The sequence below is a fragment of the Microtus oregoni genome, unplaced genomic scaffold, assembly GCF_018167655.1.
Source record: "Microtus oregoni isolate MIOR12 unplaced genomic scaffold, Mior012 000069F_ref0000032, whole genome shotgun sequence".
NCBI lineage: Eukaryota > Metazoa > Chordata > Mammalia > Rodentia > Cricetidae > Microtus > Microtus oregoni.
Genome location: NW_024543976.1, coordinates 7,893,033 through 8,181,390, shown reverse-complemented (window position 1 = coordinate 8,181,390; position 288,358 = coordinate 7,893,033). Strand labels below are relative to the sequence as shown.

Genomic DNA, 288,358 nt, shown 5'->3' with positions numbered 1-288,358 from the left:
TGCCCAAATGCAAGATAAAACCATGATGAGGCAGCTTCTTCCTCATCAGATTGATAAAAATCAAAACCATTAGTCGCTCGGGGCCTTGGAAGAGGTAATCTCATTTTCTAGCTTCTATGGAGAGCAATTTGGCAGCATCTGTCATCATCATTATTATTGTTTTGGGCTCTGGAAATTGAACCCAGGGCCTAGCCTGCATTCTAAGCACACTCCACCCCCAGCCTGTCTATTATTATAATACTACACACACTCTTTGATCAAGCAATTCAACTTCTAGGTATGCACTCTGGAGATGTAATCACATATGTCTGAAGAGGCAAATACACGCAGAACGCTGTTTATCGCATCGTAGTATATAATACCAAGGATGGAAACAGCTTATGTATATATACAATAATAACAGAGCGATGGGTAGATAAAGCACCATATAACCACTGTAAGCATCCATTAAAAATAATAAGACAGCTTTGCAAGCTATATTATTAAGAGATAAATGTATGACTCAAAGGGGGAAGAAAAGCAAAATGCAGAATGATTATTATTATTATTATTATTATTATTATTATTATTATTATTATTATTTGGTTTTTCGAGATAGGGTTTCTCTGTAGCTTTGGTGCCCGTCCCAGAACTAGCTCTTGTAGACCAGGCTGGCCTCGAACTCCAAGAGATCCGCCTGCCTCTGCCTCCCAAGTGCTGGGATTAAAGGCATGCGCCACCACCGCCCAGCTTGCAGAATGATTTGTAAGCTATCATTTGTGTAAAAACTAAGAGAGATGGGCTATGTGCATCTCTTTATACCTGTGTGGTGAGGGTGGATCACAGGCTGGTGACTGTGACTGACAAGGAAGAAACCAGGGGTGGAGACACTAGAGAAGAGATGTGGGAGGAGCCTTGGTTTTGATTTTTTTTTCTTTTTAACCAAAAATTTCAGAGGAAAATTGTCGAAAGGCAGCTCCGAGACAAAAACTGAGAGCAGAAGGTTTATTGACAAGTGACCTCAGGAGACATGCCAAAAGAAGGTTTATTGACAAGTGACCTCAGGAGACATGCCTACAGAAGGGAGAGGTACCTTGGCATGGAGGGAAGCTGACCTATGATGGCATTGCAACTGAGACTTCAGCCTGTTCTACAGTCCCGTGGTGTGTTCTCAAGTTAGGTAGTCTTTCGGCATTGCCCCTGACTGAGTCAAGGAAACAGAACTTGGCATCCCAATTCCTGCAGGTACCAGCCATCAGCCTGGGGCTACCTCTGGGCAGGCTGTAGCTCCCAGCAGATGACAATTCTCACTACCCTGCCCCCCCCCATCATCAGGATTTGTTCCTGAGCCCTCAACAAGATCTGGGCAGGCACCTTTAAATTTGTTGAAAAATAACAAAATAGATTAACTTTGGTAGAGTGGGTAAGGAGCTGGGATTCTCCTCTGGAATCATAGAAGGCAGACCTGAGAGCTCCCCTCACTTTAGAAACTGTCCTTGGGGGAATAGTGCTCTTCTAGGATCATCTGCTCTGGCTGCTCTGAACTCTTTGCCCTCCCGTCTCATCTCAAAGATCCTTCAATTTCCTCAGCACCCCTCTGCCCCACCCTGACAGGGGGGAAAGAGAATAAATAAATGTAGCCGCTGTCCTTAAACGAGTAACTCAGCATTGTATTTTTAAAAGCTCTGCTTTATCTAATTTTAGCTGTATATCCTTAGCTACATTTAATTTGAGTTCATTTCATTTTAAAATTAGGTTGAGGGATGATGATGTAGCTCAGCTGGTAGAGTGATGGCATGGGATGCAGGAGGACCTGTGTGCCATCCCTGGGAGGCAGGGTGGTGGATGCCTGTCATCCTAGCACGATGGAGGCAAAGGCAGAAAGAGCAAAGGTTCAAGGTCACCCTCAGTTCCAAGCCAGGGCTACAGAAGACCCAAAAAAAGGAAAGGGGAAGGAAAGAGGAAACGAAGGAAGGAAGGAAGGAAGGAAGGAAAGGAGGGAGGGAGGGAGGGAGGGAAGGAAGGATGGAAGGAAGGAAGGAAGGAAGGAAGGGTGGGTAACTGGAGGTTTCTCTCCTATCTGCCAGTTCCCAATAACCACTCTAAGGCTAATATTAATTACAAATTGTTTGGCCTATTAGCTCAGGATTATTATTAACTAGCTCTTACAACTTAAATTAGCCCATTTCTATTATTCTGTATTTTACCACACAATTGGTGGTTTGTTACCTCACATCTTGCTTCCTCAGCCATTGCATGCATCTCCCAGACTACACCTTCATTTTTCCTTTATCTTTGCTTGGCTTTCCTGCCTGGTTCTTTCTGCCTGGCTATTGGCCAAATTGGTTTCTTTATTAACCAATGGTATAAAACATATTCACAGCACATGGAAGAGCATCCCACATCATCTTCCCTTTTTTGTCTAATTAAAAAGAAAGGTTTTTTTAACTTTAACATAGTAAAATTACATATAACAAAATGACTATTAAGCAAGATTAACAGTTACAATATTTAGTCTATTTGTATTTGAAACATTTAAAGAAAATACTCTATAATCATACCTATCTTTGTGAGTCTAAAGTTTTACATCTAAGTTTATCATGACTAAGAAAAACTATAATTATAACTATCTAATTTTCAACTCCATTAAAGATCCCAGAAGGATATAATATTACCTAAGTAAACATTAAGTGCATTGTAAGCAATTCCCAAAGTTCTAGAAATGACAGAGATATCTGGTTGCCTGGACAGTCAACCAAAGTTCTTCTGTAACATTGGTGCATCCATCTTTAGCCTAGTCCTAGAGTGTCTGACAGACTTCTCATTGAAGCAGGAAATCTGAAATTCTTCCATCTATATTTACAGTTTATTAATCCTTTTCTTCTGTGTTCAGAATATCTGGTAGACTCTTCCATGAAATAGGAACCCTTAAGGACCGTCTCATCTTGTTTTGGCAAATTCAGCACTCACTTTTCTGTGGGTCTTGCATGCTCAGTTTATACAGCATATTCTCAATCAGTCCAGGTAAGAACAGCTTCTTGCTCAAATGGCTAGTCTCGCCACATTGGAAACAAACTCCATAAGGAGCTTCTTCGATGCCCATCATCCTCTTGAGGTAATTAGTGCTGCCAGGAGCAGATGTGTCTCACTGTTGAGAAAAGTCTAAGTTCTTAAAACATTTAAAATGCCATATTCTGTTAGTCTTTGAAGTGTTTGAAAATTATCTATCCATATATCTGAAATATATATTTAGATATATCTGAAATGTATTTCTGCATATCTAGAAAAACTAACATGACTGTAAGTTTGACAATTATAGATGACAATTAATTTTTATTTCTTAACTATACATTACATTTTTAAAGGCGCTGCATAAACATAATACCTTAACAAGAGTAGAAATACATATACATATAGTATAACAAAATTAACCTTAAATTTGTATCAGTAAACTAAAAGCTATACCAATATAAAGTATTTTGAGATAAACAGTTTTTAGATTAAAGTATATTCAGTAATCTACCTTTTTATCATTTCTATATTATATCCCCTTTTTTCTTTAGAAAGAGATTGACTATGACCATTAACCATCTATAATCAACCCCATTTAAGTGAAAACAAACATTTATAAATACTACTTTGGTATTTGGGCATAGTTTTCTATACTATTTCACGTTGATTAGGAGTGCTTGTAATTTTATGGAGATCCTGAGGAAATTTAGAATTATGATTAATTCTTGGCTGTGGTAATCTGTGAGACTGCATAGTCTCAGCCAGTTGTCTTGAAGCTGTTCTGGATGTTGGATCACCTGAGCCATTGTTCCCATGGAGACCTCTCATGGAGTCTTACTTGATCAAACTACATTAGTCTGGAAGGAATCTACAGCTTCTCATCTTCTGTGGAAACAAAAACAGAACCTCTTTTCCAAAGCGACACATCCTTAGACCCAAATTTTGAAGTCAAGACACCTTTCTGTTGCTTTAGCTTAGCAGCCCCCACAATCAAATGTCTCTCTGCAGTTACCTCATTAACAGACAAAGAATTCAAAGAAAACACAATAGTATACATAATCTAGACTCTCTATGTATTTTTTATCTTTACATGGCTTTTTTCTTTTATATGCTTTTTACTGTCTCTTTAAAGACTTTATGTTTTAGAACTATTTCTTTCTTTCTATAACTGCCTAAAACCATTTTCTCTCTTTCTTTCTTAAGCCTACTTACATTTTTTAAACACATTGTGACTCATTTAGAGGTGTCCCCTCCCCCCCGAATCTGTCTTTAATCATTTTTTTGATCACTGTTTTAAACTGGTAAGCGGGCATAGCTAGGAACCAAGTGGCCAGTTTGGCTGTTGGTTCTGTCCCACTCAGCTTTTCAACATGGTGGAGGTGGCAACGGGAGTCATGCTTACCCTGCCAATGCTGCCGTCAGGTAGTGTGCAGCTGGCCTGTAAACTTTTTTGTCTGTATGAGCAAATGCTAAATCCACCATACAGTGCACGGCTGATTAACCTCTCTGTACTGCGATGTGTGTGACTGTGAAAATGAAAACTGCCACACCACTTAGCTCATGGTGACCAGCACCCATCTCCATCTTGTAGACAGCTGCTGGGAGATGTGTCTCTGATGTGGGAGTGATTTCTTATTAATAAAGAAACTGCCTAGACCCATTTGATAGGCCAACCCTTAGGTAGGCGGAGTAAACAGAACAGAATGCTGGGAAAAAGAAGCTGAGTCAGGGAGTCGCCATGGTTCTCCCACTCCAGGCAGATGCAAGTTAAGATCATTCCTGGTAAGCCAGCTCATGGGCTACAGCAGATTATTAGAAATGGGTTAGTCCAGGTGCGAGAGCTAGCCTAGAAGAGGCTAGATAGAAATGGGCCAAGCGGTGTTTAAAAGAATACAGTTTCGGGCTGGAGTGATGGCTCAGTGGTTAAGAGCATTGCCTACTCTTCCAAAGGTCCTGAGTTCAATTCCCAGCAACCACATGGTGGCTCACAACCATCTGTAAAGAGGTCTGGCGCCCTCTTCTGGCCTTCAGGCTTACACACATTCAGAATATTGTATACATAATAAATAAATAAATAAATAAATAATACAGTTTCTGTGTAATTATTTCGGGGCATAAGCTAAAGCTAGCCATGTGGGCGGCCGGGTGCCGGGGATGCAGCCCCACCGCTCCTACTACATGTCTCTGAGCTGCTGCTGACATAAGACTGTGAAACTAGGAAGTCAACACAGATATATATATATATATATATATGTATGTATATATATATATATGGAGATAGATAGATAGATAGATAGATAGATAGATAGAGATATAGATATAGATCCTTTTTAAAGCTTTTTCAGGTCTTATGTGGATCCACACCTGATGGTGGATGTCATTTGTAACTGAAGGTCCTGCCCCCCCACCCAGTTCCCGAATAACCACTCTATGGCTAATATTAATTACAAACTGTTTGACCTGTTAGCTTAGGATTATTATTAACTAGCTCTTACAGCTTAAACTGGCCCATTTCTATTATTCTATATTTTACTACAAGGCTGGTGGTTTGTTACCTCACATCTTGCTTCCCCAGCAGTTGCTGGCATCTCTCAGACTGTACCTTCCTCTTTCCTTTATTTTTACTTGAATTTACTGGCTGGCTCTATTCTGCCTGGCTATTGGCCAAATTAGCTTCTTTATTAACCAATGGTAATAAAACATAGTCACAGCATACAGAAGGGTATCCCACATCAAGGAAGGAAGGGAGGGAGGGAGGGAGGGAGGGAGGGAGGGAGGGAGGGAAGAAATTGGTTTCATGTCATCTTTTCTTTGTACTTTTTTATTATATTTTATTTTATTTATTTATTTATTTATTTTTGGTTTTCTGAGACAGGGTTTCTCTGTAACTTTGGTGCCTGTCCTGGAACTAGCTCTTGTAGACCAGGCTGGCCTCGAACTCCCAGAGATCCTCCTGCCTCTGCCTCCCAAGTGCTGGGATTAAAGGCATGCACCACCACCACCCAGCTATTTTAGTTTTTTTTTAATATTTATTTATTATGTATACAATATTCTGTCTGTGTGTCTGCCTGCAGGCCAGAGAGGGCATCAGACCTCATTATAGATGGTTGTGAGCCTCCATGTGGTTGCTGGGAATTGAACTCAGGGCCTTTGGAAGAACAGGCAATGCTCTTAACCACTGAGCCATCTCTCCAGCCCCCTTTGTACTTTTTTTAGACAATGTCTCAATATGTAGCTCTGATTGTCCTGGAACTCAAAGAGACCAATCTCCCTCTGCCTCCCAAGTGCTTCTTTTCTTTCCTAATTATCAGATTTAGAAGAAGGGATAAGGAAGGACTGAAGGCAGGAAATGGACAAGAGTTATGGAAGACACAGGGATATATAAGTAGGTGTTTTTCTAGTCTGAATCTGCCATGAATATTTTTATTTCTAGATAGCAAATAGCACATAAAAATACATCCAACGGTGAAAGTGTAAAATCCAATGTGAAGCTCCACAGCGTCAGAATGGCTATTCTAAATGTATAAGTTCATTGAGATGCATAGACTCTGGGTCTCGTTCACTTTGTATCTGATTTTTGAAAGTTTTTTAAATAATAAAGTTTATAAAAGTAATAAAATACAATAATTCACATACTACTTGATCCTTCAGGAATTAAGTGAGATCAAAAGAGATATAAAAGGCCTGAGACTGTAGTAGTCCTGGCTACTCAGGAAGCTGAGGTGGGGTAATCAGGAATTCAAGGCTAACCTGGGCAACAGAGGAAGTCCCCATTTCAAAAATAATGAAATAGATTTAAGAGACAGGGGGAATTGTTGTAACATATTTGAAATCTGAGTCAAAAAGAAAAAGATTAAAAATGTGTATTTTTTTTTCAGTTGGGTGGTTGTGGTGCATGTCTATAATCCCAGTACTCAGGAGGCAGAGGCAGGCAGATCTTAGTGAGTTCAAGGCCAGCCTGGTCTACAAAGTGAGTTCCAGGACAGCTTGGGCTACACATAGAAACCCTGTCTTGAAAAAAAACAAGCAAAAATGTGCACTTTTCAGTCAATCAACTGAAATTTGACATGGACTTGAGTTTTAGATGATAATGCTATATGGAAACTATAAAATGCAGGGCTGGGACAATGTTTTAGGTTATTGGAGGTTTGTCCTTAACGGACCCTGTAGAATGTTGTTGGTTGCCTTTTACTCTTACTACCCTTTGCTCTTTATGTCTTTTGGGGGGACCACCACCCAGCTTCCAAATAAATCACTCACGGTGACTTATTATTACTCATAAATGCTTGGCTTTAGCTTGGCTTATTACTAGCCAGCTTTCCTTAAATTACCCCAACTACTTTTTGCCTCTGGGCTTTCTCCTTTTCTTACTTCTGTGTATCTTCCTTTCACTGTTACTCTGTGGCTGGGTGGCTGGGTGGGTGGCTGGGTGGCTGGCTGGGTGGCTGAGTGGCTGGGTGGCTGGGTGGCTGGGTGGCTGGGTGGGTGGCTGGGTGGCTGGGTGGGTGGGTGGGTGGGTGGCTGGGTGGCTGGCTGGCTGGGTGGGTGGCCGGGTGGCCGGGTGGCCGGGTGGCCGGGTGGCCGGGTGGCTGGGTGGCTGGGTGGGTGGCTGAGTGGCTGAGTGGCTGGGTGGCTGGGTGGCTGGGTGGGTGGCTGAGTGGCTGAGTGGCTGGGTGGCTGGGTGGGTGGCTGAGTGGCTGAGTGGCTGGGTGGGTGGGTGGCTGGGTGGGTGGCTGGGTGGCTGGGTGGGTGGCTGGGTGGGTGGCTGGGTGGCTGGCTGGGTGGGTGGCTGGCTGGGTGGCTGGGTGGCTGGGTGGGTGGCTGGGTGGCTGGGTGGGTGGCTGGGTGGGTGGCTGGGTGGCTGGGTGGGTGGGTGGCTGGGTGGGTGGGTGGGTGGCTGGGTGGGTGGCTGGGTGGGTGGGTGGGTGGCTGGCTGGGTGGGTGGCTGGGTGGGTGGCTGGGTGGCTGGGTGGTTGGCTGGGTGGGTGGCTGGGTGGCTGACTGGCTGGGTGGCTGGCTGGCTGGCTGGCTGGGTGGGTGGGTGGGTGGCTGGCTGGGTGGCTGGGTAGCTGGGTGGGTGGGTGGCTGGCTGGCTGGGTGGCTGGCTGGGTGGCTGGGTGGGTGGGTGGCTGGCTGGGTGGCTGGCTGGGTAGCCCATGATGCAGTCCCCCTTCTCCTGTCTTGCTCTTTCTCTTTCGCCTCATGTCTCTTTCTATTTATTCTCTCTACCTACCAGCCAGTCTATCCTTGTTCCTGCCTCACTCTTGGCCATTCATCTCTTTATTAGGACCATCAGGTGTTTCAGACAGGTAAAGTAACACAGCTTCAGAGTTAAACAAATGCATCACACCTTAAAATAATATTCCCTAACAATGGAATGCTAGTCTCTTTCTCTTTCATGGCCACCATGAAGTAAGAGTTTACTGCTTACTCCCTAACTTGATAGGCTGGCTCAACAGAGGCCCAATTAAGTGTGGACGGAAGCCTTCAAAGTGGAAAGTGAAATAATTTTGTTCTCAGGGCTCGAGAGAGGACTCAACAGTTAAAAACACCTGGTGCACTTCCAAAGGACCCAAGTTCACTTCCCAGCAGCCGAATCTGGTAGCTCACAACCACCTGTAACTCCATCTCTAGGTACTCCAGTGCCTTTTACAAACACACACACACACACACACACACACACACACACACACACACACACTATCTACGCGTGAATAAAAATAGGGTTTTTTTTTCCTGCCTCACTGTGGTGGCACGTGGCTTTAATCCCAGCACTCAGGAGGCAAAGGCAAGCAAACCTCTGTGAGTTCAAGATCAGCCTGGTCCACAGAGCAAGTTCCAGGACAGCCATGGCTACACACAGAAAAACCCTGTCTCAAAAAACCAAATATATGTACGCATGCACATATATATTTAAATATTAATCTTTTGACATGTCTATATTTTGTTTTATATGTATTATGATTGTTTTGCCTCCAGGTATGTCTGGGTACCATGTGCATGAGACCAGAAAAAAGGGTATTATATCCCCTTATTATATACAATTTTAAAGTCTGTATCTATCTGCAACTCATATTAAAATATTTACCAGTGAAATAAGAAGTTGGGAATTTGTTTAAAACCCCAGCTAAGCTAGGCACAGTGGTGTGTACACATGGTCCCAAACACTCAGGATGCAGAGGCATGAGAACAGCTCGATTCGCCCATCTATAAGAACTGCTAAGCCATCTCACTGAATCCTAAACCTTATACTTTGTTTAAAAAGCAAGGGGCTGGAGAGATAGTAGCTTGTCAGTCAAGATTGCATACTGCTCTATCAGAGGGCCTGAGTTCAAAGCCCAGCACCCGAATCATGCTGCTCACAAACGCTTGTAACTTTAGCAACAAGGGATCCCTCCCTCTCCCTCTCCCTCCCTCTCCCTCCCTCTCCCTCCCTCTCCCTCCCTCTCCCTCCCTCTTCCTCCCTCTCCCTGCTTCTCTCTCTCTCTCTCTCTCTCTCTCTCTCTCTCTCTCTCTCACACACACACACACACACTTATAAGAAATCTTGAAAAAAAACCTAAAGAAATAAAACCAACATCTACCTCCATATTTATATAATTGGTGGGAACACCAGGCCTCAACTTTCTTATGTTTTATTGGCTACATTATTATTACATCAGTTGATACTTCTACCTTGTAATTTTGCCCATACATAGCATTTCATAGATGACAGACTAGACCATTACTGCAGCTATGAAAAAGAAAGCCCAGTGCAACTTGGTATGTTTCAGAGTGAGGACATGGCACATTCTTTTTACTTTTGGTAGCAGAGTCTCGTTTATTGTCATATAAACTTAGCCCCAATGAATAATCCTATAATTAACTGAGCATCGGCTCAGTTAGGGATGGAGAAATGGGCTCTCATTATTTGTGTCTTCTACGATCAAAACAAACCCATGCCCGACACTCATTTCTAAATTACTTCTAGAAATAATCAGGTTCACATACGGGCCCTCCACACCTCCTGAGTTCAGAGATTGCACTAGTAGATCTTGATTTGTATTTTAATAAATAAAGCTTGCCTGAAGATCAGAGAGTAAAACAGCCCACTGATCAGCCTTACAGACCAGGCAATGATAGCACACACTTTTACTCCTAGTGACCACATTAGTTTGTAATAGAAACCAGGCAGTGCATGCCTTTAACCCCAGCCCTAGAGAGGATTATATGATGGGAGGAGACAGCTCGCAGACACAGTCTCATTTTGAGATTCCTGGAGGCAGGATTGCCATGTCAGACTGAGGTAGTGGTAAGAGCCAGTGACTGTTTTGCTTTCCTGACCTTCAGGTTGAACCTCAATATCTGTCTCTGAGTTTTTATTAATTGTGCTTCAGTTCAAACTCTGGAACCCACATGGTAAAGAAGAGTACTAACTTCCAAAAGTTATCCCCTAATCTCCACATGGGCACCATACATGCAAAGGCATACACACACACACACACACACACACACACACACACACACACTGAAGAATAAATATAATTATTTTTTGAAAATACTCCCATGTATTGGCATTCACAGTTTCCTGAATTTAATCACTGGCACCAAAATAAATAGAAGTAGGATGAGGAAGGGGAAGAGAAAGAAGAAAAGGAGGAGGAAGAAGAAAGGAAAGGGAGGGGCTTGAGAGATCTCAGTAGTTAGCAACAATTGTTACTTCTGCACAGGACCTGGGTTGGTTCCATCACCCACATCAGACACCCCAGAACCACTTGTAACTACTGTTCCATGAGCTCCAATGCCCTCTTCTGGCCTTCACAGGGTCCTGTATACATGTCACACATCCAAAAATGGTGGTCACACATACATACACATAAATTAAAACTAAAACTAAAAATGTCAAGATAGGATTTTTCTGTGTAGCCCTGGCTATCCTGGAACTCACTCTACAGATCAGGCTGGCCTCAAACTCAGAGATTCACCTACCTCTCTACCTCCAGAGTGTTGGGATGAAAGGCGTGTGCCACCACTGCCTGGCTAACATAAAAAATAAAAAATAAATAAAGAGAAAAGGAAAGTAGGGTTGGGGGATAAGCCTAGGAAGTTACTGTTAGAATTTTTTTAATTATTTTTTGATATTACTAATTCATCTAGATTTTTTAATGTGAAGATCAAATTCATTGCCTTGGAAAAATAAGCGAGATTTGACCAAATTCTTAATGAGTGTAGATTGCACATTTGTTAGGCCTGATACGTATCCTATAACTTTGTACGGTGTTGTAGGAAAGGAAGTACCCAAAACCATGCTCCAGCAATCATTTTCTGTTTTTTTTTTTTTTTTCTTAACACATCAGAGACCCTCCCGATCCTCTCCTCTGGTCAACCAGCTGTTCTTTGAGCAAATGGTCCCCTGTAGTTGGATGTCGTAGCATGAAAAACTCTCTGATCTCCCTTACAAAACGCTCCAAAACCCTTCAGCTAAGGTGGCAGTTAATACAGTTTCTTCAGGTTGACTGTTTGGAGGAGAAACCCCAAGAGACCCAAGCGTGTGTGTGTGTGTGTGTGTGTGTGTGTGTGTGTGTGTGTGGAACAGGGACATGGGGTACAGGAGCCTTTGTGTCTCCAGTGTGTGAAGGGAGGCCTTTGCAGGCTTGCTCAGGATGCAGCTGCCCGAGGCCTTTGGGATAAATGTCAAGGGAGTGCGCGGCAAACTTGCGAATGTAAAGGCATTTGGACACGGCATTAAGTTTTAGGATCCGAGATTACAGCAGTTCAGTTGGTGACGTATCTTAGCCTAACGTGTGTGGTCAGAAACATGTAGGCTCATAGTATGTCTCTCACAGTGATGATGAGGAGCATTTAATGGATGGAGGTGGGGCTGCCAGACCCCCTGCAAAGTGGAGAGGTACCTTCAAGGAAGAACTGGTCTCAGTCAGGCGGTGGCAGCGCAGGCCTTTAATCCCAGCATTCAGGAGGCAGAGGCAGGTGGATCTCTGTGAGTTCGAGGCCAGACTGATCTACAAAAGCTAGTTCCAGAACAGGGCCGAAAGCTACAGAGTAACCCTGTCTCAAAAAACAAACAAACAAAAAATAAAATAAATTTCCAGGCCTTTGCCATAATAAACTCACTTCAAATGCAAGTCAGTGTTCCCTTGGTAGATTTTACTTATTTATTATATTTTATTTATCTGTTGTGTGTTTGTGTCACACAGATGCAACCAATGTGTGTGTGCGTGTGTTGCATGCATGGTGCTGAGGGTATGTGGACATCAGAGGACAACTTATACAAGTTGGTTCTTCCACCCATTTACTTCGTGCATCCCAAGGATTGATCCTCAGCCTGAGATTCTAAGCCACAAGTTTCCTCTTTTGCATTTTAAAATACATGGTGAATATTTATAATCACTTTTGGCCGGTTGACAATATTAACAGGTTTTATTGCTTGTTCTGCCTATGTGCAGTTTAACTGCTTTTGAAATTGTGGTTGAGAAGATGACACTATGCTTTGGCACTGAAAGTAGAAGCTATTACCCACATAGAAAGCAAAGCAGAAAGATATAAAATAGATGTTTGCAAAGCAAAGGTTATTGCTCTAAGGATTACAGTTCTACACAGTCTTGTGAAGAACACCGAAGACTTCGTAGCACCTATAAAATCAAGACTCTGAGCCAGACGAGTTAGCACACACCTGTAAGCCCAGCACTCAGGAGACTGAGACAGGGCATCCATGAGTTCAAACCAGGGTGGGTTATAGCAAAGGCTTGCCTTACAGGTGAATAGAACATAGTGCCAGGCATGGTGGCATACTCTTTTAATCCCAACACTCAGGCAAATCTGAGTTCCAGGACAGGCTGGCATACAGAGCAAGTTCCAGGACATCCAGAGGTACACAGAGAAACCCTGTCTTGAATAGATAATAAATATAAACAAGACATGTATATATAATTGGTGTAGGAGGTCCTTCTGTATTTGTGTTACTTTCATTGGTTATTAAAGAAACTGCCTTGTAGGGCAGAACTCAGGTAGGCGGGGAAGACAGAACAGAATTCTGGGAGGAAGAAAGCAGAGTCAGAGAAAGCTGCCATGAAGACGCTGGTTAGAATCTTTCCCGGTAAGCCACGACCTTGTGGTGATATACAGATTGTTAGAAATGGGTTAGATCAAGATGTAAGAGTTGGCCAAGAAGAGGCTAGATATAATGGGCCAGGCAGTGTTTAAATGAATACAGTTTCTGTGTGATTATATCGGGTATAAGCTAGCTGGGCGGCCGGAACAAAGGGGCCCTGCTTCTCACTACATATAATATATAATATAAATTATATATTAACTATAATATAAAGTATATAATATAATTAATAGAAATTAAGATTGTCTTCAAAGAATAGCTACAAGAAGATGAAAAGAGCAATAGCTACAGAGAAAGAAGTGACATTGTACTGGGGCTGGAGAGATGGCTCAGAGGTTAAGAGTACTGACTGCTCTTCCAAAGGTCCTAAGTTCAATTCCCAGCAACCACATGGTGGCTCACAACCATCTGTAATAAGGTCTGGCGCCCTCTTCTGGCCTGCAGGCATACAAACAGAACATTGTATACATAATAAATAAATAAATAAATAAATATTTTTTTAAAGGTTGTACTACACACTAAATAAAACAACTGGCTTTAGGAGAAATTGGCAAGTCCCTCAGAATAATTAATGCATTTTATAACAAACAGAGGAGAATGAACCATTGTTATGCATTTTGCAGGGATATAGCTAAGTAAGGCATTACGCCAATTTCATAGGCTCTATTTTCCTAGTGCCATGTCTAAAATGGTCTAGTTCAGCTGTAGGAATCTTACATCAAGGAGACATGAAACATCACCTAGTTTCACCTACATTATCTACACTCCCCTATACCCTTCCTATGTCACAATCCTTGTTTTACTTTTCATTTTTGTTTACTTAATCTGACTTGGACCCAGACATACAAATGAATTTTGTATGGGTTTCTACTTCTTTATCTGCTGTCATTTCTGATCTTGGACCACTTTGCTATGTATAATATACATATAAGTATCTATAGGCCTTATACCATTATTGCAAATCATAGAGCTTAATATTATTAGTACCTGTCCTGGCTGGGTTTCTTGTTTTGTTTTGTTTTTTGAGACAGGGTTTCTCTGTGTAACAGCCCTAGCTGTTCTGGAACTAGCTCTCTAGACCAGGCTGGCCTCTAACTCACAGTGATCCACCTGCCTCTGCCTCCCAAGAACTGGGACTAAAGGCGTGTACCACGACTGCCCAGCTCCTGGTTGGGTTTCTAAAGTTGTAATAAAGATCATGACAAAAGACAGCCTGGGAAAGAAAAGGTTTGTTTGTTTTACACATCCCAATCACATTCTATCGCTGAGGGAAGCCAGGGCAGGGACTCAAGAGGGAACCTGGAGGCAGGAACTGAAGCAGAGACCACGGAGGAGAGGTGTTTACTGGCTTGCTTTCTGTGGCTTGCTCAGCCTGTCTCCTTACATGACCAAGGACCTCTGCCTGTGGATGGCACTGCCTGCAATGAGCTGGGCCTCTCTACACCAGTCATTAATCAAACAAACAAACAAATAAAACGCCCCACAGGCCAACCTGAGGGAGGCATTTCTCAACAGGGGTTTCTTTTCCCAGATAACCCTAGCTTGTGACAAGCTGACAAAGACTGAGAAGGGCCATCCTTGTCCTTGGTCTTGCTTCATGCTTTTTCCCCATGAATCATTTTTGCCTGATACTAAGATGTCTCCTGTCCATCTTTTATTTTCATCCTTTGTGACCCAAAGTGTTTTCCTTTCATACACATTACAGTTTGAACTGTTGCTTTGTGATCCATTCTGGGGATCACTTTGTTTCCAGATGGGACTTCAAGCACACTTCCATTTTTCTCACATGACAGTCACATCTGGTCTTGTTTCTATTAATTCCTTTTTATTTCCTGTCTTTATAATTTTTTTCAGTGTAATTTGTTTTCTTTGTTCTTTTGGTAACTCTAATATTTGTGGAAGTTGGCATTTTTATAAATTTTATGATTAAGGATGGTTTTCTGGAATTTGAGGTATAGCTCAGAGGCAGGCACTACTTAGCATACGCAAGGTCCTGCATTCAATTCCAGCGGTTTCTTTCTGTCCTGGCTTTGTTTTGTTTTTCAAACTCTCCTGTATCCCATGTGGCCCTTGAACTCATTTTGCAGCTGATCCTCGTGCCTCCACCTCTAAGTGTTGGGATTACAGATGTACGCCACCACACCTGTTCTATGTAGTATTGGGGATCAAATGCAAAGCTTCATGCATATCGGGCATGAATTCTACATACCAAGCTACACCCTAGCCAACCCCCTCAATGGTTTCTCTATAAAATTAACTATAAGCTATCAGTTCCATTCTCTCTAAGGACATTTAGTCAAAAAAAAAAAGTGTCAAAGGACAAATGTGTGATCTTCATGCCTTTTGCCCACACCACGCTTCCTGAATATCTTCCTTGTACCTCGAAAGCCTCACCCAGTGAGCTACATCTGAGTCATTCCTGGCTTTAGGCCAAGCATTCCATTTTCTGCACACTTGGAGTTGCAAAGCCGCTGGTGTAGGTAAAGATGAAAATTCACGTAAGCATTTATAGTAAGTACCCTATGACCACCCCCAGACCAAATTAAGAAATCACTAGAGGGTCCGGAGAGATGGCTCAGCAGTTAAGAGCACTGGCTGCTCTTTCAGAGGACCTGAGTTTGATCCCTAGCACTTATGTGACAGCTCATAATAGTGGTAACTTCAGTTGCAGGGATCTGGGGTACTCTCCTGGCTTCCTCAGGCATTGTATGCACACTGAGCATATCACTTCATGCAAGCACACACGTGTGCATAAAATAAACAAACAAACAAAACCATCTTTAAAAAAGAGAGTCTGCCAGAGCATAGGAAGAAAAGAGGAAACATCATACCCAGGCACTGAGGAAGAGGCTCGGCGTTGGACTGGGCCATGGAAGCCAGTGTCAGCAATAACTAGAGGCCGTTCAGTATGGGAGGTAGATTGTGGTCTGCCGGGTCACCTTGCTAACTGTCCTGGAGGTCTGGTGATGGTCAGTCTTGTTCAATCAGGCACCCAGAATGGTCCATATACCAGACACTTCTTCCATGAGGAATGCAAGCCGTTTTCTCAACAAAGCCTGGGTGTGGGATTCTCGTCTTTATGCTGTGAATATATTTTATTACCATTGGTTAATAAAGAAGCTGCTTTGGCCTATGGCAGGGCAGAATATAGCAAGGGGGGGAAATCCAAGCAGAGATAGTAGTTGTCAAAGGAAAAAAAATTGCCAGAACCTTACCGGTAAGCCGCAGCCTCATGGTGATTACACAGATTAATAGAAATGGGTCAATGTAAGGTGTAAGAACTAGCTAGAAATATGCCTGAGCCACTGGCCAAATAATTAGTATAGTTTCTGAATGATTATTCGGGTCTGGGCACCGGGAACCAAAGTACAAAGTCCATTTACAAAGCCTTGTCCACCACAACTATTCTCAGCCCAGATGCTCAGCTGGCCTTGCCCTTGGCTCTCTCACCTGAGAAGAACTATATTCGATAGAAGCGGGTGTGACCCTCCATGGAGTGGCACAGGAGACAGCACCTTCCTTACATTCCTACCTGATCTTAGGCCCAAGCAATAGGTAGAAGAGTTGGACAGATGGAGGAGAATACCTCGGAGCTCACATTTCACACAACACTGCTTTCTCTGCCAACTCTGCCTGTAGGAAAAATTCCCACCCACGAATGGGCCTCCCCGTAAGTAGAGGAAGGGCTAGTCTTAAGTGGAGTCATGTCCGTGGACACACTGAGGAGTGTAGGGGAATTAATACCAGTGGGTTTGGGCTATTCTTCAGTATTTGTTTAAAAAAAAAGAAAAGCAACTCTTTTCATTGCTTTACTTCCAGAGAGTGAGATATCAGCCCGCCTTGGTGGTGCAGCCCTGTAGTTCCCATAGGAAAAGTCAAGAATTTCATGTCCTGAGACTGGCAGGCTGCACTGCTCACAATCCCCACCCCCAGCTGTGTGTGCTGGGTAAAGTTACAACAGCAGAAGTCCAGATGTGATTGAAAATACTGTCATTGACATCAAGAACTATGAAGTCATTTATTTGGGTCTATTGAGTTAACCACAGCTGAGTTTTTATGAGGCTTTTTAAGTAACCCAAATATGAAACTTTTTTTTTTATTTTAGAAAAGAGTCTTTGACTGATTCATTATAGGTTTGCTGGTTTAATCCTCAAACCAAAAGTGCGGTGGGGAGGGAACGCCCATGAACCTGGGAGTTCGTAATCCTAAGAATCTGACAGATTCCTTGTTCTCTGCCAAGTATCTAAGATCTGCGTTTCTAAGCTCTATAAACTCGGCCCTGATACTTGCCTTGTGTAATGCCCACTTCAGAGGTTCCAAGCACCCCACAAAGTCGAACCAAGACAAAAGGGAAACAGCCAGGTACTTTGCAAAGTCCTATGCTAATTTCCTAACAATCACTTATTTTAATTCTTTTCTCTCTCAAATGTTTGGAGGTTAGAAGGTGAATAACACACATGCATGCATGCACACACATCACACCACACACACACACACACACACACACATACACACACACACACATCACACCACACACACACACATACACACACACACACACACACACACACACACACTAACTAGCCTGGAGCTCCTGATCCTTCTGTGCCCACCTCCCAAATGGTAGGATGACGGGCAGGCACCACCACTGCTGGCTCCCAGGAGTGGACCTAGGCTTTGTGGTGACAAATACGGTTATTTCAGGTACAAGTCTTTCCAAACGAGGCTTTAAAAAGCTCCACAAACTATTCTACAGGGCCTGGGATATGACTCAGTAAAGGATTCAATATGATTAACACACATGAAGCCCTTGGTTCGAGTCTCCACGCACTCTCATGGAGCACTCTACTGCTGTTGCTTTTGGGTTTCCCCCAAGAATCTGCAGTATTCATTTTTTCAGAACTAGAATAGTAAAGATATTGCGAAGTTGAATGCTGAAAATCCAAACATGCTCATAATCCTTGGGCTGCTCTTTTATCAAAACAGCAATAGGAATTTGCTAAATCTGGCATCTTCACTGCTGTTTACGGGATACCTAGTCACGCCCGGAGTAGTGGTGGTACCTTTAGTCCTAGTCCTCAGTAGGCAGGCGGATCTCTGAGATTGAGGCCAGCCTAGTCTACAGAGCGAGTTCCAGAACAGCCAGAGCTTCATAATGAGACCCTGTCCAGAAAAACCAAGGAGAGGAAAAAGGAAAAAAAAAAAAAAGATAGATGATCACTCGTTTAGGAACAGCCACACCTGTAGCTGAACGCCTGGAACGCACAGGATTGCCTGGAATCTGGAAGCCTGCAGCAGTCCTTCCTAGGTTGCTGGGCCGTGACCCCTAGGGACTAAAGAGTTTCTCAAGCAGCCCAATAGTTGCCTGGAGGGAAACAAAAGCAATACCTCACATGAAAATGACCAGGGGAAGGCAGCCAGCACTTGCACCAGCCACACCCACTTTGAAGTTTCTCCACCTCCCACACAAAAAGCCCTCCAAGACAACAGTATGGTCCCGGCCTGTTTAAATAAAAAGCATAGGGACCTGCCACTCTTTCTTCCCAGGAGCCACGCAGACCATTCTTACTAGGAAAAAACAGAATCCCTTTGAGTTTTCCCGGAGAGAAAGCTGGAGACTTAGACCCCTAAAGCTCCAGCAGGTTTGACTTGGAAAACAGAAGGTCCCAGGTTGCCTGAGGGTTATTTGTGGTCGCGGTTAAACTCAGATTACATTGTCTTAGACAAAAGGACAAATTTCAGCTTAATTTGTCTGTTTGTGTTGTTTGTTTTCTCAGTCTGTAACCCAGGCTGAATTTACAACATAATTCACAGGGACGCTGAAATAGCAGTAACATCCATGCCTCAGCCTCCCTAGTGCCTGAGCTTACAAGCCTGAGCCACTATTGCCCAGCTTTTAGGTTCAGTGTTCAAAATAACATGTTCTTGATGTGTTCTGAACATAGGATGAAGAGGACCCAGAATCCTGGGTTCTGTCCTGATCCGGCTCAAAACCGTGGAAGGTACTCAGCAACAAGATCTGAACATGGGGTGTGTGTTTCCTAAGATGAAATTTAAAGTTGCTCCCATGTCCAATGTGAGAACTCTAGAATTTCACAGCAATCGTGCAGGAGCTGGAGAGATGGCTCAGTGGTTGCTGCTCTTGCGGAGGACCTGAGGTTGGTTGGCAGAAACCACATCAAGAGGCTCACTATGGCTTGTAACTTCAGCTCCCAGGGATCTGACGTCCCCTTCTGATTTCCTTGGGCGACCACAAGCGTTTGCATTGCACAAGGATATAGACTCGTAATAAATAAATAAACAAAAGCAATAGTGTAAATTCTCTTCAAAGTGTAACAGTGCTGGGTGGGGTTGTAACTCGGTGGTGGAACACGGGCCTAGTATGCACGAGACTCAGGGTTTAATTCCCAGCTTTGAAAAAAAACAAAAGCCTGATGTTGAAGCCAGGCATGGGGGATGTTGTTGGAGCTACTTAGAAGCCAAGGCGGGTCATTCATTGTGTGCCTGCAAATTGTGGAGCCACCTAGACAGCGAGAATACCTCAGAAAGACCTAAGGCATTCCGAATTATAATCTCGGCACAGAGCTGCCTCCCACTCACAGACCCTCAGTCAGATTGTCAGTATGCTCAGAACCTGGTCTCTGAGTCCTCCTTTCCTAGTATATTATGAATCCCCTAACATACTCACTTCAATGCTTGCTGAGTCTCACCCCTGGTACCAAATACAGATGCCCGTCCTGTATACCTGGCACCCCCGTCTCAGAGACATTCCCATCTGAAGATGGCTGTTTTAACGCAGAAGATGCCACCATGCCACCATGCTGCAGACAAAGGAGGCCTGATATCACAGCTGAGACAAAGTCTGTCGTGAGCCGGGCGGTGGTGGCACATGCCTTTAATCCCAGCACTCGGGAGGCAGAGGCAGGCGGATCTCTGTGAGTTCGAGACCAGCCTGGTCTACAGAGCTAGTTCCAGGACAGGCTCCAAAACCACAGAGAAACCCTGTCTCGGAAAAAAAAAAAAAAAAAAAAAGTCTGTCGTGAGTGCTTGATCTTGCTTGTCATGTCCGAAGCAAAATGGCCGAAACCTCATTTCTCCTGCATAGAGACCTTGATCTTGTCAATCATACGGCATGGACTTGTAGTTGGACAGCCTTTAGATCTATTAAAAGGAAAAATTTATTAGATAGATGATAGATAGATATAGATGATATAGATGATAGATAGATGATACACAAATGACAAATTGTGTGTATGTGTGTGTGTTTGTCTGTGCATGTGTGTGTGAGAGACTGTCAGGGTATACAGGTGTGGAACTCACTCTGGAGTCCAGGTTGGCCTTGAACTCATAGATATCCCCCTGCCTCTGCCTCCCAAGTGCTGGGCTTAAAAGCGTGCAACACTACATTCCAGCCCACTCAGCCTGCTTTCTTATAGAAGCCCAGGGATGGCACCACCCGCAGTGAGCTGGACCCTTGCACAGGCCAGTCTGATGGGGGTATTTTCCCAATTGAGCTTCCTTCTTCTCAATGACTCTAGCTTGTATCAAGCTAACAAAAAATAAAAAAATAAAATAACCAGGACAACAGATAAAGGTGTTTGTGACCTGAATTCTATCCCCTGGATCCTTAGGGTGGAAGAAGAGAACCAGCTTCTTCCCACAGGTTAGCTTCCGACGGCCACACACACATGTCTCCACGCATGTGTGCAAACGCAAAATAAATAAATGTAATGTAATAATACTTCATTTTTAAGGGAAGAAAGGGCTCTAAGTGTCTGGAATTTCGGGACTTTCTGAAGGCAGCTGTGTTTGTGTCCTACTAAGCAGACATATCTGAAGGTCCCAGATCCCATTGCCTTCTTGGTTACTTTTCTTTAGTGCTGTGAAAAATCCTTGTTTTTCAAAGCCCCAATCTGTCCCACAGTTGTGAGAACCGGACTCCTGAAAGGTGGTGAGATTCAAGTTCTCCTCGGCTCCAGGTCCATCCCACAGACACGAGGTCCCGAGGGCAGCTCTGTGTCCCCCTCTGTCCTTCACGGACTCAAGCTGTGTTTTCTGGGCCGTGGGTCTTCACTGGCACTCTCTGCAAAGTAGAATTTAATCACGGGCAGAAAAAGAAATCAGAGACATGGCTGACCTTCCAGTTCGCTAAGCCTTCTCCACCACAGGGAGCATAAGCTCTTGGCTCCTACCATGATATGGTACCCATGAGATGGGTCCAACTCCTCAGCTTGAGATACGCCCTCATCACAACACACACACACCCTGCACATATCAAGAACCTCCCTCCATTTGGGGCTTCAAAGCCCAACCATAAAAACTCATTAATCAGAAGTATGTGCATTATCTTTTCCCAATGTATCAGTTTAGACATGCCGGAAAATGCTCTCTCTCTTATTTCTTTGGCTGTCTGTCTCTCTGTGTGTCCCTCCCTCCCTTCTTCCACTCCTCTCTCAAAACAGGGTTCACACTGCAGTACATGCTGGCCTGGAACTGTGTAGCCTAAGCTAGCCTCAAACTTGCGGCCAGTCCTCCTGTCTTAGCTTCCCGAGCACTGGAATTACAGGCTTGAGTCACGGACCCAGCTCCTATCTGTGAGAGACAAAAAAACGATGAAAATTAAAGAGAGAAAAAGTAAAGGGGAGGAGGAAGAAGAGAAAAAGGGGAGGGCAAAGAAAAAGAAAGCAGATTCTTTCTTTTAAAAACAGGGGGCTGGGCTGATAAGTGGACTCAGCTGGTAAAAGGTGCTTGCCACTAAGTCCAAAGAACAGAGTTCAACTCCTAGGACCCATGTGGTAGAAGAAGAGAATGGGGCTCTGAAAGTTGTCTTCTAAAAATCCTCACATGTATACACACACACACATACATACACAGACACTAAGTAGAAGCATAATAATAATGCATTTTAAAGATTAACTTAAGACAAAGAGAAGAGAACAGGGAGAAAGAAAAAAGCCATTTCTTCCTTCATAACGAGGCTGCTTGTCATCGGTGGAGGCCAGGTGCAGTTTTTCTTCACTGCACACACACATCTTTGTTCTCAGCCTTGATTATTTTCTTAGTCTGGATCCCACTGAGCCAAAATCATAGACATCTGTTAAGCCTCACCGGACATATCGCTAGGTTCTCCTTTGGCTTGCTTGGCCTGTGGAAAGCTCCCCCGCCCCTACCCCCTATTTACTGGGACATTTTAATTCACCTTGCCTATAGTGTGCTTATAAGGTTTGGATGAATCAAAGTTGCCCCTTTCTGTGGACTTCCTAAAAGTCAAAATGACAGCAAAATCCCCAGAGATGGCCATGGAACATCTGTATCTTTTGCTGTCATTAATGGGATTTTTTTATTTCTTGTTTTCACCGATACATAAACAGTCCGGAGCTGGGAGGTGTGGTGGAAGCACTTGCTGTTCAAGCATGTGAACCTGAGTTTTGATCCTCAGTACCCAAAAGAAAAACAAAAATCCAAGGGTGGTGGGCCACACCTTTGATCCCAGCCCTCCGGAGGCTGAGGCAGGCTGTTTGTTGTCTGTGAGTTCAAAGTCAGCCTGGTCTACATCGTGAAAACTAGTCGTGACCACACACATCTACAGCCCTGGTGCTAGAGATGGGCAGGGTAGAGAGCAGGCAGGGACTGGAGGATTGCTGGGACTTGCTTGGCCTTAACTGACAAATGAAAACCTCTGTCTCGAGAGAATAAGGGGAGAGAGATAGAGAAGACCTAACAGCCTCTTCGGCCTCTATACATAGACACATCCCCACACGTATACACTATTGCATCCATACACACACAGACCACACACACCTGTGTGCTTGCGTGTGCATGCGTGTGCACACTCACACACAAAAATACACCTCCGTGAGAAAGAAAAGAGAGAGAACAGGAGTGAACCCCTTGCTGTGCTTCTTTTTTTTTTTTAATATTTATTTATTATTATGTTTACAATATTCTGTCTGTGTATATGTCTGCAGGCCAGAAGAGGACATCTGACGTCATTACAGATGGTTGTGAGCCACCATGTGGTTGCTGGGAATTGAACTCAGGACCTTTGGAAGAGCAGGCAATGCTCTTAACCACTGAGCCATCTCTCCAGCCCCTTGCTGTGCTTCTTAACTGAGGCACACCTCACCCTCAGGCGGGACTTTCTGACCCGATGAAACGGCCCTTAAACTGTTGGCCAAAGTACACCCTTCCTCCCTAATTGCTCCCGTCAGGTGTCTAGTTACAGCTGCGACAAAGGTGACCAGCACAGCTGTGCAGCTGTAGTTTAATGCTGAGCTGGATTCCATTTGCTAACGTTTAGGATTTTTCACGGCTAACTCATCCTCATCGGTAAAGTACATAATCTTCAAAATCTAATATAATCACATAATTTCTTTCCTTTATAGCCACGGGGATGATTTTCTCCTTTGACTATTTCTGAAGCAGCTTAAATGCATTCGAATGTCAGCATGTTGTGCACCATAGACTGGGAACTTTGCTAGGTGTGTTATGCATAACTCCCTTAGTTTCTGCCATGGACATTTGGAGTCAGCACAGTGATTCCTGGTTTATACAAGAAAGAAACTGCTTCTGTGGTTAAAAAACTTGTCCAAAAGGTCGAAGTTAATCAGTGTGAGAGTTCCACATGTTCCCAAAAGATGCGAGCACATTTGCCTGTAGGTAGCTGGGATGCTACTCATTTGAAAAAGAGGATCTCAAGCAGAAAGAAGGTCACCAAGACGCTGGACCAGCAGCAACTGTGACCTTAAGTCAGAACTTCAGGCTGGAGCCTAGAGAGATGGCTCAGCAGTTAAGAGCACTGGCTGTTCTTCCTAGAGGTCATGAGTTCAATTCCCAGCAACCACATGATGGCTCACAGCCATCTGTAATGAGATCTGGTACCCTTTTCTGGCCTGCAGGCATATGTGCAGACAGAACACTGTATGCATAACAAATAAATAAATCTTTTAAAAATTTAAAAAAGAAAAGAACTCTGAGCTGCATCCCAGCTATTTCTGCATGGACGACAGAAGAAGATCCTAGAAGTGCAGCCATGTTACTCGATAATTCAGCGGACCCTGGCTCAAACAAAAGGGAAGGGCAGGTTTAAGATTTGGAATGGAATCTTCTGTTGTGTCTTTTGTTTTCCTAGGCTGATCTCTTTTTCCTTTGGGGAATCTGTCCTCCACAGCAACACAGTTTTGCAATTCTAGGGCGGACAAGTAAACAGGAATCCTGTTCACGAGTGGGCCCCTGATGCTTCAGGCTTTTCTAACATCTTTCCAGCTTTCCTAATCATTCCAGGCCAGGGTATGTATGTAAACTGGACAGTTAGAGTCCCTGGGGAGAAACTGCTTTCCCTTCTGTTCCTTGGGAGGAGGAACAGACATAATCTAAAGCATGTCCCCCCCCATCCCCCCCACACCCACCTCCACCTCTGCTGCCCCTCCCCCTCCCACATGTGTTACTGCTCTGAGGGAAAGTCTTCCCCAATGGAAGCATTGCAGCTCTGAAGGGAAAGGTATTCTGACTGTCAGGAGCCAAGGAATACCACAAAGTCACACTGTACAATAAACCTCACACAAGAGATTTATCAGGAAGAGACTCAAGAGGGTGGCTTCCTCTGCTTGGGCAAGTAGAACCGCTTCTTGGGATTAAAGATATGCACCACCCATTGTTTGTTAGTTTTAGAATATGGTTTCACTAAGTACCTGGAGTGGGCTTTGAACCACAGTGCCTCAGCCTTGGAGTGCTGGGCTGTTGAGCAGCACAAAGCAGATAATTGAGGTGGTGATGGTGGCTGTTGTTTGCCGGGGTCCCAGTGTTCTACAGCCGGTCTCTTCTCCACAGTTGGACTTTCCCCACAGAGCTGGGGTGTAGGGTAGAAGGTCGGAGTCTACTTCCAGGTTTGAAAACTCACCAAAGCCCACCAGTCCTTAGCAAATCCACCAATACCTAAGCTTGCCTTGAAATCCCATAAGCCCTAACCCTGCAAATCTCCACCCTGGAAAACCCCATCCCCAAGAAGATCTCTGTGAGTTCAAGGCCAATCTGGTCTAGACAGTGAGCTCCAGGACAGACTCAAAAAGCTACAGCGAAACCCTGTCTCGAAAAAACAACAATAACAACAACAAAATCTCACGAACAACCACCACAAACTTAAACTGAGAGAAAAATCTTACAAACCCATCAGAGACATTAACTCTCATCTTGAAACCAGCCCCACCTTGCACACACCAATGACACAAACCGATAAACTGTCTCACGCTGTTTTGAGTTGGGTTTCTGTCCCTTGTGAAGGAAAATGTGCCGGCTATTGCAGAAGCCAGGACTACACAGAGGGTGTTAATCAACTTAACAAGCATAATATTTTAATTCTCAAATCTATTAGTATTGTGGCAACATGGAAATGCTTCATGTCAATTAGATTTTTATCCTACTCCGGAGCTTAGACGTGTGTCATTACAGAAACTTGACTTTTCTCTCCTGTTGGTCCAGACACTTGGCTTTCTTCAGTTTTTAACCCAAGCTGTCACTTCCATCTGTCATCGGTAAGCTACGACACTTTTGCTCCCCTACAGCTGGGAACTGCCACAGAATGCGACTCTAAACCAGGACTCCTTGGGGAATTAGTTGACTCAGAAAACAGAGCAAGGCCAGTGTGAGCATCTGTGTTTTATTTGGCTCAACCATAGGGAAGACCCTGCCACAGGAGGCACTCAATAAATCTTTATTGAGAGAGTGAAATGAAAACCCAGTAGAGATGTAAAATTATGGGTTTTTTTTAAAAAAAGCAAATAGAAAAACCGTTGAGGATTTTGTTTCAGCAACCATGCATGAATTTAGGAAATTTATTCTCTTTGGCAAATGTTTAGTGCCAGGGGAGCACCAGTTGCGGAGGCTAGATCATGGCATCCGTAAAGCTCGGGCAAGCACTGTGGGCACACCTGTCGCTCACAGCTCGTGCCTGGAGCTTGTCAGGTGGTAGATGGACTTGGAACGTTCAGCCACTGCTTATCTCTGACCCAGCTTTCCCTTCTCAGCTGTCTGGGTGGATTATTGAATTATCTTGGCTCCTGGCCAAGGCTGGCTTAGGCGTGTGTTTCTGAAATGTTTGTGGTGGGGGAGAATCCTGTCCGCATGTGCTAAGAGCTTCAGTCTGTGGTATGGTTTCCTGTGAGATAGAGATCCCAGTATGAAGTCAGCTCCCAGGCCTCCTGCATCCTATTGGTGGAGCAGCAGATTCCCTCCAAACAGCATTTTGGTTTTCTGTGTTTCTAACATTTTCGAAGACTGACTTTCCTAACGAATAAAACAAGTAGGTTTCCTTAGAGTCTTCATGTTGTCCCTTAGGCAATTCATGTAACGTGCAAATTTAAGTTTTTTTTCAGCTGAACCTAAGAAGTATAAACTGGGGGGGCTGGAGAGATGGCTCAGTGGTTAAGAGCATTGCCTGCTCTTCCAAAGGTCCTGAGTTCAATTCCCAGCAACCACATGGTGGCTCACAACCATCTGTAAAGAGGTCTGGCGCCCTCTTCTGGCTTTCAGGCATATAGACAGAATATTGTATACATAATAAATAAATAAATTAAAAAAAAAAAAAAAAAAAAAAGAAGTATAAACTGGGGGCAACTGTGATGGCACAGGGCTTTAATCCCAGCCGGGACAGAGGTAGGTGAATCTCTGGGATTTCGAGGCCAGCCTGGATTACAAAATGAGTTCCAGGACAGCCAGGACTACACAGATGGGGAAGAAAAAGGCTAAATTTTAATATTCAAACTTGTTGCAGAAGATATGACAGCGTTACCTGCATGCAGTCCAGCGGCTGGCTCAGCCTTTCTGGGCATTCCTGGCATTCCTAGAACAGAAAGCAAGATTTCTTGAGTTTTTTTTTTTTTTCTTCGTGGTGGTGGGGTTCAAAACCAAGGTCCTGGCTCCTTTTCTGTTGCTGTGATAAACACCGTTACCCAAAGTAACCTGGGGAGGAGAGTGAAAAAAGGAACTGTTGTGCCCAGTCCATGGGGTCCCCAAAAGACCACCAGGGAGACCGACTCGCTGAAATGCAAAAAAGCAAGGTTTATTATCGTGCAAGTAATTGCAAGCCAGCCTGGACCTCATCAGCGCAGTAGCAAGAGGAGGCACCCCACCCTTCTAGAGAGCACTATTTAAGGAACTAAAGAGGAAAGGAGAGAATGTGGCTGTTCCTAGGTATGGTGGAGACCTGTGGGAGAACACAGTCAGAGGCAGGGACATCTGGGAGAGTCCAGAGTGGACAGGACCAGACTGAGCTGGGCCATGTGCAGTGGGGAGGGGAAGAGACAGGGGAAAGAGGGGAACCAGGTATGGCAGCCAGCAGGCCAAAGGTTCAAAAAAGGGGCACATTATATAGGAAAAGTCTCTGGAGGAAGGGCAGCTCAGCCGCTGGGCTGGGGAGTTCAAGATAGAGGACCAGCTATGACAGCCATACCCTGCAAAAGGTAGGGGCTGAGGGATGCTGGGAGAACCTGGAGCCCCCCGCCCCCTCAGCCCCTTGCCCAAGACAGGGTTTCTCTGTGTAATAGTCCTGGCTGTCCTAGAACTCACTCTGTAGGTCAGAATGGCTTCAAACTCAAGAGATACACCTGCCTCTGCCTCCCGAGTGCTGGGATTAAAGTCATAACCACCACAGCTGGCCAGAGTGTTGTCTTATACCACCTAGGAACATCTGCCTAGGGGGAGCACCACCTAGAGTGAACTGCATCCTCCCACATCAACCTTTAATCAAGAAAATGCCCTGAAGACTTCCCCACAAACCAAACTGTTGGAGACATTGTTTCAACTGAGGTTCCCTCCTTCTAGACGGCCCTAGCATGTATCAAATTGACAAAAGCAAAACAAAACAAAACAAAAAAAACCTCAGACCAACAAAATGCAGCAGTACAGTAAGAAAGCGTCATTGCTCAACCGCACCTCAGATCTTCACGTTTGTAACCAGTCATCTATTTGTGAGGCATTTTGATAAATGGTATTTCTACTAAATAGCTTGTTCTTGTTTCTGTTCTCCTCTGTCCTCTATCCTTTATCTAAAACCTTTGATTTAGTTTACTATGATTACAATTACGACAACTATTACTATTGTTATTATTGTTGTGTGTAGGCATGTGCATGTTGTCATGTGCTAACATGAACGTCAGAGAGTAACTTTCGGGAGTCCTTTCTGTTCTTCCATGGTGGGTTCCGGGTTGGGTTGTCCGGTTTATGTGGCAAGCACTTTCAGCTGTTGAGCCATCTTGTTGCCTCCCAACCTTCAGCTGTCACAGGGAACTATTATTATGTGGATGTGGATTTGGTCAAGTAACTAAAAGGAGCATTTAGCTGGGTGAGACCTACCCAGTGCAAGCACTATCCTTGCAATGGTCCAGATGACAGGCCTTTGATGTTCACACAACTGGTTCCACCTCTTCATAAAAAGCTGGATGTAGGCGAGTTGGCTCAGAGGGATCTTTGAGGCCATGAGTTCAGGGCTAGCCTAGGCAAGGATGATTATATAAGCAGATAACACAAGTGGATATATTTACGAGATTTTTCTGTAAGTGCCATCCCAGCATAAGCACACAGATACAGTCTTCTGATGATGCCTGTGTGTGTGTGTGTGTGTGTCTGTGTGTGTATACTTCTGAAGAAAAGATAATCCTTTTAACAGATTGGGGTTTTGTGGAGTTTGGGAGATCATTTCAATTCCCTTTATGTGGTTGCAAAATAATCAGTCATATTGTTTGTTATGGAAATGTTACAAGCTCCCATTTGCCAAGGTAAAGTGTCAAAGCAATCAGAAGTGAGGCACACCTGGGAGGTCCTGGCAAGCGGGGATGTGGTTCCTTTGTTCTCCTTCCTTCTCTCTTTACAGTCTGCCAGGTGAAGGTGAGTACCTTTTGAATGGTTTAAGAGGCACTCCCACCAGGGGGAATGTAAACCAAGACAACAAAAAAGACAATTCTTCCCACAGAAGATTTTTGCAGAGATGTGTATGGCTTTACAAAAGGGGAATTTGCTTGTTTTAAATATTTAAGAATATTACATTATGAGACAGGTGTGGAGGCACACACTTTTAATCCCAGCATTCAGGAGGCAGAGGCAGGTGGATCTCTGTGAGTTTCAGATCAATCTGATCTACAGAGCACGTTCCAGGACAGGCTTCAAAGCTACAGAGAAGGGGCTGGAGAGATGTCTCAGAGGTTAAGAGAATTGCCTGCTCTACCAAAGGTCCTGAGTTCAATTCCCGGCAACCACATGGTGGCTCACAACCATCTGTAATGGGGTCCGGTGCCCTCTTCTGGCCTGCAGACATACATACAGACAGAATATTGTATACATAATAAATAAATAGATAAATATTTTTTAAAAAAAGCTACAGAGAAATCCTGTCTTTAAACCCCTCCCCCCCCCAAAGAATATCACATTATAAGAACATGTCTTAGTTTGGGTTTCTGTTACTGTGAAGAGGCACCATGACCATAGCAACTCTTACAAAGGAAAACGTTTAACTGGGGCTGGCTTGCAGTCCGGAAGTTTAGTTCATTATCATCATGGCAGGAAGCATGGTGGCTTGCAGGCAGACATGGTGCTGGAAAAGGAGTCAAGAGTTCTACATCCAGGTCTACAGAACGCAGGAAGCGAAAGTCACTGGGCCTGGCTTGAGCTTCTGAAATCTCAAAGTGCACCCACAAGAAACTTCCTCCAGCAAGTCCACACCTCCTAAGAGTGTCACTCCCTATGAGCCTATGGAGATGTTTTCATTCTAACCAAAACAAAGGTTGATCTTTTAAAAAAAAGTTAAAAGTATTGGGTGGATCATCATAAAACCATAAGAGTATGTAAAGCCCTGAGTCTGATATCTGGATCCGACTGTAGAAGGAGACAAATAACTCCTGGAAGCTGGCCTCTGACCTCCACACACCCGGCTACCGTGTCAAATTAAATAACGAACATTTCTTATACAAACAAAATTATTAAGACATGATTGCTTGCTGCTCTTCCGGAGAACCTGAGCTTCGTTCCAGGACCCATGTCAGCAAGCTCACAAACGCCTCCAATTCCTGTAACAACCCCTTCTTCGGCTCCCTTGAGCACTAGTGCACGCACAGCAGCCACTTGTCCAGATATACACATACATGAAGCATTTTTTAAAAACTTTTTAAAGAGGTAGCTGTGGTGGCACACAACTTTAATCCCAGCATTTGGGAGGCAGAGACAGGTAGATCTCTGAGTTCGAGGCCAGCCTGGTCTACACAGCAAGTTCTAGGACAGTCAAGGCTGTTACACAGAGAAACCCTGTCTTGAAAACACAAGACAACAAAGTAACAACAAGAGACTGTGTTGTGTCCCACGCTTTCAATCCCAACACTTGTGAGGCAGAGGCAGGCAGAGCTCTGGTGAGTTCCAGGAGAGCCCCAAAGTGGTCTACAATAGTGAATTCCAGGACATCCAGGGCTACATAGAAAGACTCTTGTTTCAAAAACAAATATTTTGAAAAGAACACAAATATTATATTATTTATCCTTATTTTAGTTTCTTGAGACAAGGCCTTATGCATCCCAGCTGGACCTTAAATTATCTGAGCCTGGCTTTGAACCCCTGGTCCTCCTGCCTCCTGCCTGAACCTCCAGAGGGCTGGGACTACAGGCTAGGACATTTAGCTTTTTGCTTTTCTGAGACAGGGCCAGCCCAGGGTAGCCTCTCACCTGTGAGTCTCTTTTCTAAGTCTCCTAAGCACGGTGATTACAGGTGTGTGCCACGGGCAGGTTACACTGAAGGACGAGGATTTAGACTCCCGGGTAGGCAGACAGTGAGAGGAGCCCTGGCTCAGTAATCAAGGTGGCTAACGTCTAAGGGGGTGCTTCCCCCACCCCCTTCCCCCGACCTGAGACAAAAGGTAGACGCCATAAAACAGGGCCTCCCGGGCTTTTTTCTTCTACCAGGAAGCCCCCCGGCTGATGGACCGGCTCAACAGGTTCCAATCGGGCCAGTTGTGCGCCAAGTCACCAGCCCGCCTATCTTCAAAATGACCAACCCGTAATTAGGGAAGGAAAGACCCTGCAGCAACTTAAAGAAAAACCCAGTCTTTAAGAAGTGGCCGGGTTCTGTGTGTCTGCTGTTTGAGTGTGTGACTTCTCAACCCCCATTAAAAAAACTGCTCATTTCTGGGTGCCGTGTTGAAGATTTCTCTGCCCGCCACCTGTTGAGCCAGAGATTTTCCTGCCTTTTAACTCTTTAACTGGTGAAGAACGCGAACCTAAATCGAGGCCCCTAGAAGGTTACAATCCACTGCTTTGACCAGCAAACAGGTAGAAATGGAGAGTTTTACGTTGTATAAACATCGACTTCTAAAACTCAGTGGTTCGGTCAGCTCTCCCAGATACCGGAACTTAAACTGATCTCGTTCCCAGCTATGGACTTTCTTCTTCCCACCTGTGGGTCCACTGTGAAATATTCTGAAATCAGTAGACTATAAAACTTAGCGTCACGTGATGATCGTGCCTCTAAAACCGACTCCGGCACCTTTCTCTCCATCGTAGGGGACATTCTTTCCCCTCTACCCCTAGTGCTGGGGACAGAATCCAGATCCTCTTGAACACTGAGCAAAAGTTCTACCCCTGAGCCTTCGAGCCCCACACCCCCGACATTCCTTACTCTTATCTGCCGGGCAGCTGGACTCCCCTGGCTCTGCGCTATCTCCCAACACGACCTGAGGCTACTTAACTGGTGGTTTGGGGCACACCTCTCTGGCGGCAGCTTTTGCCGGCTTGTGTCTACCCGCAGTTAGCCTCGGGAGAACCTCCAGTTCCTCAGCGAGTCCCTCCCCCACCACAGGGGTTATCCAGAGGCCTCCGGTTCTCCACTACTCAATCTGGAGGGTGGAGCCATACTGCTTCAGCTGTTCTTAATTAGACCCTTTGGGCTCTCAGGAGAAATGACTCAGATTTTATACCCCACCCCACTCCCGGTGTGTGTGTGTGTGTGTGTGTGTGTGTGTGTGTGTGTGTGCACGCACGTGCGTGGTGTATATTTGAGACAGACTTGTATGGAATTCATTGTATAGTCCCAACAAGCTGGCCTCAAACTCCCTGCAATTCTAATCAGCCTCCCAAGTGGTGGAACTACGGAGATGAGCCACCATGCCCTTCCCAGACTGTATTTTTTCTTTTAAGAGGGAATATATCGGCCACATGTGATGGCTAATTTTGGTTTTGTCCACTTGACTACACCTGGAATCAACTATAACGCAAGAATCTGGGTATACCTGTGAAGGATTTTTTGATTGAATCATTTAAGTTGGAAAGACCCACAGTAAATCTAGGTGACACCTTCTGGTGGCAGCCCAAACAGAAAGATATAGAAGAAGAAAGCTTTTGCTTTTTGCCTGCTGTTTTAGTTAGGGTTTCTATTGCTGTGAAGAGACACCATGACCAAGGCAGCTCTTACAAAGGAAAACATTTAATTGGGGCTGGCTTACAGTTTCAGAGGTTTCAGAGTCTATGGGAGCCATACCTACTTAGACCACCACACCTGCTCGCCCCCCCCCCCCCCATTCTTGCTGGAAAGTTCTTCCATACTGTAGTTGAAGCATCCCTTCTCTGGTACTAGAACCTATGTCTTCAGAATTTCAGTGCAGACTGAAGACCAGTAGTCCTCTGGGAATCCCCAGAGTTGCCATCGCCAGGTTGGGATGGTTGAGACATGCAGTCTACGGGACTGAACGACTACACAAGTCTTGGCCCTCCTGTTAGGAGACAGCCATTGGTGAATGACCCAGACAGCTTGTCAGTCATCCTAATGAAGCACTCACATACATGATGGATAGGATACACTCGTTCTAACCGTGCTGCTATTTTTTTTAAAGATTTATTAATTTATTGTGTATACAGTATTCTGCCTACATTCATGCTTGCAGGCCAGAAGAGAGGGCACCAGATCTCATTACAGATGGTTGTGAGCCACCATGTGGTTGCTGGGAATTGAACTCAGGACCTTTAGACAAGCAGGCAATGCTCTTAACCACTGAGCCATCTCCCCAGCCCTCTGCTATTCTTTTATTTTTTTTATTTTTTTTGGTTTTTCGAGACAGGGTTTCTCTGTGGTTTTGGAGCCTGTCCTGGAACTAGCTCTTGTAGACCAGGCTGGTCTCAAACTCACAGAGATCCACCTGCCTCTGCCTCCCAAGTGCTGGGATTAAAGGCGTGCGCTACCACTGCCCGGGCTTCTGCTATTCTTTTAGATAACCCCAACTAACATACTACACTTACACGACAAGACAGTCTTCTTGAAAGTGATTTTTATTTTGTGCAAAAAGAGATGTTACTCTAAAAAGCTTTTAAGGTGCTAGTTGGACATGGAGACAAACATCTGTAACCCCAGCAATTGGGAGGGGGAGGCAGGAGAGTCAAGAGTTCAAGGCCAACCTTTGCTACAAAAAGAATTTAAGGCCTGCTGGACCTACATGAGACATTGTCTCACACATAAAAAGATTTAATTAAAAGCTTTAAATATGTTTAGATGAAACTTTTTGTTTTGTTTTTCAAGACAGAGTTTCTCTGTATAGCCTTGGCTGTCTTGGAATTTACTCTGTAGGCCACGCTGGCCTCAAACTCAGAGATCACCTGCCTCTGCCTCCCAAGTGCTGGGATTAAAGGTGTGCACCACCATAACCCAGCTTAGATGAAACTTTTAACTGTTTATAGCTTCTAAATTTTAAACATCACTGCAACCCCACCCTCACCCCCCAAAACTTATAGGCTATTGCTGTTGCCCTTCGTTGTCTCCTATAGGCTGAAGGTAATACCCTGTTGCTCTAGACAGCATGGACTTTGGACACAGGACTTGAGGAATCAGAGCTGGAGCTGACCTGAAAGGCCTCCTCCCTGAGGAATAGCTGTCTTAAAAGATGGTATGCAAGTTGCTGAAGGAAGGAACCAACCAATAGTCTACCCTGCTGAGATACTGTTGTAAAACTGGCATGAGTGGACCCTGGCAGGTGGTCCCATGACAGGTGAGGGACAAACATGGCCAGGCAGATAGAACTTGAGTGCAGAGTTTATTGAGATAAGGATAAAGGGGAGAGGAGGGGGACAGGGAGAGAGAAACACAACACACACACACACACACACACACAGAGAGAGAGAGAGAGAGAGAGAGAGAGAGAGGCAAAAACCCACTTGCCTCTTCGGAAGAGCACTGGGAAGAGAGTGGGAGAAGGTGGGACTTGTGTCTTAAAGGGAACTTTGTACCTGCATAGAGACTAGGACCTGGGCTAGCCAGGGTACTGTCTGGGTACATCCTGCCAGATGACGGGGCAGGCCAGCATAATGCCCGAATCCACCTGGGGTCCACAATAATGATCTGCATGGTAAGGTATTTGTACGCATGCAAAGTGGCACGCATACCTTGGTAGTAACCACCGGTCATTTAATTAGACTTAGGACCTGCTGCCCAAGAAGGATACTGTGCCTAGTGCTGGAATCCTAGCCAACTACTCTCAGCTAGAGAGGTCCTGGATCTTAGAGGGGAGGCTACTGCCTCTTGACTAAACTGTCATAATCCCTAACTGCACTCTACATACTTATCCTTAATCCCCAACTGCACTCTACACACTTATCCTTGTACACATAGATAGGTGTAGGTCTTGCTCCTCATCAAAGAAACTGAAAATTACAACTGGTCTGAAGGCAGAGAAGTGATCATGGGTTGCCCTGCTGAATATAAACATCTCCTGTACCTAAGGCTCAGAGAACACTGTGGAGGAGGGGAGCAGCAAGCTTATAAGTGCTAGTGGAGCAGGAAAACTGGTGTGAGATTGTGTCTCCTGGAAACGACAGCGAAGCTTCACCAACGATACCTCAACAACATGGCTGCCTAAACAAGACCTGAACAAGGACAACACCCCTAGACAGACCACCATGGAAGGGGAGAATCTCATGAGGCCTCACCCATGACAAAGAACTACGGTCAATTAAGGAGAGCATGAGAAAAAGTCCCTGAAGTCCTGTACATAAAGCTAACACTAAATGAACAGAGCAGGTCGTATTTCTATATTCATGCATATATGTGTAACAGTGACAATTAAAGAAAAAGAGGCCATGGATTTGAGAGGTAACAAGTCGGGGAATGTGAAAGACTGGAGGGAGGAAAGGGAAGGAGGAAATGGTATGATTATATTTTAACTTAAGAAATTTGAAAAAAAATAAATACATAAATAATAAATTAAAAGCCGAGTACAGTGAAGCACTTCCCAGGAACAGATAGACGCCAGTGTACATATGATGGACAGGGCAAAGTCTGCTTGGCATGCTCAGGGTTTGTGGGCGATAAGAGTAGTAGTTATTCAGTAGATCTTTAGTTTACAGAGAAAACTCCTTCCAGGCTCAAGGAGTCCAACCTGAACTACAGACTGAGCTCAAGGCCAGAGCTGGAGCAGGAAGACACCAGGGAAGGCACCTAAGGCTTAGGTAGCAGACGTGACAGACGTGATGCAGGAGAGGGTCAGTAGAAGTGAAAGGATAGATATTTATTATTTGGTTTTCAGGTATGGTTCCTGAATTAATCCCCAGTCCCCCCACCTCCCAAGCCCCACACCCAAGTCAGGTTATAAAAACCAGAAGTGATAGAAAACACTAACCTTCCCTGTCTGTAAAAAAGGCAACCACAGAATCAGGTGTTAAACTTGAAAACAGTGAGGAGAAAGACCAAATCCACAACTGTCCAATTAAAATAAACTTTATTTTTTATTTTTATTTTTTTTATTTTTTCGAGACAGGGTTTCTCTGTAGCTTTGGAGCCTGTCCTGGCACTAGCTCTTGTAGACCAGGCTGGCCTCGAACTCACAGAGATCCGCCTGCTTCTGCCTCCCGAGTGCTGGGATTAAAGGCATGCGCCACCACCGCCTGGTTTAAAATAAGCTTTTTTAATACTGGCCAGGATTATGGATTCCCAGAGAACTGTGGTGAATTATAGTAGTCAGGGGCTCATAAAGGTGGAACTCACAAGGCTATGGTACTTCCTGCCTTTGTCCAATCAGGGCAAACATACATCCTGATGGACTTCCTACCTACATACCTCCCGCCTCTGTGTGATCAAGCACTTCCTGTGTATTTGGGACACCGACTTTATCTACAAAAGTGAAAACACAGGGCTTGCTATCTTACTCGAACAACACCCACCAGCAGTCGAGGAAGGTATCTGTCCTTGGGCAAGTGGAACTTATAAATTAACTTTAGCTTTTTTGGCGTCATAAAAAATCCTAAACACAAATCAGAAAGTTGTCCTTGTAGCTCAGGCTGGCTTCACACCCACTCTACAGCTGAGAATAGCCTTGAATTTCTGATCTTCTTGCCTCTCCCTGGAGAGCTAGGATTACAGATACGCATTCCATACCAGATTGATGGACCACTAGAAATCAATCTAAGAACTTCGTGCATGCTAAGCACTCCAGCAACTGAACTACATTTTGTTTTTCTTTTTTTATATATATATTTATTTATTATGTATACAATATTCTGTTGGCGTGTATGCCTGAAGGCCAGAAGAGGGCACCAGACCTCATTACAGACGGTTGTGAGCCACCATGTGGTTGCTGGGAATTGAACTCAGGACCTTTGGAAGAGCAGGCAATGCTCTTAACCGCTGAGTCATCTCTCCAGCCCCTACATTTTGTTTTTCTGAAGTACTGTTTTGCTCTGAAGTTTATGTTAGTAGCCAGGTGCTCCCCCAACCTTCCTTCAGTGACGTCATCACCAACCGCCAAATGGGACGCGGGTACCCTTTAAAGGTCCCTGCCATCACAGCCCACTTGCTTGTTCTGTCTGTCTCTCTCACTCTCTATCCCTGTCTCTCTTGTCCCTTCTCTGAGGTGGCCTTTGATCCTCTCCACCCCAAGCCCCCAGTAAATCTCTTGTGTTATCTGTTGTGTGGTGTGATCTCTGTGGCATTCCTTGACCAAGGTACCGTTCCTCAGCTAAGCCATAATAGCTCAGGCTGCCTGAAACTCATGACAGTTCTCCAGCCCCAACTTCCCTAACGATAGGAATACAGGCATAAGGCATTATACATGGCCAATCTTATTTTTGTATTCAGGTATTTTTTCTGTTATCTGAATAATGTCTTTTACAGCAAAAGAAAAGCCTAGGTAATATATTATACAATGTGTTCAGTGTGGTATCTCTTTATCTGCCTTTAATTAGAGGTAATTAAAAAAGTATCTTCACCATTTTAAGATTTTTGAAGAGTCCAGGTTGTTTATGATATAACTCCTCAATTGAAGTGTGCCTGTGGTTTCCTGGCAACTGAAAGCAAATGGCAGACATTTCCACAGAAGTCCTACACATTCTGTCAGAAAGACTGTACCAAGATAACACGTCGTTCTCTGAGCAGACTCTCAGACGGTGCATCTTCCATTAGCCAGTCAGCTTTCTCTTCATGTCTCCAGGGCCAAACCCGAGTTCCTTGCTAGTTATTCGCTTCTTTGCTGTGACAAAACCCAAGGAAGCAAGGGGTTGTCTGGCTCCAGGTTCTCAGTTATGGTCTGTTGTGGTGAGCAAGACTTGGCCGCAGTCATAAGGCGACTCTTCAGGGGACAGTGGCAAGAAAAGCCCGGTAAGAGAAAACATGCCTTTTGTTAAAGTTTCCTTTATGGTAAGCTGGTGCTGCCTTCCAATGCATGAGTATCTAGGCAGCAGTTGAAGTCATTCTGCACAGAAGATGAGATGCATGTAAGACTTTCATGTTGATGGTAAGTTGGAGTTTTTAATATGACTTTTGCATGTGGGTCGTTTACATTTGCAAGAGAACTTGGTGACCAGATATGAAGACTTTCTGCACCCTGATCAGCCTTTTCGCCATGTGGCAATCCAAATCAGAACAAATCAAACCAAAGTAGAAAAAGCCCAGGTTTAATAGGTAAAATACTCCTGGATAATTTCCCCCACTCCCCGCCCCGTGCCCCAGAGAGGGAAGAGAGATTGGAAAAGCCACCAGTCTGTTTTCTGGGGACCAGTTTAAACACCCTGTGGGAGTGGTCTTGAACATCTTTGGGGGTGTAGTCGTGTTTGGTGGGCTTTCTGGGATGAGACAGAATCTGAGGGGAGGGGGAGGGGGAGAGAGGTGGAGCTTCCACCAGAACAAGATATTACTGTCCAGCCAGGTGGTGGTGGCAGCACATGTCCTTAATCCCAGCACTCAGGAAGGTAGAAGCAGGCAGATCTTTGTGAGTTCGAGGCCAGCCTGATCTACAGAGTGAGTTCCAGGACAGCCAGAAATACACAGAGAAACCCAGTCTCAAATAACCAAAAAGAAAAAAAAAAGGATATTACTGTCCCACTATTTTATAAAATATATGAGAGATTGGGGTGTCCCAGAGGCTCAGAGTTATGTGTTCCAGCTGTAAGAACTGGATGGATAAAAAGGTTGAAGAATCCCAAGGTGGGCCAGTGAGATGGCTCAGGGGGTGGGGGACTTGGAGTACTTGATGACTGAACCCAAGGGGTGGAGGAAAGAAGCAACTTCTGAAAGTTGTCCCCTGACCTCCACACACATGGCCGTGGTGTGTGTTGCTTCCTTTCCCCAAACAAGAGGATGAATGAATAAACAAAAACACGCAAAAAAAGAATTAAAATTATAATAATCTCAAGATGCAGCAGAGTGGAGACCGAAACCCAGACTTCGTGTTCACAGTTTCTTTGCAGTGCTGGGTTCTCTAGTCTTTGTCCAGTTCCATTTCCTCACAAACACAAAGCAATGTGGACATAATTTATGACTGTGGTATGATTTCCAGAGATCGCAACTCGCTTGCCAAGTTTTCGTCTGTTTGTGTAAAATTATCATAATATAAAATAAATCATTAGTCATTTTAAAATGTACATTTCAGCTAGTGGTGGTGGGGCACACCTTAAATCCAGCAGCCAGGAGGCAGAGGTAGGTGAATCTCTATCGGTTCGAGGCCAGCCTGGTCTATATAGTGAGTTACAGATCAGCTTGGTCCACAGAGTGTACTATAGGCCAGATTGGTCTATATAGTGAGCCCTAGGCCAGTCTGGTCTACATAGTGAGGCCCTGTCTTAAAAGCTAAAACCAAATTAAAAGGGTGTGGGAAATGGCTCAGTGGTTGAGGGCACTTGGTGTGCTCGCAGAAGACCGAAGTTCTGTTTCGGCATGGGGCAGTTTACAATGGCCTACAGCTCCCGTTCCAGGGGATCTGACAAGCTTTCTGTTCTCTTTGGGCATCTGTATACATGTGCATGCACATACACATACACTCACGCATACACATACGAGCACATGTGCACACACAACACACACACACATATAATATAAACGAGTCTTCAAAAACAAAACCAAAAGCAAATATTTCAAGCAGTGGTCCGAAACTGTAATCCCAGCACTTGGGAGATGGATGAGAAGTCCCAGAAATTCACTGCTATCCTCCTCTGCATAAACTGCCTTGAAACACCAGTGAATAAAATGAAACCAAAGCATCATTAAAGCATACGTTTCAGCGGGTTTCCATATTAGAGTCACGAAACTCTTGCTGACATGTGAAATTCCATTGGTCCCTTTCCCTCTTTAGCCCCAGATAAAGAGTTGGCTTTCAGAGTATGATGTGTAGAAGTTTCTTCGACTCAGGAATGTGCGCAGGATAGTCGGGGTGGGCGGGAGGTGGGGCACTGAGTTAACCCCTTGGTGAACACTCCCAATGACATCCCGGAAACCACTCTTCCAGGCACATTATTTCACGACCGGACTTCTGTTGTTTTATTCTTCCTGTTGACTGCCAGCCGGGTCTTCTGGGATCTACAGATTTATAGACTGGCAGAGATGAGGCTGCCGGTTTGCAGCCCAAGGCTGAGCTCAGTTCTCAGCACCAGAGCAAAAGGGAGAAGAGCAGGGGGAGATGAGGGTGTCGGGACAAAAGCCTCCTCTTTAATTGACGCTTGCTGTGGTTTAAGTGCTACGCTCTCACCCCACCTCATCCTTCAACCCTCTCAGGTCTTCTGGGAGGTTAATTGATATGATACCTGTGTCATCTCAAGAGAGTACTCATTGGGCTCGGCGGCCCATGCTGTTAGTACCAGCATTCAAGAGTGTCAGGTTCCAAAGAAACCCGGACATCTTGCTCAGTACCTGTGGCTCCTCCCAGTTCTTCCTGCTCCACCTCCTACCCCAAACCTCAAGCTTCCCTTACCCCCCAGCTTCCAAACTCTATATAAGTCAGCCATTTTAGCTATGTGCCCTCTTGGACCTCTTGGCCACCTCTCTTCTCTCTCTTCCTCTTTTGTGTAAGTGCCCCGCCCCCAGCCTCCATCCTGTGCCCCTTATCCATCCATTCCACCGGCTGCATGGCCCAGTTCAGACTGGACCCTTCCAGATGCCTTTGGCTGTTCTTTACCGCATAACTGCAATACAAACCTTCTTCTCAATCATACCTAGGAACGTCCTCATTTTCATTCAACCCCTACCCCCAGTTTTTGTGTGGAATCTTAAATCCTTAGTGCTCCAGGACTGGGGGGTTGGGTTGCAGCCGGTGGTGTTTGTGTGGTGGCAGAAAGCCCTTCAGAATGGATACAGATCTTTCTAGCAGGAATGGTATGCTGTAGCAGGAGTTCCTCCTCCTTTGCTGTCCCACTTTCTGTCATGAGTTGGAGCAGCACAAAGCCCTCGCCCCATGCTGCTGCCATTTTCTTGGCCCTCCCAGACTCTAGACCCATGGGCCAAAATGAACATTTTCTTTTATAAATGCCGTTCTCAGGCATTCCGTTAAAACAATAGAAAAGGGACTAGGACAACATTAGTGTTTTAGGTGCCTATGGGCGCAAGAGAACTAGAAACAGAGTTGATTAGACCTAGGAGTTTATGCATCATTTTACCAAAAGGAAAAGAGTTTGGGGGTGGTTATATAGGGAGGTGATTAAAGAATGCATAGTCAGGTGCTGGTGGCGCACACCTTTAATCCGAGCGCACTCGGGAGGTAGAGGCAGGCTGATCTCTGAGTTCAAAGCCAGCCGGGCGGTGGTGGCGTGGTGGCGCATGCCTTTAATCCCAGCACTTGGGAGGCAGAGGCAGGCGGATCTCTGTAGGTTTGAGACCAGCCTGGTCTACAAGAACTAGTTCCAGGACAGGCTCCAAAACCACAGAGAAACCCTGTCTCGAAAAACCAAAAAAAAAAAAAAAAAAAAAAAAAAAAAAGAAAGAAAGAAAAGAAAAGAAAAAGGGGAAACCCTGGTAGCCTACATGACAGTTTTGGTTTGACTCATCAGCCAACTGAAAAGAATTAAGTGACTAAGAACCTTGTTGGTGACAGTCCTCAAGATCAGAGGGTCCCATCCTCAGACCAAAGGGTACCATCCTCACAGTCAGTAACGGGGTTCAATTAAGGACTCCAGGATGAGCTAAAGGGGGCTAAAAATCTGAGGATAAAGACCTGAGAGGTAAGAAATCTACTCACAACAGGAACTGTCTGTTCATATTTCTTTATTCTTCTCTCTTTCATCCACCATTTCTCATTGTTCCTTCTTGTTCTCCCTTGTTCTCCTTTGTTCTACCTGTTACAAATGTTCCCTGTCATACATATCCTTAAAACCAGCAATTCCTCAGCCCTAGCGGGGTCCAGGGCTAGAATTCTTAAATCAGATAAGACTCTCTCTCTCTCTCTCTCTCTCTCTCTCTCTCTCTCTCTCTCTCTCACACACACACACACACACACACACACACACACAGAGATCCATGGGAGTGGACAGTACACGTCTGGTAATAATGGAGAAAGTTAGTTAAGAAAGGAATTAAACCATCATCAGGAGATTCCAGAGGAGAAGGTTAGTGCACTACGCTACAGTTTTAGGTGGTAGATAAAAGATTAAAAGGTTTGTTTTCAGTAAAATTATGAATAGGGCATGAATTGTTTAAGTCAGCGTGCCGCTTCTCTTCTCCCAGTATGCACAGAGGCTCCCAAGTAACCAGGTAACCTATGTAAACAGGGAGAAGCTGGTGCCTCTTGATCAGATAGCACATACTCCAGACACTGCTGTTTCTATGGGCCGAGTCTGGAGAGACCCAGGCATCTAAATTATCAGTTCTGGTGTACGCTGTTATCAGCTGTTCTGGTCTTGGGGGTAAAACCAGAACAGCAGCTTGGGCAAGTAGTAATTCTTTGTTCTTGGAGATCTGTGACTATCTTAGATGGGATGCTCTATGCCTGGACCCTAAGCACTGATCAAATGCCTCTGGTCAGATAATTGCAGATCTCTGAGAGGAATGAAAGTCTGGCAGTGGGAAATTGTTTTCACAAAACAATTCTGAACTGGGGAATTAATCCCCAAATATGTAGCAGAAGGAAAGTCAGCTACAGTAAAAAAACTACAGCAAAGGACAGCCACTTTATTCACAAAGCAATAACACTGAAAAGTCTTGCCTTTTGGTTTAGCCTTTACCAAATCCCTTGGTTCTGTTAAGTCGCTCGTGAAAAGATGACTCAGCAATTTCTGTATAATTTTGTGGCTTATAGTAAGTCAGAGGGTCTCATCCTCAGGTCAGAGGGTCTCATCCTCAGGTCAGAGGGTCTCATCCTCAGGTCAGAGAGTCTCATCCTCAGGTCAGAGGGTCCCATCCTCAGGTCAGAGGGTCTCATCCTCACAGTCAGAGGGTCTCATCCTCAGGTCAGAGGGTCCCATCCTCAGGTCAGAGGGTCCCATCCTCAGGTCAGAGGGTCCCATCCTCAGGTCAGAGGGTCTCATCCTCACAGTCAGAGGGTCTCATCCTCAGGTCAGAGGGTCCCATCCTCAGGTCAGAGGGTCCCATCCTCAGGTCAGAGGGTCTCATCCTCACAGTCAGAGGGTCTCATCCTCAGGTCAGAGGGTCCCATCCTCAGGTCAGAGGGTCCCATCCTCAGGTCAGAGGGTCTCATCCTCACAGTCAGAGGGTCTCATCCTCAGGTCAGAGGGTCTCATCCTCAGGTCAGAGGGTCCCATCCTCAGGTCAGAGGGTCTCATCCTCACAGTCAGAGGGTCCCATCCTCAGGTCAGAGGGTCTCATCCTCAGGTCAGAGAGTCTCATCCTCAGGTCAGAGGGTCCCATCCTCAGGTCAGAGAGTCTCATCCTCAGGTCAGAGGGTCCCATCCTCAGGTCAGAGGGTCTCATCCTCAGGTCAGAGAGTCTCATCCTCAGGTCAGAGGGTCCCATCCTCAGGTCAGAGGGTCCCATCCTCACAGTCAGAGGGTCCCATCCTCACAGTCAGAGGGTCCCATCCTCAGGTCAGAGGGTCTCATCCTCGGGTCAGAGGGTTCCATTCTCACTGATTTTCCCTAAAACACCGCTTACCAGTATTTACCTCTTGTTGGGCCGCATATCTGATTGGAAGCCTAAAGCCGTGTTGCTTTTTGCTTGGATTTTACTTGCTTTGCTCGTCTGGTCTTCACAATTTAACCAAAGGATTTTTGTTTCTGCTTTTTGCTTTGTTTTATTTTCTAAGACAGATTTCTCTTTGTAGCCCTGGCTGTCAGGGAACTCTGCAGACCAGGCTGGCCTTGAACTCACAGAGATCCACCAGCCTCTGCCTCTCAAGTGCTGGGATTAAAGGCCCACACCACTACTGCCTGGTTTTGACTCTCTTAACAGCAGGCTTGATACCAGGTGTGAGAGATGTAAAGATTGCACAAAGCTCTGACTCTCAAGGACTCAACAGATAGTACAGTTGGGATTGCCCATTTCAATGGATAGTAAGACACTGAGATTAACTAAAAGATCACAAAGTAATGTCTAAAATTCTCATTTAGAACAAGTAGAGTGTGGCCTTATATCTTACACAAGGTGTTGGGGAGGTGGTTCAGTTGGCAGAGTGCTTGGCTAACATGCACAAAACCCTGGGTTCGATCCTCAGCACCGAATAAATCAGATGGAGAGTTCAAATCTCAGTGCTCAGAGATGGTTCAAAGTTAACTAGGCTGTTAGCACACGCTTTAATTCTAGCACTCGGGAGGCAGAGTCAGGCATCTCTATGGGTTCAAGGGTAGCCCGGTCTACAGAGTGAGTTCCAGGACAGCCAGGATTACACAGAGAAATCCTGTCTCAGAAGACAAAAACACCACAAAACAAACAAGCAAAAAACAATGAATTAGTGGGAGTGTGGAATTCAGTGACAGGATACTGTAATTTGCTCTCCACTGGAACTCCCATCCAGATCTCAGTGTACCCGACCTGCCCTCAGTTTTAGGTCATTTCTTTGGGGACCAAGGAGATAACGTGGATGATGCTCAGTGGTGTCCTGCATGCAGACTTTCAGGTACCAAGGACGAGCTTTGCTGCTCTCTCGCAGTGGGCTGGGGGAGGGTAGCAACAGCCCCCTGAAGACTTAAATGGTGCAGCTGCGGGCTCCACACTGAGCAGGACACATCCAGCTCCTCCTGCTCGAGCCTATGAGACAGTAACATAGACTGTGGCAAGACGGGGCCCTGCCTGGTTTTGCTCCATTTCCTCCTATTGAAGCTTTGTTTGTTTTTTTTTTTTTAAACTTTACTGGTGTATAGTGACTTAGGACTCTTGCTTCCTGTGTCTGTAGACAAGAACGTTCATGTCTGATGACTAAACTCAAGAAGAGCCATCTGGGTAGGAGAAGAAGATGGGGCTGGAGAGTTGGCTCAGTAATTAAGAGTGGAGGACCCTGGTTTGAGTCCAAGAACCCCCATGGTGGTTTACAACTCCAATGGCAGGGGATCTGACCTCCCTCTACTGACCTCCGAGGTCACCAGGCACACATGTGAGACACATATATACAGGCAGGCAAACACTCATATACATAAAATAATAAAATAAATCTGAAAAAAAAAAGTTGAAAGATCTGTGTGACACCGAAATTCTGAAAAAGTATATGGATTTTCCTCAACCTTAATCACTAACAGAAAGAAACCTTTACGTTAACAGGTCTAATGTTTTTCTGCATATACCTTAGCTTCCTGTTTTCCTTTATTTCTGGTTTGTTGGTTGGTTTGTTTTGAGACAGAGTCTAACTTTGGAGACCAGGATGGTCTGGAACTTATTGCATAGCCCAGGCTGGTCCTTTTTTTTTTTCTCTAAGTGTATACCCATGTGCCGTTGTCCATGTATGGAGGTCAGAGGAACTTTCAGGAATCATCGGACAGACTGAAAATTCTCTTCGAGGGACCCAGAAGGGATTAACACACCTGCTGTGTTAGCAGTTTCCTGAAGCATTAGCAGGAAGATGGCTTCCAGCCCAGCCCTACCCAGCCCTGCCCAGCCCTGCCCAGCCCATCCCATCCATCTTGGTTTCTAAAGTTCACTGAAGCTTGATAGTCAGGCCAGGAGGGCAGAGGTGAACCTCCAGCCTACTTGGCAACATTTCTTTATTCCCAGAGAACATAGAAAGCAATTTCTCCTTCTTTAAGGCCTTTAAAGTTTGTGAGAGTCCTAGAACTCTTTACTCCAGACTGAAAAAAAAAAAAGATCAATATATATTAATTGTACAAAATAATGGGTTTCTTTGCACAAAGTGCACAGCTGAGTGGCACTTTGCGGTGTGTATTTTCTTTGTCCATTCATCGGTTGGTGGGTACCAAGCAGCTGCCTTTGGCTATGGTGAACAGTGCCATGATAAAGAAAGCGGGACGGTATCACTAATGTTCACAGACTCAGATTCCTTCAGCTTGTACCCAGGAGTGGCAGAGCTGGGGCATGTGATGGTTCTGTATTTAATCTATTGAGGAATCAGCATACTGGCCTCACAGTGGCTACCCTAACCTGCATTCCCACCCGCCATGACAGACTCCCTCCCTCACTCTCTCCAGTTGATGCTGTTGCTTGGTGATGGCCATTGTGACCAGGGTGGGATCTCAATGTAGATTACTTTCCTTTGATGGCTAAAGAACATTTTTCTGTTTTTCTTTTTGCCTTATTCTGATTTCTTTCCGGTGCTTAATTTCTTGAGTTGCTTATGGATTCTGGATATTAATCCCCTGTCTGACTAATAGTTGAAAAGGTTTTCTCCTATCCTATAAATCGCCTCTCCACCCAGCAGCCTTTTAATTTACCAATTTTATTTCTTGGCCTTGTAAGACAGGGATACGGTCTCACCACGCAGCCCAGGCTGACCTGGAACTAGGTAAATTAAACTAGGTAGATCATCCAGGTCGGCCTTGAACTCCTATGGATCTTCCTGTCTCAGCCTCCAGGGTGCTGTAATTACATGCATTTTAGCAAGACCAGTGCACTTTTCAATTTAAAAATTATTTTACATACATCAGTGTTTTTTACACGCATGTAGGTACACCACAGCATACTTGGTGACAGAAGAGGAAGTCAGATTCCCTGCGACTTGAGTTACAGATTGTTGTGAACTGTCATGTGGGTGCAGGGACTCGAACTTGTGTCTTCTGGAAGAGCAGGCAGTACTCTTAACCCAAATCTTTCCAATGCCCTCACCTTTGTTTTTCTTTTCTTCCTTTCTTTTTTCTCTCTCTCTTTTGTGTGTGTGTGTGTGTGTGTGTGTGTGTGTGTATCTGAGACAGGGTTTCTCTGGGTAGCCATGACTGTCCTGGAATTCACTCTGTAAGCCTGGCCTCTACCTCTCTAAAGCTGGGACGAAAGGTGTGCACCGCCACTCCAGGCTTGTGTGGTGGCGTGAATAAAATTGGCCCTTAATGGCCCGTTAGGGAGTAACATTATAAGGAGGTGTGGCCTTGTTGGAGGAAGTGTGTCCCTGGGGGTGGGCTTTGAGGTTTGAGAAGCTCAAGCTAGGTCCCACGTCCTCTCTCTTCCTGCTGCCTGCCAATTCTCTGCTACCTCTCTAATACCTTGTCTGCCTGTGCTGTCATGATGACGGACTAAACCCCTGAAACCGCAAGTCAGCCCCAGTTAAATGTTTTCCTTTATAAGAGTTGCCAAGGTCGCCAGGCAGTGGTGGTGCACACCTTTAATCTCAATGCAGGCAGAGGCGGTTGGAGCTCTGTAAATTCAAGGTCAGCCTGATCTACAGAAAGAGTTCCTGGACAGCCAGTGCTACACAGAGAAACTCTGTCTTGAAAAAACAGAAACAAAAGCAAACAAACAAACCAAAAACAAAAGCCCCCCCTCCCCCCAAAAGAGAGAGAGAGAGAGAGAGAGAGAGAGAGAGTTGCTGTGGTCATGGTGTCTCTTCACAGCAATAGAACACTAAGACACCATGTTTTTATTTTTGAAACAGTCTCACTATGTATCCCCGGTTGACCTAGAACTCACTATATAGACCAAATTGGCCTCTAACTCACAGAGATCCTCCAGTCTCAACCTTCTAAGGGCTGAAATTGCAGATATTAAGCCACCATGCCCAAGCCCACTTATCATTTCTTGCTATTATTTCCTAAGGTAGCAGAGTCCTAATTAGACAGTAAGCACCGATGTCGGTATCTTGAAGGCTTTCCTTATGGTTGCCTTTTGTTACCATTATTTGTGTGTGTGTTTAAGTGTGTGTGTGCTGATGCATGTGTCAGGACACGTATGTGGAGGTCAGAGGACAACGTATGGTAGTCAGTTCTCTCCTTTTACTACATGCATGTTGGGAATCTGACTTAGGTGGCCAGGCCAGGCAGCAAGCGCCTTTGCCTGCTGAGACCTCTCAGTGGTCCCTCTCTAGCAGTTTTAAAGATTCGGGTGCTGTAGTCAGGTCTTTGATCCGTCTTAAGTTGACTTTTGCACAGGGGTCAGGCTTCAACCTTCCACATCAGGGTATCTGGCTTTTCCAGTGCAAAAATGTATTAAAGAGTTAAAAAAAAAAAGACATGATCTCATGAACTATTCTCTCCTTATCATTTGATCAATTGTGATTTTTCAAAGTAGCTTTAAAAATCAACTCTTGGCCAGGTGTGGTGGTGCACGCCTTTAATCCCAACACTCAAGAGACAGAGGCAGACAGCCTGGTCTACAAAGGACAGCCAGGGCTATACAGAACATAGAAAAACCAAAAAACCAAAACCCGAAAAACAAACAAACAAATCACCAAAACAAAACAAAAATCCTTGCACAACTTTTTTTTTTTGTTTTTTTTGGTTTTTCGAGACAGGGTTTCTCTGTGATTTTGGAGCCTGTCCTGGAACTAGCTCTTGTAGACCAGGCTGGTCTCGAACTCACAGTGATCTGCCTGCCTCTGCCTCCCGAGTGCTGGGATTAAAGGCGTGCGCCACCACCGCCCGGCTCTCGCACAACTTTATTATTGAGAATTGTATTTATTTTAGTTTCTCTGTTAGTTTCGGTCCAAAGACCATGTCAGCACATTGGTCACTCAATAAACACCTCCAAGGGAAAACAAACAATAAAACAGAAAAAGGAAAGAAAAGGAGTGAGGAAGAGGAGAGGGAAAGGGAAAGAAGGGAGGGAGGGAGAGAGGAAGGAAAGACACACCCTTCCTGGTCAGGCTGGTTAGACGCCGCCAGGAGATAAAGGCAGGAGAATCAGAAATCAGAGATCAGAGTTCAATGTCCATCCTTAGCTACAGGGCGATTTCACAACTAACCTTGGTGATGTGAGACCTTGTCTTACAAAAAAGTTTAAAAAAAAAATAACAAAACAAAATTGCTTACCGGATTTTTCCAAATAAAGCTAATGAGTTTTCATTTCCCCTGTCAGAAGGAATCCCAGAAACCTGGGCGCAATGCTCTCATCAGAGCCCGGGGAGGGCCCATTCCACTGGTACCACACTCCCAGGTTATCCAAGGAAGCAAAGGTCACTTCTTTTATGGGAGCGTTTTCAGCTGATTGTTCTGGCGAGGTCTTCCAGGATGGCATACAGGGAATGCATGGCTTGCTGTCAAGCGCTGGCTTCCAGTTTCGTTCTCATGTGGCAGGTCATGTTTCAGGAATAGGCGAGGCTGGCCCTGTACCTGGCACAGGGGCTGAGCACAGTACTGCAGGGGTAATGATTACCCGGTGTTCTGTCTCGGAGGGACACCTTCCTCCCTGTGGGGAATGGACATTACACAAAGTGCCATCCAAGAAATTTAACTGTAGGTCTCCTCCATTTCACAGAACCCCAGCACTTCGTTATTTGTTTTTTAATTTATGATTTTTATTTTTGAGACAGGTTTCCCTTTGTGATCCAGGCTGGTCTTGAATTTAACACCGATCCTCATGTTTTACCCTTCTTAACGTGGGATTACAGGTGTAAACCACCACACCTGGCTTTTATTTTTTCACTTTGTGTTTTTGTGGTGCTGGGGGGGGGGATTATGCCTCCGGCTTTGCACTTGGCATTCAAGCGCATTATAATTGAGATACCCGGGCAGTTTTTTTTTTTTTAATTTACTTATTATTTCTCTCTGTCTCTCTATATCTGTTGGTCTGTCTGTCTGCCACTCACCCCCAACCCCATCCCGTGTGCGTGTGTGTGAGTGTGTGTGTTAGGGTTATGGCGTGCGTGCCAGGGTCAGAGGACAACTTGCCACACTCAGTTCTCTCCTTCCACTCTGTGTGTTCCGGGGACTGAACTCAGGTCAGGCTTGGTGAAAAGAATCTTTACCAGCTGAGTCATCTCCCCGGTCTCCCAGCACTTGTTTTTAAAGAAGAGAGTAGAGGTGGGCAGGGCTTCTGATTCTGGCTCTTCTGTTTGCATTGCGAAACAGCAAGATGCCTTGAAATGAAAAGGGAAACCTTATCCACAGCTTTTCATGCCGGTCTAGGTAATCAAGACAACGGACAGGCCTTGTGAATGTCTGTGTACCTGGGATACTACTACTCTGCCACATAGGGGAGGTGGTTAGGGGTTCATCACAGTAGGGCATGTGGAATCCTAGGGTTGGTACAGTCCAGGGCTCACTATTTCAGATAGGTAAGCTAGACATGGGAGATGTCCACCATCAAGTCCTGTGCAACTAGACTAGATGCCTACACAGTGATGGAGTGGATCTCAAGGTCACGCTGAGGGAATGTGGCAAGAGACAGAATCAGATCTCCAGTCCAATATCTTTTTCTAAATGAAAAGGCATAAGCACAAAACAACTTTATTAATTTTGCAAAAAATGTAAGTATATATATATATATATGCTTACATATAATATTGTATTATATATACTTATATATAATACATACACAAAAAGTATACATATACTTTATATACTATACATTTCTATGTTATATAAAGTATATATATACTTTTTGTGTGTGTATGCACGTCACAAATAGATCCAGGTGTGGTGGCATATGCCTGTACTTCTAGCACCTAGGATGTGGAGCCAGAGGAGGACCAGGAATTTGAGGCTAGGGGCTAGAGAAACAACTCAGCAGTAGAAAGCACTGTTTGTTTCCTCTCCCAGAGTCCAGGTTCCCTTCCCAGCACTCGCATGGCACTCAACCTTCTGTAGCTCCAGTCCCAAGGGATCTGTTGCCTCTTTCTGGCCTCTGAGGGCACCAGGCATACATACGGTGCAGATGGGCATGGGGGCAAACATTCATACACAAAAATAAATGTTAAAAAAAAAAGAGAGAGAGAAGAAATTTGAGACTAACCTGGGTTGTATATTGGGAAGTACCCCAAAAACAAAACAACTAGCAACAACAAAGATGATTGCTCCGTGGGTAAAATGCTTGCCTCACAAGCATGAAGAGAGGACTTGAGTTCAGGTGCGCAGCATCCATGAAAAAGGCACACACCTTTAATCCCAGCAGCTCAGGAGGCAGAGGCAGGAGGATCTCTGTGAGTTTGAGGACAACCTGGTCTACAAGAACTAGTTCCAGGGCAGGCAACAAGACGACACAGAGAAACCCTATTATTATCACCTGACTAGAATTGCAGTATAAATATAAATATTTAGACAGCATGTTGGGTTCATGCTAGTTTAACTACACTACAGTAGTGAAGTCACCCTTCCCCCTACCTCAGGGCCTCAAAGCTTCTCAACCATGAGTTTTAGACCAGGTTTAAAGTAATGTACACAGGTTCCCTCCTATAGTGCAGGCCTCAAATCCAATCAGAACACAGGTGGTTGCTCCCATAACAATTGTGCCACTATTGCCACATCTTGTCTGGTAGGTTGGTTAAGATGATTGATGCTTTTTCTCTCCTATTGGCCTGAACAACAGTTTCTGGGATTAGGAAAGCTAGCCAATAAGAAGGAAGCTCCCATTCTGATTCTAACTAGATTTATGGTTACGGGTCTGTGCGACCGGCTAGACAAACACTCTACCAACTGAACTGTATCCCCAGCAACCACATTAGCATTTCTGAGCTCCTCCATCACTGCCCTTCCTGGTTGAAAACATCTAGGTGCTGTGTCCGCAAACATTGTTTTGAAATCAGTTGACTTGTATTGAAGGAAGCACCCCAGCTCGGGCAAGAGAAAGGGGAAGGAAGCATTTTTACTGAACCCCAGAAGCTTGCAGGGTCCGGATGTGTGCTGATAAGTAGAAAGGCCATTCCTGGAATAGAGAACAGCTAGAGTAATTACATGGAAATGGGCTCGTCCAGGGCAGGTGCTCATCCAGAAGTGAGGAATCGGTGCAGGATGGATCTGCAGAATTTGGTAGGTGTGTTCTGTGGGGCAGCTCAGACCTTTAGTCAAAGCTGAATCTGCTGAGAGCTTCCAAGCACGTTATCTTATGAGTGAGTCTACAGCCATCCGCTTTTTATGTGAACGTCATAGATTTTTCTGAAGTCATCTTTTGCTAAGTACAATGTTCATTTTCATTTCCCAGTTCTTAACTCCTCTCTGGCCAGGTTGTCACATTCTAGATAAGGATTTTGTGTCGCTTAGCATTTTGTCTGAGACAAACCGTTTGGGGAGGAAGGTTTGGCCTGGCTCATGGCTTTGCAGTTGTCGGTCCTTGGTCACTTGGTTCTGTTATTCCTGGGCTGGTGTCTTGTGAGACAGAAGGCTAATGTGACCAAGAGCACAGTGTGGCTCACTTCATGACAGACAGGAGGAGGGCTGGGGAGGGGAGAGCATAAGGGACTAGAGACATGCTCTTCCAAGGACTTATATCCCAGTGACCCACTTCCTCTAACTAGGCCCCACCTCCCAATATCCCATATATCTATTGTCTTAAAGTTGAGTTTATTGCTATAAAGAGATACCACGGCCATGGGAACTCATAAAAGAAAGCATTTAACTGGGGCTGGCTTACGGTTTCAGAGGTCTGGTCCTTATCACCATGGTGGGAATTATGGCAGCATGCAAGCAGATACAGGGCTGGAGAAACCGCTGAGGGTTTTACATCCAGATCCACAGGCAGGAGGAAGAGAGCAGACTCTTGGTGTGAGCTTGGAATGGGCTTTTTGAAACCTCAAAGCCCACCCCCAGTGACATACTTCCTCCAACAAGACCCTACCTCCTGATCCCTTCAAATAATGGCACTCCCTGGTGACCAAGTATTTAAATCTGTAAGCCTATGAGTCTATCTCTTCCAAACCACCACAGCTACAAACTCCTCAATGAAATTAGTGCTCTCATGACCCAGTTATCTTTCAATATGCCACTGGATAGATGTCAATATTAAAAGCTCAGTTGGAAGCTCTGCTTTAGTATCATCCCCCCATTCCAAACCCAGTCCTTCTCAGAAATCCAGCCAAGTGGAGGCTCCTCCCCCAGAACTCTTCAAGACCTCACCTACAGGGTATTTAAACTGCCTCCTAAAGAGCAGTCACGTGGTTTGTTTTTTTTTTTCCCAGTCTCCTCTCCCAGTCTTTTCTCTGGGGGTTGGGAAAATCATTCAGAAATGTTTTGCCCAATAAACTTGGTCTCTTATTCTTCTTTTTCCGTTATCCGAGGCAGGGTTCTCTGTGTATCTTTGGCTGTCCTGGAACTCACTCTGTAGACCAGGCTGACCTCAAACTCAAACTCACAGAGATCCACCTGCCCCTTCCTCCAGAGTGCTGGAGTTAAAGGCGGGTGCCACCACTGCCCTACAGTCTTTGATTCTTAATTTGGCTTGATTTGGCTTACTGTGTCGGAGAGGAGACTTTTTTTTTTTTAGATTTATTTATTTATTATGTATACAACATTTCTTCCATGTGTACCTGCAGGCCAGAAAAGGGCACCAGATCTCATTATAGATGGCTGTGAGCCGCAATGTGAGCTGGGAATTGAACTCAGGAACTCTGGAAGAACAGCCAGTGCTCTTAACCACTGAGCCATCTCTCCAGCCCCCTCGGAGAAGAGACTTAATATCACAGTATGGAAACCTTTCATTAATCACCTTCATTATGTCCAAATGTGTAACACCCAATTACGCGCCACTGTACTGTAAGCGAGTTGGGCAAGGGCCTGGTGATTGAAAGAACACCAAGAGACCTGGGTCATTCCAAAGGAGATCAGCTGAATGCCGTTTATTCAACCTTGGGGAAATCCTTATATAGCTCGCAGGTGGGAAATAGCCACCCCCAAGATGGAGTAAACAATGTCCTACAGCTAATCACCAGGCGGGGCAGAGGGAGCACAGGAACAAATAGAATATTTTAGCTGGCTGACCAGAAACTTTCCTCAAGATGAACCCCAAGAACAAGGGTAGACCTGGGCCCTACACAAATGATAACAGACATTTGTCTCCCCCAGTTTGTTTTTGCTTTGGTTTTTTTGAGACAAGGCCTCGTACAGCTGTGGCTGCCCTTGAACTTGCTTTGTAACTGGTGATCTTGAACCGATTCTACTGCCTCCTTTTTCTGAGGTATGTAGCATTACGTGTGGCTTGGTTTTATGGAGTTCAGGGTATTGAACCCAGGGCTTTGTGCATGTTCAGCAAGCTCTCCGTCAACTGAACTACATCCTTGGACCCACTTTTCCTTCCCATTAAGTCTCTGATGTATTATTTCCAACCTTGAGGCATGAGTGATTCTATTATCCCCGATTATCCACAGCTAAAGTCTATTAGACAACACTAACAATTTCCCAGCTCCTCAAAAGAGGAACTGCTTAGCACCAAATACCAAATATTTAGAAAATAATTTGGGGGAAGGCAGAGGCAAGGGATTTCTGTGAGTTTGAATCTGGCCTGGTCTACACAGAAAGTTCCAGGACAGCCAGGGCTACATAGACAGACTCTGTCTCAGAAACCAGAACAATTAAATAAATGAAATGTGTGTTGTTTTGGGTTTTGTTTGTTTGTTGTTTTGTTTTTTGAGACAAGGTTTCTCTGTGTAGCTTTGGAGCCTGTCCTAGAATTCACTCTGCAGACCAGGCTGGCCTTGAACTCACAGATTGGCCTCCTTGAATTGGTACTGTAGACCAAGCTGGCCTTGAACTCACAGGGACAGGCCTGCCTCTGCCTCCAGAGTGCGAGGTTTAAAGGTGTGCGCCACCACCACCTAGCTATGTGTTAAGTATTTATAAAACAAAATTTGCTAGCTTCATATTCTTCTTAAATTTGTCTATGGCCATACCACCCTGAACATGCCCCATCTCGTCTGATATTCTTCTTAGATTTTACATTGATTTGCTTGTGTGTGTGTGTGTGTGTGAATATGTGTGATACAGAACACACATGGAGACAGGACAGCTTATGGGAGCCAGTAATCCCCTTCTACCATGTGAGTCCCGGAAACCTAACACAGGTGTTGAGCTTGACAGCAAGTGCCTCTACCCAATGAGTCATCTTATCAGCCCTTTATCATTCTTAACCACAACTCAGTGACGTTAAATACGCTCATAGTATGGTGTAATCATCATCATTATCTCCTCCAGAGTTTTTTCATCACCTCAATGAAAATGTAGAAGATGCTGCTCTACTGTCTGTGCTGACTGCTCCTTGTTGTCAATTCGACTACACTGGGAGTCAACTGAAAGCCACAAGGCACTCCTGTAGGGGATTTTCTTAATCAGATTATTTGGAGCAGGAAGACCCATCCTGTATCTGGGCCACACCTTCTGCTGGTGGCCCAGATACACAGGACACAGAAAAAGGAACCTTTGTGTCTGGCCTGCTTGCCCTCGCTCTTGCTGGCCAGTGGATGTACTGTTGTTCTGCCTAGTGCTGAACCCAGCTGCTTCAGGATTCCAGCCTGGACTGAAGACCAGCAGCTCTCCAGAGTCTTCAGCTCCAGATTAGGACTGCAGAGGATTCAGCCTTGTGGACCGAGCAACTGCAAGACTTCTGTTGCGAGACAGTCACTGTTGGGCTACCTTACCTGAACCACATCCTGTAAGCTGGTCTGATAAATCCCCCTTTCCTGTCAGGCTGTGGTGGTGTATGACTTTAGTCCCAGCACTCAGGAGGCCAAAGGCAAGTAGATCTCTGGGAGTTTAAGGTCAGCTGATTTACTTAGTGAGTTCCAGGACGTGCAGGGCTGTGTAACAGACCTTGTCTCCATAAAACAAACAAACAAACAAACCTCCCTGTTTAAATGTATATATTCATCGTATTGGTTCTGTTCCTTTAGAGACACCTAACTCGTACACAATCTGATCAAACTTGGACTGGAAGTGTTTGGGCTTTAAAGGGGGTGGGAGGAGAGACAAAGAGTCAGACATCCATCTCTGCCCCTGGCTTTCCACCAGAGTGCCCATCTAACCCCAGCTGCCTGTTGGAATCTGAGCGGGGAGCTACAGATTCCGAAACATCTGCCTTTACCTCTGGGATCTATCTGCTTTGCTCTTCTCCAAGCCCCAAGGCTAGAGTTTCTTTTCAGGAGACCTGAGCAAAAAGGAAATGGCAGACCAGAGATCTTCAGATACTAGTCCTGCATTTTGCCTAAGTTTTGGGACCCAGACCTTGACAAAGACAAAGTTTCTCTTCACTGCTTTCAAATATCAGTAAAAGCCCCTTTCCCTTGATAGAAGCAAAATACACACATGTTTACATGTTGCCCTTAACTCATGTCTTTGTGAGTAGAATATAGTTTTTAAGAGATCCTATACCCCCTTTTCTCAATTCTGCAACAGGTCCCCAGATATTGGCACAACTGACTCCATGATGAAAGAACCATTCAGACCATAAAACTCAGCACATAGACAGCACCACCTGCCAGAATGAAAACAAAGACCTAACCTAACCCATCAAAGTCCGTAATTATTGGGGAAGTGTAAATGGGCTAAGCTTGCCTTTTGGCCTCTGTAGTTCTGCTTCTGGCTAACTGCTCTTGTCAACCCAGGATGTGATTTTTGTGCTTAAAAGCTTCCCTTGATAAAAGCTCAGGACTGCACTGGGGTCCTGATCACCCAGTGTAGCTAGCTACAGGTCGGCTAATGAAGACTTTCTATTGGCTTGAATCCATGTCCACGCCGTCTTCTCTGGTGAGGCCCCACAACAATTCTTAGAATTTTTAAATTTTTTCCCTTTCTCTTTCCCTCCTTCTTTCCCTCACTTCCAAAAAAATTGTGTGTGTGGGTGGGGTGGGGAAGTGCTGCGGGTGTTACAGAGAGCATGTGTGGAGATCTGACTGACAACCTCAGGTACCAGTCCTCACCTTCCACCTTATTTGAGACCAGGTCTCCTTGTCTCTCACCGTTGTGTCAGGCTAGAAGGCTCTCGAGCTTCTGAGGATTCTCCTGTCGCTGCCCTATCCCTCTGTAGGAACACTGGGACATTCATTATTGCACCAAGCCTTTTCATGGTTCTGGTGATTCAAACTCAGCTCCTCACAAGTGCCTGACAAGGGATTTACCCTCTGAGCCATCTTCCCATCCCTTCCTTTCTGTTTTTTTTTTTTTTTTTTTTTTGAGACAGGGTCTCTTGTGCATTGGCTTTGAAAGTGCTGTGTGGCTGAGTATGATCCTGAACCTCTGATTCTCAAGCTTAAGATCAAACCTAGGGCTTCAGGCATGCTGGGCAAACACTCTACCAACTGACCTACAGCCCCTGCCTATAATCCTTTCTAAGTCGCTATTGGAGGCTACTTCTCCTAGGGCTCTTTGTTATATAGAAAGTGACCTTAGCATAAGCAGAGGAGGGAAGTACTGAAAACTCATAGTTTTCAGACTCCTGGGAAGGCTAGAGGTTCAAGGTCGAAGAAGGCTATGTGCAGGAGCCCTAGACTTTTTCTGGTTAGATTGTTCTTGCTTCCCAACAAGCGTGGTCTGTACAGCTGCCGTCCCACAAAGACTGCACTTAGAGGGCGTTCATGTCCCCACTGCCACCAAGAACTGGATGTGGTTACTGAAATGGACTCACCACTCTTATTTCTTTGGGTCACTGAGTTATGGGTCAGAATGTGGAGCTGGTTCATCTAAGTGATGATTTCCTAAAGTTGCCAAAAAAATGGGTAATTGGAGGTTTAGCATCAAGGATGGGAGGTGGTTTTAATCAAAGATTAGAACTGCCTTCTAGGCCTGGCGGTGGTGGCACACGCCTTTAATCCCAGCACTTGGGAGGCAGAGGCAGGCGGATCTCTGTGAGTTCGAGACCAGCCTGGTCTACAAGAGCTAGTTCCAGGACAGGCTCCAAACCACAGAGAAACCCTGTCTCGAAAAACCAAAAAAAAAAAAAAATTAAATAAATAGGATTGCCTTCTATTATTCCTTCCCTTAAGACTTAATCCTACTGAAGATGGGCAGTGGTTGAGCACGCCTTTATCCCAGCACTTGGGAGGCAGAGGCAGGCGGATCTCTGTGAGTTCGAGGTACCCTGGCCTACAAAGTGAGTTCCAGGACAGCCAGGACTCTTGTTTACACAGAGAATCCCTGTCTTGAAAGACAAACAAAAAGAGACAAGAATTAACCCTACTGAGTCTGTCAGTAACCTAGAGACCACCCTGCAGAAAAGCTGACTCACAAGAAGACATTCGAAGAAGTCAGGAGGAGCAATTATCTTCTTAATGAGATGCTATGCTTAGCCATCCCTGGAGCTGCCATCCCTGGAGCCGCTCCCCAGTTCAGAGCTTCCAACAGCAACACTGCTGGGCCCAGGCTTGTCTGCTTTTCTGAGTTCAAATGCAGAAAATAATAACTTTTCCTTTCTACCTTTCCATATCTTCTTTGGATACTGGTCAAAGGCCCGAGCATACTCTGGGACTTCTCACTTTTCTTCTGGAGACCATTCCTTCCCTCCCTCCCTCCCTCCCTCCCTCCCTCCCTCCCTTCCTCCCTCCCTCTCTCCCTTCCTTCCTGTGTGTGTAGGGGGCTGTTTTGAGACAACAAGGTTTCTCTGTGTGGCCCACACTGCCCTGGAACCCGCTCTGTAGACCAGGCTGGTCTTGAACTTAGAGATCCGCCTGCCTCTGTCTCCTGAGTGCTGGGATGAAAGGTGTACCTCACCACTGCCCAGCCTCTAAACTGCTGTCTTAGAGCCAGCTCTAAAGTCACTTCATCTGTCCTGCTCTTCTCAGCCTCCTCCTTCAGAGGCTGTCCAGCTTTACATCTTGTCTTCCTTGTTGTTCCTTTCAAAGTCTAACAAAATGGTCCTTGTACTTATAAAAGTAAAAAGAAGAAGAGTGGGTGGGAGGTGGCCCCTGTGGCTTGCTAAATTTCGGTGGTGAGGAATTCCCCAGACATTGGAAACAGTAGAGTGGGCGAGCAGCTGAAAAAGATAGAGTCTCCCACAGGTAGGAACATTTGGGAATCTGTATGGATCTGGGTCCTGGGTTCATTTCATCTAATTTAGAAAAATATCCTACACAGAGTTTCTTGGCCTGTTATTATAATAAAAAGAACACACAGGCATTTCCCTGGATAATTGACTTCATTCAGTGTCGAAAACCTGAGGTTCTTTCTTTCTCCAGGTCTACGCTGCTGGGTCTGCAATATAATCAGAGTGAGGGTTTTCATCCCAGGCTAACTACAGCCCCTTAATAACATCCTAACCGGATTCTGATCTGAGTCAGTGAGAGGGCTCTGAGTTTTCAAGACTGTTGCCTGCTGGACAGACAAAGGGTAGTTTTAAAGGTGCAGCCGCCAGCTTGCCCTGGCTCCCAGGGAGGCTAGACATGCTGACTGGCACCCTTATATATTATATGTGACATATATGCAAAGTCTATGATGGCAGTACAAGATAGGGAAAAAAAGGCATGGCTAGCCACAATAGCCCAGGCAGAGGAAGGTCGATCTCTGTGAGTTTGAGGTCAGTCTGGTCTACATAGTGAGTTCTAGGACAGGCAGAGCTAAAGAGTGAGAGCCTGTCTCGAGAAAAAGAAACAAAACCCAAACAAATAAAAAACCAAAACCAACTCAGAACAAGAAAGTACATAAGTATGTATGTACGTGTGTGTGTGTATAAAGCAGGATTTTGTTAAATCTAAAGAAAAACAGTGGTACAAACATCAGCTTATCCAGATCAGTCAATCCTCAGACAGATGCGGTCATATTTCTTCTGTTATTAGCTACTGGTGCTTACTTATGGAAGGCTCAAAACCTCCAGAATCTTAGTCTGCCTCACTGGTGGTCTATTTCTGCTGAGTCTGCCTAAGGATTGGTGCCATTTGCACAGTTACTGCCTCAGAAGTATACCTCTCACCGTTTCCTGTGGCTTCATAGCAAGAGGCATGATATTTACTGCACAGTTTTGAATCCCATTTATGTCTCTGTCTCAGTCACACTGCTGGGAGAGAATCTCTGCAGGAACTGGGCTCTTGGCGATCATCAAACAACTGTCAGTAACAAAGCACACTAGATCCCACACTTACCAGCTTTCCTAGACAAAGAAGAGAGGATGCTTTAGGTGAGATGACAGGGGCTAGTGAAGGGCAGTGTATAGTTGTGGGGACACAGAAGATAATCTGTGTAATTTCTTTTGAAATTTTACAACTCATGCCCGAAAGTTCTGAACCCTGGTTTTGTCTTTCTAGGAGGGTGAACATCTATGGTTTGCTCCAGCCAAAGGAAGCTGGAAGGAACTGATGTGGGCAGACAGGATCACCCAGCCAGATGGTGGAGGCATGATAGTAAGAGTGTGGAGGTGGGGTAAGGGTGCCAATTAGCATGTCTAGCCTCCCCAGGAGCCAAGGCGAGCAGATGGCTGCACCTTTCATGGTACCTTCCTCTGTCCAGCAGGCAGCAGGGGTTGGTCTTGTTGTGCAGAAAGTGCACACTGACTGTTCTTTTCAGAATGTGGAAGTGGTGGACATGCAGCAGAACGATTTAAATATCATGTCGAAGAGAAGTAGGTCTTATCTCCTTCAGCCTCTTGCAATAGCTTGGTGCCTGTCAGAGGCTGACACCACAGGAAAGTGATTGGTCGTCACTCAGCAGCCAGAGCAGCTTGTGCTTGGAGAGAGGCTGGCTTCCAGGTAGTTGTGAGAGCACAAGTCAGAAAGTCCACCATGGCCTTCCCCGAGCACTCCAGTGGGATGGAGACTGCCTTTATCATTTCCTCTCTCTCTGGAGCTGGCTGCAATTGTATTCACTAAAAGTTTGTTAAATCCAGCCTTAATCCCAGCACTCAGGAGGCAGAGGCGGCTGGATCTCTGGTCTATGGGTTGACTTCCAGGATAGTCAGGGCTATGGCAGAGAAACAGTCTTGAAAACAAAAACAAAACAAAAACAGATGGCAAAAAAGAAAGTGTGTAAAATTGAATCAAACTGTGACAATTCAGTTACTGCGTGCACGACTCAGCATTTTCTAAATATGAATGCTACACCAGGATAAATGGTCACATGACAAAATACAATGGCCAACCCTGGAAAGGCTTTCCTTTTCATTTCAAACCAAATAATCACTTTCAAAAGTGTGAAGCAGCCTTTCCCAGCACTGGGAGGAAGAGACTGGAGGATCCTGAGGTCAAGACCATCTTTGGGTACATAGCAAGTTTAGGCTAGCCTGGGCTACATAAATCCTCCCTCAGTACCTACCCCAGCCATGCATATGTGCATGTATCTGCATGGATGTATGTTTTAGGTAAGTGGTTGACTTTCTCCATTTTTCATCAATAACTGAGACCAGTTTTGCGGGCCACATTTTACATGAAATGTATAAATATGAAACCAAAATCGGGCAATGCCATTAGAGAGTCTCCATGTTTTTACTGTTTTCAGTGCCTTCTTAATAACACTAGATATATAGTATGTAGTCACTAAAAACCATTACAGATCAGATTATTACTTTCAGACAGGAACAGGGAACAGGAAGTCAGGCACACATCTTGTGTAATTCTTACAGAGAATCGCTTTAAAACATTTCAAAAGTAAGATTCCTGTCTGTTAGCAGTTTGCGCGGAGGGAGGTCAGTTGACTTCCACGTGGGTGTGCTGTTGCATGTACCACTGCACACCTCTCTCGCTCACACACACAGACACACACACACTCACACACACCAGAGTCTTTTGCTCAAAGGAAATACAACCAGATATCTCTGCTACTTTAATACCTTGAGAGAAAGGGGAGGAAGGGCCTGGCAAAGGCCAGGGCACTGAGACCACCCTTTGTTTGACACTGTCTACTGGCACATGGGTAGGGGACACAGAGGTGACGGTATAGCATCATGGCAGTGTCCCTAAAAGTCATGCTGAATTCTAAATGAGAAGGTGCCTGGTGTGGCAGAATGGCACGCTAGTTATTTCTGTAGCAGATGGTTATCCACTTGACTTGTATTATTTTATATTTCATTTTTCCAAAATTTATTCATTTTATTTTATGTGTGAGTGTTTTGCTGCATCATGGATGTGCACCCCGTGCATGTCTGGTGCCCATGGAGGTCAGAAGAAGCTATCAGATCCTCAGTATCTGGAATTACGGATGGCTTGTGAAACTACCATGTGGGTGCTGGGATTCGAACCTGGGTCTTCTGCAAGAGAAACAATTCTCTTAACTGCTGAGCCATCTCTCCAGCCCCCTACTTTTATTTTTAGTTTAAAAATGTACATTTATTTATTTGTGCATGAATGCATGCAAACCACAGCACTCATGTGGAAGCCAGAGGCCAGTACCTTGTCGCAGTCTGTTCTCTCCGTCTACCACGTGGGTCTGAGGGACTGAACGCATGACATCAGTCTCAGCTGCAATCACCTTCAGCTCATGAAGGGTCTTGCTGGCCCTCACTTTATTTTTAGCAGTAAAAATGTTGCCCAATTAATACATCTACAACACAGCTCCTGAACCTAAGACTCAGGGATCATTGCGGAAGAAAGGCAGAAAGAATGTAAGAGCCAGGGGAATAGGACATTTGCTATGAGATTGTGTCTTCTAGAAATGTCAGATCTACACCATGAAATTTTACCAACATGGATGCCTAAAGAAGACTTGAATCAGCCTGATGCCAGTAAACATGATAACATGAAAGGGCCTTAACCCTAGACAAAGAACTATGGGCAACTGGGGAATACTGAATGGGAGAAATGGTCCTCCCGGAGGAAGAGACCTCCCAATTGGTTATCCAACAGTAAGTCGTCAGTCCTGAGATTATATATGTAGAGGTGACATTATATGAACTGAGCAGGTTGTGTTCATGTCATATGTGTGTGTGTGTAGATATATGTGTATATGTTTAATAATGAAATAAAAAGAGGCCATGAATTTGCGAGCAAGGGAGGAGTGGTGTGTGGGAGAGGCTGGAAGAAGGAAAAGGGGTAAATGATGATGTAATTATAATTCCAAAGAACAAAAACATTTTAAAAAAAGAAATAGAAATGTTGGACTCCTGTAATTTGGTGACTTCCCTTTTTCCTATGACAATTGAGATTTCATTTCTCCATCCTTCATTTTACCACCAACCAACTGAAATCCCTTAAAGGAAGTATAGTAAATGAAGGAAACAAAGTGTTAGATTAGAGAAGTTCAACCTATTTCTTACAAGTGACTACACACTTCTGGACCACTGTGCAGGGGTTAACACAGGGAGGGGCTTTTCCCCAGCTCCGGGCCTCTGTGCAGGGGTTAACACAGGGAGGGGCTTTTCCCCAGCTCCGGACCTCTGTGCAGGGGTTAACACATGGAGGGGCTTTTCCCCAGCTCCGGACCTCTGTGCAGGGGCTAACACGGGGTGGGGTGCTTTTCCCCATCTCTGGACTTCTGTACAGGAGTTAACAGAGGGAGGGGCTTTTCCCCAGCAAATGTGGAGGTGATGGGATGTTTCTGAAGTCCTAGCTGTCATGGTACCTCGTCTGATCATTTTATTCCTGATCCAATCCTTGACAGTTCTGTATGCAACTCAGGATCCTAGTGAGCCGAGGCTCAGCACTTAGTCTCACACCCCTGTGTTCTCCACAGCTGTGTCTCATCCGTGTTCTCCATATGTGTCTCATCTGTGTTAAAGACAACTGTGAGCTGCCATGTGGTTACTAGAAATTGAACCCAGGTCCTCTGGAAGAGCAGCCAGTTCTCTTAAAGGCTGAGCCGTCTCTCCAGCCCTCCCCTCTCTCTTTTAAGATTTCTTTTCTTTTTTTGTTTTTTGAGACAGGGTTTTTCTGTGTAGCTTTTGGAGCCTGTCCTGGAACTCACTCTGTTTTGTTTTTGTTTTTTTTTTTTTTTTTTTTTTGAGACAGGGTTTCTCTGTGGCTTTGGAGCCTGTCCTGGAACTCGCTCTGTAGACCAGGCTGGTCTCGAACTCACAGAGATCCGCCTGCCTCTGCCTCCCGAGTGCTGGGATTAAAGGCGTGCGCCACCATCGCCCGGCCTGGAACTCACTCTGTAGACCAGGTTGGCCTCAAAACTCACAGAGATCTGCCTGCCTCTGCCTCCCGAGTGTTGGGATTGAAGGTGTGCACCGCCGCCACCACCAGCACCAGCACCACCACCACCGGCTTCTCTCTCCTTCCTTCCTTTCTTTTTTAATTTATTTATGCATTGGGTTTTATGTGAGTACTCTACATGTTTCTCTGCTTGCCAGAAGAGGACATCGGATCCCAATACAGATGGTTGTGAGCCGTCATGTGGTTACAGGGAATTGAACTCAGAACCTCTGGAAGAGCAGCCAGTGCCCTCAACCATTGTGCCATCTCTCCAGCTCCCAAGATTTCTATCTATCTATCTATCTATCTATCTATCTATCTATCTATCTATCTGAGAAAGGGTTTCTCTGTGGCTTTGGAGCCTGTCCTGGAACTAGCTCTTGTAGACCAGGCTGGCCTCAAACTCACAGAGATCCGCCTGCCTCTGCCTCCCAAGTGCTGGGATTAAAGGCGTGCGCCACCACCGCCCAGCTGATTTATTTCTTTTTATATGAGTATTTTGCCTGCGTGTATGTAAGCACACCATTCCAGTGTTTGTAAAGTATTCACGAAGGCCAGAAGACAGTGTCAGACCTAGAACTGCAGTTACAGAAAGTTAGATCATTGCTGGGGATAGAACCTGGATCCTCTGCAAGAGCATAAAGTGCTCTCAACTGTTGAATCATCTCTTCAGTCCTTATAAATGTCTTTTCAAATATACAGAGCAGTGTTGTACACACAGTAGGTACGCAAGAACATTTCCCGCTTAATTTCCTATTTTGTTTTAGACAAGACATTACTATTATGTTTGTGCTATATTAACCAACTTACTTGTTTTAATAATAATTTCCTCAATTTTCCATTCTTTTTTTTTTGGATTTTTCGAGACAGGGTTTCTCCGTAGCTTTTGGTTCCTGTCCTGGAACTAGCTCTTGTAGACCAGGCTGGCCTCGAACTCACAGAGATCCACCTGCCTCTGCCTCCCGAGTGCTGGGATTAAAGGCGTGCGCCACCACCGCCCGGCTCAATTTTCCATTCTTATTGACTGGCAAAGGCCAGCCCAGTGACTGAAACATACATCCCTCACCACTTCCTGAAGTACTCCCATGTGGCATGGTTTAAAACAAAAAGCACAACATATGAAGATTAGGGGTGCCACATGAGAGTTCCCCCAATTTCCCCTGGAGGCTGTGGGTTGTCATTTTCATGCCCCTACAAGGTAGAATCCATTTGCCAGTCCCTAGAGGGTGACATTCTTAGAAGCCAGCTCATAGATGTCTTTTGTGCTTCCTCCTCCCACACAGAGCCCTGCCCAGCCCTACAATGTGTCCTACGTTACTTTGTGCATGGCTCTTTAGTTCCTGGCACTTGGAGGCCTAGATGATTTACATGAGAGCTTCGAAGTGGGGATCACCTACCCCAGTGTTTCCTGGCTGGTATGTAGATTACCATAGTGTACACAGAGTGTTATACCACCACGTGCACACGTTCAACAGATGTCCAAACCTTTCCTCTCTCAACCCCTCACTTCAAGCTGCAGGCTTTCTTAGCTCCTTCACACCCTTTGGAAAGGTAAAGGAAGGTGCATTAGTCCAGTTTCCCTAAAAGTCTCCCAGACAGACAGGAGGTATATTTATATACGGCAGATGTATTTTCAGGAATCTGCTCAAGACCGGCAAGCATAGGTGGAAAGCTGGAGAGCAGGAGAGCTGATGGTCAGGCTGGAAGTTGGCTCGCAATCTCTTTCCTTCCTCAGAGGAGAGTCCTGCTCTAGTTTAGCCTCCCAGTTTCTGAACGAGACCCATGCACTCAAAGACTACTGAATGAAATTAAATGTCACCCGGACACCTTCCAGAAGCATCTAGAATAAGTTTGACTATTAAGGTATCTTAGCCCGGCCCAACTAACCACAGGTTACTGTGCTGTTACTCTTACCTTTTGTTGCTTGCTGCCTTGGGGTGTTGTGCTGGGGATGAGCAACAGGAAAGTGTTCTGCTAGCTAGCCGCAGGCTCAGCTAATGTGCTCACGCTCATGCTGCGTGAATGCTGCCTCTGCTGTCTTTTGGATGCTGCTGACCACCAGAGTTCCAGCAAGGCTGCTGTTGGAGTCTGATCTGCTGCTCTGACATGGAGGGAACGGGGACTCTTCTGGAAGCCACAAATCACCATTACTGACTGTTTGTGTCTCAAACCCTACCTCCGCCTCAGCCCGCAAGTATAACTAGGGTCTCACAGGATATACATATATAGCTGGGGTCTCTCAGGATGCCTGGCTTCCAGTTGTCCTTTACCCAGCTGGAGTGGAAGGATTCTGGTGGAGGGGACTGCTTCAGCCAGACTCTTTCTGGAAACCATAGCCCCGTCTGCAATCTCGGGAAGGAGGACAAAGTAAAGATGAGACAGAAGCCGGGCGGTGGTGGCGCACGCCTTTAATCCCAGCACTCGGGAGGCAGAGGCAGGCGGATCTCTGTGAGTTCGAGGCCAGCCTGGTCTACAAGAGCTAGTTCCAGGACAGGAACCAAAAGCTACGGAGAAACCCTGACTCGAAAAATCAAAAAAAAAAAAAAAAAGATGAGACAGAAGAGTGGGACTCATTGCTCTCCGGCTGAAACATCATCCTTTTATTTTACCATGCATTTCCCCCTTTGCTTTCCTGAACTCAGTTGCAGGACTGGAAAGGAGGCTGCCTATCTTTTCAGATTGCTCTCAAACGCGGAGCCTTCAGGAATTGTGAGCAGGTCAAACTGTGGGAAGGTGTATTAGGAAGTCTTTATAACTCCTTGACAATTATATTGATGTGTATGTGTGTGTGTGTGTGTGTGTGTGTGTGTGTGTGGTGTGTATGGATGTGGTCAGGGGACAACTTGAGGGGTCTGTTCTCCCTTTCACCAGCTGAGTCTCGAGTCGTCAGTTGTATCAACAAATGCTTTTCCTGCTGACTAATCTCACTGGTCCATCCTTATGATAACAGACATGTATATATTTGATGACTTTCATCCTCATTACCTCTATAACCACCTCCCACTCCTTCTGAACTGTTTCGTTTTTCTAACAAGTCTCCCTCCTCTTTTTATTTTGAGACCAGGACTTTCCGTGTAGCCCTGGCTGTACTGGATCTCACTGTGTGGGCCAGGCAGGCCTCACACAACCTGCTTCTGCCCCCAGAGCTGGCATCGAAGGCTGTGACACCATACCCGACATCACTCTTATTTTCACATCTTTTCTTCCTTTCTTTTTGGTGACCCACTGAGTTTATTTAATAAGGGTTGCTGTCATGAGTATGTGTCTGTGTGTTGGGTGTTACTTAGTGGAGCATAGGCAATTTATCAGTGCCCATTGAAGAAAAGTGACTCCTCCCTCTCCAGTAACCATTAGTTGGCCACAGTGCTCCAGGGAGAAGAGTCTCATTTCCGTAGTAGAAGAATTAAGCTAATAAACTTAGCAGCTGCTGGGTAAGCCATACGTACACCTCAAGGTAAAAGGAGTGACCTACCTAAGGTTGATCCTGAAGAAGGAAAGCTCTTAAGGCTTTGAGCTGGGCCAGTTCCAATCAGATTAGAAGCAGCCAAATTATCTGCAAACCTCACACTCCCGACACCAATAACCAATAAAACACTGCTATTTTTAAGTCACGCCCAAGGCTGAGATGCACAGTGGAGGGGCAACCGTTTTAAGATTAAACAAACATTTAAAGAACAGGTACATAAACATTGATTTAAAAATGTTTTAAAATGTTTACAATGATTCCACTGTTAGAACATTATGATCAGTTTGTCATGTGACTCATGGCTGAGTAAGAGGCAAATCACTAAAAGGAAAAAACCCTAAGCAAGCCAGTAGTAAAATAAAACTATAAGTTGGGCGGTGTGAGTGACACTGCTTTAATATCAGTACTTGGGAGGCAGAGGGAGGCAGATCTCTTGAGTGTGGTGCCAGCTTGGTCTATAGAGTGAGATCCAGGACAGCCAGGGCCACCCACGGAAAGCCTGTCTTGCAAATAACCAAAGAAAATCAAACCAACCAAATGAAAAAGATGAAGCTAGAGTCAAAGGAAACTAACTCCATTAATCCTATTGCCAAATGTAGAGATTTAACAAGTGGATGTGGAAAGCAACTGGAGTATTACATAAACTAGCAGAGGCTGTGCCACGAGGACAATCCTAGTCAAAGATGGTCAGTGTACTGTGCTTTATATCTTCTGGACCTTTTTTTAACATACAAAAATCATAATCAGAATTGGAAGAGATCCTGCATCTCAACCTCTTGAAACACAATTTATTCTTATACTTTTACAACTGGAAAAAGTATTTTGCAAAGCAAATATGAAGCAACTGAGCTCTACAGAAGACCATGTGTTCAATTATTTCTACGTTTATCCACTCAGTAAGCACATATTGAAGAGTAGCCTTTAGCAATTCCTTTTTCTCCTTCCTCAGTTTTATGCCTCTGTCTGAGCTATCCTATTTGCACAGACTGTACGCTCAGCTATCTGCCAGATGCCACTCTCCTCTCCTGGGACAAAAGTGGGTGTGCTAGTATCCCCCTCTCCCCACTTCCTCTACCTTGCCATCCCATCTCAGTCTGGTCCCCTTCTTCCCAGATCTCTTGGGTATCCTACAGTTTCCATCCCAGATCCAAATGATACACAGGAAGTTGGGCAGAACCATGTAAGCTCTCTCTATAAGTAGTAGTAAGTTGTAGTGGCCATTCCAGTTGAACTATAGAAGAGGAAAACAAAGGCATGGCATGCTGGAACTTGGTGGGGTATATATAAAACAACCAATAATTAGATGTGTGCCCTGACAAGTTTTATAGGATAAACAACGCACTATATTTGAATATTCAACATAGAAGTATTCTCATCACACTTAAAGCAATTTTTAGTTCTAAAACTCTGGAGGTGATGGGATTTCAGAAATCATTTGGATGAGGAGGACAGGAAAGAACCAGGGTAGGACACACAACCAGTAGTTTGGTGTGGGAAAAGTAAAGCAAGTGTACATTTAGCAAAAATATGTGGCCCAAAATGGGCGACTATCTAAATCTAAACTAATTTTTCTCATTGCTTTGATTGCAGAAATTGAATAACAATTAGCATGAGCTACTATCTGTGATACAGTGTTTCAACACATTTCATATAATTTATTTAATCTTTACACATCTTCTCTGGAAACTTGGAATCCTTTCATTTTCCCAAGAGGAAATAGTGGTATAATAGCCTCATAATGACACACCTTTCTGGGGTGGGCAGGACGGATCAGCTGGTAAAGGTATTTGTTGCTATGCCTTAGTTCCCTTCCATCCCGGGAATCCACCGTGGAAAGACATGGTGTGTCTGGTCTCCTTTGACGCCTTTGAACTCACACACAAAATACAACGTATCTACTGCAGACCTGCAGTCTGAGTCTGAGAGATTCTGTCCATAGAGGCACAGGTTGTCCAAAGCAGTGCAAGGTTGCTATCACTTTCCACAGGAGGTCTGAAAAAACTTCGAAAATGACTTCAGGGTGGTAGCTCTTACCAGTAAACCCAGCACTCAGGAGGCCAGATTGCCACAAATCCTAGATTAGCCACCGGGACATGGTCCCAAAATCAAAACCAATCTAGCGGCCAATTCTGTTATGGAGTAACTTTTTAAAACAAAACAAGTTATCTCAATTTTCACAAGCCCAGACTTTTTATTAATCTTAATTTAATGAACCACGACAACAGCTTATCCTATTAGTCGTGTTAAGACGATCATTCGTGGGCTGTTTCTGATTTGACAAAACCGTACACCAAGAAACGGATCCAGGGCCGCCAATCATTGCTAGCAAATGCTGATTTCAGAAGCAATGTCGCTTTATCCCGTGATAAACAAGCTGTCGGCTTCAGCACAGCTAGGTGCTGCCGCGAACCATTTCCCATCCAAGAGAGGCTGGCACTGGGGACCGTCAAGCCGAGCGGGGGCCCGCAGGCACCCTTTTAGGTCAGGCCTCCGGGTGGAGGTCGCGGCGCCCGCGGCCGGACTCGTTTACATTTGAATTTCCCTGAACGGTCAGCAGCAGGAGGCGGCGCGGACCCGCCCCGGAAACCTCGGGCTCTTTCCCGCCATTTGCAGGCCCGGCCCTTCCAGGGGTCCCCAGGGGGAGAGCACGAGCTCCCGCGGGCTCTGGGCTCCCGGCTGAGGAACGAGCAGTTCGGGGCGCCCCTCCCCGCCACGCCCAAGCCCGAGAGCGAGGCCGACGGTTGCCCCGGGGTCAGATTTTGAATTTCCAGGCCGAGCCCCCTCCGCGAGTCGCAGGGGCGCGCCGCCCGCTCGCCATTGGCCGGCGGCGGTCACGTGGGGGGCCCCGCCATGTTGCGGAGCGCGGCCCGTGCCACCTCCGCCCCCCGCGCCTCGCCTCCTGCCCGCCTCTCGCCGCCCTCCTCCCAGGCCCGCCCGCCGCTCGGAGAAGCTCGAGAGGAAACAAAGTGCAGCGGGCGGGAGCCTCGCGTCCGCGGCGTGCACCCTCTCGGCCTCCGGGCTGCCCCGGCCTCTTCCCGCGCGCGTCGGCGAGTGTGCGTGTGCGCTTACAAAGAGCGTCTAGCCGGCGATCGCCCTCTCCGCGGCCCTCCCGCTTCGCTCTTTGTGCGGTAGCCGCCGCCGCCGCCGCCATCCCAGCTGCCCTCGGTCCCCGGCCTGCGGTTTGTACCTTCGATCCCGCCGCCCCGCCATGGCGACCGCGACCCCCGCGCAGCAGCGGGCGGGCAGCCGCGTCAGCGCCCCCTCCACGCCGCTCAGCCCCACGCGCATGTCGCGGCTGCAGGAGAAAGAGGAGCTGCGCGAGCTCAACGACCGACTGGCGGTATACATCGACAAGGTGCGCAGCCTGGAGACGGAGAACAGCGCGCTGCAGCTGCAGGTGACCGAGCGCGAGGAGGTGCGCGGCCGGGAGCTCACCGGGCTCAAGGCTCTCTACGAGACGGAGCTGGCCGACGCGCGCCGCGCCCTCGACGACACGGCCCGAGAGCGCGCCAAGCTCCAGATCGAGCTGGGCAAGTTCAAGGCCGAGCACGACCAGCTGCTGCTCAAGTGAGTACGGACTCGATCGTCAACTTCGCTTGGCTCTCGGGACGCCATCGGGAGCCGGGCTCCGGGGAAGCGACAGCACAGGCCGGGTGCCTCGTCCTTCCGAAAGGGACAGGGCCCTCGTGTCTTGAAAGCAGAGGAGAGGGATCTAGTGATTTAGAGTTGAACGGGGGTGTCATGGAGAGGTACTCGAGTTGTGGAGACGGTGGGGTTGTAGCGATAATTTCTAGGTGGTTGGGTTCAATGCGGGGCCTGGGACTTGACCCCGGGACCCCATATCCTCCCCCATCTGCAGGCCCCGGGTGCGGGGAGCTGATGCCACTGCGCGCGCTCGAGTGCGCGCCCCGGTTTCCGGCGGGTGGGAGACAAAGCATCTGGTGGGTTTGCTGGACTAGGGCGGCTGGGCCGGGTGGACTCGCCAATCGCCAGAAGAATGAATGAGTTCTAGGCGGGCGGAGGAAGGGGAGGGACGGGCCCCGAGCGTCCGCGGCTCCCGGGGGTGGGTCTTGCTTTGGCGCGCTCAGTCTCGGCCCTGTGACATTTTGCCAGCTATCTGCGCCCTGCCTTCACGACGCGGGAAGGGCGGGGACTGAGCTGCACGCCTTTGGCCTAGGGCTAGCTGGGTTTCCAAGCTGGAGAGTTTGCTTTGCGGTAGGATGTCCTCTGGTGGCGCCCGGGTCCTGGGTACTCTGCGCCCCAGATTCCTTTAACTGGGCTTTCCGTAGGCCACGACCGTCAAGCCTCTGACTCGCGAATCGCCCATCCCGCCCCGGTAGCGCTGTCTTCCCTGCTTCAGTCCTCCGGTAGAATAATGCTTTTCCTAGAGACGGTACTGCGGACCCACACCGCGCATACCTGCCGCCTGTGGTGCTGTCACTGTGCCACGGAAAATGTGTTTGAGTGAGGAAGAGCTTGTAATCCCGATGGGGACTGAGTTTTCAGACCCGGGTACATCTTTGTTGTCCTGTCCTTGATTTTCTGATGGGTAAAATGTGTGACTCAGTTGTATGCAACAAGTGCTGGCGTCACGTTACAGATTTGCTGCATTTCAGTCTGGAATTTACGATCCTTTTGCCACCGCCAACTGATATGTTTGGGAGGTGTCTGATTCAGACTTTGACCACTTGCCCCGGGATATCTTTGTGTACGTATCTCTCATTTCCCTGACTCGTTACTTTTCTTTGGGAGTGTGCACCTTATCAGATATTTAAAAATGACTTGTAAAAGCGTGAGTGGTAACAATAAAACAGTGTATAGGCTGGTTTAAAATGAACATTTACATTTTTCCGATACAAGACGGTTCTCTGTTCTCCAGGCTAGCCTGCAGCTCTTGGGCTTGCCCATCTATTACAGCATGTCTTTCCTGCCTCTCTCATTAATTTAAGTGTATGGTTGTTTTGCCCTCGTGTGTCTGCACCGCGTGTATTCCTGGTAGAGGCCAGAAGAGGGTGTTGGATCCTTTGGAACTAGAGTAACTGACTTAAATAAGCCACCACGTGGGTGCCGGGAATGGAACTTGAGTCCACCGGAAGGGCATCCACCCTTCCTAGAAGTTAGCTGCTTCTAACCGCTGAGCCATCTCTCCAGCCCTGATTGTTTTTTTGACACTGAATCTCAGTGTGTAGCACTGGATGGCCTGGAGTTCCCTGTAGACCAGGCTGGTCATCAAATCATAGTGTTCCACCTGCCTCTGCCTTCTAGCTGCAATTAAAGGCGTGCCTACTATGCCCAGAGCTCTTTTGTACCCCCCCACCCATTTCCCACCTCTTTTTTGAGACCGGTTTTCAGTTGCTGAAACTGGTCTTCTACTCTTGAACTTAAGCAGTTCCACCTTGCCCTTCTTCAGTGTTGGTGCTAAGGCCCAATGCCTGTCCTGGCAGCCACAACCTTTAATTTCTGTGTCTTGGATTTACCAACACTTGGGGTCATCTTTTGAAATAATCATTCATTCACTGATACTGTTTTCTCTTTATCTTCCTCTTTTTTTTTTTTTTTTTAAAGACAGGACCTCAACTATGTAGTCCTGGCTAGCCTTCCCTTGCCTTAGTGCTGGGATTAAAGGTGCTCCTCACCTTCTTCTGATATTTTTTTACCGCATTTCTTCAAAGTTTAGATGTCAGTGCTTGTAGAACTTGGCGACTGTGGGGCTGGAGAGATGGTTGGAGCACTGACTACTCTTCCAGAGGACCTGGGTTCCCAGCCCCCACATGGCAGCTCACAGCTGTCTGTAAGTCCAGTTCCTGGGGAATCCCACACCCTCAGATAGACATACATGCAGGCAAAGCACCAGTGCACATTGCAAAGAAAACAAAAACTTGGCGATTATTAGTGCATCACTAGAAAGAAAAACAAAATCAGGGCCAGCCCGTGTCTTGGACCCATTCTCAATTTCAGAGATAGTAAAGTGTTACATAGATCAAACATCTGGTATGTACCAGTTACTGTTTTGTGTATTGAGGTCACGGATTAAAAAAAAAACAATTTTCTAATTTTAGGGTGCAGTGGGAGAGACCACACAGCAAATAAACAAAAATTGTCTTGTGTGGTCTGAGGCATTTTGATGCTGGGGCTCTGATAATCTTTCCAGAGGATACCATTGGAGGTTTGCTACACAGTAGTAATACTGCCACCTGGTGGACTGTAGTTGTAAATGTTATGGACCAGTCACATGTTGGCTTCAGCAGGATGAAAAAATGAAAACAGCATAGGATTATTTCTGTATCTTAGAACATATGGTATAATTTAGGTGATAAACAATGAAAGGAGAATAAAGTTGAGCAGCAAAGAATTGTCTAAAGATGACAATTGGAAATGATCTTTCGTGGTGTCTTGGGTATATGTCCTTTAGATTTGTGTCACAGCACATAGACTTCAAAGGTCAGGACCAGGTGCATCTCTGACATCACAGTTCTCCACTCCAACACTCCAGTGGTAGTGTCCTTTTATTTGGACTTTGTCGTGTCCTGTGTAGCTCAATAATGGCATTAATTTTATTTTGTTTTGTTTTTGAGATAGGATCTCTCTCACTATATACCCTTGGCTGGCTGGGAACTCACTGTGTAGAACAGTCTGACTGACTGAACTTACAGAGATCTATATACCTCTGCTTCCCAAATGCTGGGATCAAAAGGTTTGCACGATCACACGCATCCTGATTATTATTTTTAATTTGTGGGTAGGGATTGTGGGTGTGCATCCTAGGGCTAGTGTAAGGGGGTCAGAGGACAATTCTGTGGGCCCCAGTACCCCGTCTACTTTTCCATGGAGTTTTGAAGATCCACTCTGGGCAGCCAGGCTTCCTAACAAGCTCCTGCATCCGTCTGAGCCATCCCACCAGCCCACGGTTTTCCCTTTGAGATCAGGCCTCACTGTGTCACCTTGGCTGACCTGGAACTCTATGTAGAAGGGACTGGCCTCAGACTGACTGGCCTTAGCCTTCCAAACGCTGAGATTAAAGGCTTGTGCCACCATGCCCAGTACAGGCTGTCTTTATTGGTGTCCAGTGAGAGGGATAATATTAGCAGAGTAACCCATCATCCTTTAAATGAGTTACCTTCGAACAATAAAGGAAGTGTAATTTGGAAGATGAAAAGGAAGGATTGTTTTATTGTTGGTTTGAGTCCGTTTGGTTCTTGAACTTGTTTAAAAATAATAAGTGAACTTTTTTTTTTTTGGTTTTTTTAAGACAGGGTTTCTCTGTAGCTTTTGGAGCCTGTCCTGGAACTAGCTCTTGTAGACCAGGCTGGCCTCGAACTCACAGAGATCTGCCTGCCTTTGCTGGGATTAAGGGTGTGTGCCACCACCGCCCAGATTTTTTTTTTTAAGGATTTATTTATTATGGATACAACATGTCTGCCTGTATGCCAGAAGAGGGCACCATATCTCATTATAGATGGCTGTGAGCTATAATATGGTTGCTGGGAATTGAACTCAGGACCTCTGGAAGAGCAGTCAGTGCTCTTCACCTGTCTGAGCCATCTCCAGCCCATATGTACACTTTTATTTTGAGCCAGTGTTTATGGAGTAATTACCATTTAGGCAAACATATATTAAGGAAGCAGTTGTAGTGTGGTCTCAAAAAAAATCACCTTTTGGTTCCTTAATGTATAGCAATGCCTTACTCAAGAGTTGGGTCCAGGTGTTGTGGGCACCTGACTTGGCTGCCCTTGGAAGGCTGAGACTGGAAGGGTGCAAGAGTGACGTCAGCCTGAGTTACTGACAGAGACTTGTTTCAAAAAGTCTCTCAAATCAAAAACCTGAACACCCTCTTGCCAAACCAAACCAAATTCCAGAAGCATTCATGAAAATTCTTGGTGCTCTTGGAATCTGGTAACTGCTTCTCTACCCACAGCCTCAGGCAAGCTAGTCTAGGCATACAGCCATTACTTCAGTACACCTGGGACAGGCCTTTAACACGCGGGCTTTGATGGCTAAACCTTTCAAAAGGATGTGAAAGTCCAGGGAACAGCCCTAAGAAATTAGGCTGTCCAAACCTTTCTTTCCTTTGTTTGCAAAGAAAGATAGAAAGATACCTGTTGGAATTGTTGGTATAATTTAGGTTATAATGCAATCTTTTGGAGTACTCGGTTTCAAGGAAGTAAACATAGGATGGAAGATGAAGCACAATTTACTATGTTGTCCTTTTCCTCTTTGAAGTCACTGGTTTGGTGTGCTCTTTCATTTGCCTAGATATTACCTCTGATATGTCCTGTAACTCCCTACAATACCCGAGTTAAAGGTCTACCGTGCACACACGGTAAGAATGAGCCCAGTTATTAGCTGGTGACAGGTGTCTATTTCTAGGCTCCAAAGATGGCCACCAACCAGTGTACCCCTCTCTTTTAGTATTCTATGATAAAGAGACTATGCTTTGGCTATTATCTTTGGGGACTTAAAAATGTTTTCAGGGTTGACTAGAGGGCTCAAAAAGTAAAAGGGGTTGCTGCCAAAGTCTGACCTTAGTTCCATCCACGGCAGGAGAGGACCGGCCCTTGAGCTGGCTTCTGGCCTCCACTGATAGGCAATGGTACACGAGCATCTGTGAGCATACACACATACAGTAATAAAATTAAAAACGATACAAGAGAAATGAAAAAACAGATGAACACCAAGCAGGAAATTTAAACCAGCCATCTGTCTCCTAGAATTAAGTCTGAGAACCCAGTGATTCATATTTGTGATCCTTGTACTTAGGCCGAGAGGCAGGAGGATCACTTGAGTTCAAGGAAGGGTTGTGTTGCAGAGTGAGAGCTTGTACCAGGATAACAAACCGCGGCCAGTGACGTGGCTCAGCAGGTAAAGGCACTTAGTTCTTCCTGAGTTTGCTCCGCAGAAAACAGACTCAAGTTGTTCTCTGATTTACCCCTGACCCCCACCTCAATAAAGCATATTAAGAGATGGAGAAGAGTTGTGAATAATTGTGTGTGACAGAAAAGAAGTTTATGATATAGGCAAGTAATTTTTTTATTATCCATTTTATTTTTTTATTTTTTTTACATTTATTTATTTATTAAAGATTTCTGCCTCCTCCCCACTACCGCCTCCCATTTGCCTCCCCCTCCCCCGGCAAGTAATTTTTTTATTTAAGTTTATTTAATTGATTTTATTGAACTCCACATTTTTCTCTGTTCCCCTCCCTTCCTCTCCCCTTCTCTTCAACCCTCTCCCATGGTCCCCATGCTCCCGATTTACTCAGGAGATCTTGTCTTTTGTCTTTTTCTACTTCCCATGTAGATTAGATATATGTATGTCTCTCTTAGGGTCCTCACTGTTGGCTAGGTTCTCTGGGATTGTGATTTGTGGGCTGGTTTTCTTTCTTTCTTTCTTTTTTTTTTTTTTCTTTTTTTTTTTGGTTTTTCGAGACAGGGTTTCTCTGTGGCTTTGGAGCCTGTCCTGGAACTAGCTCTGTAGACCAGGCTGGTCTTGAACTCACAGAGATCCGCCTGCCTCTGCCTCCCGAGTGCTGGAATTAAAGACGTGTGCCACCATCGCCCGGCTTGTGGGCTGGTTTTCTTTGCTTTATGTTTAAAACCCACTTATGAGTGAGTACATGTGATAACTGTTTCTGTGTCTGGGTTACCTCACTCAAAATGATGTTTTCTAGCTCCATCCACTTGCCTGAAAATTTCAAGATGTCATTTTTTTCTGCTGTGTAGTACTCCATTGTGTAAATGTACCACATTTTCCTTATCCATTCTTCGATTGAGGAGCATTTAAGTTGTTTCCAGGTTCTGGCTAAGACAAACAATGCTGCTATAAACATAGTTGAGCACATGTCCTTGTGGTATGATTGAGCATCCTTTGGATATATACCCAAAAGTGGTATTACTGGGTCTTGAGGAAGGTTGTTTCCTAATTTTCTGAGAAATTGCCACACTGACATCCAAAGTGGCTGCACCAGCTTGCACTCCCACCAGCAATTCAGAAGTGTTCCTTTTTCCCCAAAACCTCTCCAGCATAAGTTGTCATCAGTGTTTTTGATCTTGGCCATTCTTACACACGTAAGATGGAATCTCAGAGTTGTTTTGATTTGCATTTCTCCGATGACTAAAGATGTTGAACATGTCCTTTAGTGTCTTTCAGCCATTTTAGATTCCTGTGTTGAGAGTTCTCTGTTTAGGTCTGTACTCCATTTTTTTTATTGGATTATTTATTCTTTTGATGACCAGTTTCTTGAGTTTTTTGTATATTTTGAGTTCTTTGTATATCTGTCTGATGTGGGGTTGGTGAAGATCTTTTCCCATTCTGTAGGCTGACATTTTGTCTTGTTGACTGTGTCCTTTGCATTACAGAAGCTTCTCAGTTTCAGGAGGTCCCATTTATTAATTGTTTCTCTCAGTGGCTGTGCTGCTGGGGTTATATTTAGGAAGTGGTTCCCTGTGCCAATGCGTTCAAGTGTTACTTCCCACTTTCTCTTCTATGAGGTTCAGTGTGGCTGACTTTTATGTTGAGGTCTTTGATCCATTTGGAGGCTAGTAATGTTTTATTACACTTTTCCGGTGCACTTTTTACATGGCGGTCAATGTGTTCAGTGCCATGAGTAAGCATATTTTAAAGGTGTGACAGGATAACTTGTACCGGCCCTGTCGTTTGCTATGACCAAAGAGAGAAACTTTGTACTGACTGAAGCCAGCCAATATCTCAGGCCAGACTGCCATGTCCATCCAGGAGCCTTCTGGCAGTGTCAGGTTACTGGTGGTTACATGTTGCCTAATTTGCTGGTTAAGTATTAGCCACTGGGTAAAGGCATGGCAGTTTTACTAACATTTGGTCCTAGGAGCAGTGGCTAAGTTTCTGGAAGTTGATTCTAATTCTTGGCATTTTATGTTTATGATGCTAACAGCAAAATTTTCTGTCTACCCTGGAATTAAGTTTGAATTAATGTCATTTGTGCTAGGCTTTGGCTAACCCGCTTGCTTGGTCTTTTAAAAATGTCCTGTTCTGATGCTTTCACTTCATTTAGATCTGTTGCTGTAGATCGAGTCAGGGAACTTTGGCTGCTGATGGAGCAGCTGCTCTAATCAGCTGGTTCTGTAGGCAGAGGACAGACTGGAGGGCTAGTTAGCGTCTCTGGTAACGCTGGACAAAAGGCTCACTTCCCTTTGGTTCTGCGGTCAGACTGGACTGGAAGCTTTTCCACAGATCCCGTGGTGTAAGCTCTGCGATCACCCTGCTGGTGTAGGAAATGGGGCTCTGAGGTCGTTTTGTCTGGGGTTCTAGAGATGAATGGTTGGAGGTGCAGTGATGACTGCTCCGCTGTCGGACAGCCTGCTCTGGGCTCTGCACACTCTCATTTCATCGCACTGGTGTGGTCTCTATGACTCCGCTGGTTTCCTGACAGGAAGCAGTCTCCCAGAGCACTGACATCTGACATTTGGACGAGAAATCTTACAGGACAACTGGCTTCTAGGGCCCACAGGTTGCTGCTTTTGGCAGTGGTACCTACCAGCTGTGTGGTTTTCATGGTGCTGGTAGTTTGGGATTTGTCAAGAGGGTACAGTGATTTAAATGCTCTTTGAAATACTGAAGGTGTCCTTTGCTTATAAGTAGGTGAAGATGGTGCTGGAGAGGTGGCTCCGTGGTTAAGTGACTTATTGCTCCTCCAGAGACTCAGCTCTACCCCTACCCACCTCAGGTGCCTTACAAGCACCTGTGACTCCCGCTCTTGGGAATCTGACACCTGCTTCCTAGGCACCCTCACTTCTGTGCTCATACTCAGACACATACATCTTTTAAAGAACTTAAAACTTAAAATGCTTTTATGTGTATGGGTATTTTGCCTGCACATATGTCTTTGCACCACATGCCTTTTTGTTGCCTGTGGAGGCCAGAAGAGGGCGTTGTATCTCCAGGACCTAGGAGTATAGATTGCTGTGAACTGCTCTGTGGGTGTTGGTGGGAACCCTGGCCTGAGCTCTGAGCAGCCAGTGCTCTTAACCACTAAGTCATTGCTCCATTCCCAAATAAAATAAATATTTTTTTTTCTAAGAAATGGGTGAAAGTAAATTAGTAAGCTTTCTTTTCTCCTTTGTACAAAGCTGCTGTCCTATTTTACTTGATGCCTTAATAATTTAAGAGAAATTAATGCCTCTCTAAATCTTTAATCCCTGTAACAGAAATGTGGCTCCATTTTGTACTGAGCACCCACTGGAACAGATCCGTGTGCTAAGTCTTTGCAGCAGGTGGTGGGAACAGAGCAGGACACTGTCCCCATTATCACGTTGCATACGGTCTAGAGTGGGATCCAAAAGCCAGCATTGCAGTACTGTGGTACCGTGAAGTGCACTAGTGTAGGCAATAAGCGCTACGACACCTGGTGCTCTAGAGAAACGTGGCTGCTGCCTAAGGCTCAGTAGGAGTCAGGGGAGGAGGTGATGTCTAAGTATTGAGTTCCTTTTTCAATAGAAAAAAATAAGGTGCAGTTGCCCTGAGTACCAGAAATTCATATAACTAAGGTAATGGGGAGGATTGCATCTTAGTTCTGAGGGACCTCTTACAAGAGTGACATGGATCTGGCTGTGTTAGCACAATAAAAAGACAAGGGCTCATGGGACACTTGGAAGTAAGGAAAGTAGCCCTTGGACCTGAGGTTGTCAGGCACGAGAGAAAGTGGATCTAAGAGATTCGGGTGGGCATAGGGTTTAGGAAGGAGTCTAGGGTGACCACTGCATAGGGTCGTGTCAACCAGGGATGACAGGTTGCTAGTGAAGGAACTGTTCTGAAGGGTCCTGCCTGGGTAGTGACAAGTTAGTGGTGCTTGTTTGGCTTTGAGGTGGAGATGTCAGCTGGCATTTAGAGTTCTGAGGTACTGGAGGTGAGGTAGAGGGTGGGGGAGACTCAGTGGAGATGCTTTGTAATATCAGAGAAAAAGAGTTGTCATTGAACTAGATGGGGTGGGGAGTGGTTAAGGCCTAAAGCCTGTCTATTGTCTTTGGTGCCTGAGAGATGGCTTTTGTTGTGGGGGAAGCCTGGTGTCGGTTGAATGTAGGGGAACAAAGGCAGCTGAGAGGGCACAGACCATGGTTTAACCCACAAGAACCTCGGCAGCGAAGGGAAGAGGACTTTAAGTTTGCTGCTGTGTTGGTGCTTGAACCAGAGCCTTGTACTCGGCGGGGCAGCCGGGCAAGTGCTGTGTGGGAGATATCTGTGTGTGTGCACGTTCCTTATATGATGTGTGTGTAGGTTCCCACCCTGCCCCCTCCCCCAGTAGTCCTGGCTGTCCTGGAACTCGCTCTGTAGATCAGGTTGGACTTGAACTCGCAGAGATCCGCCTGTCTCTGCCCTCAAGTGCTGGAATTAAAGGCGTGTGCCACCACTGCACCCCAGGCGTATGTGGGTACTCTTGTCTGTGCATGCACTGGCAGAGACCAAAGGGAAAGTTCTAAGGCTTGAGGCATCCTGCTCTGTTCCTTCTTACTCCTTTTGAGACTCTCTTTGACTCAACCTGGAGCTATGCTGGTGGCTAGCAAGTCCCAGTGACCCCTCATCCTGTGTGCCCCACCTCCACGGGTACTGATACAGGTGTGTGCAGCTGTCAGTGTGCTGGAATCTGAACTCTGCACACCAAGCACTCCTTCCTACTTACTGAGTCATCTTTCCAACCCTCAGGAGAGATTCTTCTTTCATAATTATTTATTAAAATTTGTTATTTTAATAATTATTTATTAAAATTTTGCCTATATGTATGTCTGTGGAGGGCGCCAAAGCCTGGAGTTACAGACAGTTGTGAGCTGCCATGTTGGTGCTGGGAATTGAATCCAGGTCTTCTGGAAGAACAGTCAGTGTTCCTAACTGCTGAGCTATCTCTCCAGCCCCTCTTTTATTTTTTATTTATTGTGTGAATGTTTTGTTTGCATATGTGTCTGGGCACTACATTAGTGCCTGGTGCCTTTAGAGACCAGAAGAGGGTGTTGTGTCCCTTGGGTGTAGATGATTGTGAGCTGCCTTGTGTATGGTGCTGGCATTGAACCCGGGTCCTCTCGAAGAGGACAGCAAGCACACATGAAGTGGTCTTGAGCAAATTGGGACTTGTTGCTCTACCTAAGTAAGGCTCTTCCCTTGGTGGACTGGCTCCCTGCTGTGTGTCTCCTCCACAGTGTGTGTTTCATCCGATTGACGCATATCTGACTTGATGTCTACTAACGTGAAAGCCAGTCTGAAACCTTTCCTTTACCAGGTTCCCACTCACTGGGCTCACCGCCGATTTAGTCAGGGAACTCTTCCCCTGACTTCTGATTCAGACTTGTGATGCGTACCTTGAAAACAAGAAAACAAGCCACAATGACCATCCGAGGTGTGCCATGTGTGTATGCTTGTCCATGTATGTGAGTGTAATTTAAGATTACCTTCCTTGGCCGGGCGATGGTGGCGCATGCCTTTAATCCCAGCACTCGGGAGGCAGAGGCAGGCGGATCTCTGTAGGTTCGAGACCAGCCTGGTCTACAGAGCTAGTTCCAGGACAGGCTCCAAAGCCACAGAAAAATCCTGTCTCGAAAAACCAAAAAAAAAAAAAAAAAAAAAAAGAAAAGAAAAGATTACCTTCCTTTTCACTTCTGGTCTTTACATCCATGTGTGAATTGCATTATTGACTGGGTGCTATGTAGTGGCGTTGATCTCTTCCATTCTGCTTTGCCAGCATATCTTCCGTAGTCTAGAATTTGGTAGGACCACTTAGATCATCACCTTTGAAGTATTCCTCATGCTCTCTTGGAAATGCTTCTGTGCTGTTGGCTCATGTGACTAGTAGATAGAGAAATGATTTTATATAATTAGTACATAGTTAGCTCTCTACATCGAGGTTCAACTGGAAGTAAAACTCGCATCCATATAAATGTGTAAGGACTCTTGCCCTTATTCACCAAATATAGTAGAGCAGTGGTTCTCAGCCTTCCTAATGCTATGACCCTTTAATACAGTTCCTCCTGTTGTGACCCCAACCATAAAGTTATTTTCTTTCTGCTTCATATGAAGCTGTAATCTTGCTGCTGTTATGAATTGTAATGTAAATATCTGTGTTTTCTGATGGTCTTAGGAGACCTCAAAGGGGTCACAACCCACAGATTGAAAAACCACTATAGTAGAACTTTTTCATGGTATTCATATAGCCTTAAGTGTTATAGGTAATCTAGAATGCTTTAAAGTATGGAGGAGAATATTTGTAGATTTTATATATATATATATATGTATAATATCACAAATTATATCATGTACTACTTTAGAAGAGGACGTTACTGGCTTTAGATACTTGTGTAAGGAACAGTATCTTAACTGATACTGATGAGAAATGTTCCGTAGTTCAGTTCCAGTCTCATTTATTCTTTTCCTATTTTGATTTGTTTGAATTGCTTTGCTTCTTACTGGATTCTGCGCATTTGTCAATAATGGTTTATTCTACTATTAGTGATCCTAGCAGCTCGTAGCGTGCATAACGCGTTGTACTCTTTGCCTGTGCCAGAGGAGACCCTTGCTGGTGGGAATTGTTCTTACAGGATTATTGGGTATTTTGTGTAGTATACTTACTTTAATTGCAGGGAAGTTCGTTAGGTTTCCTGATGAGAAATATTGTGGCTCATGTCCTTTCCCCCTTCACACAGTTTTGAAAATGGTCAGTAACGGTGGAGTAAACTCATGTTATCATGAAACTTGAGCCTATTAGGAAATAGGACTATTTGGTTTTAGGAAAGCAGATTTGTTTATTTTGGTAACTTGGTCTTTGTCTCTAGTTGGCCTTGACCTTGAGCAGTCCTGCTTCAGCCTCCTGAGTGTAGGATTGTTGGCCTGACTGGCAATGAAGACTATTATAGGCATAAATTTCTTCTCTCTCTCTCTCTCTCTCTCTCTCTCTCTCTCTCTCTCTCTCTGTCGTAAAGTCTGGACTGTGTGGATTCTGAGCTCTGATATTATTTGTTGTGTGAGTGAATGGGCCAGTGTTTGGAGTGCAGCTGCCCTCTACGGCTGTTCCGAAGAGCCCTCTGGGAATTAGAACAGGAACAGCCTAGAGTGCAGGGCCACTGTGACTTGGTTTCCAGCCATTTAAACATTCTCTTTTTTATGTGCTGCTGCACCTGGTGGTGTGCACCTTTAATCCCAGCACTGGGGATGGGGGAGGGGGACACAGACAGGCAGTTTCTGAGTTCAAGGCCAGCCTGGTCTACAAAGGGAATTCCAGGACAGCCAAGACTATACAGAGAAACCCTGCAAAACAACAAAAAGTCTTGTTTTGTGATAATTAGAAATAATAACTTTTTATAGAATAATTTAGATTACAGCTACAAGCGAAAAGTTATGTGTCCCCTTTATGCTCCAGAATTGTAGAGTGAGAATAGTCCTGTAATTTTCTCACTTAGCAAGCATCTTTCATCCTGTCCACATTTGTGCATATATGGCCTTGTGAAAGTCTTAGGAAGATTCCATGTACATTTAGTCTTTAGAAATGACCTTTTTCTCAGACAGTAGCTATTCTGCCAACCCAGACACCCGTGGTTTAGGTCTCATTGTTCACTCTTTTGTCGTTGGTTTTGAGTTGAGGTTTCCAGATGGAACTGTAGCAGGTCCTGAGCTTGCTCTGCACCGTAGGATGACCTTTTTAACCCGGGGAAGGTTAAAAATCTGTCAAAGCGCCGGGATTTCCTTCCTCCACACACTGGAGATCAATGATAGCTGGTCTTGATCTTGCCACCCACCTCCCCTGCCTCAGGCTCTTGAATATTAATGTTAGGGCGTGTATTTACTTGCCTGTGGAAGCCGGAGGCTATCCTCCTGTGTCCTAACTCAGGAGCTGTTGCTGGGTCTCACTGTTATCTGAGGCTTGCCGAGTAGTAGGCCAGGCTAGCTGACTAGTGAGCTCCAAGGATCTGTCCCCAGCACTGGCATTAGAAGTAACTCACTAGCCCCTTAATGTAACTTTTACACATGTCCTATAGTATGTGAAAAATCGTATAACAACGACAGATGTGCTTGAGAAAATAAAAATTGTAACACTCGTGTAAAAGGATCCCAATTTAGGCATTTTTCTCTGTCTTGACCTAAAGGTGCATAGATTCCTCCTCACCCATAGCTACACTGAATGGTTTAGAAATTGTTCATTCTTTGTAGTGTGTGACTGGTCAAACTAGAAATTTCACTTGGGTGAGCATTTATTTCTGTCAGGTGTAATACTAGAAGGGTAATCATTTCCTGACACCTAACTAAAGCTATTCTGTAATGAGCTTCTAATTACGTTCATTTAAGTGGGGGTACAAAGGAATTCCCTGTGTATAGTTGAGGCTGGCTTTGAACTCTGCATGTCCCACCCTTAGTGCTCCGTAGATGAGTGTCACTCACTACACCTTGCTTGTTATGATTTAAGTATTTGTTCCTAGAATTTGGCCTGATGATTTTTTTTGCTTTATACAAAACCTTGGTTCTCCTTTTAATTAGTCTATCTTAATTTTTTTCAAATGTTTATGGTGCGCAGCTAAGCATACCTGTGATCCCAGCATTTAGAGATGGAGGCAGGAGGATCAGGAGTTCAGTGCCAGACCTTTTCCTATATATAATGTTAAAGGCTAGCCTGACTATACTCATACTATGAAACGTCAAAAATGCCTTTGATCCTAGCACTTGGGAGGCAGAGGCAGCCACAAAGAAACCCTGTCTCAAAAAAAAAACAAAAAATAAAGGAGAAAAAAAGAAACTAATATATTAATATATAGGAAGAAAATACTGATATGGTTTAGGAAGAAAATTCTGATATGATGGACTTACTAGTTCATTTTTAAGTGGCCATTGTTATCAATATAGGCCTTGAATAATTTTCTGAACATCTATTGAGGTGTGTGTGTGTGTGTGTGTGTGTGTGTGTATGTGTGTGTGTGTGCGCGCATGCGTGACTTTGTAGCCTGGCTGGCCTGGAATTCATTTGCTGTATAGATTAGGCTGGTTCTGTCTCGCGAATGCTAGGATTGAAGATGTGTGCCCAGCTCCATTGAGCATTGTTTCCAGTAGTGCTGAAATTGTTTTAGTTGGAAAGACTGGTGTAGACAGAGTAGAGTATTCCTGGAAATGTAGGACACAGACAGGTGGTGATGGTCAGACACACAGTTCCAGAGCCCAATGTATCTGATGCTGAAGCCTGGGTTTCCATGATGATCTGAAAACAAGTCAAGGCTAAATAAAAACAACTCATTAAAACACCCTAAATACCCGCACATTCAGAGGTGGCAGTGCTGAGGAGCCCTGTGTGAGCACAGAACAAGGAAGCGCGTTGTCCTGTTGGTGCAGTTAGGGGCAGTTTCAGTTTAGTTCCCGGAGAGTGGGGCGTGTCCCCGGCTGCTATCTCTGTTGGGAAAGTACAGCTCCCGCAGGCGGCTGTTGGGCTCTCACATTTTAATGTGAGTGGACAATTGCCAGCTGATTGTTTCTTTAATGATGAGCTTAGACCTAGTTAATTGCTTACTGTTCCTGGTGAACTTGAAGTTCACTTGAAAGGAAAACTAACTCTGGATGGAAATTCTTCATCAGGATAGAGTACTAACTACAGTGGATAAAACAGCTTAGCTCTTGGATGCGGCTGGCTTTGGTTCCTGTGTGAAGTGTCTGAAGGAATGTTTTATGACTTGTTTTCAGTGGTGTGCATATTTATAGCATTAGATTCACGTGTTGAATTTAATTGAAAACTCTGATCTCTCTGAAGGTAGAAATGGTTTACTTAGGTTGGTCGGTAGCGCTGAACAGATCTGCAGTCAGGAGGATGTTTTGCAGCGCCGTCATTGCTACTGTCAAGTAACTTTGGGTTCCTGTCTAAGCTGACCCTGACAGTGTCAGGTGTCACACAACAGGTGATACTGTTGTTTTAGGATGCCAGCCGGCAGCTTCCGTGCTGCCCTGTGTGCTGATGCAGTTGGACTCTCCGCGCCATGTTTAGTGAATGAAAACTAAGAAAGCAGTTAGAAACCTGTGGGGAGAGGATGTCAGATGGCTAACTCACTGACTGGCCTCCACGTGCCCTTGGCATTGGCCACTCAGCTGACATAAAACTTCCTGACTGGCCCTCATCTGGAGATGGTTATAATCTTGAGAATGTTTTTATGAATCATAGGCATTGGCAGGGTGAGAGGGAGGGCAGTTAGGAAAGTGAATATCAGAGATGTAGAAATAGTGCCTTTTTTTTCTTAAAAGACATTTTATGTAGGGTGAAAGTCTTGGGAAGGTGTTATTTTGGTACTATAATTGCACTCTGGGCTTTGTGTATGACAGGCATGTACTGTCTTACTGAAATCTCCATGGCCTCAGAATCATTTAACATTTAACAAGACCATTGTTATCTACAGGATTTCTGTATAGGACATTCAGGAATGTCTCTACAGAGGCCTTGCCTTTCTTTGAGTCTTCAGTCTTGAGGGAGCTAAGTTTCCCACAGTACTGGGTCTGTGTCTCAGTGTTACATCAGTGTGCCTCATGTCCAGAGGTCCAGTGGGCTCCCCTCCCTTCATACGGGGGCTGGAGGCACCCGCATTTCCCTGTTGATGTTGGGGGTTGCAGGAGAAGAGGAGAACGATGCATGAACACAGCATTAGTTTGGGGGTGAAAGGTGCTTGGGTGCTATGGGATATTTTGATCACACCCTGAGACTTGCTAATAGAGTTACACCTTGAATTGGGAGGGGGTGGGGCCAGTGACTAGCCGACTGAATTGGCCATAGAGAAGCCAGCAATTTGGAAAGAGAAGACACTCAGGAAAGAAAGGTCAGGGACTTGAGTTTGGCACTTCCTTTTTGGTTCTGAGACAGGGAAGAGAGTCTCTTGTAGTGTCTCTGGCCATAAATATAAAGCAGGGTCAGCTAGTTGAAACTCAATCACTTTGGGCTAGCAGGTTTTCACCCTAGCCTTTGACTTCATCTTATTGATAAATAGAATAATAGAGACTTAATTTAAGCCTATATATATTGTGGCTGTGGGAGAGCCGGGGCTGCAGGATCCCCACCAGGCCATGGCCTGAATGGCTAGCAGTGTGCTGACTACAGGGTGCTGACTGCAGAGCTGTGGGGGCCATAGATGATAATCAAACTATCAGTAGATTTGTGTGTACCTGCTAAGCCAACAGAAAAACATCACTTGGGATATAAGAGCAGCTGCAGGGAATGTCTGCCACCAGTATCCATAGCAGGCACACCCACAAGTCCATCTCATTCTTTCACTAAAGCACCAGACTGCTACATTCATAAGCAAAATCCACTCTACCTAACTTGCCTAACTTGCTGTTTTAGGTAGCCTATACTAAATCCTCAGTAATGTTTGCTCAGTTAAATAGGTTTCCAAGTTCAGGAACTCGACTGAGCCTTCTGTTTCTAACTCTTATGTACCTGTGTGTAAGTGGCTGATGCAGGAGCCCTCCTTGAGGTCTGGTACGATACCTGTTTTCTTACTTCAGGGAAGATTATGGTGGCTTGCAGGGCAGATCTTGATTGAGTTGGTCTCAGAGTAAACGTGGTTCCTGTAACCAGAGGGCCATCACTTCACACTGATACTTTTGAGATTTATTTTATGTGTATGAGTGTGCCTGCATGTGTGTCAGTTCACCACATGGATGCCTGGGGCCCCCAGAGGTCAGAAGAGGGCCAGATTCCCAGAAACTGCAGTTACATAGTTAGGGAGTCACTCTGGGTACATGGAGGTGCTGGGAATAGAATCTGGGTTCTTTGCAAGAAGAACAAGTGCTCTTGACTCCTGAAAAATCTCGCAACTTCTAAAAATGTTGTTTTCATTTTCTTTTTTCTTTTTTTAAAAGGGGGGGGGGATATAACTTGTTTGGTAGAGTGCTTGCCTAATATATATGAAAGCTTGAGTTCTGTTCCCAGCATGCAGTAAACTGGTTGTGACTGTGTCTGTAATCTTAGCACTTTGAGGTGTAGGCAGGATGATCTAATTTCAGGGTTGTCCTTGGCTGTGTAGTGAGTTCTGGACTGATAACAGGCTACATGAAACTTGTCTCCAAAGAGTGATTTTCCCTTAGATCCTAGGTAGCATGATACATATTCAGCACTAGCCATTTTATGGTGGGATAAAATTGTGGCTTTTTCACAGGTCTCTACACGGGATTCCTGTGGGGACCCAGGGCTTGAATGAGCTCGTTTGGCTGTAATTCTCCAAGGTTGAATCCTTTTTAGAAAAGAGGTGTGTGACTGTCTGTCTATGTGCTCTTGAATGCAGAAGAGGGTGTAGCCCCTTGCAGCTGGGGTTCAGAGTCTGGAGCTCCTGATAGAGCAGCAAGTGAGCTTAACCGTCTCTCCAGCCCAAACAGGAGATTATTATTTGTTTTGTTTTAATTCAAATTTCAAACGGTTGCTTTGCCCCTTCTAGACTAGTTTCAGCTAAAGTCTGCCATCTTGTGGCCTTAAAGCATACAGGACTTGACAAAAAAAAAAAAGGTTCTGTTGGGGCTATATTTGTCATACCCCAATAATTCTCCTTGAATTATGCTTTCTTATTATTGAGTCAATTTATTTTTTGTTTTATTTTAATATTAGCAGTACTCCACTTTTAATTAAGAGCAAATATTTAGAATCTTGATATAGTGAAGGCTTTCCTGTGTAATTAATGGTAAATATTTATTTAATTGCAAACATTATGTCTTTTAAAATGTAATTGTTCACAATTATTCCCTGGGTTTGGTGGCACATACCTTTTATTTACTCTCCTAGCACTCAGAGGCAGAGAAAGGCCGATCTCTATGATTTTGACACCAACCTGATCTACATAGAGAGTTCCAGGTTAGTCAGGACTATACAGTGTGACTCCCTCCACCCCCATGGAATATCTATAAAGAACATTGCTTTCCAACATAGAACTCCATGTAATTAGGGAAATTTCAGATCACCTTATTAGAAGTAGAAGGTGCTTGCAATCCTTTTGGCATCAACAAGCAGTTGTTACTATCAAAGATTCTATGTAAGCTGGGCAATGGTGGCGCACGCTTTTAATCCCAGCACTCGGGAGGCAGAGGCTGGCGGATCTCTGGGAGTTCAAGGCCAGCCTGGTCTACAAGAGCTAGTTCCGGGACAGGCACTAAAGCTACAGAGAAACCCTGTCTTGAAAAGAAAAGAAAAGATTCTATGTGAATGAGTGTGTGCTGCATGATGTCTCTGCTGCATTTGTACCTAGAGCCGGTGGAAGCTGGGAGAGGGTGTCTGAGCTTTGGAACTGGACTTAACAGATAACAGATAATCATGTGGGTGCTGGGACCTGAACGTGTGTTTTCAGTAAGACCAGCAAATACTCTTTTCTTTGTTTTATTTTGCTTTTGTTTTTAGAGACAGGGTTTCTCTGTGTAACAGCCCTGGCTGGCCTGGAACTTACTCTGTAGACCAGGGTCGCCTCAAATGAACAGAGATCCTCCTGCCTCTGCCTTCCGAGTGCTGGGATTAAAGGTGTGTGTGTGTGTGTGTGTGTGTGTGTGCGTGTGTGTTGACAAGTGCTCTTAACTCTGAGCCATCTCTTTAGTCCCCAGAGACTGGGTCTTATGGGTTTCTTCTTCCCACAGTCATTGGTTAACATGTGATGTGGGAAACTGTTGTTCACCCAGAAGTCTCTGATCTGATGCTCCTGGGTAAGCTTCCGTGGCTTCAGTAAATTCAGGCGGCCAGTGTTAAATTGCCTTGATTTCTTCCTTAGGCAGGCAAGAGAAGGTTCCAAGGCAGGGCTTTGATGTTGTCTGTGCTTTTCTGCTATTACAGTTATGCTAAAAAGGAATCCGATCTTAATGGAGCCCAGATCAAGCTTCGAGAGTATGAGGCAGCCCTGAATTCTAAGGACGCGGCACTGGCTACTGCCCTTGGTGACAAAAAGAGTTTAGAAGGAGATCTGGAGGATCTGAAGGATCAGATTGCCCAGGTAAGATTCTGCCGCTGACCAGTGTTTGCCTGAGTGGTTGGCAGTCTTAAGCATGGACTGCGGATTTATTTCTTTAAATTTAAATTTTATTTTTTTTAAATGAACCCTCATTATGTTCTTTGGGGAAGCTACCATGGTAGCTTCTCATCACTTCTGGTCTGGCTTCTGCAGATCTTGCTGTTCTCTTGGGTACACCATCCTCTTCGCATTCAAAGCTTGCTTCATTATTGTACTAGAACATTGATGCGAGAAGGATTGCCCTCTGCCTCTCTGCTGAGGACTCGTCTGATAGGTGATCTGAGGTGACGTCCTGCGGTAGAGCCAGCAAATAACGGAGTTAAGATGAGATGACATGCTAGTAAACACTTGCAGGCGCTAATGCTTGCTGTTTCTTATCTGAAGTCAGTACCAGATTGCCTTAGAGTCTTTATCACTTTTCCCTATCACAGCTGGAAGCATCCTTGTCCGCCGCCAAAAAGCAGTTAGCAGATGAAACTTTACTGAAAGTGGATTTGGAGAATCGTTGTCAGAGCCTCACCGAGGACTTGGAGTTTCGTAAAAATATGTACGAAGAGGTAACTTACATATAAAGTTTTCTTTTTGAAGGAAACGAGGCTGGGCGTGGTCGCTCATCTGTAATCCTAGCACAAGAGAGTTAGTTTGAGGGTAGCCTGAACAAACAAGGGCAGGTGAGGTGTCTTTTGCTGCCCTCCCCAACAACCTGAGTTTGATCTCTAGAACCCACATTGTGGAAGGAGAAGCTGCTCCTGCAGACTGTCCCCTGGCCTCTGTGCGGTACAGTCACTTCTGTGTGACAGCCCCCCACTAAGTAAAGATAACAGCAAAGTATTATTTCTTTCCTATAAGGAAAAGATAGCTGATAAAGAGATGGTAGGTTTGGGGGATAGGAGACACTTTGCGGGTACCAGTGCTAAAAGCACTAAAAACTGAAGCCGCTGGATGCACAGCGCTAGGTCACCTCTGACAGGCTTTGTCACAGCTGGACCGTCAGAGATGCTTAAGCGACTGGGTCAGCTATGGCTGCCCAGCAGAATTCTTCAATTAGCAATTTAGAACCACAGTCTTTGATCATCTCACTGTTTAAAGATACGGAACCTGGAAGCTGGGCTCATGAGTCTGTTGTCAAGCTTTAGCGGTGCTGGAAGAAGCACCTCTGAGCTCACTGATGGCTGTTGGCTGGAGGCTGGAGGCATCAGTCCCTTGCCACTTGTCCTTTACACACGGTTTCTTAGGATGTGCTTTCTTCAGAGAGAGTGAACAGAACAAGGGAGAAGCCACATTCTCCTTTATTGACCTAACTGATGAAGTAATAGACCATTACTTCTGGTGCATTGTGGAGAAAGGGACTACATTAAGTCTGAACACCAGAGGATGAAATTATTAGTGGCTTTATTGAAATCTGGATACTCGCAATATTTATAGGTGTTTATATAAAACATGAGTAGCATTGACCATCCTTGCAGTGGTTGAAGGGTCAGCAATACAGCTGTGACCAGAAAGCTGTGTTTCCAGAGGGTTGAGGCAGATAGGCATGAATTAAGGAGGAAGGTAAGCCATTAAGGAGTCCAGTGTCTTTCAGAGGAGTGTGGTTGTGGGAATTTTTGCTAGCAGTGACTCTAAAGTTACTGTAGGAATTAGAAACAAGTTTGTTTTATTTAAATTAGAGAAAATAACAAGAATTGGTTCATCTTTGTAAGAACAATATTTAAGATTGGTATTGTTGGGACTGGAGACCTGACTCCATGCTTAAGAGTACCAGCTGCTCTTCCAGAGGTCCCAGGCTCAAGTCCCAGCATCCGTATGGTGGTTCTTAGTCATTCTTAACTCCAATTTCAGGGGCTTCATCTCCCTTTCTGACCCTCTTGAGCACAAGACTTGAAAGTAGTATATACAGGGGGCTGGAGAGATGGCTCAGTGGTTAAGAGCATTGCCTGCTCTTCCAAAGGTCCTGAGTTCAATTCCCAGCAACCACATGGTGGCTCACAACCATCTGTAAAGAGGTCTGGCGCCCTCTTCTGGCCTTCAGGCATACAGACAGAATATTGTATACATAATAAATAAATTTAAAAAAAAAAGAAAGTAGTATATACATGCATGAAAGCAAAATATTCATGTACATAAAATTAAAAAAAAACCAAAGATATTGCTGTTGCCAAGTGAACTAGAAAAGCAGTCAGATCTTGGGGACAAATTGAGTCAGTTTCTTATTTAAAATTGAATATTGGCTGGGGAAATGGCTCAGTAGATAAAAACACTAGCCATGCAATTTTGAGGACCCCAGCAAACATGTGACAAAACTAAACAGGCAGGCTATAGAGATGGCTCAGTGGTACTGGCTGCTCTTCCAAAGGACCGGGGTTTAATCCCAGCACCCACGTGGTAGCTTACAACTGTAACTCCAACCTAGGGATCCGGCAGTCTGCTGGTCTCCATTAGTGCTAGGCATGTATGCAGACAAAACACTCATACACATAAACATAAATTTAAAAAAAGGAATGAGCTCTACTGTGCCTCATAATAATTAAAAAACGCCAAAACTCCCAGCACTTTAGAGACAGATACAGGAGATCCTAGGATAAGCTGGCTGCTGGACTACTGAGATTGTGAGCTGTCCTCAGGGGGCCTTGTGCCCACACATGCATGTGAAGAACAAAGAAAACACTGGCCCTACTTCTCCACGTAAGGAGCGGAAAGAATCAAAATGAATACTGCATATAAAAGTTCCTTGTAATGTGTAGCCAGCCTGTTCTCTAAATTGTTAATAAGCATTGAATTATCTAAGTGGATTTATATTTTTGTTTTGCTTTGTTATGGCTGTGCCTGCTCTGCCATTTGTCTTAGTGTTATTGGTGAAGAAACTAGAAATGTTTCTTGTACATAAGATAATAATTGAGAAAAGGCAACAGCAGCATAATTTAGTATTTTTTATAGCAGGAAGTATGTTTGAGTATTTGGTGTCTTATCTTTTTTTAGAATGATCTTGAAATACTACTTAATTCTCCTAGTCATTTCCAACACTGAGGACTCTGCCCAATAAAAACATTTAATCTTTTTATTGCAAACAGTTAAGGAGGAAGGAGAAAAAGACCCAGGGAGGTTGACAAGGATATCTGCTGGTAGCTAGGGCTCAGTTTTTCTCTAGCCTTGTTCCTTAAAGAGCCCTTAGCTCCAGGAGGTCGGGAACAGAGCTGTGATTTCAAGCCTGGGTTTCTGATTTTTTTCCACCAAATATATTTTCGTTTTTAATGGTTAAGAGAACCACAAAGAAATATGAAGGAAGCCGGGCAGTGGTGGCTCACGCCTTTAATCCCAGCACTTGGGAGGCAGAGGCAGGTGGATCTCTGTGAGTTTGAGGCCAGCCTGGTCTACAAGAGCTAGCTCCGGGACAGGCTCCAAAGCCACAGAGAAACCCTGTCTCGGGGGGAAAAAAAGAAATATGAAGGAAAATACGTTTAGGAGTAGGCATTAGGTAGGTGATACAATATGCACCTAACCTGTGAGCTCTTGGGGTCAATCCTTAGCGCCATACAAATTTATACAATCAACTCTAATGGGTTATAGTGCCCCCTGTGACTTCTGTAATTATTCCCACTCGGGAACACATGTTCATAATGAGAAGCTAAAACAGGCAATTTTTATTCTGTACCTAGCTACATTCCCTATTCCAGGTTATTTGGGCAGTTTCTGGTTTTTTTTTTTTTTTTTTTTTTTTTTAGACAGGGTTTCTCTGTAGCTTTGGTGCCTGTCCTGGAGCTTTTGTAGACCATGCTGTCCTCGAACTAGCAGAAATCCACCTGCCTCTGCCTTCCAAGTGCTGGGATTAAAGGTGTGCGCCACCACCGCCCGACTTTGGACAGTTTCTTTAAACAGTGAAGGGTCACAAGTGCTCCATGAACTACTTTAGTGGATTGGGTTAGTCAAGGGCTAGCACTGTGAATAAGACCTACTACACTGTTACTAGTGGTGGAACAGCAGATTCTAAGGAGTCACGTGCCCGAGGCTGTGCTCTCAGATCTGACCTTCCGTGTCTTTTCGAGGCATCTGAAGGATTGCCAGTAGAGCATCTTAGAAACACAAACCCATTCAGTGTGTGTGTCTAGGTCCCTACAGTTATGTAGCGCTTTAGTAAACAATCAGACCATTTCTTGCCATCAGTGAAGTGAAGTAGCTGTTCCCCTGAAAGGAGCTGGGAGGTTCCTAGGGCATAGTTAGGCCATTAGTTATGCCCAGAGATGTTCTACCTGAAAACGGAGGCCCCAGGGACCGCGGGCCTGTTCGGAGGTTAGTATATGAAGTATCAGATCTGGGGTTTCCCCTTGTAAGCAACTTGGTTTCACGTTACCTCTCCCTGCAGGAGATCAACGAGACAAGACGGAAGCATGAAACACGTTTGGTGGAGGTGGACTCTGGGCGCCAGATTGAATATGAGTACAAGCTGGCCCAGGCTCTGCAGGAGATGAGGGAGCAGCATGATGCCCAAGTGAGGCTGTACAAGGAGGAGCTGGAGCAGACCTACCACGCCAAGGTGAGCGCTGCGGCTCCGTTTGCACCTCAGGCGTCCTCAAGAAGGCGATTAAGTTTTATTTATCTATTTTATGTGTATAGGTGTTTTGTTTGTACATCTGCATACCAGAAGAAGGCATTGGATCCCATGGAATTATAGAAGGTTGTGAGCTACCATGTGTGTGCTGGAAATTGAACCTGGGTCCTCGGTGAGCAGCCAGAACTCTTAACTGCTGAGCTCTCTTCATCCACAGTGATCCTTTTTAGAAACCAGAACGAGGGTCTGGAGAGATGGCTCAGTGGTTAGGCGCTCGGGCTGCTTGCTCTTCTGGGGCATGAATTCAATTCCCAGCACCCACATGGCAGCTCGTAACTGTCTATAACTGTAGTCCCACGGGATACAGTACTCTCCCTTTGCATTCAGTGTGGCGTACAAGTATACACGCAAACAAAATACCCATACACATAAAATAATGAAAGAAAAAGTTTAAAGAAACTTTAATTAGAAAAAAAGAAGGAGCTGGAGAGATGACTCAGAGGTTAAGAGCACTGACTGCTCTTCCAAAGGTCCTGAGTTCAGTTCCCAGCAACCACATGGTGGCTCACAACCATCTGTAATGAGGTCTGGCGCCCTCTTCTGGCAGGTATGCTTGCAGGCAGAATACTGTATAGCACTGTGTACATAATAATTCTTAAAAAAAATAGAAGAAATGATTCTCTTATTGAGGAATAAACATAATGAATATATTTTTAGTGTGCCTTCATATAGACTAAGTGCTACTAAGATGTAGATGGAAATGGGTTATTCCAGTATTACTAGAAGTAAAAGGTTATGTTTGTGTCGGCGACCACTCACGTCACATCAGAGCAGTTAAGCCTGAAGCATCTTAAATACCGTGCAGTCCCAAGTACTTCTGGAGCCTTTCTGCATCCACATTGCCAAGTGTATGTAGATGTGTTGCTCCTTTGGGTGCCTGTTCTGTTTTATAGAAAGGACAGTGGGAACTCAGACAGTGTTCATTTTAGAAGTGTGCAGACAGCCCACATTCATGAACACATCACATGACACGTCTTGGTTTTGTTTGCAAATGATTTTTCTCTTATGTTAAATGTTAGGTGACTAAATGAAAAATATTAGTTTGAGGCAGAGTTAGACAATCAACGCAGTCATTTAGAATAATTTCCACTGCTCTGCCTCACACTGATCATGTTAGTGCTGGCCCTCTAATGAAGCGAGTTGAAGCCACCCCGCACTTGCTGAGTGCTGGCATTGAGCTAGACAGTTGAAGAGCGGAAGAGCCCCGCAGACTGGATTAGGGAAGAAACATTGAAACACCTTCCCATCTCTAGTTCTCATTCCTTTCTCTAACACATATAGATGGTTTGCTTTACAAACATCACTACAGCCAAGTTTTTATTGTCGTTTGTTAGTGCTACCCTAGACAGTAAGTGTTCAGTGGAATACTGAACTAGATTCATTGAAGTTGTTTAAATCCATAGCTTTAGAAGCCAGTGAGAAAAGACAGTTGTCTGGTGATGGCGTCAGCGGACCAGTCACGATTTTCCTGTTTCATCAGCCAGTTACCGTCAGGGCTTAGGTTGGAAGTGCCTTGGTGAGTCCTGCTTCCTCATTTGTTGATTAAGACTGAAGGCTTCCTGCTCTTACAGCTGGAGAACGCCAGGCTGTCCTCAGAGATGAACACTTCCACGGTCAACAGTGCCAGGGAGGAGCTGATGGAGAGCCGCATGAGGATCGAGAGCCTCTCCTCACAGCTCTCTAACCTGCAGAAAGAGGTGAGTAGGCCTCTGTCTGGGGCAGAGTGGGAAGTTCACTGGAAGGCTGGCCACCTGTCATCACATAAATATCCTGTAGCTTGGTGCACACCATCAGTCCCGGCACCTGAGAGACAGGTACAAGGACTGCAAATTCAAGGCCAGCCTGGATTAGATAGTGAATGCATGGCCAGCCTGGGCTATGTAATGAGATCTGTCTCAAAATCCCCCCTCCTTCCCAAAACACCTGAACAGCACCTTATTCCTAATTATTTAGGGGGTTATGTGGCGACCTGGATCCCACTCTGCACACATACACCATTGGTGTGCTGAGACAGTGCTCAGTCTCACCTCTGCGGCCCTGCTCCCACTCTGGACACACACACCCATGGTGTGTCACGATGATAGTGCTCAGTCTCACCTCTGCGGCCCTGCTCCCACTCTGGACACACACACCCATGGTGTGCCACGATAGTGCTCTGTCTCACCTCTGCGGCCCTGCTCCCATTCTCTTCTTCTCTTCACACTTTGAAAACAAAATGAAAGAAAACAAAATTGTGGGTGAAATGCCTTTTCCCCCCCTTGCAATTGAAATTACTTAATGGTTATGAATCTCTGCATCCATTAGTAAGCCACTGGCCTCAACTTACCCATAAAGCTCAGTGACAGGTGACTGCATTTCTGTTTGTTGATGGGAAGCTGCCGTGGCGGCATGGCTCCAGGTGAAGTGAATGTAGGCCTGGATGTGGCTCTGAGTCAGTTTCACACAGAGCGATGCTGGGTAAATAAAGCTGACACGTGGAATCACGTGGATTCAACAAACATTGCCGCTCTCTTTAGTTATGTGGGAAGTAATTCCAACTTTTGTTTTCTTTCCTTTCCTGAGCAGAGAAACTTGTTTAAACTTTATGCTATTTATTGAGCAAACTTTTCTGTTTCTTTTCTCTTTCTTTCTTTTTTTTTTCTTTCTTTCTTCCTTTCTTTCTACCAAAATCTTCTTAGAGGTATAAAAGCATTTATTGTGAGCTTTGGAAAGTGAAACAGAAAGCAGTCACCTGAAATAGGGCAATAAATAGCCAAAACGGATTTTTATGTGGCTGCCTGTGCTCTTTATTACTCGTGTCATAAAGCTTTCCATTATCTCAGAATTAGTCTGGAGTTTGTCCTGCTAGGAGTTTGAACTTTTCATCTAGCAATGATCAAGCCACAGACCATGGCGAGTTTAATGACTTGCCCAGAGGCGTCAGGATACCAAAGGGTTTTTCTCTTCCTTCCCAGGATTCTTTCATACCCAACTCTTGTTGAAAATGTTCTTTGAGGAATTTGTTCTCTGTTGCACCTTCTGCCTCAGTCCTCTTGGGCTGCCCAACAAAATGTTATAAACTGTGCACACATGTGTGCACACATGCCCCCCCCCCCCAATCTTGGGTCTTCATGGTTGCTTGTCGAGCACGTCACTCACTGAGCTAGTTGCATAGGCCCTGGTTCAGGATTGGGAAGGCTAAGACCAGGGAGGACTGAATGGTGAGACTATTTCCATTTCCTTAGATCAGACTGTATCATGTCTTCTCGTGGTTGGAAGGCAAATACACATACTACTGAGAGCCTGTTTTATGAAAGTACTAACTCTCGTTGGGAGGAATCAACAGAAAGATCGTCTCTCTTAGTTCTGCCATCTTGGAGAGTAGGATTTTCAACATGTGACTTTGGGGCAACATTAACTGGTAGCTTCTGGAAATGGACCATTGTGCTCCTTCCATGAGTTGATCAATACCAGCCACTCACCACTCCTCATCAGATGGTGCTTGCATTTGGCTTCACTTTTCTTGAGGCTGATCTTTGTTTTATAGCCTAGGAGGCAGAGACTGACTGTGGTTAAATAGTGGTAGGTCTGGGGACTTGAATCAGGTCTAGGTCCTGACCCAGTTTCAATCTTTTCCTTGTTTCTCTGCTGTTTTTACTCCTTCCCTATAAGTGCCTTCAGGTTGGTGGATTTTAAGCTGCCATCCTTGGGGTTTCTAGGAGTCTACTGCCCTAGTAAACAAGCTCCAGCTAGGTTCTACTTTATCAGGGCAGAGGGAATCTTTTCTTCTAGGCAGTACTGATAGCTTTTATGTGGAGGAATAAATGAAGACATTCACACATACATGTACGTGTAGTGTAGTCCTCAAACTTGCTGGGTACATGGGCAGGCTTCAGACTTGCCCAGTCTTCCTGCCTTATACTCCAAGTACTGGGATTGCAGGTATGTGCCACTGTATCCAGCTTGATAAGAGGTTTTGGTGATTGTTTTCCATCTTAGAAAAGAGAACAACAACAAAATACCTGCTTAGTGCTCTTCTGTTGTGTGTCTCAGTGTGTTGAGTCATGGTAGTTTCATCATGCTGCTGTTGGGACATAAGGCTTTCCTCCGGCCAATGTGACCCATCACTTATGACGTTCTTACATTTCAGATTGAAGCAACCTTCAAGAAATACTTTTAGAAGATAGGTTTAAGTGTATAGCGATATTGTTTTGGCACTAGGAATTTTGTACTTATGTTTGATCTGAGTCTGCCTGCCTTACAAGAGTCTACAGTGGCCACCAGAGACAAGTGGCTCTGGTTTTCTAACACCCAGCTCTGGGAACTATTACTGCATCTGCATCATAAATGAATCAGACCACTGTGTTATGAATTTTAAGTAAGACTGGGAGCTAGCACAAGGACTCAGTAGTGGTTAAGTGACTTAGTGTTCTCTTTGAAGATCCGGGTTTGGTTCCCAGAACCCAAAGTACAATTCAAAGCCATCTGAGTCCAGGCTCAGGGAATCTGTCACTCCTTTCTGACCTTTGTTGTCACCGGGCACTCATCTCATGGTCTATATACATGATTGCAGACAAAACACCCAGATCCATAAAAATAAATGAAGCTTAAATATAAATCTGAGATCATCGATGTCTGGCATAAAGTTGTAAAGTTGAGGCAGGATCTGGAGGTAAGCTTGTTCCATCCCTTTGTTGTATAGTGTGGGTGCTGGCTTAGGCTAGCCACAGCTGTCCAGGAATGAATGGCAGATCTAGGGGCATTTGGGTCTGACCTTTTTTTACGTGTCTACAAAGGTGTAACCAGATAGTTAATGTAAAACTTAAACATTTCCATTTAAAATAATGAAACAACTCATAGTGGTTTAAGAAGGTTTTATACCTAGGTTGATTTTTCACTCTTAATTCTGCATTGTCAAAAGCACTGTGCGGTAGAGACATTTGGTTTCGATGCATTGTCTCGGTGCTAACTTGTTGAATTTCTTCCCATTTATTTATTGTATGTGCATGTATGTGTGCTTGTGTACCATGGCACACATGTGGAGGGGAGAGGATGATGTGTGTGGGAGCTGAGTCTATCTCCTCCTTCCATGGGGATTCTGGGGATTGAACCTCAGAGGACAAGTACCTTCTGCCCTCTGAGGCATTGCACAGGCCCGGCCCTCCATTCAGGGTTTGTTTTGTGGCTCACTGTGTCCTCTGCATCCCACATGTGAAATAAAGTGAAGAGATTCAGGACTGGGCATTTTGAATTTTGCTTGTTTAGAAAGGAACTAGAGGCCAAGTGGACCCCTTCCAGCATGGTTCCTCAGTGCAGTTCAGTGGAGGATCCGAGGCAGCCGTATGGTCTCCCTCTCTTTGGCTGTACCCTCAGTAGCTGATTTGTGTGGAGGTCAGAGGCTGCTTTCTGGAGTTGGTTCCTCCCCCTTTCACCCTGTGGGTTCCAGGCATGGAACTCTGGTTGTCAGGCCTGGTGGCAAGTGCCTTTACTGGCTGTATTGGCCAAATTTTAGATTCAGAGTAACGTAGAAACAGGACAGTCCTGTTGTTTGCTTGCGTTAGCATCTTGAGTTACCACAGGACATTGGTCAAATGCAGAAACTGGCAGCTGTGTATTGCTGTTGACTAGACTGTAGACTACATGGGTTCTGCCAATTTTTCTCTTGTTGCCTTCTTTCTGTTCCAGGGAACCACATACTTCCTACTTTCCTGGTCTACAGTCTTGTAGGATATGCCTGTTTTTTTCTTTTTCTTTTTTTTTTGTTTTTTCATGGCTTTGAGTTTCAAGGAGAATGGGCCTGGTGTTCCTCTAGCTACTCTTGAGTCTGGGTTTGCCTAGTGCTTGTCACATGATTGGCCAGGCTGTGGGTTTCAGGTGACCATCACTGGGGATGTGTGACTGGTGGCGGTTACCAGCTGTCTTTTACTGTCGATAGTCAGTGGTCTTTATTTTCTGCTGTCTGGCCCACCAAGACAAAAATTAATAAGTTCCATGTCCTAGTTATAAAACTGCTCTATCAAAGCCACCGAGCCACCTCTCTAGCTCGACCACTCTTGGAGGTTTTGTTTTCCTGTGTTGCTGGGGATTGAACCCAGGACCTTGTGCATTTTATGCAGGGACTCCACTGAGCCACAACTCTAGGATCATCTATTTCCTGGTTTTAAAATATACTTTCTGTTTACCATAAATTTTCTGTGTCCCAGCCATAGAATCAAATATTTCTCCAAGAAGTTTTCTTTACCGGATAATGGTTTGTGAGATCTGGACACGAGAGTGCTATTCCTGTGTCTGCTTCTGGGTCCTCATAGGACAGAGTTAGCGCTGGCCCCCAACACCCACACCTGTGTATCTGAGCATTTTCATGGAGCAGGTTATACACTCCCCAACACACATTTGGACCCCCATAGAGCAGGATACCCCCCCCCCTGGGCCTTGTAGAACAGGCTGTTTACCCCCCCCCCCCCCCACACACATCTGGGCCTTCTCCTAGAATGGACATGAGGTGCAGGTGTGCATGCCTGAGCAAACACACAGTATGCTTTTGGTGTTGGTAACTGCTTCCTGGCCATCTTATGAAATAGATTGTGCACGCACATGCCTTCTCATAGAACAGGTTATATACCCCTTGTGCACACATGCACATGCTAATTTAGCATAGCCATAATCTGTAATTGTTTTTCTGTCTAGTCATATGTACTTATATTAAGTTTTTGTTTTAATTTTTTGAGACCAGATTTCTCTGAAGCTTTGGAGCTTGTCCTGGAACTTGCTCTATAGACCAGGCTGGCCTTGAACTCACAAAGATCCGCTTGTCTCTGCCTTCAAGTGCTAGGATTAAAGGCGTGCACCACCACTACACAGTGTATTTATATTAATATTAAGTTAAGCAGAAATTCATGCACTTGTCTCATAATACTGCAGGGTTATTTTTTTTGGCTTCTCACCTGTTTGTAACCTCTGTCTGGGAAATTTTGTTTTTATCATCTAGTTACTTGTTGAGCCCCAATATGTGCTTAAAATTTTGAGCCAGTACTTATTCAAGGAATAAATTCTAATAGTGCAGTATTTAGTACAGTGTCTTTAAATTTAACTTTGTTCACAGTAAGTCCCTGTCTCTGCCACTGGTGTGGATACTTGGGATTCTGAGGGCCTTGGCTTCCATCATTCTTTTTGAGCTGATTACCCCTGTCATTTCCTGAGGCTACTGAGAGGAATTCTGTCATGGAGAATGATTACCCAGTGAGCTACAAGGTTTTGAGGATGAATTTCATGGTGTAGAATGTGATTTTTTTTTTTTTAACTCTGTAGGCCAGATACAGCTTCTGTATTTCTGGTAACGTTTTTATACATATCACCATGTAGCACAGGGCATGGTGGGACTACCCTAAAGAGACTGGCACATTCAATACGGTAGCCAGACCGTTTTCTTTGGTTTTTAGAAGGTGCCCTAGCAGTGTGTCAAAGCTTGCTCTCACATAGCCAGCACTGTTCCCTTTGGCGTGAGGACCCTGCAGGAAAGTCAGACTCGGGCTCCACAGCTGTAGGGGAAATGTTCATTTGGCCAGTACTGACAACTTACCCATACATTTCCAAACTTTAATTTGAGAAATAGTTCTTTTTAGGCTTTTGTTACCCAAAGCTTTTATAAGAGCTGTGTTTTATATTTTAAGGAGTTGGGATTTAATTTCTCACAGTCAGGATCTTTTGAGCTCTGAGTTGGAGCTCCTGCAAGGCTGTGTTTGCTCAGTTCAGGAGATGGTTTGAAATAGCTGCCTTGTACTCGTGTTGGAATGGTCCTGGAAAGTGAATGTGCTCCTTTGACTCTGAAGTCTAGAGCGTGTTTGGAAAGGATTCAAGAACTGGAAGACATGCTTGCTAAAGAGAAAGACAACTCTCGCCGCATGCTGTCTGACAAAGAGAGAGAGATGGCGGAGATAAGGGACCAGATGCAGCAGCAGCTGAATGATTATGAGCAGCTGCTTGACGTGAAGCTGGCCCTGGACATGGAGATCAGCGCCTACCGGAAACTCTTAGAAGGCGAGGAGGAGCGGTAAGGTTCTTTGGCATCCCCAGGCCCACAAGCTGGGTTTGGCGCTCTCTCTCTCTCTCTCTCTCTCTCTGTATTTTACAACTGCCTTAATTCAAAGCCTGTCTTCTGTCTCATTAAGACATTTATCATTTGTCTTAATGAACAAAACAGCCCATCTAGGATTTACTATCCATGCAAGGAACTCAAGCATTCCATCCAGTGCTCAGGAGATCTCTGAGTTCAAGACTAGCCAGGGCTACATAGAGAAACCCTATCTTGAAAAACAAAACAAAAATAAAACCTAGTATATTCTCCAACATGAATAACACAACTATTCTAAGTGGTTTACATGTCTTTCGGTACATATTTCCAAATGTATTACACGGAATGAAATTGCATTATTAAATGCTCTCACTTGTAAGGAAAAGAAAACATTTCTTTTAAAAAGGAAAAAAGTGACTTTGAAATTTTCCGTTATCAGTTTTAAATAGAAATAGACATTTTCTTTAAAGATTCATTTATTATGAATAGTGTTCTGCCTGCATGTATGCTTGCACACCAGAGAGGCCATTAGATCTCATTACAGGTGGTTGTGAGCCACCATGTGGTTGCTGGGAATTGAACTTGGGACCTCTAGAAGAGCAGCCAGTGCTCTTAACCTCTGAACCATCTCTCCAGACCCTAGAAATAGACCTTCATTTATTGTTATTACTTTAAATATCAAGTGGGCTCTTTAATTGGAGATCTCAATTGCTTTAGTAATGTGATATGAATATCCCAGCATGACTGGATGTTGCTTTAGGTAAGACATTTATTGGTCTTGTCTAACATGGTGAGGGATTCCTTGCTTTAGAAATGCCCGTGGAGACCAAAGCCTAAGTGAGGCAGAACTTTTCTTCTCTGTGCAGGTTAAAGCTCTCTCCAAGTCCTTCTTCCCGGGTGACCGTGTCCAGAGCGTCGTCCAGTCGCAGCGTCCGCACCACTCGAGGAAAGCGGAAGAGGGTCGACGTGGAAGAGTCAGAGGCGAGCAGTAGTGTTAGCATTTCCCACTCAGCTTCCGCCACCGGGAATGTGTGCATTGAAGAGATAGATGTTGATGGCAAGTTTATCCGCTTGAAGAACACTTCTGAACAGGTAAAGGATGGACCTATCTCCCCGGGTCTGGTTTGCAAACTGCTGTGGAGAGCAATGCTATTCACCGTGTGTGCTTCCGTCTTAAAGACTTTCGTGGCATAAAGGTTTTCTTTGTTCTTTTTTGTTTGGTTTTGGTTTTCTGAGACTTGGCTATCCTGGAACTCACTCTGTAGCCCAAGCTGGCCTCAATCTTACAGAGATCTCTCTGCCTCTGTTTCCTGAGTGAAGGGGTTAAACGCATATGCCAGATTTTCTTTGTTCTTTTTATGTTTATTTATTATGGTGTAGGGTTGGTGTCCATGTGCTGGGTATGGAGGTCAGAGGAGTCGCCTCTCCTTCCACCGTGTGAGGTTCTGGAATTGAACTCAGATTACCAGCCTTGATGGCAACTACTGTTACCCATTAAATCACCTTCCCAGCCTAAGATTTTCTTTGTGAATCTGGTTTATAAAGCTGCTTGACCTCTTGCCTAGACTTGGCCCTTTCATGATGGCCTTCCCAAAGATGAAGCAGAAGTTTTCTGCAGCCAGATTGGCATAGTCACAGTTATTAATAAAAGCTTTGTAGAAGGATGTGGATGCAGGCAGGTATGTTGAAGGAGCTTTTTCCTCGCAAAGTTAATGAACAAATGCTCTTTATCTGATTCATATAAACATAGTAATAACATGAATCCACTAGAGGGATTTCTGAGGTTTAGAACCGGGACTCTAGGCTCTCTGGTTCTCATGACGAAACTGAAGATGTAGGTGGTGCTGGAGTTCAGCACAGGGAAGGCAGTGTCACTTGAAGCAAATGTTCAGGGTCCGCTAAAAATTTTGAGCTCACTCCCTTTCTTACCAGACTGTTTAGTAAGTCAGAGACTGGGCTCTGGGCCTGGTTGGCCACGACTTGGAAACAGAGTAGCCACCATTGATTGCTCTAGCTTGGTGTTTCCAGATCCTAGAGGCGTGGCTAGCCTAGAGGGGAGCCTGATTGCTTTGCTGTCTTTCTGCCTCTTTAGCTTTAAACCCTTAGTAACAGTTTTTAAAAAGATTGTTACTTTTGGGCAAAGCTGGCCCAGATGCAGAAGATAAAAAAAAATTTCCCTCTGTCAGCCGAGAGATTGTGTGGTTTAAAACTGAAAGCCATCAGACATTAGTTGTTTTGTTTGTGATTTCATGGCTCAATTTTCTTGTAAGTCATGAGGGCCTGTCTGGTTATGCAGGGAACCCTAGGCTTTGCTGTGTTTTTATCTCTCCCCCTGTTTTGTCCCCTTTAAAATTCAGAACCTTCCTGGTGGGGTGCAATGTTCATGGAGTTACTCTTTACTTGGGGGACAAAGTTCAGTGCCTATCATGGGAAGGCCTTAGTTTCGGAGCCTGTATGGGTTCATGGATCTGATTATTTCATAGTTTTCTGTATTTGTAAAGTAACCTTGTCATATTGTTTGTGAGTAGGATCAACCAATGGGAGGCTGGGAGATGATCAGAAAAATTGGAGACACATCAGTCACTTACAAATATACCTCAAGATATGTGCTGAAGGCCGGCCAGACTGTTACAGTAAGTGAACTCAGTCACTGTTGAACTTCACTGTCTTAATCACAGATAAAATAGTTATAATGGAAAGTGAAACAACAGCTTGGCTGAAAGGTCAACATTTTAGAAAAGGACTGTAAATGTCTTTCCATTAGTAAGTTATTATGTGTGCTGTCAAAGATTAAAAATTCTGCCTTAAGAGTGGTGCAAAGAATTGAATTTTTTTTTTTTTTTGGGGTCTGTGTCAGTGGATATGAAATAGGTCCCTCTTGACTGATGCTTCTACCTAATGCAGTCCAGGATACTGTAGGCATGAAGAATTGTAGGGAGCCAGTACCAGCATCAGCCTAAAGCAGTGGCTGCCTAAATTTCCTTGGACCAACTTTTAACATGTTGATACCTTGGTTGAAGTTGTGGGATTGGATTTCAGCAGCCAGATATTGTTGGCTGCGCATGCCTGCAACTCTTTGACTTGGGAGGTGAAGCCAAACATTGCAAGTTCAAAGCCACCCTGGTCTGCATATTAGCAAGACTTTGTCTCAAATAATATGCTTAAGGTGGAGAGATGGACCAGTTGAGAGCTCTTTCTGCAGCTCCAGCCAGGTGAAATCCCAGCATTCAGGGGAAGGTAGACATGAAAACTCACCACTAGCTGAGGAGCCCTTGGCCTTTGATAGTTGTGGGGAAAAGAGACTCAGTTTCCTTTAATGTCTTTGTGACTCCTCATAGGCTGACCACATTCCAGCTGGGCAACACCAACTGGGCTTGATAGGGAAAGGGAACAAAAGTCATGTAGCTGGGAAGGGCTGGGAGGAGAAGGCAGTAAGGGGAGGAGCTGGGGGCAGGGCAGGAATATGCTCAAATTACTTTGTGTGAAAAATCTCAGGACGAATTAGAAGAAAATAAAAGCCAGGCCTTTAACCCAGGGCTAGGGAGGCAGAGACAGATAGATCTCTGAGTTTGACGAGCCTGGTTTATGGAGTTCCAAGATAGCTAGGGATACACAGAGAAACCTAGTCTTAAATCCAGAAACACCCATTTGCTGCTTTTCCTGAGGACTAGTTTCAGTCCCAGCACCCATATTAGGTGACTTAAAAACCACCTGTGGACCTGGTCTACAAGAGCTAGTTCCAGGACAGGCTCCAAAACCACAGAGAAACCCTGTCTCAAAAAACCAAAAAAAAAAAAAACAAAAAAAAAAACAAAACCACCTGTGGATTCAGCTCTAGGAGACCTGACACCTGCCCTCTTCTGGACTTCTGAAGGCACCTACACAGATGTACAAATGCAAACAAACAGACCACTGTCCCTCAAAAATGTCCTCCCAGGCAGGGATCGTGTAGCAAGGGACCATTTGTTTTGTTCCCGGCTGCCTGGCAGCTCAGATCCGAAATAACCACACAGATACTGTATTAATTAAATCACTGCATGGCCCATTAGCTCTAGCTTCTTATTGACTAACTCTTATATCTTAATTTAACCTATCCCCATTAATCTGTGTATTGCCACGTGTCAGTGGCTTACTGGCAAAGTTTCAGTGTCTGTCTCCTTTCTCCCAGCATTCAGTTTAGTTTTCCTTGCCTACCTAAGTTCTGCCCTATCAATAAGCCAAGGCAGTTTCTTTATTAAACAGTGGTATTCACAGCATACAGAGGGGAATCCCATTTCAGGATAGTACCCTGGTTATTCAGAGTGCTAGGCTTTTGGCATAACATCATTTAAGTTTCTAGATTTTGAGAGGTGGGCTAAATGGCATTCTAATTCTTAGTTCTAACTTAGCTTTCTACCGATATGTTCTAAAGCACATTTAAAATAATAATATGTTGAGTTTTAGAGAAGTGTAAATCAATAGTAAGCAAAAGATTCCTTTGGTTTTACTTAGCAAGCAAATAAAGAAACAGGAAAATCTGTTGTTTATTGTTTTCAAAGAAGGCATTTCGTCCTTGAAGAATGTAGATGTGACTGCTCACTGCTTTCATGGATTCTTAGAAAAATAGCAAGTGCTGTTAAGTGGTGACCACACGTAGAATCCTGGCTCTTGGGAAATGGAGGGCAGGGGTTTACGGCCATTCACAGCTACACAGTGAGTTTGAGGCCAGCCTGGGCTCTATGAGGTCCTGTCTCAAGAAAACAAAAGGTACCTATTTTTAGCACATTTACACCACACGCACACACCCTTCATTTATTTATTTAATTTAATTTTTTTCTTCTTGAGACAAGGTCTCTGTAACCTTGGCTGTCCTGGAACTTGCCCTATAGATCAGAATGGCATTTGAGCTCAGTTTGCCTCTGCCTCCCAAATGTTGGGATTAAAATCTGACACCCCCACACCTGTCTTCCTCTCAATGCCGAGGTCTCCCTCTATCTACAGCCCAGGCTGACTTTTGAAATGATCACAACTCTGTCTTAGCCTCCCACATATTTATAATTTTTCTCGGTACAAACCTTACTATTTAAGATGAAAGGCTCAGAATGCAGGTTAGAACTCTATAAAGTATAGAGAGCTTTGACATCTCTCTGAAAATAGCAGGGGTTAATTTTGTAATAATGGGTGAAAATGAGAACAAATATCCTAACTGCTCTATTCTTCTCTTCAGTAATTATAGCGAGAGAAGATTGCTTGGTTCTTTTGTATGTCGTAGGGAAACTGCATAATGTGTTTAAAAGAATTTGCTATTTTAATTCAGAAGGTTTAGATTTGAATGTTCTCTGGCTCTCGTAATGTGGAGCCATTATGCCAATCATCTGCTTTCCCCGCTGGATGTACTACCCCAGAGACCAACACCATAGGTGTTAGGTAAAAGGACTGTTAGCCTGTGAGATAATACCGTAGGTGTTAGGTAGAAGGACTGTTGCCTATGATATAACGCAGTGCATTTTTTCTTTAGTAGCTCTCATTGTGATCAGGTTTTTGGGACATAGTAGTGAGGGAGATTTCCCAGACATTGTACAAGGCAAATGCAGGATCAGCCCAAATACCAAGAGCTGAGATGAAAACCCTATGTATGCTTTTAAAAATTTATTGTTAGTTTTTTTTTTTTTTTTTTTTTTGCGACAGGGTTTCTCTATAGCTTTGCAGCCTGTCCTGCAACTCGCTCTGTAAGCCAGGCTGGCCACAGAACTCACAAGAGATCCCACCTGCCTCTGTCTTATGAGTGCTGGGATTAAAGGTGTATGCCACCACCGCCCAGCCTTGTTAGGTTTTAAAAACTTAGAGAGATATAAAGTTAATTCTGGAACTGTTTGTTGTTCAGAGTATAGTATCAAAGCAGGTCATAGTGGGACCCGCCTTTAATCTCAGTACTGAGGAGACAGAAGCAGGCGGATCTATGAGTTCGAGGTCAGCCTTGTCCACATGAGCTCTAGGACAGTCAGGGCTACACAGAGAAACCCTGTCTCAAAAAACAATCCCTCCCCAAAACAAAAGCAAAACAAAAACTTGTATCAATAAAAAATTTCTTAGTTAAGTGTGTTAACCCTTTCCTCAGTTTGTGAGATGTGGGTGCACAGCATATCTTTTATTTGATTAGCCACATTTCAGGCACTGACACCTCGTATTGACATGTTATTCCTCACACTGAACCAACTGTGTGACTCTGTAGACCAGTGAAAAGTACTGCCAGAAGTACCTAAAGCTGGTTCAGGTCCTGTTGCATTTTCCAGTTATATCTGGTAAATGCGTCTTTCAATTTGTAATGCTCATGGAGATCTTGATACCTCCAGGGGCCTTTCTACCCAGAACTAGAGGAGTAACTTATTATCTGTAGGGTGCACAGGTCCAGTCACCTCCTTGTGGGGGTTTAGGACTGAAACCCCAAAAAGCCTGGTTTTCCTAAGACAGTGACTTAAAGGGAGGAAGTGTGTATAGAGACTCAGAGCCTCCCGCATGAGCTTGAATCTGTCATTTGCATTTTTGGTGATCAAGTCTTTCATAACCAACAACCAGTTCAGTTTTTCTTTATTTGTAATTTTTGAAGATTGGGCTGGCTAAATCTGACTGCGAGGACAGTGAGACCACAGAGGTATAATGGTTTGTCTAGGATTTATCTATTTGTCTAGGTTTTCTTTTCCTTTTAAAAAAGACTGTGTCTTTGTACTGCATAAGGTTTGTCCATGCATATAACCCCCAGGGGCTGACTCCAGATTCCCCGGAACTAGGGTTAGATGTGCTCAAGGGAGCAGCCATGTGGGTGCTGGGAACTGATTCTGGGTTCTCTACAAGAGCAGTGCACATTTCACTGCCGAGCTCTCTTTTCTCTAGCCTTCCCTCGATACTTGAGGTTTCTGATGGCCATTTTTTCCCATTCTGCCTGTTTCCTTCTGCCAAGAAGTACTTTTAAAAATACGGCAGAATTTCCATGCTGATGAGGAAATGGATTTATATCTTTGGTTTATTTCAATAGCAATTATGTTTTACCTGGAGCATTTCCTGTGTTCTCTGTGGACACAATCTGAGATACGCTGGGGCACTGTGACACTGCTTCCAACTGGGGACGAGCCACTCTCCTGCATCTAGACTGTTAGCTATAGAACATCATCTGTTGTTGAAATTGGAGGGGTGTGCACATGTTTGCATGTGTGTCCGTATCTCTTGGAAGGTGGCCCTTGACCCATAGAGAAGAGGTTCTCAACCACTGGAAAACACATTTCTGATGGTATTAGCAATTGAGACACCGTTAGTAGCAAAATTACAGTTAGAAGTAGCAACAAAAATAATTTTATAGTTTGGGGATCACCACAATGTGAGAAACTATCAAAGGGTCACAACATTAGGAAGGGTGAGAACCACTGCCCAAGAGCAGTTAATTGTCAATTGTACCATTGAAGGAGGAGGGGGGGGAACCTCTGTATTGGTCATCACTTCAGCAGCGATCCCACCTGCCATAGGTACCATTGTTGTTCATGTTTGTGGATGAAGACACTAAGGAAACTTGCTTTGGGTCAGCTGTTTTGTGGAGTGGTTAGGCCAGAGTGTGGCAGCTTTACTTCAGGGGCTTGTATGTCCATGTGTTTATCATATGAGGAAGCAGAGGCCTGCAGAAGCTCTGAATTGTGCTGGCCACAGGCAGCTGGGCAGACAGTTCACAGACCATTAGAGGAAGAGTTAAAGTCTCCTCGCGCTGCTGAACTTGACGTGTGAGCCCTGGGCTCCTGGTGTGCTCAAGTCCTTTCTCTCTTCCAGATTTGGGCTGCAAATGCTGGAGTCACGGCCAGTCCTCCAACTGACCTCATCTGGAAGAACCAGAACTCCTGGGGCACTGGTGAAGATGTGAAGGTTATACTGAAAAATTCTCAGGGAGAGGTATGGCCATTCTTCCAGTGCTGCTGTGGCCCCCATTTCACCAGTCCAACGTCTTACCAGAATCCCATTGAAATGTGAAGTGACTGAAGCTTCAGTTAGACCAGAGCTGCCAAGTGATTGATACTGAGTAAATGGAAACTGTCGCACATAGGAAATAGTGCTTTAGAGGGTATTGATTTATTAGCACGGACTAGGGCCCAGTTGTCCTTGTCAGGGTCTGTCTCCACTGCATTCTGACTTTGGGCTTTGAGTGATTTCACCTCTGAATGTTCCACATTTTATCAAAACAGCATCTGATACAGAATGTTTACCTGGTAAATGCTTATGCTGTTAACCTTGTAAATGCTTACACTGTTAGCCTACTAAGTGTTCGTGTTGTCAGCCCTACTATGCTAGCTCTCAGTGCTCAGGAAACTAAGTGTAAGATAGTGGCATGTACCTTTTGGGTACCTTTTTGGTATTTTCTCCATGTGAGCCCTAGGATTCTTGTCAAAGAACTGTAGCTGCATTTGATGTCTGCTGTAGGACTCTGCATTATAATGCTGTTGTTTTGGTTAGGACAGGCTGATGTTTATGGGCTGATTGTGTTTGTAAAGACTGGCTTCACAGAACTGAAGCTTCTGGCTGGGCCTCTAGCTTCCTCCATCCTGCTACACTGATTCAAGTCCACACAGAACCTGTGCAATGCTGCTAGTAATTAGTGCTAATCTGTCCTGCTCCCAGCTCCTGATGGAATGAAAGGTGCTATCTTTGTCTCAGCACAGCTCAGGTGGTCCTGCTGCCACCGTGTCCCTGAGGTGCAGCAGTTAGCCTCCAGCTTCTTTTATTCAGCGTTTGTTTAGCACCTTTTCTTTGCTCAGAGCTAAGATCTTTAAGCAGAGTTCATGTTGAGTTTTATAGAGAATTTAGTATGCCAAGTGACTTGCACAGAATTTTTAGTAACAGAATAGGACAAAAAGCATTAGAAACTGCTCAGCAGGTATTTCAAATTGGATCCCAGTAGCTCCCCTGCAGGAAAAATTGAAGGTCTACTAACTGCTGCTAATTACACAAAATTCACTAGCTAAAGCTGCTGATGGAATGGCTTTTTTAAAAAAAAATCCTTGATACAGCCATGCTGTTCCTTAAGCAAAGGAAAGGGCCTCTTTCCCATGGCTTCTAACTTGAAGTTTGCTATCTTGCTTCTAGGAGGTTGCTCAGAGAAGTACAGTCTTTAAGACAACCATACCCGAAGAGGAAGAGGAGGAGGAAGAGCCCCTTGGAGTGGTTATTGAGGAGGAGCGTTTCCACCAGCAGGTACACTTGATTATAATTCTGATGACATGGTATGGGTGCCCTTGCTTTGCTGTCTGTGGCCCGAGCAGTGGCAGGTCACCACTGGGTGTGCACTCAGCCAAGCAGTGCTCGGGGCAGCCAACCTGGGTGCCCTGGGAAATGGTAGTCTCTTTCAGTTTTGTTTTCTCTTCAGCTTTTGCTTTTGTCACTTGTTTTCTGGTGTAGATAGATAACGTGTTGTGCTGGACATGTATGTTACTTGCAGATGCGTAGATTAGCTCGTGTGCCTTGAAGTTTATTTATTGGATTCTGAAAAGTTTGTGCTACCAAATGAGAGCAGCATTCCCATATAAGCTCAACAGAAAACAGAACCTAGAGTTGCGCTGAGCTTCAGAGCGAAGCCAAATTCATTGCTGTTGTATTAAGTTGCCATTCATTAAGTCATTGTAAGAGTTTAGCTAATGCATGGGTTTGTATAAATCTTCAAATAAACCCCAAATTCAGCTTTAACTAATTAAATTTGGAAAAAATATATATTAATATAACTAATGAGCCTTCAACTTAGATTCTCAAGCTGTCGAGCATGGTCATTAATTGGTCTCTTGTTGTCTGCTTGTCTCCATAATTGTAATCTAAGTTGGCCTTGTTTATTAATCGGTGTTCTGTTGTGAAGAGACACCATGACCAGGGCAACTCTTAAGAAAGAAAATATTTAATTGGGCTTACAGTTTTAGAGTTTAAGTTCATCATTACGGTGGGGAGCGTGGCAGCATGCACAGTGCTGGAGCCGTAACTGGGAGAAACATCCTCATCTGTAAGGGGGAAGTCGATCTGGCGTTGGCTCCTGAACAACTTCCTCCAACTACATACATCCCTTTCAAATAGTCACTCCCTGATGACTACGATGATGTGAGCCTAGGGGAGCATTCTTATCATACTACATTGCCCTCAGCAGACCTCACGTGTGTGACCTCTCGTGGTGGGATTTTCTTCAGTCTGGATGCCTTGTCATTTTGCTGGCGTAGTTAAGGAAAGTATGTTATGCTTGACTTTAATGGAAAACAAGCACCAAGATCCATTTCCTACCATCAGTGGAAGCCTCACAGAGTAGAAGGAAGATAACATTTGAGGACAGTGGTCTGTATGGGTCCTGCCAAGTCACACTGGAGAGGGCATTCGAGGCCTCGAGTGTCACTGTAAACAGTTGTTTTGAAGGATAGGACATTGTTTGGATGAAATGAAAGGACAAAAGATACTGTTTGAGCTACTGTCTTAGGATACACAGGATTGTTTCTTAGTCCCCATGAGTCTGTGGTTTGACTGGGCAGCTGGCAAAGATAGTAAAAACAGCAAATGCTAGGCCTCCCAAAAGCTGGGCCCAGAACCCTTTCTATCTCATTTTCTAGAAGTAAGCCAATGACACCCAGCACTCGGGGGGAAGGGAGGAGTCTTTTTCTTGGTGAAGGAGGGACCAAGAGTTGTGGATGTCTTGTGGTTTTGTGGGTCAGATCCAGGGTGCTCCCGCATGCTAGGGAAGCACCTGCCATTGGGTGTCACAGGATGCCAAGTCATCAGTTTGTCAGCTGTGTCGCTGGGTTTGTGGGAAGGATCAAGTTGAAAGCCTGTTGAGCTCTTGGTTCACATTGCCCAGGCCTGTAGCTTCCACACAGTCTGCAGCAAAGAGAAATGAAATATCAGAATATCACTAGGCAGACTAAGTTAGGGGTTGACTCTGGAGCCACTGAGGAGATAGGTAAATGCAGACTCCGAGAAGAGAGAAGAAAAGAAAAAGTCTGAGGTGTTTTAAGTTTTGCGCTTGTAATCATCATAGATGATAGTAACCTCAGAGTTCAAAACAGCCAAAAGAGGGAAACCCAGCACAGTGGTGGTGATCCAGTACCCCGGAACTGATAACCTTCCGTTTTAGTTCAGTTTAGTTTTTAGTTTAGTTAGGAGCGAGTCACACAGTGAGTGAGTTTTGCAAGTGACGATGAGCAGTGCCTCAGCGCTATAAAGGTTTAAAACCTTTTTATCTTATGTGTATGAATGTTTTACCTGCACATCTGTGCACCTCACCGTGCAGTACCTGGGGAGGCCAGAAGAGGGCATAGGGTCCCCGGAACTGAAGTGGCAGGCATCAGACCTAGGTCCTCCTGGGAGGGCAACAAGTGCTCCTAATGAGCCGTCCATTTCTCCAGCCCCTGTTGCGGCTCTTTAAAAAACACTTTTTAAATTTTTTTCTTATTTATTTAAGACAAAATCTTGCTATGATTGAAACTTCAGCTAACCTGAGTTTCTATTTCACCATGGTGTTTTCAGCTCAGCTACATAGGAGAATTACTTTAAAATTACGAAGTTAAGTGAGAAATTCTTGTTTACTGGCTTTGATCAACTGTTGGTTGTTTGCTTTGTTTTTTGTTTTAAAACCCTGGTGCAGCTAGTGTAGAAGCTCAATTGTGGGATTTGTTGAAGTGAGTCGTTACGATAATGCTAAAAAGAGTGAGCCGTGACCAGGCCTGTTTTAAGTAGGTATGCAGGTCTGTAATCCTTATTTTGTTTTTAGAACATTGTGATATTGTTAATTCTGATTGTACCTTCTGTTTTCCCTCTCAGGGATCCCCAAGAGCATCCAATAGAAGCTGTGCCATTATGTGAACTTGTCCCGTCACCTGTCTTGGTCAGGATAGGAGCATGGTAACCCTGTATACAGTGCAGCGCCTCCTCAGAAGCACACAATATTTTTGTATTTCCTTTATGTGAATTTTTAAGCTGCGAATCTGATGGCCTTAATTTCCTTTTTGACACTGAAAGTTTTGTAAAAGAAATCTTATCCATACACGTTGATGCAAGATGTGAATTATCGACACTGAACTAACTGTACTGTTTGGGAAGGGGCCCTCACGTTTTTGGCATTTTTTTTGTATGTGTGTATGTATTTTTTTTTAAGTTCTTTAAGAAGGGGAGGGGAGGGTAAGTAAGTATACCACTGTGTCTGGATAATTTGAAGACCGCTCTGTCTAGTTGGGCGGTCTGCTCTTGATCAATCTCTGCTATATATAAAACGGTGCTGTTCGGGATGGGGGAAAGCAACTTTTTCAATATATTGAACTTTTGTATGGATTTTTTTTGTAATAAGTGATCAAGGTTACAAATTTTTTTAAATAGAAAAGAGAAGAGACATTTTGTAAGAAGGCAATATTCATCCAGTCATCATGTACGTGCTCTGGATGGAGGTGTTCCACAGAGCTGTTGTCTGTTCAGCTACTTCTCTTAAATTGATTCCTGGGGGGGAGGGGCAGGGGGCTGGGGGGGAAGGGCTCTCCTCAATGCGCTAGTTGTGTTTTTTAAGATAGTGTAACATGCTTAAATTTCTTATGCGACATTAACAAATAAAAGGCTGTTTTACTATTACTCTATTGTCCTTTTAACTCTAGATCAGAGGTTCTCAATCTGCGGATCTCAGCCCTTTTGGGGGGGGTTCAAATGACCATTTCACAGGGGTTTTATATCAGACATCCTGCATATCAGATATTTACATTATGATTCATCATAACAGCAAAATTATAGTTGTTATTATAAAGTAGCGATGAACATGTTATAGTTGGTCACCACAACATGAGGAACTGTATTTTTTTTTTTTTTAGATTTATTTATTTGTTTATACAGTATCCTGCCTGTAGGCCAGAAGAGGGCACTAGATCTCATTATGGGTGATTCTGAGCCACCACGTGGTTGCTGGGAATTGAACTCAGGACCTCTGGAAGAGCAGTCAGTGCTCTTAACCGCTGAGCCATCTCTCCAGCCCGAGAGTCACCGTAGGACTAGGACGGTTGAGAACCACTGCTTTAGACAGATCTTGACAGGGTAGACATGTACTAGTTTTGATTGGCTTGTGTGAATTGGACTTTTATGTTATTTAAATAATATTTTCCCTTTTACATATGACCTCAGTTTCCCCTCCCTCCTCTCCTCCCAGTCCCCTCCCCTCCACCCACAACTGGACTTTTCAGGGATGCATTCAAAATTGAGGAGAGAAATAGATTCCGAGTCAGAGACTCCAGTGCTCTGTTGTCGGTAATGACGATGCTCAATGCTTCCCTTGCTCTTCAGCTTCTCAGCAGTGGATGAAGACACAGAGTAGGTGTGCACAGTGGAGGAGAATAAAATAGACAGGGAAAGAAATGGATTTAGAAATCTCCTCTGGAAGAGTAACTGAATAGCAGCGAGTGCTGTGGCAGGTGGCCTCGCTGTGTGCTCCTCGCTGGGGCATCAGTGTTTGTGGATTTGAGGAGTTTCTGTCCTGTGATTGGTTCATCTTGTAGGAGCGGAATGTCGGAAGCCTCCCTAGAACACATGGATGATATTTCAGAAGCTAACCCAAAGGGTTTGCTCTCCTGAAAATATCCTGCAGAAGGCTGTGTAGAGACTGCCAGCTTTGGCTTGGAAATAACTCAGAAAGCCCCAAATTACTGTGCTCACAGATTTACTGCGTGCACCGCCGCTGCAGACACGAGATAAATGCTGGGTCAGAAATTCTGTCTGCTAAAGCAGATAAAATGATAACTTCTCAACACAGATTTATCTTCTGAATGGCGAGATGGAAGACAGCGAACATGGGTGTGAAATATTTGGTTGCAAGATGGGGTTCTTTACCACCAGATTAATTATGCTATAAAAACCAACACTTTAGACATTAGGGGAATAAATGGCAGTGGTGACACAGTAGAATGTTATTTGATCTGGTGACATTTATAGTAAAGATCCCAGGGTTCGATTCACCAAAGTAGTTTGGAGCTTTGGGCTGTTTTTAGGGGTTGGCTACTCTGAGTCTGTCCTGTGGACTTTGGGGTGCTGGGGACACTGCACCCACATCTCCCTTGGAGGCCAGACACAGGAAGATGCTTTGAAATTACCCTTTTTTGTTTGTTTGTTTTAGAGACTGGGTTTCTCTGTGTAACAGCCTTAGCTGTCCTGGAACTTGCTCTTGTTGACCAGGCTGGCCAGATCCACCTGTCTCTGCTTCCCGAGTGCTGGGATTAAAGGTGTCTTTCATCACTGCCCACCTGAAATTACTCTTCTTTTATAACAAGTGGGAATTCATTTTCTCCCTTGGTTTGTCTATTTTGACCTTCGTGTTTAGCTTATTTTCGTTCCTCTGACTTGGGTCTTGGGTCTCAAGTTATGGAAACCATGTCGCTGATGTTCTCTGGTTTGTGTCCGTGTCCCCCTTGTAGACCAGGCTGGCCTTGAACTCACAGAGATCCGCCTGCCTCTGCCTCCCGAGTGCTGGGATTAAAGGCGTGCGCCACCACTGCCCCCAAAACTTCTCTTTTCTTATGTTATAGATTCCTTGGTGCCATGTTCTGGTAAGTCCTTTATGCTTGTCACACTAATTCTGCTCTTAGCCCTGTCTACCTTGGCATTTGTCCAAGCCTTGGGCTTTGATTTCATTGGCTTTCTGAAGTTGCTTTGATTCTCTTAAAGGGAGGCAGGGGGAGAGAGACAGGGAAGGAGGAGGGGGTGGGAGGTGCGGGGTGCAGAATGAGTATGTGTAAGCCGGAGGACGACCTTGGGCATCTTCTCTCTGGAGCGGCCCGCCTTATTTTGATGTAGGATCTCTCTTAAGGCCTGAAAGTTCTGAGGGTTGCTTTTTTTTATTTTTTTGTTATAGGTGCATTTGTTGACTTCCTAATAACAGGTGGTTTGCCTCTTGGGGTTTTCGGCTTGTGACCGCTCCTCAGCAAGAGTGGCAGTTTTGTGACAGGTGCTAGGATGTTGACTGTTGTCCTGTACCATCCTGCTGAAGAAGACACGGGTGATTCTATTTTACCAGTCTTAGGGTGGAGGGGGGCCTTCCCTGTGCCATTTAGTTTATTGTTGTGTACATATGTGTATAGACACGAGGGCTCGCCCATGCCATCTTAATTTGTTGTCACACATACATGTATAGATACGCGTGTGCATGTTTAGGGTGTGATTATCTCAAGTCACGTGCCTATTGACTTACGCCTCCTCCTCAATTTATGCACCATCATATGTTAACGGAATATTGCAACGTTCCTTTTCGTGGCCAACATGCATTTGAAAATGAGAAAGGTTCTCACCCTGCACGAGGTAGCTTGCGCCTCCTAAGACTGTGAAGGAGAGTCTAGTCCAGTGTCGCAATCCCTGAAGCAAGAGTTTGATATTTTTTTTATGTATGGCAAAAGCCAGAATTCTGACCCTGGGGCTGTTGTGCTTCCTGAAGCAATGATGCTGATGCGGGTGTGATGTAGAATTCCATTTCTTCTGTTTGGCCACCTTTCGAAAGGGATAATCATCCAAATTGACGGGAACGGGAAACTTCTTAGGTAAAATAGAGGCGAAATGTAGAGAAGTCACATTTCACGTAGCTGGAGGATTGGCGTCTCGCTTTACTGAGTGTGGGAAGGCTGGACGCTGCTAGACTGGGCTGGTGTGGAGGTGTCAGGGTGCAGGTAGAGAACAGTGCACAGAGAGGCCAGTTTGCCCTGGAGACCTGCACCAGCCCAGGGTGTGAAATCGTCCCAGGTCCTACCTCCGGGTGCCCACTTCCATGGTACTGCTTTCTCTTTCACTTTGAACAGCTCAGTAAATCCTGTCCTTGGCTGACTTTCTCCAGAGACAAAGGGCACCTCTCAATTTCAGGAGACAGCCTGCCCGTAGCTTAATGACTTTATAACAATAAAGCACAGATTCACCCAGATTTATATGCAAGTGCCTCTCCACTGTGTGAGTTGGGAGTCTCTGTTTCCTTGGCAGCCACCCTCTTCTGGTCTTGGCCTGTTAGACCCACTTTGCTTCTGCGGGCCGCTGCGTGAGCTTGGTTACTGCAGTATGCCCAGGTTTTGTTCCCCCCAGTTTTGTGACTCATTCTCAAACTGTTGGGGTTGCTCAGTGGTTTTTTGAGTTGGTTTTATGTTTTGAGCTCAGGTCTCACTCTGTAACCCAGACTGCTGCAGGCTTGTTTTTCCTGCCTCCCTTTCCTGAGGTGTGGGGGTCACGTCCGGCACCCCATCCCCCAGGTTAGCTGGTCTGTGGTGGCCTGAGGAGTATCCGTGCTTATTCAGCCAAACCTCCCTGTGGTCCTGGGACCTGAGTCTGACCACAGGTGTTAACCACGGAGTAGCGCATATACGCCGGAGGGACAGCTAACTCCTGTTGGCTTTCTGGCTTAGTCACCAAGTATGATCTTCACATTACCCAGCTCTCAAGCGGAGTGCTAGCTCTGGTTTTCCCTCCGCCTGAGCCAGGGAGCTTCCTGGCTCACACTGCCTGTAACAGCACCAGGTTTTTTTGGACGCCAACCCTGCCATTCATATGTTCTGGTCCAGTGCCCGAGGCCATGACCCTGCCTTCCCCATTTGGCTGCCAGTTTCCCATTCCCTTGTTCTGGAAGCTGGGGCCAAAAAATTCCTGTGAACCATTTTCCCAGATGAGAAGTCAGAGCGTTTCCCCTTAAGTGTTTGTCAAGAGATTTAAACTCGGGGGTGGGGTGGGGTGGGGTGGGGTGGGGTGGGGTGACAGGCAGACATGGCACCGACTATCCAGAATGCTCATTCTTCATTATAAAAGAAACAGTGGTCTGGGCTGCACCCCAGTCGACAGAAGTGCCAGTCCTGGGAGGGGTTTTTCTGTGGAGAAAAAGGCTGAGGGCACGCACGAAGGTGACCTTATCCCAGAGTCTTGAGAGAATTCCGAACTGGCGCCCTTGGGTTTGTGCCTCAGAGCTGAGGGGACGGACACTTGGAGCACGGGCTTCTGATACACGGTTTTTCACATGGGGTCGGGGACAGAAACGCCACTTATGAGCGGGGAGGGAGGACCACATTCATTGAATATTAATAGCCATTGACCCAAATACTACCTTCCTTACACCTTGTTAGCTGGTGGGATTCTCTGCAGACAGGATACTGAACGGGCCCAGATGTCAGGACTACCAGAGGGAGAGCCATTTCCTTCTGACTGGCCAGATCCGTCCTTGACAGCCCCACCTCTCCTGCCGTCCTAGGCAGTGGGCAGCGGACAATTCACCCAGTTACAGTTAGCTTACCGCTCACTGGCGGTTTCAGGACAGAGTCTTTCTCAGAGAGGAAATCAAGTCTCCGGGGGGGGGGGGGGGGTTGGTGTTCATAAGCCACACAGAGGCTGTAGGGGCACAAGAAGCAGTCGGAAGTAACTGTCCCGAGTGAAGCAATGTGTTGGCAGTGTTTGTGAATTACTGAGTGACCCAGTGCGGGGGTCAGTACCTCCCTTGTCTTCTCCTTGTGGGGTTGGGGCGGCTGTGATAGGGATTATGGGAACTGGTGATTCAGCTGTGTTTAGGACGGAGGTAACACTGACCATTGTTTAGGACATGCCAAGTGTAGTCATGGCTATGTTCCAAATTCGTACTTTCCCAGACAGGCCTCCATTGACAGGGTTCAAACGGAATGACATTGGTGACCTTTAACCTAGTTCTCTGAATGGAAAGCCCCTTATAAGGGTGGCAGTTAATGGCACCAGTGCTGTTAGTCAGAGGCATGGCCCTGGAAGACCGGACATTCTTTTACCTCCATGTTGTTAGGTTCGTGAGTTTAAAAACCCAATCCAGTGTTGGTGGAAGAATTCAGTTAGGTCATACAAAAGGGTTGTGGTTGTAGGTGCGTAGGAATTCGAAACTGAGCTGAAGATGATTTGACCAAGAGAATCGGGGTGAGGGTAAGGAGACTTGGGATGGGATGGATGGTGGGATTCCTGCGGGTTTTAACTGCACAGTGTTTGTCAGAGTTTGTCAGTGGCTCGGCTCGGAAAGCCGCTGAGGGCACCGGAAGCGACAGATTTCATTGAGTGTGATTCAGCAGGCCTTGCCGGTCATTTACTAACTGCCCTGCGCAGCTGAGACCCTGATAGTGCGGCAGTCCTTCCCTGACCCTGTCATGTGTGAAAACCCCAACTCCTGAGTAGGATTTGCCATCCGTGCTGCGGGCGGGCCGGTCTCCCAGCACACGGCCTCCAGAAGGGATTTGTCTAGTAGGAAGTTGGTTTCAAAAGGACAGTTTTCAACTCCGATGTTAGGACTATCATGGCCGTACAGCCCAGCCCCTAGTCTGTTCCTCCGGACTTCCCAGGTGGTCCCTGGAGGAGGGGAATAGAAAAGTAACTGGTTCTCAACCTGTGGGTCCCAATCCCCAGAGCATCCCTTCCACAGGGGTTGCCTAAGACTACCTGAAAACAGATATTTATGTTATGATTCATAACAGCAGCTAAAATCACAGTTATGAAGTAGCAACAAAGTAATTTTATGGTTGGGGGTCACCACAACATGAGGAACTGTGTTAAAGGGTCGTAGTGTTAGGAAGGTTGGGAACGACTCGTCTAGGGTCAAGGTCAAACTACAGAGCCTCCTTCTTGGAAGCGAAGTAGAGAGAGGTTCCAGCCTGGTACGGGCGTAAGGACTCGGGTGTGACTGTCCTCTCAGCAGATGACATGTGGGCTGGCTGTGGAGTTGCTGGGTAGCCTGGAGTCTGAGGACATGAAGCTGCCTGAGGTTGGCATTTGTGCATTGCCTTCAAAGAGAGACCCTGATGAGCGCCCACTGCACCAGCACCCGAATGGGAATCTACTCCAACAACAGCCAAGTGGTAGCTGTCCTCCTCCTCAGGAGAGCCGGTGACTGTCCCCTTCAGGGGAGTGTCAGTGTCTGCTCCTCACGGAGCATCCTCCATGCTGAAGAACACTAACTACACAGGCGCTTCAGTGGCCCTGCTGGACCCTCTGCTTTTCCGGCAGGAAGGATGCGTTTATGAACATTGCCAACCCGTGACATGCTGTTCACATTGGGACCCTTTGTAAAACTGAAGATGGCAGTGACCCAGGAAGTACCAAATGGAGACTTCTAGGACACACCACACATGTTTGGCCATCGTTTCTGTATTTTCCACTGAGACACTAAGCACTAAGAGTCTTTTGGTTCCCGCCAGATAGATGGCGAACCTCTGAGCGCCTCAGGAGGACATGGCGCCTGCGCACTGTTGAGCCGGAGCCGGCTTCCTCGCTGGTCACTCGCGCTTCCACCCTGAACAAAGCTGGGTCCCGCTCTGCTTGATTCACAGACGGGAGATGACGGCAGCGCTCCCGTCCTTGATGAAAGCCGTAGTTTTATGTCGGACTGTCGTTTAAACAAATACTGGAAGCCTTTAGCTAGGACAGGATTGATATGCCAACAGACAGCCTCAGGCATGATGGAGCCGCAGCTGCCCCGCGGAGGGCTCGGCTCGGCTCCACTCCGCAGGCTGCTGAGAAGTGACAAGGTATCTTTGGCAGCTGTTTAAAAAAGAAAAGTAGTTTTGGGAGGTTGGGAAACGCTGCATTATGAAATAAAGGAAGGGGAGTCTTTTGTCATCCTTGGCACCAGTCCGCAAGATACAGGAACGGGACCCGCCCACCTCTGAACCCCTCACCGCCGGCCTCCTGCTCTTCAACAGCTTGTTTTCCCACAGACCCTAGGCTTGGCTGAGGGATGGGACGATGCTAATGGGAACAAGTGAATGCCAGGGCTGCCTGGGGGAAGGAGGGAAGCGGTTCCTTGCAGGAGGTGGCTGTTAGGAGACAAGATGGGACAGGCAGGGGACAATGCAGGTGCTGCCTGCTCGCTGCCTCTCATCACAGCAGTGGATCACAGTGGATGGTCCCTGTCGGTGTCCCTGTCGGTGTCCCTGTCAGGGAGGGGGCATGGGGCTACTTCATCTCTGACTTCCTGCTGGGCGACCTGCTCTTTGTCCTGCGGCAGGCCCATTTTCCCTGTGGTGCTCATGTGGCCCAGCCGGGCAGTCTTTGGGAGAGAGACAGGAATGGCAGAGGGAATAAGGGGGCTTTTCAGGGTTCCCTTTGAGACTGGCCGTCCTGGAATTCCTTCATTGTTCTGTGTCTTCACAGGTTTTCTGCTTGTACTTGTGCACGCACACGTGCGTAAGAGGACATGTATAGGGCTGGAGAAATGGCTCAGAGGTTAAGAGCATTGCCTGCTCTTCCAAAGGTCCTGAGTTCAATTCCCAGCAGCCACATGGTGGCTCACAACCATCTGTAATGAGGTCTGGTGCCCTCCTCAGGCATGTACGTAGACAGAATATTGTATACAAAATAAATAAATATTTTAAAAAAACAAAAAAAGAGGACATGTATACATACAAGAGAGTATATGCCTACACACGCGTGTGGCTGAGTTATTTTCCCTTAGTTTCCCTGAGTTTCGCTCTCTGGTAGTTTTGTTTTTGAGACAGTGACTCTCTCTACATAGCCCTGGCTGTTCTGGAACTAACTGCAGACTAGGCTGGCCTCAAACTCCTGATCACAAGATACAGGCATGGATGGCCTGCTTCTGCCTCCTGAGTGCCCAGATTAAAGGCACGTGCCACCATGCCCGGCTTCACGGGATCTGTTCGCTCAGACCGCTGAGGGCTCTCGTTGATCTGGGTGGTGGAGGTCTCTGCAGTGTCCAGTTGCCCACACTGGGATGGGAACGCTGTTGGCTGCTGCCGGACAGGGTTGAGGTGGATGATCCACAGCTGGGGACAGACTTGAGCACATTCCTCACGCCTCCCATGCCTCCATACTGCAACACTCCGCATTGAGAGCATGCTGGGGGGAGGGGATTTCTCTCTCTGCGTCAGCCCACCACCTCCACCCCCTGCCGGCATGTGCCGGTGCCAGTGAAGGCAGTGCCGGGGTTTCTGGTGCCTTGCATGGTCTATTTCTGGCCAGGAAGGATGCTCCCCTTCACTGCCCCGTCAGCAGTGCCCTCTAATTTGAAGAAGGCACTTCTTCAAATTTTTTTTTATCTTTAGCCAGATGCTCCGAGGCCTGTTGTAAATAAATAATAAATAAACATGCTTGGAAGCAAACTCAGGCCTCTTCCCTGACACCCATGCATCTGGGCAATGATTGACTGCGCAGTCGGTCCAGCACATGCTAGCTTGACTGACCCCAGGTTTTGCTTTGATGTACATAGTGCCTCTGTAAATCAGAGGACCGGCTTTGAACCTGCTCCCCGCGGGAGCCGCCAACTGCCCTGGAGCCACTCCCCGTGTGTATGCCTTAAAACCTCACATATGGCCAAAAGTCCCTCCCCCTTATACATGCCCGAGAGCCCCTCCCCGTCTTGCGTACCACTTGAGTGGCCAAGGGGACTGTGCTGCGGGTCCCAGAATGTTGGTGTCTTTGTGGATCTTAGGTAGCAGAGAACCCTGATGGCTAGTTTTATTGTTAAGGCCCTCACACAGATGTACTGGATGATTTAGCCGCACGCTGCGTTCCATGGACCCTCCATCTCTGTCTGACCAGATCTGTCTGGGCTGTCCAGACCTCCAGCTGCTGTGAGGCCATGAATGAACAGCGTGCCTAACCTCCTGGTATCCTGTCACCCAGGCTGGGCCACACAGCTTCCTCAAGAGCTGAGCTGGAAGCATCCATGGTGAGCCTTGCAGTTGCTAGGCAGGGGCAGTGAGAAGGAAAGTTGGTGATGGAAAAAGCCTGGTGACATTTCGTATATTAGCAAAGTTAATTGCAAAATGCCACGAAGCTTGTCTGCGCCTCCCGTTTTAAAGGGTATGGGGGAAAGTTACATTGTAAAAATATTGCAACCAAGCTCTGCCTTGGTGGCACTGGCGACTTGGGCTTCCTGCAGAGTCACCCTCACAGAGGCCTCCAATTAGGAGCTGAAAATCACTGCACACAACCAATCCTAACAGCAGCAGCCGCTGAATTCCATCAGAGCGACTGCATGGTAGGTGTGCAGCTGGGATGGCCACAGCCGCCTCCTTCCTAACAGCAGCAGCCGCTGAATTCCATCAGAGTGATGGCCACAGCTGCAGCCGCTGAATTCCACCAGAGCGACTGCATGGTAGTCACAGCTGGGATGGCCACAGCTGCCTCCTTCCTTGAGCTGTGCGTCGTTTTTGTATTGGAAGGCACACTGTTGGGTTGTCCTACCAAGTACACTTAATTACCCATTGTACTGAGTAGAATCACGCCCAAAAGCTGGGGAGCCAGTGGAGGCCGCCCAGAATGTTAAGGACTTAATGTTCCAAACACAGATAAGTAGCAGCTGGGCCCCCTGCTGTGAAATCTAGCCCAGATGTCCGCTCTGAAGCTGGAGAGTGGTTGATGCTCATTCTGGGGTTACCGGTCTCTTTCCTATGTTATGCCCCCCAAAGCAGTTCAATGGCTCTACGATGGTCATTGTGCTGGGCAGAAGGTGTGCCACCTCCGCCAGCTGCTCACCCCAGTCACTGCTGGAAGGCCAAGTGTGACAATGGATCTGGGGAAACAAACAACCAGGGAGTGTGGAAGGGTGGAGCTAGAGGCGGTCACAGTGCCGCCAGCAGTTAAGGAAGGCTGGGCTGCAGTGCCTGCTCACCTGGTAGATGCATACAGTGTGTGCAGGCACACGGGTGAGCCACGTGGAATTCCTCTTCGAAAGCTTTAAAAGCTGATGACAGTCTATGGAGGTGGGCCCTACAGGACAGCAGCAGGTCTCAGCAAAAGGTATGGCAAAATGAAGACTGGTTGCGTCTGTACACAATGCCGGAGACTCTCTGATGGGTCCCCCCGAGGGAAGCAACTCTTTACCACCAGTTCACATTGCTAGCCTGGTAGTCGTGATCCCTGCAGAATTTAAGAACGGGAAAAACCAGACATGGAGATAGAGGGATGAAGGCTGAACAGAGAGTAAAATAAATGCAAGCTGATAGAGTTCACTAGCTCAGAGTCTTGGATTATACTTTTTTAAAAGTATCCATCAGTATGTTGTCCACAGGAGACTTAGAAGGTCAGGGGTATGCTTAGTACTGAGTAAAAGATTCTAAACATGGAAATGGACAGGTGGGATATTAGCATATTTTGGTAAGAGGAACACTGTATTAAGATGTGATGGTAAACATTAATATAATACTTAAATACATAAAGTAAGACAAAGAAAAACTAGGGAACAGTAATTAGAAATTTATTCCCTTTTCAGAAATAGGTCGAGCTAGAAGAAGCAAGATTCAACATGCACAATACGCTGTACTTTCTACATATGGGTAACAGCTGTTTAGTGTGTGCATGCATGCACTCATGTATGTGTAGTGTAGATGGAGCTGTGTTTGCAATTCCATGGTTTTAAAGAACGCAGATCACAGTTGATCATAATAAGCTAACTGAGACACAGAATAACCCTACCTCTCAAACCCCTGCTCATTGAGAGATGTGAGAGACTCACTATTAAAAGGCTCTTAGGCCAAGGAAGGAAATGAAAAATTCAAAAGGACTTAGAACTAAAACTGAGAAATTACAAAAATTAGAGTAGCAAGATCATACTTAGAAAAAAAGAGTAAACATAAATAGAAAAGATTGAACTTGGAAGAAAACTCGTGAGTCTATGCCGTTTGTCCTAAGGCAAAAGAGGATTGAAACCAACTGAATTGAAGGAGGAGGGAGTAGTGGTTCAAAAATAAGAGTGGGAGAGGGCAACGGAAAATTAGGAAAGTTCTAAGTTTAGTGGTGGTGCACACCTTTAATTCCAGCCCTCGAGTGGCAGAGGCAGGTGGATCTCTGAGTTCAAAGCCAGCCCAGTCTATGGAGTTTGAGGACAACCAGGGATACAGAGAAACCCTGTCTTGGAAAACCAAACCAAACAGCAGCAAAAATCCCACCGAAATTCTTCAAAAAGATTGCTGACATCCATATTGCCAAATGAACAAAAAAGACTGAAATAGAGGGACCACTAAACTGTTGTGGGATGTTTGTACACTGTGTGAAGGTGTATTGTTGTGATTGGTGTAATAAAAGGCTGAACGGCCAATAGCTAGGCAGGAGGTACAGGCAGGATTTCTGGGAAGAGAAAGGAAAAGGAAGAAGAATACAGGTATGCAGGAGAAGCCAGGAGACATAGAGAGGAAACAGGAGGTAAAGATGGAAGAGAGCTAACCACATGACAGAATGTACATTAATGTGAATGGGTTAAGTTCTAAGAGCTAGTAAGGAACAAGCCTAAGCTATAGGCTGAGCTTTCATAATTAATAAGAAGTCTCTGTGTAATTCGGGAGCTAGTTGGAGGGACAGAAAAAGACTCGCTACACCAAACAATGCCGGAAAAGATGGAAAAGGAGAGGATGATCAGCCAGTGGGTGCAACATAGACCGGGCGATGTGGAGAGAGGTCACGGCGTGGGGGTTGGGGGGCTGGGTATCAGTGGAGAAGGAGATGCATTCTATGCAGGGGGAGTGATTTAATAAGCAAAGAGCAGGGATGATGACTGCCAGTCTCCTCTCAAGACAGGGAGCTATAAAAATAGGGAGATGGAAAAAAAACAGACAAGGTTCAGTTCTCGGGTACTGCATGGGAATGGTGGTGTTGGTGGGAACTTTTGGGTTTTAACAGAGCCAGACATAGAAAAAATCCTGTTAAAATACATTCGGCAGTGGAAGAATGGCGTTACATTAGTGAATCTTATTAGAGTGGGTTAAAATAGAAATTATACGTATTTCTCAATGTTACTATATTTAATTACCTTAATAGCTTTAAAAATATTAGGAATAGAAAAAATTCAGCGAGATTACATGAGGGCGATTGGAGGAACTGAGTGCATTGTGCCTGAGAGAGCAGCAAGCACTTTGCTGCCACAGAAAGGTCAGGATGGGCTGAGCCACTGCATTGAGGGGAAGGCACAGACTAGCGGGCCAGAAGTGCCCAGGATCCTCCAGCTATTAGAACAAACACAGGCCCCAGTAGAGACACAGCTAGATTAGTGTTCTCATTGGCGCTCAGGGACTAGGAGGTGGCTAAGGAGTCAGGATTGGAATTGTATGCAAATTCCACAACAGAGCACAAAAAGTCGAGCCAATGGGGTGTGGAGCAACTGGAAATGGCAAAGACGTTGACTTTCATGAAATGTATAAATTCACTCGAACCCCAGATTCTTTCATTCCAGCAAGACTGCTGTGATTTAAAATTTCTACACTAAAGTAACTGATTTGATAATAAATAAGCCAATCTGGGGGTGGGGGTGGAGTCGAAAGGCAGTGGGAAGCTGCTGTTCTTCCTTGTGGATGGGAGACTCTGGGAAGTCACAGGAGAAAGGTGCGACCAGACAGGCGACAGCAGGAAATGGTCCCCTAAAGCAGACGGAATTCATGGAACTCAGCGGAAGACCTGGTTGACAGGCCAGGGACTGAGGAAGGGAGAGAGACTGTTTAGTGGGAAGTCGTAGGAAAATTAACCCCTCATAAGGAGACACCTGAACCCTTAGACCACAGACAGGTGGGCTCCAGGCCTTTTGTGTTTTGGTTTTTCAAGACAGGATTTTTTTCGTAGCCTTGATTGGCCTAGAACTCACTCTGTAGTCCAGGCTGACCTTGAACTCAGAGAGCTAAATGGAACTGCCTCTGCTTCCAGAGTGCTGGGATGAAAGGTATCCACTGCTACCACCAGCACCCAGGTGGATTCCAGGACTGTTAAGAGACTGAAGGGTGGAAGACGAAGTCATAAAGCTAGAGAAGAAGGTTCAGGAAAACACTTTCACGTTTGGAATGAGACAACACTTTAAAAATAAGACCTCTTGCAGATAAAGAAAACACAACCAGATTTGGCTATGGAAATTAAGGATCAAAGGATCCCACGTGTCAACTTTAAAAGGGAGAAGGAGCTGGAGATGGCTCAGAGGTTAAGAGCATGGGCTGCTCTTCCAGAGGTCCTGAGTTCAAGTCCTAGCAACCATATGGTGGCTCACAACCGTCTATAATGAGATCTGATGCCCTCTTCTGGCATGCATGTAGACAGAAACAATGGATACATAATAAATTAGCTTTTAAAAAAAAGAGAGAGAGGAAATTAGACAGCCTTTCACACTGACTGGGGACAATAGAGGTGAGAAAATGCATCAAGAAATAGAGAAATGTAAAATTGACCCTGAACGAGAAAACAGGTTTATAAGATTGGTAAAAATGAACACATAAATACTAGTGTTGTGATCGGAGAGATGGCTTCGTAATTGAGAGCACTGGCAGCTCTTCCAAAAAACCCTGGTTTGATTCCCAGTACCTGCATGGTGGCTCACAAGTGGTTGTAACTCCCCTTTCAAAGGATCTGATGCCCTCCCCTGGCCTCAGCAAGCTTTGCACTCTTGTCTACAGACTACACGCAGGCAAACCGACGAGTCCACAGATAAATCTTAAAAATATAATGCTAAGACGGGCGATGGTGGCGCACGCCTTTAATCCTAGCACTCGGGAGGCAGAGGCAGGCAGATCTCTGTGAGTTCGAGACCAGCCTGGTCTACAGAGCTAGTTCCAGGACAGGCTCCAAAGCCACAGAGAAACCCTGTCTTGAAAAATATATATATATAATGCTAACATAGAGAACCGAGAAAGCAGCCGCTGCTGTGTGGTGAGCACAGAAACATCGAGGGTAACTGCCATCCCATGACCCAGCATGCCCACTGGTGGATGCTAATCCAGGGAAGTCCCTCTTGTGGATATGCTCCCTGCTGCCTGCGTACCACAACGCCACTGCCTCTCAAGTGCAGGAATTAAAGGCGTGTACCACCACTGCCTGGCCTTGGTTCTTGTCTGCTCTTGCTTCATTGGGAAATGGCTTCAATCACCAAGACCGACCATAACAGCAAACAGAAAGACAGAATGTCCCCAAGCAAACCTCTAGACACTGCGGCTGTTGCTGGCTAGGAGCCTACGTTTCTGCGGAACTGCCCCATCTTTTTTGTGTTAGCAGTTGCCCAGGTTTCACCACCCAGTGTCAGTTTCTCATGACTCCATCACTGAAGCATCAGGCTTCATACCGCCAGCTCCTCTGTTGAGAGGTCCTCTGTTCTCAGCCAAGAGCAATGTCAAGCCAGTTCTATCATGGTTCCAAACCTAGATTCCTTAACCAATCCGAAACTCTCTCCCCACGTGTGGGCCCAAGCCTCCCACACATCAAGCTTTAGGACCACTCTCTGTTTTTCTCATGTGGTATTAGGGAACATAAACTGTGTGGTTGGTCTTCAGGTGACTTCTAGAATGCTGGATTGAAGAGGAAAGGAAGCATTTGCTGGTTTAATTTCTTAGCTGTCTTTTCCTGCTTGGGTTCTTTGGTCTGTGCCTTTCTAAGTTTGGGAAGTTGGGGAAGCTATGCGGGCTATTAAGAAAAGTTGATGGGATTCAGATCTAGGACAAGGAAGTAGTATAAGCACAGAGATATAGCGGCTGGAGGGCCGTGTGCAGAAGGACATGGAGTGCCAGGGAAAAAATGGGGTCTGCCGCTTATCTTAAGTGTAGAACAAGGGCTTCCCACCTCTTCCTTTGGCTCCTCCATGCTCCAGATGACTGAAAATGAAGTGGCTGTGGCTATAGCTAGGACGGAAGTGACACTCCGTGGCAGTGTCTGGCACCTGGGGCAAGGGGACTGGGACAACGAAAGACAAAATAAATTCTAAATCATTCCTTTTGACTGTTAGCTCTCACAGTTCATCTGGGCACAGGCTGTAGAATTCGTGTGCATGCCCCATGTCCTCTGCTCCTTCCCCAGATGAGGATACTCGGAAGCACATGCATGCACACGGGGCAGGCAAGGGCGTGTTGGCTCGTTGTTGTCTTCCTGGCTTCCCTGCCACACACGTTTGTTTCTCCATGATATTCTCAAGACAAATGGTTAGGAAGGGAACATTACCAGCCAGCTGGCTGGGATCCTTTGCTCTGCTCAGATAGAAATCAGGGGTAGGCAAATCTTCCTGTTCATCTTTGACAGCTTCTGTTTGCCTCCATATTTGGCAGGAGAGTGTGGTGGCCGCAGGCTGTGGAGTAGCAGCAGGTGCTACCTTCTAGCGTAACTGTACTCCCATAGACCGTGAGAATCTGGTTCTTAGTCCCACACTCTTACTGTTCCTATACGGGTCCAGGAAAAAGGCTTTCATCATCCCTTGCCTGTAGCTGGCAGGGAAGCTTCCAGGAAGGCCTAGGTATCAGGATCCCTCTTAGCCTGAGATTCTTGACCCTAAAGACATGATGGCTTCTTGGAACTCAAGGTGAGTAGAGCCTCGCCTGCAGTTTCTTCTGACTCATTACCACCTTGTATCCACCGTTCTCTCTGCTCTCTGACCTTTCTTCCCATCCCTGTCTTCCCTTCCTGTTCACCAGCTGTTCAGCAGCTGCTGCTTCAGCTGTCAATCAGCCAGAGGCCTTGCTGCTTTCACAGATCAGCGCATTGACTGCTAGGCTGATGCTTCCCCTGACACTGCTGCCTCTTTCTTTGTTAGCGGCTCGCCCTGCACCAAGGTAGACAAGAAAAGATCGCTTGAGAGACGCCTTTTATTAGACTTCACGTTTCTGGCTCAGGGGAGGCAGCACAGGGCTGACTTCAATGAGCCCTAGCAGCCTTACATAGGCCGAGAAGGGAGGCTTTGGCCCCGTCACAGCCTCTATTTATTTATTTATCTATCTATTTATTTAATCAAGCATACCTAGCTTTGACTCTTTGGCATCGATCTCACAGCCACAAAGATTCAGGTTTGGATCAATCAGAGCCTCGCCTTTTAGCACCAATCACAGCACTTCCTCTGTTGGGTAGCCAGGGGGAATGTCCTCCTCTGGCCCAGTTGAAAATGGTGGTGGCTGTTGGGTAGCCAGGGGGAATGTCCTCCTCTGGCCCAGTTGAAAATGGTGGTGGCTTTGCTCCAGTTAGCCAGTAGACCCTTTCCCCTCAGATGTACGGACCCCTGTCTGTAGACTCCCTTACCTTGCATAACCTCGGGTTACATGACCAAGAGGGAATGAGATGATCTCCAGAGGTTGAAGGATCCAAGATGGGTGCTGTTGCTGACGAAGACTAGGGTCCTCAGTAGAACAGGTGTTCTCAACCTGTGGGTTATGACAGGGGTGGAGGGGGCTTCCAAATGACCCTTTCACAGGGGTTGCCTAAGGCCATCATAAAACACAGACATTTACATCACAATTCATAACTGTGGCAAAAGTGCAGTTATGAAGTAGCAACGAAAATAATTTTATAACTGGGGGTCACCACAACGCCAGGAACTGTATTGAGGGGTCGCAGCATTAGGAAGGCTGAGAACCGCTGCACTTGGAGGACCAGGCACTGTTATTCTCACGACCCTACATTCAACCTTGGGCGGGGGGCTCTGCTTTCCTTCCTGAGGGTGGGTTCAAACTGGTAGGAAAGAGGCCTGGCAGAGGCATAGTACCAATGTGCTGCCCTCCTCAAAGCCCCAGGGAGGCGCTCGGAAGCACCCTACTTTTAATACTGTTTTTAATCTCATGACCCAGGGCAGCAGGAATTCTCCGCACCCTAACTCAGCAGATCCTTAGATGCCACCCCCTCCTTAATTCCAATCGGTGGCAGCCAAGAGAGGGAATGGACCTTTCACGAAGGTTGTGCCATTCGCTTGAGTGGTGTCACTGGTTCCCCTGACAGCTCCGGGCCCAAGGCTGGCTGGACGTCATTTATCAAGTATATTGCAGTGCAGCAATTCACAAGCTACCAAGCTGGACTCCGCTGAGGAAATTTAAATGCGTGGCAGCTGCGTGCAGCCAGCGGTGTCCAGCATTTTAAAAAGGTCAATTAAGAAACGGTTGATGGTGGTGCGGTTAATGACAGCCGAGGGGGTGAGCAGGGCCGCGTAAACAGTCGGGCTGAGACCTGGATTACTGGAATTGAAGTGTTGAAGGGAGACGTGGCGGGGAGGGAACCTATTGTCATAAGCCATAAAGCACATCTGAGTTTCCCAGTGAAGATCGTACAGCTGTTTCCCTCCCTGGGCAGCGCAGAGAACAGCCTGGGCGAGGACGGTGTGGCCCACAAAGGGGACAGCTGCAGCAGCTTCCGTCAATCTGCACAACCAATCGTTCCCAGGTCCCCTCCGAGCCTCTGCCTGCGCCGCTGCCTGCACTCACGCGGTCCTGCTCCGGGAGCAGAAGGCGGTACTGGAGCGGTTATTTAGAATGTGGGTCATGTTCCAGAGAGCCCGATTTTTCGTCTGGGTCAACCTTGTCGCCCTGTGCGTGTATGAGTGGGTGGCCAGGTGGGAGCCGCCCCAGCCTGTGTTTGCCTCAAAGACATCCGCTCCTGACTTCAGTGGACACACAATGCGGGCTAGGGGTCAGCCGTCTATGCCGTGTCGGATAAAAGGGAGACACGAAGCCCTCAGACAAAGTCTATTTTGGCCTGCGACAGAATTGGCATCGTGGCTGGGGAAAGAAACTGTGTGGCACTTTTTTTTTTTTTTTTTTAAATCTGACAACAGGGTGTTCGACTAAGCGTCAGGCTGCTAGGACAGGCTTTATCATCGCGTCTACCTCTCAGGCAAGAAATTCAGGAGAGCCACGGGGATGCTAATTGATATGCAAAACAGGTCTAGGGTTCCTAGAAGCCACCCTGGATCCCCAGTTCCCTGCAAAAGCAGAAATGAAGACTTGAACTAACCGAGGCGAGGCAAGGACAGGAACGGCCGTTTTTTTTGCTCTGACTTTTTCATTTTGTAAACCTAGTTGGGGAGCTATACAGGTTTGAAGAACTGAAAAGAAAGAGCCTTGCACCAGTTAGGCGGCTTTCACACACCAGATATTTATTATTAGAAAATAGCTTCTATCAGCTGTCAGTACCAAACAAGTGGAAAGGCGCGAGCTTCTTGCCTTCATTTTCCTCCTTAGTAATATTTAGATGAACAGCTCACGGCGTGGCGAGTTGCCACGCCTGCTTTTCCCTTTAAAAACTGAATAACTAAATGAGGTTTAGTACAAAACACCCTTCAGATGTGACTTGTTCTGCAGTAATTACACGGTCGCCTTGAGTAAGGGACATGAAAGAGATGAGAGACCACGCTGGCTATCAAGTTAGCCGCCAAAGAATCCACAGTAGAAACCGGGAAAAGAATAAACTAGCCCAGATAAAACCCATCCAAACCAAGAAACCAGTTTGTACATTGGCTTTTAAATTTTTTGATTATCGTCTAAATTATATATTTATATATCTATATATATATATTTGAAATAGTAATAAAAAAGGAAGAATTGAATTGCATCCGCAGCAGGACAACCTTCCTCGTATGGTAAAGAGGTGTTCCGAGAATCCCATACAGCATCTGCTAAATAGACGTGTTTGGCAGCTTAGCAAAGTATCATATGAGTGCAGCATTCATGATTTTGAAGTCAAACGGCATTTGCTTCCTTCTGGCCGAGTTCGTTACTCAGGCGATGTGGTCACATGGCTCCAGATGTTCTTAGACCCACAAGGCTAGGGAAGGGCTTCCGGGTGGTGGCTCAGCGCAGGGCCCCCAGTGCAGAAACTTCCAAACAGTGGGTCTACCGACTGACCACGCGGACATCAAACAATGGTCTCCTTTGAGTTCCTCTTAGCTGAGTGGAGCCCCAGCAAGGACTGCTGATGAGAGGGCACGTTGACAGACTTTGGAATGAGGAGAATCACCCTCTGATTGGTCCGACGCCACTCGTTGTACAGTCGACAGTGGTACCGAAATGACACCTGGGGCAGGGAAGGAAAAGTACGAAAGGGTCAGAGGCGCAGAAGTTGACAGTCAATTCATGTCAATAAACACGTCATTTAAAACTACAGTACTAGGGTGGGGCAAGGACCCTGGGCAAGGATCTCCAGCGAGCAACTGAGCCCGCCATATCCTCTGTCGGGGCTGGCATGACTATTTCCTTTTCTCCTCCACATTCTGGGAGAGATCAGGAGTTGAACAGGAAAATGCATTTCCTTCTGAGTTGGGATCTGTTTCCAGTCTAGTGGTGCCCTGGTTCCCAAGCGTCAGTCCTGAAGAAGCCTGACCAGAGAGACAGCCCCAAGCCCTGCCCAGCTGTGGACCCCAGGCAATGCAGCTGTCTCTTCTCCATGATGCAGTTAAAGGGGAGGGGTGCTGGGACTCCTTGTACTCCTCAGCAGCTTAGACTGCTCAGGGTAAAAGACCCCATTTGTACTCAGAAATAAAGGACGCCTTTCATCCTGTGCTAGACCGGCTGCAAAACTGTCACCTGGCCTGACCATGGTGTGGAGGTCAACACTGTATTTTCTTGTCTCTCCCCATGGGCTCCCAGCGTCTGGGGAGCAGAGCTGGTGTTGGCTCTCCGCTTCCCACAGTGTTAGACGCTTTGGAAGTTGCTGGAATGAGCTGAGTGAAGAACTGAGAAGATCCCATGTTTTCTGACCAACACACTGCTTTCAGGTTTCAGGACCTACGTGTACCTTAAAGTGCTTGCTTTTTATCTAGATGCTTTAGAATGGGACACTTGTTTTAGAAAAGGCTGGCAGAAACTGACGGCCTGCTCAGAAAATTCAGATTTCACGACCCCCCCCCCCCCCCCATTTTTAAAGAAGAGATGGCTTCACTATCTAGCCCTGGTTGACCAGGAATTGGTTATGGAGACCAGGCTGACCTCAAATTCATAGGGATCTGCCTGCCTCTACTCCCAAATGCTGGCAAAATGCGTGTGCCACCAAGCCCAGTTGGAGGCATACTTCTAAAATTGGGGGTGAGGACTGGGAGATGGCTCCAACAGACAAGGAAGTTACCACTGAGCCTGAGAACTTGAACTCTTGGGACCTCCATGGTGGGAAGAGCAAATAGACTTCCCCTCCTCCAGAAGACAAATAAATGAATGTAAAACAAAATAAAACAAAACACCAAACTGGGGAGGTTTCAGTTTGAGTGCATCCAGATCCCTCGGTTTGTGCCCCGAGCTCAGAGTGACAATTCACTGTTGAACAGTCTTGGGTTGGGGGAGTTCTGAGACCCTAGGAAGAGTCCACAGAGAGGCCTGATCTGATGGTTTGAGTACAGTTTCTCTGAAAATAAAAGAAAGTAGAAACTCTGATCAAAAAAGCTCACATCAGGACCCTGGAATCCAAGGCCACCACTGAACATCTTGAGGTGAGGAGCAGATGCTCACGCTGAGTACCAGGGAGGTTTAGTTGTGAAAATATAAGCGTCCAGCTCTCACAGATGTACTGCTTCCAAAATGTCCTGACCATGCTGGAGTGCATCCATCTTTTTTGTTTGTTTGTTTGTTTGTTTGCTCGCTGAGACAGGGATTCTTTGTATAACAGCCCTGGCTGTTCTGTTCTGGAACTCATTCTGTAGACCAGGATGGCCTCAAACTCACAAAGAAGAATCCTGGCCCCCGCCCAGGCCTGTGGAATCGGAATCAGCGTTAGGTCTAACAAGATTCCCGGGTGATCTGAAGGGACACTGGAGACTGAGAGGTGCTGATCCTAGGGACAGCAGGGCAGGAGTAAGGACTTAGCAGGTTCTGTGATCACACACACACAAAGCTCACTGGTGTAGACAAACAGATGAGACTATATTAATCTATTTAATTACTGCTAACTACCAAAGTCTGCAGGCAAATTCAATCAATGGGAACATCTTGAAGACAACATCTCAGGGAAAATAAAGGAAGTCAAGCACAAGGCAGAGGAGACCACAAGTCTGCAGTGGCCCGGGGATAACATTTGCTCCTTCTCCAGATGCTCCAAGACACCCCCACCCTACAGCGCTTTATTATAGCGGGGCGGGGGGGGGGAGGGGGGAGAAGGAAAGTTTAATTTAGAGAAATAAAGAGAAGCGGCAAGAACCAAAAAGATTCTGGGGAGAGAAAGTGAAGAGCCTCATTCAGACTTTATCTCCCCAGTTTTCAGGATGGGGGAGAAGAAAGGGAATAGGACTTTTTTTTAAATTACTATTGCCTATGGGTTGATTTCCACAGTTTATTCTCTTATTCCCCCCAGGACATTAACCTCCTGTCTGGGGTCTGTTTACTGTGAGCTCTGACCACAGAAAGGTTGAAAGAAGGAGATGTTAGCACCACACCTTCCTCTCAGGGAGGCAGCTGAAGTGCTGAAGGCCTGTGGTGACATCCCGGCAGGCTTTGGGAAACCTAACCAAATCTCTTGGGAAGTTCTGGGGTGAATAAAGCATACGGATGGGACCAGGTAATGGGGTGCCGCTTCCCCCCAGTGGTCCCAGCTCGCTTGTCTGACTGTAGAACAGAAGAGATCTCTGATAAGGAATAGATTGACTGTAGAAAAAAATCCTGCCTAGGCCAATTATGCTGGCAAAAGCTTGATAAAATGTGGATGCTTCGGCTCCTGCCTGCAATCCCTGAACTCCAGAGGCTGAGGGATGAGAATAGCCACGAGTCAAGACCAGCCCAGGTCTGACAACAAAAACCCTCAACTACTAAACACAACACAGTAATCCCTCACCTCCCCCGCCCCCCCCCAAATAAAAGTTCAAAGACTTTGTGGTTGTGAGCCAGTCCCACAGTGAGCATGGGCAGGCAGGATATAGAACTGGAGGCTCCTTCCACATCCAGAATTTAAATGATCAAGCCATGGGATGAAGGTCTAGCCAGGGATTTGGTCCTGCATCCACTGGGTTGGCCTTGTAGCATCAGTAATGTGATTTAGGAGAGATGCCCGGCACCACGGCACTGGCCTCTTCAGCCTGTCTAAGGCTGACACCCAGTTCACCAGTGTTCATGCTACGGTGGACCCAGTTCTCAGCTGTCTGCCTGCTCACAGACTTAAATTCATGTACCTTCCCTTTAACCACGGGGAGTGGAGAGTCTGGAGGGCCTGGCCTCCTATCTTCAAGGTGGTGGGTTTCTAGAACACAGCAGGTTGCCTGGGGCAGGCCTCTGAGGTCACATTATGACAGGGTCCTTGTGGCCATGAGTTATCAGGGGCTCTTGGAGGTTTATAGTGTGAGTGCTCTTCCCTGTCACAGCACCTGGCTGAGAGGCTCTTCCAGGAAGGGCTCCTCTGAGGAGCCAGGCCTGGACTGATGCCCTGTTTGTTTATCTGAGACATTTTCACAGCCGTAGTCTCCTTAAGCCTGACAGCTTGTTTACAATGGGCTGCTGCCGGAGGGCGCTTTCCGAGCGCTGTCAGCGCCTGAATTACGGCTTTGCCAGCACTGCTCAGGACGGCATTTATCTGGGAAGGAATTATTCTATATTCAGTAACCTATTGCTGAGCTGACTCCACAGCGTGTGTGTGTGTGTGTGTGTGTGTGTGTGAGTGAGTGTCTGTGTGTGTCTCACGCCAGTCAAGGCAGAGGAGAGTCATTCCTTCCCTCTTGCTACTCTGAATTTTTCTGGAGGGCAGGGAGAAGGTAGAAGTTGGAGGAGCAGGGAAGACACAGGAAGATGACCCTAGCCCTGCCCTGTAGGGGGTACTTAGACTTCTGTCACCAGATCTTAGGGTACTAATCTTCATGAGAAAGAACCACAACCCAAGAGTTAGCAATTCTTTCCTCCATTTCTCTCCGGGTAAGAAGGATGAATATGGAAAGGTAAGTTATTTAGCTGTGGATGCTGAAACTTGCTGAGGTCTAAACATGGCCTCCAGATGCCAAAGGCAGGGGCCACACAGTGCATTCTGCAATGCTATACGCCATTCTAGAAAGCCTAGCTTAAGGTACCTTCTCCACCCCGTTCTCTCTAACTATCTGCCATCTCTCTCTGCTGTTTCCTATGGCTGCCCCTTTATTTGGCAGGTGCACACTTTACAGAGCACCTCTGCAGGATCTCCGTTGGTTCCGGAGGCCCAACATGGGGGTTTTACCCATCTTCAGCTTTTCATCACAGATATGCTTCTATGAAAAGTCACAGACCCAGAAAAGCCTAAGCATGGTATAAAAAATATCAAGCAAACAAAAAACTTCCCTGTGCTTAACTACTATTTCCAAAGTGGCTTACTGTGTACTCCTTTGACTCAGCCGCATGGTACCAGGGGAAGTGGGTCAGAGAAGTGACTTTACAAGGTGTACAACTGACAGAGTGGGGTGCAGTCAGACGGCTCAACCTGTGTGTGTGTGTTCTGCGGGCACGCGCGTGCATGTGTACGTGCTCGCTCTGGATGTGCATGAGGCCGGAGCAAGGCGTGGGTGTCTTAATCCATCCCAAGCATTACTGCCTTGATCTTAGGGTCTCTTTAACCAGGAGCTCATCTGTTCAGCTAGGCTGATCGACTAGCAAGCTTTTGTGCTTCCTCCCCCACAACATCGAGGTTACAGGCATGCAGAACCATGCCTACACTCTATATGGGTGTTGGGGATTTGAATTCAGGTCCATTGGATTTATGAACTTTTACCCATTAAGCCATCTCCCCAGCCCTGCTTAATTTCTTATTTCTAACCGTTCTCTCCTCATGATGAAAGCTTGGGATCAGTTTCCTTGTTTGATTTATAGCAAAGCAGGATACATTAAAAAAAAAATAAAGAAACAAAAAATGTGGACCATTACAGGAGGAAAAAGTAGTTTGGGGAGGGGCTTCATTATGTGGGAGTTAAATTCCTGAACCAATCAGAAGTCTCCCTGAGCTCTTGGCAGCAGAATGCACCCAGTTTACTTTACCACTGTTTAAGTTATGTCCCTCTTCCAGAGGCTGAAATGTATCCCGTGACAGCCTGAACATCACCCATCACCGTGGGAGGGGAGGGCTGGAGCCGGAAGAGCTCAAGATTAGTAATAGGGAAATGAACAGAGGGTCTGATTGGCAGCGGAAGGAAGAGGGAGGGAGGTGGTGGGAGCCAGGAACCCTGTGAGGAGCGGTACTGTGCTCTGTGGTACGGGAAGGGCGCACTTTCGACAGGAAATACTACTGAATAACAACGGGACGTGCTCAGATTACAGCTGAGCCCACACAGGAGACTCAGACCAGGAAGTGGGAGGGAGGCTGGCTGGCTGGCTGGCCGGCCTCTGGACGCAGTCTCGCATTCTCGAGGGCAGCGGCCTCCCCTTCAGCCCTTCAGTTCTCACCGGACAGCACAAAGAGGGGGCAAAGGGGCTACTTTGTGGGTGCTTCCACCTGGTGCCCCAGCAACCAACTGATTGCATGAAGTTAAATGAATGGAAAAGGGGATGCTTACAAATTCTTCCTTCTACACAGCAGGGGCACTTATGAAGAAAACAGCTTTTCTTCAGTGGCAGCAAAGTCTTCTCAACTAGATAGATTAGTGCTTTTATGGGTAGCAGAGTCAATATCCCAACACACGGAATAATCATCAGAGGGCAGCGCCACATCCAGGAGAGACTCTAGACTGGGTCAGGATGCAGGGAGGAAATAGCCAGCAGGCAGGATTCATGACCTGGTCAGGAGGCTGCAGAGCAGCGATCATTCCTAACCTACCACGGGCCCAGCAAAAGCCAGGAGCAGCAGGAGAAAGCAAGCACCATGCCTTAAACCAGTGGGAATCCTAGTCCACTAGACTAGAGAGGACTACGGGGGGGGGGGGGGGGGGGGGGGGGGGGGCGTGTGTCTGACTGGTGAGGGCCGGGAGCCTGGGTTTTCCTCCTTTCCTGTGCTCTTCCTCGCAGTGTGCTTGTACATACTTCTCATTCCTACTTTCAGCCCCCCAGTGCCACCAAACCACACAGGTGCGCCACGCCAGCCTTTGAAGGTCCGTTCTCCATCGGGCAGGTGAGAGGCGCTGCAGCCCTGAGGGGGGCTTGTGCCTGTGGTGACAGCGCTGCCACCCAAACCCCAGTGGCGGCGGGCGGGCGGGCCATACTCACTAGTGTCCAGAAGAGGTAAATAGTGAAGAGTGCCACAGTGAGTGCAATCAGTCCGACGGCCTCCAGCCGGCTACTAAAGTGCAGGTGGTCCACGGCGCCCCGCAGGCATAGCCAGCCCGAGATGGTGGCCAGGGGCGTTATGAACAAGAAGCACACCATGTCTCCAAACAGAGTCCGCTTCTCGTGCTGGGGGCCAGGGTTTCTGAGCCACTGCCGGGGGGGAAAAGACAGGGAAGAAAAGTAAGGAGGGGGTTGCATGGCAGAGAGGGCTGGGCACACAGGACTCTCAAGTTGCCTTTGCTTCGGGTCTAGGCGACTGTGCTTTGGACCCACCTAAGATAAGGATGCATCGAGGGCTTATTCTCACGCCTGTCTTTGAATAATAATGGCTACAACAGTTTGTGCTGCCCTTGCTGAGGATGACAGCTTTTAGTGAAAAGAGCTCAGTGGCTACTGTTAGGGACTGCAATGATCCTGCGAAGGTAGAGGGAACGTCACTCTGCTGTGTTCTGTCGTGAGCTGTCCCCCAGATTTTCAAATGTGACGTCTTGGTGATTTTAGGTGCTGCGGAACTCTGGGAGGTGGCCCCTCAAAGGGAGGCAGCTACAGAAGTTATCAGGATCCTGGCCTCAAAGGAGATCATGGGAGTGGGTTTCACTTTGTCGCCTCCTCAGGATGAGACCACTTGCTTTGACACAAGCTCTCACCCTGAAGGGCTGCCTCAATATTGCTGCCAACCTTGGCCTTGCACCTTCAGAACCACGAGCTTGAATCAAACTTTTCTCTTTGATACTAATTGTTTCAGAGATTTCCTTGCAGTGATGGAGAGCTGACTAATACAGAGGGTAATAGTTGAGGCCTGAGCTCATGCAGCCTTGGCTTCCCTGTCTTGACTGAGAATGTGTGCAGAGGAGGGTTGGCTCAGCGGGCCTGGGGTGCTGAAATCCTTCCTGTAAATCTCCAAGAAAAGTCTATTTGCAGGACTGGCTTTGGATTGACTCTTAGGAAGTCTGTGTTCTTATAATAGCCTGGCTGATTTGCATGCCTGAGGCCTCAGGGCACAGGATCAGAGAGTTTATATCAGTAGTGTGGTACATATTCCATGCCTATTTTTATTCTGAGGGTCTGTACTCCAGTGGCGGAGGTCAGTTTCACTGGTACTCTACCCCCGTGTGGCTGACCCAGTCATTCTAAGGCTCAGGTGAGTTCCCCTGATGGACAACGCTTTACAAATATTAGTGCAAATTACTGCGAAAATTAAAGCATATTTAGAGGGGCTATGGTGGCTTCTCTCCATAATCCTAATACTCGGGAAGAAGAGGCAGAAGGATCATGAGTTCAAGGCTATCTTCAGCTACATAATGAGATTGTGTCTATTTTTTTTTAAAGTACATCCATCACCCATGTGACATCACTGGGAAAGGACATCTGGAAGCTGTGACTGTATCCTAGGTCCCTTGTCCTATTCCTTTAAATCTGTATCCCTGCTGAGTGGTGGTGAGGGAGGCAGAGGCAGGCGGATCTGTGAGTTTGAGGCCAGTCTGGTCTACAAGAGCTAGTTCTAGGACAGGCTCCAAAACTACAGAGAAACCCTGTCTCGAAAAACCAAAATTTGTATCCCTTTGATGTAATGGACCATAATCTTGAATGTGACAGCTTTTCTGAGTCCTGCAAGTCCCTGAATCACGGCATCTGAGGACAGCCTTGGGGACCTTTGGCACACCATGAACTCAAGTCACGTCCCTCAGCTGGCTTTTCGGACCCCGAGTGTCTTCACTTAGGATCACCTCTCTCCTTGCTGGTGCTGCTGGAGCGTGTGGGACGACCAGAGACGAGAATGTCTTGGTGAAGGACTGAGAAGGAAACATGAGCTGCTGTTGTCATACTTGGTAACTGCCGTAGACGGGAAGTGCTCCCCCCAGCACAGTGGATGGAGGGTCACAATGTGATTCTGTATTTACATATTGGAGTCAGCATTTACCAGAAATGAAGCTCAGTGGTTTCTCTAAGATTAGCATGAATGCACACCCTAAGAAAATGACATCGCTAGCGCAATTGTCCTGCCTAGTGAAGAGGCCAATGAGGCCTGAGAAGCGAGGGTACCATAGGACAGGTGATGGGGTAGGGTGGGTTAACCACTGTGGACTTGTCTTCCATGTGTCCCCCACCAACAAACAAGTTCCTGTATTGTCTGTCTGTTGGCACATGCCCAGCCCTGCCATTTGAGGGTACCAGACAGGAGCCCTGCAGGGTGCTGAGGAGAGACCCCCAACTGGCCAGGACACAGACTGTGATGGGCTGACAAGGGAGAGTGGAATTGACTGGAGGAGGAAGGGAGGGTCATTCCTGAGGACAGAAAGAAAACACAGTTGCTATACAGAAGGAAGGCAGAAGCCTCAGGAATAAACAGAAGGGCCAGGAGGACAAGGCACAGAATGATGCCTGGGGGAGGGGTCCTGCCTTGTGTTTACCAGGATCCCAGCATGCCAGCTTCCCGTGATCACTCCCTGGGAAACTGGGTGAGATGCTGGAAGCAGTCAACCTTAGCTCAAAAGCGGCCATGGATTCATATTAGGACACAAAAAACAGGGAGTCCGCTTGTTTGTGAAAGTGAATCCCACGTTATGAATATTTAACACAGACACCCAAACGATCAAGTGCAAATATATTAACCCCACCTCACACGTTCCAGAAGCTTCAGAGAGCTCTCATTAATTAACATTTTCCTGCCTAAATACCGGCACTACCCCTAAGAAGTAGAGACTAGAAATAGGTCATCATTATCCCAATTTTACAGACCCAGTGGGTTAAATGATTGTACCATGAGACATAGAGGCCACAGTGAGGAGACGGCCCGTCGGGCCCTCTCCATTCTCCGTGTCATCCACATATGCTACTAGTAAAATGTTTGGAAATCTAAATCACAAACGTTACTCAGGCGCCTAAAACAATGGTGCCCAAGGTTTAGCAGGGCAGTCCCTTTCGAGCTGGATTTTCCCAGACAGGAAGTCGGTACACTCTGCTCTGCACCCACGTTTACAGGAACACGGCCCTCGGCAAACATGCTACTCGTGTGCCGAGACTGGCTCGCTTCCTTGGCTGCACCTTCCCTTTCTTTTACTGGGGAACTCTGGACATGTTTTATTTATTTAGAGAGAGGGTCTATGTATTTCTGGTTGGCCCAGAACTTGCTATGTAGACCAGGCTGGCCTCCAATTCACAGAGATCCACTAACCTCTGTATCCCATGAGCCACTACGCCTGGCTGTCCTTTTTCTTTCTTTCTTTCTTTCTTTCTTTTTTCTTTTTCTTTTTTTTTTTAAATTTGTTTTTTCAAGACAGAGTATCTCTGTAGCTTTGGAGCCTGTCCTGGAACTGGTTCTTGTAGACCAGGCTGGCCTTGAACTCACAGAGATCCACCAGCCTCTGCCTCCTGAGACCTGGGATTAAAGGTGTCCGCTATCACCACTCGGCTACCTGGCCATTTTTTATTAACATTAATTTATTACTTTACTTATCTATATGGCTTCTGACAATGTCCTGTGCAATGGATGGTCTGGATATGGTAGGAAATAACTGTGAGTCAGTATGTTAACTTTCCATTTATTTACTTATCTAACCTATCTTTGTGTGTGGGAGTACATGTGTGTGCATGCCGTGACGCCTGTGTAGAGACCCAGAGGACAGACGTGGATGTTGGTCTCTTAGTTTACACTGGTGGCACATCAGGCTAGCTAGTACAAGAGCTACTGGGATTTTCCTGTCTCTTGACTGGCATCTTCCTGGAGTATGACGGGGTGGGGTGGTGGGAAGGGCATTACCGATATACTGTATCTGGTTTTATAAGGTCCTAGGGATCCAAAGTCATGGTCCTTACCGGTACACACGCCAAGTGCTTTAACCACAGGACTGTCTCCCTAGCCCCGTGTTTATCTGGTGAAGCAAACACACAGTAATGAGGGTGCGGCTCAGGGGCAGGCGAGTATGCAGAAGGCTGTTGGTTTGATCCTCACGACCCCCTTTCTTCCACAAAAGTGGAAACAAGCCTGTGACAGACACAGTCCCCCGTGTCCTGTGTTCTAACTGTTCTCTGATCTGTTCCCGAGTCTAACCCACTTTGTACGTCTCCGATTGTACTTGATTAGTACTCTTTGGAGAGGACTTGCTTACTTTGTTGATTCTGTTTTGATGAAGTGTTCTTAGGACTGTTATGCAAAGTATGGGCTTTCTTTGAACCCCATGGGTCACTGCCTCTCTGAGCAAGAAGAGAGGCAGGAATCTGCTGCTGAGAAAGACGGATATATACCAACACAGAGGTATTCATTCATTCAAGTAGAGTTTCTAACAGAATATCCGATTAGTTTAAATTTCTAACAATGTGAAATTATCTAAATATAGGATTTATTTAAAATTGTAATGTTAACCAGGCGATAGTGGCACACTCCTTTAATCCCAGCTCTCGGGAGGCAGAGGCAGGCCGATCTCTGTGAGTTCGAGGCCAGCCTGGTCTACAAGAGTAGTTCCAGGACAGGTTCCAAAGCTACAGAGAAATACTGTCTCAAAAAAAAAAATTGTAATGTCAAGTGATAATGTACATCTTTTGTTTATAAACATGGTACACTGCTGAGTAGAAAACCTTCTTCTGGACAGCATATATACTCTGGTCCTCTGAATGCAGATATAACTACACGGACATAGAAACTGACATTTACTTCAACTCAGCATATTGCCTGGGCAAGACTAGAGGAATGCTCGACAAAATAGTAGCTATACCCGGCATGGAATTATGAGATTATGAGTAGTTTTAAAGTTTTATGAAGTACATTTTGTTTTCCTGAAATGAACATGGACCATATAGCTGTATCTATATATATATCCACAAACACATATGTAGAGAGATTGGGGAAGAGAAAGGAAGGAAAGCAGAGGAGAGGGAAAGAGAGAGAGGGAGAGATACAGAGACAGAGAGGGAGAGGGAGAGATTAGAGAGTGACAGTGGGGTAGGCAGATGTCTACCTAGTGCACAGCTCCAAAGCGCTAACACACTGTACGGAGTCACGGCTGGGGTAGGCTCGGGGCTAGGGACTGGTGTTTATTGTGCATCCCTCACGGAGTCCTGACAACACAGCTGTGAGATACAGCCTGCAGTACTCCCCCGTATCTGTATCTATGAAGCAGGGACGTCATAACCTAGCTTAGGACAGCTAGTGAGTGCTAGAGGTGGGATTCAAACTAGCTTCCACTTTTTGCCCCTAGATTTCCATATTAACATTTTCATTTTACACCAAATGGTAACTCTGTGTGAGTACATGTATATGCTAGGTTTTTTCAACATAGTAAGTCATGCCAATTTTATGGTGTGCAAGGCAGGTATGTAAATCAAGTTGATGAATGGTTGGCTGCCCAGAATGTTATCATGGAAATTTTACACAATTTCCTGGGCTTTGATCTGTGTTAATTCTTTTATCTAACCAGAACGGGTCCAATTCCTGGGCATTAATCTTGTAATATTATCATGCACTAATTCATAACAGGCAAAGGGTTGATCTCAATTACTGTGCCTTTTTTTTTTTTGAGACAGGGTTTCTCTGTAGCCTGTCCTGAACTGCCATCTGTAGACCAGGCTAGCCTTGAACTCACAGAGATCTGCCTGTCTCTGCCTCCTGAGTGCTGGGATTAAAGGTGTGCGCCACCACTGCCAGCTGCTTTTCTGGTTCTTGCAGGGCCTTTGCTTCTCTGTCAGTTACACTTACTGTATACACCTGAGCAAATTCTGCAGTGGTGCCTCACAGCCTAAACCTGTAGCAAATGGCAGGGAAGGTATAAGCAGCCTTGTTTTTCCTGCTGGGCCGTATCTACACTAGCAGTACCTAGGATAGTGCTGGCCGCACACAGCGTACTTAATCCTGAACCAATGATAGCAGCTTGTTTCCTAAGCCCTTACTATATAACGCCAGCATTATTGTCTATGTGACATGTAATAATGCATACAGCAGTTGTTCGGAGCGGGCCCTGGGCATCTGTCTCAGGTAGTATAGCACTAATGAGTGTGCTCGTAACAGTTCTACCACATCCTCTTCCTTAGCAGGCATAGGTGAGAGAGAAGGCTCAAGCTGAACAGTTCTTATCAGTACAAAGGGTATCCACTCATGGCGCCTGCCCCAGTATGAGGCAGCGCCATGCCACCATGGATAGCTTCTGCAGCTAGAAGGCCAGCGCTGAGCCGCTTAATCTTCCTCCTCAGCTCACACTTGTTTAGCTGCATTTTAAAGACTGAGGTCAGTGCAGGGGTTGGGGTGTAGTAATTCGGGCGGCGGGGCTGCGTCCCCAGCACCCCAGCCGCCCGCACGGCTAGCTTTACCCGAAATAACAACACACAAACTGTATTCATTTAAACACTGCTTGGCCCTTTAGCTCTAGCCCTTACTGGCTAATTCTGATATCCCGATCAACCCATCTCTAATAATCTGTGAGAACCGGTCTTACTGGGAAGATTCTAGCCTAGTCCATCCTGGGTCGGAGCTTCATGGCGTGTGTCTGCCCGGGAGCGGGGCATGGTGTCTCTCTCAGGCGTCTGCTCCCGAGAGGAGAGCTGTGGAGTCTGAGCTCACTTCCTCTTCCTCCCAGCGTTCTGTTCTGTTTACTCCTCCCACCTATCTTCTAACCAATAAAATGGGTCAAGGCAGTTCCTTTATTAGCCAATGACCTTCCTCCATCATTGGGGGGATACTAATCCGTTTGGCATCTTTCACCTGGCAGGTCTACCCCAGTGGCTGCCAGGGGCCTTCTTCTTGCCCTGTTTTCTCAGGTACCATATAAAAATGGGGCATCCAGGTCTGACTCACATCTCTAATCTAGCATTTGGGAGGCAGGCAGCAGTCAGCTGGGGCTCCTGAGGGAGATATTGTCTCAAAAAGCCCAAACAAACAAACAAATGAACAAATCAACCAACCCATGACAAAAACTTGGCTGTTGGAATACCCAGCAGCGGGCGGAGCTGCCTACTTTTCTATGGAAACCCCATTTTAATCACTAACTGGTTCCTGAATCATGATGCTGATCTAGTCTTGGAAGTAAGTTCAACACACAAACAAACCAAGGAGAAAGCCAACGGTAATTAGCAGAGTAGGGCCGAGACAGTCTAGAGTGGGTGCCATCTTCTCCTACCTGTGACACAGTCTCCCTCACCGGCTGGGCTGAACCTGCAACGTGGGCAGCTATGGGTTCAGCCGAATTACAGTGTCACCACGTTATGTCTCGAACTGGAGGGTGGGCCTGAGGAGATAGTACCCTCAGCCCTGAGGACTGCAACTGAGCCAGCTCAGTTGGGCACCTTCCCAAGCTCAGAAGGGCACCTGGTAGGTGTGGGCGCTCCAACCGGAGCCCATTTAGGTGGCTGATAGTTCCCATCACATGTGATATCCCCACACATCTCCTTAAATGAAGCCACCATGGAAAGGGAAGAAACTGAGAGAAGGACATTATCACAAGGCCCTGGAGCTGGAATTGAAGCAGAGAAGGCAAAGTTGCAGAGTGTACTCACTTGGGGATATTGTCTGAATGTGTCTTGTTAACTTGGCCCTTGGCAAAATTATTAACCCAGCACTTACAGTTCTTGGATAGTTTTTTTAAAAAATTTATTTATATTTCATGTACATTGATGTTTGCCTGTGCATATGTCTGTGTGAGTATGTGAGATCCCCTGGAACTGGAGTCACAGTTGTGAACTGCCATATGGGTGCTGGGAATGAACCCCAGTCCTGTGGGAGAACAGCCTGTGTTCTTACTGGGATAGTTCTTACTTCAGGAGTGCATATATTCTATGCTGAACTCTCTCAATTTGTCCCTCAAGCCGCAGCACAGGGTAGGGGCAGTGTGATGAAAAGGAAGTATCAGGTCTACTGGATGTTTAAAAACTGGAGATAAAATCTGAAAACCATGCTTCTTCATTTGTCTGCAATAAAGAAGAGAGCGTGACTGGACAAACGCTCCTCCCAGTATTTGAATCTCTGGACCCCGGAGGTTGTTCGTGTGTCTCCTGGTCAGCTGCAATGGCGCAGCAGCAGAAAGCCGGACTCTAGGGAAGTGGAGGAGATGCTCCGGCAGCTGCCAATGCGGCCAGGCTGGAAGCGGCACACCCCACAGCAGAGCTTATCAGAGGATTGCTCAAGACTTGGCCTCCTTCCAGAGCTCTCGCCGTACACTTCCAACAGCCCACTCAGCATCGCCACTGGGATGACTAACCGACCACCCGAATGTCATCTGTCTGACAGAGCCAGCCCGAGCCTTTATTTCCAAATCTTCTCTTTATCAGTAAATGACAACACTGTTACCCTCCTCACTTAGGAGCCATTTCCTTTCTGCCTCTTACCGGACTCTTGTAGCTCTTCCGGAAGTCTTGCCAGCCCCACCTCAAATGGACAGCCATGGCCTGTGCATTTCAATCTGCCCCCATGGCTACCACGTCAGTCTGGGTCCCTATCATGTCCTGCCTGGAGACAGTAGCTCCTGGCTCCCTCCCTGGCCAGTCAAAAACAACAGTCATTGTCATCTAGAATGCAGAACAGAGCGTGCACTGTGGATTTCTAACTCCCTGGCAGTTAGGATAAAATCCAACCTGCTGGGAAATACGGGGCCAGACCGCAGCCTACCCTGCTGTTCTGTGTCTCCCACTAACTCCCTTTCATTTTACCGTTTGCCTGTATCTGCTTTCATACAGAATGGGGTTCACTCATGTTCTTGAATGGTTGACTCCTTATCATTTACATCTTAGTTCAAAGACTAAGCTAAGACGTAATTCATTTCCTCATTGAAAATGCTTCTTACAGGGCTGGGGAGATGGCTCAGGAGACCAAGCGCCTGCTATGCAAGCACGTGGACCTGAGTTCGGATCCCCAGTGTCCATGCAAAAGGTGGGCATGACGGGTGCTCTTGTCACCTTAAAGGTTGGTGGGGGAGGGAAGAGGCATGAGGCAGAGACAGGAGGATCCTAGGGTCTTACTTTAAGCTTGTCTAGCAAATCAGTGAGCTCCAGGTTCAGTGAAGAGACTCTGAACAAGCAAGGTGGACAGCAATAAATGAAGGTGCCCCCCCCATGTTCAAATGCACACACACACGTATACACATGAACACCACATATACACATCTGTGAACATTTAAAGTATTTTCTACAGGGTGCAGAATGACTGAAGGGCAATCACTCCTTCGTTACTTTGTTGCTACTCATTGCAATAAAACCTTGAAGACATTCACATTGTTACACACACACACACACACACACACACACACACACACACGATTTCAGGGCTGACTGCTTTGTGTTGGATAACCAACAGGGGGCTCATCTCTGGAAGAGGCTAATTCTCTTAATGTATTTCCAGTATTTATTCTAGCAATACCTCAGTGTTTCTTTTTTTAAAAATTGAAAATAGATTTTTCTATCTAATATTTTCTGATTAAAGTTTTACATCCTCCAGTTCCTCCCAGATCTTCGCCATCTCCCCCACCCCAATTTATACCCTTTCTTTTTTTCAGCAGAAAACAAACAGGCATCTAAAATAAAAATAAATAAGTCAAAATAAAAACAAACTAGAATAGAAAGAAAAAAAAACCAGGAAAAAAAGAGCCACAAGAATAGATGTAGAGACACGTCAAGGAAATCCCATAAAAAATAGAACCAGAAACCATAAAATATAAGCCAAAGACCTAGAAGTCATATGAAACAAAAAACTCCAAAAATACCATTGAGTTTGTGGCTTTTTTTTGCTTTGTTTTGTTTTTAAAAATACTAATTTTTGGGCTGGGCCTTGGCGGCACATGCTTTTAATCCCAGCATTCGAGAGGCAGAGGCAGGTGGAACTCTGAATTTGCAGCCTGGTCTATAGAGTGAGTTCCAGGACAGCCAGGGCGACACAGAGAAGCAATGTTGTGAACAAACAAACAAAAACAATGAAACAAAATAGCTCATTTTTAGTTTATGAGTGTGAGTTTTTGTTTGCATATATGTATATATATCATGTGTGTACCTGGTGCCCAAAGAGCCAGAGGGTGGATCCCCTGGAACTGGAATTATGGATGGTTGTGAGCCACCATGTGGGTGCTGGGAACTGAACCCTGGGTCCTCTGCAAGAGCGGCAGGTGTTCTGAGCCACTGAGCCATGTCTCTGGCCCCAGGGACCTTGTTCTTATTTATGCATACCTGGCTTGAGCTGGAAGCAGTGCTGGGACATGTTAGAGATTTAATGAACATGAACCAGCAAGTAAGCTGTGGGCATCCCTGACCGGGGATGATCCGTTAGCACTAATTAGACTGATTAAATTGTGTTCACGCAAACACCAAGTCATCAAGTTCATTGCTTTTAGTCTTCTAGACTAAAGACAACCATCTACAGAAAACCTCATTTGATTTCTGAGACAAATAGCTACTCTGTTTGTTGTTATAAGATGAAAAACATTTAGTGTCTATTCAAGCTTTTGTCTAAGATGAAAATGACCACAAGTCATGAAATAGCATGAGAAACCCAGCAAAATTATTCAAGGACCTTTGTATTCATTTGATGACATTTCTTTCTCTCTCTCTGAAACCACCTTGAAATAATGGAGAAGTCCACAATACCAAATATTCATTTAAAAATTAAGCAACTCTAGTTTAACCAGAAATATGCGTCGAGTGTTTCTCCCATGGCCATAGCTTTCCTGAATGTAATAATGCTGGCTAGTGTCATTATTCCTATTCTGGACAGACTGTTAGGGCTCAGGAGGTCAAGGTGTCTGATCAAGGTCAGATGGGTGAGGAGCCAGCACTTGAGGCCTCCAACCTCCATGGTCTTAGCACTTCTTTCCCCTTGCTTTTGCTCTCCTTGAAATCTTAATCCTCAGCTTTTATTCTTTCCCACGTGGATAGCATTGAGGAGGCATTAGACAGGGACAAAATGCAAGCTGGGCAGAGGGGGTGGGACACAGTGCATTTGTTCCAGGTGGGTTTCCCCGACACTATGACCTTTATCAAGTTCTTTCACCTCTTAGGGAGTAAAGGTGGGAGTCTTCCTGAGTAGGGATAGAAGGTGCAGCTCTTTCATGCAGAGATGAAGGGCCCTCCCTCCTTGTTGCAGGGACGACACAGAACTTGCAGGTTTCCACCTGATGTGAAAACAGCGGGCTCCACTGAAGAGCACATGCATTGTCCTTCAGGCTCCCCTCTACGAGCTCCGGGCTTGTGTGTGGTAGCTTACTCTATACCGCTCCACGTGTGGAAGAAACAGCTCAAATCTCACAGGGCAGATGATGGAATAACACACTCACCACCCACCACCCCAGCGAACCCACACATTGCTCAGACACCAGCACGCTGCAGCACAACTGTAAACGGCCCTAGTACTACCTTCCATTTCCTCCTCTCCTCCCAGCCCATATCCAGTCTATCAGCAACTCCTATCTCCTGGATGAGCTCAAGTTTCTCTAGTGCTATTACTTCCTCCCCGACCCAGGATGGACTCTTTGCTAATGCAGGCTGGCTTCAAACTCAGGATTAACCTTAGCCTCCTGAGTGCTGAGATTGATGGCAGGGGCCACTACACCAATGTTTTTTAATGCCATTTGTTACATTTTCCAAGTTCCCTTTTTGTTGCAGGGTATGATTGCACTGTGTGAAGATGTGTTTGTCCTTCCTAAGGCACCTTCTGATTGGTTTAATAAAGATTTCAATGGCCAATAGCTAGGCAGGAGAGGATAGGCAGAACTTCCAGGGAGAGAGAGGAACTTGGGGGAGAACCTGAGAAGCTGAATTCATCAGCCAGGTGCAGAGGAAGTTGGAGGTACTGTTTCGAGGCTAGGTAATGAGTCACATGGCAGAATATAGATTAATATAAATGGGTTAAGTGTTAAGAGCTAGCTGGGAACAAACCTAAGCAAAGGTCAAGCTTTCATACTTAATAAGAGGCCTCTGTGTCCTTATTCAGGAGCTGGCAGTTCAAAGAAAGACCCGTTACACCTTTTTCTTTTCTTTTCTGAGCCGTGCAGCAATCTTCTTTCATACTCTTGCATTCCTGCTATCCTAGAAGCCAGTTTCTATAAGGAGGGAGACTGTACCACTTTTCAGGCTTAAAACGCCACATTCTCTAAAGATCCTTGCATGATTTTGGAACTTATATACATAGACCCAAGGGGTCAATGGTAGGTTCACAGTTGCATGGTTTTGGATGGGGGAAAATCTCATCTTTAACTTTAGAAATTCTAACTACAGTTGAGTTACGCAGAAAATCTCAGTGCCATTAGCAGCATTTGTCACCCCAGAGCCATAGATATTTCATATCACATCACAACTGTCACAGGTCGTCTGAAATATTGCCATTTCAAAGATAATTACTTGGTCTGCCACAAGATGTATTAATGAAGAAGAATTTGCCTTTTATTGCATCACCGCCTTTTAAATATTTTGATAAGCACATTTTAACTCATTTCCTTCCCATTCTGATGTAATTATTCTATACAGTTAAAAATACAAGGCTCCGACAGACAGCCAAAGGGCCCATGAGGAAGCGTAACCATCTCCAGTCTAGCTCTGTGTATTTCTCCCTTTCTGCCCTGGAGCCTTTGGAGTGGCCATTCCTCTGCTGGGCATCCTCCATCCCTACTTCTTTCTCATGGCCAGGCTTTCAGCTCCTTCTTCACAGGACTTCCCAGATCTCCACACACACCTCCACTCCACCCATTCTGGACCACGAGCACTTTTCAATTCCTTTACGACGTTCCTGACTTTCAGAATTGATCTTGCTTGTGTGTCCTTCTCTTCCTGAGCCTTCTGTCCTGGCACACAGACATTCTTATGACATTGGGCACACCGGGCCTGTCCTCAGCTGAATTCCTAGTCTCGAGAATCCCTAACTTACTCTTGATAAATATCAGCTGAAGAAATAAATAAACCTTGCAAACCAGAGAATTTCTCTGGGTAGAATTCAGATGAACAGAACACACACACACACCCACACACACACACTAGCATAGACTTGTTCCATAAAACATAGTAGACTTTTCTAGCTACACGCACAGAATACAAAAAAACACAGATATTTAGGAGGATCTGGCTGAGCTTGCTGACATTGGACACGCCCCAGCACAGAGGGCTGGAAGGCTCTCCAGGCTCCTCTTGCGGCAACGAGCGGTGCTGTGCCTCCTAATGCTGCCCGAGAACTGTGTGTTCCAATTTCAAGGGAGTCCCTACTGAAGAAGGTTTTGGGCTGTGTTCTACATCTCCATCTGTATCATGTGTGCTGCTCCTTCTCTCAGGAGTTCAGACAAGTTCTTCATTAGGTACCTCACACGGAGACTGAAGAGTCTCTCACTTGCTTCCTGGCCACCAGTTCTTGCTGAGTCCTCAGACTTTCTGAGTAACCCCCATGGGGGTGGTTGTGCAGATTACGATAGCAGGTGAAGATGGGGCACTCTGTCAGAAAGTGGGGGCAGTGCTGTTTATTTTGGTGGCATTTGTTTTATTTGGTGTTTATTTTGGTGTTCAGTGCCTGTAGACCGCTTTGTAAAAACAGAGGTACATTCAGGGAAGACATTTTTTTTTTAAGACTATTGTTGTGTGTGTGTGCGCGCACATGCATACCATATATAAATGAGTGCGTGCAGAGGCCAGACTGGGTATGAGATGTCCTGGACCTAGAGTTACAGGTTTCTGTGAGCCATCCTACACAGGTACTGAGACCTGAACTCAGGACCTCTATGAGGAGAAGCAAGTGCTTTTAACCACTGAGCCATCTTTCAGCCCCTAGAGAAGATTTTCTTAAGGGGTAAGGGCCAGAGCTCACGTGTAGAGGTGAGGGCCTGATGTGTATAGAGAGCGTGGAGGACTCTGACTGACTGAGTAGCTGCTGTCTAGAGGAAGCATCTGCTTCGTCTGGGAGGCAGACACATTTCGAGCTTCAGTACTCCTGAGACATGTACCCGGCCAGAGGTGTCCCTACAGCAAAGCCAAGACAACTGTAGAGGAAACCAAATTAGTAACTAGCTGTGTGCACAACTGAATAGTGGACTCTCCACCAGGGACAGCAAGTCACCCACTGTGGTGATACACACGACATACAGTGGGGCCTCCTTGTGCCAGGGAATGCTGCTGGGAAGGGTAGAACATAAGCGCTTGCCAGATTCTCAGATCCGCCAGAAACAAGGGAGAGGATAAGAAGCAGGGTCTGAGAGTATTTCCCCATATTTTCTTAAGACACTCCATGGTCCAGTAGGATCCTATGGGGTTTGCTGAGTTGGAGATGGGCAATAGGGTTTGGTTGCCTTAGAATCGGATTTCTCCTTAGACCCTGAGCACCACACATCCCCTAAAAAATTAATAGCTCAAAGAAAGGCATAAAATGTGAGGTTTTTAAAAAAATGAACTCTGTAGGACATAGGACCATAGAATAAAAAAAGCAAATAAATTAGATAAATGAACTTAGGATAGTGCTCACTGGCAAGGACTCAGATAATATATTTAAAAAAACAATGTACAAATGAATTCCACAAAATGAAAAGGAATATGACCAAGGTCTCATCATCTTATCAAGGTAGTGAGTGAGTCAAACTTCAAGAGGGCAGACTACTGCCACCCCAGTCCCAGTTTTCCACCTGCTAACATGGAGGTGCTTGTGCCCAGGAGCAGGAAAGCAGTAAGTGCTTAGCAGAGAGGCACAGGCCACAGCCGCGGGAGATAACCAGGGGACAATGTGAATAGAAAGAGCCAGCAATGAGGAACACAGCTGTGGCCAGGAAGATCAAGGTCCTTTTCCTACGAATTCACAGCTGGATCTCACGACCACTGTGCCAAGTGAAAGAGGCCAACGGCAAAGGGCCAAGTAACTCGTCCTGGAGGCTGCAGGAGGATTGCATGTGTGATGTTTCTCTCGGGGGACGGGAGCAATGAAAATGTTCTACAGTTGGTCGTGGTGATGGTTACACAGTTCTGGGAAACCACCACATGCCACTGAGTTGGTATGCTTGTGAGTTCTAGTTAAATGTGTAAAGCTCCATGAAAATGCCTTGTTTAAAGACACCTGAAGCGCCCTTCTGCAAAGAAACCCTCCATCTTACACAACGAGCCTTACAGGTGTGCCCTGTTACCTTGACATCCTTCTGCTGACAGGGTGTGTGTTTAGATGAACATAGGTGTGTCTTACGGCAGCTGGGACTGTACCGTGACAGAAGAGTGACCTCTGGGGTTTAGGAACATAAAGGAACCATTTCACTCCTGTTTCTTTTCTCATGCCGCCTTTGGTGCAAACAGCAAGCCTTTGGAGGGGGTGGTTAATTAGGAAGGGCCACATGATTTTCTAGGGTGGTGAGGATTTTCCCTTCATCTCCCAACTTCTGATTTTTACTGAGTCTTCTCAGATTGAAGCCTGGAGTGTCCCTACATTCCATCTCACATCTCTCCTGATGCGGTTACTGCCAGCGTCTCCTGTGAACTATCGCAGCTAAACTCTGGACCTCATCACTTTTCCATCTTCCAGTTGCTACGGCCACCAAAGATAAAGCTGTGACACACGGTGAGTGGACGACACTGATTCTCTATGTCTGACCTCAGTCGTCACGGGGTCTTCCGCATCCTCCCAAGTGGCGCAGCCCCAAAGCAACTTATCTTTCAGAATTCAAAAAGGAAGGAAAAAAAAGAGTTTAAAGACGCTTCTCTGCCTTTTTTGCTATTCGAGCAAACACAGCTTTCTTCTCACGTGCCATCAGTGCACGTAGGTCCCTCTAACTCGGTAATGATGGGCTGCAAAGCATGCATTATCCTGACAAGCTCGCAGGGTTCCTGTATTTCCGTGAGAGGAAGCCAGGCAGCAGGGAAGGCAAGCATAGAAATGTGCGCATGATGGATGGATAACAGAGGAGAAGGACAAAGCCCGAGGACCCAGAGACCTGGCACGGTCTCTTCTTCTCTTTCCCCAAATCAGCTGCATCTGTCGAGACAAGGAGCAGGGAACTGAGGCAATTACACAGTAATTCCAAGGGAAATTCAGTGTTGCTTTTCACAGGTTGCGAAACGAAGTTTGGACAAAATGAGTTATTTCAATGAGCGTTTTTGACGCACTTAACCTCACTCTGTTCGGCCAGCACCATGCACAGAAGGAGGGGGCGATGCTCTCAACACTGTGGACTTTCCTGGCTTTCTAATTGCATCTCTCCTTTGGAAGCTGTCTCGGAAGGAACTGGTGATGTAATGAATCCGTGAAACGGAGACTCAGATGTGGAGCAAGAGTGACTAGGTGAGAGGAGAGAGCAAAGGACGCGGGAAGCCCTTTGGAGATGAAGAACAGTTTTTCTACCTTTGCACAGGGCAGCACAGCTAATGTGTAGTTCTCGATTAGACCAGAGTGCAAGAGACAGCCAAGAAATACCACTGTTATTCCAGTACTCAATCTTGTGCATTTTGAAATTTAAAAAAAATTATTATTATTTGTTAGTGTGTGTACAGCACATGTATGATAGATGACTGTTGGCATGCATGCTGTAACACGTGTGGAGAACCAGTTCTCTCCTTCTACCTTTTCTTGGGCCTATAGATTATTGGGCTTTTGTGGCAAATACCTTTACCTACTGAGCCATGCTGCTGGCCCAGGGGTTATTGTTTTTTAATTAATTGCATTTTAGAGCAGTTTTTGGTTCATAGAAGAATGGAATAGGAAGTACAGAATCCCCACATATCAATGTCCCGACTCCCAGTATCCAATGAAACATTTTTGTGTGTTTGAATACTTGTGCCTAGCTAGTAGCACTGTTGGGGGAAATTGTGGAACCTTTGGAAAGTGGGGGCTAGCTGGAGGAAATGAATTACCTGGAGGGGACATAGGCCCTCTAGGTCTTGGCCAGACCCCAGTTTGGGCCTGTGCTTTCTACGCCTTTGCTAACTCTGATGTGAGCAAGCAGCCTCATGCTCCCACTGTCGTGGACAGGAGCTCACCCTGCTAGTAGGCTTTCTCTGTCATGATGAACAGTATACCCCAAACCAAGACTAGATCCCTTTGCCTTAGGTTGTTCCTGCTACAGAATACCTGCCACCATCAACGTCCCTAACAGAACAGCACAGGTGCTAGCCAACCACCACCGACATGTCACAATGCTACTCAAAGCCAGAGTTGACCCTAAAGTTTTATTCTTGGTGTTATACATTCTTCTGCCTTTTTTTTGGGGGGTGGGGCGCTGGTTTTGAGAGAGGATTTCTCTTTCCAGGAGCCTTCCTGGAACTCACTTTGTAGACCAGGTTGGCCTCGAACTCACAGAGATCTGCTTGTCTTTGCCTCCCAAGTACTGGGATTAAAGGCGTGTGCCACTACTGCCTGGCTGGTGTCATTCATTCTTTTTTTTTTTAAATATTTATTTATTTATCATGTATACAATATTCTGTCTGTCTGTGTGTATGTCTGCTGGCCAGAAGAGGGCACCAGACCTCATTACAGATGGTTGTGAGCCACCATGTGGTTGCCGGGAATTGAACTCAGGACCTTTGGAAGAGCAGGCAATGCTCTTAACCACAGAGCCATCTCTCCAGCCTCTGGTGTCATACATTCTATGGGCTTGGCATAGACTGTTTTGCATGCTATTGCCATGATATTGTCATACTGAATTAGTTCCACTTCCCTAAAAGCTTCTGTGCTCTATCTATAGATCCTTCCCTCTTGACAAGCAGCTCTGGAGTTAATAGTATCACAGGAAACCAGGGCTTTAGTAACAATGGTTTTAACTTTTTTCCTTCCCTCCCCCTCTTCCCCCTGCCTCTATCCCCCGTATTAAGGGATGAACCTAGGAGCTCACTTATGCTGGGCAATCTCATTCTTCTCTTTCTTAAGTATATCTAGTTCTGTGGAAGGGAAGCCTGGGGATTGGTAAGGAAGCCTTAGGTTCTGTGTGTGCCAAGCATATGCCGAAGAGCAAAGGAAGAAAGATGGTGAACAACCAGGTTGTTGACATTAGAGAGGGAGCCTTTGGGAGGCGGTCAGGTCATGAGGATGGGAACTCTCATAAGTGGCATTAGTGCCCTCATAGAAGAGACCACTGAGAGTTGAGATCTTTTGTCACTTGAAGATGTAAGCAAGAAGCCAAAGAGAAGAGTGTCCCAACCAGAAGCCAATCATCCTGGCTGATCAGATCCCATAACTGTAGGAAGTGAATGCCTATTGTTTATAAGTCACCTTATTTATGGTGTTTTGTTACAAGCAGTCTCAGCTGGAGTAAGATGCTAGGTATGTAGAGACCATGTGTGCTTCAGTGAGAAGGGACCTGGCCTGTTCTTCTGCCTTACCAGTCCCCAGGCTAGAAGTATTTAAGATCTTGGGAGAGTTTCTTACTACCTGAGTGGCAGCTTGCTCATCTACAAAGTTAGACAAAGTCTTTGTTATTGTAGGGATACAGGAAACATTGAAATAGGATAGCTTACAATATTTTCCCTTTACTTGGTCATCAGGAAGGGAAAAACTGGGGTATGAACACCTTTATGGTAAAATGCAGGTAGATTCAGAGTAAACTAGTGGATCGAGGTGCATTCTGGAAAGTGAGGCTCTTAGCACAGCAGGGCACAGCAGGGCACAGCAGGGCACAGCAGGGACCGAAGGCTGAGCTCCCATCACAGATGGAACACTCTTCCACTTTGGCAAAGAGAAGTTACCGTATCCACGCCAGCAATGCCGATTGCCAATAACAGCTGTCTGTTAGGCAGCACCTACCCTATTCTCAACATTTCTTAGTGAAATTCTGTAAAGCTAGGCATTTCTTCAGAATGAAATGCCAGTTGACTAAAGCTGCCAATGCACACGGGGCTGACAGAAGCCCTCAGCCGGGAGCACTGTGCACATTCTGCGACTCTGTCTCAGCAATCTGCACAGGCCCCCGACGATTTATGTCTCCCCTAGGCTCTACCAGGTGTCTTTTACCTTGCACAGGTAATTCCTGAGAGTTAACTGTGCCTTCTTATTTCAGAGGATTCAGGAAGAAGATGACTACCAGCTGCAATCATTCAGTGACATTTTGCTGTTCTTCTCTCGGACTCCCCTTTATAAAGCTCTCCTGCCAGCAGCTTGCGGACACCTTTGCCTCCACCTTCCTGACTCTCGTGTGATAACATTTAATCGTTTGCCTTTCCAAAGACTCAACATCTTAACATCCAACATTTGCTGTAGGGGTGGGTGCTTATGTTGGAGTCAGCCATGGCAGTCCAGTTGCATTGTGTTGGCTTCCTCTTACTCTCCGTCCAGATGTGTTTAAAGAAAACCTGGCTGGATTTTCTTGCACATGTGGGAAGGCATAGGGATGAGTTTGTGAAGAGCACAGACATTTCTCTGCTACCGAGAGGCTGTTCTGGGAAGGCATGCTGCTAATATCCGGGCCTCAGATGCACACCTGTTTGCTATGCCATACTTTGCTTCCTTTCTGCTTTTTGAAACACAGAGAAGGGAAAATAAAGCCACAGGGAAGAATTCTTGGTGCTCCTAGTCTTTGCATCTTATCCCACTGAAGTTCTCAGATGGGATGAAGAAGGGGGAGGAACCAGGTCTTAGTGAGCATGTGGATTCCAAGGCGTATCTCAGCCCGAGTTCAATGCAAGTGCCAGTACAATTTGAAATAAAAGAATCCTCTCATGTAACTCATTTTATCCAGGGAATTGGATTTCCCCCCAAATTAATCCTTTACTAGCAACGAAAGGGCTGAGAGCACAGGCGCCGAGCTCTTAACTCACTTCCATCTGGCATGGCCATGTGAACACTTCGGTTGGCTTGCTTTTTTAATGAAGTGATTTTTAATGAAGCAAGCTGTGAATTTAATAGATACCTTAAAACAGCTTCTTTGTAACTAAGCGTTAAGTAACAAAACAACTGCCAAATTAGCCGCCCAAACCAAGAGGAAATCATAAGGCCAATCAACTGTAGGATCTGGGGTTGCTGCGGCCTCTGGCTGGCAGACCTGCCATCTGAATGGCTGGCAGAGTCAGGACGGTGCCACAAGGCCACACGGAGGCAGGCAGCCTAGTGGAAAGCCTGCCAAATGACCTTGCCAAAGGTCAAGGTGACGTGTGGCTAGCAACAGTTATAACAAGGGCAAGGGATCATCGCTACTGCTACTCTCATTATTGTCCATGCAAGGATACTCTTCTAGAGGTCCATTCACCTTGTGCTTATAGATTGGCCTCTCCAGCCTGACTGGGCACAAGAGGGAGGAAATCACTATAGCAGATAGCGGTAGTAAGACATGTATAAACAAAAGCCTTAAAGGTAGAAGAAGCCACCCAATCTCAATAAACAGGAGGCAGGCAATGCAAGCCAGTGGAAGAGCTGAGTGGCATAAGCAGCAGGCAAGCTGGGGAACTGGAAAGTGCGGGTCCCACCTGAAGATATTCAGACTCTAGTGAAAACTGAAGTTATCAACGTAATAAAAGAGTCTGACTGTAAGCTACAAGCCTCACTCCCTGGGCCACACCCACAGACTGCGAGGGGCAGCCAAGTTTGCTGGGGCTCCAAAAGCAACAGAATTCACCTGGGAATTTCCTCAAATCCGTTTATACCCTCTATGGCGTTATCCCCCAATTACCCCATTGCCACAGGGCTTGCTGATGGATACATGAAAGCAAAACTCTCTCCTTTTCAATTGGATGAATATTAAAAATGAAAACAAAACACAGTAAGAGCACAACATTGTTTCTACGTGTAGGCCTGACATATATGAATAAATGTATATGTTCACATACAATGTAAAAAATTAATACAGTATCCTACACATACACAAGTATTTAATATTTTTGCAAGATTTACTCGTTTTTATTTTATGTGTCTAAGTATTTTGCCTTCATGTATGTCTGTGTACTGTGTGTGTAGTGCCCACAGAGGCCAGAAGAAGGTGTTCAGTAACCAGAAACTCGAGTTATAGACTGTTGTGATCTGCCACATGAGTGCTGAGAATTGAGCCTGGTGTCTTGGAAGAGGACCGCTGTTGACTGCTGAGCCATCCCTCCAGCCCCAGAAGTAACTGAATATATTAAACAGCAAGCGGCAATGCATAAAGTAGTTTCTCCATGTGAGGCTTTCTCTGCTGTGGTTAGTGTTCTCTCTCTCTCTTTCTTTCTCTCTCTCTCTCTGTGTGGTTCTCTCTGCTTTGTGTGTAGTTCTCTATGTGTAGTTCTCTCTCTGTGTGTAGTTTCCCCTCTTCTGTGTGTAGTTTCTCCCTGCTGGGTAGCTGAAGATTACACTGAATCCAGAGAACACTTTAAAAACCATATTCCTACAGTATCTTAAAAGAAATAAAGTCACAATTAGAAAATTGATGAAAAATATCCTTAACCCTATTTCCCTAGTTTTATATTCATTTACTGTAGGTAGCTGATATGTTTGAAAACAGTCCTTAGTTTCAATTTAGCTAAATCTTTGACTCACAGGGAACAGCTTTTTAAACTGTTTTGTTAACTTTTTACCAGTTTTTAGGTCTGTGTAAAGGAAATAGAAACATGGAAACCTAACCACGCCCTCTGTGAACAACCACATCTCTCTGACAGAAGAAGACCAGACTCACACAGTCTTTTTACCACACCCCCACCATTCCTTGTTGTTTCCTTTCCATGGCCACATTGCTGAGCTGATCTCTAACTTCTGGGCGAACTTCTGATCTTAGTTTTCTGGGCAAAGGTGGCTATTATGCACAGATGTCCTAAGAATCTGTGGCAGATATTAGATCTTTAGGAACTGATGTTACCAGAAATCTGTTTGCACATACACATTGATATGGGCTTCCCTGGCAAAGCGGTCAATCAGAATCACTGTCATAGCAGTGTGCTGGAGCCCAGGCTGTGTGTGTGTGTGTGTGTGTGTGTGTGTGTGTGAGAGAGAGAGAGAGAGAGAGAGAGAGAGAGAGACAGAGACAGAGAGACAGAGACAGAGAGAGAGAGAGAGATCAGCTTGCTGTATCTTACTCTTTGTTAAAAAAGAATAGTTTCAGAATTCACCTCATCAAGAGAACCAAGGAAAATTAGAGGAGCAGGAAGGGGAACATCAACTTCCCAGGCGAGCCATCCAGTGGGTCCTCTTACAGTTAGTGCGTATTTATTCACTACATTCTAGTGGGCCATTATTGTGGGGAGTAATTCAATTTATAAACTGCCTCTGGGCACATTTTCATTGTCAACAAACTCACACCAGCTTGCTGAGGGCCGTGCTGGCTGTGAAGGTATGGGGTGCATGTGTTAGAACTGCCCCCTTTTCTATGTCTCCTATAGATTGACCATTTTCCTTTCTTTCAAATCATGCATGACTGGACACAGACTCATGAGACTGCTTTTGCTGGACCACAGCAAAAATTCATCCACATCTGACTAAAGGAGACGACTGCTTTGTCACTCTCATGGGCCGAAACTAACTTGTTTTACTGGTTTGCTTTGCAGCAGGGAAATACGTAGGACATAACATTTGCAATGTGGACAGGTAGGCAAATTAGGCAAGAAGGCGAGATTAAGCATGCTCTCTGAAAGTGTGGTCTGTTCGTTGGGTTGGGAACCCAGAGCCTCCTGCATGCTAAGCAAGTGCTCTCCCATTGAACATTATTTAATCCAAGAACTTTTTTTTTTTTAAATAATAAGGACATTTAGCTTTATAGAGACCAAAAGATGCCATGGAAAGCCCCTCATCTACCCTCTTCCACAGTGAAGCAGAGGAACTGAGCAGACACACAGATGGCCACACAGATGGTCAGTGGCTAAGAGAGAGGAGGTGCCCAGGCTGGAGGTTCTAATAAAAACCAGCTATGGGTTTGGCCATTATGAGCAGAAACTCGCCCTCTGAGGGGAAAACATTTCACATCACAGCCTGTGTATAGACAACAGTCCTTGGCTCTGGACCTCCAATGAATGAGTAAGAGCTGGTGCAAAGTTCAGAAGAGAAGGTGAAAGAGGATGCCTCAGGGACGGGGAGTAAAGGGCAATGAAGGGCTGTGATGAATGCAGGGCTGAAGGGGCTTCCCAAAAGTGCAAATCTGAGATGCTGAAGTCATTGCAGCTAGTGTTAGCATCTCGTTGCTGACAAATAAAATTTACAAATGACTTCTAAAACTGCTTCCTCCAGCAACAAGAGCTGCTATTGTCACATTGATTTTAAAATTAAATGCTATAGAATTTTCTTGCTTTAATGAGAAGGCAGATCCGAGTGGTAAACAGAGTAATGATTAAAGCAATTAAGAGAATAAAAATGAGAACTAATGCGACAATACTCCTAATCCTTAACCCAAATGGGCAGCTTTGGCTGACAGACCAACAAGATGCATGCTCGTCTCTAGATGAGTTATTGAGACGCATTGGCCTCCACGAATATGCTGCCCTTTGGTAAGACTGGGAAAAGTCAATCAGCAATGTCACTTGTTTAAAAGTCTGCCTGCACCTGGTTCTCATTTGTTCTCCAGCTGAGAAACCAAAGACCACCTTTTATTGCTTGTGGTTAAACAACAAGTTCACTTCTCCATGGGATGATCAAACGGCCAGCCTCCCCCGTCCGTGAGGGTTTGCCTTTCACTTTCAACTTGTTCAATCATTGTTAACTCTGAAAACTCACAGTCCATCTGGGCGATGAAAATTTCACCACTGCTGCCTGCTTGGGTGAAGGTTTTGTAGGCGAGGCTCTAAATCTTTTTTTTTTTTTCTCCTTAATTGCATGCACTTTATTTTGTGAGTGAGGCTCTAAATCTTGTAGAGCACCTCACACATTCTCAAGGTCATCTGCCTTGTGGCCTTGTTTAATGGCAGTTGGCGACCATTTGGACAGTCAGCCTCGGACCCAACACTACAACTTTGAAGAGCCTCTGCATGTGGTATGCTCTCTGAGATGGCAGAGGATCATGGTGCGTTATTAAGAAACTGCAGTGTGAGCATGTGAGCGCACACCAGCAGCCCTCTCTTGGATTTTGGCCAGTCTGAAGATCTCCATAACGAAGACCATTGGGAAGGATCCATTTAAAAGCCTGATTTCCTCACCAGGGGGAAGCCAGCTCCCCTGGAGAGACTGCAATGGCAAATTGGGGAGATTCCAAAAGTTTCTGGAAAGGAGAAATAGACTTCTGTTCCCTTTTGCTATTGGACTTGGGAAATCTTTGTGCTCTCTATTTATTATTTCATTGCCTCTGTCTCTGCAGAGGGACTCTGACATGTTAGGGTCCTGAGAACCTGGTACAGGGCCAGATCCTGACAGGCAATCTCTGAATATGAATTTCTGAAAGTGGCTGTCAAGTGGCAAAATGGCTACAAAAGAGGTCGCTTGGTGCAGCCTTCACAGAAGCAGAGGTCGCTTGGTGCAGCCTTCACAGAAGCAGAGTCTGCTGGGGCCAGCCAGTAACTGTTGCGCCACTAGGGAGTTAAGTCACACACCGGGCTAGCTCCAGTTTAAGTCCTGATTAAAGTTTCAAGGTCAAAACCACAAGGACGTACACAGAACTTTCAGTGTCTCGACGTCAGCCTCTACTATACAGTCTCCAGGAAGGGCCTCTCGATTTCACGCTTGAGTTATGGTTGCAGTTTCCCTGGGATGCCTTGACGCAGACATACGATTCTCAGTATACCTGTACTACAAGCACTCTGCCTCATAATGCATTAAAATATTTACTGTTGCCAATACTGGGGCTTTAATTGACTAGCAGGATTTAGAGGGAGGAGAGAGGGCAGAAACACCGGAATAATCCCTCTTCTCCAGTGATTCTAAGACCAGCCCAGTCCCTAGGTCTCAAAGAAAATCCTGTGCTTCTGAAAACAGAAAGGAAAACATCCTGCTACTTTGGTGAATTGACAGCATCACCTCTTAAGAAAGGAAGTCCCAGCTTAAGGCAATTCACTGAAAAGCATCAGAAAGACCTTTGCTCACTCAAATATTTTCATGTTTCCTGATTCTAAGTGTTCTATCCTCGGTGATTGTTTAATCCTTACAGTGGTTCCAAGAGGTGAGATGACTTACCCAGGTGACAGAACTCAGGAAGTCTGGGTCTAATCCACCACTGTGCTACCCAGTTATCCTTTCTCAAGAAGACTTCTCGGGTATACAACCCTAATTCCCCTTTATGTGTTGCTTCAAGTTGGGGAGATGGTGTGCGGAGACGGGGTTTGATACGTATATTCATATCAAAGGTGTTAACAAATGGAGATCCTGTTCTCAACTTCCCCTTTCTCCTTACACTGAATTCTTCTTTCTTGTTTTACACAAGGTTTAACTGTAGCTGGCTCCTGAGTGAGATGGTAAGCTGTCCCTCTTGGCTTCTGTCTCTCTCTCTCTCTGTCTCTCTCCCCCCACCACCCCCCAGAGCTATTGCTGTGCTCCGGTGAAGGTCTACAGGATTTGTTTGTTTTTTTTTTTTTTTTTTTTTTTTGGTTTTTCAAGACAGAGTTTCTCTGTGGTTTTGGAGCCTGTCCTGGAACTAGGTCTTGTGGACCAGGCTGGTCTCGAACTCACAGAGATCCGCCTGCCTCTGCCTCCCAAGTGCTGGGATTAAAGGTGTGTGCCACCACCGCCCGGCTTGCTCTACAGGATTTGTGACTGGGCATAAAAGCAGACATTATCTGCTCATTACAGCTAAGTTTTCAGGATGTGCTCCACTTACTGACCTCCACCAACGGCCTGGGCTTGCGTTCGACTGCAAACCTGAAGTGGCAGAGCTCACAGTAGCTGGTATTGGAGGATGACAGCCAGTGCTCCAGGCAGCTCCGATGGATTGTACCCAAGGTCCCTGTACATTCACATGGAGAGAGCAAATCCTCTTGGCTGCTGCCCTCATGGCAGATCCTGCACATCGGCCGGTCATTGAAGGGGCTGCAAGAGAAAAAGGGATACCTACTGGTCACCGAGTGACAACCCACCGCCCTGTGGAGGGCCCTTGATCTGCATCATTTGGGCCCTCCCCAGGGGCAGTTGCTCAGAATACAAGCTGCGTTAAGCTCCCCTCCTTACAGATATATGTGTGCCTGAATATATTTCCTCTGGACACTGCTGACTCATGTTTTTTCATGTGTGATGTCAGAAGCCATTGAGCCTTAATGACTTGACCTGTTAATTTGTTGAATAGACAAATGATGATATGTTCATTTCTATCATTCTTTTCCTTTATCTGTTGAAATACTTTTAGGTATAAACATTACCTTCAACATGGTTACCTAGTAATGTGGTTTGGACAGGAACGTTAGGATTTATAATTGTTTTATAGGGCATGTTTTGGAAAATTTGGTCCCCTTGCATCTTCAGAGTGATGAAAGACTTGTTATCTCTGTGAGTTGATAGGTTGAAATATGCCTATATGTTTTAAAAATTTATGGTTTCTTTGCATGTGCATGTGTGTGTATATTTACGTGTGTGTGTGCACATGTATATATAGGCATACATTCCCATGTGTGTATGCTAGGGGCCAGAAGTTGATGCTGGGTGTCATCATGGATGTCGCTCTCCATCTACAAATTAAGGCAGGGTCTCTCTCTCTCTTGAACTCAGATCTAACAAATAGATAAACTAGTCTGTGTAGTCAGGCAGCTTGCTCTGGAGAGTTCCCTGTCTCCACCTCACAAGTGGAGGGATTAGAAGTGAGCAGTTACATCTGTTCAGCCTTGATGTGGATGCTGGGGATCCCAACTCCGGCCTGCATGTTTGTGTGGCAAGCGCATTATCCACTGAGCATCTCCCAGCCCACTTCTTTCTTTCCTATATTTTCCAGCACCAAATTTTTGTCTTGAACATAGAAAAAGCTCAGGCAAACCGCCAATCAAAAAATAAAATTATGGGCTAGGGAGACGGTTCCATGATTAAATTCACATGTTCTTGCAGAAGACATGAGTTCAATTCCCAGAATCCACATGGTGGCTTGCAACCATCTGTAACTCCAGTTCCAGGGGATTCAACATCCTCTTTTGACCTCTGTAGGTACCAGTCACACAAGTGGTATTTATACACATACATACAGGCAGGCAAAAGACTCACACATATAAAATATAATAAATCTACAAAAATCATTCATCACTATTTAGAACAAATTCTTTCAAAAAGCTTTTTAGAGCTGGGTGGTGGTGGTGCATGCCTGTAATCCCAGCACTTGGGAGGCAGAGGCAGGCAGGTCTCTGTGAGGTCTAGAAAGCAAGTTCTAGGATAGCCAGAGCTGTTACACAGATAAACCTGTCTTGAAATACCCAACACCCCCCCACCAAAAAAAAAAGCTTTTTAGGTTTTATGATTTAATTTTACATGTGTGAGTGTTTTGCTGGCAGGTAGTATGTACACCACACACATGCCTGGTGCTCACAGAAGCAAGAAAGGGGCATTGGATCCATGGAACCGGAGTTATGGATGATTCTGAGCCACCATGCGGTTGCCAGGAACAGAATCTGGTCCTCTGCAAGAGCAGTGAGTGTTTTTAACAGCTGAGTCATCTCTCCAGCCCCAAGAACAAATTCTTTTGAAATGACATCAACTGTAGTTTTTAGACAAAAAGCGTCATTTGAGTCAGATGAAGGTATACACAGGTTACCTTCATTTCTCTTTTCAATGCTACAGGAGAGTGAGAGCAGGAAGTAAACTGGCACCTGACTCGGAAGCAGCAGACTGAGCTGGGCACAGACAGGAGGTGCAGATGGCCCTCTGAGCTTGTGGAGACACTTCCTAGGATGCTGGAGACACTACACGGTCCTCTGAGTTCGTGGAGACACCCCTAGCATGCTGGAGACACTACAGGGCCCTCTGAGCTTGTGGAGACACTTCCTAGGATGCTGGAGACACTACACGGTCCTCTGAGCTTGTGGAGACACTTCCTAGGATGCTGGAGACACTACAGGGCCCTCTGAGCTTGTGGAGACACTTCCTAGGATGCTGGAGACACTACAGGGCCCTCTGAGCTTGTGGAGACACTCCCTAGGGGGCTGGAGTCACTACACTGCAAGGGAGTGGTGGATGTGTCCTACTAAGGTGGCCTCTAGAGTTCTGCATTCAAGGGGAAAAGCCACTCCCTCCTATTTTTTGAAGAGGGCATGGTACCATCGATGGTTCCCAGCTCTGCAATCTGGCTGCCTGGGCTCAAACCCAAGCTCGGGAGCTTACTTGTCAGACAGCTGTGAACAAGTAACTTCTTCTCGCCATACTTAAGTCTCCTGATCTCTAAAATGGGATCAAAAGTGAGAAAAGTTGGTCTGGAGCTGAGGCTTAGATCTGAAGGACCTCGAATGACCCAGGCTGTGGAAAGTCAAGTGACGCAGACCTCACCATGCAAGCCTAATGGAAATATCAAATTAAGATGACTTCAGTTTTCAACGAGAGGGGCCATCTGCCTCCATGACTGGCATTTTCAAAGAATGTTGTCATGGTGTGTGACAACCCAGGTTCCTTTCACACTTTTGCTTTCTTTCTCCCAAGTCCTCCAGAGAGGATGCTAACCTAGGTCCACGCCCCATTACTTTTTAGTGCTATCTCTGAACCAAATGGAAACAGCTATGGAAACGCTACTGATCGCCAAAGGCCTTTCTGGAAATGATCCTGAGAATAGACGAGAGTTAGAGGCGGGCAGGATCACCCTTTCACTTGTCCAGGAGACCTGTCCAGGCTCTGGGGAGAGGATGGTGAGAAGCTGACAGCTGGCTTTTGTCTCTTGGCCTCCTTTGTTTGTTTTGAATCTTATCAGGGAAAAACTGCAGTGTTTTGGTGTATACTAATGTGTGGCCCAGAAGTAGCTGAGACACACACACACACATACACACACACACACACACACACACACACACACACACACACACCCTACATACACACACAGACAGACAGAGCTCTCAGTTACACTGACACTCACAGTTTTCAAGTTACACCAACCAGCCTGCTCTTCTTGATTAAGCAAAGTGAGTGGTGCCTGCTAGAATGGCTGGTGCACATACTGCCATCCATCCTTGGTTCATAGGGGGCCAATGACATTTACCACCTCTTTCTGTTCTGAGCACTGGCCAACTGCTGGAAACTCTCCAAGAAGTGGGAAACATACACTACATATTTTTCTTTCTGTCTTCTGTGACAGCCACACATATTTTAAAGATTGACTTTGTTATTTTTAATAGTGTGTGTGTGTGTGTGTGTGTGTGTGCGTGTGTGTATGCACATGAGTACATGTGCCTAGAAAGGCCAAAGGTATTAGAGCCCCCCACCCCAACTGGAATTATAGGAGCCCGTGAGCTGCCTGGTTTAGGTGCTAGGAAACTAGAAGTTTTTTTTCCCCCCTGGAGGGAAAAAAAAAAACTGGAGAAGCCATGTACATGGTACACTAGGAGTCTGTAGCCCCCAGTCTGCCATGGGCAACAGCAGCATAAGAAGAAACCTTAGGGACAAGGAACTGGCCTGAATAAGGGGTCTCCAGGCTGTTTAGAGACCCCATTCTTCTTCACACAGGAAAACCAGCTGTGACAGCAGTTTACAGGCTGGCGTGTGCCTGGAGAGGGAGAGGCAGGGATGGGGCTGTCGAGTGAAGGGGATGACAGGACAGACCCCTACATGGAAAAAGGAGACTCCCCCAGAGTCATATCCACTGGGTAGTGCTAAGTGGCATACACACTGGGAACAGTACTTCAAAAGTTGTTTCCACAAAGCCAAGCATGGTGGCACATGCCTCTAATCCCAGTATGCAAGAGGTGGAGGCAGGACCAGGCCTTCAGGGCCATCCTCAGCTACACAGTGAGTATGAGGCTAGCCTGGGGTACTGAAGACCTTATTTCAATTTCACAAATCCAATCACTTTGGCTCTGCCACCTGAAATCAGGTGACTTCTGTCCTAACAAAGGGCTAGCTTTGTTAGCTGCTGGGGACAAGAGGACAAAACCGGCCACAGCAGTGTCAAAATAACAGATGTACAGCAAGCAGCCCCATATCTCGTGGCAGCCTTTCCCTGCCTGGCTCTCTACAGTGGCTTTAGGAGAAATGTGGCCACATGAATTTTAGCTTTATGATCCTGCTGCTGTGGGAACAGCCACAGAACATGGACAGCCTTTTTATTTTTTCTTTTTCCCAGTACCTTTCTTCCCGGACACAAAGACCTGAACACCAATTATCCTCCCTTTAACATTCTCCACTTGACAAACAGCTCTTTGGATCAATTGCAGACCCGTGTATTTTAACGGTGGCACTACCTCTGGGTGGCAAGAGTCCGCACTACGGTTGACAGCAACTGCCCGTCCTTGGCTGAGACTTGCATGACATACTGTGGCTGCCCATTCACCAGGCTGCCACAATCCTCCACAGTCTTCACCACAGGCGCGGCTGAGCTGGTGCAGTCTGGCAAGACTTCGGGCAGGTGACTGCAGCGGCTGGTTGTCATGGCAACAGACAGCAATTACTCTGCTAATGGCTTCCACATTCATAGAGGATTTCCATCTAAGAGAGATCAGAAAACAGTTTACTTGGCTGGATGGTTAATGGAAAATGGAGAATTATGGGCCACCAACATCAGCATGTCATTATTTAATATAAATACTAGGGTAGCTTAGACGCGGCATTATTATCTTGTTACTATTTAACACAAGCATACTTGCATACATTTGCACACACTCACTCATATGTTCACAGGCCACGAGAGTTATGAACACCTGCTTATGAAAAAGACAACAAGCATGTGCGCACACACACACACACACACACACACACACACACACACACACATTTCGGAGCCCTGTTTTCCATGAGGGGACAGAATGATGGCTCCGAAGCTCAGACTTGAAGAGAAGATAAGCGATTCTCCCACTCTGCACCAGCGATGCAATAAGTCTTTGTTGACACTCACTAAAAGTTACTAGAATCATTATTAAAACTGCTCGCAACTAGTTTTTCGTGTAAGCAATTTATTCTCTATGCAGTTTTATTCAGAGATGCCAAGATTAAAAACAGGGAGGAAAAAAAGGAAGGGAAAGCAAAGAATCTGGCAAAATTGCCCATTCTGGGGCATCATTCAGTCACTCCCCAAACCTGCCACATATACGTCCTGTAATGCAACCATCTACCTGAAAAACCACAGATTAACTTCCTGTGAAAAGCTAACCCATCTGAGCCAGTTTCAAACAGTTGCTCAGGCAATGATTAGTTTGATGAACTGCTTTGTTTTTCAAATGGGTATTATAATAAATACATTAGCATTGGCTTTCGTTTGTGTGTTACGGAACAAAGATGCGTGCGTGAGTCATGAGGAAACTTGCAGGCTGCATTACACCCAGAGGTGATGTGACACAGTGCCACCACCCACTGTGCCCTTTCTGTCACCTCATGCTCCACACGGTTCGAGCTCAGTACGTGGGATGGGTTGACAGACGGAACTCTTGTCACGCAAGCAGTCAGGGTCATCAAAGCTCAAATCCAGGCAATGCAAACCTTGTCTTTCCCCCTCCAACTCAGAAAAAGATACTTGGGATCCCTCCAGGGGTGGTTTCTAGACATTTGTCTCTACTTATTATGTTTTATTTGATCCCTACACGTCTGGAAGACAGGATCTTCCCACTCTCAGAATCCTGTGCATCAGGGTAAGAACATGGTGTTTTCAGGTGGACTTGAGTGGACAGTTTCCCTCCCGACAGGCTCAGGTCTCATTATTTGAAACAAATGGCCCTGATCTATCCTTGCTACTGAGGTGCATGGCTGACTGCCTTTTTTCTTGTTACCAGAAGCCTCCCTGGGTGTGCGTGTTGTGTATGTGTGTGTGCGTGCGTGTGCGTGTGTTCTTTCCAGCAGCCCTCTGGAATCTATAATGGAGAAATGGCTGTGGATACCAATCCTTGGTCAGGGGGTGATGCAGGAACATTGGCAGTGGCTGTCCATTCATGCCATTTTACAGAACTGAATATCAAAAATCCAAAGAAACAGATGGATAGTAAGAGCATAGTTTTATTTTCCAAAAATAGGCTTTGTTGGGGTCTGAGGAGATAGCTCTCTGGATAAAGTGCTTGCTGTAGAAGAATGAAGAGCAGAGGCCCGCGGAACCCACATGCAAGCCTGGCAGCTGTGGTGGCTGCCTGTGATCCAGCACTCAGAAGACAGAATCAGGGGATCACTGGAGAAAGCTGGCTAGTTAGGTTGACAGGAATCAGTGAGCTCCAGGCTCAGAGGGAGACCCTGTCACAATAAACAAAGTGGTGAGAGACTGAGGCATCAACTTTGGACCTGTGTGACAAACCCATGTGTGTATCCCGTGCATGCACACATCCATGTTAACATGCATACACATGTAAAACTAGGTTTTGTTGCTTTACTTTTATTATATATATTGTATGTTCTAGAAAGCATGAAGAAACTCGTTCACGATCCCACTACTCAGAAACACAGAATTCTTATGGGGCAGATACCTTTTTGTTTTTTGGGCAGAATTTGCAATGTGGAGATTGCTTGTAGCTGAACCAGAGAGACTTTCCCCCCTTTTAAATGGAGTTACAGTAGCATTCAGGCCAATAAACAAAAGGATGCTAAAAGATGTTCCTCCTCTCAAGCTGTGTATAACCCCTCCTCTAGCCTACCCTGACAAAACCTCATTTAAGTGATTCTAAATTCTCATAGTGCCTCACAGCCACCAAGTGCAGCTTCCTGGCACAGCTTGCTTGCTTCACAAAGCAGCCATAGATGAAGAGCCAGGGGTGTGTTGGCAGGAAAAGCAGACACAGTGACCTTCTGCTGCACAGAATCATTATGTCTGGGTGCACTCCGAGAGTCTATTTTTGGCTTTTGCATAACTCCAGCCCGGAGAGTGGAGCGCTCTCTGTCTCTCCCTCTCTCTCTCTCTCTCTCTCTCTGCTTGATGAACTGGAAGGGGGGCAGGGAGTGGTGCACAGCGGCCAGTGGGAGCCAGGGCTATCCCTAGTTAGGTTACCCTCTTCAGGCACGGTCAGTCGCTAGTAACAGAGTAAGCTCCCCTCAAAGGAAGTTGTGAGTGCCCTTACCTCCACAACAAAATGCCTTTAAACTATTCTAGATGCAGTTTCTCTTGGACATATTTTCATCTATGATTTAGCTTCTGAATGGTATATTCCATTTCACTTCTCACAAGCAAAGGGTTCTGGGCACTGTGTTCAATAAGGTACCTCTACCTTGCCTCTCTTTCAAGCAAGCCTTGACTCCTTCTCATGTACAATGAATATAGAACCATGCACCCCGGATCCTCTAAACTGTCACTGAGCTTAGGAGTCAGCTGAAGAACTATTCCAACCTAGCACTCCTGGAAGAAAAAAAAATCAGCATGCCTGCTCTATACCACTGAATACCTTTGAGAGCCAAGGGCTGTCACGCTGGCAGAGAATCCCACTAGTCCTCAAAAGACTATTCTTTGGATTAAAACTGGGGTAGGAGGGATCACACAGAGCATGAATGTGCCTGATCAAGTGGAGATGGCTGAGCTGGTTCCAGCCCCAGATGAATAGATCCAATCACCTACTCATGCAGAGGAGGAGGGAAGAGGGCACGTGGCGCCCTGATCTTAGGGCGGAGGATGTTCAGGGGTTGAGATGAGGCATGGGTGGGCATGAGTGGGCCCACAGGCTGTAGGTGTTGATTGGCATGCATATGTTACACCTGGGGCAGTGACAAATGGCCCTGCGCATTCCCCTGTCTTGATTGGAGCCTCTTGGGAAAGCAGCAGGCTGTTGCCTTGGATGCTCAAAGGAGCCGAGCTGCGGGTGTGCAGCTAGCACTGGTCTCCCACTGACCTTGCAAACCTCAACCATCATTTGACTGCTTTCTCAGCAGTGCCCGTACAGCTTCTCTATGGAAAGGGAAGTGGCTTCCAAGCCCACCTAAGAATGCTCTTCTTTTACATTTCTGCAGTGCCTGGAAAGTTGGGTGTGTGTAAGCTTGAAATCTCAAGCTCCACCGGTAGGAGGGGTCCTTTGTTGGCTGGGTTTGACATCTTATTCAATTTCATTCTCAGGTTGAGAATAAAGGATGATTTGGTACTGGACAAACTCAGCTGCACACAGTGGGAAGAGTGGGCGTAGGTGGATAAGGGGGAGACAGTGAAAAACGGATCAGGAGGCTAAATAAATGAAAGCCTGATTACTGAATTGTTAAAATAGAAAGGCTTGTCTGTTAAAACGATGACCCTTGCAAAGGACGGAGTACAGGTTTTACAAAAGCAGGAGCCCCAACCAGGCTGCAGCTAATCATCGCCGGGTTTCTGGAACAGTGTGCCACTGGTAAGTGATTTCCATGGGAACGTGGCTGGCATCGTGAAGACACAGACTCAGGACATGGGGGAAGGGAAGCGCTCAGAAAGTACATCCAGGCTCACCTCTCCAATCTGGTGCCCCAGCCTCCAAAGAGCTCCGTGAAGATCACAAAGTAAAACAACCCCCCCCCCCAATAAAAAAAAATTCCACCTCTGTTCTTAGAGGCACAAAATTCACTGGGTGTCCAATATGATCTGAAGTCACCTACAATGTGTCAGGCAGTATTCAGAGCTTTCCGGGACTCATGTGGCCTGGGTAGCAGGTTGCACATATCTGAGGTGCCCCACACATTAGGATAAATGGTGAGGACGAGCAGCCTTTTGGACTTCCCTGAGCTCTCCTGAATATCTGAACTTTGAGTATTCATATTCCCTGAGCCACCTTAGCTGGTGGTTTGTGAGGCCTGAAAGTAATTAGTCAGTTTTCCATTGCTATAACACAGTACTTGAGGTTGGGTAGCTTATTAAGCTCATAGTCTAGAAGCTAAAACTCCAACAGCAAGGCACTAATGAAAATAAGGGCCTCCCTGACTGCCTGGCATCATGACAGACAGCATCATGGTGGAGCTTTTCTAAGAGGAGAGGTCGCATGTGGAGACAGCAAACTTTAGATCTTCCACAGGGCAAGAGCTTCTTTTTTTTTTTTTTTAAGATTTATTTATTTATTATATATACAACATTCTGCCTCCGTGTATGCCCACATGCCAGAGGAGGGGACCAGATCTCAGATGGTTGTGAGCCACCATGTGGTTGCTGGGAATTGAACTCAGGACCTCTGGAAGAGCAGCCAGTGCTCTTAACCGCTGAGCCATCTCTCCAGCCCCTGGGCAAGAGCTTCTTAAACACAAAACAGAAATCCTTGCACTCAAGAGTGGGGACGGGGCTCAGAGGGTAAAAGTGCTTGCTAAGCAGTCCTGATGAACTGATCTCAGAACCACATAAAAACCTCAGTGCAGTAGTGCATCTATAGTCCCATCACTTTTCTGGCAGGATGGGAGACAGGAAGGAGACTTGGCCAGAAGCTCTGAAGCCAGCTAGCCTTGGTGTAGCATAGCAAAAACATAACAAGAAAGGTCTCAAACAAGGTGGAAGGAGAAACAAACTTCTGTGACATTATCCTCTGACCCCCACAGTTCACACACAGACACACACACAGACACACACACACACACACGGCCGTAGCATTTTTATAGAGGTCAGAAGACAACTTGCAGGAGTTGGTTCTCTCTTTCATCCATGAGAATCCTGGGGATTGAACTTGAATCATCAGGCTTGGTGACAGGCACCTTAATCCTCTAAATCAGTGGTTCTCAACCTTCCTAACACATGACCCTTTTATACACTTCTTCATGTTGTGGTGACCCCCAAGCATAAACTTATTTTTGTTACTACTTCATAACTATAATTTTGCTACTGTTATGAATTGTAAATATCTGATATGCAGGATATCTGGTATGTGACCCACATGAAAGGGTCATTTGACCCCCCCCCCAAAGAGGATACTACCCACAGGTTGAGAACTACTGCTCTAAACCATCTCTCTAGCCCTAGGTTCCACTTCTTTAAAGTTCAACCACCCCACCATCATTGTAAGACCAAGGACCAAGCTCCTGATACATAACCTTTGGAGGTACAAACTATATCCAGATAATAGCACAAGATAAGACCATGCTTTTAGAGTTGGGATCTGGAGAGACGGCTTAGTGGTTAAGAGCACTGGCTGCTTTTCTGAGGACCCAGATTCATTTCCCAGCATCCACATGGCAGCTTAGAACTATCTATTACTCCAGTTCCAGGGGATTTTATGCCCTTTTCTGATGTCCTTAGGCAAGAGGTACACATGTGGTCCACAGATATATGTGCAGGCAAAACATCAATACATAAAATAGAAAAATCTTAAAAAAAGACAGAGTAAAAAATTCAATGAAATTAATAAAGTTGGAACATGCTATATATACATATTTTATGTTTTGAACTATGCTAACCTTAATTCCTATTCTTTTTCTGGCCTGGGCTGTACCTGAATTCTGTCTTTTGAAATCCCCTTCCCTCATGGTGTTCAACCTATTTTGTGCTATTCTTGAATTCTTCATGTGTTGGACAGGGAACTTTGTCCATGTTCACTGACTTCATGTAGTGATGAAAATGTAATGATATCTGATCAACACTCTGTGATATTGGAAATGCCTGGGTCTACTTGTTATAGCAGCCACTCACTTCTACCTCAACTAACCTAGCATGTAAGAATGAACTAGAAAACAAAACATAAGCCACTCCCGAGTTCCTTTCCAGGCCTGATTGTAGCAGAACTGGATTTTTAGTACCAGGTCAACTGTCGTCTCTGGGGCACAGGTTGAGAAGCATGAGAAATCAGTTCAACCAACGTCTCTGAGGTTCTAACTTACCCACAAGGTCTAACGGTGGAATAGCAAGCCTAAGAGTGTGAGAGCTGACTATATGAAGCTGTGTGAGAGCTGCCTCGGTGGGCTGGGGCCAGGGTACGGCCTCACAGTCAACCTTAATGCCTAGGTGCAGAACTCTGAAGAAGTCGTAACAAACTACGGCAATGGTCCCTGAAAGTGCTGAACAGTTACTAGTCAATGGGCATCAAGTCAAGCAAGATGAATGCACCCCAAAAATCTTCTCTGTGATCCTGTAATCACAATGGACAATAATGTATTGGATACTTCAAATTTGTTAGGGGACCAGATCCCATGTGAAATTAAATACAAAGTAAGAGAAGTAGGTGTCACAGGTACAAATTGTCCTGGAAGGATCTCGGATCACCTTCACAACCAGAGCTGGTCAACAGGGCAATCTAAAAAGAAAATCCACCTATTCATTCTTTCAGCTGAGTAAATCTTTAAATAGTTTTTGAGAATATATTAGCTAGTCCTAGGAAGTTTCTGGTACTGTAGGGAGCAGCTATCTCAAATTGTGCTTGGCATCTCCCAAGGAGAAGTGCAGGGAACCAAACAATCTGGAGGGCCAGGCCTCTTCCAGGCTGCAGAGACCGGCACCTTTTCATTGCCATCTTGATCGTTCAGGGAACCCTGATACCCTGACTTTCAGGGGAAGGAAAGACACCGCAGAGCTATGGAACAGCTGGACATCTTGCTTACAGAGTTCCACCTCCCCAGCACTGGTCCAGAACTCAGAAGTCTGACTTCAACTTTCCTTCATGCATCTGCTTTAGACAGGAGTTGTAAAACATCCCTAGCTTTCTTGAAGGGGTGATGCCCAAGGAGCACAACCTCCCCTAATGAGACCAGTGAGTGGGCAACGTGGAGCAGCTGGTGGTTGAAATGAGAAAGCAGCAATACTGGCCTGTCTGTGAACTTCCCTTCTGAGAGAGCTTGGCAGACTAGGCAGACCCCGAGAACAGAAATGCTCTTTGATGGAACATTTCCTTGACTTTCCAGGCATGTTAAAAGCGGACGGCACGCTGCATGGCTGATGAACTTAGAGTATCGTGAATGTTCAGAGCAAATAAGGGGAGGCAGAGAATCACACAGTGACCTTCCTTTCCAACAAAAATGGAGCAAATGACTAATCTCAAAACCATTAAGGCGTAAAAGCTGCATATTTCTTCTGAGAACAGCACACAAAGGCTCTCCTAGGAGGTTGCCGGGATGCGATTACCAGCAACACTCAAGTTTTCAGAAACACACCAAGGAGGCCATTCACCATGCATGCGGAGGCACAGAGTAGCTGCTTCATTACTTAAATGGCCACGGCAGGGCTGTGCTTACAGACTCATGCTTCCAAATTAGACATTTCTTTCTGGATGCTTCACCGACCTCATTATGTAGAACACAGAGTATGTCATTCCAAATAAAGTGACCATCCAAGTTTTAATAAACCTGTCCAGCAGGCACTTGATGAGTCTGCAGGGGGAAATACTGGCTGACCCAGTAAGTGAAAAATACAAAACAAAACAAAATAAAACAAAGCAAAGCTTCCACCCTTTTCTGTTTCGTTATTTTCTGCATGTGCTTGTCACGCATACAGAGTATAGTAAGCAAGTGTTTACTGTTTCTAACTAAGTATGATAAAGGTTTTGATCAGGGGCAGGGGTAATGGTCTTCTTTTTGAGGCATGTGTATATATCAGTGATGAGCTATAGGAAGGAAAAGGCTAGGGCCCAGCATAAGGGAAGCCAGCACGGTAGGAGTTCTGACAACACATTCCTAGTGCACTGTGTTAAAGTTAGATTCAGAGTTATTTATCAGTTCTCGTCCATGTAATTAATTCTGATTTGTAGCCACAAGAAGTATCAGCAGCATCAGACAAGCCTTATTTTTCTCATTAAAAATGACTATATTTTCTCCTCACTCAGGTAAAAACCTCCTCATTCTGCTGAAGGCAAATAAAGTACCAATTATCATATTTATACATATTTTTCCCCTGAAGAAGTACTCATGAAATTAATTCAGATTTTGGAGGCTATCCATTTTTTCCATTTAATTTTAATTAGATAGATGAAAATGGCAATTAAAAAAATCCCATAACAACTCTGTGTGTTCAAAGATCCAACGATAGCTGAATTACACTTGTAAATAACAACTGGCTCCTACACACAGGGTCCCACCGGGCTGAGGAGGAGGTGGGGCTCTACAGTTGCGTTCTGAGGGCAGGTCAGGAAGTTTAAAACCACCACATTAGAAAACAGTACGAGGGGCAGGCAAAACACACAGAGATGCCTATGTGATGTCTCTTGGAAAGGAAATATACGAGTATAGTACAATCTTCTTTTTTCTTCTTTATTTCCTTCTTTTTATTTATTTATTTTTTATTAAAGATTTCTGTCTCCTCCCCGCCACCGCCTCCCATTTCCCTCCCCCTCCCCCAATCACCTTCCCCTCTCTCAGCAGCCTGGAAGAGCAGTCAGGGTTCCCTGCCCTGAGGGAAGTCCAAGGACCTCCCACTTCCTTCCAGGTCTAGTAAGGTGAACATCCAAACAGCCTAGGCTCCCACAAAGCCAGCACAGGCAGTAGGATCAAAACCCATTGCCATTGATCTTGACTTCTCAGCAGTCCTCGTTGTCCGCTATGTTCAGTGAGTCCGGTTTTATCCTATGCTTTTTCAGACCCAGTCCAGCTGGCCTTGGTGAGTTCCCGATAGAACATCCCCATTGTCTCAGTGTGTGGGTGCACTCCTCGCGGTCCTGAGTTCCTTGCTTGTGCTCCCTCTCCTTCTGCTCCTGATTTGGACCTTGGGGTTTCTGTCCGGTGCTCCAATGTGGGACTCTGTCTCTGTCTCTTTTCATCGCCTGATGAAGGTTAATATCCAGGAGGATGACTATATATTTTTCTTTGGGTTCACCTTCTTATTTAACTTCTCTAGGATCACGAATTATAGGCTCAATGTCCTTTATTTATGGCTAGAAACCAATTATGAGTGAGTACATCCCATGTTCCTCTTTTTGAGCCTGGCTTGTATAGTACAATCTTCAAGCGACTCTCAGAGTGCCTTGTGCCAACCAAACACACTCCCTGTCCAGGTGTGTGAGGAAAGGGAGGCAGAGGACAGTATGCTAGCAAGAAAAGAAACTCCCTAGATACAAGGAAGCTAAACACATTCTAAATGAGAAGGTCCTAATTTGTTGTTAGATTCATGCCTATGCTCTGTCAGCATGTAAGTGAGTGCTTGGCACTGAGGAAGCCAGTCTGGGACTGGTCCTCAAGCTGTGCTCGCCTTGTCCTCTGTTATCCTCAAGCAACCCAGCATCAGCTGTGCAGATGTGCCGGCTCTTCAGTTGAATCTCTACAGGCTTATTTTAAGTGAGGGCTCTCTGTGGGCTTCCCTTTCCCCTGGTGCACTGAGGCCATGGAGAAGTCCCTGCCTTGCCTCTTCACATGTCCAAAGTTCTGTCTTCTACCAGAGGCGGGTGGTTGAGGATCCATGAGGATCAAGAGAGATATCTGGTGGTCCTGCCTCCTGTACACATAGGGATATCTACGAGGCAAGTGCAGAATGAAGACCTGTTTGCAGTTTGCTTTTGGGCCCTGCCCTTAGCATGAGAGAGATGGACTTCCCTACTATATGCTTCACATTAACAAGAGACCTCAAACACACCAAGTTTCTTATCTGACTAGGTCTCCAGGTCTCTCTCTCTCTCTCTCTCTCTCTCTCTCTCTCTCTCTCTGTGTGTGTGTGTGCGTGTGTGTGTGCGGTGTGTGTGTGCCACTGGCATTTGCTTTGGCAGCTTTTATAAACATAAGTAAAAATCACAGAGTACCTCAGGGAACTGCTTTTCTTGGTCATAGACACTGTCTGTTCATCTCCCCTTCTTATTCCATAATCCACCAGTGCTCTTTTTTTTTAAATATTTATTTATTTATTTATTTGTTTGTTTATTTATTTATTATGTATACAATCGTCTGTCTGTGTGTATGTCTGCAGGCCAGAAGAGGGAACCAGACCTCATTACAGATGGTTGTGAGCCACCATGTGGTTGCCGGGAATTGAACTCAGGACCTTTGGAAGAGCAGGCAATGCTCTTAACCACTGAGCCATCTCTCCAGCCCCCCCACCAGTGCTCTTTTGAGGGGCAGGCGGGGTTTTGCTATATATCGCGGGCTGGCCTCCAACTCACGATCCTCCTGCTTTACCCTATCCGGTGTTGGGATTGTGGCCATGTGCCTTGCATCGGTTGAACTCATAGACTCTTTTCTATCACTTCCTTAAAATGGCTCCATTTTTAAAAAAATAAGATAAAAGCAAGCATAAAGCAAAGTAACATACAGCAGAAGGATGCAGTCACGGAGGTCACTTTATCACACAGTCATTTCGGTTTGCATCCTGGGTTCTTGTGAACCATGAAATTGGCCAATACAATCTCTTCCTTGATTCTGGAACTCATTTCATGCCCACCTCAATGCAAAGCGTTTGCAAATCTTTTCACAGAACCTCACTCAGCATTCTTCTTCCTACACGGGCTTGTCAGCTTCTCTCCCCTGTACTCATACCTTTGCTGGTGCCTGCCTAGCTCTCCCTTCATGCCATCCCTCGGCCTTGGAGCTTGCAGCAGCTCCCTGTACCTCCCACATTCTACACCACCTTATTGCTGGCTCCACCTGGTCTTTTTCTGGGTCTGCATCCTCTCTGATTTTCCACAGACGTCACCTGTTGAAGCCTGGCAGAAGTGCTCTAGTGCACGTTCAGTGTACACAGAGAGCTAGCTGTCACCCACCAGAAGATCCCCTAAAGTCCCTCAGCTCCAAAGAAAAGGTCCTGAGTCAAACATCCGATCTGGCCCATTCTCTGTAGACTCAGCACTATCAAAATTAATGACTAAGTCTTAACTCAATTCAGCCTGTTTTACAGAAAGAGAAATAACTTTATATTGATACAGAATTATATAACCATCCCAAACAAAACAACTAAATAATGTACAGAGGTCCACATTTTAAAATTCGTATCCAGTTTTCCTTCAAAACAGACAGAAAAATCACATTATTAATGGCAACAGTGTGAGCATATTTTTCTACGTTCATAGCACTATTCATTTTCCCTTTTCTAAGTGCTTAATAAATACTGCAGGTCTTTACTGCCTTCTAGGGTGAGAATAACAGCCATGCCCCCACAGAGCTCATTCATTTGCTTTATGGGCTAAAAAAAAAATCTCTGGTGTGTCACAAATTAACACAATGTTCCTGAGGACAGTGTTTTATTCTTGAGTCTCCAATTTCACTAATAAATGTGAAAAACACATGAAGTCAGATAAATCTCCAGGGACCAGCCACTGCAGATGCTAAGGAATAGAAAGTTATTCCAGCTAAGATCAGCACTAATACCCAAGACAGGTTCCCAAATTCTGCTCCAACTATCTGGTGTAAAACAACGAAGTGCTTTGTAGTGATGACACCAAAAATGAGGAGTTTATTTAAATGTATTTTTAAATAAAAATAGCTAAAAACAGTAAGAACATAACATTTCCTAATAATTAGATAATAACCTTTATCAAAATCATAGATCCCAATTTATCTTTAGGCAATATGACCCCTACTGTTGTCCCTCAGAAATACTTCAAGTTTTTAAGATTTTTATCATAAAAACATCAAATAAATGGAGCATTATAGCAAACCCACAGATACACATTGTTTCAATGTGGAAAGTAATCAGAACTTTGCAGTTCTCACTTTGCCTTTCCTCCCTCTCCTCTTCCTTCTCCTTTTCCCACTTCTTCCCCTCCCACCCTTCTTCCCTATTAAGACACCACAGCAAATCTCCAGGCGTCCTGTCATTTCACCTCTACATCTTTCAGTGTGCTGCTAAAAATATGAACATTTCCTATTTCAGCCCAAAGTAATTACACCTAACAAACTTCATAATAAATTTGGTGTTATGTAATATTTATATCATATTTAAATTTCTCCAACTGTCTTAAAAAATCCCTTTATGACAGGCTTTTAAAAACTATTCAAACAAGTTGTACAAATCACATTGTGTGTGTGTGTGTGTGTAGTGATATTTCATTTGTATTTTAATAAAGCTTACCTTAAGATCAGAGAGCAAAACAACCCCACTGGTCAGTCTTACAGACCAGGTAGTGGTGACACACACCTTTAATCCTAGTAGCCACACTAGTTTGCCATAGAAATCGGGCTGTAGTGGTGCGTGCCTCTAATCCCAGCCCTTGAGAGGAATATAAGACGGGAGGAGACAGCTCTCAGACACAGTCTCATTCTGAGATTCCTGGAGGCAGGATCAACATTTTGGACTGAGGTAGAGGCTGTTTTGCTTTTCTGACCTTCAGGTTGAACCCCAGTTTCTGTCTCTGGGTTTTTATTGATCATGCTACAGGGTGTGTGTGGTGTGTGTGTGTGTGTGTGTGTGGTGTGTGTGTGTGGTGTGTACACATGCGTGTGCGCATGTATGTGTGTATTTGCTAAGGCAAGCATGTGGAGTTCAGAGGATAATCTGCAAAAGACATCTCCCTCCTCTCATCATGTGGGTCCTGACAATTGAACTCAGACTATTAAGCTTGGCAGCAGAGGCCTTCCCCTGAGTCATCTCACTGGCCCCCTCTTCCCTTTGCTGAAAATTTATATATGTCCTCTCTAAAGCCCTGTCTCAAATTACACTTTATTTCTGCTTTGCCTTGTGGTATCTCTGACTTATTCTAGTTCCTTTATTTTCTGGAAACACATGGCTCAGCTTAGTTTCAGGCTCAGCTCCCAGTTGATAAGAGCATGTGAAGGTTTTGTGTAGTCTGTGGTATATCACACCAGGAGGCTAGTTTTTAGTGGGTCCAAGAAAGTTCCCAGTTTGGGCATTTTTTTAAAAGATCTAATGATTGAATCTGTTAGTGACATGTACCTAAATTATTTCAATGTAGACTATAGAAATCCTTTTTTCCTCCAGTTATATGACCCTTTTCCTCTTAGTAGTTGGAATTCTTTTGCAACAAAGAACTTTTCTTCACCAACCAATGTGACATAATTATCCTGAATTGCAATTTATACAGAGGGTAGGATTCTTGTTCAGTTCTATCCTACGACTATCAATCTTCAAAGTGAAGAACTGGTGTCTTCCTTGAGGAATTGGTGACATCCTGTAGCAACGGAGTCATTTTGTTTTGTTTATATTATTCCTAAAGGGCTCATTCGTCTCCAGTGACATAAAGAATCGGATCATTACATAATGACAAGCTCCTCTTTTTGAATGAAGAAAACTAGAGGCTTGCTGAGCAAGTCTGATAACCTCGATCCCATGTAAAAGCCAGTGTGTTCAAATTCACAGCACTCTTACTGCAAGGAGGAAGGCGGCGACAGGAGAGTCCCCCTGAAACTCTTAGGCCAACTACTATGGAGCGTGTAACACAGCTCAAATAAGACTGCCTCAAACAAGGTGGCAGATGACCGACACCCAGGGTTGTCTTCTGACCTCCACTTGAATGTCAAGGCATGGGCATGCCTTCATACATAAACACACACATGTGTGGAAAAATAAAGATTTAAATGAAGAGAACCAGACATGTGGCTTCATAGATGTAAAATAAAATAGGGGTCTGGTCTCCCCATATCCTAGCACTCTAGGTTGGAGGGCTAGATATTAATCACTTCTCCTGCTTTGGCATCCTAGACTATTTTCTATTTATTTATTTATTTATTTATTTATTTATTTATTTATTTATTTATTATGTATACAATATTCTGTCTGTGTGTATGTCTGCAGGCCAGAAGAGGGCACCAGACCTCATTACAGATGGTTGTGAGCCACCATGTGGTTGCCGGGAATTGAACTCAGGGCCTTTGGAAGAGCAGGCAATACTCTTAACCACTGAGCCATCTCTCCAGCCCCCTAGACTATTTTCTTTGTGGTCGGTGTTGTCTTCTCTCAGACCCCATACTCTTTGTACACAGTTGTAATGAGACCAACTCTAAAATGGCTTTTCTTTTGCTTGTTGATCTGCATATCATTGGCGCCTCTTGCTCTTAAAGGCCTGTAATCTCAGATTATTTATTATACACACCAAGAAACACTTCAAGCTCATAGATAGCATTGGCAGAGGGATTAGTGGAGGCCACTTTGTTTGAGTGTTTAGACTTTGTGATCCTGCCTACTGAAGCTTGCAGGTGGCCATACCCTGTCCAGGGCCATGCTGGTTAACACATTAACAGGCTGGGCAAGCTTCCACACATGTATGAGAAACATTTCCCTTTTCTTCTAATAAGGGCGAAAACGATTAGACACTTCATAGATATCCACCCACAGAGGCATCCATAAGTCTTTTTAAACCACAGTTGACAAGTGTCTCTAAGGCAGGAATCCAGGGTCTTTCTTTTCTATTCTCTTAGAGTAGGCATTTTTTTTTTCTTTTTCTTTTTTTCTTTTTGTGCCTATTATCTCCTTGTTTTAGTGACAGGCATTTGTCAGTTAGACAGAGTGATAATGGGAAGATAATATGCTGGCTCTGTCCACACAGTTCAAGAAGCACTTATGAAAACCGTGTATTTTGGGAAACCTAGACACTCAAGTGCCCATCTGCATTTCCAGTTAGTTTGAACTGAATGTAGACTCGCAAAGCAGTGACAGCAGGAATAAGAGGGCTGGGATCAGAGGCACTTCCTACACGGCCCTGGAGACACTATTGTGAGCACTGCTGCTCTACAGAGAGGGGCCGTCAGCAAATATATTCCAAGTAGGCAGGGCAGGATGGAGGTGCGTTTTCCAACTTCAGTAGAACTTACTAAGGGCAGTTGAACCAAGAAGAGGCAAGATGTGTCTTCTAAGTGAAGGCTTTGCATGCCTTATGAAAAGACGGATGCATTCAGAAGTAAAAGAGAAGTGTGAACTTCAAACACTGACAAAAGCAGTCTGCCGCCACCGCCAAGCAGTCTGGTGAATGGCTCTGACTGGAGAGTGATGCTGTATGAACTTCAATATTTGCATCTACCAGTCCTGACTTCTTTACTAATGTAAACCGAGCACATCATACATAGGGATCTTTGGTAAGACTATGCTTATGTTACTATTAACCATAAACTCTAAAGCATCCCAGATTTAATCATAGATTTCAGGGACTAACTGAAGTATAGTCCCTATTGCAGAATTCCAATACGGGCATATGGGAGGGAAGCAGGTGTCAGTGGTCAGGTGGTTGGCACCATCAACTTGACTAACATAGAAACCGGAAAACACCAGCTGCATCAATTTTTGGACAGGACAGAACCTTACTGTGTAGATCAGGACAGCTTTGAACTCATGATCCTTCTTCCTCAGTTTCTAGAGTGCTAGAATTATGTATGCCACCACACCCAGGTGTACAATTTCCCTTTCTGAAACAGCAGATGATATGATGATTTGACATTGAGTCTTCAGGTTAAACATTTTGGGTTTGGGTCCCTTTGCTCTTCCATTTACCAGTTATTTCTCTGCGTGCTGGGGATGAAATGGTGGCCATTGCATCTGTTCAAAGATGAAGTGCAATCTTGTGCACGAAGTACCCTAGCACTGAGGTCGGCGCAACAGCAAACACTGCTGGCTGTGATTACTGTACGAGGGTCGCCTAACATCAGATATCTCCAAGGCATTCACTGGTCTACGGTGTTTCTGTTTGAGACAATTCACATATTCTTTCTATTGACATTTATTAATTTGGAATGCAAAACAGTACTTTGAGAGGCAAAATGGATAAACATAAAAAATGTGGTTGGGAATGAAGCAAATGGAGCTTTTGCCACCAGGTAGTAGGGCTCAATTATTTAACTCCTTCTTACATCAGAGAAAAAGGAGAATGTTCTTGCCATGAGTATTTAAAGGGCCTCACCTGAGTGGGTCCAGGATGAGTGGTTGTTCTCTTTACAATTAGAATGACTGAGAACCCCTGTCACTAGATGGTATAATCTTGGGCTGGGAGGACCAGCCAGAACAGTCAAGGGAGACATTTGGGTAAGACCGAATGCACACATTGAGATACATGAGATTCTTAAGAACGTTGGGTGTTACTGGAAGGTGAGATGTGCAGAGACTAGTCCCCTGTAACACAAGTGGTACAGGAACCTTTCTCCCTTTGCTTATGTCTCAGGGAATAAACACTAGGCTCTGGGAGGAGCCAGATGGGTCACTATAGTGCCTGACGCTTTCTCTTTGTGCGTACCACTGTGACTTCAGAATGAGGTCACTACTCTGAAGTACTCGGTGTAGATACAAAAAAATGTGTGTTGATATTCTTTCTGGGAAGGATGTAGCTGCAGTTTTCTGACATCAAAGGAAAAAGCCAAACTGAATTCATTCCTGTACTCCGATCCATTGGCCCTAGCATTTCCATAAGCCAGGCACACCCCTCCCCGTTTGTGTAGCATGTGCAGGTCTACTAACATGCTTACCAGGTATACAGGGAGGAATGTATGGCTTCATGAAACAAAATAGGGGTCTTGGCAATGCCTGGATCCGGGCCATAAGAACATGTATTCTCTAAGGAGACTGGACGACACTTTAACATGATCTGTATTAAGTTCTATTTTCAAGGCCACAGAAGACATGTGACCAAAGGTAACCCACGGCAGTGCTGAAGTATGCAAGCAGTCCTTGCTTGGTTGATTCTTCCAGCTCTGTCTGTTCATAAACTGGACTTAGTCTTTAAATTTACAAATGATGATCACTGTGGCAAATCCAGTAACAGAATTTTCTGCTGTAAACATGGCATTCTCCTCAGCATCATTTTCCAGCCCTTAAGCGGTTCTGATGTACATGGAACTAAAAGCCTGGAGAATTAAAAATTACACAAATAATGAAAATGAGTTCCTAGGTGAATTGCCCATTACTGTGGAGGCTTTGGAATATTTTCATTAAAAAGACTAAAAAGGCCATCTAAAGACGTTTGTATCTCTGCGGATGATTGTGAAGTCATCTTCCTTATTTCTTTCTAGCTCCCATAAGCCTCTTTTATTAGTTGTGAGGAAAAAAAGCTCCAATCTGCTTCAGTAAACTGCATTATTTTTTAAACTACAGAAGCATTCATGGTTTCCTTACATGAGCAATCTTTTTTAATGGTAATGTGGTGCTTGGGAAGAGGGCGCCAAAAGGCAGATTTCACGGGACTTCTCTCTATCTGACAGGCCTCTTTCTACCTTCTTTTCTTGCTATATTAGGACCCATTGCTTCTTTACAAGTTCCTGACATACAATGGGCATCTAAAGGTATTTGCTGACTCAAAAATGAACAGATAAATCCACTATCTTAATAACAGGTTCTGTTGTCATATAGTCATATGGGTGACACAATCTTCATACTTAGGAATATGACTTTCTGGACAACTTAAAAAGCATTCTCGTATCCCTTCCACTATTTGAGGGTTGTTTTTTCTATTTCTCTCTTGAACTTTGAATGGCTTTTGTACTCATTTGCATATTGTAAATCAGTTATTCTTATTTGTTCAGTGAAGAAAATGAGGAGGCAGGTCATGAATTTAAACTCAACATAGTAATGGGTGATATATCTAAAATAAACTTTTTACCCCCACTTACATAGTCTCCTTAAGTTGTCATGAAGATAAATTGTTGAAAGAAAACTGAAAGAGTGCAGAGTTTGTGGCTCATGTTTGTAATAGCAGCACTCCGGAGCCTGAGGCAGGAAGCTTGTGATTTGAGACAAACTTGTGCTACAGTGAAATCCTGTCTAAAAACCCAAGCAATCAACCATCCAATCACTCACTCACCAGCCAAAGAATAAAGGACATGTAGATAAAGGAGCATAACACTTCAGATGGATGGGCATCTCCATTTCCCCACTACTCAGTACACTGTTATAGTACATAAAGGGGGATTGCCATGTGCTAAATAAGATCATCGCACCCTACACAAGACCTGGGTCCTTGGTTTGCTCTGTGAGATGCAGTGGGAGCATAAGTGAGCAGGGCTCTGTTTCCTAGATTGGAACTCAAGGCTACACTCCCCTACCTGCCTGGGGACAGAATGGCTGGGGAAAGTTGGAATGCCACCACAACTTCCATACTTGAAAATACTATTTGCGGTTGGGCTTTTATGAGCTGGTTTCAGTATCCAACCACCATATAACCCAGTCTCTTTTTGTTGTTTCATGCAGTGCCTGGCAGTGGAGAAAGATCTGTATTTTCTTTCTGAATGATGGGCTGTGGACATGGCAAAATCACAAGAGACAGCATCTGTTGTAAAGAAAGCAAAAGTTACTATTTCAAATAGTCACCTGTAACTGTAGGCTGGAAAAGACAGGCAGACAAAGGTGGCACGGGGCTGTGATGTATATATAATTTTATGTGTTATCTTGACAGGGCCACAGCTACTCAAATATTTGATTCAACATTATCCTGGGTATTTCTTTGAGGATGGGTTCTTTCTGGATGAGTTTAAGGTTTAAGCTGATAGACGGACCACCATCCTTAATGTAGAAATGTAGAGTCTGGAAAAGAACAAAACCACTGGAGCTCCCCCAGGAAGATGAAACTTTTCCTCCCTGCCTGCCTTCTGCATGAGCAGAAGCCATTACCTGCCTTTGAGCACAAACTCAAACACTGGCTCTTCTTGCATCTCCAGCCTGCTAGATTTCAGACTAAAATGACATCATTGGCTTCTTGGTGGTAGCAAAGGTTCTCCCCTCACAGTTTGGAGGTGTATATCAATAGTTTTGAGACTTTTAGGACAGAGTGTTTTAGTCTTTTCTTTAAGACATTTATTTTTAAAAACATTTTCAGAAATGCAGACAGAGTTGCACATAACCAGCAGTGCCTTTTTATATCCTGCAGTATCCCTTGCTTGTAGCATAATGTGACACATCTGTCCACCAGCAGGGCATCCATATCATGGATTACAAGTAGGACCTTTGACATTACTTTATAACAAATGTTTGACGGTACTAGGAAATAAAACATAAGACTGTGTAAGAAAAAGCAGGATATGAAGTATTTATACTTAGACTTTCAAGTCTAATTTATCAAAATGAGAAAGATGGTTCTCCTCCAGCTGTAAGTACTTCCCTAGCTCACTTTTGTTGTTTATGCTTTTTACCTTCTTAAAATAAAATGCATTTTTATTATATTTTAAAATATGGGTGAACAAATAACTCCCTTTTTTACAGGTCTTACAGGGGAAGCACATCAAACTACTTCCTGGAAAAACAATAACTACTGAAATCAAACCAGAGCAAGCCCAACTCAAACTTGAAAATTATATACCTCCATCAGGGATTTCCTTTATTCCAGAAGTACTAAAGGACATTATAAATCTCTGGGGAAGAAATCCAGTAAGCTCTCTCCATACTTGCTTGCTCCAGGAAATGCCTGAGTTAGTGAGTGGAGAGATGCTGAATTGGGCCCCACAGGCCCCTGGCTCTTTGCAGCTGACTGGCTTTGGGACCACCAGCATGTCATTTTCTGTCCCTTAGCTGCGGTCTTTCATCAAGGACATGCGAACATTAAATCAGCCTCTGAGCTACAGCACGTATTGTCAGAATAAAATGAAGTGGTGAACCTACAAACTGCCTCAAGTACAAGGCACTGTGGCCATGTCAGCAAATGGTTATCAGAGTTCAGCTCCATGTTAACATTTGTGTCCTCCTGTGGTCTCCTGCTCCTTGGTGGCAGCCACAGATTCTGGTAGGTGGAAGGACAAAAAAGGATACTCTCTCTTTTTTTTTTCTAGCACAAATACAATGTGCCTAAATTAGCATTTAGTAGACTTTTTTCTTTTCAACCAGAAATATGCCAAATTAAATTAAAAATCCATATACTTAACTGAAGTCATATTTGTGTGAGAGGAGACAAATCTATAAACAGCAGCTAGCTGCAATGATCTGCCAGGCTTTTATAAGGCCACATTTATCATTCCTCTGTGGAATTTATATATCCAAATTGCCTGGCCAGCAGATGTATATTTAAATACATAGCCTCATGTGAATTGGCGGGCCTCTGTTTCATAATGAGGAAACTAAAAGCAAAGGGATTTTATGATTTTCTCAGCACCCTAAAGTTAGCAGGAGAACCTGATTAATTCAATTTCTGACCTCAATTTCTATGAACAGCTACCATTATTATTATCCTCAGGTATGGATTAAATAACAGGGGCCTTAGAATTTTGTCTGGGGGTGGGTAAGGGTGGAATGAAAAGAAAATAATGAGGAGAGAGGACCCCCCTCCCCAAGAGAGCACTGTAGGGGATAGCTCTAGTAATGACAAGCATATTCCATAAACATTCTCCCAAGTTTCCTAATCACACGGGGTAGTGTGGCTGGCTTAAGGAAAGCACATGTTCTTTTGATAAGCCCTGAATTTTGAAACAGGAAGAATCTTGGTGTTTAACTCTTGGGCAAGGTGGTGTGAAAGGTTGTGGGATGTCCTGAATAAATCCTATAATATGTCCTGTGGTGTCTATCATCAACATGATGCGCGCCCCTCCTTCCCCCAGCATTTCGGAGGACTGTAGAACACAATCCTGTTCTGCTGGTCTGGTTCTCCAGAAATCTATTTATTTAAACTAGCAGTTCACAAGCAGAAAGAAAAAACAAAAAACACCCCACAAACACAAAGAACCTTCAAAGCGGACCTCAGACCCCCCTCCTTAGTGTCCTCAAAGTTTCACGCTGCAGATGCAGCCTCTTACATCTGTGAGTCATCACACATTTTTAAGACATCAAAACTCATTCATGTTCCATCTTCCTCAATGATTTACTTCCCCCTCCCCCAGCACTTTAGAACTGTAGGCAAGAAAGTTCTGGGAGCTGTCCTACTGAATTAAAGAAATTAGAATCTGGTTTGAGAGAAATAACCTCATATGTGCATTATGATGAAGGAAATGTAATATTTCCCCAGCTTCTCAGGGGCCCAAACAAATAATTTCCTTTACTTCTTCTGCATAGCAAAGGAAGGCAAGTGATCTCCTTTTGATATCTCGCACTTTGGAAACAGAAGAGGAAGCTGACGGCTGCTTCTCCTTGGGTAAAAGTGTACCAGAAACACAACAGACAACTGTCCTTCTTTACCTTACAGAGGCTGCCAGAGGTTTCTTTCTCTCGACTTTGTGTAATAATTGCACACTTACAAGCTCCTATTACTACAGATTCACCAACAAAAGTAACCTAATGCTATGGGAGATTTCTACAGGTAATGACCAGCTTAAGCACTATGATTATTATCAATGCCATCTCCTCGACATGTCTTCTGTTCGGTTGCCAGCAGCGTGTCACCTACATAAGCCCTTTCATTGGAAAAGAAGGCTTCCTCACATGGCGTAAGTGGCCATGGCTGACAAAAGGCCTGGGGTGGTCTGGATGAGAGCACACTACTTTAGCACTACCCCCCTTATTCACGGTCTTCTCATCCCTGACCCCTACTTTAATCGAGCGCCGAGTCAGCTCCCTCCACTTGGATTACTTTTGGAGCATGGTGCGGAATGAATGAAGCAGAGCACAGTGGTATCTTAGAAGGCATTTTCACCAGCCCTTTTTGAAAACAGTTGTGACTCTACCATCAGAGAGTCTTCTGGACTATGAGCAGGTGAGCCTCAAATCTGAGATGAGACTAGAAAGAAATCCAAATGCTACGGCTTCGTGTCATTCATCCATGGCACTCTCCATAAATCGCCACAAACACTGACTTAGTGGACAGTGAACCAATGCTCCTAGCGGTTAGGTTCCTGGCTAGACCATGCTCACTTGCAAACCAGCAGATGACACTGTTTTGTGAGGGATTAAGTGCTAGTTAGCATCCATTGGTGACTCATTAGTGTTGAACCCATGGTCAAACACTGTGGGTCACAGCTGAATGGAGCTCATCTGTCACACTTATTTTCTCCACAAGGCATTAGTCTTCTTGGGCTCTGGGACACTCAAGAGCACTTTAGCACATTCCTCGGAGGCCACTTTAAAGAGCGAGATCACCAACCCAAAACACAAAACTGAAAAATGGGGAAAAATCGGACCACAAAAGGACAATTAAAAAAGTCTGTTAAAAGCCGGGCAGTGGTGGCGCACGCCTTTAATCCCAGCACTTGGAGGCAGAGGCAGGCGGATCTCTGGGAGTTCAAGGCCAGCCTGGTCTACAAGAGTTAGTTCCAGGACAGGAACCAAAAGCTACGAAGAAACCCTGTCTCAAAAAATCCCCCCCCCCAAAAAAAAGTCTGCTAAAGCTAAAACAAGAAGGCACAGCATTACCCTGCTTGGCCTCAGCTGGACCATGTACATAAGGGTGACTCAAACTTTTTGACACCCCATGTATGTCTGTGAAAGACTGTGAAATTGCCTCGAGTATTGACTTGGGAGTTACAAATACATTTTAGTGAGTAAGAATTTGCATACAGGAAAGTCTTGAATAACAAAGATTGAATGTGTAAATTCTCTTATTCAATAGCATATCCTGTATTCTTTGTCTATTTTTTCCTAAAATTTCCTGATTCTCTTTTTCTCTGACATCCTCAATTAACCTTTCATGCTAAGCAGAAATCTTTTTATTCCATGAGCTTATCACAATGGCAATGCCACTGTGTCTTACCCATTTATTTTCATGGGACTTAGGAGCTTGGATTTTCAAAAGTGGAAGAATAATGTGGATGGTAGAAAATCCAGAGTTACAAGTTCACAAAACTCTACTTTCCTGTTTCAGAAATGAGGCAAAGCACTGTGTTTGAGCTGTTCCAATAAATACAGAGTTTATTTCATAAGCTCTTAGTATTTGGTAACTTTTTTTGCTTCACAATTTTACAGAATGACAAGACATTACTAAGTATCATAGGAGAGGGGCTAAAGGAAGCACCTGGGGAAACAAGGCCTCTGTCTCCTTAAGTATGATGTGTGCTAAACTCACGCCAGGAGCTTTCTGATACCAGGTAGGATTAGAAGTTCAAGCCCATGTTTTAAAACATTGACTTCCCTAAACCACTGAGGAAGGTTTTGACACCATCCACCCAACAAAGAAGTAGAATAAATAAAAGAAAACTAACAAAAACAAGTGAGAAAATTCACACTTGTTTAGAAACAGCTTTCAGAATTGTGCTTAGGTTTTCAAAGCCAAATGCACGTTGTGTGTGCTAACGGTGCCCTGAAGAGTAGAGCATGAATAAGGCTGGCAGACTGGCACTTCCTCTAGTGCGGCACTGAAGCAAGAAGCTGGCAGAGTGATTGTTCACATTTGGCCCGGATCCCAGGAAATTGTATTCATTCATTCAGTCATTTACTCACTGGTTCATAGGTGAGAGTACCACAGGACTGACTGGGTCCCTTTGCTTTGCCAGAGTGGTCATCAGATCCTGACCCTATTGCCACCCATTTCTAATGAAGGATGGACATTAGCATCCTGTGGAAGAAGATTTGAGAGGATGACAGGTGCGTTCTGCAAGGGCATGCCCACAGTGAGACTATATAGCTTCTAGCAATGCAGTTTGTCTCATGGACCCCGGAAAGTCAAACTCCAAAACTGCACCATGCGCCATTATTCCCGGCTATACAACGGTGGCGCTTCTGTGCTTCTGAGACACACGGTGCAGTCTTCCTAGTGCTTCATACCTAAAATTAACTTCATAACCCCATTACAGTTCTCTTCAAGGCTGAACGGAAACCCTCGAGTATTTTCAGCTATTTAATCACATTGTGGTTTTAAAAAACGGTATCAACACTGTTCCCACCACTTCCCACATGGTTTAAGAAGCAATAAAAACCTTGAAAGCCTCGGTGTAATCACTCAGTGTAATCACTGAGGCTTTTACTAATGACATCTTAACTCTTGAGGGGACCTGTCTTAATTATTCCAGCCAGGACTCCACAAAGCTTTAGAAAACACTTTCTGTCTTGCATACTGTATGATCTTTCTCACGGTTTCTTTACTAAGCCACGGTAGCACAGAAAGAGCCACAGACACTAAACAACCGAGGACAGCTGCATTTCAATAGAATTTAATTTGGGATACTGAGATTTAAATTTCATATAAATTTCACATGTCACAAAATATCAGTCTTTGCTTTAGTTTTGTAAAAAAATTAGGAATATGAAAACTATTATCATAGTCTGAGAAAGCAAATATAGTTGTTGCCCAGTAGGGATTCATCAACCAAAGCAAAGAACAATGATACAGCCATAAAATACAAAGAAAGAACTATTTACACAACAGGGTAAGATAATGGCTTAGGGTGAGCTATTTCTATTATATGGTTAAAGTCTCTAAGGTTTTACTAGTGGCAGTATTTTGCAAGGGATATCTCAGGCCATTTAAAGCCATGAGAATAATCCACATGGCTATTGACTCTCATTCTGACTAGGTGACTGTCTTGAAATTTTATCAGAAGCCCTTATTATTTGCCCAGACTCAACGCTGCACAGCTTTCAATTCCTACTGTACTAACAGCACCATATTATTGGCAAGCTTTCCTTTTTCTGGGATTTACATAAAGAAATGATGCTAAAATGTAGCAGTGTCTTGCAGGAAACACTGGAAGAAGAGGAAGTATTGGTGGGCATAAAAACAGCAGTGCTCCCTCCATGCTATGTGTAGTTCCAGACACCTGACTTCTGTTATCCCAGTTAACCCTGTAACCATCCCAAGACAGGAATTTTAAAAATTGCTATTGCTGTATTAGCAGGAATCTATAGCACAGAAGGGTTAAGCCCACTGTCCATGGTCACTTTGCTTAGTCTGAACTGAACCCAGACATGAACCGTGCTCTTGGGGACTCATAATGCCACCTCCCAATAAGGAAAGAGGGTTCTAAGAATCAGTAAAGCTCTGTCACTTGCTTGGCATTACTTTGCCAAACTCATTTATAATACCCATTCACCACGCCTGTCTCCCCCGTCTCATTCTGTAGGGATTAGTGTCCCATTTTCTAAGAGCCAGCATCAACCTATAAGCCCCACCTGCCAAAGGATCAGGTAACTTCTTGGAATGCTGGGAGTTGTAGTTCTTGGGAAATAACAAAGCCACATGGGAAATACGGTGGTTGTATGGTTTTGCCTATAAAAAGCCCCTACAACACGTTTCTTATCACCACTTGCTGTGATTCCAGGGAGTGGTACTGACCAGAGTCTATCCTGGTCAGTATTTATTTAAATCTTGCTTCAAATTTGGCTCAAAACTGTGGAACTTTTTTCTCTCGAAAATCTCAAGATCAACAATCTCCACTTGGAACAGGAATGTTCATAAGAAAGCCACACTGAGTAGTAAGAGTGTGGGGTGGGAACTCAGGAAACCTTGACTCCTGCTTAGATGTGAGCGAATGACCCTGCTAAGATCACTTGAACTCTGGGGGATCCGATTTCTTCTCGGACAAAACAACAGCTGTTCTTATGGATGTGGTCAGATGCCCCCACATGTGTGGAAGTATTCTATCACCTCCGAGCAGCCAACAGCTTTGGTAGTTATTTTTATTACACACGCAGCTTTCAGTCTTGCCTCTTCCACGCCTCTGTACTCACTGCAAACAAGTAATATGTTTGACTATCACAGTATTTTGCACAAGATTTTTCTTGGCCGGCCCTTCCTTCCCTATTTCTCCTCTTGATTCACTGACTCCCCCTTATTCTGACTCCTACCCCTCATTAGAGCTGAGGAGACAGACACGGTAAGCTGGAGCCAGCTTGTCCTTTCGCCTCCAGATCTTCCCAACTCCAATTCAGGGAAACCATGCCTTGAAATTGGCGATAGTGGGAGTATTTATACCACGGAAATGGCAAATTATACAAATTACCTCCCTTTATTCTCCCAACTGAAAAAGTACTTGCTGCATACTTAGCAGTACACATCTAGATTTAGAAGCAAAATAAGAGAATATTACAAGTGCTAAGAATGAGAGCACAGAGTGACTTGAACATAGGTGGCGACTGACCAGAGCTATGAGGGCTGAGCAGAGGCAGTCAGAGGAGTCCTCAAGAAATGGGTCTTAGGCTGAGACAAAAACAATGGGAGGTAGTCAGACAAAGGAACCAGGAAAGAAAGTTCCAGATGGAGGTAAAGGAGAGGGTTAGAGTAACCGAACACAGTTCCTTAAGATGTTGGTGCAAACTGTTATGGAGAAGAGAAGAATGAGGCTAACAGGGTAAAGGATACAGCTTACCCCGAGGACCGTGGCCGGCTATCTGTGGGTTATCAGTAGCTCTATGAAGGTTATAAAGGCGGACTCAGAGTCAGGGAGGTGGCATTTAAATTCTGGGTCTCCTGAGAGATTTCAGAAGAACATTTGCCTTAGGTGACAGCTGAGCCTCACCTATAGGCCACGAAGGTGCAGGGTTAGCACTCAGCACAAAGCCTGGCTTATATGAGTGGCTCTGGAGGTATCCAAGTCCAGGCCTGCTGGCCAGCAAACACAAGTACGCATTCTGTAGGGTTCTGTCTGTAACTGTCTCCTCCATAGAACATCCCAAGTCAGTGTTTCTCAAGCTCTGGGTACAGCCAGTTTATTGAGTCTTGACTAGCACTTCAAAACATAAAATAGAACCACATACATGCACACACACAGGCATATAGACACATAACACACAGACACACACAAATCAAACACCAATGTGGGATGTGTGGCTCAGTGGCAGAGTACTTGTGTAGCATGCATGAGTTCTGGGGTTCAATCCCTAGTGACACAAAAATCAGTCAAGTTGGAGGAGGCAGTAAGGACTCTCAACTGCCTTGTTTTTAAAGTCACCCCCCCCCCCCCCTGTGAGTCAGTCTCAGAGACTAGAACTATCAAGGCAAGATACTGCCCTGTGACTTGGCAGATGAAGGGACCCAGTATATAAAATTGCTTTTAGTTTTGTGTATCCTAGAAAGATAATTCTATATGTGAACTGACTTAAGAATAATTTATTTTCAACATATGTCAAAACATATCCAGTTTGCCCTTTGGAGTCGCAAACGCTGTTTGGCATTTCTTTTTCCTTTTCAGTTTTAAAAATGGAAAACAGTGGTGGGGGCCTAACCAGTGCTTGGTAGAAAACAAAGCACCCCACGATGATCTAGTTTCCTGAGCCTCCACAGGGCTCACTCCCCAGGCATATGCAATTGGCACCAGATTAGCTGCCGACATTTATTGACAAAGGAATTAATCTTCACCAATGATGTTTCTTAAAGCCCATTCTTTACAGGAAGCAGGCACCGATATCAGGGCTCCTTTATTTCTTTTCCTCTTTCTCTCCTTTTCCTCCAGATTAAAGTGGCTGAAAAATAGTCCCTAAGACCCTTGATTTGACTGAGGAAGGTGCAGGAGAAAAAGAACATGGTGGCAGGGTGGGTGGCTGATGAGCAGAGCAAGGATGCTTTGGGGCGGTAAAAGTATTCTGTGAGTACCATATGGTGGATATACACAATTACACATCTGCACAAGCCCATGTAATATGCTACACTAAAATGAACCCTGATACGAACTCTGGACTTGGGGTGATTATGATATGTCATAATGGGCTCATGGACAGATAGGACACTCCTATGGGAGATGTTGCTAATAGGTGAGGCTGTGGGTTTGGTCATGGGGAGACTTTTCAAGTATGTCTGTGAACCAAAAATTGATTTAGAAATAATGTTTCTAGGGGCTAGTGAGATGGCTCAATGAACAAAGGCACTTGCTGCCGAGCCTGAGTTCACTTCCCAGAACCCACCCGGTGATGGAGGGAGAACCAACTTCCCTAAGTTGTAGCCTGAATTCACTTCCCAGAACCCACCCGGTGATGGAGGGAGAACCAACTTCCCTGAGTTGTAGCCTGAGTTCACTTTCCAGAACCCACCCGGTGATGGAGGGAGAACCAACTCCCCTGAGTTGTAGCCTGACTTTCGCACTTGAGCTCTGGCTTGTGCCTGCTCCTGCCCCCACATGAAATGCAGAAAATAAAATGAAATAATTCCAAAGTTAAAACCACTAACAAAAATAAACAATATATATATTCACAGACGACCAGCTCCTCACCTTCAAACCGTCTTTTCCCTGGAGCTCAATATCATATGCCCACTTCAGGCAGTCACGGAAACCACTTGTCTCATGAGATGCCTCTCCCATGGGCTGGGAGTGTGTCTGGGGTGGACAGTGTGAGAGTAGATCTCAGCATGCCTACTGTATACCTGGTTAGAAACATCCCATTGGCGACCTGCTCATGCCCAGCTCCTGAATTAAGTATCTTCTGCTAATATGTTTCTCACTCAGAAAAGAAGCCGCACATACTTCCCAAACTAATAATACAGCACTGAGCTGGAAAATTCCCGCTTCTATTGCCCAGGCATCACTTGGAGCCCCTACAACCTTGAGTTCATGGACAACTGCCATGCTCCATGGATGCCTTCAGTGGGGGCCACTCATTTTTGTACTTAGTCTGTTAAGTTTCTGCTGAAGATTCATCACGTGTACCAGGCTAGGGCACATGCAGAAAAACACAAAGGAATAAGAACAGAAACTTTACCTCTGATAACTTCCATACACCATGGGAAAACAGTGGAATATCACTCATGTCAATGACTTACTCAAAAATGCTGAGGACTGAGGACAAATGCTGCCTGCTCAGAAAAGTCACTCTTACCAGGACATCTTCCTCAGATTGTCCCTGCCAATGGAGGTATTAACTTCATTATAAGAAAACTTGCAAATAAATAAAAATATCACATACCTAAATTAACCAGACCCAAAGTTTTTACAGCTCACTGGTTAATTTAGGTATGTCATTGTCATCTTACATCTAAGATGGTGGGGGAAAGGGAACCTGCGGGCATGTAGTGAGGAGGACTCTTTTCATCTTGAAATAAAATCTGTCATGTCAATCAACAAAGCTTCTGATACAAGCATAAGCATTCTTTCCAATAGAAGTTTAACTCTATTAAAAGGAAGTCTCAGTGGAAGAAATACCTTAAAATACATTACTTAGGAGATAAACACAATGATAAATGCCTTCAAATCTAAATGCCAACGCCTACATGAACATATGTTAAAGGAAACAAGACTCAGCTAATAAATAATGTGAAATCTCGAATTCATCCTAGAGGATTTAATTATCTTGTGAAACTTATTTGCCATTAACAATCACAACACACAAATCATTTAAACCAAGAAAAACACAAGGATATTGTAATAGTGTTTTTTACAAGTCACATTTACAGTGGCTCTGATGAAACAGGAAGCATAGAATGCCTTTTAGAATGGAGTGGCAGATGGCATTCCATATTGCAAGAAGTGAAGATAGAGGTACATCAGGGAAAATCCAAACTCATTTATCTTTGCATTCCTGGACCAGAAATCTAGAACCCAGTAGTAAAAACAACAACAACAACAACAACAACAACAACAACAACAACGAAAGACCCTACTTCGCTCCCTTCCAGCAGTCCTTTATCTAAGACCCAGTAGCCAACAAGGAGAGAGCTGTGTACGAGACCTATTAGGGGCTGATGAGACACATGCAGCACATTGGCTTTCTCTCACTTCCCTTGTTGTTGCTAAGGGAATCATAAGGTTCCCAGCATCATCCAAGGGCAGCCACCCATAGGGAATTGGGATTAGGGAGGTAAAGAGGCTTAGAGAGAACAGTTAGGTTTGGGTTAGGTAGTCTGAGAAGGAAGGAAATGGACTCTGCAAAACTTCCTGTAACCTAAGTGGGAAACAGCCACATCTAAGAAATAAGAGGTAGCATTAGTAATGAAGATGTGTGGATTCTGTGTTCCTCCTGTCATAAAGGAGTCTTTAAGTGGTCAGATAAAATCTATATCTTTAAAAACATATATATGTATGTATATATGCATATAATGGAACCACAGGAAGCATTCTGCTCTCATTGTCTGCCCACCTTTCCAGCTCACTTCTACTCCCCCAACACCAACAAACTTTGTTTCCCCAGGATCTATGATGCATTGATCTTTCCTCCTTTTTATTATGGCCATCCATTAGGATCTCCCTCCATATCCAGTGTAAACAGTGGCCTGTCACCAATCAGCCTCTTCCATGCACATAGCTACTTTGTCTAGTCTCCTTGCACAACAATGATCAAGCTCTTTGCTGAACCCATGCCTGCTTTTTTTTGCTGAGGAATATGCTGGAGAAAGCTGCCTATCTGGAATCATTATACTTTAGACACAATCAAGAGAACTATCAGGAAGCATTCCTCACTCCACTCACTTAAACTTTCTCTGGCAATTTCACACTGACTTTTGTTCCACCAGTCTCAAATACCTTCTCACTCTTAGCTGACTTTGCCTCATATTTCAAGGAGAAAACAGGAGAGATCTAGGACTTTTGTAGCCTCCTCTGATCCCTATTCTCATGCATGGTGCTGTCTGTACAGTGCTTTGTCTCTCAGCTGTCCTCACTTCTGTACTAAATCCCATCCCTCTGTATGCCTTTCTACTAACAAGACCACTAGCAACCTGATCTCTATACAATACCATCAATCTCTCCTTATTTCTGGACCATTATCTTCAATTTCTTTCTTCAAAGATTTAAAGTTCTTGTCATACAAGTCTTCTGCTTGTTTGGTTAGAGTTACTCCGAGATATTTTATGCTATTTGTGGCTATTGTGAAGGGTGTTGATTTGCTGATTTCTTCCCCAGCCCTTTTATCATCTGTGTACAAGAGGGCTACTGATTTTTTTGAGTTAATTTTGTATACTGCTACATTACTGAAAGTGTTTCTGAGTAGTAGAGGTTCCTTGGTAGAATTTTTGGGGTCGCTTATGTAAATTATCATATCATCGGCAAATAGTGAGAGCTTGACTTCTTTTACGATTTGTATCCCCTTGATCTTTTGTTGTCTTATTGCTTTAGCTAGGACCTCAAGAACTATATTGAATAGATATGGAGAGAGTGGACAACCTTGTCTTGTTCCTGATTTCAGTGGGATCTCTGTGAGCAAGTAAAATTTTAGCCAATAGCATATTATCCTTTGTAGTAACCATGGAGTTCAAAATGGTAGACTATGCATATAGTAGTATTATAGAATTTGTATTCATGGAAGGTTTTGAATGACACTTCAACTATAGCAACTTCTGAGGGAATGATGAACTTGACTGGACAGCTTCATCTTTGTTCTTATGTCCCTATGTGTCTCCCCCATTAGGGTGAGCCCACTCGTTTCTCTGTCGACCATGAGTTCACAGGACTCATCGCCTCCTTGTTGATGTAGGCTGATGTTTGAATGACTGACCTAAGGTTGTATGAAAATGTGTAAGCAGCTCAAATGGGAGCATTAAAGTAAGGCAGTGCCTTACAGACAGAGCTATCAGGTGCAACCTGAGATACAGAGAGCAGGCAGATCTCTGAGTTCAAGGCCAGCCTGGTCTATAGAGTGAGTTCCAACACAGCCAGGGCTACACAGAGAACCCTGTCTCAAACAACAAAAGCAAAAAACAACACCACCAACAAAAAAGTGAATTCCACCAATTGTTCAAAATTGGGACACATTCTCATTTGCTTCATGGTCAACTGCACATTTACCAAGAGGTTTTTATTTTTCTTGGTGATGCTTATTGCTTTTATTTTATTTTTGTTGTTGAGAAAAGCAGCGTATATTTAACCTTAATGCTAAGATCATGCAGATGTTTAATCAAATCATTATAGAAAAATCCAAGTTTTTTATAGACACATTTCCTGACTTCATTCTATGTCCAGACAGTTTTCTAAACCTGCTGCTCACCTGAAGGTTGTCTTTTTTAAAATCATACTCTTTGAGATTAGGAGATTTCCTTTTCTAAAATGTGCTCCAGGTCTACAGACCCAGGATCCACACTTGCACAGCAATGCACACTCACCCTGCCTCTCTCTCCAGCCCCATGATTAATATTTATTGAGTGCTTTTTCTTCTCTCTCAATTTTCTTTTGCTAGAGAACTATTTTCAGTTTTTGGAAGAAATCATTATTCCAAAGATGTCCAAATTCTTTATTCTTCTTTTATACTGATGAATGTTCCAATAGAATATAAATTATAGGTTGGAAGAAGAACTTGAAGTTCACCACCACGTCTCTGTAAAACACACCAGTACCATGCAGTTTGATTCTCCTTTTTTATTAACCTTCTCCTCAAACTGTTAGCGTCTTCTGTGTCCCCTGTGTTTAGAATTTCCTGTGTAACTTGAAGGCTCTTGCCCTTCCTCAGCTCAGGGACATATCCTGGCATCTCTTTCTGTTTATCTCTGCTCAGTGCCTTTGTTCCCTCTTTCTGAGGCCCTTGCTAGCCAGGTGCTGGACTCCTGGGATTGGGTATCAAAGCCCATTAAATATCCTATCTTTTTGATCTAATGTCTAGGAGACCTAATTGACTTTCTTTCACACCCAGGAAATAAATGCTGCATTTCATTCATATTTTAATTTCTATTGCTTTTATTGCTTCTTTTTTTATATAGTTATATTTATTTACCTCTTCTTGTGTGGAAATATAACTAGGTTTTATTTAAAAAGCCTAGTAAACAGAAAAAAAACAGGAGCCCACATATTTATAAATTAGACTTTTCAGGTTATATATTTTTGTCATTCAGGTGAGTTTTCTAGTCTTTAAGAGAAAATATCTGAGACACACCCTGAAATTTCTCTGTTCTTTAGCATCCACTGTCAGCATATAACTGACTCTTTCCTACCACTCTTCTTTTCCTTTCCAGGAGTCACCAGCATCATAAAATGTGCCTTTTCTGGTCCAGATTTTAAAATATTGGTTTGTGTATAGTAGTTATGAAAAATATACAATATTGCTTTGTATATTACAGTCATGCAATAATGTACATATTCCAAAACACTTTAGCCTTTCTGACTCAATGCTCTTTCTGAAATCTGAGTTGATACATAACAACATACATTTTAATTATTTTTAACCGCTGTGTGCTTTAACAAAAATGTATGTCCACCAGTAGTGCTCCACAAAGAGTGTTCTAGTGGCTGGACACCCCAAAGAAACAAAACCACAGTCATTTTAATTATTTTCTGATCCCTTCATTAAGAGGCATTGGGTTTTGGCATGGCAAGACTGCTTAGATGACTGGCTGTCTTTTTACAAGTGCTCTTAGAGACTATATTACCAGGAGTAAACATGGAGGACGGTATACATATTTCCAGTTTTACCAGGCATTTCCACCTTTCTTTCCACATAGCAGCAAGTTGGGCAAATTCTCCTGTGCATCCCAGAGGGCAGCATCACTTCTTTATTTGTGTCTTTATGATGGGTGAAGAGGGTACCTTTCTGTCTTAGTGTTTCTCTTAGGACTTAGGTGTGAGCAAAGGCTAGCAGCTCTTCTTCTGTTTATTGTTTAAATCTCCTCCCTGTGTATCTCTTGATGATCTCATTCGCTTCCCACTTTTGTAGCCAATTGTTTCTCTTTTCAGACTGATTCATAAGGATTCTCCAACTATATAGCATGGAAACCAACATATTTTCTATTTTATATGCTAAAACATATATTTTCTGTCCAAGGTTTGTCTCTTAACTTTATTTATGGAGGCTTTTGCATAAAATAGTTTTACCTCTTAATGCAATTTTTTCTTTATGAACTATCTTTTTTTGTACTGAGAAATAATCTCTCCCCTGAAGTCGTAAAGATATTCCTCCATATCCCCTTCTAATAATTTTAAAGTTTTATTTTTCACATTTAGATTCATAACATATCTAAAATATATCTACTCATTTGTATAGGATGAAACACCACTACACTGTTCTAAGTCATAATGAAAGCTAAATCATTATTAAATAATTCTCTCTCAACATTTTAATGTTTTGTCTACCATAAGCTAAGTTCCTGCACACACTTGGGAGATTTTTTTCTGGGGTTTTTACACTCACGAAGAATACATCACAGATACTTTTTAAAAGAGCCTTCTTCTTTCTCCTAACTGATCATTCCCCCTAATCTCAGCACCTCTTCACTTTGCTGACTATATTTTAAGTCTAGTGGGTGGAGAGGTCTTCCTCTGCCATGCGGCTTCAGGCAGCAATATCCTTACAGCGCTATGGCTGATCTTCCCTGACACTCTCTCCACTAACAGTCTCCTTCCTGAGAGTTTTCCCTGTCTGTCATTTTTCACTAGAAGTTGAGTAAAGTTGTGCATTTTTCCAAATCTTTGCTAAATCTATTTTTAAATTTTTATCATTTACTTTTTTAATGTGTGAGTGTTCTGCTTGCATGTATGTATGTGCATCAAATGCACGCTTGGTGCCTGTGGAAATCAGAAGAAGGTACTGGATGCCCTGGGACTGGAGTTACAGATGGTTGTGAAGCACCATGTGGGTGCTGGGAAATGAACACAGGTACCCTGAAAGAGCAACAAGTGCTCTTAACCGTTGAGCCATCTCTCCAGATGCCAGTCTGGGCTTTATCTATGACAGCACTTTAAACTGGCAGGTAAAGAATGGAGTCTCATTTTAAACTAGTAACCAGAGATAACACATATATGTAACATATACCAGGTCTTCAAAGGTTTATGTATATTTCTTGGCCATAGTATCTTGTCTTTGTCAGTCTACTCAAGTCTTTTGTTTTTGCCGAAGTGAGCACATTGTTTTCTATTTATTAATGCTGCTTAAGAATTCTGTGCAGATTTTAGTTATTTGTCATAATGCATTTTTAGCTTTCAGAAACTCTTATCATTTGTTTTCTAACTTTTCCCCATTGCCAGGGATCAAACCCAGGGCCCTGAGCATGCTGGGCACAATCTCTTCCACCAAGTGATGGAGGTGGGTCTTGTATCTACAGTCCCGCCGCTCATATTACAACAACCAAGGTATATGCCAAGTATAGCCTTGGTTTCTAGACTTGCTGAACATCTAGCTGATGTAAGGCTTAGAGTCAGGCATATTGCCATTTTCTCTATATCTCTTCTATTTCTCTATATCTCTATATCTGAAGATATTCACTTATCTTCAGAAAAAGTCATCCTAAATTGTCCAGAACTTCTATGATTTAATGGTTTTTTCAGTTCCTTTGTAGATTATTTGGTATACTTTATGATGTTAAAAGCTAGCTTAATTTTCTACAAATGGTTCAGCAATTGTGTCGATTTAATTTAATTAATAACTTCCCTTATGTCACCTTTATCTATAGTAGATTCTTAGATACACTAGAGTCTGTTTCTAGATTCTGACTCATTTATCCAGATATTCTTGTAAAACAAGACTTCTATAGTCATTATAACCTTAGAACCCATTCAAAGATATTTTTACACTTATTTCTTTAGTATGTGTGCATGTCAAAAGACAACTGGCAGGAGCTGGGGTTCTGTCCTTCCTCTCCTTGTCTTCTGGGGATGCAATTCAGGGGTAAACACCTTTCCCTGCTTAGCTGTCTTGCTGGCTCTGATTAGTTTTAACCCCTAAAAGAGAAAGCTGCCTAATCACGCCATCTATAGTTTACTGACAATTGCTTTTGATTGTTTTTCTTCAACATTATTGAATCACCAATTTAAAATCAATACTGTATTTCAAGTGGACAAACCTGATAAGGTAGAAGAATAAAACCTTGACAATATTCTGTCATTTTATTTAGGCACAACTTATTTGTAGATTTTAAAGGAATTTGCTCATAATTATTTGTTTTCTAAATTTAGATTACCATGCAATACTTTAAACTCTTGCAAACAGGCTCCTTCCATTGTATTTCTTAATTGCCCACAAGCAACAAAGTTATTGATCTTAGTTTGCTAGTCCAGTTGATTTATTGTCTTGAATTGTAAGTTGTTTTAAGAATTCAATTTTTAATTTTTAAAGCCCCACTGATTTTAAATTTTGAATTGTTTTCATTACTCAATTCTTTTTTCCTTTTTAATTTTTTAAGACAGGGTTTCTCTGTGTAGCTTTGGAGCTTGTCCTAGAACTAGCTCTGTAGACCAGGTTGGCCTCGAACTCACAGAGATCTGCCTGCCTCTGCTTTCAGAGTGCTGGGATTAAAGGAGTGTGCCATTACTGCCTGACCATTACCCAATTCTTCATAATCTAATCTTAAATACTTAGTTATTATTGATCTAAGTTTATTTTAATTTTTTTCTTATTTAAAATGGTCATCCTTGAATCAAAAAAAGAACATCAGAACTAGGCAGGGTATAGTAGAAAGACCAAAAGAACTGATAAGAATCTACTTCAATATGACATGTCTTTGAATGATCATTTGGATAGAACTGATTGGTTTTATGTAGCAAAAATTGACAACTATCATTTGTTTTATAATTTCTAGTGCAATATACATTTAACTTAAGACAAATAATCATTAAAAAAAAAAGACAAGAAACTGAACCTCACAATATGGAGTCATTTCCAAGTGGCATAGGACCAAGTGAAGGAGGTCACAGTGGCCAAGAGCAGAACAATCAATGACAAAATAAAGTGAGATTACATTCTAGTTTGAAGCATAAAAAGAGATCTATTAGACACCGATTTGAGCAAATGATTGATTGATCAAATTAATAAGAGTCCAGGGGAGAGAAAAATCTCTGTAGAGAAGAAACTGCAATTATTTCTGTAGAGATAGAGCATATATCTCTATTTCTGAAATGTGGGCTGAACACAGTGCCTTCCTTCCAGTAAGTAGTGGAAGAAGAGGAAAAAGATTAAAGGAAGGAAGCTGATAAACACTACCTCAGCCAGGTGATCAATGTCAGCATCAACAAGTCATTTGCTATCATGTACCTTTGATATGACGGGATAAAAGTACTTCCATGGTCTTCCTTCTCAAGTCTATATACCACTATAATATCAAGTATATTTCAGTGTTTGTGTGGTATATGCAATTTAAATATAGTTAAAATATCTTGCACAAGCTCATGTATTAAAGGCTTGTTCCTTAGCCAGTGGAAACTTGAGTCGTTGGGTTAGATCAGGAGGAAGCAGGTCACTGTGTGGGGGACTCCAGAAGGCCGGGCTTCACAGAGCATATGCTGCGCCAGAGCTGTAATGTCAGCTCACTTTTCTCTGCCTCTGGTCATTATGAAGTGTGAAACTTTGTCTGGCACAACCCTCTGTTGTAAAGTTCTACCACACTGTGGCCAAGACTCAACAGAATCAGCTGTTGTATACCGAAATGGTTGGAACCTTAAGCCAAAATAAATAATTCTTTTTAAGATGTTTTTCCTCAGGTAATTGTCCCAGTGATGTCAGTCTGACTAACACAACAATTTACAAAGTTCCTGAGCAATGCTTTTCACAAGTGTAAAGTCATCAAGAATAAGGACCATCTGAGAAGCTGGCACAGTCAAGAGAAGTGCAAGCAGAAAATGTACCATAAGGTCCTGTGTGGGTCCTGGAATAGAAAAGGGTTATTAGGAGACAGAAACTAAGAGACTTTAGCTGGAGGAATATGTTTAGTTGGATTTGAATATTATGCAGTGTATGCAAGAAAGACAATATTACATGTTTTCTCTATTATGCAGAATCTAGATTTAAACATACATGTGACATGAAAGTAGGGGGAGGGTAAGTAAGTATGAGCAAACACACACAAAAAAATGTAATGAGAGGTGGGCTTGGTGCCTTTCATCTTTAATCCCAGTACTCAGGAGGTGGAGGCAGGTGGATCTCTGAGTTTGAGCCAAGCCTGGTCTACAGAGAGAGTTCCAGGACAGTCAGGGTTACACAGAGAAACCCCGTCTCAAAAAACAAAACAAAACAAAACAAACAAAAGTAATGAAACTATACACACTGACACCAAAAAGCACATAGCATAGTGTAGCATTCCATCTAAATAATACAAGTTTCATGTTTTTATGTGTTAACATAAACATTACATTTAAATCTTAAAACCCTAAGAAAACTTAAATTAGTATTTACTTTAAGACTCAATCTCAGTTCACTAGCTGCAACAAATATATAATATGAATGCAAGATGTTAACAATAGGGGAAATCAAAGGAGTTCGTTATAACTCTGTCCTATCTTTGTATGCTTTTGTATATGGAAAGATTCCTAAAATAGAGGTTGGCTTTAAAAGGTCATGTCTTTAGTTGTTCTTTCAGTGTCTGTGCTACTGGTGCTAGATTTAGGAAGTGGTCTCCTGTGCCCATGAGTTCAAGGCTACTTCCTACTTTCTCTTCAATGAGGTTCAGTGTGGCTGGATTTATGATGAGGTCTTTGATCCATTTGGATTTGAGTTTTGTGCATGGTGATGTTTCTCTGATTTCTTTTTCAGCACCATTATCATTTTTATATAGGAGGGCTACTGTTTTTTTTTTTTTTTGAGTTGGTCTTGTATCCTGCCACATTACTGAAACTGTTTATGAGCTATTGGAGTTCGTGTGTTGAATTTTTGGGGTCACTTATGTATACTGTCACATTATATACTGCAAATAGTGAAAGTTTGACTTCTTTTCCAATTTGTATTTCTTTGATCTCCTTTTGTTGTCTTATTGCTCTAGTTAGAATCTCGAGTACTATGTTGAATAGGTATGGAGAGAAGCTAGGTTACAAGAGAACCCTAAGAGAAACATATATGGATACCCCTAGGAAGGGGAAACAGACAAGACCTCTTGAGAAAAGTAGGAGTGGAGGGAGAAGGGAGGGTGAAAGGGGAGGGGTAGGAGAGAAGGGAAGGGAGGAGGAGAACATGAGGGAATGGGATGTTCAAGAAGGTAGGACAGTGAGGGGGAGAAAGAAAGAGATATGTTGATTAAGGGAGCCATTTCAGGGCTATCGAGAAACATAGCACTAGGGAAATTCCCAGGAATCATCAAGGATGACCCTAACAAAGACTCTAAACAGTGGAGAGGGTGCCTAAATTGTCCTTCCCCTGTAATCAGACTGAAGACTACCTTAATTGTCATCATACAACCTTCAACCAGCAACTGTTGGAAGCAGATACAGAGAGATCTATAGTGAAACTCTGGACTGAGCTACAGGAGACCAGTCCAAGAGAGGGAGGAATGATAATATGAGCAAAGCGGTCAAGACCATGATGGTGATACCCACAGAAACAGCTGACCTGAGCTAATGAGAGCTCACTGACTCTGGTCTGATAGCGGGCGAACCTGCATAGGACCAAACTAGGCCCACTGAATGTGGGGGAGGATTGTGAGGTTTGGACAGTCTGTGGGGCACTGGCATTGTGACAAGGATTTATCTCTAGTGTTTGCACTGGCATCTAAGAGCACATTCTTTTTGAGGAATACCTTGCTCAGCCTAGATATCACGGGGAAGGCCTTGGTCTTGCCTTGAAGTGAAGTCTCCCCATGGGAAGTATTACTCTTTCTGAGGAGTGGATGGGGAGGTGGGGTGGGAGGGAAATGGGGGGAACAGGAGGAGGGGAGGGAGTGGGAATGGGAAATGTATGTAAAATGAGAAAAGACTGTATTAAAAAATTCTTAATAGAAAAATTCATTAAAAAGTTTATACCTTAAATGATCACAGCTAATAGTTTCTGCGTATTTGTTCATTTATTTATTTAGTAAATTGATGTATGTAAATGTTTTGCCTGAAGGTATGTCTATGCATTACATGTGCCTGGTGTCCATGGAGGCCAGAAGAGGGAGTCAGATGCCTTGGAACTGGAGTTAGAGGAGCCTGTAAGTTGCCATATGGGTGCTAGGAATCGAACCCAGGCCCTCTGCTAGAGCCATCTCTACAGCTCTTCTGTGTATTTTTAAAGCCGCGACTACTAAGTCTCCATGGAAAACTACTCAGCAATAACAGGCAGCTCAGTATGCTCGCCAGCTTCATAATCTACACTACCAATGCACCTGTCTCCTAGGTTACTGCTTAATTAGCATTGCACAGAGGGCACCTGGTAATGCTCATCAGAGTTCCTCCGAGGAAGAGTGAGAGTAAATGGACACAATTGCTGCTGGATGGTGGGTTTGAGTTAGGGTTCTGGTGTGCTATGAAGTCCAGTTGTCTAATATTCCTTGCTTGTTGTCTTTCAAAGTATGAGTTGAAATGGTGGCTTGGTCCAGTCCAGCTTCAGCTCATGTTGGGGTGAATCTGGCAAAAGCATGGATTTCTACAGTTTCCAGGTATCCCAAGACTTGTAATATCTTAAGCAGCACATTTCCATAAACTGAAAGTTGACTTAAGTGGAACAGCTCACCTAGAATTGCTCGTCAAATGTTTAGTCTGCACCATTTACTCCACTGACATGTGATTTATTAATTTTGTTCTAGAGATTTGAGTTCAAGCTGTACAAGTCATGAATAAAGATTAGTTTAATAATCACACTGCCTCTTGGGACAGTACTTCAAGAAAAGAAAAATCAAAATTGTCTCAATGTAAAAATAATATGACAGTTGTATCAATATTTGCAAGTTGAAATGATATTCAATATCCTAGGGAGGCAGTGGATACATCTTATTCCTGCTTATTTTATGCAAACTTTAAAACTTCCCCTTTTAATTTTATATTAATGCTTATTAATATATTCTCCATGAAAATGTTGAAAAAGTAAATCTAAGCTCTTCCTAATCTGCCTCCAGCCACTGAAAACACTAGACCTCTTGTAACTGTTTTTGATGACTTAAATTCTTCTGAAAAATAATATATTTCCAGGGCCCCAAGTCATTTACAGCAATATTATTTTGCTATTTTTCACAATTAAAAAAAGATAATTATGTGGCAATGAGGCAATACCATAGCTTTAATATTCAAAATTAAATCCCTTTGTGTTCACTGGCTTATTTTGCCTGTCTCCTTAACTCATAGGAAACTCTAATTTTTATATACTCATATGTGTAATTTAGAAAAAGTACTTACAAGCATGGGTTAAAAATGGATGTGGAAACTTAATGTCTCTATTATTTATAATATTATTATGTAGCTATTGGTATGGGTGGTATAGATAATACCATGTGTTGAAGGTGATTCCAGCTATGATGTCATATATTCAATGACATCTCTTGTAACATTTATTTCAAATGCCCGAGTCTCCTATGTGCTAGATAAAGAAAAGAGAGAACTGAAAAAGTCAACATCTTCCCTTCACACTAAATTCTTTCTTGTTCACTACTGATACTTTATCAGAAAGGTTCCAGCTATTCTCCTTGTCAAAAATGAGGAACACTGATCTACATGTGGGGCTTTCATAGAGGATATCAAAGTAAAATTTTAGAGAGCTGGTGGGCAAAATTCAGTGTATCAAACCCAGAGATGCCAAAACAGAGACCCAGGCATCTGTCTTTCAGAAGTGACCAAACATAAAGCTGAGCAAGAAGAGTTCAAGGTAAGGTCAGAAAAAGTAGCAAGAGTTATACTTTCTAGTATAAAAGTATTTATGATATAACTGGATATCAACATGTAGAAGAATGAAAATAGACCCATATCTATCACCATGCACAAAACTCAAGTCTAAATAGATCAAAGACCTCAACATAAAGCCAGCCACACTGAACCTTATAGAAGAGAATGTGGGACGTACTCTTGAACGCATTGACACAGGAGACAACTTCCTAAATAAAACCCCAGCAGCACAGACACTGAGAGAAATACTTAATAAATGGGACCCCCTGAACCTGAAAAGCTTCTGTAAAGCAAAAGACTTGGTCAACAAGACAAAACGACAGCCTACAAAATGGGAAAAGATCTTCATTAACCCCACATCAAACAGAGGTCTGATCTCCAAAATATACAAAGAACTCAAGAAATTGGTCATTAAATAAACAAATAATCCAGTAAAAAAATGAAGTACAGACCTAAACAGAGAACTCTCAACAGAGGACTCTAAAATGGCTGAAAGACACTTAAGGAAATGCTCAACATCCTTAGTCATCAGAGAAATGCAAATCAAAACAACTCTGAGATTCCATCTTACACCTGTAAGAATGGCCAAGATCAAACACACTGATGACAACTTATGCTGGAGAGGTTATGGGGGAAAGGGAACACTTCTGCATGTGTGTTGCTGGTGGGAATACAAGCTGGTATAGCCCCCTTGGATGTCAGTATAGCGATTTCTCAGAAAATTAGGAAACAACTTTCCTCAAGCCCCAGCAATACCACTTTTGGGTATATATCAATCATGCCACAAGGACATGTGCTCAACTGTGTTCATAATCAACATTGTTTGTCATAGGCAGAACCTGGAAACAATCTGGAAACAACCTAAATGCCCTTTGACCCCTTGAATGGATAGGGAAAATGTGGTACATTTACACAATGAAGTCTACACAGCAGAAAAAAATAACGACATCTTGAATTTTGCAGGCAAATGGATGGAGCTAGAAAACATCATTTTGAGTGAGGGAATCCAGAAAGACAATTATCACATGTACTCACTCATAAGTGGTTTTTAAACATAAAACAAAGAAAACCACCCCACAAATCACAATTCCAGAGAACCTAGAGAACAATGAGAACCCTAAGAGAGACATACATAGATCTAATCTACATGGAAAGTATAAAAAGATAAGATCTCCTGAGTAAATTGGAACCATGGGGACTTTGGGAGAGGGCTTAAGGGGAGGGAAGAGACAGGGAGGGGAGCAGAGAAAAATGTAGAACTCAATAAAATCAATTAAAAAATATTTATGATAAATGATATAATTTGTTCTTTTTGGCCTTATGTTGTTCTCTATTCAGTTATGTGACTATAGTACTGAATTTGTTTATTAGCTCACATTTGGGAATGAACAAATCTTGATTAAAATTCAAATTATATTTCTATCATGATGTTGTCTTTACTAGCTTTCTCAATATCTAATAAGAAATTGTGCCTCATCAAACGTATATGGTTTGGCTTGATGTGAGTAAGAGTGGGAAGCTAAATTTATAGTCATAATAAAGTTGTCTAGGCTAGATATTTTCATTCCAGAGTGCAATAGCATTGGGTAACCTGTCCCCAGGCAATCATTGAGTCATTTACACACTCTCTGGGAGGGGTTTGCTTACATCCTATAATCACATCGCTAATAGTCACTGCTAAATAGAAAAACAAAGGAGAATATTACTGGCTATTTTGCAACCCTAGTGAAACCACAACACAACTTCACGGACATGCTCGTGATCAAATGCTGAAGTAACTAGGACGCCCAATCACAATGTCAATCAACAGATACCTGCAAAACATGAATGTATGATGCGTTTCCTTGACCTACAAAGGGTGGGAAGCAATACCAAGTGAAGAAACAAGTACGGAACTATGGCATTAGCATGTGGTTTTGCAATGTGGGAATAAGAGAAGGAAGTTTTGGACATGCTGCCAGTACTCAGGGAACGTGTGTTCACAGGAGGCACATGAATACTATATGTCTGCTGATTGATTCTGGACATCAATTAGCTGACTGTGTCCCCAGGGGCAAATCATCTCACTCCCGTGGTCCTTAATTTTGTTTGGGAAATGAGAGTAGTAAATGTTTCATGGCATCTCCCTTCCAGTCTAAGATTATGTAATAATAACCATGTGTGTTTACGCAAACACACACATAAACTGTATGCTTTTACTAACATCAACAACCATAAAACTAACATGTACCCATGATGCTATAACTTGGTACTGAGTTCACTTTACTATTTTCTAATAATAAGGGAATTTTTCTGCTTTCTGTCAATGTAACTATAAGAAAGTTGCTGCTATGTTAGTTTCTTTAATAGCTTTAAGTAATAATGCCCCAGCATTGTTTATGACATGTTATGAGCAACAACTAGGTAATGTATAGCTTAGTGCATGGTACCTGGCAAATAGTCAGTAGTATTTCTCTACTCTTTTCTTATCCTGTAACTAGTGAACAAAGCATGAATGGTCCTGTGAGTATCTACTTCTGAGGAAACTTGTTTTGAATTATTGCAATTTTGGTAAATTACAGTGGCAGAAGAAACACTTGAATTCTGGCAGTATATTTTTTTCAGCAAAGAGAAAGAACCCTAAAATAATGTAAGATGATGTAAGTTTTCTTTAAAACATAAACTAAAATTATATCTCATATTTATTTATAGGATAATTTTTTTTATTTACTCTAAAATTTTAAGATGTAAGCCCAGAATTTCCTCCGTCCCTTTGTCATACTCTGGTTGTTTCTTAAGAGAAAAACAAGATTCCATAGCTTCACTAGTCTGGGGTCTATATGGCAGATACATCCTAATCCTCACCCATACATTTTATAGGTCTCTCAATGGGGTATAAAATGTTGAGACTATTTGGGAAGAGAGTTTGGCAGTTTCTTAAGAAGCTTAGCATCTATTTAACACAAGCATGTGAGAAGTCAGAAGCCGCTTCTGAGAAAGAGGATGCTTCAGTGTGAGAGTAGCTGAAACACTGAGCCAGACAGCATCATCATGGGTCAGCAGGATCCAAGGTCCGAGTAGGAAATGGGAAGTCTCTTGCCCCCATCTCAAGTGTAGAGCAAGGAAGGGATAGCTTGGGAGAAGGTGGTGCTCATGAGAAGCTAATAGAGGGGGAGCATCCGAATGTCCAGGAGAGGGGAAATGATCCAGGTCAGTGCAAAGGGAGACAGAATTTATATTCTAGAACACATCCCCATGTTTCTTATGATGACCTTGCTTTGATCATATTGTAGCACATCTGTTTTAGTTTCCATTGGCTGAGCAATAAATATGATTAACAACACTGCCAAAAGGTTTACATCAATGAGATCATTGTCGTCGTAAAAATCGTATGAGATATGGGTAATTATCACCCCTACTCTTCAGATTGTAGATGAGGAAAACAAGGCTCTGCATGCTACATGTTTGTCAATGGAAAGAAGCTGAGATTCTCACACTGGTCTGAGCACTTCTTCCAGCTCCAGCACCTTATCACTGGTCTGTATCACCCCTCTTTCGTGAGCCAAGGGCTGCCAGGAGTGGTGGCATACGACTTTCACACCAGCACCCAGGAGACAAGGCAGGCGAATCTCTGGGAATTCAAGGCCAGACTGGTTTATGTAGTGAGTTACAGACTAACCAGGGCTATATAGTGAGACTCTGTTAAAACAAAACAAAACAAAACTAAACAAAACAAAACACCCTGAAGAGCTGACTTTCACAGAAAGGCAACATCAACATGAAAAAAATGTAAGCTACAAAAATAGTCAAGATGGGAACGGCCAAGGACTCACATCCCTCCACTGCTTACAGGCCAGAGACTGACATAAATAAACACAGTGTTAGAAACCACTTTAAACATTATTGTTCAGGAAAAATTGTGTTTAAAACTTTTCCTGAGATATTAACAGCACACCATTAATATTAATGCTGGACTGAGGCTTAGGAATGTTTATAACTCTATCGGGGGAGGTTTACATAACTACAAGGTGAAGTTTCTAAAGCAGTAGGCAAAACAGCAAATGAGAAAGAGAAAAACTAGAGGAGAAGCCGGGGAAGCCAAAGTCACGGGCTGTAACTGACACTTTCTTGCACGGCTAATGAAGTCTAAAATGTTGAAACTACTGGCAGTTTCTTAAGAAGCTAAACGTCTATTTAACACGAGCGTTGTGTGTTTATCAAGGAGAAATCAAAACATAGATTCCCTAAAAAGACGCATACAATCTTATTTACACAATCAGAAACAACAGGTGAAGGAATAAATCATTTGTGGTATATTCATACAGTGACTGATTTTCAAGAGTAAAATGGAATGCCCACTAATAACATGCAAGGACATGGGTACAACTCAGAAATACGCAGAAAGAGAGACTCCAGACACAATAAAATACACAGCTTAAGTCTTCTCCTGTACTAGTTATGTGTCAAAACTAATGGATGGCTCTGTTTAGTCTGATCATTTCACATTCATGCACTCATGCTATCATATATGTAGTCATGGTGATGAAATCATACCAGCAGCTTCCTGGGGAAGAATAGTATTGGGACAGGGGTCTGACTATAAAGGGGCACAGGAACCCTAGAAAAGTAGGAATATTCTATACACTAGTTGTATATACTATACAAGTGTACATTTATCAAAAGCCTCCCGCCAAAATGCTTAAACTATTTCATTACTTTTAATTTTATCCCAGTACTGTTGGTTTGAAGACACATTGCGCCTTAAAAGAAAGTGCATTAACAGCCAACAATAGAATCCCTTTCTTCTCTGTCTGCTTTTTAAAAATGTTTAGTGCGTCCAGTTCTTGTTTCAGAGAGGCAGTTTATTTCCTGTGGTTTGTTCTCAGTTGCAAGGTAGATTTTTGTTTACAAAAGTCAAGCAAAGGAGCTGGAGAGATGGCTTAGCAGTTAAAAGCACTTGTTCTTGAGAAGGGCCTGGGCTCGATTCTCAGTAACACATGATGGCTCACAACTGTCCATTACTTCAGTTTCAGGGAACCCAATGCCCTCTTCTGACCTCCAGCACCAGGCACAGGCGTGTGATGTGAGTAAAACACCCATACACATATAATAAAATAATCTTTAAAACATTTTAAAAGTCAATAAAGGACATTGAGCTTATAATTCGCGATCCCAGAGAAGCTAAATAAGAAGGTGAATCCAAAGACAAACATAAAGGCATCCTCCTGAATATTAACCTTCATCAGGCGATGAAAGGAGACAGAGACAGAGACCCACATTGGAGCACCGGACAGAAATCTCAAGGTCCAAATCAGGAGCAGAAGGAGAGGGAGCACGAGCAAGGAACTCAGGACCGCGAGGGGTATACCTACACAATGAGACAATGGGGATGTTCTATAGGGAATTCACCAAGGCCATCTGGCCTGGGTCTGAAAAAGCATGGGGTAAAACCGGACTTGCTGAACATAGCGGACAATGAGGACTACTGAGAACTCAAGAACAATGGCAATGGGTTTTTGATCCTATTGCAAGTACTGGCTTTGGGGGAGCCTAGGCAGTTTGGATGCTCACCTTAAACCTGGATGGAGGTGGGCGGTCCTTGGACTTCCCACAGGTCAGGGAACCCTGATTGCTCTTCGAGCTGATGAGGGAGAGGGACTTGATAGGGGGAGGGGGAGGGAAATGGGAGGCGGGGGCGGGGAGGAGGCAGAAATCCTTAATAAATAAATAAATAAATTTAAAAAAAAACAGAAAATTTAGAAGACTTAAAGTTACTAAGGACTTAGAAGTCAAATTACCTGGCTAATCAGATTTCCTAGGTATTTGAGGTTTGCTATTTTGTAAAACAATTGTTTGCCTCCATTTGCCTTAAGTAACATATCCGAACATAATTTAACCCTTTCTAAATGTTTCCAGATCATCATTACGGATAGAAATATCACGCCATTCTGTGAAAGGTGATGGTTTCCTAGCTTGTTACAGTCACAGAGCTGTCTGCTTTTAAATTAAGCGGCCCCAACATAATGATCTTTTAAAGTTCTTTTATTTGCATCTTCTTTCTGCTGTCTCTCCCATTGAGCTGCCAGGGTTTTCTGCTTTTCCTATTTATCTACTTGTTCCCTTAGTAGCGTGGCTTTCTTCTTTTCAAAGCTGCTAAGGGAATGATGTTTACAGAACTGCATACACAACACTAGTCCCCGGGGATTAGTTTTCAAACCAGCAATTGATTGATTTCAAAAGAATAAACTGGAAGCTGGATGTGGTGGTGCTTGCCAGTAACTTCTGCACTCGAGCTGGAGGTCAGTCAGGTTGCAGAATGAGTTCCAGGTCTGACCCAGCTAAATGTCAAGGCCTTGTTTTCAGCCACACCGCTACCAACACCAACACCACTGCCATTGAAAACAAGTTGTTAGCAAACGAGATGATAGATGTCCAGGTTCTATCCCTGGAAATTTTAATATCCAACTCAGTAAGCCTCACTCATGATGTTTAAATTAGAGAGGCATGCTTACATAAAACAAAAGTAGAGAAAACAGTATAACGAACCACTAGTGCACCATATAGCTTCAAGAATATTAACCTTTTGCCAATCCTTTGCCATCAGGGGTAGAGCGAGAAAAACCATGACTTTAAAGAACTCAGATATAATTTTTTTCCGTTTATTTATTTATTAAAGATTTCTGTCTCTTCCCCGCCACCACCTCCCATATCCCTCCCCCAATCAAGTTCCCCTCCCTTGTCAGCCCATAGAGCTATCAGGGTTCCCTGCCCTGTGGGAAGTCCAAGGACCACCCACCTCCATCCAGGTCTAGTAAGGTGAGCATCCAAACTGCCTAGGCTCCAGATATAATTTACAAAACACAAATTTCACCTCCTTAAAGTGTACAGTTCAGTGTTTTTAACCTTTCATAGTATTGTGAAATCATCACCAACAAATTCCAAGATATTATCATCCCTCCAGAGAAAACCATGTGTTCACTAGCAGTTACTTATTCCCTATTTTCTAGCCTCTGGCAACCACTAATTAACTTTGCTTCTATGGCTCTGCCTAGTCTGAGCATTACATGTGCCTGCAGCCATGAAATAGGTACCCTTTTTGTGTGGCTTCTTTCCCTTAGCTTAATAGCTTTCTACTTCTTCCATGTTTGGGGGATTGTGAGGCAAGTTCTCATTAGCACTCACTATCACGGAACTCAGTATGAATGCCTCATCCGCCTGCTCCCACTTCCCAAACACTTTGCCACTGTATGCTAGGCTTTGCTGTATATGCTTTATAATTCCAGTATTTGGGAGGCAGACATAGTTCTAGGCCAGCTAGGATTACATAGGAAGTTCCTGGTTTTGTTGTTGTTATTTTTTGTTTGTTTTTAAAGCTTTGCCAAATCTTTTACATATATATATTTGAGACATAGTTTCTGTGTAGCCTTGGCTGCCTCTAACTCCCAAGATCTGGGAGGTATGTGTCACACCGCCTAGTAGTTTCTTAAAATTGTAAATTACAAATGCTGTGTGTGTACTCTGGATATTGACTATTTTCAAATATACAAATGTTTTCTTTCTCCCCACAGGCTCTGTTCTTACTTTTATCTTGATAGTGTCCATTGAAGCACAAAGATTTCAATTTTGTTCTTTTTTTCCCATGGCTTGCACTTCAGGGGATATATCTAAGAAATCATTGCCCAACCCAAGATAACAAAGCATCCGAATTCTTCAAGGATTTTATACTTTTAGCTTTTACGCTTACATCTTGCACATCTAAAATTTTAGAAAAGATTCTCATGTACTTCTCAGGCAAAAGGTTTTTAGAAAATGAGTGAGTGTGTTTTGATAAGAGTATTTTAAAAAAAACAAGTATGAACTTTGATGCAGTTTCAATATACATGTTGAATGATAGGCTTTTTTGCTCTCCTTTTGGTTTCTGTTTTTGTTTTTGTTCTCTCTTGCAGATGGCTGACGTATTCACAGAGGCCCGCAGCTAATTCTGTAGCCATATAATAAATACATGAATGCTTTGCTCGGTTCTTCATACCAATATATAAGGTATCAAACATGGTTAGGAGATGCTCATTACAGTTCCAAGTCTAAAAATACTTTTAGCACACTGTTATCCTAAGGCAGGCTGAGAAATGAGGAGAAAAGAAAGCAAAAGTCAACAGTTAAGACCTAGTTTTCTGCCAAGGGATGATGGCACAGAGGGCTACACTTTGTCATTGGCAGAAAGAAAGAAAGACATCTAAGCACAACCCCTAATCATCAACTGTTGGTTGAGACTTTGTTCCAGGGATGCAGAGGTCAGGATCTCAGATTGCAGTGAGGATCACAGTCATCTTGAGTTTGTAGACCAGAATCCTTCAGAGATTCCACTACGGAGGGCTGGAATAGGACCAAGAATTGGCTTCTGCTGCCGATGGTCACACGTAGAGCAGCACCACTTTAAATACAGTGACCCTTCTGTCCTTATGCTCCCCGAATTTTGACCAAGTGGGCATGGGGCTGGCGATCTTGCTAGGAGGGCCAAAAGGCTGGTAAGTATATTTTCCCAATTTTCTTCAAATTCTAAATCACTGATGGTCTCATTTCAGTATAGAGATGAAGGTTTTTTTTTCTTCCCCAAAGTCATTTGGACATGTATGAAAGTATCTTGATTTCAAGAATATTAGTATGAATTATGCAAATGATATTTTACTTTTTCTGTGTTTTTATTTACTCTTGCTCAAGCTATGTGAACATCAGCTGTGGTTAAGAATGTTGTTCAGGAGAGGGTGGAGCTGAAGGGATGGGAAATGAGTGGGATCAGGATGCATGATATGAGAGCCACAAAGAATCAATAAGAAGTTTTTGTTTTTAAAGCTATTCAAGAACATCTTCTGTTTTTGAGATAATGTATTTGACCTGTGGCCAAATGAGATTCTGGAGAGATGTGGTTGTGACTTTGACAGACTGAGCCAAAGTGATAGTCTGATGATCTGCAAAGGGATTTTTATCAGTCCCACGGTGGCTGCCAGCTGAACTGGGTACAAGAGTGACTTTCCAAAAATGTCCAGAACAATCTACATTTATTCTGCCACCTTTACTTTCTAGTAACCTAGAAGCTGGATGAGAACTTTATTTTCTGGTCTCTGTCATTTCTAAGATTATAGCTTAAACCTGAAAATCAAATATTAAGCCATGCTCCTGCCTCTTACAAACTGACCATAACAGAGATCAGCAAGCAGCAGGGCCTTCATAGCCTACTGATGTCACACAATGCAGACTGAGCCCTCAGATTACTTGAGTAAAGAAAGATATTCAGAAAATTAGCTTCATTGGTAAATTGAGGAATTTCAAGAACAGAGAGAAAGTCTAGGAAAAAGAATAATGGTTGAAGGAATTATGATTCCTGATTTTAATAATGAAACAGTGTGGCACTGGCACAAAAACGGATGTGCAGATCAGTGGACTGGTATAGAGGACATAGGATTAAACCCACACTGCTGTAGCTACCCGATTTTTGACAAAGAATCCAAAAACATACGCTGGAAAAGTATAGCCTTTCCAACAAATTATGATGGGGAAAAACTGGATATTCTCATGTAGAAGAATGAAACTAGATCCAAATCTCATGATTGGTATAAAAAACAACTCAAAATGGATCAAAGGCCTTAATGGAAGATCAGCAACTCGGAACCTGTCGGGAAAACACTCAGAGACTCAGGTGTTGACAAGGATTTTCTTCAAACTATCCCCAGCAACTCAGGGAATAATCTCAAGAACTGACAGGGGACTTCAGGAAGTTACAAGGTTGCATTCCAGTGGGAACAAACACACGAGGAGGAGGCCAATGAAAGGAGGTCTTTGTGATGTGTTTGACAGAGGATTAATCCCTAGAAAACAAAAAGAACTGAAAAAAAATCTGAACACCAAAGAACCAACCAATATGGAATGAACAGACAATTCTCAAAATGCAAGGTACAGAAGGCCAATAAACACAGCAAAGAAAGTTCAATAGACTCAGCCATCACAAAATGCAAATTAAAACTATACTGAGCTTCCATCCCTCTCCCCCGCCCAGGCAGAATGCCTTTCATAAAGAAAACAAGTAACGACGAATGCTGGGCAGAATGTGGGAAATGGGAAGTTTTATAACCTGCTACTGGAATGTAAATTAGCTCAGCCACTATGAAAATTTATTTGGAGGTTCCTAAAAAACTGGACACAGAGCTACCATGTGACCTAGCTATACCGCTTCTGTGTGCACATCATAGACATACCTGCACATGCGTGTTTATTGCAGCACCATCACAACAGACAAGCTGTGCCCATCTCTGATACGCAAAGAAAATCTGATACATAAGCAAATGGGGTTTTGTTTTGCCATAAAGAACAATGAGATGATGTCATTTGTTGGAAAATGGATACAACCAGAGAACACGGAATTAAGTAAAACAGGCCAAACTGGAGAAAGACAGATAATTTTCTCTTATTTGTGGATACTAGGTTTTCATATAGAAACATAAAACCATAGGGTTATAAAAGTGTTTGTCTGTTTGTATGGAAGAAAGGAAGGGTACAGAAGCGAGAACTACCCGCCCCTAAAAACACCCTCATGATATTCTTGAAAGAAATTGTCTTTATGTAACTAGCCACTATGCACAATGAACACACATCAATAAAAAAATGAGTAGAGAGAATAGAACAACAGGCTGGCCACAAGAAGACACATTTACACTCTTAGAGTTAGCTTTAGCTCTACTTTAAGGTAACTAATTACACTTGGAGAGAAGTTGATCGTTTGTTTAAGAGGAAAGCACAGTTCTAATCCAACCCTTCCTATCCCTCCCTCAGCATGTCTGACTGGACTCTTGACTATTGCTCTTTATTTGCGGACTCTATTCCTCTGCCGACTGTATCACCCATGGGAGGGCTTCCATTTATCACATGGAAGCCCTTATAATGATCCAAGGAGGAAGGAAGGTTTTCTTTCAAATAGGCTGTAACCCAACCCAAAGGCAAGCCAGTTATCTCAGGGGCCATATGGCCACCGGAGGAAAACACGTGTAGCATTCGAATCCCAGAGAGTGATATTAGTCACCGGGCTTCTCAGAAACTGACGTTGTCATTCCTCCCCCAGTTTTCTAAATGACAAAGGCAGTAACCCCTTTGCATGGAAATCACCCTCACTGGCTAGCAACTTCATTAAATTACCATATGATTCCTATTTTATGGGTAGAAAATAGTTGATCTCAGTGAACTGGCAACTTAGAAACTTAGGAGGCAAATTAGAGCAATTACTAATAAATTACACATGTGGTAACTAACAATTTGTCTATCACTGTGAACTTTGAGGGAGAACTGCCAGACTCCCTGGCTCTGCGATTCTGAACAGGTCTTTTCGATTCCGAGACCAGAAGCTTTCATTATCCACACTGGTTACACCATTACTGTTGCGGCTTTCGTGGACCCCAACATTTCTCCTTCGAGTTAGAATACAACGGGTAGGTCTGCACTGCGTTTGGAACTGAGAGTTTTAATACTTTAAAAAAATTTTTTTTTTGTTAATACAATCAACCCCGTCATAAAAACCCCAGTAAGAAGCAAGTACCACGTCAGCTTCCCTTAGGTAAGTTTGTAGGAGAAATAGCAAGAGATAGAAGCACAATGTTTCTGCATCCATACTTGCTACCGCACTTCTGACTGAGTTACTATGATGAAATTAAAGCAAGTTGTGGCTAAGGTGTGTTGTTGCTGGGCAGGAGGTGGGATGAGGTCAGTTGAAGATAGAATCTTTCTCTTCCTGTCCAGCTCGTCTCACCTAGGCCTTGGGTGTGCCGTGCAGGATGAAAGGTGTGGATGCCATTCATTAATTGAGGGCCAGATTCCTCCGGCTGATATCCTCCCACGTGGCAGTGCTTCTCCTCTCTCCATACCCCAGCCCTGAGCTTCGTGGCTGCTGTGAGAGCTCGGTGGATGGAAACAAGGCTTTCTCACTGCGTGTGTGAATTTATTGCCCTCCTGTTCAAATGGGAACTAAGAGTATCCGCTCATACTCCTTTAAACAACCCCTCAGTGTGATCATGTAAGCAACCCTCGTTAAACTTCGTAGCCACAAGAAAAGAAGATGTGGAAATAGACGGGGCTAACTGGAAAGAGGAAAAGGGTCAGTGGGAATGGGATGGGACAAGACCGGGGAATGGGGGTGAATATGATTGAAATAATTTATATTCATGGTTGAGAATGTCACAATTCAACTTATTGTCTAGACTCTAGATGTTAAGATAGGGTGATAAAAAAACTATAAAACCTGACAATAACAACAAAAAATTTGTTTTTAAAAAAATAAAACAACAAACAGGGTCTCAATCTATAGCCCAGGCTAGCTCAAACTCACAGCAATCCTCTAGTCTCAGTCTCCCAAGGGCTGAGATTCAAGTGTGAGCCATAACACCAGGTTCACACTTGAGAGTTTGGTATCAATCCCAAATATCCTCAAGTAACAGAAAACATTATTTTCCTTTGTAATTGATGTGTGGCATTCCTCCATAACCAACCAAAATTATGTACCTCTTTCTCTACATGACATGACGAATTATCAGTTTTAAAGCATTCTTTCTCTATTTATCTGCATTGAATACAGATGATCCATCCCTTTGTTCAGCCCTCCTATGTCTGCCTTTGGATTGAAATTTCAGTATTTCTTCCCTAGCTCTTTGGTTATTTTTGTCATACACTTGGTTACAGGACCTACTTTCAAGCTGGCACATTTCCCTGGGGGACCGTGTGGCAGGTATCTCCCCTGAGAAGCACTAAAGTTCGAGAGAATACAAATGTAATCAACACTGTTTTCTACCAGTGCGACAAGGAGAGCTCACAACAAAAGCAGTCTTCCCACGACACCCAAATGCCTTCTGAAAACTTGAGGTGCTTCAAAACTTGATTGGCATAGCTCCTTTGGGCTGCCGTGGGACATGTGTCTAGCTCCTGTCCACACATGTGCTAGCTTGGTCACACTAACCCAGCAAATATATTCCAAATCAGCGTGGGCTTGTGGGGATCGAAGCAACTGTCTGTGTAATCAATCCCTTCTTTGGGGCTTTGAACAACCACTGGGGGCTATCCTCAAAGCCCTGAGGCTTCCTGCTCTTGATCATGTTAGATTGGCTTCTTGCTTAGAGAGGTGGCAACCAACAATTACAGAAGTATAGAAATGGGCAGAGTCCAGGGTTGTATTTCTCAATTCTCACATCCCTTTTGCCTAAAGAAGCATAATGAGTATTCCTTGTCCTCCACACTAGAGAAAAAAAGAGTTTGTATAGATCATTGCTCTGAGGGATTACAAGGCAGTGAATTATCTGTGAGAACACAGATAATATATCTCATATAGTTTATCATCAAACAAACTACCTATGTGATGGCACAAAAGAACATCATTTCAAAGCATTAATTCTAATTTGGGGACAGAGGATGATTTAGAACAACAGATACTTGGTATCTGTGACACTAAGCAAAAGCTATTTGTCACAGCAAGGAGCCCAGAAAGAGAAGCAGATGGAGGGAAACCATCCCTTCCTTACGAGGGATCTGATTGATAGGAATGATGCCACAGGAACCTGGTTGCTACTTTCTCCTGTAAAGGCTCCATCACTTGATTAAAAGGGGAAAATCCTGAAGAATACAGCACAGGAGAAAGAAGTCTCCCCAGTCTGCATGACTTCAGAGTTCTGTGCTTGCCAAAGAGCTCCTGCTCTCCTCCTCCATGTTTTGGCATCATTCTCTGCGTAATCAGAGGCAGATGGGAAAAACAAACCACCTTTGCCTGATATTCTTGCCCTTGCATTTTTGTGTGAGACTCTCTGTTACCAGGGAAATGATTAAGAACCTCAGCTGCAGGTTTTGAAATTAAAATCAGGATGCTGATCAAAGGTAGGACCTTGAAGCACTGTTCTTCTGATAAACTCATCTTCAAACCCAACTCAGGAATCTTGGCCAAGATTTCAGACCACTACATTACAGTTATGAAGACAGGGATTATGTAAGCAATAAGAAAACGGGGTTCTTTTATAAGCTAAGTTTTTTTTTTATAAATCCAATCATGTTTGAGTATTTCTTTATTCCATTAAATTAATTTTGCCTATGACTTAAAAGTCTTAATGAAAAGCTGTATAAGACACATGCAACAGCTGAAGTCATCTGCCTAACATTCATTCTTAAACCTATTTTAAGGTAGAATGTGATTCTGGTGTTGAGATTTTATGATTACATTTCCATGTTTTCCATATATAAATACAAATTATTTTTAACTCACATAATATTTTGGTAAAACAGCCTATGCTGCTCTATATACTGTGTAAGCCAGATGCCCCAGGAAGCTTCTCCTTGCCATCTGGAGGAATGCTGAAGGCAAGCAAGATGAGGAAGCTGTTCCTCCAGGCCAAGCACCAGCAGAATCCTGTGGCAGCTGACCTGTGTGGGGGGCTGCAAGCTTTTATGTAGTAGGTATACCAGGTTTATTTTGAGGTGCAAACACCCGGTACTGTTTTGGCTTGACCTGTGAGGATTCCAAACTTAACCCTTCACCTAGATGTAACCAAAGGAACCAAGCGCATTTAAAGCTCTTTAAACACATCCACTTCCCTCCTGGGGAAACGTGCCTCCCCTGACTCACATCATACCCCCAACAGGTCTGCCTTGGTGCTGCTTTTGATTCCTCTTACTCCCTCTGCAGCTGCCTGCAGTCTCTTTGTCCTTCTCTTGTGGTTTCCCCCAGGTGACACTCTCAAACAGCTCCTTGGATCAGATTCCGCTGTCATTTTTCTCTGCTACTCTCCCCAGAGAACGACCAAGGAAGCTATTTCTCCTGCACTTGTGGGGCGGAAGCGTACACTCTTCACTCTTTTTCTCCTTGCTCAGAATGCATTCCTGGTGTCATGTGTTCTGCGGTTCGCACCTGTGTGTCTACACATTCTGAGGACATTGACAGCTGTGGACTCCTGTGACCCAGTCACCTTAGCCCTGCATTTGCTAGCCTTGAGTCTGGTTGTTTTCAACCCGGGTTCTACTCAATAGAGCTCTCTCCAGCTCTACTGCCTCTGCTTAGGACCATCTGGTTTCTTAGTCACCTGGTCCTCCGCCAGGACATGTAGGTCCTTCGCAAAGCTAGGTCCCTTTCTACTTCCTTTCTATCTGACTAGGCCTACAACATCCTCAGTCTCAAACCTGTCTGCCCCACCAGGACAGCTAATGAACTCAGCCTTCCCAGTGGTTCATCTCACTCTGCTTCCTCCTATCTCCGTGTTCTGAGGTTCCTTGCTCTTTAAGCAGACCCTCCTTAGCATCTCCAGCTCCATGGGAGGCTTCCCTGGGCCACCAGGGGAGCATACTCCTCTGGCACTCTACCCTCTCCCCTGGCAGGCTGTCCACATACCAGCTAGGAAGTACTGCCCTGACCTGGTTTCCAGCTACTGACCCCCAGATTTGCTGTTTCTCCCAACTCTGAGGGTAGCTCCTAGAGGCATTTAGGAGCAGGAAGGCCTAAGGGCACGAGTGGCATTGCCTGCCCTACCCACCCTGCTATCTAGTCACATTTGAGAGGCAGGGGTAGGCTTATCAGACTTGGCCAGACAGCTCTCCACCCAAAAGAAGTAGGCTGTACGTGACTGGACCCAGGGCTCTGTTACTCAGGCAACTTGTTTCAGGTTTAAGGCAAAGAGCAGATACAGGGGTGTGGTGTGGATCACACTGGGGTGGCTTTGTTTTCAGTAGTGTGTTCTATAGTTAATCATTTTCTCCTGCTTGTGTTGTCTTTAGAAAACTTAGTACTTCAGAAAATAAAAAAAATGAATGCCCGTGAATTAAAAAGAAGTCTTAATCATCAGTCCACTTTGTGCACTTATTTTTGTTTTCTATCTTTCTGCTCATCTACTGATGATTTTTACTTCCTTGCCAGCCACCTAGTACCTTCCTAATCAAGTCAGGGTGTGAATGAACAATCATATAAAAGTAAGTTACAGAAAATGGAATCGTTGTCTCTTTTACACAGTAGGTTGGGATACGAGCTTCTACAGAACAGTATTGCTAAAGGTTGCAGTACACATTCATGACACAGATATATCAATTCCAGAAATTTATCCTATACTTGTGCTTATATAAGTGTGCAATATCTGTTTGATCACAGTATTATCTGTGATATAAAAGAAAAGAAAACAAGATAAATATATAATAGTGGCTATACATGTAGTGCTGCATGTATCTAAGGGAGCATTATGCAGCTATTCAAAACTGGAGAAGAATCTGTGGGTCTTAAGACAAAAGGAACCCATCAGAGGGTTCAGCGAGGAACAAAGTGAAAGTGTTTATCATTTAAACTTCCTTCACACATCACCACGAACATGGGTATTTCAAGCAGGGCTTACTGTGTGGTATCATGAAATTGTCGTCCTCAGTAGAGGCGTTCTCATAACTCAAGGCATTGTTAAATAATGGGCATGATGAAGAAACTTTTGCAGGGAAACCAAGGGAGCTACATCACGGACTAGAGAACACTAGCTACACTGTGTGGGCAGGACGGTAGGTACGGGAGAGAAGGGAGGGCTGGCTTTTGAGACCTTCTGACAGCCAATGGAAATTCTGTTAGGGTTTCTGCCTCATGTAGTGAATTTTTTCATTTTGTGTGTGTTAGCACAGCAAAACATATCAATTTGCCAATACGTTTGCAGGTGGGTTGGTTCTGAAGGGACTGTGGTAAAGCGCCTCATTTGAACTGAAGGTCTAAGATGGTCACCAGCCCCATTTGTGTCACCAGAGATAATCAGGTCCCATAGAAATCTGAAGGCTATGGTATTGGCATAAAAACAGACAGAGGACCAATGGAACCGAATTGAAGGCCCAGATATTAATCCACATACCTTCAAACACCTGATTTTTGACAAAGAAGCAAAAAATATCAAATGGAAAAAAGAAAGCATGATGCTGGCATAACTGGATATCAACATGTAGAAGAATGAAAATAGACCTATATCTATCGCCATGCACAAAACTCAAGTCCAAATGGATAAAAGACCTCAACATAAAGCCAGCCACACTGAATCTTATAGAAGAAAAAGTGGGAAGTACATTTGAATGTATTGGCACAGGAGACTACTTCCTAAATAGAACCCCAGCAGCACAGACACTGAGAAAAACACTTAATAAATGGGACCCCCTGAACCTGAAAAGCTTCTGTAAAGCAACAAGACAAAACGACAGCCTACAGAATGGGAAAAGATCTTCACTAACCCCACATCAGACAGAGGTCTGATCTCCAAAATATACAAAGAACTCAAGAAATTGGTCATCAAAAGAACAAATAATTCAATAAAAAATGGAGTACAGACCTAAACAGAGAACTCTCAACAGAGGACTCTAAAATGGCTGAAAGACACTTAAGGAAATGCTCAACATCCTTAGTCATCAGAGAAATGCAAATCAAAACAACTCTGAGATTCCATCTTACACCTGTAAGAATGGCCAAGATCAGAAACACTGATGACAACTTATGCTAGAGAGGTTGTGGGGTAAAGGGAACAGTTCTGCATTGCTGGTGGGAATGAAAGCTGGTATAGCCCCTTTGGATGTCAGTGTGGCAATTTCTCAGATAATTAGGAAACAACCTTCCTCAAGAACAACAATACCACTTTTGGGTATATATCCAAAGGATGCTCAATCGTGCCACAAGGACATGTGCTCAACTATGTTCATAGCAGCTTTGTTTGTCATAGCCAGAACCTGGAAACAACCTAAATGCCCCCGACAGAAGGATGGATAAGGAAAATGTGGTACATTTATGCAATGGAGTACTACACAGCAGAAAAAAAAAATCATCTTGAATTTTGCAGGCAAATGGATGGAGCTAGAAAACATCATTTTGAGTAAGGTAACCCAGACCCAGAAAGACAATCATCACATGTACTCACTCATAAGTGGTTTTTAAACATAAAGCAAAGAAAACCAGCCCACAAATCATAATCCCAGAGAACCTAGACAACAATGAGGACCCCAAGAGAGACATACATAGATCTAATCTAAATGGGTAGTAGAAAAAGATAAGATTTCCTGAGTAAATTGGGAGCATGGGGACCATGGTAGAGGGTTGAAGGGGAGGGGAAAGGTAGGGAGGGAAGCAGAGAAAAATGTAGAACTCAACAAAAATCAATTAAAAAAAAGAAAGAATCTTGTTGCAAACTATTGTTATCTTTGTCATAATTGTTATGTATGTGCATATATATTTCTGGAGGTTGGGGTCATACATGAAACATACTTTAATTTAATATGGTGTTCATAGGCTGTGACTTTACTGGTCTATTTATGCTTCAGTAACAGTGCAGTCACTTGAGAAGTTTTCTGCATGTTACTGATTCCGTTTGTTAGTCTAGAATTTTCTTCTTTAGTAAGAATAAATCTTTTTAAAAATCTTTATTATTAGTGTGTATAGGTAAGAGAGGGAGAGGGGGGGTTTATGTACACACGTAAAGGTCCGAAGACAACTTGGGAAGTCAGTTCTCTCTCCACCTTCCCACAGCTTCTGAGGATGTACTCAGGTCATTAGACTTGCACAGCAAGTCCCTCTTCCTGCTGGGTCATCTCACCAGCCCAGGACTTCACCTCTTCAGGACATGGACCACATATTGTTGCATCTTCTATTTCTAAGGCCTAGCACAAAGCCTGGTGGATAGTTGACATTTAATAAATAATAAGAGCCCACAATGAGCATTCAGAGTATACCAGACTCTGAGGTCGTAGTCAATATGATCTTATTTTGTAGATGACAAAAATACAAGTATAGACTCACACTTGGAAAACTCTAAAACCATCCAATGCCCACTACTTTCTATAAATTCTGTTGACCGGATGCTGCAGAATGAGATGGTGTGTCACAGTGTTTACCTGTCGTCATTCAGGTGGAGAACGGGGCTGGAGATGTGCGTCTAGGAATCTGAAGGCTGGAGAACAGGGAGAGACTGGGGCACACACGGGTGTGTGGCTGGGGGAACAACAAGGCAAAGTCGTCCTGTGCAAACCCAATGGTTTGGGTTTGAAAGTACTAGGATCTACCATGTGTGACTGTATATATCCATCATTCAGGTGAACAAATGGCTAAAGATGTAGCTCAGTGAAAGATCAACAGTCTAGCCTGCACCATACCCTGATCTCATTCTACCACCAAATAAAACAAAATAAAACACCCTGTAAGAAACTTGCTATCACCTAGGAGAAAGGGCTATATCAGAAGCTAAGATACGTGTCTTCCATCTATGTGTTCCTTATATGTTTCAAATAGTCTTCATTCCTTATTAAAAGCCACAAAGTTCAGTAGATACTGGAATTGGCACACAAGGTCTTGGTGGGAACTAGGCCAGTCAGGAAGCAAAGCTTGCATTCACACTATAGGAAGCACTACCTACTGGCCGCATGGGCCCAGAGACTGGTCTTCTGAATTCTAAGAGAAGCCAGAAACACAGATGGTATGTGGAATGCCCAAGTTTTAGATGATCACAGCTTACATAAATGTATTTGAAAACTCATTACAGTCAAATAAAATAAACCATCAATGGCTGAGTGGGCCTAGGGGATTCCAGCTTGCAAACTGGGTTTCATCTGGGAAGGAGCCAGAACCACCTTTTGTCTACTCTGACAGATTAAGGGACTGGAGGAGGGGGGTGAAATGAATGCTTTCAGTTTTACTGCTTGTTAGCATCCTTGGCGAGGAAAGGGGTTGGACGATGGGCTAAATTTTATTTTAGACTATCTGTGGGTTTGGAATATGCTGTTGATGGCCCAGATCCCACGTCGAGAGCGGCTGGTAATAGTTGTGGATTATTTTCTCCCTCCCAGCCAGTCAGGCTTTCTGCTGCACAATGAACTGACATGACTTCAGCATTCTTCCAGCCGACTGTGAGCGTGCAGAACTCTGCTGAGCATGCAGAAAAGTTCACAACTCCAATGCAAGCCTTCCTTACACTGCACATGCTTCCGAGGGGCAACAACCACCCTCCAGCAGCATACAATGCCTTCCTCCAGGGTGTCTTGGTTAGATTTTTGTTGACTTGACATAAGCCATGGTCAACTGGGAAGAGAGAACTTCAATTAAGAAAATGCCTCCAGGTGGGCAGTGGTGGTGCATGCCTTTAATCCCAGTACTTGGGAGGCAGAGGCAGGTGGATCTCTTGAGTTTGAGACTCTGCCAGCCTCATCTACAGCCAGGGCTATACAGAGGAATCCTGTCTTAAAAAGAAAAAACCAAAACCAAAACAACAACAACAAAAACCCACAAGAAAAAAGAAAAAAAATGCCTCCATTAGATGTGGATTAGACTACAGATAAATCTGTGGGTCAATTTCTTGATTGATGATTAATGTGGGAGGGTCTAGCCCACTATGGGTGGGGCCAAACTGGGCAGGTAGTCCTGGGTTGTATAAGGCAAGCTTAGTGAGTCACGCAAGCCAGTAAGCACTGTCCCTTCATGGTCTCTGCTTCAGTTCCTGCTCTGCCTGTGTGCCAGCCGTGACTTCCCTTCTTTGTGGACTGTAAGTCATAAGAAGAAATGATTTCCTTTCTTCCCCAAAGTTGCTTTTGACTCTGGAGTTTGTCACAGCAAGAGTACCCTCTTTAGGACACAGGGCATCCCTGGACAGTTGGTGTGCTGTGAGGGGAAGAAGCTTTTCTGAAAAATGAAGTTTCCTGACAACGATCCAACTTCCCTACTTACTCAAGCAAAGTTGCAAAAACCACCAAACAAACCTGTCTCTTTGGGGACCTGCTTTTCTGGCACAAGCATCTTGGGCCTGCTGCCTACTGCATGGACAGCACAATCTCTGGTTTCGATGGCGGAAGCCATATAAACTCAACACGAGGAGACTTGGGAGACCTTTAAAGACTAGCTCCTGATGTAGTTATAAGAGCCATGTTTGGACACAGTTTCTCAGAGCCTCACTTTCTGTAAATGCAACAGTGAAACAGTGTGGAATACTAATGGACTTGGCGAGGCTTGGGGAATTAACAGTTTTTCTCGAAACTAGAGGTGTCACATGCAGTGCTAGTGGAAGACAGCGTTTGTTTCCCTCCCTCATTCAGTGCTGGTGGAGGACTTTCTAACCATTTTCTCTCTAAGCAACAAAGAAAGAGCACCCGTTCAAGCCAACACTACCAAGAGTCTGCAGAGTGGGCCACATCAAACCTGATTAGAGTGACATGTGTCTGATCACTGGTTGCCAGGTGAATACCTTTCATTTTGTAAGGACCACGTGCTTGTTCCTTGACTGCCATGACATTCAAAAGCTGTGAACTGTCTGAGACTGTTTCTAGAAAGCAGACGACTTCTGTTAATACCTTCCTCATCACATTCGCTTGGTAGATAGCTCTACTCCAAAGGGCTGCCAAGTGATCACAAAACTGGTTTGACTGTCCATTCAGGGTGAAAAAAGCTGTAGGCCTGGTTCACTTCATCTACTAGTGTAAACCCGTTTTCCTGCACCAGTGAACCATATCCCAGCTCTTCTAGTTCACCTTTTCAACTCCTGGAAACAGAACTTACGATTTGAGCAGTGGGAAGTGAAAGGGTCAATGGACCAAACAGTGTAACCATTTTTTAAACTACTACAAACAAATGAGGATCACTTAACTCTTCCTTAAGCTGTTCACCACCTCCTGACTCAAAGTCAAGGCGATTTGCATCTCTGTGTGTTTCCTCTGTATGGGGAGCTTAGCTACCCACATATACACTCAAGAGCTAAAGCTTGAGGGTGAGCTGCACAGTTTACCTGAGCTTGTTTTCAGTTAAGTAAATAGCTACAGTTTGAAGAAGATATATGCATGTGTTTTTACTTTAAAAATTCAGAGGTAAGTTATGAACTCCATAACTCACCCACTTAAAGTGGATTATAGTATATTCATAGAGTTGTGCAGCTCTCACAGTAATCAGTTTGGAACACACCACTCTAAGGAGAAACTCAATAATCCTCAGTCGCCCTCTTTACTCTCTTATTCCCCAACCCCTGGCATCCCCATGAATCTACTTCCTGTCTTTACAGACTTGCTTATTCAGGACATTTTATATAATTGCCATCAACAATATGTGGTCCTTTGGGAATGCTTTCTGTTTTCCGTACACATTATGTTCTCAAGACTAGACCACGCCCACAAATTCAGATTAAGTACTCCAGACACACGAGGGCACTGACTGCTCCCCAAGGACCTGCAAGCACTGCTCTTGCTATTTATGTTTGTGCCGTTATTGGGTAGTGTGCACCACACCTTGATGCACCTAGGCCACCGAGAAAGCCCTGTGTGTCTCCATATTTCACACACCAGCCGCCATCTCCAGGTTCCATCCCGCTGCACCTCAGACTCACATATACAAAGTAACCTCACCCTTTTCCCTCTCGACACACAATATTCCCTGCCATCTACTCATCTTGGTTAACAACAGGACCGTCTGCCCTAAGAAACTTTAAAGCCAAGAAGTTCTGACATCATTCAAGCCCAATTGGTTCAATATTGTGCTAGAATAACTCTCTCCGTTGCTTCTTCCGCATCTCTTTTCTGCCTGCCTACCACAAACCACAGGCTCAGGAACGCCCTTGGTCCATTTCCCACCCTGCTCCAGCCTCTGTCACGACTGAGGCTTATACTTGGTGAATGCAGCAGATGGCTCTATTTGGAAGGCAAAGATGGGGAGGAAAAAGAGGGCAGCTCACGGTTTTCTTCAGTTTCCACCAGCGCCTGCCATGACTGATGTGCCAGGTATCCCTCCAGTGCTGAAGAGAAAGCCGACCTGCTTCAGGCTCCTCAGGTAGCCTGGGCCCCACCTGCACCGGTTCTGACAATTATTTTTAGAATATCCCACCTACGTGATTCTAAGGGGAAGCCTTCAGGTTGCCCAGTCTGCCATGGCAGGGTGGTACACAGGGTAAGTGAGGGTCCATCAGAGGCCAGGTGGGGTCCTGGAGGCACCTTAGTTCTTCACTTTCTCTGGTGGTTTGAATGAGAATGCCCCACATAATCTCATACATTTGAATGTTCGGTTCTCAGTTGGTGAACTGTTTAGGAGGTGTTAGGAGGTGTGACCTTGTTAGGTTTTGCTTTGAGGTTTCAAAAGCCCATGCCATACCCACTGTCTGTCTGTCTGTCTGTCTGTCTGTCTGTCTGTCTGTCTGTTTCTCACTGCCTGCTGCCTGTGCATCAGGGTATAAAGCTCTCAGCTATTGCTCCAGCACCATGCCTATTACTTTTCTACCATGATGATAATGGACTAACCCTCTTAAACGGTAGGCAAGTACCCAGTTAAATGTTTTCTTCTATACACTGCCTTGGTTATGGTGTCTCTCTTTAGCAACAGAATATTAACTAATATTAGGATGCCCTCTATTTTCTGGCACATAAAGACACTTTGGAATGGAGGGTTCAATTGGAGTGCAGATACCTTGTCCTGGATTTTCTGTTATATATACTGCTAATATGACCGAGATGACAATCATGAACTAAGTGGCCTGTATCCCATAAGGACCCACATGAAGGTGACTCTTTGATGCATGAGAAGAGACTTGTGTGTCTGAGCATACGGGGGCCCAACAACTAATCTGTCACAGGCACAACCACCAGTTTCTTTGATGGGAAGGAGAGCAGAGCATGGAAGTAGTGAGGTGTCGTCCGTCTCCTCCCCCTTCACTATGTCTGCTTCCACCTTCCCTCTGCAGAAGCTCTGGTTTAGGAAGCAGGGGAGAACTCCATGCATACCACCACTGTGGCTCCCCCTAGGACTCCAATGTGGAGCTCACTTTGGCTTCATAAGAATGTTGTTTGCTTTTCAGTTAACGAAGACACGGATGATCTGTTCTGAAATGTCAGTTTCAGGAGGGGTGGCGGAGGTGGAAGAGGTGAGGAGAAATGGAATGGACGAGAGACCTGCCTGTGGCATCCCTGTTTTTTCCCCGGAAAGGAACTAGCTAGCTATCTGCCTATGACCTGGCTTTGTTGCAGTCTGGGGCCACAGGCTGGTCACTTCCTCGGTGCAGGATCATGTGTCAGACAGCTAGGGAGCCCCTCAGAACTCTGGCTTACGAGGCGAGGATCTAAAAATGGCAGGGCTCAAAGTCCCTCCTTTAAGTACCAGAACAAGCAATTGGAAGTGTCAGCAGGTTCAGAATGCAGACCTGTGGGGAACTAACTTGGGCCTGGAATGGCAGTTTATATGGGGTTTCAAATCCATCCTCACTGCTAATTTATGATTTATGATGCTGGGCTCGTCCATGGAGGTTCATAAGCAAGGAGGCAAGATTCCCAACTTACTTTCTGATTGGATTGCTTTCTGCTCAGTACTCTCCTTGGGAGGTGAGGCAGAGGAAGCACAGGACTCAAAGGGTTCTCTTAGAAAGACCCAAAGCAAATTCTCAAACCAAAAGAGAGTCTCTAATCCTTTATTGTTTCCTCATCTGCTGCTCTCCTGATCTTTTCATATTTTATGTCTTTATTTTATTTCATATAATACTTTATATTATATACAGTATTGTCTATTATTTTCCTAATTCTAATATTGAGAAATTAGCTAGAATATGTAAAACCAACTATAGAAGAACTAAGTAGGAGACAAATTTAGTTCAGGTTGTCTAGAGGAAAAGCCTTAGTTTTTACTTAACCTGCAGCTCACTCCAGGTTGGAAGAGAAGGGTTAGCCTCGAAGGTTGATAAAGGATCTCGAGATTTAAGGTCAGTAGGAGAATGGGCAGCAGGTAGCAAGGACAATGGATGGATTTGCCAGGACAGGGCTGTGCTACCACTCTTCTGAGGCTCACTGTTCTTGAAGAAAGCAATGCACTGATCTACCAGTAGCTCTGGGCTGGAGGAGGCAGAGAAGAGGTGGGCAAAGAAGGACTAGGAAAGTTTCTGGTGATAGTCTATATTCAGAAAAGAACTTTGGGATGGTGGCGTGCTGTGGGTATAGACATTTTCTACAGGGATGTGAGAAGGAGTAAGGGCAACCAATCAGGTCAGGTCTAGTTGAGGCAGAGTACCCTGAAGAAAGAGGGTAGGAGGCCCAGCACAGTGGTCAGGAGAGAAGTCACAAGGCAACATGCTGCAGTTCCAAGGCCTACAGGGTCAGTGCCTAAGATGCACCTAGGATCAAGCAGAAACTGAAGGAGCTGGCTGGGAACCAGCCATGTTTCAACATTCTTGGGTCATGGGTTCCTTTTAGGAGATGAGGACTACGGAGCCACTCCAAGAAAATGTAATAATGTCCGCATAATTCTTCCTTTCACTTCTGGGGATCACAGGTCCCCAAAGTCAACGCACAGACCCAAGGTTGTAAATCTCAGGCCCAGAGGGTGCTGCTGTGCCCTGGAAGAAGAGGAGTGATGCCAGGAGATACCTGATGGATTGTTTAATTCTGCCAAAGTGGGATAATATGAGACCTGGCCTGAATAATAAATCATTTGCCACAAAGATAAGCTTGACACTTAAGCTGACAGTGTGGGACTGACTCTAGGGGAAAGATGGGGGCTTGTGAGACAGTAGGAAAGTCTCTGAAACAGCCCTGAATAAAAAGGAGAATAAAGAAAAATTAGGGAACCAGAGGTAAGGCGTGAGGTTAGCAAAATGACCCTCTATTTAGTGCCAATATTCCCAGAGAAAGTCAATCCAGAACCATGATGCATAGAATAGATGATGGGACTTTGCTTTTGAAGCCTACATCTCATACTAGACTAAGACACATGAAGAAAAAGTAACACACACACACAGCACCTATATTTGTACTAAAAGGATGCCCATCCCCTTTCTGAACTGAGGCATGATCTAGAGATTTACTTTTATACAAGATATATACTTTTGATCTAGATATTTACTAAAACCATAATGTGATTCTGAAAAGATGTATCTTGGGAAGTATAGGTAGAAAGGAATACAGCTTCATATACTATTATTAGATTATACAATGGGTTTAATTTGATATTTTATACTAATACTAGAGCTATATATTTTATGTAGAAGAATTTTCAGGGGATGGTGGGGAGGCTTTGGTTCTGAAAATATACAGTGAATTTTTTACATTATTATTAAACATTCTTTTGCTGGGAAAGAAACTGACCTTGGAAGGGATTTTTCATGCCTGACTCATTTTGGTCCCTGGGTACACAGCGGTAGGGTAGATTGATTGTCCAAAGAAATTTAGCTTCTTACAAAAGAAAGTTTAAATCATTAGCAGAACCATGCCCTGCATGAGCCCACAGCAAGCATATCCAGCGGTACTAGCATTTATAGTAATATGCTCATTGTCAAATGTTCCCCAAGGATATATAGAGCATACTGTAACCTATGCAAAATAAGAAAAGCACAATATCAGGGGTCTGAAGGCCCGGTCTATAGCAAGCTTGAAACTAAGGTATATGACCTTAGGCAAATTATTATACATTTTAGACAGAACCCAAGTGTCCAAGACTAAATTAAATACATCTGCCACCACCCTATCTCAGAAGCAGAATCAACTGTGAGTAGATAATGGAATATCAGAAAACACATGAAATCGTCAAAGTAGCATATAAAATCATGCAATTATTATACAAAGCTAGTAGTTTTAGAAAACGTTAAATTTTTTGAGTGCCTACTTTGGATAAAGCATTTCTCGAGATGTTGTGAATTCCAGGGAAGAATAAGCCCTTAAGAAATATTGGTCTATTTTAAAAATTGAACTCATATTATGAAGACTTAAAAATATTACAAATTGGATGGGATCATAAACAAATAAATAGGCTAATAAATAGAACCATCTAGACAGATGGCAAATAGAATGAATATGTGAAAAATTTGAAATAGCACAATGCAAAGGCACAGCTAAGGATGCATACTGGCAAATCTGAAAACCTGTAAAATTTGAGCTGTTTTTCCAGTGTTGAAAGGACTTGTGGCTTGTTCTGGAAGAGATATTTGTGGGGCTGAGGATACAGCTCAACAGTAGTTACATGCCTAGCACGCACAAGGCCATAGGATGGGGTTAAAGGGATTATGTACATGAACTTTGGTTTCTAGTAGACAATGGTGGGAATGAGTACACAGCTTAGATTCTAACCCTATTACAATGACATCAGGGATGAAGAGCTGGCTTAGTTTGTAAGGTGCTCACTGGGCAAACCTAAGAGCCTGGGTTCAGATCTCCAGGACCCACATAAAAAGCCAAGCGCTAAGATATCAGTGCTAATCCTAGCTCTGGGGCTTCATAGAAAGGAGAAGCCCTGGTGCTTACTAAGCATCTATCTAGTCTAACCAACTTGTGAGTTATAGTTTTAGTGACAGACCTTGTCCCAAATAATAACTGGAGAAGTGATTTGGGAAGACATTGAACACTGGCCTCCATATGCATGTGCACCCACAAACAACATATATATGTATATAAACACTGTCTTAGTTAGGATTACCATTGCTGTGATGAAACACCGCGACTGAGGCAACTTGGGGTGGATAGGGTTTATCTGGCTTACGCTTCCATATCACTGTTCGTCAGAGAAGGAACTCAAGCAGAGCAGAAACCAGAGGATGAGCTGATATCAGAGGCCATGGAGGGGTGCTGCTTATTGGCTTGCTCTTTATGACTTGCTTAGCCTGCTTTCTTCTAGAACCCAGGACCACCAGTCCAAGGAAAGCACCACTTACAATGGGTTGGGCCCTCCCCCATTAATCACTAATTAAGAAAATGCTCTACAGGCTTGCCTATACCTCAACCTCATGGAGGTATTTTCTTAATTAAGGTTCCCTCCTTTCATATGACTTTAGCTTGTGTCAAGTGTGTGTGTGTGTATGTGTGTGTGTGTGTGTGCTAAATGGGAGAAAACACAACATTTAAATAAGATGAAGTGGTGCAGTGCAAAGTTATACGCATAGTCAGCAGTGACACACGGTACATATAACAACTTGTCAAGAGGATAGCTAATGTGTAGTTACCACCACAACAATAATAGTGATATGAAGAGGAAATTTAGCATCTATAGCCTTGCCGAGTTTTCTGCTTGCTGTGCCTTGTAGATCTGAATCTCAAGACTGCAAGATTAATTCTTACTTGAGTCTCTTTACCCTGTGAATTTTGGGCTTCCCAGCCCACACAACTATCGAGCTATAAACAAACAAAGTCAGGCAGTGGTGGCATATGCCTTTAATCCCGGCACTTGGGAGACAGAGGCAGGCGGATCTCTGTGAATCCAAGACCAACCTGGTCCACAGAGTGAGTTTCAGGACAGGCTCCCAAGCGACAGAAAAACTCTGTCTCAAAAAACAAAAACACAAACAAACAAAAAAACCCACAAAAATCAAACCAAACAAACCAATAAATCAACACCTCTCATCCCTTCTCCCTTTTCCCATCTCTGTTTTTGCTCTATCATTCAGCCTTTTATTTTGAGTTTCTCTGGAGCAAACTGAGATGGGCAAACTAAGGTAAAAGCCTAGAATATACAGGATAAAAATGGGATGCTGAGAAGGGAGGAGTGAGCTGCCTAGTCACCTGCCCCAAGCATTCTAAGCACACGGGCAGCTGAAGTAGAGACTGGGGGTTTGCATTGGGGTGGAAAGAAAAAAGGGGAGCTGATGTCTGCCCAAGGTCTGCGAGGCCTGCAGACGTTCCTCACTCTTCCCCTGCCCCATCACCTGTCTTAGGTCCATGCATTGTTTTGGAAATCACGATTGATTTGAGGGGGAAAAAAATCAGAGAATTATATTTATACAGAAACTTAAAAAAAATGCCTGGAAGTTATACTGCAGGTAAGACAATAATATTAAGGAAAGTCGAGTGAGGGATGAATAGAAAATTAAAATTTTTTTTGTAACTTTGTCCTTAAGTCTAAAATAATACCAAAACACAAAGCTTTATAAAAACTGGAAAGAATCAGGTGGGCCAGGGGATGTGTAAACTCCATTACCCTGATATTTGGACCATCTAAAACCCAGCCCACTCTCAGTTGATCCCACAGAGAAATTGCTAAGATCAAAGTTCCCCACAGACTTCCTATTCATGGGCAGCAATAACAGGAAATGAGATCTACATATAGAACAGCAGGGGAAACCCACACCATCTATAAAGAAAAATAACCCAGACCCTTGTTCTTAAACATGAATGGGGGCCAAAGCTCACCGCTCCTATTAGAAAACAAAACAGAAGCGTTAAAGAGAAAAAACAAGTAAGTCATGAAGCAGGGTGCCCCAAACAGGAGAAACTGAAGAAAACGCACGCTCTGTTTTACATCTGCACACTAATGTACAGACAAATGCTTTATCTAACAGACTGGAGAACCAGGGTAGACCACGTAAGTGGACAGAACAAGATCCTAAGGCTTGAAACTCTTTATTAAGACATAAAGGTGACCAGTAGACTATTTAAAACAATAATTACCAGCTTAGGAAGGGTGAAACAAAACATAGGGAAACAAATGGCAAGATGACACATGCATTATTATTATTATTATTATTATTATTATTATTACTAACTACATCAGATCACCTGTACATGTCTATTAGCAGAGACAAATGTCCTGGGAAAGGGGACTTTGGCTTATGTGTTAGGGAGTCAGAAGACAACCCTTGGGAGTTGGTACTCTCCTTCCGCCCAGGGACTGAGTGAGGTCATCAGGCTTGGCAGTGAGCAATCTTACCTACAAGCTTCTCACGGACCCTCAATGGAAGATTTTTTTTTAAAGCTTAACCTTGTTTTAATTAAGTAATGTAGCTGCTTGAAACAGAAAACTTTAAGGCAATTCAATAGAGCAGTAAGGATGACTCCATGAATACCCTCTATGATTAATTCATACAAACCCAGACTGTATGAATTTCATTCCCACTGGTTTAGCACCCAAGCACTCTGTGCAGGATTGAGAAGGCCAGGCTGTTCCCTTTGGACTCTAAAGTTTAGAGTAACAGCAATAGCACTAAGGAAAAAAAAATCTTACTGGCTTGATTCTGAATATGAGGAACTACTAGAGAATCTCAGAAAATAGCAATGAATGGGCCAGGCATGCAGCAAAGAGTTTGAAACCCAGGGAGCACGTGAGTTTGCAAACCTTCCCTTTGGAGTGATGTACACATCCCTCTGGGAATGTGACTCCTATCCTAGTTCAAGCTCACCAGAGTGTTACTGAGGTTTTATTTTTATCAAATGCTTGTGTAATTTCAATGTGAAAAGTTTTACAAATAAATTACAATCTTATAATTGAAGAGATGGATGACACCAAGAATAAGATACAGATGATATGAGCTAGGATGCCACACAAATTAACCACACGAGCTCTTAATTCTCGGAATGCCTGTTTGTGGAAATGAATAGACGCAGTGTTCCTGTGTTGAAGACATGTATTCAAATATAGCTAGGAACACAGACTGAGTTTCCATCAGTTAGTAAGGAATTCTCTTGTGTCTCAAGTCCAAAAGCCTGAACGAGCTGGTCAGGCTTTAGTTAACTGCACCCACTACCCATCATCCAGACTTCTCAGGTGCCCAGATAGACGCAACAGGAAGTAAAAAAAAAATTTCAAGTCTTATACCAAAATATGGACTCTGACTCAGAAGTATGATTTTTAGCTTTTTCTTTAAATAAGACAATTTGAGAGAGAAAGAGAGTGAGTGAGTGTGAGGGAAAAAATCAAGCTTAAAATACAGTGACACTTATTCTGGCAAGATGGCAGCTAAAATCTAAAGAACAAGCTATATGTCTGAATGTTAAAGAACAAGCTATATGTCTGAATGTTAAAGGCATCGAAGAACAAGCCACAACATTGTAGAGGGAGCACACCAAACACAAGATACTTAAATTATAATTTAAAGTTCTCCTGGTTAGGTTTTTGTAAACTTGATACAAGCTAGGGTCATTTACGAGGACTCTTAATTAAGAAAATATCTTGATCAGATTGTCTTTAGGCAAGTCTGTAGGGGATTTTCTTGATTAACTGTCGATGTGGGGGAAAGCCTAGCTCACTGCCAGTGCCACCTCTGGTCCTGGGTGGTATAAGAAAGCAGGCTGAGCAAGCCATGGGGAGCAAGTCAGTAAGCAGAGTACCTCCCTGAAATCTGCTTCAGTTCTTGCCTATCCTGTGTGGCTTTCCTCAGTGATGGGCCAGGATGGTGAGTTGTAAGATGATAAAATAAACCCTTTCCTCACCAAGTTGCTTTTGGTTATACTCTGTATCACGACAGCAGAAGGAAAACTAAGAATTAGAATAAGCTATTGAAAAAAACCTATGCTCAGTTTTAGCTAGAAGTTAAGTGTATCTTTTCCTGTTTTTCCCAAATAGAGTCATAGTTTACTACTTAATCTCAACTCAGAGCTCTTCTCTGAGAGCAAAGCAGTTGCTATAAACACATCGAACACTCTTTTGTTAAGTGTAGTCATTTCCTTGGCTCATTCAACATTCAATGTACGTTACTTCAAGGGCTATAATCTGGGACAAGCGTACACAGACTGAAAAATTTACAAGTTTCAAACCTTGTTCTTAAAATCGCAGGTCATCCAGGTCATTTTTACTTCTCACGAGGATGTCACACTGTCATTTGATCATCAGACTACCTTAGTATGATAGGAATTACCTGTTGCCAGTTTGAAGGGACTGGAGATAAAACTTTTAAAAGAACTAACTATATTTCTGAATGGCTGAATAAGGTCACGGCACTAGTCTGTTTACATTCTGCTATAGTTTCAGCACCAAACAGTCTAGTAGGCTCAAGGACTTTATCAAGCTAAATGATGGTGCAGCATCCTAAAAAGTAGAAAATTACTTCATCATAAGCCATTCACAGCCCAAAGTCTGAAGAATAACCAAAATCAAATCTTTATTATTATAACGGCATACATGTGATCCAAATTCATCAATAATTTAGTTACCTTCTTCCTCCTGATGACAAGGACCTCATTAGTGGATGAGTGCCAGTGCACTGGAAATCTAAGTGCAAAAACGGACCAATAGCAGTGTAAGCTGGGGCACAAAATTCATCTCATTGCCTCTCTGGCTGAGAAAGGGGTGAGATCTGTGGAGTGTTTTAGTGAATATTCCTATGATCCAACAAACTAAAAATTGTAACACGTTTCAAAGAAAGGAACATTTCATTGGTGCTACCAGTATGAACATTTTAATTATAAGCCTTATGGCTCATGAGTGATAATTAAGACTCGTTTCTTTTTGTATTATGGCTACCCCTTGATGTCTTCTACAGTCATATCAACCTGTGTTTACTAAAATGAGGTGGTACCTCAGCTTCTTTAATCAATGCCTTTCTCTCCCTGTACCCATTATCACTGCATTCTTCTCTTGGCAAATGAATTTCTTTATGAACGTTCCCCACTCCTCACAACTGTGCCCAAAGACATTTCCATTCTCTTGTTTCCTTTCTGAATTGATCTCTAGGCTCTGCCAACTCGGTCTTCTTCAGGCCATGTAGAAAATACAAAGTTGGGCAAGTCACTTGATCTAAAAACACTAATAGTCTGAGAAAACTACTTATTGGACAATGAAAGGGCACACTATTGTGCAGGCTTAGGTGATACTAGGTGAACAGTTGCAAAACTCCTGGGCATTTGGTATAATCAAAACCTGTGATTGTTTTTTCCAACTTCCCTTAGTGCTTATATTCTGACAGCTCAGCTCTGAAACATCTACCTGTAGCGAGAACATGAGCTGAAAACAAAATCAGGCCTCTTCATCTTAATAGCACAGGACATCACACTTCTCAGTCTGTATCACCCTGTCCAAAATGACATTTATAAGAATATTAAATTAGCCCACAGCAAAAAAGCCTACCAAGGGTGCCTGGGAATGGTCACTGCCATGGCACCTCTGGAGAAGTGGGCAGGAAGAGCGCATGTAGCACTGTGGCTGGCAGGTAGGGGTTTGAAGGGGCAAATTCCTGAAGCAAAAATCACAGAAAACAAGTTTCCATTTTTTGTCTCCACTCCTTTCAATTTGGCTAAAGCAGAGGAGTGAGAAAGCTACAAGAACCCCGCAGAGTCTTGTGACCTGGGCTGTACATTTTCCTTAGTCAGGATCCCTCATCAATTCTGGGATAAGTACTGCATCTTAGTTAACTGCTCTTGGGGTTACTGCCCAAATTTCCTGGTCAGGGTGCTGATTTGGTTACTGTAGTACTCTGAAAGTTACAAAGGGACATGGAGGATCCACAAGTTTTTATCTTTTTTCTTCTTGTCTTTGACAACCATCTGACTAGACTGATCAGGTTACCATGACCTCACAACAAACCACAGGAAGATAAGATCTTCCACTCAAACAAATTTTGAACTGATTTCTCTGTTCAGTATAGCAGATGCTGACTACAGCAACAGCCAGACAGCACACAGACACATCCTTCTTAAATTAAGGCCAAATTCCCTAGACCAGATAGAGAAGTTAAATTCCAAGATCAGGTGTAGCAGACATGCCCATAATCACATATTTCAACCATGTGCTGGTTAGTACTTTTCTAGTTTTGTCAACTTGCCACACCTGGAAAAAGGGACCCTCAATTGGGGAATCGCCTCCATTAGACTGATCTGCAGGTAATAACATGGACACACTTCAAATAAAAAGGCTTTGAGAAGGAAGCCTGACTCAAACCAGGATATACATGATTCCAATTACATATGATTACCTGGAAAAGGGAAAACAAGAGTTAGAAAATGTGTCACATAGCTGTGGATGTAGTTCAGTGCTAGAATGTTTGCTCGGCATGTGCCAGACCTTGGATTTGATCCCTAGTAGAGCAAACCACCACCACCACACGTACCACCAGGACCATGACCACCATCACTACCACCACCCCACCACTGCCACCACCACCCCATCATCAAGTAGAAGGAGGCTGCTCGTTCATTTCCCAGCCACCCAGACCAGAAATAATCACACAGAAACTATATTAATTGCAATACTGTTTAGCCAATAGCTTAAATGTATTTCTAGCTACCTCTTACATCTTAAATTAAGCCATTTCTGTTATCTTGTATTTTACCACGAGGCTTGTGGCTTACTAGTAAGGTTCTCCAGTGTGTCTCTTTAAGTAGCTACAAGACATCTCCCTAACTCCACCTTCTTTTCTCCTCTATCTCAGCTTGGAATTCCCACCTTGCTCTATTCTGCACTGCAATAGGCCCAAAGCAGCTTCTTAATTAACAAATGGTAATAAAACATATTCACGGCATACAGAGGGGAATCCCACATCAACTATCCACCACCACCACTACCAAACAAAAGAACTAGGTCAGAGTGAATAGAGATTGGTTGTAGAGGAGGAACAGACTCCAAAGGACATGAGAAAATTTGGGGTTGTGGTGATAGTTATACAACCATATGTATTTATCAAAGAGCATAGCATCATACACTTAAAAGGTTGAATTTTATGAAGGTAAGCTATGTCTCAGTCAACCAAAGTGAAATCTCTATGTGAAGGATTCAGCGTGAGAGACAGAGACTTCTAAACAACAGGTTAGCTTCCCACTGTCACCAAGATCTGCAGCCTCATCTTGAGAACTGGACACTGAGAGCTGGGGGTGGTAGCATCTCAGAGACAGACACCTCGTCCCTCTCAGACACCATCACCACCTAAAGCACTAATATGTAAACCTCTTAGTCAATGGTTCTGAGGGTATTTAGCCTTCTTCATGAGGACCTGGCATTCTGATGCCGAGGTACTGTTTATCTTGCAGGGTGCCGCACCTGGTCCTTTGTATAGAATCTGCCTGGATGCCAATGCTTTCATAATCATGGGAGTCAAGAGATTATTTCAGACTGAGAATTTGAGCTTACTCCATATGTTTTTTTATGAAGAAGCAAATTAATCTTTATTATTTTGTCTGGACATAACGCCGGGAAAAACCTAATTGTTGACATTCTCATAGAATATTTCCACAGAATTAATGTTTGAGCAGAAAAATATGCCAACATCATCATATACTGTCTCCATTTTGAATGGTTATGATTTGAATTTAAGTCTTATTTTTTTCTCAACCTTCCCCCAACAAACAAATCAGTCAAGCATAAATGGAGAACATTTATACAGAAATATATACTAAGGGAAGACAACATGAGCAACTCTAAGGCTTGGCCTTCAGCAGCTGCCAGGGCTACTTGGATTCTGCCAATGGAAGTATGATGTGTCAGAAGCAGGGGCCTACATTAACTGTGAAGACAGCAAGGGAAAGCCACTGGAGCAGCCTCAGAAAATAGAGTCTACTCTGGGTGCTTTGAGGATGGACAAGGAGGGTGACTCCAGACATTTTAGGTGGAGGGACTAACTTTGCATACCTTGAGTTCATGTTTAGTTAAGCAATCTGTCACGTGCTGGCTTTGTGGAACCTGGAAGTTAGGGGTATTTAATTTTTTTCTCCCAAATTCAAAGTCTTCAGGCCTCAGGCCTCTCCATTTCTTCACAAGTCCCAGAGAGTCTATAATTAATGGGGACGAGAAGAACTAGAGATGGGATCATAAATAATTCTGGATTTTGCAGCAACGTCAAAATGGTGGCATTTGATTTAGCAATTAAGAAACCTGATTTGGCAATTAAGAAGTCATTAAGCAGCTGTAATAGGGAAACTTAGCAGACAATGGGTGAGGGGTCTGGATGGGTCATTCTTGTGACAGTGCCACCTTTTGAGTCCCCCACATCTTTCATTAGGGTATTCCGGCAGGGACTCAGATGGGTGTGTACTGATTATGGCCAAGCATAGGGATAGGCAGAGCTGAGCGTGAGCAAAGCAGGAAAGGGGAAAGAGGACACGCTGGTGGCACACTCTGAGAGACACTGGGGCACTTGCTCTCACTAGAGACTATGCATTTAGGATCTAGGGACATCAATAAAATAGCACTGATATAGAATTCATGAGGATCTTCACTACAGCATTACCATTGCCAATGAAAATGGATATTATCTACATGTTCAACAGAGAGCTGCTAAAATCAACAATTGACTATTATATATGGTGAATTCAACAAAATCAGAAAGAGAAAAAATAGTGTGTAGAGAAAGTTGTCCAGTATAAATTAGTTAAAACCAGAGTTTAGAAGAAAAAGAGTAATAGGCTCCTACTGCATATGCATACACACTCAGAATAGGACACATAAAAATACTAATATTGATTATTGGTTATAGCTGGGAAGGAAAAACAGAGACAGGAGAGGAAACTTTACTGCTCAATTTACATCTTTCTGTAACTGTTTATTACTAAAATCAATCCCAGAGTATTTTATCTTCATCTGTTAATAAAATGAGGGTAATTGAAAAAACATGAGCAACTGTCTTAGAGCTAGCCTCCCAACAAAGGGCACCTAAAAAACTGTACTGCCTTCTCAACAGTTCCCCACCTCATTGAGCATCTCTGGAGACAACTTGTTGCAGAATCAGAATATCTCCTCTGAGCAGGATCTGACCAGTTGTTTTCTTGACTTTTAGAATGAATATCGTCTTCACCATCTACTTTGAGCTTCAAGTTCCTATCCAAACCAATAGTACAGCCATGTCTCTGCATATTCATGTGTTCATAGAGCCACACGCGCCTCTGTTTTGCAAGTATCTGAAGATGAAGTTAATAGGATACATTGTGATCTTCTGTTGGTTTTTCCTGCAACAGTATGTGAAGGCAGAATCTCATAGAGACCATACTGACTGGTGTCTGAGTTTGCTTTTAAATCATACTTTATAATGAAGAATGCTAACAAACACCATCTGAAAACTAGGTGTAAGAGGGCTATTATTAGGCAATACAAGTCTTAACTTTCGCTTAGAGCTCTAGGAGGAGCGTTTGCTGCCCCCAAAATGAGGTTCTGAGTTCAGATACCCAGTATCCACATACAAGCTGTGCTCGGCTACCCAGGACTGTAATCTCAACCCCTGGGGCAGAAGTTGCAGAGACTGTAAGATCAAGGTCCCTGAGGACTGATGGCTAGCTCGCCTAGCTGCAAAGCATTATGTTTCCAGGTTCAATGAGAGACCCTATCTCAAGGAACAAGGTGAAAAAGGAATAAGGATACCTGGAATCCTCCTCTGGTCTCTGCATGCATGTCTATGGGCATGCACACAAACACACACACACACACACACACACACACACACACACGCGCGCGCGCGCGTGCGAATAAGAAGCTTCACTAAATATGTAGTTACTGGTATGTTACTGTCCAATGCTTGAGCAATTAGCATTAGAGTACTGTGCGAAGTTTAGATCTAGAAAGGTAACAGACATGGTATGAATGCACAAGAGAGCTATTCAGTCAGAGAGAACTTCCCTGGTAGAGTAGACGCCAGGTTTGGATTGTCAAAGTAGAAGAAACACAGCAGACAGCAGAACGAGAAGACAGAAGAGGCACACGGTTAGTTTTTCACGTGACACGGAAGGGAAGTGCTAAAAACTCAGTCCAGAAGGGCTGGAATGCTTCCCAAGGAGACTGAATGTCCTTTGCTACTCCAGGACCACACTAAGATTTCTTGGCATAGGCATGATGGAACCACTGAACCAGAAAGGAGCTCTGGTGCTGGAGAACTGGATGGCTCAATGTTAAGCAGTGTGATGAGCCAAAATGAGGTGAGAAACGGTGGGAGACTTTAGGTTGTGTGAGCAACTGGCCAGAGTCAGGGAACAGGCATAACTAAGGTAGAGGAAAGAGATTTGTTAACAGAGGCAGATGAAGCAGTGCAGAAGATCAGATGTTTACAGAGGGATACCAGTTTGTTATGTACTTGTTTGTTTAGACAGGGCTTTCTATGTAGCTCAGGCTAGCTTGAAATTCTCAGTCCTTTTGCCTCAGCCTTCTGAAAGCTGTGATTATAGACAGGCATGTGCCACTGTGATTGTGGCTTGTGACTGTCTTCATCCCCTTGAGTTTGGGGAATAAGGAATTTTCAGTGATTTGACCAAGAGTCGGTGAATCTGCTTGACATGATCCTTGTGAAAGATTCTGGATTCTTCCACCTCATCTGAGGATATGATCCCAAACACACAGATATAAGCCCCTTCTCAAATCTCTTTCAGATACAATTAGTACTGGAAGCAAGAAGGGAAAAGTCCCCAAATCTGAAAAATCCTGATCCCTTCCAGTCATAAGCACAACACTGCTGGAACACAGACTTTGAAGATGGAAATGAAGTGGCTCAAGCCTCGTGATGAACTGGCCTTAGTTGGAAGCACTAATGAAGGCATTGCCTCCCTGCCCTCTGCAGGCCCGAGTCTACACTTTAAAGCAATTTCTGATCTTTTCTTTGTCAGAGTTAGAAAGCTTCACTACTTTTTGAAGAGGATTTTGACTAAAGTTCCACCTTCTGTGCCTCCTTGAGAAATGACCTCATTTTTGCAAGTCAGAAGATGAAGTATGCCTACATATCAAGGGGACGTTCTTCCCTAGTCAACAGGCATGCTGAGGTCCCCCAAAGCAGGAGAGTCTCTAGGGCAATCTGTTCTGTAACTTTAGACTCTCTTCCTCCCTTTAAGATTTTCTGTTATTTTATTTTATGTGTACGAGTGCTTTCCCTGAATGTATGCATGCATGTATGTAATGGAGGTGCACAATGTGGGTGCCTGGTGCCCTGGAAACCAGAAGAAGGGTTGGATCCTCTGGAACATGGGAAACCTTAGCTCTTGGTGGGTCTTTCCCTTTAATTTTGTGTAAGCTGCAGAGTCAATAGAAAACCCCAAGTATGAGGGAAATGGGGGTTGGTGAAACACAAGCCAGCAGCTTCTGTGTATCTGTGTACTAGCCAGTGAGCTTCTAACCTAGAATCAACCAATTTGATGATCAGGAAGTAGAAAGTGCTGACTTACAGTGCTCAGAATTCTGCTCCAGGAGCTAAGGATAAAGCGTTGAAGCCCTGGTCCCTTTGCAAACCAGTTTGGCTTATTTCAGCTTGGAGAATGTACCCCAGCCTGGAATGACAGTGAACTGGAGAAACTACACTAGGCAGGCATTTGGCCTCTCCCCAACTTGCTTGTTTCTTGACTTGGCTCCATATAAACTCCATGGAAGCATGCTGCATTCCATGGCTCAGGTCCCACACAGATGCCATCAGGTGGAAATGAACCAATGTACTTTCTCACACTGGGCAGGGCAGACAGGGCATGAAGAGGGAGAAAGTCCAGAACAGGCTGAAGAAGGGACCTGTATAAATGCTTTAAAGCCCAACCCAGCAAAGGACAACTCAGATATTCCTCTTTCTCCCACAATCTCGCCTCTCTTTCTCTCTTGAAAAATTCTGTTAGGTCAGCCATATGCCTTTGGTATATCAAACTGACTAAGCTGATAGTATAGGCTTGACTGGCTTGACTCAGGGTGTCATTAAGACTCTACTATCATTACCCACCAAGAAGCACAGCCAGTTGTTTTGGAAAATGATCACCACGATAATAATAATCTGCGTATTATTATCCATCATTTAAATGTCAGAACTCTCATTCATTCCTCTGTACCGCTCCCACCCTCCCTGTCAATCCTTAGAGACCGTAAAAACTCATCGGGAGAGAGGAAAGCCCTTAGATATCGATGGAGCTACTGGAAGGCACTCTAAGTGATAGGGTAGAATGAAAACAGGCTGGCAGGATGGCTCAGGGGGTAAAAGCCCTTGCTGCCACCAAGTCTGATGACTCCAGTTTGATCCCCAGACTCCACGGTAGGAAAGAAATGACTCCTGAAAGTTGCCCTCTGACCTCCACATGTGTGCTGCAGCCCATGCATGGATGCACACACATGCACACACGGACAACATTAATTAGCGAGTGAAAACCTTTGCTAGGGAACTGGAGGAATCTCAGCACAAGGCATAAGGTATCAGGACTAAAGCAAACGTGCCAAAGCCCCAGAGGCTCTTGGCAAGTTTCTCCTTCGAAGTCCTCAAGGAGACACGGCCTACTGTACTTGCACAGAATTGCTTTTCAGGTCTGCCTCCCACACAATCCTTCAGTGAATACCTAAATCAGCAAAACAACAGGAATTTTCATATTGATCCTGAAATACTGGCAAGTCTTTAAGCTATGGGACTCAGCTGGGGCAAAAACAAAATACTGCCAACTGCCTAGGAAGTTCTTATTTAATAAGATGATGCAGAAAACATGTCCATTTTCTTCTCCTTTACAGATGGCAGATTTCTTTTTCCTTACACAATGCCCATTTGTGTGGCAATTATGCCCCAACCAGCAGCTTTCAGTGAATCCATTAGAGCTATCTAGCCCAGCACAACTTCCTGAGTACCCTGCCCCTTAGAGACATGGAGTATGTTTACATGGCAAAGTCCCGCATCCTGTGTTTCTGAGTTTCAAACTTCATCCTTGTTTCCCAAGCCTACTCTCTCCCTGACATTCTGATCTGATCCACACTTATCTATTCCAAGCCACCAATTTACCCTCATGACAGTATTAGCATCCTGCCTAGTCACTACAGTAATGTCTCTCAAGCTGACCTGATCTTTGGTACTCTGGTACCTGGCCACTTCAAGGTGGCCTCAAAGAAAGAAAGTAATTTCAAAACATGTTATTTGTTTCCATGTGGTAGACTTTTCTAGAAGTCACATATTTGGTCTAACTTATTCTATTATTATAAGACTCTCAGTGCTGAAGCTACAGCAAACAAGGCATTGTCCCCTTTGGCTTTCTTCCTAGAGCACTTGTCTACTACTGATGTACCACAGAGGGTAGCTATCTGTCTGACCCATCAAAGGCCAATCATGGTAACAAAGCAAAATAGTAATAAAACCTTAAAGTCAGGCTTAAAGCTCAGTTTCCAAAGGGCTGTTATGTGTCTTTTAATATTTATGATCTTATGTTAAATTCTCACTAGTGAGTTGAAAGAGACCTTTAACATCATTTAAGCAGCCTTGATTGTGCTATTCCTGTTCCCCTGTAGCACAACTTCCTCATCAATCTTCCTTTCTCTGTAACTTCAACAAGAATCTCTTGGAAACATGGTTCCTAGGCTTCCCCACCCCCCAAATGCCTGCTCTCATATACAGCTTCTCACTGATAGGAGAATCAACTTTAGGGCTTTAAAGTGGCATGACATTCAGCTCTAGGCTGCAGAGTCCATTGGTCTGGGTGAACTAAATGACTTAGTCACTGAGTTAAATGTCAAGAGAGCCAAAGGACCTCAGATCTCTCAATAATTCTAAACCCTCAGATTAACAGAACAGCCCTAGATCTCACACTGGACGGATCAGGAAGGATGCAGGAGAAGCAGATGCTGCTGCTGAGGCAATTCATGTCACAGGATCACTAAGAGCAAAAGACCTTTGGAGTACCTTCATTAACAGGGCAGGACACAGGGTTTATAAGCATCCTTGAGTAAATGTGGTGCTGACTCATGCCTCTTAATTTGTCCTCTCTTGAAAAGCCCTACGGTGTATGTAATTCAATTTCAATTAAAAACATATAAAAACAAAGTCATCTTGTTATAAAAATACTAATACATGTTCATTGTTAAAACCATTAAAATCAAGAAAATACCTAATATATATATATATATATATATATATATATATATATATATATCCCTACTGTCAGCCTTCTAGAGTCCTTTTGACATTATTTGACAAGGAAAGTAGAAATATGACAATTCACTTTTATTCTTGCCACCTTATCATAATGAGTCAGAAAGATGATGCTTCTTCCTGTTCAGAAATCCTAGCTAAAGTCTTCGGACATAAACTATGTGTAAACTGAACTTTACTGCTATTCATAAAGCAATCCAACTTGCCAAGGTTTGAATGGCACTCACAAACCCTGCTTCTCCCACTCTGCGACCATATGCCTAACTGCTCAGGCCTAAACCTTGGGGTCGTCTTTGTTTCCTTTCTATTCTTCACCACACGTATCAACCTACCCCAAGTCTTCTTTTTTCTGCTCCACTGAAATCATTTCTCACTGCCCCTGCTGCTAATGCTTTACTCCAATCAGTATCAAGTCTGAACTACAGCAGTGATGATGATGGCTGCTTTGCCTCCATTTTTATCACTGTATAATCTCTTCTTCTTTATAGCAACCAGTGATCAAAGTGCCCAGAAAAATACAAATAAATCATGGTGAATTTGGCCCCAGCAATACGGCACTAAACATGGAGGTCGTTTGGATGTGTGAGATCTAGAGGTCTCACAGCACTTTGAAAAGGCAAGAATGAATCCTTTCATATGGGACTCCAGGAAGACAGCTGTAATCATTTGGATGTATGCCACTTCGAACACTACAGACACTGCACATAGCGACACATTCCAGAGGATATAGAGTAGGAAACGGGAAGACAGAAGAGGAACTGAATAGACTTTTTGAAGAATGACATGACACATAAGGATTTAAAGAATGAAGCTGTGAAACCAAACCAGCCACCAGGAAGATGTTAACTCTGTGGCAAGTGATGAAACTGGTTAAGAATTCCAGCCATACCACGTGGCTGTTAGGGGAAAAGATCTTGCATTATCTCAGTCCCAATGCCATTTGTCTGCTGATTATCAGAAGACTAAGGAATGGAGATGAGAGTTATACTGAAATGCTTGTTTTCAAGTTCCTTCCTCACCACTTAAACCTGACTTAGTGACTATGGAAAACACACCTGCCTGCCTCTTTCCTTGGTGGCTCTCTTGCTGAAAGAAGCATGATGCTCATTACATTCGCATGGGCAAAGAAACCTGTATACATAAAGTATCTAAACAAAAGAGATGGGCATAGACAAGGAAAGCCATTTCGCTAGCTCCAAACTGGAGCCAGGTGTTATGATGGTCAGCCAGGATTTGTTTTCTGTAATGAACGTAAAGATGATTAGAGAGTTCAGAGCTCTACTCACTGCTGCACGGGCACTAAGAAGGAACTGTCAAGAAACCATTTTCCAGAGCCTGCACTTTACCTCAGATGAAACAGCATCATTCAGGTGTCCAGAGGTGACTGGGCCCATTAGTGTCCCTGTGGCATGCTTCATGAAGTACACAGAATTCATGACTGCTCGGACCATTTTTTTCAGGCTGGGTGAGCTTCTTTCTAAAACCCAGTTTGTAAATCAGACATTATCAGGAGTTTATGATGGAATTAATTTCCACTGGGCCCTTGTTTAGTTGTTGCTACAATGGGACAAGCTGGAAGAAACTCCACCTGGATGGAGCAATCGATAATCAGGGTAGAGAGGAGAAGAGAACAATGACAGCACTAGGCGGAGCAACTGGGGAGCATCCCATCTTATTTATTTCCTTAGTCTTGGAACCTACCAGGTGCCTTGCACTGACAAAAAAGGCTTGGTGAATTGAATGGACAATTGGACTAAAAGGGGGGAAAAGGCCCAGAGGGAGAAAGTGAGTGAGTGGGGTGGAAATCTAGAAGAATAGTTAGGGGTCCTGGAGAGAGAGAGAGAGAGAGAGAAAAAAAACACTAGTAGCAAAGGTGTGGAGGGAAAAATTATAACTATTTGTAAAAAAAATGGGTGGAGAATTAAAGTCAAAGGAAGACCTATCAAAACATTACATTTACACAAAGGTTTTCACAAATGTAGCATGCACACATTTATACACACATGTGCATATAAACGTAGTAACTACTACCAGAGTTAGCATTTGTTACAAAGATGAAAGAACAGAGAATTCTTAGAGGTATCCATGTTGGTTTTAGCCCCTGTTCATGAGACAGGGGCCATTGGGGGAAGCTGACTTATAGCCATTGAGGGCAAATGACAACTGGAGATGGCACATACTGTGGAGGGGAAACATGTCCACAAATAAGGTCTTCAACTAAGCTCTTGGTGCCACAGAAATGTCATGGATATACCCTTTACACTTATTCTAAAGGAGATCCCTTCTAAGTCTTCTTCCTAATCTAACCTCAGATCTACCTAAGGACCCATCTTGTTTTTACCATCTATATATAGCAGCGAGGATCTGCTCTCTATAAATAGGCTGCCAAGCTGCGCTGTGCTTTTGCAAACATTAAAGCAGAAACAGTCCTAACACAGATCAATAATGTTTGCCCATTTCTTCATGCTTCTCTGCTTATTTTTAGCCCCTATGCAGAGCCCAATATTTATAGGAAGAAAACTTCATATCACCTTCTGGAATACTACCAACTGATGACCAGGACAGCAAAAAGATAATAATTTACTTTAATCTTGTCATGTCTTTAAAAAATAGTAATAAATTCATATTCAGTAGGCACTTGTTCTACTACCTCACCACATGGATTTGGGCCTTTGGGGAAGAAGATCATGAAGCTTATAAAATCCTATCCTTAGTTTAGTACCCCCTGTGTTCTTCCCTCTGCCAATTTATCTAAGGTTCGATTCTTTATCCCACAGGCTCATAATCCAAAGAGAGAGCTCTGTGTTGTTTGGAAACAGGAAGAGCTATAACCCTCAGCTTTACCTTCCTTTACTAAAACATCACTTAGTGCACAGACAAATCACAGCCGCAGAACCCCGGAGAGAGGGACCGCAAGGCTCAACAATATAAAAGGCGTATTAGAAACAGCACTGGACGCCCAAGCGAGTAATTGGGATCTAACTTTCTCTAGAGGAACTTTATCATTTCTGTGTTTCCTATGGAATTTCCAGCATAAAATTCACATACAGTTGGTGTCAGCTGATACTGGTCAAGATAAAAATAAGTTTCTTTTAAATACAAATTGTATTAATGAATACTTGAGTCCCCAGAAGACCTAGGAACTTCAGGGATGGAGTCTTAGAGTCCCACCACATAAGTGGATCTCAGGAAAACAGACCAAAGCCTGCAAAAGCACACATACTTGAAAGATTAGTTTATGTCACTCTGTGACCCCATGCAAGTCACATAAGTCCTTAGGGCATCCATGTCCTCATTATGTCACTTTCTGACCCTTTATAAGTCACGTAAGTCCTCAGGACATCCCTGTCCTCATATGGGGTATAAAGCGGAATCTATGACAACAGTCACCAGTGGGTATGTGAACAGCCTGAAATTCTGGATATTTGATTTCTCATAATCTGTATGTACTTTTCATGAGAAGAGAATGTGCTTTTATTGTCCTAAAGCAATCTATGATTCTTCCCTGCCCCTGAAAGTTTAAGAACCTTTAGCAGCTTAGAAAATGATTGAATCATGAATTTCAACACTGAGAACCTTTGGACTATGTGTGGTGTGTCTACATACAGATATATATGCTATGCTACACATCAGAATCACAAAGTTTGAGGTGAATGCGGAATAAACAATGGTCCACTGATGTTTGGTTTAACTTGAGGCCCACACCATGATAGGAGCCTATGCCCTACACTGCCTGGATGGCCAGGAACCGGAGACTGCACAGCCCAAAGATATAGGACCGATGCCTTTTCCAGTCATCATCAGAGAGGCTTCTTCCAGCAGCAGACAGAAGTGGGTACAGAGATCCACAGTCAGACATTATGCAGAGAGAGAGAGCCTAAACTGAAGGTCTCCACTGGGTTCCTCACCTCAGAAAAGGGGGAAAAAAGACGATGAGTTAGAGGGGATGGAGGACACCAGGAGATCATGGTCCACTGAATCAACTGAGCAGGGCTCACACGGGCTATAGAGACTGAAATGGCATGCACAGGGCCTGCGAGGTCTGCACAAGGTCCTTTTTATGTATGGCTGCTAGCTTGATGTTCTTGAAACTCCTAAATGGCAGTCATCTCTTAGAGACCTTCTCTTTTCTGAAGAGGAAATAGAGGGAGAGTGTGAAGCAGGATTAATAAAACCTCAGAGAGAAACTGGGGTTCAACCTGAAGATCTGAAATGCAAAGCAGCCAGTCACTGGCTCTTACCTCAACCTCAGTCTGAAAATGGAGATCCTGCCTCCAGGAATTTCAGAATGAGATTGTGACTGAAACTGTCTCCTCCCATTTTATAATCCTCTCCAGGGCTGGGATTAAAGACATGCACCACCCAGTTTCTATGGCAACTATGTGGCTACTGGGATTAAAGGTATGTCTGTAAGGCTGACCAGTGGGGCTGTTTTACTCTCTGGTCTTCAGGTAAGCTTTATTTATTAAAATACAAATGAAATGCCACAACAGGAGTGGATCTGGGAGAGGAGGGGAGAGGAGAGGAGAGGAGAGGAGAGGAGAGGAGAGGAGAGGAGAGGAGAGGAGAGGGGAGGTGGTGGTTGGGGGGAGGCCAGGAGGAGTGGAGGGAGGGGAAACTGTGGTTGGAATGTATTATATAAAAGAATCTATTTTCAATATAAAAGAAAAAATATTTATTTTAATATAGCTGAACATAAAACTTTTTAATCATCCTAAAGGATTATTTTACCAAGAGGAATACGACTGAATGTGCTTCGGTATCTTTGAAATCCACACTTAAGTATTCATGACATTAATTTGGAAGTGTAGCTCTAAATTCAATTTTTTTATTCTAATGTTTACCATAGTTCTAGGCAATAAAATCACACATAAGATAAATATTTCCAGACACTCTTTTCATATATTCTGTCTAGAATAGTGTTTATTTTCTTGGCTAGTCTTAGAACACACACTTATCTTGAAAGGACAGATTTGCTGCTGTGCCCCTCCCCCATCTCTCTGCTAGGAAGCAGGGTAGCAAAGTGGTGCTGAGATCACAAGAATGCAGGGCACTTTCTTTACTTCACAAGAAAACAATACAGCTTGTCTGTAAGTCTGACCACTCTTACAGCTGTTTTAAGAAGGCAACCAGCAGATCTCCATGAGGTACAAGAGGTTTTCATGAACTGTCAACATTGTATGGCTTTCCATACACAGTGGAGGAAGTCTTGTTTTTAGAGAACCAGCCATATCAGCAACGTCCTATGACTTTCGCTCTCAACCCTGGGCCGCTCTGGCTGCTCATGTTGCCATCTTTTGTCCCTTCACCCTGGGATCTTCCTCAAAGCGGCAGCTGCTTAAGAGGAAACACCACTCGGTTGTTTTTCATCAAACATTTTCATTGACTGTGAGGGAACCTGTTTATCAACAGAAAACTTTCAGCATATTTCATCCACGGGACAGAAAATAGCCAGGGAGGCAGGTTAGACCGCACATCTTCCACATGTCTTTGCCCATGTTCTCCTGCGGAGTGTGTTTCTTTGGATTTCAGTGGCATCTTCTTCTGACAAAGAAACACTCATCCTAGGTGACATTTTTCTTTCAACATCTTACTTTATCTTATGTTAGGACAGGGACAAGGAGGCAACAAGTTGTGTCCAAAAGATAAACAGTCTCTCTACTTTTGCAAATAACAGAAGGACCACAGTAGAGGATTCAAAAAACGTATCATTTAGTTTGATGAAATTTTATTAAAATCCACTGTGATGGACTAAAGCTTCAGCTCATGAGAAAACGTGTGCTAACATTTTCAAGGCCCAGGATCAACTCACAGCACTAACATTGAATGACAGCAAGAAGCCCCCTCAAATTGTTAATATTATCATCAGTAAGTTCATCAAGGCAAAGTATACATTTAATTCTCATAAGTTCATTCTTAATGATAGTGGGTACAGATCTATATTTCAATTAGTTTTGTCAGTTTTGAGGTGTAAGAATCAACTTATAAAATATGATTGGATTGTTATTTTAGCTAATAATTTGGATAAAAGCAGTTTATCTTAGAATAAAGTATCATTTCCATTTTTTGTGTTGCTTATTGGTGCTTGCATAAAACATAACTTTCAGTTATATTTTGTATTGGTTTGCCCTTCCTTCCTTCCCTCCTTCCTTCCTTCCTTCCTCCCTCCCTCCCTCCCTTCCTTCCTTTCTTCCTTCGAGACAAGGTTCTATTAGTCTTGGCTGGTCTGGAACTGGCTATATAGACCAGGCTGGCCTAGAACTCGGAGAGATCTACCTGTTTCTACCTCCTGAGTGCTGAGATTAAAGGTGTGTATCACCTCACCTGGCTTTGGTTTTTTTTTTTCATAATATTTTTTGATATAATAAAACGACTTGACCTGTTCTATTGTTATTGCTGTTTTCTACAACTGGAGATATTAATATCCTACAAGTTAACTTAGGTGTACTGTATATATTCAGCACAATCCCAGCAGATGAGGGAATAACTTTGAACTCGACATGTCCAGGGAAAGTCCTCTCTTAACATATTATGGGAAAGAGCAAGTGTCAATTCATCTGCATAATACTTTAATTGTCATTATTTTGGTGGACTAAAAATGAATTAGGGGACTATCAGATAGCTCAATGGATAAAGGTGCCAGTCACTTTTTTTTTTTTTTTTGGTTTTATGAGACAGGGTTTCTCTGTAGCTTTGGAGCCTGTCCTGGAATTCCCTTGGTAGACCAGGCTGGCCTCGAACTCACAGAGATCCGCCTGTCTCTGCCTCCCAAGTGCTGGGATTACAGGCGTTTTTTTAAAAAAGGTTTTGTATATCAGCTTGGTGACTTGGATTTGAGTCCCCAGAACCCACATGGTAGAAAAGAGAGAATGGACTCCTACAAGCTGTCCTCTGACATCTATACACACATTACAGCATTGACACACAATACACATGTGCGTGCACACACACACATATGCACACTCACTGTATTAAATGAATGAGTAAATGAATGAATAGAAATTAAAATTCCAGTATTTTTTCCCATGCCTTCATTGGTAAATCTTTCAAACTCTGCTCTGAAAACTTAAATCTAGCTTACCCCTGTTGTCATATCCAACCTGCAGATTAAAAGCAATGGGCCTGTGCTGAAGGGGTTTCTGACTGCTTGAAGAGCCTGTGGGTCATCTCTAAGGTCACTTTTCCTTCCTTGTGGATTCAGAGGTTTCCCTTCAGAAGGCCTCAGAGAATAACCAAGGAGGGTTCCTTGTTGAGTTTCTGCTGTGGTTACTTAGAAGAGTGAATCCACTCTTGGAGCTGGATGAATCTGCACATGTTAGCAGTAATGCTGAGGAACGCAGGGAGCCTATCTCAAAGCAGAGTTATTCAGCACACACAAATTGCATTAGGAAGCCTTAACAGCTGCAAGTGGTGGGAGGTGATGGGGTCATGCAATTTTCATACTCATTTTTCTGGACAGCTCTACTTTGAGTGGTAAGAAGAAACAAATCACATTTTATTGAGTGGAGAGTAAAAGATTTCTAAATTTAGAGTCTTTATCACCTAGATTCTTTGCTTTGAACATGGTTTTCCACATGTGCCAGCCTGGGGGTAGTGTGTACTACCACAGGAAGCAGTGTCAAAATCATGTGCCAGATAGAAGCCAGGCAACCTGGTCCTATGATCAAAGCTGGTATCAAGAGAGGACAGTCATAAGCATGTAAGAGACTGTTTCTAGGCAGGAGTTTCTGGTTAACTGCAAATAACAGGTTTAAAAGTCCTTACACAATAGCTCAATAATTTTAAACTGAAGAGCAATAGGAGCAACAAATGACTTCAGAATATGCCTGGCCACATTTTCCCCCCATCAAAGCCATCATCTTCCCTCTTGTTTTTAGAGAACCCCCAAGAGATCCCAAGGCCTCTCATTTCTTCCAGAGGCTGTGCAACAGGTACTGTATATAACAGTATTTCTTTGGGAAAGGTTTTTGTTAGCAGAAAGAAATGTAATCAAATCTAAGTTGTGTTTTCTGTTAGAGATCCCACTGATATTGCCTGTCCAAAAGACTACAATAAATCATATGAAAGAGCTGCATCTCCTTTAGAACTGTAATAACTGTTCCCTTGGTCCTCTAGGATAGTGATAGGGTGGATCTATGACTTTTATGTTTGTGCTACTTCTTGTCCAGTGCTGGTTGACAAGCACTGGTGTTGTATTTCATACATGAAGTGACAGAAGCAGCTATGTGAATCCTCCCTGGGTTCTGGTTACATGTTTGCATATTGAGTTTCCCCTCTTCATTTTCCTATGAAACTAAACCCACCACACCCTACCAACTCCAGTCACCCAGCTCAGGTGACAAATGGTCTTGCTTCTTCTTGTATTAAAGAATGAAACTTAACCAGCTATTCTTTGGTGATCAGACACATTTAATTGAGTTCTTCAGTGTAACATGGGTTAAATAAAGAGCCCAAATGCTAATTTAAGCAACCAGCTAGTAATCTAGTGAGCACTGCCCTTACAATTATAAGTTACCAACCAGATGCTGGTTTGACACCTTCCCAACTGCAGAAAGGAAGCCAGTCAGAAGGCTTACAAGATGAACAGTATCACACTGTTAACACCAGAACATGCCCATAGAAATGAACTAGGTTTTTGTTCCTTTCCCAAAAAGGAAACGTTAAGGCCCTGAAAGGAGTCTGGTGGCTTCTATATCACCTCCAGCCAGAGGCAGAGGCAGAGGCAGAGGCAGAGGCAGAGGCAGAACTAGGGGTCAGGATTTTGACTAGGGTCAAAGCAGAATAGAAGACCTGACCATCTGGTTATTTATGTTGACTTTAGAAAGAAATCTTATAGTAGAAACCCAAAACAGGTAACTAATTTTTTAACATGGTAAGTGGTTGTGCAAAACACATAAGGATTTAAATATTTATTATTCATACATTCTTGAAACTAAAAAGAGCAGCCAAAATCTACCCTTCCACTTAAAAGCAAAACTGTCTTTCAGACATTCCTAGATCTTTTCTAGGATGCTTCCGCAAATCTGTCAGCTCACGTTCTCTGAACCAAGTCTAGACAGGGAGCTGAGCCTCCAGCTCACAACCAGCTCACACTGTGATGACTGCGAACAGACACGTAGAGGGAGAAAGGGCTAGCCGACACATCAGCTGTCATGCTTCCCGGGTTCTCTTCGATCAAAATCCTACTGTCTTTTCACTGCTGACAGGAAACAGCTCCCAGGACTTTCATTCTCGAGGGCTGTATTTCTAACCTGTTCCCAGTATACTCTTCTTGGATCAGGCATGAAGTTCTAGGTTCTGTGTTTAAGCTGGAGAAGGAATATAAACTAAAATACCGTGGACATTTTTTCTCGCTTAAGGATATTATTCAAGTGTAAGAGGAAAAGTCTGATGTATAGAATAGCATGCATGACTGCTGAGATTATACCAAGTGACGTCACTCAGACAGACAAAAAGGCAAATACTTCACAGTCCCTTTTAAAATGGGATGAAGCTATCAAAAACACAGAGACAAACACCATAAGGAACGGTGCTTGTCAGGGTGTTGTGGAGAATAGAATAGGTGGTTACTGTTAAATGGGTATAGATTTCTAGTTGAATGAGGTCTGGAGATAGATGGCGTTAACAGTTGCACATCATGAAGGTATTTAATACCACTGAACTGCATGCTTTAAAAGCTGATATGGTAAATGCTATGCTTGTATTCTACCCCATTAAAATAATAATTTTCAAAAATACCTATTCCACTGAGATTTCCTTCTACATCTCTGCCCTCTTCAAAGTTATAACCTACATGAAATAATCCCCGTACAAAATAGAGTGTTTTAATCTGCATTAAGAACCTTTGAAAACACAAGCCTAGGGAGACCTCTGAGATTCAAGCAATAAAGCTCTCCACTCAAAGTACAGTGAGTCTGTAAGCCAGGGTACACTTGTGAAGGACTCTGTGCTGGAAGTGGATGAATAAGGCTCTAATGACAGATCCAAATTCAGTCATCACGGCAGGTCTCTATGTCCTCGTCCAAATAACCACAGGCTCTTTGGGCATGTATTCAACTGCTCAGTGTAGCACGAAGGAGTGGCAATGCCCAGAATCTAAGGCTCCATTTTGGTTTGAGTCCTCAAAATGCAGTATTATCTCTCATCAAAACAAAGGCTGGAGAGTACTGCTCCCTCCCCCCTCAGTCTTTTGCATGACATCTAGAATATCCAAGTGTCTTTGGAAAACTCAGTATCTTCAGTGGTGGAAATTCCCTCTTATACTAAATGTTCCTCATATTGCCCCCAAAGAATTGATAGTTAGATCTCCTAAAGGCACCCTCTGTCATGTGCCTACATTACCACATTTTCAAATATGAAGACAAGGGAAACTTTTAAGAGAACTCGTGAGAACTGTTTTCAATCTATTATCCTTGTTAAAAATTTCAAACATCAAGTGAACCCATCCATGTAAGTGTATACAGCTGATTATGGTTTTCTGTGTACACTTACAGAATGTAATGGCTATCATTTTAATTGACATTCTCAAGTCTGTCACTGTGCAAATCTAAGCAGCTCAATTATTTTGCCCAACAGGAGAATTACACTATCCAGAAACAAATGAGAAAAAGACATTAAAAGGCTATCCTTGTTAATGCTTTCAAATTGGGCTAAAGTTAGTTATATCCTGTTGAGCCTTCTAATTCTTTGGAGGACCAATGCAAGCATGGCGAGACATACTGCTTAGGTCTCTAATCTTAACTGTGACATTTCCTGTCTCATGTTTTACCATCAATAGTGACCTACTTGTTAGACCATGTGGTTTTCCAACCAGAGCTTTTGATGCTAACACATGGGAAACACAATTATTTTTATATTTAGCACAAAGTGTAGCCATGGAACATTTAAGATGATTTCCAGCTTAAACTATCTGTACTAATCCTATTTTGCAGTAATTTTTTTCTTTTCATTTAGAAATACAGTAGTTATGGTCTACTAAAAGCAAAACATTCATCCTTTGTTTTCTAAGCAACCCATGAAGATGTTAAGGTATGTTAGTATTTAATAAATAGAACACTAGCAAAGAGTCAAAGAATCATGTCCTAGTTACTCAAGAGGAGTAGCAAATGACTTGTTGAAGATGAAAATAAATAATGCTAGCAGTATCATTTAGAGCTGAAATTCTTAGTAAAGTGGAGGTAGTTCACTAAAATCATTAAGAAGAATAGACAAAAAAAATTTCATATTAGAAACACAAAAAAGAACCCCAAGTTTCATAAGGGAAAACTGGGCAAAACCTAAAATCTCATTGAGAAACAGTGCATTAGAGGGTACAAATCCCTGGGAAGAAAGTCTGTACATACAATGAAATAAACTTAAAGGTAAGCCAATGTTTTACTAGGCAAAGTAATACTGCTGTCCATAGCTTTCAAAATTAAGAAGAAAGTCATAATTACAAATTTCCATTTGTATGTAACATTGCAAACACTGCTTAGAATGTAGTTTTGATATAAAAAGCCCAATGGAATGAACCAAGTGTCCCACAATCTAAGAATGAATACTTGCTCAGTGTCACTTGTGAATAAGTAAATTCTCAACATGCAACCAAATCTCCAAATGGAGTTTGCAGTATTTAAGTGAATTTTCAAAGCTATGGCTATCACACCAGCTCAAACGCAGCTGCTTTTATGAACCATAAAGGATCTTTCAAATCATGGTGCTCACACATGGAAAAGCACATGCTCCACTTTGCCTCAGCCAAAGAAACCTCACTGCCACCCTGCAAAGTACGTGGGAAATACTCCAGCGATGTATGTACCCATTATGAATTCTTTCTCATCGCTACTGCGTTTGCTATGCATTTTCTATAACCCCATGCTGCTTCTCACCTACACAGCCTTGACAGGGAAAAAAAAAAAGGAGAAAAAGAAAAAGAAAGAATTCAGTTGGTACATAAAAGGGCCAGTCTATTATACATGGAAACCACCCGGCCAAAAGCAGGCCCCCAAGAGCCACAGACCATATGCCTATAAAACTTAAATAATAATAAAGACACATTAGCCCAACCATTTAATTCCTGGTCTCATTTTCACTACGATCCCGGTGAATGCCAACAAATTTATATCTCCAACTTTACTCAGATTAAAAAGTGCAAATGAAACAAGAAGAAAGGGCTCTCCACCAAGACACATGAGGAATGAAAAAAGCATGATGTCAACATTAAAACGTCCTTCTTTCATTTCTTCTGACTTGTTTCTAAGGCTTAATATAAAAAGAATCTGCAAGCACTTGACTACAAATTGGTCTCAAATACAAACACATTTTACTCAATATAAAGTTTAAATCTGTTTTTGGAAATCAGATGCTGGAAGTTTAGCCTGAAATATATTTCATAGTAAGTGACTAGCAAGTTTTCCTGACAAGGGAACATCTGGTGACAAGAGAAAAAAAAAAAAAGGAAGCGGATTGACTCATACTACGGGCTAAGGGCTAAGTATCTTAGCTTGTGGGGTCCCCTGCGGGGAGGGCCTAGGGGAAAATGAACAGGGACAAAGGGGGAATGCAAAATTTTTGTCCAACTTAAATATGGTTTACTTAATTGCATGCCAATATCACACTGCAAGCCTCAGAAAAATAATGCCTTGCATATAATTAGCATGACACAACCCACAGAACAACAATAAAATTAAAAACTGCAGATACTTACAAAAGCACTCACTTTGATGAAGAAGGCGAAGCCAGAGCAAAAGGACATTGGAAGAAAACACTGCTTCATGTATGCCAATTGCTCATGAATTAACATGTGCGGTAAAGCTATCTTTCAATTTGCACCTCCATAATGACTTTGGAACAATTAAGAACACAGTTCCGAGAAAGGAGTCATTTAAGTACATATATGAGTTGAAAAATTAAGTGCATGCAAAGAAATCAATTTTAAGTGAATTTACCATTATATAATTCTCCCACTTTAAAATTCAGTCTTATAATTAATTTCCTTCTTAAACAGTTGAAACCAAATTAGAAGTGTTGGTATCAATAAACTATTCTAAATAAGAAATCCAGAATTTATTATTCAAATGCCCCTCTTGCACTAGGCTTTCTTAAAACTCACATGTATATAACTATAGTAAGTGTATTTTTTTTGCGAAAGAACTTTGATGTGTTTCTTTTTCCCTTGAACAGAATAATACAGATTTAATTAGTTTTAAAATTTTACAAGAAAGAATTCTGAGCTTGATATATTCAGACTCAAATGACAACTGGCCTTTACCTTACGGTGGGAGATAAAGGCTGATTCTGGGTTACTAGAAATCAAGATTTGTAAGCACTCATTTATTAATTGACTTATTCATTTGTTTGCTTGTTTATTTTAAAATATGGGTGGAAGGCAACAAATCAAAAACTAGATAACTGAGTAAATTATATGAGACTATTACAAGTACCATAAAGCAAACAAAAGTGGGGAGGAAACAGTCAGGGCTGGGGAGGACACCTAAACAGATAGATGGGCTAGTCCTTGGATATAGTTAGAAAGAAGAGCTATTTCAAAGCCTGGTTAGAAAGGATGTAGCCATAGGAACAAAGGCTGTGTGATCCAAGCAGAAGGGATCACAAATGCGAAGGGTCACAGGTGGGGAAGAGACTGGCTTATTACACCAACAATAAGAAAGCCATATGGTTAGAAAATTGGTCAAGGGCCACGGGATAAATAATGGAGATGGGCAGGGTCCAATCATTTAAAGCTCTGCTGACTGTGATAGTCCTAGGACTATCTTCCAAGAAAATAGGCAGTGATGTTGAGTAGGGAGGGACATGAGCAAGTGAACTCATGGCTGAATCCTAGCTTAGCCACTTATTACCTGTGTGACCTCAGCGAATCACTAAGTCCTCTTGGATGCCAAATTCTTACTTTACAAAAGCATGCATAAGAAATCATGTCCAGTTATAAACATCCATAATTATCATTCTTGTTAGCAGAATGATATATCAAGTTAATACAATTGTTTACATTCATCTAAACCTATAGTACAAAATATACCAGCGAGAATTATTGAGAAATAAGCAAATTATTTAAAATTTTCTATTTTACTAATCAAAGAGCATCTACCTCTTGAGTACAAGAAGACATAAATTAGTACATTCAAACTCATTAGGTTTTATTGTGGCTGTAATCAGAATAATTATTGATCTTAGCTCACTTCTCTGTCCCTAATTAGTTTGCATTGTATCTTTCTTGCTTCTATCCATCAGTGGTACCTACCAACCGCATCGCAGCCATGACAAGGAAATGTTCGAAGTCATAACATGCAGTAGACATTTACATATGCCTCAGTGTCTACCCTGTACCCCACCTCTCCCAAGTCCTGTATACCTTTCTACTCTTCCTTGTTAACAGAATGCCAATTGTGCTCACTGTTTCCCCTCGGGCACTGATGCATGGCTAGTGACTCAGGTGGCTGGGCATGTGAGCCACTTCAAGGGAATGTTCTCATTATCTTCAGAAGAAACTTTGAAATAATGGCAGTGGTTCCATTTTTCTGTGCTCTAGATGTTGTCATGTTTGCAAGTGACATCTGAACTGCTACAACCAAGTCAGAAATACAAAGAGAACTAGTCTTAGGAGGAAATGGTCCATGACAAGAACAGGGAAGATGAGAGGGATCCCACCTTGAGAATGCCACTGCACCCCTTAATCAACCGCTCTTGCTATATGCCCTATTTTTCACTTAAGATTTACATTTCTTTACTATGTATATCAGTTTGAAGTGGATGCAGATGATCTTCTAGGGAAAAAGATCCTACCCATTTCTCTTTCTCTGGGAAGGTCCAGGGTTAGAAGCTAGGACTCCAACTCTAGTTCAACAGGGTTTAAGAATCTTAGAACACAGGGTAATACAGCATTTTCCTCGGCATCACTGAGAAGTCATACAGGCAAACACATGGGTAGCCAGTACCAAATGCTCTCTCGGTTGCGTTCCCTACCTGTTTCAAAAGTTTTACTTTTGTTTCCCCACCTGTCTGGGACATTTGTTCTCCTGAGACATAAATGGAGCATAGTTTTCATGGATCTTTTGTTCCACAAGGTTGCCAACTAAGCCTTTATCCAATTATAAGATTTTCAACAGAGATGACACAAGGATATTGCAGATCTCAGTCACAGGCCAGATGTTAAGGAGCAAAAACTGCTTCATATTCTACTTAGATCAGAGGACTAACTTGGGAGAAAAAAACCACTCCAGAGAAGATTAGGATTTCAAGTTAGAAGGCAGATTTGCCTGAAAAAAAAAATCTGACAGTTTGCTGTTTTTTTTTCTCCCTTTGTGTAAAATTTCATTAAATGTTTTTACAGGACAAAGACAACATCCAACCTCTGAGCAGCTGCCAAGACCCTGTTATGTTGGAGCCACTAGCTAGGGCATGGGAGGTGGCTCTAGCTTCCTACCCTTCTGTTCTGAGATGGGGGTGGTGAGCAAGATCTCATCTTTTGGTTCCACAATGCTCGCATTATCAGACGGAGGCTTCTTAGGGCTGATTTTACCACTTGGGTCCCAGGGCAGCATGGTCTTTACTTTGATGCCCGGAACACCCTGTCTGGGGAGAACGTGGAGCATGACAGTGTCAACATAGTAGTTAACAGGGTCTCCACTGTGGACCATCGGCCCATCCACAAACTTCATGGACACCACAACCTTGCAGCCCTGGGCCCCACTCTCTTTGCCCAGCAAGCCCTCCTGGAGTTTGTAATGCAGAGACTACCTGAGCAATGGCACACAGACCTCTTGTGGCCACCTTTTCTGCATAAAGTTCTACACTACTCTCAGGGAAGCCGAACCTCTTCTGGAATACTGCTGTCAACTCTCTGATCCAACGACCCTTCGCACCAAGATCCATCCTTTTTATGAGATTACAGTGAAAAGGCCCCAACTACGAGGAAGAAGGCCAACACCAGACACCAAAGATGATATTACTTGATCTTGGAATTCCTGAGCTCTAGACCTGTGAGCAATATGCTTATAAGTCACCCAAACTCAGGTACTTTGCTATGGCAGCCTGAAGAAACTAAGATACCATCAAAGAACAGTGTTTACTTTTCCCTCCTATGTGGAGTTTCTTCTTCTTCTTTTGAAGTGAAATAAATAGTGGGGGTAGGGAATACACTCATTTTTTTTTCAAAATAATAATATGCCAGAGGGGTTGGAACAGGAATACTGTGTGGGGGAGCTGATGACAGGGACTGGAAATACGTTAAGAGGCAGCATATTGTCTAATGATTCCCAATATGCCAAAGCCACTATGGCTTGAAACCAAATTAGCCATTTTAGTCTAATATGTATTTTCCTACAAGAAAATTATAGAATTATAAATTTAAAACATAACGGCAAGCATAAATGTAAGGAATGCAGATTTTTATACTTTTATATAGTATTTAAGAAACACTACTTGGAAAATGGGATAAGCATCATAATGGGTAAAAATTGGCTAAGAGACCACAATTAAGACCGGAATACTAAATGATGCCTCAGCTTGTGAAAGGAGCACTATCAGAATCCCACTTAATGTCTTCATTACTAATGTGCAGCAAAGGTGGAAACTCATTCAACGTGTGAATGGTCTCTAAATGTGTAGATGTGGCCGGGGCAGGGACGCCGTAGGAAAATAGATGGATGGTTAGAAACAATACAACCTAATTAGGCAGATCAGGGCGAGCAAACGGAAACATCTAAAAAGAGAAAAATGAAGTAAGACAAATGAGGAAAATTGAAAGTTACTGTCAATATTTTTTTAAGGGAAAAAAAATCCAATAGATAAAGGGGAATGTCACCAGCACAAGTAGGAATGGTGAAGACTGAGGTTGTAGGAAGAAAATTACTCTATAAGAAAGCGGTATACGGTTCTCAGAATATTCAAAACCCCACCAGAAAAATGCATGGAATGCTCGCACAAAGTCCTTTGAGAATGATCATAATTACAGTTACTCACAGGGAAGAGATTACTGGTAACACTGGCTGTGAAAGAGCTTTTATCAAGTATGAGTTTTACCTGACAATAGCAGAAAAAAATACATAGGAAAGAAAATACTAGAGGGTGGATGGAGATTGAATTATGGAGAAAGGTTGAAGTTAGGGGCATCTAAAAGCTTAAGGGACAGCAGCCTTCTGACCAAGAACATCTTGTTTGTGAGCTGTGTGCACCAAGTGGAAGAAGAGTAAGTTTCTTTTAAAAATCCATAATACTTTGACTATATTCTTCAAGAATTTCATATTGTATACAATGTATTTGATTCTATCTACCCTGCTCCTCCCAGACCTCCAACACCGTTACATCCCCACCACGTACCACTGTATACCCTGACCACCCTCCTACAGCCGCCCCATCACCCATATCCCTCACCATTACATCCCCACCACCTACCACTGTGTACCCTGACCACCCCTCCTACAGCCACCCCACCACCCATATCCCTCACAGCTTTGAGGAGAGGAAGAGATTTCCTATCTAAGACACAGGAAAAGGACCTGAGAAACTACAAAACAAAATACCACTGGAGGATGCTTATCTGTTGCAGGGAAGAAGGTGAACTTAAATGTACCACTCGGCCTCTGCACTTTATCTGGAGATCCCCTTAAGTCTTCCAGGCACCTAGATCCAAAGGTGAAAATGTAGGCCCTCCTATATGCTGAGAGAAATATTCCTGGTTTAGAAGATCCCAAATGTTGGGGACTGTGGACCCAGACCCTGAATTTCCTGTAAACAACCTGTTATGCTTGCAGCTGCTCTGAGCAAAACAACTTGTGCTTCCTGCGTTTGTAGCTACCCTGAGCCTGAGACACTCAGGAGTTCCTGATGGCAGGGGAGTGGTTTCTGGTGAGTTTGGCTAGGGCGTGGCTATCAGTTAAGGATCCATATATAAGCCGCTCTAGTACACAATAAAGGAGGGCATTCTTGTTTCAAGGATGACCTGGGTCTCTGTCTCTGTGTGTGTGTGTGTTTAAATCTCCAGGCCCTTTGCCCGGCTCGCGGATGGTCCTGTAGAGCAGGCCTTGCACTATAGGTGTAGTACCGTAGTACCGTAGTAGGTAGTAGTACGTGGCAGTACGGAAGGTACACCCAAACCAGTATCTGAGCTCACGTTGCTCATCTTGGTGGCCCTTAGATATTTAAATTCCTTTGGATTTAGACTGTTCAACTTTCTCATGTCTTCTTGGCAGATACAAGAAGAAAGCACATAAATTAAGTGAGACTCAATCTCTCAGATGAGACAAGATAATTCTGGTCCATGATCCCTTGAATCCTCTAAGGCCCCATGAGATCAACATGAAAGAGCTGTATTAATGGCTTTATTTCAGAAAGTTAAGTTTAATTCAATTGAACTATAAGCTACTTGAATGCATGATCTATACATGACTGTAGTAACGGAACTCCTGGCACTAGCTTACCTATGCCACTAAACCATAATGACCATGTTGAGGGTACTTCCTCAAAGAAAGGGAATTTACAAATGGAAACTACTTTGAAACTTAGTCTCTAAGCTAAAAATATACTTCAATTATTATTTTTGAAAGCTTCCCTATCACAGTGACTGGATGACAGCTGCCTCTCGGCTCAGCAGGGTCTTGTTCTTCAGAGGGCCCTTATATCTCCCCACCAATATGACCTGGCCATTTCCCCTGGACAGAGAGGGGAACCAAGCCATCAGTGACTTCAGAAGACATGAGTGAGGCAACACCACATGTGAAAGAGGAGCTGCCTTTCAGGATATAACATGGAGTGTGAGAACAAGAAGGGTCATGGGAGATGGCCTCGAGAGGGAGACAACTGGGGGCGTTCTTGAGGGAGTCACACCAGCAGGCAGTAAGAGGAGGAGGTAAGGCAGGAATGAAGTAAAGGGGCTTTGATGGTGGAGCAGGAATGGATAAATATTATATGACGTGCTGACACTGGTTCTATGGTTCAGTAACGGCAACACTTGTGCTTTAGATGGATGATTTTATGTAGATCCCTTGGAGCCCCAAGAACCTCCATCTGTAGCTTTCCGTAGCATCTAGCACAGCTCGCCACTATTTCTAACAATGCTTTCTTGAGATATTATAGGATGAAAAACAGGTTGCTGACTTTAAATACGTCCAGGCTTCCAGACTGCAGAGGAGAATGCAGGAGGTTAAGATGAGAGCCTGAGTCCAAATGGGGCATGGAGAGAAAACTTTCCCCAAAGTGTCAACGATTGAAATGAATTTTGAACTAGCTAAGCAGACAAGAGCTAATAGTCAACTACAATTCTTTTGAAAAAAATGTCTGCCCATGACAGGTACTCAATTCACATTTGTTAATTATGTTTAGCTTATTTTGATTTCTAGACTGGGAGCTACTTCTTACCATATTTGCTTTGTCAATTAAAAAGATAAATCTATCCATATTAGGATACAAGGGCATAATCTTTAGAAAAATATTATATCGGGCTGGAGAGATGGCTCAGTGGTTAAGAGCACTGGCTGCTCTTTCAGAGGTCCTGAGTTCAATTCCCAGCAACCATATGGTGGCTCACGACCATCTGTAATGAGATCTGGTACCCTCTTCTGGCCTGCAGACATATGTACAGACAACATCTTATACATAATAAATAAATCTTTAAAAAATATTGTATCTTGGGGACTGGAGATACGGATCAATGGTTAAGAGTACTTGTTGCTCTTGTAGAGGACTCAGATTAACTCCCAACAACCAAATGGTGATTCACAACTGTCTGTATTTCTAGTTCCAGGGGATCTGATGTCTTCTTCTGGCCTCAGTGGGCACGAGGCAAGCATGTGGTGCACACACACACACACACACACACACACACACACGTGCAAGCAGAACACTTATACACATAAACTAAAATAAAAAAAATTGAATCTCAGAACCAGACATGGTTGTAATCCTCATATTCTGGAGGCAGAAGCAGGTAGATCTCTGATTTTGAGGCCAGGCTGGTCTATACAGAACATTCCAGTTCAGTCAGAGCTCCACAGTGAGACCTTGTCTCAAAAGAAAAGTCTTAGGGTATACACTCATAATTTTTCCAATTATGTGGCATCTTCTCGCTCTATTTATTTCCATAGCAAAAGTTTTAAGAACCTTCAAAATGAGTGTATTCTGCTCACTTGAAATATGTGTGTGTTTTAGCATAAAATATACTTGGCATATCCTAACATAATTGGATAGCTACGCCTTGCAAAAACTTGATTTCTTTTTAATCAAATTTTTAGAACCATACTGGGTTTCTTGCCAGGGCTGCAAGAGTGTGCAATAAATACATCATTAGATCAATGGTGGTCTGATGATAGATTACTTGAAAGACATTTCCAGCCAAGAAGAATAAGATCAGATGTCTCATTGTGCGAAGATTAATAAAATATTGTTTAAAGCATAGATACCAAGTTAATATAACAGGGAAGGAAACATTGCAAAACAGAACGAGAACAGCCAGGGGTTTATGATGTAGGGGTATTGATCATGGATTTTTCCTGAGCACTTGAGACCAGCCACACTATTATATATGCCTCGGATTAGACCTTGAGATGAGAAGGGAAAAAAAAGTTATAAAAAAAAGAAACCAGGGGAAGGCCTGCTGCTACAATAAATTATTAAAAGCAAGCAGGGTGAGTGGGTTGTGAAGACAACAAGGAACAGAATCAATGCCCGCAAGAAACCCCAAACCATCCCCACTTCTATAAATTTCTCACCACTCTGTCTGGCATTTCACTAGAGGTATTTCTTTCCCACACAGTCCCCGCCCCACCCCCACCCTGACCCTTCACTCTCAGCCTAGTTCCTTTTTCAGAGCTAAGCATTTGTTTTCCTTGTGTAACCCAGGCTCTGCTGTCTGCAGTCATGTTTTCAGCTTGTATTAGCGGTGTCTGTGAGGACACAGATGAGTGCATCTGTCACTCCGTTCGTCTGCACCTTAAATATAACACGGACGCTGTAAGCCGGGGATACCGAGTAGGAAACACATCAATATCACTTCAGCATCATCCTCCACCCTGTCCTTTCTCCTCATTGCTGAAGCCACAAAGCCAATGCCACACTAAGACTTTTCTAGCTCAGTAACTACTTTCTACAAGAAAATACCACTAGACTGGCAAACAGAGGGACTCAAAGGAGGATTTGGGGAGAACAGTGAAGATGGTTAAAATTTCTCTGTTAGGAGAACAGATTGACTTGAAAAGTGAACATTTTCTTTCTTTTAAATGATTTCACTATGGGAATAAGGGTAAAGAAAAAAGTCAAACACTTGAAAAGAATTTATCAAATGAAAGTTAGATGCCAAAGGGCAGCCATGGTTAAAAAAAAAAAAAAGAATTGTTGCATTGAAGCTTGTAATGACCTATGGCCCAGTTCCAAAAAAAGGCAGCGTTCTACTGTGGCTGCCTGCTTTCTCTTTCCTTTTCCTTCCTTCCTTCCTTCCTTCCTTCCTTCCTTCCTTCCTTCCTCTCTTTCTGTCTGCCTGTCTGTCCAAATGGGCATAAGTCAATGCCATTGTGTGTCTGGGGCTGTGGTATACCTCAGGTTTTATAGCCACTCTAAATCCATCGACTCATGTGGAACCTGGGAAAAAGGAATGTAAGTAATAATTTTGTTAGTGTAAAAACAGTATTAGTGTAACATGACAACAGACAAAAATAGTGCAAGGCTAAAATGCAAGTCCAAAGAATCCCTTATGTAGGCTTTGTCCCCAGTTGTGCTCCGTGACCTTTAGCAGACATTAGTCTCTCCGCGTCAAGGTTGACTAGTTAAGCTCAGGGTCACCCAAACAATTATCATATGCGCTGGCTGACTTTATAAGTTTTCCTTATAAAGTCAAATCCAATAAAAGGAAAAATGTAAAGACAATGGTTAAAACAAATAAAAAAGCATTGTGACAAACTAAACAAAGGCAGCTCACAGTATTAGGTCAACATCTCACTTATGGGTATTATCTTCAAACATGAAAGACAGAATCCAAGTATTATCCTTTTGTGGCTGCTGTTTGCTCATCTGTCACTAAGTGGGAAAAAAAAATCATTGTCCTCCAAAGATTGAGTGACCTATCAAATGCCAAGTGTTCCCCTATACAGAAATCGCTCTGTAAAGGTCTCTGTGATAATCCAATAGTCTGGAACTAAATAATTTCAGTGTCTCAATCTATCTATATCCTTTTCTCATCTAGGAAGTAAATATTCTCAACATTTCTGACCTCCAAGAAGTCTTTTTTTTTTTTTAAGTTGAACAGTAGAGAGGGCAACTTCTGATAGAGATCCATTCTCTTCAAATCTTACCTAAGAGTCTAATGTGAAGAATTTTGTCAGTATGAAATAGAAGAACAGAACACAGAACACACACACTGGGATCAGAAGGTAAATTAACAAAAACTAATTGGTAATAATTTATAATAAAAACTAACACTGATTTCAGTAAGAATGCAGGTAGCAATCAAATTTCAACCCACTCTGTGGTGATGAGAAATTTTACCCAATTCACGGGACAGCGGTAACTTTCAGAACACGAGTATCGTGGCGAGTGGAGCTCATGACTGGTCATCCAAGTCACTACAGTCTGCCAAGGAAACACTTGAGTTTGGTTAAGTCTGTACCATCCCTGACTATATGTACGCTTCCGTCCTATCCCAAGAGATAATGATAGGCCTCCCCTTTCATCCTTCAGGGGAAATGATCGATAACGTGTATTAGGACTGCCGAAATCATCCCAGAATCAAATGGTCAACAACATGTATCAGGACTGGCCAAATCATCCCAGAATCAAATGGTCAACAACGTGTATTAGGACTGGCCAAATCATCCCAGAATCAAATGGTCAACAATGTGTATTAGGACTGGCCAAATCATCCCAGAATCAAATGGTCAACAACGTGTATTAGGACTGGCCAAATCATCCCAGGGCCTTCCAGAATCACAAGTACAGAAGCAGAGAGTGGATGAGAACCAAGGCCGAGGAGAGGAATTAAATTATTTTGCTTCTCCACGAAGACTTCCTTAACACTGGGGCCAGTTTGGAATAGGAATGATTGAAGATGACAGGCTCAAGACAAAAGAGTCCCATAGTTGAGGAGAGAGTTAATAAACTAACAATTTCATAAGGCCAGCAAATGCCAAATTTATGAATAATCAATTATTATCTTATATCATAAACACAATCCCACTATTTCTTGAAATATGTTCTAGAGGTCCCTTATACCAGAACTTGTCTTGAGTGCTTGGAAATGCAGATTCCTAAGCTACCCTGGGCCCCGGAACTGAATTCCTGGACAAGAACTGAATTTCCAAGAAGCCACTCAGTTCATTTGGATGATTCATATGAAGCTAGGAGGTTCTGTATAGCCCTTCACAAATTTAGACATATATATTTATTAGGGATTTACATATTTTCTCCCAAATATTTATGTACCATAAAAATGAAAATACTTCTTGTGCTGAGTTCTTAAAACCACTTCAATTTATAATGAACACCACTATTAAAATGTAATTAAGAACATAAAATTATTGTGAAAAAGATCAACGATGCTTCTTGAAAGTATTGACTTTATTGTCATTAACAGTAACTATACTATTAAAGGAATTTATAGCTTTTTAAAGTATCAGTCACTTGCCTGCAGGAACTTATTAAGCTGTTGTAATAACACTCCTCCCATACCTTTTTAGTCATCAGAAATTTTATGATAAAGCCTTTTTATTATTTTTAAACTACAAATTGTGACTATTGTTACTAGTGATTAGGCCAAACTTAAGCTTATTTCTAGTGTATAAATTCCTGAAGGCACGCTCCATTGGAATTACTAAGGCAACCTTGACTTCCACATTGGCAATAAAGTTCTATTTACTTCTATTAAAGTATGTGTGAGCATGTTTGTGTGTGTGTACGTGTGTGTGTTCAAAACAATTTATTTTCAGTGCATTCTCTGAAGCAAAAGAAAATAGTTTGTGATATACATGTCCCTGCAAGACTGTAAACCAGCCTTACTGGCGACATGACAACCACATTTCTTCTCAGGGAATTATTTTTTTCCCTCTTGTAATTCCCCCTCCTCAAATTATGGCTACAACTATCTCAGAAAAGCCAGTTGCTCCTTTCTAGAGACAGCATTCCCTTCATCTCCCTCAATAAAACTGCAAGTCCAGGCCAAATAATGGACGAAAATAGAAGTCAGGAGGGAGGCTTTGTTTGTAGTGTGCTGTTTTGCTAAGGGTTGCCCCCTACCCACGGTCCACCCCGGTGCTCTGGCTGAAGGGTACATGCTATGTTTTAACAGATGGGCTGGCTGGCGGCTGCTGGGCTGTAAAACAGGAACGTGGAATCTGCACCGAGTAGCATTGAACTGAGTGCTTGTAAAGTTCACGGACACATACTGACCCAGACAGACCAGACAGATGCTGACATGCTTACACACACACACACACACACACACACACACACACACACACACACACGATCACATACCTCCTAGCTAAGAGGGTTCATCTCTGTAATCCAGGGGAAGTTCAAGGCTGAGTTAATACTTCATTTATTTCTACCTCATTCCCCTATCAATCCTGCACATATATACAGACGCTCTGATATGTGTAAATGTACCCTCACATCTACTACATAAATCAATGTTTTATATATTTTAAAATACTGAACTGCTCCCAACTCCTCCTGATCCATCTCTCTCTAGTACTCTTAATAAGCTCTCACGCATATCAAATAAGAATAACAAGACAATACTGCCCTGAATTCTATTTAGTCCATACAGAATATAAGCGCTATCTATGCAACTGCCCTCAGAAAAACAAGCAGCTTTTACCACAAGAGAGGTAAGGAAGAAGAAGGAAAAAAAAAAGCAACGCAGGCTTAATCACAAACGAAGTGTCAGGTTCAACCTTGAATCCTCTGTTGTCAGTTCCTGTCACAACTTCAACACTTCAACACCCAGGTGCTAAAACAACCACCACCAAACCAGGCTGGCAGACTCTCAGCCTGGCCTTAGCCTCTGGTCCTAACCAAGTTCCTCAGACACACCTTGTTGTGGATGTGGAAGTCTGCGCACCCCAGGAAGAGGGGCGCCCAGTCAAGGGTTGACAGGCAGCGATTACTTCCCAAACTTTAACGTTCAGTACGGCTGTCAATTTCTTCAGATCTGCAGAGTACGGAAGGGGCCTGCTGAGGTCCCCGGAGGGTCCTTCCAATTCTCACTTGGAACGCGACCGGCGCTCGCAGCGCACGCCCGCTCGGGCGCCGGTTAATGTTTAGAAACCAGTCGCAGCCATCTAGGAACTGCTGTGCGCTCACCCAGGCGTCCCCGAGCGCCGTGTCGCCGCCGCAGAGGGGCAGGGGCGCGCCCGGGACCTAAGGGTGACTGCCACCAACGCCAAGTCGGTGCCGACGCACAGTCGCGTCCCGGGCCGAGTTGGGATGCTTTGAAAACCAGAAGTTCGGAAGCCGGGACGCTGGCAGCGAGTAAGTGTCCCCTGCCTTGCCCAGCCCTCCCACGGTCGCCACGCTCCCACCCACTAGCACCGACGCCGTCCCCTGCTCGCTGGCAAAGCGGCGCCGAGGAGCGGCTTGCACGTCGCGGCCACTCACCCTCCTGGCCCAGTGCAGACGCCAAATCCACGCCCCTGCTGCAGATCTTCAATCCCAAGTTTCCCCGAACCGCCTGCTGCTTGCGCCCCGCAAGACCTGGGCTCATTGGAGCTAGTGGGGCACCTGACGGGGATCGCCACAAGCCCGGCGGCCGCCCGGCTCGGCTCAGCAGTCGCCCAGAGCGCGCTGACAATTCACGGACCCGCTCAGCGAATGAGGCGGAACGCCGCGCTGCGCTGACTAGGCGCCTGGGGGGCGGGGCCGTAGGGGCGTGGTCTTCCTCGGGTCAGCCCCCGTAAGGCGGGGCGTCCACTAGCATCTGACTGGCGTTGTCCATAGCCAATCGTCGGGAAAGCAGGACTCTTGGAGGCCGTGGGTGGTGCCTACCGCGTGGTCCCGCCCCTCGGTCGCTGTCCTATCGTTTACGGCCGAGCGTTGGCCGGGAGACGCTCTGGCGACCCGACCCGTAAGTTGGCGGTTGTGAAGTGCTGTGCTACTCCAGCGTGGCCTGATGCGGTGGGGTCGCCCCGGGAACGAGGCTGCGACCAGAGAAGGCCCTTGCTGCTGACAGACGGCTGGAGCTCCCAGAGCCGTCGCGAGTGGGCATGCCGCGGAGAACAACCCTCGTACCTGGCACCAGAAGGAGGTGCAGGATTTGGCCCCCAAAGACGCCGCATCGTTCTGAGGACTCTGAGTACCCATAGAGGGTGAGTCCCATCAGATTCAACCCTACTGGAAATGGCTCTAAGCTCCGAGAGGGAAACACTGTGGCCAACCTCCGGGAAAGTGCAAAGCAAGACTCTCCCTTTCCCTCCACACCGCTAGGGACCCTTTGCAAAAGCCTGATTTTTCTCACGCCCCAAGGCGCCCCCACGCACTTCCCATCCTCCCCAGTTGGTTCTGCTGCTGTCTGCTTGGCGCTCCAGGAATATCAAGAGGCCAGAATCATCCATCTTCTTGGACAGAAGACCGCAGAGTAAGCTACATCTGTCGGATTCTGCGTTCCCCTCTCTCCACTTCGGAAACCTTGATTCAGATGAAGAAATGAAGCAGCTTATAGTGGAAAGTGCGTTGGGAGTCTTTAGGTCGTTGTCAACTTACTTCCGCTGCTGCAGTCCTGCTAGAATGGTCTTTTCGGCCAGGTTTGAAGGCTGTACATACATACACACACAGGACTGGGGATCGAAGGGAATGTACAGTCCGAAGCAGGTACTTGAGTATTGCCGTCTAATTAAGGCTTAAAATATGAGCATGTCCTAGACTGTCCTCTGGTGTGGGGTACAGCCTATCTGGCCTAGACCTGTACCCATCACCCAACTCGTGTCAACAGAGATGAACAACAGAACAGAAAGAAGCCAAGGTTGCTGCTGTTCTGCCGTTCACAGGCCCCCACCGCACCCCACCTCTTACTTGTGCTTGCAACCCAAGAGCTTCAGATCATTGTCTCGGTTCTAGGAAATCCTAAAGGGTCTCTGTAGTCACTCAGCACAGGTGGCCGCTCATATATGAGAGCGCTGCAGGTGTCATTTCAATGGCCACCTGGCTGCCACAAGTCCCTGCATTGCACAAGCTCATTGTCATATGATGTTTTACTCTTTTGGCTTTTTGAGGGGCCCGCCATCCAGCTCCCAGCTGCCCAATAAATCACACAGAGAGGCTTATTCTTAGTTATGAAGGTCTGGCCTTAGCTTGGCTTGTTTCTAGCCTGCTTTTCTTAACTTATTCTATCTACCCTTTGCCTCTGGACATTTTTCTTTCCTTACTTCGGTATATCTTACTTTCACGCTTACTCTGTGGCTGGCTGAGTGGCTGACCCCCTAGTGTCCTCTCTCCTCTTTTTTTTTTTTTTTTTTTTTTGCTCCTCCTGGAGTTCTCCTATTTATACTCTCTACCTGCTAGCTCTGCCTACCCTTTCTCCTGCCTTGCTATTGGCCTGGCAGCTCTTTACTAAAGCATCAGGTGTTTAGATAGGCAAAGAATCACAGCTCCACAGAGTTAAACAAATGCAGCATAAACAAAAGCAACAGAGCTTTACATCAGTAAACAAATGTCCCACAGCATAAACAAAAAGAACACACCTTAAAATAATATATTATTGAATAAAGTGATATTCAATAATAATACAACAGTTCATGTCCCTTGAGAAGGTTCTGATGATGTCACCACGGAGAAGGACGGTAAAGGGCCACCTTCCAACTGGCAAGGAGTGGAAAGGCACCTGCAGCAGGCAAGGCTGCAGTTCTTAGGTGAGCTCTGGCATGGGTTGTTTTGAACTCTGTGGGAAGAGGTCTAGAGGCAGGTTGTCAGAGAGGGGAAAAATAGGATCTGGGTAGTCCTTAACAGGCTGTTAGAAACCCCCAAAGACTGGGGTTTAATGGCAGCAGCCACTGAGAAGCTGCAGAGTGACTAAGGAGAATGGCCTAGGCCTACAAAAACGTAGAGGTAGAGAAGATGAATAGACTATGGGAATCTCTGCTCATGTTGGGATGGAGTGGGATTGGGGTGGGGACAGGTCTGGGGATATCAGACAAGAGAAAAGAAGGCCCAGAAGACTACTCTGCCAGTCAAGTTTTGTCACTGTGACAAATCCTGAGAAAGTGTGCTGTATAAGAAGGAAGGGCTTACAGTTACGATGGCACAAGTTCATGGTCTCTGGGCCTCTTTGGGCCCGTGACAGCATGGTGCCTCATGGTAGGAACACTAGATAGAACAATGCCACATACTTCAGTGGTGACCAAGAATGGGGGGTGGGCAGAGAAGGAAGATGGATTGACGTGCCCTAATGTCCTGACTTCCAGTGGGCCCTGCCTCGGTAAGGTTCTACCACTTTTCTATTGTGCTGCAGGCTGGACTTGCTCACCCCCAGCCTTTGGTCCAAACTAGAGTTAGCAGGAGCACTCCGTTCTCCTTTTGAAACCATGCTCTTCTGCCTGCTTTCAAGACCCTCTAGAAGCCTCTCCACTGAAGCTGCCATGAAGCAGCGTCTTCGACTGGGGTAACAGACTAGGAAGCTCCCAGGGAAGAAATGCCTGTCTTTGGACTCTGTCCATTCACACTTGTGAATGTAACTGGAGAAGCTGGCTAGCAGTACCCATCACGATCACCCCTGGTGAGGGCTTTTCACAGGTGCTAATTGTTAGTTTAAAAGTCATCTTTGGGCTGCTAGGATGGCTAAGACAGTAAGATACTTGCTACTAAGCCTGAATATCTGAGTTCTATCCCTGGGCCCCACTTAGGGGAAGAGAACTTATGCCCACTCAAATTGACCTCTGACCTCTACATGTGCACCATGGCACTGGCATGTGCACGTGTACACAAATACAAACGGATGTAATATTAAAGAAGTTAAAAGTCATGTTGGCCAACGGAATACTACACAGCAAAAAGAAATAACGATATCTTGAATTTTGCAGGAAAAGGGATGGCGCTAGAAAACATCATTTTGAGTGAGGTAACTCGGACACAGAAAGACAATTATCACATATCCTCACTCATGGGTGGTTTTTAAGCATAAAACAAAGAAAGCCAGCCTACAAACCACAATCCCAGAGAACTAGACAACAATACAGACACTAAGAGAGACTTACATAGATCTAGTCTACATGGGAAGTAGAAAACGATAAGATATCCTGAGTAAATTGGGAGCATGGGGACCTTGGGGGGAGGGTTGAAAGGGGGAGGGGAGAGGCAGGGAAGGGAGCAGAGAAAAATGTAGAGCTCAATAAAAATAAAAATAAATAAATATTCTAAAAAGAAAAAAGAATGGGTGGTGTCTTTGTTACGGTTTCTGTCGCTATGATTTATAATCAAAATGACCAAAGCAGCTTGGGGAGGAAAAGTTTATTTCATCTTACGGTTTATATTTCACCATCCCCAGAAGTCAGGGCAGGAACTCAAGGCAGGAACATGGAGGTAGGGACTGATGCAGGACCCACAGATGTTTACTTGTTTGCGTTGCTCATGGCTTGCTCAGCTTGTTTTCTTAAACCATCCAAGTTTTCTTAAGCCAGTCCAGAGGAGGCACCACCCAGGATGGGCTGAGCCCTCCTCCATCAATCTCTCAGAAAACCCCTCCCAGGCTTGCCTGCGGCTGATCCTATCTAGGTGTACCAAAAATAGCCAGCACAGATGACATGGAAAAAAACTTACTGTATTATTTTCACATTTACCCTTTTATAAAAAAAAATTGAGACTAAAATGTATCCATTTCCCCCTTCCCTTTCCTCCCTCCAGAGGCTTCCATTTGTTCCACTCTGCTTTTCTCCAAACCCATGGCCTCTATTTCTCTGATTGTCATCACATCATATATGCATATACATCTATATATTCCTAAATGTAATCTCTTGACGCCAGATAATGCTACTTGGGTTTTTTCAGAGCTGACCATTTGACACTGAACAGCCAATTTTCCTTACACCATCTTTTATTGTTTGCAGTTTCCTACAAAAGCCGATCACAAGACGGAACATTTCTTTAGCTGCTGGCTCCCAAAACCCTATTGCGGTTGGGTTACCCTGATATTCTAGGAAGGGAAACAAGATCTCTTCCTATTTCAGGAACTCAGGCTAACACTGCCTGTAGGAAACCAAAAGAAAACCCAAAAGTCTGGCTGCAAAAGTCATTTGTTAACCTCCAGCCCATTTCATAAAGGGGTGAGGAAGTTTGTGGAATGCCTTAAAGGTGAGAAAATGGTATAGCTGGGTTGGATGGCAGATCTGCTTTTAGACTTTTGAGAATTCTGCACCCTGATTTTATGATGTCCTAGCTTGTAATCCCACTATAAGTGAATGAGGCTTCACGTTTCCCACATCCTGGCCGGCATTTGTTGTTACCTGCTTCATTGGTTCTAGCCATTCTGACTGGGGTGAGATAAAATCTCACATAGTTTTAATTTGCATTTTTCTAATTGCTAAGGATGTTGAACACTCTTAAAGGTAATTTCTCAGCCATTTTTCTTCTTTTGAGAACTCTAGATACGCAGCCCATTTTTAAATTAGGTTATTTGTTTTCTTATTTATTTATTTATTTATTTATTTTTAAATTTCTTGCCAGGTGGTGGTGCATGCCTTTAATCTCAGCACTCGGAAGGCAGAGGCAGGCAGATCTCTGTGAGTTTGAGGCCAGCCTGGTTGACAAGAGCTAGTTCCAGGACAGGCTCCAAAGCTACAAAGAAACCCTGTCTCAAAAAACAAGCAAACACCCCCCCCCCAATATTTCTGAATAGCAATCCTCTGTCAGACGATTAGCTGCAAAGGCTCCCTCCCACTTTGCAGTCTTCCTCTTCACTTGTTTGTTTCTTCTGTTATATAGAACTGTTTTAGTTCTATGAAGTCTCCGTCGTCCTAAGGAAATGGAGCCCTATTCTGAGACTCCTTCCCTACACCTCTACCTTAGAGGTTACTATTTATGTTTTCTTCCAAAAGTTTTAGCATTTCATGTTTCCCAGTGAGATCTTTGACCCATTCGTAGTTGATTTTCATTCGTGGTAACAGGTATAAGTCTAATTTCATTCTTCTCTATGTAAACATGCAGCTTCCCCAGCACCACTTGTTGAAGATACTATCTTCTCTCCAGTGTGCACTTTTGACACCTTTATCAAATTCAAACATCATATGGCAATAGTTATGTGCAGTTGTATTTGGGTCTTTTGTTTTGTTCCATTAGTCTCTAGGTCTGTTTGTGTGCCAGGTACCATGCTGCCTTTACTACTATGACTATGTAATATAACTGTAGCCACTCCAGCATTGTTCTTTTCGCTCAAGATGGCTTTGGTTATCTGTGGTAGCCAAATATGAATTTTAGGAAATTTTCTATTTCTGTGAGGAGCATTTTGGGGATTTTGGCTGGGATAGCATTGAGTCTATGGATTGCGTTTGATAAGATGGTTGTTCTCACAATATTAATTCTACCCATCTATGAACATAGGGTGTCTTTCCATCTTTAGGGTCTACAACCTCTTCAGAAATGTAAAGGACTTGACATTCTACTCCAGAAATACTTGCTCTGCCATATTCATTGCTGTCCGATTCATAATAGCTAAGGAATGGAAAGAACCCAAATGTCCTTCAACTGTTGAATGGACAGTGAAGATATGATGCACACACAGTGGAATTCTATTCAGATGTAAACACACAATTATGGAATTTACAGTTAAATGGATGAAAGTAGAAAATATTATATTGAGTGAGGCAACTTAGACTCAGAAAGACAAATGTCTTGTGTTCTCTCTTATTTGTCCATCCCAGATCCCAGCCTGGTCTACAAAGTGAGTTCCAGGACAGCGAGGCCTGTAACACAGAGAAACCCTCTCTTGACAAAAACAAAAACAAAAGTAAAGACTAAAACAACAAAAACAGATCTAAATTTCCGAATCTAAGTATATAACTTGGAGTGATTCCAGAAACTAGGAAAATAAGGGGAGCAGGGAGGTAGGAAGAGGCGTTCTAGGGAGGGGGATAGTAGGACACAGGTGCTATGAATGGGGAAGTGGAAAAATGGAAATTTAACTAAGAAGGGGAGGGAGGGCAGCATAGCAGGAGAGGGATGGAGGAGAGATAAATAACACTAACAATATTTGAAAATGCCATAGGGAAACATTATCTTATGTTTACTTTAAAATACATGTTTAATATATATTAAGTTATAAAGGTAAAATGCTCACCCTAAGAAATCTGTACGCTAGCTAATAAAAGCTAATTGAACATAGGCCCACTCATTAGGAGGGAATTCATGCCTGGTACTGTAAACCTATCCAACTCCCTGTGGTTAGTGGGTGTTATTGACCCTAAAAGGAACCCACTGTGCCATTTTCCCGAAGCAGTACAATTTCTCACTGCGTTCTGAATATACATCCTTATACCCACAGGTAAGTAGACCTCGGAGAGCTCTTTTGCAGTCGATGGAGACTATTATAGACACCCACAATTGGTCAAAATGTACAGAAAACCCGGCCATTGGATGTTCAACCCCAACATCTACATCACAAATTCCACATCCGAAAGCCTGGGAAACATTGCAGAAGAGGGGGCAGAAAGTTGGAAAACTCAGAGGACTAAAATGTCTGCCGTGAGATTGTGTCTTTTACATGACAGGGCTGTACCCATAAAATCTCAACAATACGTCTGTCTAAACAAGACCTGAACAATGACAATGCCAGTTGGCATGCCAACGTGGAGAGAGGAATCTCTTAAGGCCCTACCCTTATGTGAAGAGTTACAGGCAATTAGTGGCCACTTTGAGAAGCAGGATCAGTCTTCTTCAGAAATAAGTCCCTCATAGGTGATCCAATCCTAAGCAGTCAGCCTTAAACATATACACACATATGAGCAACACTAAATGGACTCAACAGGAGATATACATACATACATAATACATAGCTTTAACAACAATTAAGAAGTCATAAATTTGAGAGGGACTGGAGAGGGCATAAGAGGGCAGAGGGGTGGAAATGATACAAATAAAGTACTCAAGTATAAAATTCTAAAAACACATTTTAAAAATAATGAGAAGACTCAGAACCATGGATGCAGGATTTTCCCCTTGCGGATGAGAGGCAAATTTGTTTTTCTGCAGTGTGGTCCCTCTCTGACAAGCTATACTTTAGAACCTTTCAATGGGCTGGGACTGGTAAGAGCCATGAGTTTCAATCCGAACAACTGCCATGGTGAGTGCTTCTGGCAGTCACTTAACCTCTGTTTACCTTTCTTCCTTGGCTGTGAAACAGCTGGCAGAATTGTCCTGCTGCTTTTAGCTGCTCAGGGGGACCCCATGGCAGTGGTTACTATGCGCTGTAAATACTTTGCATTTATAGCGCACTGACTGCCGAAAAGGGGAAGAATGTGAGGCTGAAATGGGGAAATAGTGTGCTCTAGATAATTGCTTACATGTGCAATTTCTATCTATTTAGATCTCATTGGACTCTTGTCCTGTAAATGGAAATGAGGGAAAAGGGTCCTTTAAATCAAAGAATGCTTCTTTGATTGCCAAGTATTTCAAAAGATGTTAAAGAGAATACATAATGGCTGGCTAGTCATCTGAGAAGAGAGATCCTCAGTTGAGAAAATGCCTCCATCAGACTGACCTGGAGGCAAGCCCATGGATCAATCAATGTCTTGACTGATGATTGGCATGGAAAGACTGAGACCACTGTGGGCAGTGCTGTATCTGGACAGGTAGTTCTGGAGTGTATAAGAACAAAAACTGAGTAAGCCACGGGAAGCAAATCACTAAGCAGTGGTCGTCTACGGTCTCGGCTTCAGTTCCTTCCTTCAGTGGATTGTGACTTGAGATGTGTAAGCCTGACAAACTCTTTCCTCCCCAGGTTGCTTCAGGTTATAGTCCTTATCACTGCGAGAAAAGCAAACCAAGACCCATAGGGACAGACAAGAGGGCTCCTCAGGTAAAAGTCCTCATTGCATGGCCTGATAATGAGTTTGATTCCCAGAAAAGTGGAGGTAGAGAATCCACTCAACAAAATCGGCACAGGTAAAATGGCCACCCATCTCCCTCCTCCCCAACACACACGCTTTAAAAAGGAGAGAATTCATAATTAAAATGGAAAGAGTTGAACCCCAGCTAGAGTTGAAAAATCTGCTTAACTAAAGAGTATATTTCCCCTTCTTCCAGCCCCACCATCTCTTTTTAACACAGATTTACTTTGAGAATTGTTGACAGTTTTCGCTGGACCACCCAAAAGATTTTGTAAGGAAATGCAGAAATTCATAAATCCCTGCGAGAAGCTATACACCTCTTGGGAATCGTTCTGAAACCTTGAACAAGTCATTAACTTCATCAATTGTGTGACAATGCAGTGACATTTCACACAGATGGGAGGGATAACTAACAATAAAGGAGCCTGAAATACTAATTTCTGCATAGACTACAGAATATCAGAAGGTGTTTTTGGACAAGTGGAATGGTTTGTATACATTAACAAGAAGAAATTTTCATAAGAGATTTCGATGACACAGCATCTTCAGCCAGTGTGTCATCACCCACAAAACAGTGCAGTCTTCTGTTTGGATGTCAAAGCAACTTCTCCATTGGAGAGTTAGGTTGGTGCAGGTCCAACTGAGATGAAAATGTGCTAACAGAAGTGGGTAGAGAGGAGCAGTTTTTGTTCCACAAAAGATTGGGATTTTAACATACGTTC

General features: G+C 44.2%; 2 protein-coding genes, 1 long non-coding RNA gene and 1 pseudogene across 4 annotated transcripts; 1 reads left to right on the top strand and 3 right to left on the bottom strand.

Annotated features, from left to right (window-relative positions):
- The first annotated feature begins 69,938 nt into the window (after positions 1–69,938).
- On the top strand, positions 69,939–115,095 carry LOC121440617 (lamin-B1). The gene is made up of 11 exons (XM_041641391.1): positions 69,939–70,629; positions 89,837–89,993; positions 90,443–90,568; positions 94,369–94,539; positions 96,186–96,311; positions 102,423–102,643; positions 103,531–103,756; positions 105,193–105,297; positions 110,456–110,575; positions 111,764–111,871; positions 114,464–115,095. The coding sequence occupies exons 1-11, from the start codon at positions 70,271–70,273 to the stop codon at positions 114,503–114,505; spliced, it is 1,761 nt and encodes a 586-aa protein (XP_041497325.1). The 5' UTR covers positions 69,939–70,270; the 3' UTR covers positions 114,506–115,095.
- LOC121440618 lies at positions 95,931–97,028 on the bottom strand. The gene is made up of 3 exons (XR_005973370.1): positions 96,941–97,028; positions 96,779–96,816; positions 95,931–96,299 (listed from the first exon to the last, which is right to left on the bottom strand). It is a non-coding gene; the product is annotated as an uncharacterized LOC121440618 (long non-coding RNA).
- An 18,342-nt stretch (positions 115,096–133,437) lies between the features above and the next one.
- LOC121440639 (E3 ubiquitin-protein ligase MARCHF3) lies at positions 133,438–279,437 on the bottom strand. Of its 2 annotated transcripts, XM_041641424.1 has the most exons (5): positions 279,208–279,437; positions 170,557–170,800; positions 166,027–166,231; positions 140,428–140,637; positions 133,438–134,374 (listed from the first exon to the last, which is right to left on the bottom strand). In XM_041641424.1, exons 2-5 carry the CDS (start codon positions 170,742–170,744, stop codon positions 134,216–134,218), a joined length of 762 nt encoding a protein of 253 aa, XP_041497358.1. In that variant the 5' UTR covers positions 170,745–170,800; positions 279,208–279,437; the 3' UTR covers positions 133,438–134,215. The 2 variants fall into 2 exon arrangements, with proteins under 2 accessions (XP_041497358.1, XP_041497359.1); XM_041641425.1 differs by lacking the exon at positions 140,428–140,637.
- Positions 269,019–269,499, bottom strand: LOC121440605 (annotated as a pseudogene).
- Positions 279,438–288,358: the final 8,921 nt, after the last annotated feature.

What these genes read in the sequence shown, in the direction of transcription:
- LOC121440639 (XM_041641424.1), bottom strand. Translation starts at nt 170,744, where the DNA reads ATGACAACCAGCCGCTGCAGTCACCTGCCCGAAGTCTTGCCAGACTGC. An exon ending in CGGACTCTTGCCACCCAGAG is followed by an intron (nt 166,232 to 170,556) that starts GTAGTGCCACCG and finishes TTTCTCTTGCAG; the next exon opens with CCCCTTCAATGACCGGCCGA. An exon ending in AGCCCAGGCCGTTGGTGGAG is followed by an intron (nt 140,638 to 166,026) that starts GTCAGTAAGTGG and finishes CCCCCCCGGCAG; the next exon opens with TGGCTCAGAAACCCTGGCCC.
- LOC121440617 (XM_041641391.1), top strand. Translation starts at nt 70,271, where the DNA reads ATGGCGACCGCGACCCCCGCGCAGCAGCGGGCGGGCAGCCGCGTCAGC. An exon ending in TGAAGAACACTTCTGAACAG is followed by an intron (nt 103,757 to 105,192) that starts GTAAAGGATGGA and finishes GTTTGTGAGTAG; the next exon opens with GATCAACCAATGGGAGGCTG. An exon ending in AGGAGCGTTTCCACCAGCAG is followed by an intron (nt 111,872 to 114,463) that starts GTACACTTGATT and finishes TTTCCCTCTCAG; the next exon opens with GGATCCCCAAGAGCATCCAA.